We start from the raw sequence: 260,060 nt of genomic DNA, 5'->3' as shown, positions 1-260,060 counted from the left end.
AATTTTTCAACAACTAAATTTTGATAATTTTTTATTTTACTTTTCAAAGTGTTATCTTTTAAGTAATTTTTATTTTTCTATTTTCTTATTTTTTTTTCTATATTTCAACACCACTTAAAAAATAATACTTCAAATAAAAAAATTTGTCAAAAGTTAATTGTCAAAATATCATATTATATATATATATATATATATATATATATATATATATATATATATATTATAAATTTATGTCCATTATTAAAATTCTAAGTAATTATATAACGTTTCGAATAATATTTTATAAATTAAAAATATATTGTAACGTTATAAATAGTTATTTGTAGTAATATGTGTCTATTTGACCATTTAGATCAATACCTGATTACATTTCTTGAATAGAAATTTGGCAGTCAAGGAGCAAGGCATAAATATCTTATTTTCGGGAAGGTTCAGCATTCCCCTAATTAATATTATTAATTGCTCAATTAATTAATTACATAATTTTCTTAACTAATACTTTTGACTATACTTTAAAACATAATTGAGTGAAACTTCTCTCTTTTTTATTTTATTTTTGGCTATATATCTATTATCAACTTAATGATTTAATTGTAAAATAAATTATTAATTAGACAAGTTATATCTGTATTTGTTATCTATACCTAAAATAGACTGGGGTAAAGAAGTTCTACCTTAAATCACCCCTATAGCAAAGTTTTCAATTTTCCAACACAAAGAGATTTATATTTTATATTCACTATTTGAATTTTTTTATTGGTGTACTTAGATTTCATTTATTCTTGAAACGTCATATGTTTATAACTTTGTATTTAAAATAAGTATATGAATACTTTTTATAAGTTCAAATCAATATCTTATAATATTTTACATCTTTTCCAATTTTAAATATACCCATAAAATACTTATTGTTACATGCTATATATTTTATTTAAAAGTTATGAAAGTAAGTTATAAAATGGACAAAAAAAAAAATCAGATTTTATTTGAGAAGCAAAGGAACGCGTCAATATAAAAGAAATAACTACGAAAGTTGTTTCACATATCACCAAATTTTGTTGGAAGCCGATAGAGAAAAATAAAAATACCAAACTTTTAGAAAAAACACTATTAGTAATGTTTTAAGATATTATAAAAATTGGTAATGTTTTAAAATATTATAAAATTAATTTAAATATATAAAGTAAATAGGGTAGATTGAAATTAACAAAACAATTAAGAGATCAAATAAATAGACGAAGATAAAGAATAAAATAGTAGGAAAATATGATCAATTAACTGTTTTTATAAGTTTCATGATTGGGTTATGAAATTACAAGAGATAATGGAGATAATATTAAGGGTTTTTATCGGTTTGGTTTAATGAAAAATCAAACCGACCTTTTGAACTTAGTCGAATAGAATTAAACCAAACAAGTCAAATTGAATAGTGATGGATTTAAATGTTATATTTATTAATAACAAAAAAATGTTATATTTATTGATACCTAGATTTTGTTAACTAGAAATAATATATATTTTTTCTTTTAATTATTATTTGATATAATTATAATACTTTCATAATAATAATAATAATAATTATTATTATTTAAGTTATATAAATGAGTTACTGTTTATCTATTTTAATAGCATAACTATGTGTGAATTTTTTTGATATCTTACACATTTTTTCTTTTATCACAACAAAATTTAGTGTACTTACGTATAATCAAATAAATCTTAAAAGAAACTACGAATTCTTCAATTTAAAAAAAACATTTTAGTTTTTTAATATTAAATAGTAATACAAAATTATAATTACATAAATATTAAATATAACAAATAAATAAATTTAAAATATTTATAGAAAAGAATAAAAATAATTAAATATGTAATTTAAAAAAATAATTTAAAATAGAAAGAATATGAAGATGGAGACAAATATTATGATGAATTTGGGTATGAGAAGAAAGCGAAGATGTTATATTGTACCTAATTTAAAAATTTAAATATTATACACGTATTATACATAATCATATAAATGTTTTCGTTAAAATCAAAAGTAGACAATATTAAAAGAAAAACAAATTCACTTATCATTCTATGCACAATATAAAAAAAATTAATGATGAGTTTAAAAATATGGACCACTACAAAGTATATTATATTAGTTCGGGATTGTGATATTTTAAAAAACTTTTTTTTTATTATAAAATTTGATTTTCTATTATACATCAAACATTTTTATTCTTTTCTTAAATCATATCAAATTTTTCTTTTATTTATTGAGGTGTCACGTATACATGATCAAAAATTTGTTAGTAAAATTTTGTTAAGAAATATTTTTTCATTCGTTTGACTTCATAATAACTAAAGAAATTGCCGGTAACCATGGGTTACACAGTAAAATGTTCTTAAATTATATTTTCTAGGCAATAAATTTTTGTGTGGATATTACATTCTTTTAGAGTCGTGAAATTCAAAATAAAATAAGATAAGAAAAATATTAAAGAGACAAGGGAATCTTGGCTGCATATATATTACTTTTTCACTTAAACTAATTAACTTATCCGTACGAATGAGTTTTTTTTTTTTTTATTGTGAAAATGACTTATAATATGTTTATAAAATGTTTTAGTTTATTTTAATAGGATTTTGCGATTAGCTATATGAAAATAAGTTAACATTATTTTCTTTCTAACGGTGAATATTTAATCATTTTTTTGTAAAAAAAGAAAAATGCAGCTGTATTGTGTTCACAAGCTCCAAAAAGTAATTGACCACAAATATAGAAGAAATTTTAACTTTTAACACAACGAGAAACACATAGGAAAGAAGAACTTTAGCAATTTATTTTTTGAACAAAGTCATGAGCTGTGTCTTTACATAGTCAAACATTGAATCTGTGTCTTTACAGGTTTGTGATGGGTTCAATTCTAACAACATGGTTCCTACATTATTTGCAAATCATTAAACCTAATTGTTTTACAAAATTATTTATACACTGATATTTCTTTGTTTTTATTATACTTTTCCAATGGAAAATGTTGAGTGAAGAATTTAAACCATTATAACAAAATCATGTAAATATGATGTGAAAGGAGCGTGTGATAATGGAAAAAAGTTGGACGGTTGGATTTTACCAATACTTCAAAACCAACTTTCGTAGATGCTATTAAGACTTTATGTGCATAGCAAAGTTCACGAGTTATGTATAATGAACAAGTTAAATATTATAATAAATACGTAATAATTAAATAATTATATCATGAATATTAATTTTATGGATTTTTATATGGTTAGCCTAAATCATATAGACAGTTTCTTAGATTAGAGTTATTGAAATTATTTAAAACTTATGAGTTAATTTAACCTATCACAAATTTTGATGGATTAAACTAAAATGATTACAATTTTCAATAATGAATCTGATTTATTAAAAATTTGCTGACTCAAATTAAATCTACGATGAACTGGGTTGACTCATCAACCCAACCTAAATAAAAAAAAAATCATTAATCAATTTTTTTTATATACTTACCTACTTTTTTTCACTTTTTGCACCTTACTTCTAAAACACCATAAATTTTTAAAACACCTAATATATCTTTTAGAATATAATGATGGAATAGTCCTTTAAATTTTTTAGAAATATAGAAAACCTAATTTTTGGTATTGATATGTTACATCCAAAATCTATAGTAATTTTGGTATGCGATTATAGTAAAATATTTTCAAAATTTAATGTAGGAGAGAGTTTAATAGCCCTTAAAATGATTACATATTATTAGAATTTTGTACAAAATGAAAAAATAAGGAAAAAAAAGAAAAAGATAATAATATTGGCTACAGGAGAAAGAGAACGTGAGAAATGTGTTGAAATAACTAAATCCACAGTTTTGCTGCAACACCTATCAAAAGAAGATGATGAAAAAATTCCTACAAGAAATAAAACTGAAATATTTTGACCTGAGATTCCCGTGGTCTGATTTCCCAATCAGAGTCCGTGGTATGTGCGCAAGAAGTTTCAGCCTTTGATTTGATCGGAAGAAGAAAAACCTCTTTGGATCAAACCAAGAATTTATGTACGGTCCACACGTAGTATACAGGGAATCTTTTCTCCCTCGGTTCCCACTTTCTGACCAAATTCTACCATACTTACTAATTAATTTCTCACGTCTCAATTATTCATATTCTCAAATTAATATTTTATTTTTATAAAACTGTTTCTCTAGTAACTATTAACTAAGCATTACTTACTCATTTATTTCTTTAAATAGTATATTTTCAATTTGTAATATTAAAATGAGAAAAGCATACAATTCGCATTATGGGTACTGAGAGGCAAAGGCTTAATGCACGTGTGCTGAAATTGACCATATGTCTGCGCACTAGTGACGAATTTCGAGTCACTGCACCTTTTTTCATTTTAAATTAATTGTTAATTATTTAATATCTTCTTATAATATTTATAACTAAGTATGAATAAACATATTATTATTTGTTTAAGATGAGTGATTTCTCGCTAATTATGGTGCTGATGTGCAATGATTCAAGGCAACGAAGATACTAATAAAACAGTTTATTAAAGCTAAGTATATTATTCTTTAATCAATTTTACTATTAAAATTAACGAATTTGTGATTAATCACCAGTTATATTTGAGAAAAAAAAAATTGTTACAAATGATATAAACTAATAAAAAATATATTAAGTATCAGTATATATTTACTCAATTGCAAAATTAAGTTAAATCTTCATCTAAATATTATAATGATTTTTTATTTATAGTATGTGTGGCACTGTAAAATTAAAATAAATAACTCATTAAAGCCACATAAATTCTAATGCTCTAATGAGTTGAAAAGGTGAACTAATTTAATCCTGTGAGAAGTCTCTATCTTTATATGTATTAGTCCTTTTAGTTTATTTTGGAATATAATATTAGATTGATTAGGAATATGGTATAATAACAATGAATAATTTTATATAAATATTTTTCGTGATTATTTTCAACCGTTATTTTAAAGTTGGTATTCCTTTATAATACCGACATTAGTTTAAGAGTATAAAAATAATGACCTCTCTTGAGATAATACTCTCAAAGTCAATATTACTTTATTATAATAACATTGGTTCAAGCATATAATAGTATATTATCTCTTTTGAAAACATAATTTATTTAAATTATGAACCCAATAATTTTCAACTACCTTAAAAGGTATTTTGTAAAATTTAAACATACAGACATAATTAATTGTTTTATTAATTCATTATATTAGTATATGTTTAAATATACAATTAGATATTAAACTAAGTGTTTATGTCACACCAACAAAATCATTAATTAATTTAGAGATAAAGAAAAAAAAAACTATTTGTATAAATTAAGATCTAATCTATAATAGAGACTAATAATGATACATAATTAAATATTTGATACATAATGTTAGAATTAATTTAACTCTAATTCAGAAATTCATTATAAATTTTATTAATAATAGTAATTCTTTTAGACACTAATTATTTTTAATCTTTAAATTAATTATTCTTTAATGATTTTCTTCAAATCTAATATTCTTCAAATCCAATATCATTGTTTTTACATTTTATTATTATGAAAGTATATAAATATTCATTAAGATTCTTTATCAAGTTGATAAAGTTGAAAAATGTAAAGTATATAATTAAGAATCTATAGTGACAAATTACATTCCATGTAATACAAAATTAGAGATGGTTGGAAAGAGGGTTTGTACTTCATTAATAGATTCACACCTAAGTGTATAATAAATTTTGGAGTATACATTTTATAAAACATATATAACAAAAACATGGAGAAGGACCGAAATGAAACTATTTAACTCTTGAAATGTGTACCATTAAATTTGTATAAAAATTGTAACTCCATTTTTCTCTACAATTTTGTTCCTCTCTATAACAAAATATTGACATTCTGAGACCTACCCTACATTAATTAAACTGTTTAAAACCCTAAAGAATCATCCAAAACCATATCTTTTTTTCCTTGTTCTGAAGACACCCTTATTCTTTTAACCAATATATCTAATGCCTCCTTCATCCACCAATGCTGACAAACTTCTCTTGCTTCACCAACAGTCATCTACAAAAAATAACCACAAAAAAAATTAGAAAAATGTGCAAAATATGTATATAATTAAAAAAAAATTAATTAGCATGTGCAACGTAAATATACAGCATAAACATACCCAAATTCTTCTCCGTAAATTTTTCTCTGGCCACGTGTCAAGCTGTTCCTTGACAAACATGGGGAACATGTGCCCTTCATAATATATGCCATGTCTTTTGCTGATGAAATACCACTGCCCCAATTCATGCTGCACGTCAAAATACCAAAATTATATTAATTAATTAAAGTTTCAATAATAACAAAAAATAAAATAAAATTTAAAATAACATTAATTTTATACAATAATACTACATACCTCAATAATTCCCAATACTCCTGCTTCTTCAAGAGATTCCCTACAAGCTGCTTCTTCCACAGATTCATCAAGTTCCCATCCTCCCTGTGATTATAAGATAAACACGATGTTAATAGATGAATGTTAAGAAAAACTATACTATAATTTCTTTTGACTTTCATTTTTTATTATTGACGTAATTTAATTTAGATCATTAATTTTTTTTAAAAATGATAACCTATATTAAATCACGTCAGAGAGAAAAAATGAGAGTTGAATTATCAAATAGAATACCCAATTGAAGATGTACCTTAGGGAACATCAATCCTTGGCCTTTCTGAGAACTAACGACAAGTACTTCCAATTCGTCACTGATGTTACCATCTACGTCTTGTTTATATCTGTAAGGTATGCACCTGCACATTATAAAAACCTAGTCAAGCACCGAAACAAAGAGTGATGAATGAATCAAGTTGGATCTATTCCGAGCCTTTTCAATGCGAAAACAAAAATGGGAAGATCCAAAAACAAAGTGCGCCACCAGGGACCTACCATACCAATCCAATCCAGCAACTTTTATAGAAAACGAATTAACCCACGTGAACAATAAAATCAAACATTTTTGGCAGACACGACAAGACACAGTACTAGAAACAAACTTACCCAACAACTTGGCGGCCACCCATGTTGTTGTACCTCTGCAATTCCCTTCCCGAGCGAGATACCAAGCACGCCATGTTCGAAATCGTGGATTTGAAGAGTAAATTTTGAGTGAAAGAAAGAAGAAAGAAGAGTGGGATGAAAATAATGAAGTAGTTGTGATCGATGTGTATGATTTTGGTTGGAAGATGTAAGAGAAAAAAAGGTGGAGATGAAGAGTGGGAAGAAGAAGAAGAAGGTATATATAGAATGATTGGTGTTTAATTTTAAGCAATCACATGAAACGCGTAATTGTCTCCTTCCTCGACCCTCATCTATATGCTATCTTCAACCAAACGGAATATATTATTATAATATAAGAATAATAATAATAGAATAATGTGGAAAAGTTGTTAATGGACCAAATACGTACTCTTGTGTGGAATAATAAAGAAAAATGAAAAGAGGGTTTTTAACCAACGATTTATTTACATTTGGAAATGAAGTCAACATTAATAACTTTGTGCTGCTATGCTATATCTATATGATTAGATAGCAAAAAAGAATATTACTACTTATGAAGTTTCTTTAATTGTTTTTTTTATAGTAAACACAGTCTTCACATTAGAGTCGACACGGAGATTGGTGATTCTGAAGTTGACTTTAGAAAACACGTTTCTGCTGCATCTATGGCTTCTCACTCTGCTATAATAATTGCACACCACTTGGATAATGATAGTGGAGCATTTCACTCTTTCTATTTTTTTTTTCGTGTTTTGTAAACAGGAACATATATCTAAATGGATTTTAAAGAAACAAATAAATAAATATTTTAAAAATTCCACATTGACTAGATATAAAGTCAATTCAAATATATAAATGAGGTGCAAACCTTACCTTACAAGCTGATTTTGTAGGGTTGAATTAGACTTAAAACTCACTTCTAACATGATATCAGACTCAAGTTTGAGCCATCTCCTATATCGAGATATCGAATGTAAATTAATAGTTTTATTATAATAAGTATAAAGGAACTACAAATGAAAATAAATTCTACAAGAAAAACATTCAATGGTAACACGTGTTGATAATTTAGTTTAAAAGAAAAATTGAGAAAAGAAATAGAGAGAAATTGACAAAAAAAAACTTGAGAAGTAAAGTGCAATAAATTGAAATAGACAGTAAATAAATGTGCCCAGGTTTTTCGTTTTTTTTTTTCTATTTTATTTTTTAAATAAAATTTTCGTATGATCACAATGTGTCTTATTTTGAAAAAAAAAGGTAAATACATATATTAAAAGATTATAATTTAAATAATAAAATGAGAAATTAAAAGTAAATTTCGGTAATTTTTGTTTTGTAAGAGATGTAATGAAAAAACAACGAGAAAATGCAAATACTATTATATATTTTTAATACACTTGACTTATTGAAATGGTAGTTATTAGTATATTAATTAGGTGTGAAAAGCTGTCACATGACGTTAAATGTCTTAACAACCAAAAACTAAAATATAAGACTTTTATAAATGATTGTGAAAATAGACAAACACGTGTAAACAGCCTTATGAAACGTTGAACTCTATATATTAAAGGTAGTTGTTAATAACTTTCTCTAGATTTTTAAGTATGTGATAATTTGATAAGTAAAAGTAGTTATTAAAAATATTTAAATATACATATTTTTCGTATTATTTGTGCTTATCTAATTATTTCTCCTAGGTCGTCTTTTTCATGCAAATAAAATATATATACATTAACGAGGTAAATGATTTTATAGTGCAACGATAAAACAAATTATTATTGTTGTAAAATTATCATAAATAATTTCTTATAGTTGACCATGTAATTTTTTTTTTCTGTTTTCTGATGTAAATTTGTACACGAAAGCTAAAGAAAAAAAATAACTAAAATATATAAAAATGGTTTGATTGAAATGAAGTGCAATATAAACTTTTTTTATTACAAACTAAGCTTGACTTAAATTCTGGTACAGATAATTATCAAAATCGATTCAATTCAAACTCAGATTGCAATTTTTTTCCTTCTAAATTTAAAAAACGACACCTTCATATATACAACTAGGCACATACTTATTCACACATATATTTTAAATAAAAAATTTCAACACTTTAAAAATAACAAATATTGTAACATGATGCATGCATGATTTTTCTATATGATCTATAATTTTCATTGTTGTCCTAGACTAAACCATTGTCTATTGTTATTGTTGTTTTACTCATATAGTATTTAAAGTAGGAAGAAACTTGCATTAAACAATATCAAGGTATCGAGGATAGTGTCTAAATGGGTCAGAGTATAATTTAGTTATTATAGAAATGAAAAAATATTATATATATATATATATATATATATATATATATATATATATATATATATATATATATATCATACTTATGTTATATAATGATATGATTAAATAAACGTGAGAAAATGTTTAATATAACTTAGTTCTTATTTTTAGATAATTGATTCAACATTTTTCGTATTTGTTTTTTATTTAATTGTAAAAATGTCACGTATCGAAATTAAATCATCTTCTATCTTGAAATATTTTTTATGTTAACACATGACATGTTTAAGTAAAATATGACTCAGATTTTCATATATGAAAAATTTATAATTTACCACCGTGTACTTGATGTCAATTTAACTACAGAGTTACAATAAGTTTTTTTCTAAAATCCCCAAAATCAATTAAGCATATTATTTTAAAATATATTCTCAATTGAATAAATAATATATAGAAACCAAAACGAATAAAAAATAAAAAATAAAAAAATAAATTACTAATTTTTTTAACTAACCAAATTGTTTTAAATTATTAATTTGTAGTTTTTAAAATATTGTGTCTACCTAGTCAACGTAGAAATTTTCATTAAAATCACAACAAATTTAAACCACACTTATGAAGAAAAAGCATCCCTAGTCAATGTTATTTAGATAACATAACTATAATTATAATTTCGTCTGTATTTTAAATATATAATTCCTATTACATCACTCACCATAATTCATATCGAATGATGTTAATTTTTCAAATTAAATGTTTCTTAATACAAGTGGTCTCGAAATACATGGCACAAAAAAAATATCAATATTTGCTTTATTTTAAAAGTTTTAGTTTGCATATTCGTTTCGTTTCTATGTTCATTCTTATATTTATATCTATTATTTGTTTTAAATTATTAAAATACAATTACTCTATGAGTTTTACATTAATTTTTTTCAAGTTTCGTAATTAAAGTGACTTGAGTGCTATTTTGTTAAAAATATAAAGATTTGAAAGTCTTTTTAAAACTAAAAACATAAATGTAATTTATTTGAGCATGAAACAAAAGGAAATGTAATTTCTCTTAAAAACAAATATAGGAGTTTGTCCTAAAAAAAAATAAAATCTAAAAATCATTTTCTTTAACCTCCATCGTCCTCATAAACTGGAACCGTGCTAATTTTATCTACAAAGGAAATGATGTTTCTTCCTGCACTCCGTTTTTTCCTCCTGCACCTCCATAAAATTTTAAATTTACTCCTTACTAAATACTATTTTTTAATTTTTTTTATTGAATAGTATTTTCAATTTCGAAAATATTTTTCAAAATATCAAATACGAAATATATTTTGTACATATGTTATATTAGTGTTCCAAAAAATATATTCATATCTTAAAATATCTTCCTGATTACTCGATTTAAAAAATATTTTTTAATTAAATATTTTCAAAAACTTTACGATTCAAAAATATCTTTCGATCACTCATTCTTAAATGTGTAAAATAATATTTTCCGAAATAAGTGTGTCGCAAAATATCATCAATTTCAAAAATATTTTCCGAAAGACTCGTTTTGAAATATAAAATTATTTTTTAGGTTAATTTTTTCGAATCAAGATCTAAAAATATATTTTTAAATGTCTAATTTAAAAATACGAATTAAGAAAAAAAAAACTCCAAATATAGGGAGTCTGGATACCATGTCTCATGATTTTTCATTATTACCTCATTGTTGATATATTCATTGTAAAAATTTACTTTAAATACGAAAATAAGATAATCAAGTTGTCATCCTAATATTGACATTGACTTTCTTTGTTCATATTTTTATTAAATATCACTCACCTTTTTATTTTAAGTGACAAATTATTCTCTTATTTTATTAACAAAAATATGTTCTATTATTATTATTTTTTCAATAAAAATGTCTTATTTTTTATATTTTGAAACTTTAGTTTTTTTTACATTTTTATTAAATGTTAGTGGATATAATTTTTAAAAATAAAATAAGATAAATAAGTAGTATTTTATTAAAAATATAATGGAAGTGATTCTCATTTATAAAAACAAATAAAGAATGTGAATATATGTTTAAAAATTGAAGTGACTTGAATGCTAATTTGTTGAAAATATAAAGAGTTGAATGTCTTTTTCAAACATGAAACAGAAGGAAATGCAAGTTCTCTTAAAAACAAATATAGGAGTTTGTCCTAAAAAAATAAAATATAAAATTCATCCATGGTCCGCATAAATGGGATCAGATTAAAAAATTACGTATAAATGTTTTCCACACAAAAGAAAAATTAATTTAAGGATATCAGCCCGGCCCATCTAAAATAAATTAGGCCCAAAAACCGGTCCATAACTAAACCAACAATGTGTATTGAACAAACTTAACATTTAGGGTCTTTCTTCCTACACCTCCAAGCATTTCTTCTGCACCTACAAAATTTTTTTAAATTCTCAAAATACCCTTTGACTATTTAAGGAAATTCACGGACATTACACCCCAAAAATACTTTCGAAAGTCGACTTCCGGAAGTCAAAATATATGACTTCCGGAAGTCAAAATATATCATCGAAAGTCGACTTCCGGAAGTCAAAAATCATTACCGGAAGTCGACTTCCGAAAAACAAAAAACATTACCGGAAATCGAATTCCATAGATAAAAAAATTAAATGATTTTAAATATTTTTAATTCTTTCTCAAATATATATTTTCTAACTTATTTTATTTTTTAAAACACATATTAAAAATTATACAACATATAAATTTTAAAAATTATTACTTTAAAAATTAAAAAAAAATAAGTAATAAAAATATTAAATAAAAAAATTATAAAAAAATTAAAATACAATAATAAAACTTTAAATTTAAAAAAAATGAAAAAAAATATATATACATAGGAACCGGAAGTCGGACTTTTATATATATATATATATATATCGGAAGTCAACTTCCGTGTATATATATTTATATATATATATTTATATATTTCTATATTTTTTATTTTTTTAATTTAAAGTTTTATTATTTTAAAATAAATTTAAATATTAAATAAAATAAAATGAAGGAGAATAGATAATAAAAATAATAAATAAAAAGTTGAATATATATATATATATATATATTTTAAGTTAATGTTATTATTTGAATTTAAAATATTTTTCAATTTTATTTTTATTTTTTATTTATTTTATTGATATTATTATAATTTTTGTTATTTTTAATTTCTGTTATTTGAATTTTTTAATTTTGTTTAAAATTTAAATATTTTATTTTAATCAAATTTTTAAAATCATTTCAATTATATATCTTTTTATATTTTTAAATTTAAATTTATTTTTATATAATTTATTAAAAATTTAATAAAAATATAAAAATAAAAAAATCATATTTAAAATAGCATATATAAATAATTAAATTTAAAATTTTTTAAAAATGAATATATATATATATATATATATATATATATATATATATTGATATATATATATATATATATATATATATATATATATTTGTATATATATATATATATATATTTTTTTTTATTTTTTTTAATTTAAAGTTTTATTATTTTAAAATGAATTTAAATATTAAATAAAATTAAATGAAGCAGAATAAATTTATTATTTATTATTTTTTTTATTTAAAGTTTAATATTATTTTATTTTTACTTATTTTTATTTTTATATTTCTTTTTTAGTATATTAAATAAAAATAAAATTATATATATAGATATTAATATTTAAAAAAAGTATATATTAAGAAATTTGAAAAAATAAAAAAATAAAAAAAATAATAAACTAAAAAAATCATTAAAAATTAAAAAATATAAGTTTTAAAAAGAATTAAAAATATTTAAAATAAAATTTGATTTTTTACTTACGGAAGTCAACTTCCGTAAAAATTTTTTTGACTTCCGGAAATCGACTTCCGGGAATATTTTTGACTTCCGGAAGTCGACTTCTGGTGATGATTTTTGATTTCCGGAAGTCGACTTCCGGTGATTTATTTTGACTTCCAGAAGTCGACTTTCGGTGATATATTTTGACTTCTGGAAGTCGACTTCCGGTGATATATTTTGACTTATGAAAGTCGACTTTCGATGATATATTTTGACTTTCGAAAGTCATATATTTTGACTTCTAGAAGTCAACATAATTTTGAAGGTGTGGTGTCTGCGGGTCAAAGAGTTGTTTAGAAATTTAAAGAAAGTTTGAAGGTGTAGAATAAATTTTGGAGGTGCAGGAAGAAAGACCCTAACATTTAAAATGTCTACGAGGGATCTTATTCAGAGACTCATTTCTACTGATATAAATTATATTCGTATTTTTTCCTGTCGTATATATTACAACTTAATTATCTCAGTATATTTAAAACAAGTTTTTAGAGTATATCTCAACAAATGCATAACATAAATTGTACTTTTCTATGTATCCATATAAATAACTTAAAATGTATCGTCCGAAAAAATAATACTATAATTTTTTTTAAGACTAAAAAAAAAAATAAAAAAAACCCTCACCTACAATTTTTTTTTCTTTGCTTCCTAATTACTTCTTTAAAATTCAGGAATGATGTTGTTGGGTTGACCGACTTATAGTATGGGAAAGTGATGCAAGTTTGACACAGAGGGAGGACGTTTTTACGCCGTTGGATCTTTTAACCTTTTAATTTACGGTTTTGATATGCATTTTTTTAATTTTTCTAGCGTATTTTGAGATGCGTAATTTCTAGTTTTCTATATTTTGTATACTTTAAATATTCTATTACATTTCTAAAATAAGGTAAGTTTTGTTTCATTGTTTTATTATTGTTTCTATATTACCTTATTACCTTATTAATAATAATGAACTTATTCATTCCATATTATACACACATGCGCTTCACTAATTTATAGTAATGATATTATTCATTCCGTATTATACTTTAAAATGTTATAATCATAGATCTATTTTATTTGTTTCTGATAATTTTTTAATAGTGTTTTGTTTAAACAATTAGTTTAACTAGTACACAAAAATAATAAATCTTCTGAGAGATACATCAATTTTATTTAATTTTAATCTTTATAAATTCTTTAGGAAATAAATGATATAGGATTGGTAGTAAAATATATTGCATAAAAATTATTACAATTGAAGCTAAAAGTTGTAATTAAAATAATTTATCTATAAATGAAATATTTCTAAACATAAAAAGTAGTTATAAGAAAAAAATTATAAACATCTCAGAGTTTTTTTTTTTTTACCAAAATTTGTGTAAAAAAATCACATGTACAAACATATTTATCATTTGACAATTTCAGTTACTTTAATAGTTGATTTGATTTGACCAAGTATTTTATATTTGTTACCTTTTAGATATTAAAAAATCAAACTCCACTAATGAGGCTATTTACCAAAGCACTTAAATTTTGTCAAAGTTCAGTGGCTAGTGCAGGTGATTAATTAGATTATGCAGGTCAACTGCTTTTATATCTAACCCTTTTGTTTTCTTTTTCAAAGTTCATTCAGTTGACCAGTCTTCAAAATGAACCATTTACACGTTTATGAATCGTTGACCACAATTCTATGAATGCGTTCACAAATCACAAAGAAAAACTTCAGATTCACACGACACTACTAATTTTTCATACCAAGTTAAGTTTTTCACGTAAATTGAAACAAACAAAAAAATCTTTAAACCAAGCTATCTTCAGTTTTAAATATTTATTGATTATTTTTAATAAAAAAATTTATAAAATAGGAGGAGGTGTTTGAAGATGGAGGCAAAGAGGGATGTGGAAAACAGTTACAAGTGGCAAATGGGGACAAAAGCAGAAAACATAAGAAGCAAAGTGGGTGTGAATAGACATAAACCGAAATTGATTGAATTGAGGTGGTGAGTTTCTATTGGTTGGGGTGGCTTCCCAAGTTGTCGTTTCAGGTTATGTTGGGCAGCGATGGAGGGTGGTAGAACTTTGATTTTGGAGCATTTTTCATGTCGTGGAAACCATTTCTCTCTGCAAATACCAAACACTTCTCAACTTTGACGACTTTTCCTTGTCACATAAATATTATATGGATCCATGCCTATCATTGCTCTTCCCACACACCACCACTTTCCTCCACGTGTTTCATCTATTTCCAATCTCACTCTTCAATCATTCATATTACTATCTTTATATGCATCTTATTTAATTTTTTATTAAAAATAGGATTTCTCAAGAAAATATTTCTATTGAACAAATGGCGTTAATTCAGTTTATCACACGGTTGTCTGTTTATTCAGTTTTTTTTTTGTTCTAAATAGAAAAGAAAGCAACAAATCAAATGAGTCAGATTTGTAATTAAAATATGGTGGGTGGAAATAATAAATATATAATGATAATAATAATAATAATAATAATAATAATAATAATAGTAATAGAGTACTTAGAAATTAAGAATATATTTTAGGGGCGTGGGTTCAAAATGTCTGCTCCAAATGCATCCAAATGGAGAAGGTGGAGTGGAGCCCTAATAAAACTTCCTTTTTTTATAATAAATAAAATAAAAAAAAAGGAAAGATTTTTTCCCTTTCTCTAAAAATCTGATTTTTCATTCCTTATTGCGGGTATATATATAGGGATATACCCTTGAATTTGTTTCCTAAACGCCATAATCACATTTCAAACATATTTGTTTCCTAAAGGGTTCTGTTTGGGATTCTGCAGAAGAAGAAGAGGAAGAAGATGGAGAGCACCGCCACCGCCGCCTGCACCTCCGCCACCTTCTTCAACGAGAAACGAGAAGGTTACATGGGCTATGCAGTTCATAGCCAAGTCATCAAAATCAAGCAAGAAATTGAGAAGACGAAGCACCCTTCTCTGCAGCTACACATCAGGCGTGCCCTTCTCAGAGATGTCAACCGTCTTCGCTCTCGCTCGCCGCTGGGATTGGCGGAGAGTGCTATCCTTGGATGTTAGAACACCGCGAAATCATGCAGATCATACAGTTACAGACACACATGTACATAAAATGTTCTATGCTTAGAGAGACAAATTTCCCTTCTTGGAAGTTTGAACTTTATTATAAACCCCTTTTTTCTTCCTTTTTAGCCTGTTTATTTTTTGTGTTTTTCCGTTTTTTTTTCTAGCTTTTATGTTCTTGTGACTTTTTTCTACGTCTTTTTGGTGGTAAATATTGGGACATGCTTTCTCTAAAGTTTCTTCCTTTCTTTTTAACTCATAATTCTTCCATGTGCTTGTGCTTTTGCAAACACTATTGTTGAGATTTTCTTTTCTTTTTTCTTATTTGTTGTACGTGACGAGGTCGATTCAGTTGTCGTGAAAAATTGAACAGGGCTTCACATGGATTCTTTCCAAACGTAAACGCTCTCTAATTTCAAAGATTAAATCTAACACGGAACGGCACAGTATAACTAGCCGTTCTTGTGCCACGTCAAAGAAAATAGAATGAAAATTTGTAGTTCCACAACATATTCTAATTCTTTGTCTGCTATTATTCATGCGAGACTGTGAAAGAGAGAGCGATGGCCTGTGTGGTGCAGATTTTCTGTTTGTTTCTGACTTTCTGTCCTCTTAAGTCTACATAATAAGATAATCAGAACCACGGAATATTCCATTTTTTGTGTGAAAAAGAAAATTAGAGAACGAAGAAACTATAAAAATAATCACTAAGAATAAGTTATTTAGGTCGAATCAATAGCTACTAATAAAATATTCGGTGATTGAATTAGATTTTTCCAGTGTTGTCAAATCATAGAGCTTCTACCGTATTGGTTTCATATTTGAAGAAAGACCAAGTGTTGTTAAATTGGGTGCAGTGCAAAGAAACATTAACACATAATGACCAATCAAATAAAACAAAATTAGCACTGCTTATATTTCAGCAGAAAATTGTCAAACGGCTTAAGTAACTAGGTCAATCAAAATTACACTCTCCAGTAACATAGCAAACAAATCAAAAAGAGAATGAAAGGAAAAAGGGATATTCATAACAGCAAGCAAATAACAAATCGTTCACAATCATAGAATGAGCGGCACGTTCAACTTAATCACCCAACGTGTGTTTGAATAAGCGCCGCATTCAGCTGAAAGTGGATTCATTGTGAGCGTAGCATTCACTTTAGAGCACGTTACACTCAGCCTTCAGCGGTAGCTGTTTCCTTTGATGATAGAAGCTTTACCCTCCTTGAGAGATTTTTCATTACGTCAATAATCACGCATTTCTTTTGGATTCTGTACTGAATGGCTAACTCGGTTGAACCTGAAGCACCCTGCTTTAACAGAGATTCATCATCCATTATTTTGGTCGGAAAGTGTTCCAGTGCAATGACGCACAAAGCAATTAGGGTGCGAAATACAGCTATGTCATGTGCAACACCGAGAGGAGCCTCAACATCCAAAGACTTGAGGGTACTGAGATCATACTTCTGCACAGTTTCCACATTACTCGAAAGGACTACTCGCAATGCAGCCACCAAGCGGCCATCTACTGTTTCTTCACCACCTAAGCTCACCTGTCACAATAAAACAAATAAAATGAACTTGTGCCATGGGTGGAATATGTAATACCACAAGGTTCTTCAGTTTTTGGGTTTAGATCATTCAGCTATCTTGCAATTGTTACTTATTCCGGGTGATCCTATGTTTTGGCCAGTTTTATCACTCACTTACCAACTGTGGGGAAAGCTTCAGTCAAAATATGGATGTGATGTTGATACATCAACAGCAATATACATTAAGTTTCTACAAGATAGAAGACGGGAACTAATGTAACATGTAATAGCAGTTTAACCTTGAGATTTGGAGTTTCTCCAGATAGATTCAACTGAGATAAAATCAGTTCCTGCCACGGAGCAGGTGCTGAGAAATTTGGTGAAGAAACTCCAGCCGCAGTGCTTGCAGCATCCAAAAGAGCACCATCATATTTGAGCTCAATACAATCAAAAGGGTTTGAGTGAATCACAAATCCATAATCAAGAAGGAAAAAATCATTGTTTAAACTGCCATAAGAAAGTAACAGAGGGTCATCTTCTTTGATTGCTGTCTCAGCCACAACCTGAGCCCAAGAAAAAATACCAACAGGAAAGATGATTCAGATTTAACTTGTTACTTAAAAGACGAAAAAGAATAACTTGGCGGGGGTTGGAGCAATATATATATGAAAAATGAGAAAGCATGCCTTCACTTGCATCTTCATGGTATCGGTATCTTCTTCCTGAACAATTCTAGCATTTGGATTGAAACTATGATTGCACATATCAATCAGAGGGAGCATCATGGGTATGTGAATTCGGTCCCCATTCTGATCCTTTTCACCATACAACCTGAATGCTCTAGATGAGACTGCTGACATTGCCCATCCAAGAGAAGATGCATCTACTTCTTGACCACCAAAAGGATGGCTATCTGGCTTAACACTTGCTAAGGCACGCTTCACTTCTTGCTCAAAATCAAGAAGAAACCGGCATCTTTTGTTTACCTGTCTCAAGAAATTGACTTAACTGCCATAATACAGAACTGCGAGAGACACACAATATATTCTATAAACAACGACACAGACGATTTCAGCTTCTGGAATTGGTTACAACGACACCGAAATGAAAACGCATATTTCTCATGATCCCAAAATAGAAATGAAAGTGGACACAGAAGTAAAACATATTGGATAGGTGCATCAAATGACTTTTATATATATATATATATATATATATATATATATATATATATATATATATATATATATATATATATATATATATATATATCACAAAACTAGAAAACTCGAAACATAAGAGACGCAGAAATACATTTCAATAGGCTAGATTAGATTCACTTCTCCTGTCGAAATCAATTCTTGACTAGTTGTGTAGTACAAATTACGATCCTGCTTGGATCATAAGAACCCATATGAGAAAAAAAAAATTGGGCTTTATGAAGAAGCTTATGAACTAAATTTTTCTAAAAGTTCCTTTCTTTTTTAATTTCTCAAAAATTTGAATTAAGTTTGACAACATAGCTCAAATAGAAACGCAATGCAATTTGCCTTTGTATTTTGTTGAAGAAATACCTGATGAAGAAGTGGAGCATAGTGCAAGTTCTTTATGTCCTCCCCAGGGAAGAAAATAGGCACGGTGAATGTTTCAGGGAGATTACTAATGTACGGCCACCAGAAGGACCCAACTTTTGCCCTCTCTTGCAGAAGCTTCAAACCCAGTTTCATTGCCCATAGTTCCTCTGTCAAATGCTACCACAGTGTCCAATTCATTTACATCAAAAACTCGGTAGAAAAAAAAAACATGGATCACTCACTACCCTAGACTCAGTAGAAAGAGAATGAATACCAGGGATTTGGCGCGCCAAGTGATGCAGCAGAGGGTCGTGTTCAAGAGTGGTAAAGCGCAGGGGAAGGTGGTGCGGAAGGACAATTAGGTCACTGCCACGTGGAATCGGGTCCTTGGCCACTAGACCCAGTCCGTTGGATGAACCGAGTTGTGCTATATCCAGCGCGCGGTGGACGAACCCGCCCTCTCTGGTTACCCACTTTAGGAGGTCGGGTGGGTAGGGAACTATTCGTGACGCCGATGCAGATGCGGCGCATGTTAGCGGGCGCAAGTGGGTCAGCGAACACATCACCGTCTTCGAAGTGCCCATAACCCAATCCTCTAAGGGTTCCCTGCGACAACGCCACCACCACCGGAAGCTTAAACTCTCAACTATAAAAATTCAAACCCAATTTAACGCAAATTTCTAATATTATGTATTAACAAATGTATGATAAAAAAAATAAAAAAAATTGTTTGACACCACTTGCATTAGTTGATAACACATCTTTAGAGATATTTTAATTATTAAAAAAAGGTTATTTTTGTATTTTAGAAAAAAATACTGAAGGGGTAAAAGAGTTAAGGTGGAGTGTGTGTAAAAATTTGTTGAGTATCAAATAATATTATCATACAAAAGTAGGTTAAATAGTGTTTTTTTTTATATTCTTTTTTTAATCTAGTGTCATAGTTTTGAAAGTTCCTAATCTACTTTTTGTTTAATTGTATTTTAAATTATTGATAAATTAAATCTTTAATAAAATTTTATAATTTATTGAGTATTTGATAAATTTAATTTTTTTAATTGAATTTATATATTTTTACTATTTTATTATTTTAAAATTTTATGATTTATGATTTTATAATTTTAAAACAATAACACGATATAATGATAACACAATATAATGATAACATGATATAACGATGTGATAATATGACAATATAAAAAATTAATAAAAATATATAATAATATAATAATATAATAATATAACAATATTATATTATTACGAACGTATAACAATGGTTAGTAGTAATTTACCTAAACCATGTGAATATTCTAAGTTAAAACTAATATAATTAATCAAGGTACAAGTCAGGTCGGTAAATTTCTAAGATTGTTTATAAAAGATATCGGTAAATTCCTAAGATTGTTTATAAAAGATATGATAATGATATTTCAACAAAAGTATTTGACAAGTTTTTGACAAAGGTGACGTGACAGCGGTTTTTTTAAATTTTTATTACGAAAATGTTAGTTAACACATGCCACGGAAAGAGAAAGGAAATTGAAATTAAATGTAAGTTAGAGAGAGAAAGTGAAGAAGAGAGAAAGGGGGAAAGTGAGGTCAGGGGGTTGCGAAGTGAGAAATCGAGAGAGAGGGAGGAAGTAAGGTCGTCGGAGTTTCTGGTTCAGTGAAAGCGAGATTCCGGCAAATATTTCGCCGTCGTTAGTGGAGGATAGTTATCAGTGAAAGCGAAGACTCTCCCTATCATCCAGAAGATGAAGCTTTTGGAGTTGGTAGTGTTTTGCGAACTCTGCGTCCACCTTCCTTGGTCGGCGACAACCATTTGGTGGTCGTGTCCGTTGCATTATAAGTTTCTTTTGGTCCCATTTGACATTTGCGTACTGTGTTGGTTGATGATGAAGTTAATCTCGTTTTCGTCAAGTTTTGACTTATTTTGCAAACAAGTTGGTTTTGTACATGTTTGTTTTTTATGGAGTTGGGGAAAAGTTATTTGGTGGTGTTATCGTTAATGTTTACTGAATTTTTGAAAACCCATTTTTCTCGTTCGGTGTTGTGTGTTATAGAGGTGTGGGTACTTGAAAATTTTGAAGAAACCCCATGTTTTCTAAGTCCATATCTGTGTCCTCGTATGTTGTTGTCTGTATTGTAAAATTGTTGGCAGTTACTTCATTTGTATTTGATTTCTAGGGTTTCGGTACTGGCAGGTTTTGAATGTGAGGTTGTTCAATGATGTCATGTATTCCGTGTTGTGTAAGAAATATATTTTGCTTTGTGCCTACATCCCCATAATGTTCATTTGGTGACTTTAGACCTCTCATTTGTGCGCCTGTGTGATTATACTCATAATAGTTTTTCATTAAATAACCATAATTGTTGGTCATTGTGAAAAAAGAAGAGAAAAATATTATGTGTAACCTTTGATATCTACAGGCAAGAAGTCCTCCAATACTACAACACGCTTTTATAAAAGATAGCTGTTTGTGGAGTTCTAAGGTCGTTCATCAATGTAATTCCAAGAACAATATTGTGGATTAAAAAGGAATGGGTGGTATAAAATTACTATGACCTTTTTTTGGTAGCCCATTCAGTTGTTGTACATATTTACTTGAAAACTTATTGACAACAGATTCCTAGTTTGTTGATTTATATTTGTACAGTTTTTTTTAAACATTCAGGTCTAGTGTAGAGACTGTGTGTCACTGAATGAATATTCTGTAGTTGAATGTATAGTGTAAGTGACTATTTACATTTAGTAATATGTAGTTTATACTGTGGGATGACCACAACCACCCTCGTGAGTCCATTTATATGGTTCAGCTTCCAATAATTGTAGATTGTGGAATGTGTGAATGACAATTCTATGTCAGTTTAAAACAACAGGTTCAAATGTTTTGAAGTTATTGAAGTGCAAATACGAAAACCCACCACTGGTGCCCACATATTAGTGGTTTAGTCCCAGTTAATGTATGTTTACATTTATTTAGAAGTGGACAATGAACAAACCAAGCAGTTAAATGAATGCAGGTTTGATGAGGGAAATGCCTATGTCACTTATTGAATGAATGATCATTGATCGTAAAAGGATGATCATTGTCAAATGAATGATCATTTGACAATCCATATGCAGTAATCATAATCATGAACTCTACTCCCCACATAATTTGTCCTAACTCCCCGCTTTGGTTTGAGGTTTTTATTTTGGTTCTTCTTTGGCTACAGTACCGACAGATTTAATTGGGTTGGAATTGGATAATTGTAAGGAATATATGTCTGACTGAATCGAATATTAATGATGTATTTACTAAATTTAAAATCATTGTATTGGGTTTTTTTTCCAGCTTTCTTAGAAAAGTTTGCCCAAACTCCCCATATATATATATATATATATATATATATATATATATATATATATATATATATATATATATGCATAAGTCCCCACATCTGCGTGACATGTTTTACACATTATTGCGGAGTTGAAAAAGCACAAAATTCAGTGAATGCAGTGTTAATTGGCGGTGTGGACTTCGTCAATAATTTGCATAATTGTTTATGCTCCAATAAGGAGATTTAAATAAAGTTGTATAGAATATGCAAGCAGTACTGATTAAGTTGAACTCCACTCCCCACGTAGGTGCACTTAACTCCCCACTTACCATTAGAGGTTTGAATTTTGGCTTTAGTAAGTCTACACTCCCACCAAATTACTTGAATTGGGATTGGATAATGGAAAGGAATATTTTTGGGCTAAATCAAAGATGAATGATCTGTTTACACATTATATTAATTGTGTTTGCTTTTTCTGCAGCTTTGTTAAAAAAGTTTCACTTTACTCCCCACATATGTATGCGTAAGTCCCCATATCTGTGTCAAATGTTTTTTACTGGTTTGTGTAGTTGAAAAAGCACAAAATTTAGTGAATGCAATATTAATTGGTGCACTGGACTTCGTGATTGACTTCGTCATTGAGTTACATCATGGTGAATGCTTGAATAAGGCGATTTAACAAGAGTTTTTATTCAATGTGGAAGCAATATTGAAAAAGTTGGAGTGTACTCCCCACATAAGGGCGACTAACTCTCCGCTTTTGTAACAGGTTTTTACTTGGGGTCCTGTGAGGCTACACTCCCACTTAATTAATTGAATTGGAATTGGGTTATGCAAACGAATATTTTCTTAAGGAATGAAATACGAATAACTTATTTACCACATTTTAATTAAGTTAATTGGTTTGTCCTGCAACTTTGTTCAAAACAATTTGGTTCAACTCCCCACATACAGAGTCCTTACTCCCCAGATCGGCGTGAGCTGTTTATACAATTGTGTGTACATATAAAAACCACATAATTCCTTTCATTCAATTTTAATTGGTCAACTGCACTTCGTGATTGAGTTACATGATGGTCAATGCTCGATAAAGGCAACCTAAGAATAGTTTTTATTCAATGTGGAAGTAGTATTGCAAAAGTTCAAGTGTACTCCCCATATAGTTGCGACTTACTCCTCGCTTTTGTAACAGGTTGTTACTTGGTGTCCTGTGAGGCTACACTCCCACTAAATTAATTGAATTGGAATTGGCTTATGCAAAGGAATATTTTTGTTAAGGAATGAAATTGGAATAATGTTTTTACCACATTTAAATTAAGTTGTTTGGCTTGTCCTGCAGCTTTGTTCACAAAACTTTGGTTCAACTCCCCACATACATCGTCCTTACTCCCCACATCGGAGTCAGCTGTTTATACAGTTCAGTGCACATATAAAATCCACATACTTTAGTTAATTCAATTTTAATTGGTCCATTGGACTTCGTCATTGAGTTACATGATGGTCAATGCTCCAAACACGAGAGTTAAACAAAGTTTTATACAATGTGGCAAATGTGTTGGAAAAGTTCAAGTGTACTCCCCACATAGTTGCGACTTACTCCCCGCTTTTGTAACAGGTTGTTACTTGGGGTCCTGTGAGGCTACACTCCCACTAAATTAATTGAATTGGAATTGGATCACGCTTGGGTCATGCAAAGTAATTTTTTTATTAAATGGGTTAAATAAATTAAATGGGCTCTGACAAAGGTTCGATTGTAAGCTCGGGAAGACGAATTCCTCGTCGTCGACGACTTCTTCTACGACCTGTCTCCGGTAACCCACCTAAACGGCGGCAATGACTGCAATTATCCACCACTAATTTGCAATGCTTAACTCCTCTCACTTTCTCATTCTCGCTTTATCCCTCTTTCTCTCTATCTTTCTCGTTTTCACTGATAACTATCCTCCATTAACGACGGCGAAATGCTTGCCGGAATCTCGCTTTCACTGAACCAGAAACTCCAGCGACCTTACTTCCTTCCTCTCTCTCTATCGATTTCTCACTTCGCAACCCCCCGGCCTCACTTTCCCCCTTTCTCTCTTCTTCACTTTCTCTCTCTAACTTACATTTAATTTCAGTTTCCTTTCTCTTTCCGCCGCACGTGTGAACTAACCTTTTCGTAATAAAAACTTAAAAAAATCGCTGCCACGTTACATTTGTCAAAAACTTGTCGAATACTTTTGTTGAAATATCATTATCCTAAAAGATATTAACCATTTAGGTAAAGATTCATGATGGTACCATAAATATTGTTCGAGAGGTAATTTTTACATATTCGACACACCCCACGTTTACTTGGGTTTAGGCCACTGGAACAATATGATAACTATAAATTTAAAATGAGTGATATTTCTTTAATGTTATAGAAAAAAATATTAACAAAGATTGAGTTAAAAACATTCATTTTATTTATCGTAGTAATGATCTAGAATAAGTATTTGTATACCTAGAGACAATTAGTATAAACAGATAATCAGTTTTGTCAATTAAGATAAAACAAAAGATATTCTTTTTATTTTAAATTGGTGTTATACCCATAGGATCCCGCTATTATCATGGATACATTAAGATCTGAATCCAAAATTTAGAAATGACTGATCAGGATATAATCTAATCTTTTATACTTGACCTATGATATTTACTTGGGTTTACAAATGACTCATGTCTTTGTGACTTCAAAATTTCACCATGTCAAGTAGTCCCAGGATATATCTAATCTTTTATACTTGACCTATGATCAATACCAACACAAATATAAATTGCATTTATTTTCATTTCTATGTATGTAGAAAATAGGATGAGATATATGATAAATAAAAAAGTAGTAATATGAAATGAATGATAACAAAATTGGCTAAATGATAATTTTCTTATATTTATTCTCGTTTTCTATACAGTGAAACCGTTTTTAAAGCTATTAATTTGGTTTCAATTTTATTTTAGAGTCTTTCTTGTTAAATTAAAAAAACATTTCAATTAAATGTATTTTAATTCCGCAATAAAAATGGAATAAATTGGTCATGCATGATAAATGATAAAAGTAAAAAAGAACGAAGAAAGGAAGAACTAATCTGCTGAGAAATTGGATGAAGAAGGTAAAAATCTGAATTGAAACAGACTTAGAGATACATGTGTTTGAATTGAAGGAATTTACATACAACATATTTACTTGATAGGTTTTTGTACAGGGAGAGAGGAGAGGGATAGGAAGAGGTTAATACGTTTCTGGAAGTGGTTTAACTCTATCGGTGGTGTCATGGCGGGACCCCATCATCATCATCACCTTGAACTCCTCGAAGTCGATGGTGCCGTCGCCGTCTCTGTCCACGCCACCGATCATCCTCCGGCACTCCGCCAGGGAGCACTCCTCCCCCAGGCTCTGCATCACCGAGTTCAGCTCCTCCGCTGTGATAAACCCGTTCCCGTCCATGTCGAACACGGAGAACGCGTCCTTCAAGTTCTCCATCACCTCCTCGGAGTCCACGCCCTTGGTGTTCAGCTCGATGAACTCCTGCAGGCTGATGCATCCGTCACCGTCACCGTCCACCTCCCGGATCATGTTGTTCACCTCCTGCTCCGTCGCTGCCTGCCCCAGGCTCCTCATCATCGTCCCCAGCTCCGACGCCGATATCTTCCCGTCCCCGTTCACGTCGAACTTCTTGAACACCTGCTCCAGCTCCCCCGCCATCCGCCCGCGCGACCGCATCGACAGTGATATCGATCGCGACGCTCCGCCGGAGGATATTGCGTCGCTTTCCCGGTTGAACAGAGATTTCAAACCCATGCTTGATCAACGGAAATGGAATGTGAAGAAAATTTTCTTTGTTTCTTCTAATTGGTTTTTGGTAAGCTGCAGAAAAATGGATATGAATTCGAGGTTAGGGTGAGTTTGGCCAATGTGTTAAGTTTGCTGTTTTTGGAGGCCTTATTAGGCAAAGTTAGCTACTCCCACCGTCGGGTTCGGGAAGTTAAATTTAAAGATATTTATTTGAATCATTTATAAAATTTATATGGTATATTAAGTAATCATAAATTTAATTATTTTTTAAACTTGATGTTTTTAATTTTCTCTATTAACTTAGATTGTGTTTGTTGTTAGCAGTGGATTTTGAGGAATTAGATTTGACAGAGAAAGAGATGAAATTTAAATTATTTGGATTAAGAAAAAATATAGTGACATTTGAAGAAAAATGAGAGCAAAGTTGGTAAAGATTAATAAAAGGTGTGTGGTAGAATAAAAAATAATAATTTTAATGGATAAAAAAACAAGATTATTATCTTATTTTTATATATAAAAGTAATGTAAGTTGAATTGTAAATAGTATAAATCATATTATAATAAAATGAGAGTGATTATTTAAATTAAAAAAAATTAATATTGATAAAAATATATCAAGTTAAAATGTATTTTTTAAGATTAAGATAAAACAAAATTTTGGGAATTAATTTAAATAAAATTAAGTAAATATTTGACATTATGACTTTATTTTAAATTAAGATGTGATATTTTTATTAAAAAGTGTTTAATTCTATTCATTAGTATAAATTATTCGTATGCAATAAAAAATTTAACCTAAATAAGATATTAATTAATTTAATCTAAACATAAATATAATTTTTAACTCAATAAAACTGACTAGTCTACAATTCAAAGTAAAGCCTAACTAATAACTATTTAAATAACTAATTTTTTTATGATAAATATCATTTTTCGTGTAATGGTGTAAAAAAAATTAAAATTATAACCTAATTAATTACAACTTTTTATAATAAATATTATTTAAGTTAATGGCATAACAAAATATAAAATTTTTCCTATAATACAATAACAAAACTGACTTAAAAAAATTAAATTTTTTCCTATAATTATGTAACAAATTTAAAAAATATTATTTTACCACAAAAAAACATATTTGTAATTCTTTTACCATAAAAAAATACATGGCAATATATAATGGAAAAAAAAAGTAAAAAATTAATAACTACACTCAAGAAATGAATGAGCGAAAAACTGAAAAAATATAAAAACAATGTGTCTTTCCACTCACATATCCTCGTCCGCGAATATCACTATTACTCTCTCTTAATCCTTCAAATTTGTCATTGCAATCACATGCAAAATCTCATCATATGTTAATTTGGATAGATAAATAAGGATGTAATAAAAAACATCTTAACGATCCGGTTACTAAGTAACCGATGCAATTATTATTCTTTTAGTATCATTTTAGTTAGTTGTATAATTTTATTATTTTTAAATTTTATAAACTATAATTTTATAATTTTAAGTTTTTATTTTATAGGAAATCGAGAGCCTTAATTGGGCCGAATTGAGGCCCAGTCCAAATATTTGGCGTGTGCGTTACGTACTGTAGCCATAACCCATTCGGTTGGATTACCATTTCCCCTTGTACAATCTATTCTATATCACCTGCTACCTACTGCACCAGTCCCAACTCTATCAAAATAGTTTATATTCCATTTGCCTACCTTGGTCTTTCTCTGTTCTCTCTCTTCAGATCAAAAGGTTTCTCTCTTCAGATCAAGGTTTCTTTCTTAGCTTTCGTTTCCTTCTCCCTTCTAAGCAATAATTGTTCAATTATTGATGCTGGCAAATCTTTCTTCTGCGTTTACTTGTATTAGAATTCGATTCAAATGCATGATTCAATATTTTTTAACATCGGAGGATGGAGGATTGCATAATTGTTACGGACTTAGGGTTTTTTAACTGTGTGTACTTTTCCTGTAAGCTTGATTCGGTGATTGAGTTTTACGAGTATTGGGATAATGCTGGTTCAGTTTAAATGTTGGTTATTCGGTTTTAATTGAATAATTGTTTCGTATTATATATAATAATTCTCGCTGTGTAAAAATTACCTATGTATGAACATCATTATAATTGATTTTGTCTGCATTTCGAAATTTATACACTGGCTCTGGCTATTCGATCACCATTTTTTATGGTCGGCTGCTCACCTCTTGTTAATATAAGGCCGTGGTTGTTTATTCTTACAGGGAGCTTTGAGAGGAGATTTTAGAGTTGATTCTTGGTGTAGCTGCAATCAGCGGAATAGAAGATGGTTTGCTTCTGAAAATGTCTTTTTTTTTTCTCTGTTGCTTGATGTTGGTCTAATAGTTGCCTTTTCAAACCTTTTGAAAACATGTTGCAATGTGTAAACAAGATAATGTTTAAACAATTTATTCCTATCCCTGTGCCAACCTTCACATCATGTACCTAAAACAAGTGTAAAATGGAGGGATGACACCTAAAAACATTAAGAAGATGCTCGTATGCATAGGGACTGAAATGCATAGTATTACTGTATAAGGACTAAAACGAAAAGCTGGGGCGGACACCGGACTGAAAGGATTAATTAAAGTTTCCCTTTTATCATTACAAAACATTTCCATAAGTCAATTATCCCGTATTCTCTTGTTGTTTCGATTTCAATTATTAATATATGTCGGCTCTTCCTTTGTCTTTCGTAGAATTATGTTTTTCATCATCTCTATTAATTATACTTTACCTCTTTATAACATTTTAATCAATTAATGTGTAATATTGTCACAGTTTTTTGACGGATATGGATATCACGGGACATCATTTGAGCAGATATATCGATGCTACCCAGCTTCTTTTATCGAAAAGGTTCATTTACTTATACTTTCCATTTTGAACTTATAATCCACACTTAAATTATATTGCTTTCAGCTAACTAAAATTAGCCATGACTTATATAGTTTTCTTATTATTATGTTTTTTTGCATATTGTTTCTAGTATTTGACCATACATCCGTATATGTGCTATTTATGGTATTTCATGTTAGGCTCCTCATCCAATTATTCAGTCGTTTATCATAAACAAAATAATATTGTTCCTTTGGGTGACTGCAATCAATTAAGTTGTGGGATACATTGACGTGAACGGGTTTTATGTCTCCCAAATCTACTATGCACTTCATCCCTTTCCATTATGTTATCCTTTCTCTCTCCTTTGAAAAGCATACTTTAAGCCTCCTTCCTTTTGGATAAAAAAAGGGTCTATATCTGGAAAATCAATATATATCTGATAAATCTAAATGTTTTGTCACAATTGAGATTTTATGTAGGATTTAGAGGGGTGATGAGATGAAAGATTAAATGGTAGTACATGGATTGGAAATTCTTAAGTTACACTTAAACATTTAAAAGTTCATAGAAAATAGCATCAATAATAATTAAAATAACCTCTAAATCACACTATTAGACTAGATTTACACCGAAACTTCGGAAGAACAACATCCAGCGTAAGTCACAGTCACATGCATTTTTTGTTACATGACCAAAAATCAAAGGAAGTCTGACGTGAGAGTTTCCTATGCCGGAGCTTCACTGTGCATGGTTGTTTATAATGGCGGGGAACAAACTCAACGGTAGTGTGACGAGGTTCTCTTATCTTATTAGTGTTTGTATGGGAACAAAAGAGGCTTGAGAGAGAAGGAACCGATGAACAGATGAAAATTATGGTGGGTTTTGACTTGTTGAGCGAAGTAAGTTTACGTAAAATGTAGAAAATTGAAATTCTGATTAGACTGTCAAGTTTGTTAATGTAGATTGAAACCCATATTGCTTTATAGTTCAAAATTATTATATCTCCGTTATATTACCTTGAACATAAGAAGATATAGCAGAATACAAATATTTGGATGCTGGTTGGAAATATAGAATATGGAAGCATGAACTGTCAAACCTAGAGAAAGAAATTTAAGATATTCAGTTAAGGTGACCTTAATCTATAGTGTTTACTGGTTGACAGTTATGGCATTCTTAAATTGAAACATATATTTTCGTAAATTTAAATTATCTAACTTTTTGTCTTTTTATTTTTTCCCTCATAATACCGCAGCCCCAAATTGAAAGTGGTGACAAAAGTAAGTTTCCATGTCCGTACTAGTTCTTTTTGTTTTTTTAAAATATCCTTTCCACATCTATCTGATGGAAAAACTAAATTCGTGTCATGCTTCAGTTATAATGCCTCCATCAGCCCTTGACCGTCTCGGTTAGTTGTGTTACTGTTGAACTGTTTTTATTTTTCTTACTTCTATTCAAGATGAATATATATATATATACCTAAGAGTCAAATTCTAATGCCAAGTTGTATCTGCAGCATCTCTGCATATTGATTATCCAATGTTGTTTGAACTGCGTAATGATGCTGCTGAGCGGGTTTCTCATTGTGGTGTTCTTGAGTTCATTGCAGAGGAAGGCATGATATACATGCCATACTGGGTAGGCATTCCAAAGTAATTGTTTGTGAATATTGTTGTAAGGTTGGTTCACCAAATATGGTTCTGCTTTGAGTTTTTAGTTTTTTAATTGATCCGGTTACATACACAGATGATGGAGAACATGCTTTTACAAGAGGGGGACATTGTTAAAGTGAAAAATGTGACACTTCCAAAAGGGACATATGTTAAGTTACAGCCCCACACAAAGGACTTCTTGGATATTTCCAATCCGAAAGCTATGTGAGTTGATGTTTATTAAGTTTAGATAGTAAAGCTATGCTATTTCCCTGGTGATGAATTTTTCTTTTGAAAATGCAATAAACTGATATATGTATCCTCTCATACCATCTTTCCATTATATTCTCACTGCTTGATCTAATGTCAATGGTTTATGGAATTTGATGCAGTCTGGTTTATGGGATTTTTTGTATTTGGCATCTGTGTTCTTTGATGTGGTAATGTGGTCTCAATCTTAGAAGTGGGTCAAGTAATTATTCCACATGACTATATCGAATATGGTTTAGATGTGAATTCAGCATGTGAATTCCTTGTCCACGTGCGATTTGGGATGTGGAGTTTTGTTGTTGTTGCCTAATGGTTTTTCTTGTTTTAACTCTATTTTCTAGTCCTCTGTTAATTTAGTTCTTTATTTACTTTTTTGAAGTGACTTGAGGTAGATCTTGATTGATATATTGTACTTTTTATGCAGCCTAGAAACGACACTGAGGAATTTTTCCTGCTTGACTACTGGAGATAGCATTATGGTGGCTTACAACAACAAAAAATATTACATAGATATTATAGAAACTAAGCCTGACAATGCCATAAGCATAATTGAGACTGACTGCGAGGTGGACTTTGCTCCTCCCTTGGATTACAAGGAACCTGAAAAGCCCGTTGCACCGCATCCTACTGGAAAGGCACCAGTGGCTGGTATGCACTTGAGTGACTCATGTTTGTCGTATTGTCTCTTTGGATTTATAATCGGAACTGTGTTTGTCGGAAAAAATGCATCATCAATGAATGTCTTTATGATTATGATTATATTAGTGTTCTTTTTTGTTATAAAGACTGACACATTCCTCCTTGCAGCTGAGGATACCCCTGCCGAAACCGAGCCCAAGTTCAACCCATTTTCTGGAACTGGGAGACGGTTGGATGGAAAACCTTTGAAGTATGAGCCTGATGTTCCAGTTTCTTCTTCCTCAGGGTCAAAGGACAAGAAACCTGATGTTCCAAATGTCAATTCGCAGTCTTCTACGACTTCTAGCTCACAAAGTAATGCTCGTCAATCTCAGGGCAAGCTTGTGTTTGGGTCAAATGCAAACCGTTCTAAAGAGACCGGAAAGGTAATTTGCTTTTTGGCAACTTTTTGGTAATATTTCAAATCATTTCCGGATTCTACGTTTGTGCTCCTAGAATAATGGTAGTTGAGGGACTGTTAAATTTTACATCTTCCGTCTGTGCAGGCGAAAGAGCCAAAACCAGAGCCACCTAAAGAGAAGGAAGAGTCGAAATTTCAAGCTTTTACAGGGAAGAAGTATTCTTTACGGGGTTAATTTTATATCAGTCAATTAAATGTCCTTTTTCTTACGTTCTGCATGGATTCATGTCTATTGCAAAAACTTGTATTTTTTTTTGTATTATAAGCAGTAGATAGACCAGTAGCCCCCAATGAAAATACTTAGATTACCTTGATTACTTGTGAATGAAGTTATTGCCATCTCTAGGGAGATTTTGTTCATGATTTGGTAATATAGTTCTGGTCTGTTCGTATTAGATGGAATTTTTCATTAAGTGACTACGAACTTATTTGTTTTTCAGTTAGAACAGTCCAAACTTTAGTTGGATTTAATAACCTTTTGCTTTCTGTTGGGTTTTGGGTTGTCCGAACTCAAACTGTCACAGTTTAAAGTTTCTAATTCTTAAGAGAGGTAAGTAAGGGAACCTTAAGATTGGTAAAGAGACGAGGTTTGCAATTGTGTATGGAAGGGTAACATTTACTCGGATACTTAGGGTGTATAAATTGGGTTCTTAATTTTTAAATTTTTAGAAACAGTTATATAGAATAGAAGTGTTTTTAAAAAAAATGAGATGGTGAAATGATATATTAGATAAAGCAAGGAAAAACCATAGTTATTAGAAGTCCGATTGGACTGCCAATTCAATTGGCACGATCTTGAAAGATTTCAATAATAACTTTATCTAAGACCTATGGTTTTTCTTTGAATATATATATTAGTAAGGAAGAAACACACTAATATAGGTGCACAAATATATTAGCGTTTTTCTTTGAATTTGAAATCTAAAGCTATCCCAAGTTTCTTTCTTATAGTCTAAAATAGAATAATTAATTTACTATTTGGCGAAAGCAACTTTGGTTAATTATCTAATAAGAACAATTTTGAAGTTCTCTAGCATTTGAATATAATCGTCTCCAGTTGAATGTTTGTGTGGGCCTTTATCATAAATTAACTCGAATAAATAAACGATATGGATAGTTGGAATCCAATACTTAAAACGTATAATTTTAGATATAAAATATATATTTTATTTGTAAATTTATTCATTTTTATATTTGTAGTTATGTGCTTTGTCGCTTTTGTGTTTCTTTCCACACTAATTATTGTCTTATCGGACTGCTCTTACAAATAACTGTTTAAATTTCTTTCCAAATTATAGTCAAGTAGTTACATATGTTTTTTTAATATATTGATTGACGGGAAAGGGTCATAATATATTCAATAAATGTTATGTGACTTTCTAATAAAGGAACTTTCTAATAAATGAGATTAGTTATCAATAAAGAAACTTTCTAATGTGAAAAAATGTTACTTTAACTTCTCGTACGTTTAATTATATCGGTTAACTTTTCATTTATTTGCTTCAAACTTTCTTGTAATCTTTTAATTAGCATACCCATCAATTAGCACATCCATCTTTTAAAGTCTCAATATGCCACTATTTTTATATTAAAGATCATAATCCCTATTCGGTGCCCACGGATTACTCCCTTCTTGGATCAAATTTTTTCACCACTCGTTCTTTAAATATTCATTTGGTTAAAAACGATATTTTACTTTGTTTTATAATATTAAGGGTGTTTCGATATCTTTCTGGCCAGCAGTTAAAACAAGTGTGTAAAATTATCTTTGAATAATAATTGATAAAATGCATTTAATTTGTTATTTGTATCCCTGATATAATGAATGGACTAAGAAAAAACGACACAAAAAACTGATTTAGATTTTTATCACTGTGAGTTTGGTTTTTGAAAATTTAACTTACTCGCGTAACACTAATGTTATGTTATATTCAAAGTCTCTAGAGTAAAACAAACATCTAAAGTGGCACTTAAAAATCTATTATGTACTTGTTGATGGAGATACTACAAGATACTATTAGAGAATATTAACTTGTTTAATAAAAAAGTAGTTTTAATGAACTTTATATGTAGTACTCTAGTCTACATCTTCACAACTTAATTATATGATTTACATAGTACTGATAACTTATAAAAATTTTAAAGTATATAAAAAGGTAAGCACAAGCATCCAGTTACATGTTTTACATGCATACATCAGATGATTACTTTAACATAATTAATCATCTCAAATTTTGTGTGATTTGGTTAAATATTAAAAGGAATAACTTTACTGTTCTTAATAATTCCACTTCATCTAAACAACATTGTTTTAAGACAAAAGTAAATATTTTAGTTCATTATCGTTTCAATTTAATTCTCGATCATTTTAAAAGTTTGATTAAATATTTTATATTTTAAATCAAGTCATTTACTAGTTTTATTTACAACTAAAAAATATACAAAATGCATATTTTCTTAAATATTTTCACCGCATAACAACAACTTTTAATAGTTCAACGCAAAAAATTATATAATGTCGATGACGTTAATCAGCTTTTAATCTTTAACTTACCACTCCGAGCCTAAATAAGTTCAACGCCATCAACATAATATAATCTTTAGTTGTTTTAATATTTTAATTATAACAGTGATTAAAAATATCTACTTAAATTATAGACAAAGTTAATTCTGATAAAAAGACTATTTTAGCTCATCTTAAAAATATAAGGCTAAATTAATGAAAAAAAGAAGAAGACCACATCAAATTTAGCTCAAAGTTAAAATAAGAAAATAATAATAACACGTTAAATCTAACTCAAAGATAAAGGAAGAAAATAATAATTTAGTGTACTATTGTGTGAATGGTAAACGAGTTATTGAAAATAAAATAAAATAAAAAGCACTGCTTGAGATTAACACGCATAAAATGATATGAAACTGTGTTTGTGACATCAACACGCAGTTTGAAGGACACACATTACAGTGGTCGAGTCTTGTGGTGTTGTCGCATTGTGAAAGTCAATGGCATCACCCACTTGGATTTTCTGTGCAAATGCAAAGATTTCCCTTTCTATCTTCTCAACTCAACATCACTCGTTTATCACTAATTAATTAAAGATAAACACAAGCCAATAAATAAATAAATAAATTCACTCCAAAACAAATAATTGAGTGCAAGCAACACAGAATCGCATTCACAATCACCCTTTCTCTTTGTGCGCACCATCCATTCATTCATCCATCCATATCCCTCCCACTACCTTCTCTCTCCCCATCTCTATCTCCATCAGAGAAATAGACATTAAAGTTTTGTAATTTCAGCTTTTCTGCAACTGGGTTTCGTACATGGAAGGTAGCTGAAACACTGAAATAACAACGGCCCTGTTTTTGTTTTTTTGTTTGTTGAATTGAAACGAGAGAGAGAGGGAGAGAGTGAGTGAGAGAAAGTGCATGATGGAGTCAAAGGGTGTGCGGTTCTTAGCGTACCAATCAATATTTTCGAGTGTTGGATCTGGGGACTTTGATGGGGTGAAGAAACTGGTGGAGAAGGTGAAGAACGAAGAAGGGTCATCGCTATCTGATGTGATGTCTCTTCAGAACGATGCTGGAGAGAGTGCACTTTACATCGCTGCAGAGAATAATCTGCAAGAGATTTTCAGCTACTTGCTCAACTTGTGTGACTTTGAAGCCGTCAAGATTCGCTCCAAGTCTGATATGAACGCCTTTCATGTTGCTGCAAAACGTGGTCATCTAGGTTGGTATTTTTATTTTATTTTATTTGTTTTCATTTGGATTGAATCCTTTCTTGTTAGGAAGAGCTGGATATTGCTGTTAATTCAGTTAATTCACAAACTTTTTTAATGGTAGTTTTTGATGATTCTCTTTTTTTATGATGAATTTCTGACACCGCATGTTCTCACTGCCCTATGACGAGTTTCATCTCCTTATGATAGTATCTGTATCCATTACTACAAATTCTAAATGTTTCTACCAGAATCAGATAGCCATTATCTCTTATGATGCAATCTTGGTGTTGGAATTCAAGCATATGTGCTTATACCCCAACGTTTAACTTGGTGGGGAAGACCTTCCCATACCCATTCTACGTATAATATCTCAGAAAAATTGGTAAAAAATGTTGCCAAATAACGTCTGCCATGTATCTAGTTGTTGCTTCTTTCTTTGTATGAGGAGCTGTCAAATACAAATGCACCAAAATCATGAATTACTATAGATGTGTCCTCAGTGTTGATTTTTTCTTTCTGATTTGCATTCTGAGTTCTGAAGTCTGCTTTGATTGCCTGCTGAGTAACAAGTTATTATCTATGGTAGTCTTGGATGCAATTTTTATTATCATGTTTCAATTATGACATAGTTATGATTGGCAATCTATTTTCAGATATTGTGAGGGAGCTTCTGAGTACTTGGCCTGAGGTGTGCAAGTTATGCGACTCCTCAAACACCAGTCCTCTATATTCTGCTGCAGTTCAAGACCATTTGGATGTGGTGAATGCCATCTTGGATGTTGATGTGAGTTCAATGTTTATTGTTAGGAAAAATGGAAAAACTTCATTGCACAATGCTGCCCGGTATGGTGTGGTTCGTATTGTAAAAGCACTTATTGCTCGGGATCCTGGAATTGTATGCATAAAAGATAAAAAGGGTCAAACTGCACTTCATATGGCTGTCAAAGGACAGTGTACTTCAGTGGTGGAGGAGATATTACTAGCTGATCCTTCTATATTGAATGAGCGAGATAAAAAGGGTAATACAGCTCTTCACATGGCTACAAGGAAAGCCCGTTCACAGGTTAGAATTTCACATTTCTTTTTGTTATCATACTTGCTTTGCTTTCATTATACTTGTCTATAAGATATTAGTTTTCTGGAACGTAAATAAGTTGCCAGTTTGGAAAATGGGAAAATCCAAGATTGGCATGGGATGATTTTAAGACTATGCCATTGAAAGTTCTACATCGAGATAATGGAATTTCATAATATATAATTGGATGTAAACCTCACTCATCTTATAAATTGATTTTGTGAGGTTGAGTTAGACTTAAAATTTACTTCTTAACAAATACAAGAACATGTGAAACTCGACATTTGTTGATCAATTATGTGAATGAATTTGTTTCCTGGCTATACTGACACTTAGTTTTTTTTTTTCTTTTTCAGATAGTGATTCTTTTGCTAAGCTATTCTGCCATGGATGTTAATGCCATCAACAAGCAGCAGGAAACAGCGTTGGATTTGGCAGATAAACTGGCATATGGAGATTCAGCTTTGGAAATCCAAGAAGCCCTTGCAGAATACGGAGCGAAGCATGCAAGACATGTTGGGAAAGTAGACGAAGCAATGGAACTTAAGAGAACCGTGAGTGACATAAAACACGAGGTGCAGTCGCAACTTATACAAAACGAAACGACTCGTCGAAGGGTTTCTGGAATTGCGAAGGAACTGAAGAAACTTCACAGAGAGGCAGTTCAAAACACCATTAATTCTGTCACGGTGGTTGCTGTTCTTTTTGCCTCAATAGCCTTCTTGGCCATCTTCAATTTGCCGGGTCAATATCAAGTGAAACCCGGAGAAGAAATCGGAAAAGCTAACATAGCAGATCACCTTAGTTTCCAAGTTTTCTGCTTTCTGAATTCCACATCCCTATTCATTTCTCTTGCAGTTGTGGTAGTTCAAATAACTTTGGTGGCTTGGGACACAAGAGCTCAAAAGCAGATTGTGTCAGTGGTTAACAAGTTGATGTGGGCTGCATGTGCTTGCACTTGTGGTGCTTTTCTAGCCATAGCTTTTGAGGTTGTTGGAGGGAAAACATGGATGGCGGTTACCATAACCATTTTGGGAGTACCTATTCTTGTAGGGACTCTGTTAAGCATGTGCTACTTTGTTTTTCGACAACATTTCGGTATTTTCCGCAGTGATTCCCAGAGACGGATCAAGAGAGCAAGTGGAAGCAAATCTTTTTCATGGTCTTACTCTGCAAATATATCAGACTTGGATGAGTACGATTCTGACATTGAGAAGATCTATGCCCTGTGAAACCGAGGATTATAGTTACCACACAACATACCAGCATGTTTCAACCTTTTAACTGAAACTGACATCCCCTCCTAAGTGTGAACATGGGATTTCATCATTCTTCTTGAGTTTGCAGTTTTTCGTTTCAGGCTGTACTGCTAGGCATATCGGTTGGGTTTGCATTTGCTAGTATGTTATCATAATCAATAATCAACACTTGTAGATTTATGTATATGTAATAAAAAAAATCCAGAAAGAATAGTCTTATACGGTGTAAATTTTCACTTGCATTACATTGCACCTTGTGACTGGATCTTCTATGGCCATGAGTCTATTTCAATCCATAGTTAGAATTACAGTTAGTGATTACTTGAGCTTTTATTACAGAAGCTAAAGAAAACTAAAGCGTATGAAGTTAGACTTGTTGAAAAGAAAAAGGTGAAACCCTTGTTCAATTTACCTAAGCTTAAAAAAATAAATTTAGAGAGAAAAGTTCAACCCTTGTTTGAAACAGGCAATAATATTGTCGTTACAGAATGAAATCAAACCAAATAGAAGAACAACTAAGCAGCTAATTCTTTGTTATATTATTATATATATGGCAGCACATGACACGATAAACAAAAAGCAATTTTTCTAAATAAAATATCCCCTCTAGCCCACATGGTTTTCAACAAAAACAACAGAACCACGTGGGTATACACTTCGATTACAAGGTCAAAAGAATAGCCCAGAAAAGCCCAAGCTTTATATTCATGATGATTCCAAAAACCCATCCCCTTCACCACCCCAACCTTCTATGATAAGTACAATGAAAGGAGCTATTATGATTTACAATTTTACAAATCAATCCCGATCCCATTCAAAGTTCACATACACTGGGATCAGTGCACAATAAGATTGACTCAATATGGGCAATGAGTAATGTTCTAGCTACCCTGGGCTCTTTTAGATGATCTTGAAGGAGCAACAGCATTAACCTCACTCAACTGAGGTTGCTTCGGTTCTTCGTGTCTCTGTGCCTCCTGCATTTTAAAACAAAGAAAACGCAACTCTGGAGTGAGAAAATACAGAAACAGTAATTGTATGAGATAAACTTTTCCATAAACAGAACTTCAATGAAGTGAAAATAATTGAACTCCTCTCATAGAAAATATGTGTTAGCTTCTAAATAACAGTCTCTAAAAGTAGTAACATGCACAATGAACAAGGTAGCCACCTTTGAAGAGGAGGAGGAAGTTTTGGGCGTCTGTGTTTTGAAATGCACACGATGCTGGTGTTGCATTTGCTGAAACTGTTGTAACCTTGCAGCAAAATTTATCCCATTAAGTGAGTTCCCACGATCCAAAGCTACTTCACCATCCTCATTGATTTGAGATCCACCAGACATGTTTTGGAGAAAATTATAGGGATTCCCCGAGGATGTTTTTTTCAATTGCTCACCATTGAAGGAGTATGATGGCACGGCTTTTAAGCGAGTTTTGAGAATCTTGAAGGCAGCACTTTGCTGCATAATATCAAACCCATTTGTATAAGCAAAATTTAAAGAGAGTTTACACATTCAAAAAATTAGACAAATTGATTTACACTAGGATACAGTCCACCCATTCTTTGAACGTCAGGGTAAGCAACTCAACATTAATGCAAAAATATGTGCAGGTGAAGAAAGTGGATGGACAATTTTAATAATATTATTGACTACCTATGAATGCATATCCTGTCTCTTCATACAATAGGAAATATAGGTAGATTAAGTGGACAGATATATGAATTATAAATAAAATGTAATGATGTACACCCGTCCTTAAACATGGTGTTATGAAACAAAATGTCAATCATAGATGCTTACAAAAAAGGTAAAGATTAACAATGCTAGAAGTCTAGGAATTGCATGCATTAAATAAAAAGAGAAAAAAGTTGTTGAAGTTACACAAAGACCTGAGGAAGCAACATCAGAAGACCATACAATGCTTTAAACAGCCATGGATATCTTCCGGGTTCTAGAAGCTGTAAAATGAAATTATAATTCAGGTACATGAGAGAAATGATTAAAAATGTAATATCCATTACAATGTTGATACAAAAGGGATTTATCTCATACAACAAAAGAAGGATAAAATCTGTTATGAGGATCGACCATATTCTTGGTAGGAAGTGAGGCTTGGTTGGAAACAACATTATATGACTTCATCGTGAAAGAAATTGAGAGCCACCAAAAATAATAGCAACCAGCTATCTGGATTGTAACATAATCATACATTTCTCCATATTCGTTTTCCCTTTCAATGAAAAAGAAACACCAGCCAAAGGATATTACTCTCAATTTACTTTACAAGAAGTCCTCTCCCAGGTTACCCAAATGAACTCTAAGATGCAAAATGAATAACACAAAATAAGTTTTAGGGAGGGGGTGAATAAATGACTGCATCTGAAATATGGGTTAAATCCAAACAGGAAGCGTTAATTTTGGTACGGGGCAAGAGAAATGAAAGTTGTAACAGGACATACAAATTAAAATACCATTTTAGCGAAGAAAAAGAAACAAAAGATAAGATTGTCAACCGTCAGCCTTCATCAGAAACATAAAACAAACACCACCATGTTGATCATATTTTATCACACTAAATGCAAAATAGATGTTCTACAAGAACGTAGGTATGCGTAAAGGATTCAATTAAGTACCTGCAATCTTAGATAAGCAAATATTGGAGTTTCCAGCAAGCGAATCAATTTATCAAGCTGGACTAAGAATTTGACATTAATATCCTCTTCAACCAGAGACTGGATCACAGCACTCGCATGTTGGTAAGTCTGTTGAGGAAGACAATTCATATATCAAAAAAAGGGGGCACATGATCCAAATAAAAGCTAAGCTACCTTTCATCCACAAATGGCGTTGTTTAAAAATGTCAATGTTTCTGAATGCAAAAATGTGAGTTAAAAGATAAATAATACATACATACATATATACGTATGTGTGTGTGCATTTACCTGAGCTAATAAGCAGAGACTTATAATTGCCATTGGAGAATGACACCACGAGGCATACAAAGAAACATATAAATCCTTCCCAGCAGGATCAACCAGTGATTGCTTCAAAAGATATCGAATCTCGGACAGTTCGGATGATGTGAGTAATATCAAATTTAGAGCCTGTAAATTTGAAAGGGGTAGGTCAAGCACATGAAAATAAGTTAAGGACATGAGTCAAAATAAAGATTATAGTTAGCATTGTGAAGGACTCTAAAAATCATAAGTATGTCATATATATATACCCATGGAAATAACATAAGTGAATAAAAATCAGTTACACTGTAAAAATAATTAATCAAACATATGTTCATCATAACCCATAAGATGTCAATGTCTCGAGGACTTGAGGGAAAATAATCAACAAAAAAAGGGGAACTGTTTGGTGCAAGCATAAGTCGTTTAAGTACACGAAGTTCACAAAATATGACTTTTCGTTATTTATTTTAGTTTCTTTTTTAACCATTGGGCAACGGTTTTAAACCAAAACCCTTTCTAATATGGACAAATACAAAACCGTTTCCAAGCTCACTTCACCATTTTTGCAATCTAGCAGGTAGATCTCTGATTTTTCTGTCACAATTACACGTGATCTCGCAATTCTACAAGTAATCTACTGATTTTGACTACATTGGTCATGATCATGAAAAGGAAAAAAAAAATGCATAAAATGAAGCATAAATTGAGTAAGAACTATTGATCCCGACATCAATTATGAAGTATAGATTATCACATTTCATGAGACTTTGAGTACAATATTAAATAACAAAATGGATGTTGAAGTCAAGTATACATCCAAAAGCAAGATTTTATAAGATTACCCAAAAGTTCATAACCCACCTGGACCATAATTGAAGCAAAATCCAGGTCAGACTCCCCTTCGAGTATAGTGGAAAGTTCACGGTAGACTCTCTCAGCATTCAAAAGCACGCAAAGCCGGCGAATTATCAAAGCACCACGTCTAGAATGTCGCAAGTTAAAATTAATAAAAAAAACATACTTCAAAAAGAATATATAACATAAGAATATATTGGATGGAGGAAAACAGATGCTTACTTCTCCAAAAGGGAATTGTCTACCCGGAAATTGTGCATCAGGAAAACAACAAGTTGCCGAAAATGCTGAGGATCTTTTGCTATGCATGCATGAACGTCAAGAACAAGAAGAACAACCTATTCAATAAAAAACATAAACAAATCACTGACAGTTCAAGTGAGTTTTGATGTTCAGAGTGAAGAACACTACAATTAAGGATAGGATAAACTTCCAAAATAAAAACATTGTTTTTATTTGCAGTCAAGAATCAGGAGCCAAAAAGGTACATATGACAAGTCCACCCACAACAAACACCCAATTCTTTTCCCGAGAAATAAAAAACCATTACACTAACAAATGAAAACGAGGTACATATGAGGAAGAAGAATAGGAAATCATTCTATACAGGAAAATTAAATATAAAAACATCAAGCAAGAATGGCACAAAAATTTCGACTCTTTTTGCGTAGCATCTGATTACAAGATATGGTCAAGTTTTGATCTGTAAATTTACTCAAACTTCAAGCTTTACCCACCCAGTACCAACAATTCTAAAGGATGGTACAACCTACAAAAACATGAGTTAATGAGACTTGATTCAGAGGCCTGGGGTAACTCAAGAGCCTCGCCAATCACTTATTTATAAAAGCAATTTTATTACATCTCGAAAAATGGGCGGAGGAAGCAGGGAATGAATGCCAGAGCACTTCACGAAAAAAATGATGAAGACAGCAACTCATCCATATGGTTTTATCAAATAATAGTATAGCTTATCCATAAGACAAGTGCGTGAATAAAACACATTTCAAAAAATATTTTTGATAAATGAGTTAATTGATGAAAGAGATAAAAAATTATATTTGGACAACAACAATACCTGATCCGATGGATCTGAAAGTGCTTTGAGCAGGGTGTCAAATATGTCATTCAGATATTGCAAAACCTGTTTCAGACCCAAAGGAGATCACACAAAAAGCCACTACAGAGCATTTCACATGAACAAAAATGGCAATCAAGTCACCTCGTTACGATATTTTTTTAAAAGGGTTAATATCCAGTGCAAAGCTTCGATTCGAGTACCCTCCCATTCACTAGATAATTGCCTGATCAGTCAAAAATCATCCCAAAAATCAGATTACAGCATAATCAGTGCAAAATAGAGTAGTTGGCTAAATAGAAAGGACCCTCATAATCATTTCTCAGTAGGATCAACATTGGCCAAACCACCCAGGTAAGAAAACTACACCTCCTGGCAATCGAGAGGATTGCTCCTACATCAAACGCTTCAGCTGGGTCCGCTTTGAGGGCACGTAGCTCTTCATTGGTTTCACGAGCAACCTTAAACACAAGGCATAGACAATTTCAAAATTACTATTTTTAAATAGAAGGAAACAATTTCATTAAGAAAATGGAAAACAGAAGCAAAACAGCAGATAAGGAAAGAAAAAAAGCTCAAAAACCTACAACTCTGATTTTCTCTTCTTTATCTGATATACAAGGTAAAATGGCTCCAAGAATATCAGCATAGTATGGAACAAGCTGATCTCCACCAAGCTTCACAAACTCATTTATCTGTTAAAATGAGATACATATTTTATTTAAATTTTTTAATTTAATAAATACAAACAAACACAAGTAACTAACAATGTTTCTTTTGAAATAAAAGAATTATTAGTCGAGATGTGAACCCCATGCACAAAGTATTATTATACGAGCAAATAATTTACTCTCAAGCCAAAGAATAGCAATACCACTTACCCATGTGATAGCTGTTAGCCTAGTAAATTCATCAGGAGAACCAGCCCTTTGTACCAGGATTTCTGCCATGCGACCATAATCTACAGACTTCAAGAGTAGCACTGCTCGAGTCAGAAAATGACAAATGAACAAAAAACTTTGCATTTTGTGTCAAAGTAGTAGATGATAATGAGGCACAGCTCAACTAATCAACGCAACTGCTAGCTAATAGGTATATCAATTCTAAAAGACGGATTAGAGGAACGATATAAAAGTGGATAATAGATGCAATAAATTTTACTCGTGCAGATAAAAGTGATAAAAGCATTACAACTCAAGCAAAAGAGGAAAAATACATAAACAGGAGCCTTACTGGGGAGTTTTTAATCTCTTGAAGAAACTCCGAAAGAGCTGAATCAGCTTGTTGACGTATTTCATGACTTGAATCACTCAACATATTAAACAAGCCTGAGATGTTTATAGATGATTAGGTGGTAGACTTTAATTTTGTACAGAACGTTGCGAAAGAAAATGACCATTCTTCAAATAATTCACATACCATCAAGAAAATCCGGAAGAAACCCCAGCATGTCAATATCTGGGACACTATCCAATACAGTAATCCATCCTACCAAAAACTGGCGGACATAAGGATTCAAAACATTCATGCGCTCCCTCAACAGTGGTATAAATTCTTCAATACTAAAGATCAAAAAACAAGAAGGAAGGGAACGAGGCAGTGTAAGTTCAAGTGAGATGGAATAGATTGACTTTCAATATTTCATTTTGGTTACAAAAAGTGAAAGTTGCTTAAGTTAATACGAGATTGTTTCACACCTTTTGGTGTTTACAATTCTCGCCTAACGAAGCTCTGTTCAAAAAATTACATTCAGAGGTTTGTTTGCCTACCAACTCTTTCAAAAATTTAAAACACCAGATACAGAGAAACATATAATAAATAGACTTGAGAGAATGATGCACCTGAACTGATCACTTTCAGTCACAATATCCTGTTCCAATAAAGCAATATTTAGATTAGTTAAATCATCAGTTCACCTAAAGGAAACAGCTATCAAATCACAGTCAGATCAACCCTATTCAGCATATGTTAGTCGTTGCACATAAACAAAGGAATACAAACACTTTATTGGACTTCAAGAGAAAAAAATACCTTCACAAGCCTATCTAAGAGGTGAGCAGCACTTTGTACATTGGCATCTGAGTCTGCTGAAAGCTTGCATAACGCATCAAAGATCTGATTGAAGAAAATAATAAAATCCCCTCTCACAACCTGACATAAAATTAAAAAGACGCACATTAGAGTATAGTATATGATCAGGTTGAATTGTAGATATGTCAGCACAATCAAATTCTCACCTTGGCAATGTTATAAAGTGCTTCGCAAGCATAATAACGAACTCTGCTATCTTGGTCAGAGAAAGAATTTAACACAGGGGGCACAATTTGCTGTCAGGTACAATAATTACATGTGAATAGTCCTGTTAAAATAAGCTCAACAACAAAGTAAAGGATAATGACCTGGTTTATTTGTGCTTATTTTTTTTTTTTAAATAGGTGTTCATTTAATAAAAATAAACAGTTTTCTGCTTATTTCGACAAGTACATCCTATCTGATTCTTAAATAAGTGATTTTTTTAAAAAGTTCTTATTTCATAAACACTTAATACAAGTTTAAATTGGCCCAACATTAATATATTTTCAAATAAATTCATTCCAAAAGAATACATCTCCATTAACTGTGTGTTTTGTTTCACGTTTGTTAGATCGCCAATCACATTAAAATACCCCGTGATTTTCGATTAATTTCAAATGTTTGGTTCCAGATTGAGGATACTATCATGGTCCAGAATTGAGTTTAACTTGAAACAATTTTAGGTAGATTTTAGATTGATAAAAAAATTACACTAGAAGTTTTACTATTAACTAGAATTTATAATAAAAAAAGCCCAAAATGTAAAACACATTACTTCAAAATAAATTTTAACCAAAACCAATTTTGTTCAGAATAAATTTTGCAACGCTCATCTGAATATAACTTTTAACAGTTTTACAGTTTTCATTCGGAGTTAGAGCTATTACAAATCCATTTGCAACAAGCATGCATTATGAATTTAGCATGACTGCCCGGAAAGAAAGAATTGAACGTGTAAACCAAGATAGACAGACAAACCAGATTAATAAAACAAAAATTCAAAAAATTGGTACCTCAAGATGCTGAGCGGCTTCAGAAGTCAACCCAACAGTTGCAGCTGCTAATCCTATCAATCCTCCCTTCATTCATTTTTTTTTAGAAAAAATAAATCAACCAGCACACAATATGACCAATGTATTGAAGTCAAATTAAACAAAATCAATAAAATTTCCCATAAACAAAAAATACCTTCCGGTGATTGGCTTGTGGTGAATAAGTAAATTCCGTAGTCAACAAATTGATAACAGCTGTTATTTTATCATGATCCCCAGCGGTAGCTAGCTGCTTCACTATCCCCTCAATCTACACAACCACACATCTACTATCAACATCCAAAACCCTAAAACCCCAAATTGTGCAAATTGCAAAAATAAAATAAGAACAGCGAAAAAGGCACAGAGGACAAACATCAAGAGCTGCATTTTTACGCTTCTCGTAGAGCTTGTCAGCAAGGTTGCGAAGCACGGCTGCCGGAATCAACGAGAGAGCGTCGGCCATGACAACACCCACCAAGCTGAAAACTCTTAGATTATCGAAAAGAAAACAACTTTATAATCAAACTCGTTTTCGGATCTTCTCCTGCTCAAAGCGAAACATGTTGCTGTTTTCTCTCTTCTTGTAGATTTCCCTTTCTTTCTTTTTGGGATCACAAACCAAATCGAAAATTCAAGTTTCTTTTTTTCGGGATAACGGGATAACGAGTGACGTGGAAAGCGACTTCAATTGGAAAATTGGAATTCGGATGAATCAGATCTGATAAAATTCGTGAATTGAAACGAGAAGAAATTGAAAACGGGACCTAAATTTTTTCCCAAATTTAAATGGTTGAAAGTTTTGTCGACTCTTTTAAGATCCTTTTCATATTAATAATAATATACTATTATAACATAATAACTATAATTCCAATATTTTCACATATATATATATATATATATTATTTATTTTACTCTTTCTTAAATATTAATATTAAACAACTTATTTTTCAATGAAAACTATTCAATTCACAAGTCACAAAAGTGTCTGGAATATAATATTCTCTTTTATCATATTATTTAGTATTGTTGTTCACATTTTTAACTAACTTTAACTAATTTTTTTTTTATTTTCGTAAAACATTTGCTCGCATAAAATCATAACTGCATCTTTTAGGTTAAAATAATACGAAATCATTTTGAAAAAAAAAATTCACACTTTTATACTTTAATATTATTTTTCATTCTTATATTAAAAAAAAGACATGTCAAATAAATATAGGTGTCAACCTACCACCAGTGTCCAGACCTTTTTCAGATTTTTTTATTATTATTTTTCCTATTTTACAAAATTAAAAACATTATACAAATAATAGTAATAATTAAACGCATTTTTTTAAGAGGGGAACTTTATTTTATAATTTTTTTATTTGTTATTTACCTGTAGCACCTGAAGCTGAAAGTTGGAAGAAAAAGAGGAAGTTACATAAAAGTCCTCAATTGGTGGCCAATCATGTTTATTACGTGTCATGATCAAAGGTATTTCTGAAAATCAACAATATAAATTCGACTTTTGAAATTAATATTTTTTTATTTCTGTTAGAAAGTTTTGTCTCTATTCATTTTTAGTACCTTCTCTTTCTTGTATATACTAAAAAGAGGCTATATTATCATTTGCAACAGAAGCATGACAAATAGTTATTTATTAAAAATAATATTATACAAATCAAATAAATTTAACCCTCAAATTCATGTCATAACTTAAATTATTAATTAAACTAGAATAATGTTATATCATCCAAATAGTATTGGATAATATATAAGATGTTACTAACTTTGTTGATTTTGACTTAAACACAAAAATACAAGTTCAATTGAATATGATACCATATATGTCCTCATGTCATCTTACACAAAACAATTATATATATATATATATATATATATATATATATATATATATATATATATATATATTATTCTCCATTTTCTTTGAAGCATGTTCTTCACGTCTACCCATCCATGTTTTCCGACGGTTTGTTTCTGTTATTTCTGTCTTCATATCAATTAACTTTATTTGTAAATAAAGAGCAAATTATTAAGTTTTTTATATTTTAAGATTTAAAGATTTTTCCAAAATAAAATAGAATAATTTGTAGTATTTGATTTTACGTAAAAAAATCCTTCATTTTATTTTATTTGTACAGTGTTTTAGTTTAGAAATAATTAGTCACGTTTAGTAAAAGAAACAAATTTCATACGCGAAATCATAATTGAAAAAGACTACTTTTTTTTGTTGGTGAAAAGTATTTTCATGAATATTTATCCAAAAAAAAAATAATCTTATTAAATACTTTAACAAAAGTAATCGTTGAATATAAATACTTTTGTGATAACTTGTATTAAATATAAATTGATTTAAATAAAGATAAGAAAGATATACACCAAAACTCATACTTTTTAGTAAATTTTTATTTGCAAAAATTAATTTTTGTCGCCAATGGAAAAATACTTTTGTGATAACTTGATTAAAAGTAATTTTTAAGAAATCTCGAATGCAAATTTTCTACTAAAATTTTCAGTATTATCTGTGATAAATATTAAAAATACATTTATATATTAAAACATTAATATATTTTAAAAGTTGAAAAAAAAAGAATTTGAATGAGTTTTAAAAACGATTGATATATAACCGTGTTCTATGTTCAAGCTTTGAAATGACATACCACAACGCTTACTATTGTATAACTAGAATTAAACAGCTAAAATTACGACAAAATTCATGTTGAAACTTTCTCAAGAAAGAGAAAAGTTATCACAACTTAAAAAAAAAACTTAAAGTCTCGACCTACAAAATTAATGATTCAACTGGACCAAATCATAAACTTTATAGGCAAAAAGCCTTTTCTTCTCCAGTTAAATCGTATTGATATAAAAATAGCACTTACAACAACAATAACAATACAATATTCAAAAGTAAAATTTAGTAAATGTTAAAATAAAATTAAGATTCAATTTGAACTCAAAAACAATAACGTTCTCGTAATAAATAATATAGTAAACTTTTAATTCAAAATAACAATAGTTATAGTTTAAGATATATAGCATTTAACTTAAATTTAAAGTTTAAGAAAATAATGTTATCAAAACAGCACAATTTAAGAAAAACTTAAAACATAATCTTATCCAATTAAATAGTGTGAAATGATCGAGTAAGGAAAGTAAGGAAATCGAAAACCTATTCATGAAAGTAAAAATCTCACTTTCGAGAATGAATATTGAATTTATAACTTTAGGTAGCACGTTCTGGTTTAAATGAACGTACTTGACGACGATTATGATCGCTTCATACCCACTTGTTAGAATTATGACAATACCAACCTCTGTGAACATGAAGCGTTTAAAGATTAAATGCAACCCATGTTACGCTCTAATTGATACACGAGGTTGCATTAAAAAGAATCACATAATCACATCCAATATGAAAAATCGAAATCTTCTTATTTGAAAATAATTATATGACAAGAACAATGATACAACACTATATATTGCAACAAACATCAAAATCGATCAAATGAATGTTGGCTTATAAACGATTCTTCAAGTTCTCTGAAACCTCGGTAGACGTGTTCTGTTTGGTTCTGTGGAAGGGCTAACCTCCGCACTTCAGTCATATACCTGTATCATGTGGAAAAGTCAATAAGATAACAACTTCAATTGGCCATAAACAATGCAACTATACAATGAACATTTGAGAAATGTAATAACAAAAAAAGCTATTGTTGAAAACCATGCCCAGAAAAAGACTAGACCTATAATATGAATGGATGAAAGTGTAAAGTGAACCTGTTTGCGGCACTGGTGATCTTGTCCCGAATTCCTTGGCTAGCGATGGCACGTTCCGATGAGAATCCTCCACCTAGTATTAGGGAGGAATGCCCAACAGCACTGCTACCGATCCTTTGTGAATATGCAGACATTGCCCACTCTCGAAGTACCACTAGAACCGATCTCAACATACGTAATCTAACACTAGGGGATGGCAAAATTGCCCCATTTGACAACAATTGGTCATATGCGTTCAATACAGGTTCGGCTGCACCCTTACAAGCAGCAACAAGGGCTCTTGCGACATCTTCCTCTCCAACGGCTTCGACCCCTGAATTTAACCTCTCCTACAGGAACACATGAATTCGCGTTTAAGATAAAAGACTGATAGTTCAACCAAATCCTGCCTCACAGAACTGATAGTTCATGGGAGAATACAGGGGGAAAATATAATACTCAAGTAGCATTTACAGTAAAAATCAATTAGTAAATAGGAAGATGTACCAGTCCAGCCTTCTCTAGGTGAAGACAAATAATGTCAAGTGGTAAAACAGCTCCATCACCAGGATAAAGGCGGGGCCCAACCCTCTTTAGTACCGAGCAAGCTTCAGCAATGCCCCCTCTTGATATAGCTTGATCAATAAGTCTAGACCACGTCTCTCTGACAATGCTGCTGTCAGTATCACCAGAATAATTGGCAAAGTACAGCATCTCCAGGCATGTCTAAAGGAAAAGCAGGAAATGAAGAACTGTTAACAGGTGCTTTGATAAAGAAATTTCACATTCTTACCACAATCTTTTCAACAAAAATACTATAAAACAGCACCGACTAAATCGCCCAGCAGTACAGTAGCAGATACAACAAAATCTTCTCATAAAAAAACAGATACAACAAAACCAGTAATGCCCTATTGGTTTAAAAATAGAGAAAGGATATGCAAGAGAAAAGAAAAAAAATGTCAGAACTTTCCTGCTTATAATTCTGTATCATTGGAAAGAAAAGAAATCATAAGTATATTTTCACAGTTTGGTTATGAATAAAGTTACTAGTTCCCGTAACATCATTGTTTATAGAAACATAAATGAAGCAGGTGGTACTGAAACTTAAAAATTTAAATTTAATGAGAACCTCAAATCCTTTATTTTTCTTTCTTCAAAAATAACACGTCATTCTCTCCTCTACTTCAACAAATGGACCCTTATAAACAACTTGATCAGAATAATTGATAGAACAGCACCAATTAACAGATTGATGAATAGTATTATTAAATCACACAAAATACAGATAATACAGTGGTAGATGTTGTCCCAGAGTCATACTCCTATAAGGAGAAGAGTTTTTTGTCCAAGCTACAAGGAATCTCGACAAACATATCACTACTCCACTACTCCATACTACACATATATGAAATACTAACATAAATAACTGATCCTAACTTCAAGAACATCCAGCACAAAACAATGCATAACTTCTACCATAAAGAGTCAACATAACAGGTCTTATATTATAGCACATGCCCTCTGCTGGAATACACTTCAAAAGATAGGCTGTTTCTTCCTTGGGCAAGGATCTAACAATGAATCCTTTCCTAAACCACTGGAATCTCGGTTGCCATCAATATCTAGATACTAAAGCTCAAAAGACTTGTAATTATACCTAGTAGTTTTCATATCAAGCTCTTAAAGACATTGATCTAGTTCAAAACTAAAAATAATGAGAACAACAAAAAGAGAAAAAATTTAAGTTGCAACAATCTAAAGAAAAATAAAATAAAAACAAATCAATAAATATCCAAAAAGAGAATGGAAGTACCTCCCAGAGCCCAAAGGGAACGGCATATTCATTATACAACTGGGTAATACTCTTCACGTCTGAAGCCAACTCTTCTGCCTTCTCTCTTGTTGCATTTACAAAATTGGCATCAGCAGTAGAACTACCCTCAGGGATTACACCATTTTCGGTAGAATCTGATGTGCTAGGTAAAACATCAGACCTAGAAGCTATAGACTCCAGTTCTTCTTTAATTTTTATCTGGAACCGGAGAACTGCAAGCTTCCCTTCAAGCAAATCTAGAAACCCACTGTCAATGGAACTTCGACCAGAACCTAGTAACCCATCACTACTAGTTGCATTTTTTGCCTGTAGAACTGCATTACTTAGGTATTGACACCTGAATTATACAAATTAAAACTATAAGATATTAGTGCAAGCATATAAAAACTAAGTTAGTAATCCTAGTATATTCTAGACAAGGATTTAGAGGTCTTAAGTGGAAAAGGATATCAATTTGACACAAGTAAAGTGCTTGCTTAGTCTTGCTAGTACCGTAATAGACATGTTTGTGAATTTGAGTCATCAAAGGCACATAAGAAAAAAGAGTCACTTGAGAACAAATGGTGAATCAGGAATCAATTTCTATGTTCTATATACAAAGGTTAGATCAAGTGTGTCAGCTTTAGCTTTCACTAACGCTATTAATGCAAGTGGAGAAAAATAAATCCACCTAGGATATAAGTGGCTACAAAATTTCAGTGACTATTCACATGTCACAATATGAGATCAACAACGCTGTAAGGGTTCACTCTAAGTACGGTTGTCTATTTCAACCAGGATTGCAGCAATAAAGTGCAAAACTACTCAGAAGTTTCAAAGGAAATGATAGAAAAGATAATAATGACAAGGAAAGAAAGAACTCTATTAACCTCTGTTCAAGAGTAGGAACCCCGTCAACAGAACGCCTTTCAGCTAGTCTAAGCAGTGCATGAGCAGCAAGCATATGTTGGCGTTTCAAGACATAATATCGTGCCAAAAGTTCATAGTACTTGACTTGATTAGTTGACATTGGTGCTCCTGATTGCCCCATTGGAGAAGTTGTTGCGGTGACAGCACGAACCTAGCAGATCCAGAAAAACAAAAGACTAAATTTTCAAAGAAATCATGTGAAGAGTATTGCGAGGGTGTAGCTTCTGCAGGTAAAACATATACCGCCAAGATTCTAATACATGATATTCGAACATTGTGACCAAATAAACAGCAATTAGTTATTGGGGAGAAAGAGCTAATAGACAACCTCGTGTATAGGTTTACGACCAGCACTTTGCAAAAATGGCAACAGGTCAGGACCCCCATACTCTAGCAATTCATTTTCAAGACCTAGATCAATCATAGCCTGGTAAAGATACTCATGGAAAATTCTGTCTGGAGATTGGACACCCAGCTGAACAATTTGACATATATATTTCTTCCTTGAGGATGGATCAAGAGCAGATTGTGAAATCGTTGATTTAATGGGAGAGCCAAATTCCTTCTGCAAGGTGTCACCTTTCAGAGATCGCAAAGCACTGATAATTATCTCGTAACACTGCTCACGGTGAGCAAGTGCTTGTTCTCTGACAGTTGCATCAATTTCATCATTATAAGCATCACCTGCAGGGTCAAGAGCCTGTGCCTTTTGAAGAGGTAAGCGCACTACAGCTTCATAAAATCTGCAGCAGGCAAGAAAATCTGACTGTCAGATTAAAGGCTTAAAAAATCATAGGCCATGAAAATGGAGAGCACAGGAAAAAAGGATCTACCTTAGATCCTCAAAACGCTTGCAAACAGTTCGTAGGTCAACAGATTCTGGAACTTTACTCAAGGAATTAAATGCTTCCCTCGCAAGATTCTCCTTGTCTTCGGCATCTATAGTTGTAGCAGCTCTCTCCAGTGCTTCCACAGCTAAGAAGAATTTGTAATCAGACTCCTTATAGTAACTTGGACAGCCATCTCGCAACCTCCTACTAATGTCATCTACAGTCCCCCTGCCATCAGGACCAGTATAATACTGGAGTAGATTATGTTATTTAGGAAACAAATTATTATAGAAGATACAAAACTTTATTTAAGGAAAAGAATGAAAAATCCATTAATGAGTAAACTTCTTGTAGATGAAATTTCTTTCATGGCTTCCAAATCAGGGTTTTACCTCCATAAGAGCAGATATAAGTCTAGTAGCAAGATGGTCACCCTCCTCAGAACAAACTAGTTGATGAAATGTCAACTGAACTAATGTTTGTTGAAGGCTAGAGTCAAATCCCTGAATTAATCGAGTCACATGATGCTGTGAAAGAAGTTGAAGCAAAAATAGGGCCTCGCCAGACCTAAGGAGCAACTGCCTAATGCACTCCATTGCTCTCACCTGTAGTTGGATAACAAACCCAAGTGAGAAGAAACTAAACTAACTTATAAAACATACCACATGGAAAGATTTTAAAAAGTAAGCCCACCTCCATGGCAGCTAATTCAGCAGGACTATAAGGCAACCTTTGCCTTTTATTATTTGTTCTGCTACCATTGGACTCCATATTTCTGGAATACGCACCGAATAAATTTCTGACCATATTGCGATCACCAGCACCCAATGTCGAACCATTACCATACAGAATGGAACCACTCAGATCTCCCAATCCTGCTACACAGCCATAAAGTCCCCTCCTCTGGTTCCTTCTTGATCTTAAGAATTTCTCCAAAGAACGGAGTTTCTGTTCAAGGACTTGCATAGCCCCAACAGAGAGTCTGCACACAACTATGCCATTTTCAGATAGGGCGCCTGAAGGACCTAAATTGCCTTTTACAACCATTACAGGAAGCTCCCATAGGGGGAAAAGTAATCTAGATGAACACAAACAGAGCCCCTCATGTGCAGCTGAAAAAACAGGCTCAGCTTCCTGAACAACCTGGCCCATGCTAAATCCACCAGCAGCACTTCTTGTGTTTGAAAATGCATTACTACCTTCAAGTTGTGGCATGCCAACAACTCTTGGATCCTCAAAAGCTTCAGCTGCCTTCTCAGCAATAACATTGCTGATAAGGTTTTCAGAATGCACTACTCTTGCAGCAAGCATTAAACACATTGCAGCAGCCTCACCTGCACCAAATCGATTGAAGAAATCTTCTAAAACTGACCTTGGAGTGCTGGATTCCAATAGCCGCCTTAGAATGTCCAGTGGCCTGTTAAAAACAATTTCCATCATGCCCATGGTGCTGAAGACAATAATCCTTCTTCTTGGCAGTATGTGTTGGGTTGAGAGATCTCCCCTAGCCCAGAGCTTGCCAGACAACTTTTCACATGATTCCATAGAGCTCTCATAACCACCAAACTCAATTTCTGAATATAGAGACTGCACAGTAGCTGCATTATCCGGTGAAGGTAAAACATCTGCCACTGAAAGCATTCGTCCTTCAACTGGTAAGGAAGATACAGACTCCCGTAATGCTCGGGAACTCCTGGTAGTTGTTCCTAAATTACTTGACGGCAATGACTGTGTGCTTGAATCCCTGCTCAAAACAAGAAGTGATGGCATGGTTGAAGATGACGCATCAGAGAGGATAAGAGTTCCAGCAGAATAATAAGTTGCCTCGATTTTTAGGGAGAGATCCTCATTCTGGGGTCTACCAGCAAGAGCCATTGCCCCAAAGGTTAAACCTCCACTAACACCCCAAGGAGGAGCAGGCCTTGTCGTGACAACCTTTAAACAGCTAGGCTTGAGATGATTGGTGTTAAATCCAGTCAAGCTTCCACTAGAAGGAGATGTAGATAGGTACATCCTTCTACCATCTGATAAAACAGCAACAAGATGCAGCCACTTTGACTCAAGAGTAGATAAAGGTGAGATGCAAACAATAGAAGCCTTTGGAGATCGACTTGAGACTCTTGATCCGGTTGATTGTCTAGCTCCATAATGTGCATCCCTCTGATTGACAAGATTCTTTTCTTCAGCTACTTTTTTTAACGGCCCATCACCATTTGGTCCTATAACATAAACTTGAATCTTCATCTCTTCAGTCCGTGCGTATAATATTTGTCTCTCATTGTCAAAAACCATTTCAACAATGGCATCAACAGCTCCAAAATTGAATACATTTGGTATAACCCATCTGCAAATAACAGGTAATATTAAATTACTAAGGAATTAACAAGAAATGATTAGCTATAAAAGAATCAGGTAACTTTATATACCACTTAGAAAATGGCACATACAATTCTATGATCGTAAAAACCATTTTGCAATCAAGTATCACAGTTAATTACTTGTAGATAAAAAAATTACTAAAAAAGTACCTTGAAATTACACTTCCAAAACCAGCAGTCACGCAGATTTTTCGGCAGCGTTTTTGCCATCCAGAGCCAGTTGAATAAAGAACCTCATATATGTGGCCATCCCGACCAGCAAGAAAAATACGACCTTTGTCAGTACATGCAACACAAGTCATTGTAACCCCATCAGATGATATTGTATGCTCTGGCAAAGGTTGCAATGTAACTTCTGCAAACGGATCTGAACCATCTGCTCCTCCAGAGCAACAAACTCCAACTAAAATTAACTAATAAAAAGAGTGGGGTAAGAAACGATACTTCTCTCACAAGGAGTTCTGGAAAGAAAAACTGCAAATCATTCATAGGGAACTTATCATACAAAACCCTGTTGTTGAATAATCTTATAGCAGGTCCCAGAAAACTGACACGGTATTCAAAAACTCAGCACCAAAAATTGAACATCTAACTAGCAACCACCGCATAGATTTATACGGACATCTTCCAAAATGAAATGTCATAAAACGGAAAAAAAAAAAAAACACATAATGACAAGACTGCATTTGACTTATTTTTTTCATGATTTGTTCCAGTCACATTGTGATAGTAACAGAGGATTCCAGGATACATACCCACTCTTTGAGAAATAACGATAGATAGTAAATTAACAACTTTATCATGCACATTGTAAAGCAACAAGCACACAATGCAAGTTTCAACTTATTAAATGACCACTTTTGCTTTTGACAAACTGGACCAGAGGCAAGATTCTCATGACACTCAAACCGAAGAACTTTATAACCAAAATTTCCTAAAGTTCAGGGTTTAGGATTTAGGAAGTTACATTTATGCTCAAACTAAGGCACATGATAAAGGCTACATCAAAATTCTATTGAGCAAACAAGAAGAAGGAAAGCACTTGATTACCAAACAACTTCAACATGAATAACAGAATAATACAAAAAGACCCTATTGACTGAGCCATACAAATTCTCCAACTGCTTAGCAACAAGGACTGGAATATAAAAGAAGAGGTAAATATTTGAGAAGGCTAACCAAACTACATACGGTCTTCATGAATGCTACTGGAAAAGTTTAAGGAACGGTATTTGGTCAGAAAAAACAACACAGTGGACATCGTTTAGGCAAAAAAGCAATTTAGAGAAAAAACATAAAGAACTGGTTCTTGAGTATAATATTTGAGTACACACGTCCTGGGAAAATCAATAAAATATAAAATGGTTATACTACCTCAACAGGTGTTGCCAAAACTAAAAGATATTGGATAGCTTCAACAAAAACACCAGGCCTTGATTTTGCAAGACCAACTGCACAAATGGCTTGCTCCTCCCCACTAAATTCAGGACATTGGCCATCCCTATGAAAGTAACAATGTTATGTTAGAAGTACTGCACCACATGTAAATGACTTCCAGTAAATAGCTCTAAATATTTTTTGGGGAATACAGTAACAACTCCACAAACATTTAGTGCCCCTGAGATCATCGCTTACCATTTTTTTGTACATTAACAAATTGGCAATCAAAATAACTATAGAACAGTTGTTGTACTTCAAAAAACAAGCATGAAGAGAAACTTCAAGAAAATAAACACATAGAAAGTTTATCTTTAAACATTTAGAACCCTCAAATCATTTCAAACAGCTTTGTCAATGTTGTCCCAGCAGCATTTCTACTAGCACTCCATGCAATAGCGTGTGAGGGCTCATGCCATACATGTAAAGCATTGAAAAGGTGAAATAAATAAAAAGGGAAAATAATATACTTTTTGAATATGGTTAGAGGGAATAGATCACTAATAAATATGAATTCCTTCCATTGCTTCAATGTCTGCCAAATAAAAAAGGTAGGAGGCAACTCCATACCAAGAAAATCTGAAAAGACAGCTTTCATTCCAAAATGAGTTAAGGAAATGTCCAATCTTGTATTTCAACTATAATTTTCTTACTTGTGGTCATGGAACTTACCACTTGTCAAAACGCCAAAGAAACAATGAATTGTCCACAGATGCCCACGCCCTCTTTATTTCTGGAAATATTCCACAAAAAGCAGTTCCTTCCCCACCAGCTGCGTTGTATCTTTCGATGAGCACAGGGGGCAACTCCCAGGTATTCACTACCTCAACGGAAGGGGGCCACTGAAATGACATTAGATAATGCAATTAGATGGAAATACTAAATGAACCACCAGCTCATTAAATATGCTAACAAACATACACAGAATCTTAAAAACAGTCCATGACCATGATTTTGACCACAACATCATGGTTTTTAAGCGTCACCTACAACGAAACTACAGTTATGGCAGCATCAGCCGCATATGTCTTCAGCAATATCAAGAAACGCAACAAACCCACAATCACAACTAATACTCCAAATTTAAAACCGTGAGGACACCCAGATCCATATTGTCATTTTAATAATCCTCTCCTCTATAATACCTCCAAATATCAAATAGCCATGCCATTTTAAAATCAATTATCCATTTATTTAATTTTCAGAAAATTACACTAATTCTCCCAAAGGTTTCGTGAGGCTACACACGATTCCACTACTTTTTTAACATTTACTACAAAGCCACTTACAAGGGTACACGGTTTGCTGTTTTTCAACAGGGAAGATTGGTAGTGTATCAAAGGTATTAATGTAATGTTTTTCAAACAACTATAGGTGTTAATACAGGGTGTAAAGAAAAGGAGGGGTATGAATATAAAGTTAACGAACCCTTAGAGGAAGCTAGTGCAACTTGCCTTTCTTCTTTTTTCCAATTCATCGGTGTTTTTACTAGGAGGCATTGGGCACTGAATAATGTAAGTGTAACTCTCTCATGTTTAACCACAAATGTACATGACTTTTCACGTGCAGCGAAAATAAAACAGTTCAAAACGAAGTGAAGCTATGCTTTACAAGTCTACATTAGTAAATGTTGAATTTAGCTCTCTTCCTCCCGTACATTCATTCGGGACTAGGGATCGCTAAGGCGAATAGCTTAATTTTAGCGCGAAAAATACAGAGAGTGCACATAGTTAAACACAACAACGAGAAGAACAATTACGAGCCCTAAAATTTGGAGAAGATACCTCTCGGGGGTGAGTGGAATAAGGGTGGCTGGTGTATCTGGAAGCTTCTAGAGCTTCTTCGAGGTCGAGCTGAGAAGAAACTTCGCGACCAATGCGATCGCTGACAACAAGCCCCGCATTCGTGACATCGCGCATCACAATCTCGTCTTCCCACGACATCATAGGGATAGAAGCTGAGCCTGAACTCAGGAATGAAATTGAAACCCTCTTTTCTCTGTGGCTTTCCCCAGCAACAAATGGAAAATGCAAATTGAAATTTGGCGGAAAAGAAAAGGGAGAGAAAAAGTTTACGGAGTGGAGTGAAGAGGAGGGAGGACTGAGAACAAATGACGATGTAGGGTTTTGGGGAGGCTTTCGTAAATTGAGAGTGGCGGGCAAAAACACTTTCGTTTCCCGACCAATGCAAAATCGAAAAATAAATAAATAATTATAGGGTTGATTGATTAATTAACTATTCATATATTTTTCTTGATTTAAATTTTGAATTTTAGGTTAAAATTATGTAATCGGGGGAATTTTCCCAATACTACACTCATTCGTTCTCCACTTAATAAAAAAGCAAATTGTTGCTAAAAGAACACGAGGTTGAGTATATTTTATATAACTAGTGCAGTAGCATGAGTTCTATATTATTGTAATTTAAATTTTTTTATGATATTGTAACATTTTTTTGTCTATAGTAATATTTTTATGTTAATTTTGAATTTATATGTTGTTGTAACATTTTCAGTGAATTTTGAAAACTAAAAATATTTTTTTAATATCTTCACATTTGTATTGACACGACACGCGTGGGACCAGATTAGTATTACGTTTCTTAATTTTACTTTCTAAAGTATTTAAATTTCAGTTCATACTTTTCTATAGACCATTATTAACATCCATTAGACAACCTATCTTAAATCACGAATTATTTGAAACAATCTAATATGAGTTAATTCATAAGTTCAAAGTTGTTATGTACCGATAATCATTAAACCAAGTTGTGCATCAAAAAGGTTTTTGATGATAATGTGTTCGGAATCATGATATGAAATATTAAGAAAGGAAAATTAAGATAAAAAAAGTAATATATTTTTTTATTCAACTCAATTAGTCATTTTTTTTAAAGTTGTCTCATAACAAATTACATATATGTATAGAGAGAGAGTTTAACAATGACAAGTTAATATCAAAACCTATGATATATACAATACTTGTGATTGAATTAAACTAAGTAAAATTAAATAATTTAAAAAATAACAAGAAAAAATGTGAAAAAAAAATATATATTTGTGATGTTTCTTATTAATTACAAAATAACAACAATACTAAAAAACTATATTTGTGATCTTCATAGGTATATAAATTTCATACGTGAACTTTTTCTTTAGCTGATGAATCTTGCAATCGAAAAAACTATTTTTTAAACGCTACATAATTATAGACAACTTACAAACTCTATTTGCTAAACTCGCATATTTTAGAGGCATAACCCACAGATTAACGACTTTAAACTCCAACATTACAAGTAAATAAGGTACACAAGTAATTAATCACAAAAACAAGTTTCATTTAAATTGGTAGCTCGTATGGTGATAAATTTTAGTTTAGTATATACTTAAGTTTAACAGATATTTTCTACAGATAAAAATATATATAAAAGTTAATTACTTCTTAAATTTTGGATTATCATTTGGGTCTACGACATATCTGTTTCTTAGAAAGCTTTTCATGATTAGATACAATTTTTATTTTATTTTTATTTGGTGAGTTAAATTTATTTGACCCATTTAGTTGTGTTTTTTTAGTAAATTTAAAGAATTGGATCTGAGAGAATTTAAATGAACATAGATGTGAAAGTTTTATTATTTAAATCAAGAGAAATATACTAAGATTCGAAGAAAAAACTAGGAATGTTTATGAAAACTAGGGAATGATAAATGAATGTGGTAGATTAAAAAAGTAATTTAATTGATAAAAATTTAAAATTATCATTTTATCTTTATATATAAGAGCAATTTAATTCCAAATGTTAATACTGTAAATTATATCACAGTGAGATGTAATTGGTTATTTAAATTGGAAAAAAATATTGATAAAATTATATTACAAATTTTACTTTTAAATTTTTTATTTTTACCTTTATTTGTGCTTCACAAAGGTTGACGATGTTTAACAATTATAAGGTAATACCAGCGCCTATAATATATTATATACAATAATTATGATTGGATTAAATTAAGTGAAATTAAGTAATTTAAAAAATATCCGTAAAAATTTGTAAAAATATTTTAAAAGTAATTATATTTTAAAGAATAAAATTAAAATTTTGAAATATAAATATAGAAAAGAGAATTAAAATAACGATTAATTTTTAAAAATTTAATAAATAATAATATTTTAATAAATAAAATTAAAATTTTGAAACGTGAAAAAAAAATCTTTTATATATTGTTATCCATTTTATTCTTCAAATTCAACATAAGGAGAAACAATTTCCTTCCGACACCACAAATCACCCGCCTCGACGACCAATGCAAAACTTCCAACGAACCATCGAACAGCACCATTGCAACCCAAAAACATTAAATACCTTTATCGTCCAAAAATAAAAAGATAATTTTTTTATCCATTTTTAATTTATTATTTTAATCATCATTTAATTATGTATATTAAAATTTTTAGTAATGTAATATAATAATTCAATGGTGATTAAACTTATACGTTAAAATTGAATAAAAAAAAAGTTAAAATATGATTGTGTAAATAAAAGTTTTAAAACGTGTTTGAAGTAAAAGTTTTTTCCGCAACCTCTACTCCAGTCAAAAAATAAAGGAGGTAAAATAAAATAAAATATGTTGCTGTTAACTACCAAATAACAACAGTTGTTAAATGTCACAACTTTTGTATAAATTAAAATTTTTTTGAAGCATACACGTAATACATAATTACTATATTCATAAAATAATTCATTGAAACATAAATTTATAATATATATATATATATATATATATATATGCTTATTTTGGTAGATTAAAATTGAAAGTGTTTTTAATAAAACAATTTTCAAGCTAACTTTGTGTGTATAAAATTAGTTTGTAAACAATATTAATTTTAGGTACAGTAAAATACTTGTTTTTAAAATTTAAACCTAATGAAAGCAGGAAGAAGATAGAAGACGCATCCAAAGCCAAGAATATTATTGGCACTGTGTTCTGAACTGTTCCCCTCATCTCATCTTCTTCCTGGCACCTAAACATTACAATTTTGGCCAATTTTCTTAATTCAACGACCAAAACCATAATCATTCAAAATTCAACGCAACTAATATACTTGAACAACAAGAACAAGAAACAAGAAAATCAAGAAACGTTTCCCTCTGTATTACCCGTTTTTTCTTCTGCGTTTCAACTTTCAGTTATGTTTTTCTCTCTCTAGCCATCAATCATCATGTCATCGCCAAACTCAGCCCCTCAGCCCCACGCGCCGCTGCTTATCCCGCGTCCCGATGCCGCCACGGGCCGTCTCCCCATCCTCGCACTCCTTCTCGGACGCCGCGGCCATTCCGCTGTCGTCCGGGAGACCGCCGCCCGTGAGCTCGACGAGCGCCGCGCCGACTGGACGTACTCGAAGCCGGTGGTGGCGCTCGACATGACGTGGAACATGGCCTTCGTGGTGGTCTCGGCGGTGATGCTCGCCTGCACCGTCAAGGAGAACCCCAACACGCCGATCCGGTTGTGGATCTGCGGCTACGCCCTGCAGTGCCTCCTCCACGTGGCGCTCGTGTGGGTCGAGTACCGGAGGAGGAGCGACGCGCCCAGGGACGAGGAGTCTAGCGGCCACCTCGAATACGATGACGTCAACGACAGCGACGAGGAGGATGCTGGAACCTCGGGGAGTTCCTCTTCCACTGGGTGCGTTCAATTTTCATTTCAATTCAACTGCTGAATTTCAATTATAAACACGCCAATTTGTTAGTTTTCAGTTTTCACGGGGTTCAATTAATATAGTTTTGTGTATATTAGCATAGATTTTCTTCATGTTAGGTTTTGTGTAATTATGAATAGTTTTGCCGTATTTCAATTAACAGTTCTATCTGTACGTATACCCAATTATGCCTAGGAAGGTTGGTCCAATTGGTTAGAATAGAACTCATATCCTATTAGAGATCGAGTTTGAATGTTGCTGCCGAGGACAATGACGGTGAATATCTATCTTTGTCAATGTGAGGTTTGTCTTGACCTTGGTGAGTTCTTTTAACACAACATACCTAAACTTGCTAAAAAACTAATGTATCACCCTGGTGCGAGAGGCTTCTTGCGTAGCGAACATACGAGGGAGGGTAATTGTAAGTAGTCTTCTTCTTGCATATCAAAGAGGCTGTCAAGATTGGAGTCCACGACCAACCGGTTATTAGGACGTAACTTTACCTTTGCATTATAGCCCGTCTTCTACCTTAAAGAAAATCATTTACTCGTGGCTATTAGTTTCTGCATCTTACAATCTTACATGTACTTCAACAAGGAATCTAGAATTTTGTTAGTGTGTAACCGTCTTGGTACCTTTCCCTTGTACAGTGAAACCTTTAGTATGTTCCTTTTGTTGTATAGGGACATTTTCCTTGTATTGTAAAATCCTTGTATGGGGACAGTTTGCATGTGCTAATTCTTTTATTGAAACTGTAAATATCTATGCGTTAATCATGGTTAAAACTTCAATTGTATGAGTCTTGGGGTTTTATTTGGATAGCAGTACTAATGAGGAATACTGAGACATGTTGCTAATTTGAATACCTAATGAAGCCCTCTATTTTTCTATCGCGGTATGTGAACCAAGTTCTTGCTGGATTTAGTTGCTTCAAAAGTTAAGGTGACTTAGGTGATACTGGAATATTGTAGTTATAGATAATGTGTTGGTGAAAGCATTATGATATTTTTAGGGATTATGGTTTGTGTATATGATTAGTGAAAGGATTCCAAGTGTCATTAAGATTTAGTCATTGGAACCCTTCTACTGATATTATGGTATAGATACTGTGCTTCAATTTATGTAATGCGAGGACTAACTGTCGGATTATATCCTTTCACTGTGGGTAAAGAAAGTTAATCTTTTACTGTGTTGGGGGGCCGTGCTGCTCTATTGATTTTAATCTGCTATGGAGTTGCATGCTGTTTGGTTTATTATGATATGCATTTTTATATTGTGTTTGACTTGGTATACTGATTTTGATTACCTAAAACCCAGATTCACAAAACGATGTGCATCATTGAATACCATGGTTTCGTTACTTTGGTGGATGGTGGGCTTTTACTGGGTTGTCTCTGGTGGTGATATTCTTCTGCAAGATGCTCCACGTTTGTACTGGTAAGTTTGGCTTTATTTAAACTGACTTTCAAGAATAATGCTTGTATTTTAACTTTTAAGTTTGGCACGGAGGTGCATAAAAACAATATGCGCTCTTGCATTAATAATGTACATACATGTATAACAATATTTTTCCTGCAAAATTAATAATGTACATACATGTATAAGAATATTTTTCCTGCAAAAAGAGGTATGTTTACAAAAGTTTACTGAAGATTCTCCTATTTATTTATTTTTTTCAAAGAATGATATGTTTATTTTAAATTTACTTATGAAAACTAGTAATATCCATGCTTATACTAGTAATGCATAAAGTTGTGGCCTTTTTCCGATCCAATGACTTAATCTATCCTAATATATGAGAAATGAATTGAATAACTCTTTTTTTTTTGTGTGTGGAAAATAGTCCACAATGTTTAAAACGCGAAATATAGACCAAAGCAAATGCCAAATAATCTTTCTTAAAAAAAAATCATTACAAAAGAGTTTTTTTGATTAATTTTGTTTGTTATATTGCTTTTATTTTACTGACAAAAATTGATGGATTACATGATGAATTAGGTGTAATAACGTTGATATTAATTTTCTTTTTCTTTGGATTTGTATGTACAGGTTGGCTGTTGTCTTTCTTGCATTTGATGTCTTTTTTGCCATCTTTTGTGTTGTGTTGGCATGCTTGATTGGAATTGCCCTCTGTTGTTGTTTACCCTGTATTATTGCTATTCTCTATGCTGTTGCAGGACAGGTACGTGTTTCTTTCTTTTTAATCATAAATATTGACATTCGAGTATTTGTTGGCTTCCAATCTCATTGCCTCCTTTCATGAGACTATAGGAAGGTGCATCAGAATCGGATCTCAGTGTACTTCCGAGATACAAATATCAAATGTTATGCAATGAGGAAACACCTAGTAAGGGAGGTGGATCAATGATTCCTGTGGAGACCATCGGTGGCTACTCCGCGAATGAACGAATACTTTCACCTGATGATGCAGTACGTTTTACTGGACTGAATTAATTTTTCAGCCTTAAGTAGTTTATCACTTCTGCAAGATGGCTATTTGATTTTCTATATTGATCACTGCATATAAAGATTCATGCTGTAGTTTCATAAGTTCTCTGTGTCAACTTATGGTTGTTCGAAAAAGGAAAAAGCTCTAATTTGTGCAGTGTGATAATAACATAACATTCAAAAGATTTGTGAAAGTAATAAATCTTTTTTTTTTTCTTTTCAGGAATGCTGTATATGCATCTCTTCTTATGAGGATGGAGCAGAACTTCATGTTCTTCCGTGTAACCATCATTTCCATTCTACATGCATAGTGAAATGGCTAAAGATGAATGCAACTTGTCCTCTTTGCAAGTTCAATATTCTGAAGGGAAATGAACAGGTGTGACAGAATACTAAAGACGATCAAAAATATGATTTTAAGCAGAGGTTAACTATAAAATAGATCATGGTTTTCTACTGCTGATGTGTATATGTAGATAATATCAAGACATCAAAGAATGTAACTTCTTCCAATTTGCACGTTTTATTTGTCATTGTTTTGCTTAATTGCTTGTGTAGAGAACATATAGGTAAGAAGGAAAGCTGCTTAGAGAGATCAAGTAACTGTATTGAATAAGTTTAAATATTTCATTTTACCCTAATTTGTCCTTTATTAGTCATTTGAAAATTTAACAATGGAAAGTGTGTCAGTCTAACTTCCAACTTATTTCATGAGCTTATTTATGAATTTTTCTGTGTTTTTTGGTTTAAGGAAGATGATTGATTTATTTTAACTAGGACCTTCATGTGTTGATAATTCACTTTCTTTTTTACACGTACTTAACAACCTTTAATATTATTATTTCACTAATTTTTTGACATCATTTAATTACAAATTTACTTTTTATTACATCTAATTTTTTTAAACAAATCCCAGGTTTGTCAACATATCTCTTTTAATAATTTGTTCGAGCTACACTAAATGTCGCAAACCAAACCTTGATATTTGAAAAATTTTCGTGTTCAGTGTGTGCCATGACTAAGGGCGGTGAGTGAACAATATCTCTCACAACTTACGTACAAATGTTTTTTGTTCATTGGAAATACAGCTGAGATGTATTTAAATCAGATACAGCCATATTTTTTTTATAAAATTAATTACAAATTTCACTGTTGGGCTTTACTAAATAATTGGGTAAACGTAATTTATTTTTAAGGATTATGCTTCTATGTTTCTCTTATTTAAAATTAATCGAGTTTTAAAGGAGTTTAGTTCATTAGATTTAATAGATTGTGTCATAAAATTTTATGACTGTCTATCGTGTATTGATAGTTATAAAGAAAAGCTAATTTGCATAAGAATAATATTATTGGATTCAATGCTTCTACGAAATGAAATGCTTATAAGTGAACATGTTAGTGTACTAAACTTGTTAATGTGTTTTTTTTTAACCAAACCTTAGTTGTGTGTGCCTATAAGTAGTATTCTTCAATTGTTTTGTCAAATAATAAGCCCTTAAATAGTTGGGCCAGCCCATTACCCAAACCCTACACGGGTTTCACCAAACCCGGAGACCACAGCAAGCAAAACGAAAACCCTACTCTGACCCTTTCATTACATACTTAGATATATAGAACAACAACACTCGAACCAGAAACCCTACTGAGACACCCTTCTCCCATTTATCAAAAGCGCAGTTACACCCTCACTCCTTCCCCTTCCCTCTCTCATACGCAACAAACAACATGGCCGAACGTGGAGGCGGAGACCGTGGTGGATTCGGTCGTGGCTTCGGCGGCCGCGGCCGCGGAGATAGGGGCCGCGGCGGACGCCGCAGGGCCTCGGGGCGCCGCGACGAGGAGGAAAAATGGGTCCCTGTAACGAAACTTGGACGCCTCGTAAAGGATGGTAAAATCCGAAGCCTGGAACAGATCTACCTGCACTCACTCCCAATTAAGGAGCACCAAATAATTGACACCCTCGTTGGTCCTACTCTCAAAGACGAGGTCATGAAGATCATGCCTGTCCAGAAACAGACTCGCGCCGGTCAGCGTACGCGCTTCAAGGCCTTCGTCGTCGTTGGAGACGGTAATGGCCACGTCGGTCTCGGTGTCAAGTGCAGTAAGGAAGTTGCCACCGCCATTCGTGGCGCCATTATCTTGGCTAAGCTCTCTGTTATTCCCGTCAGGAGAGGGTATTGGGGAAACAAGATTGGAAAGCCCCACACCGTTCCATGCAAGGTCACCGGAAAGTGTGGTTCCGTCACAGTCCGCATGGTCCCTGCCCCTCGTGGGTCCGGTATCGTCGCTGCCAGGGTCCCCAAAAAGGTATTGCAGTTCGCCGGAATCGATGATGTTTTCACCTCCTCCAGAGGTTCAACCAAAACCCTCGGAAACTTCGTCAAGGTTAACCCTTACCCGTGTAATATTTATTTTATTGTCTATTGATTGTTTCGTTTATTGGATAATGCTTGATAACGATTATTTACAATGGTTTTTAACGAGTTCTCTCAAGTTTTATTCATTTTGTTTTTGTTTTGATTAATTTTGTTGTTTTAGCCTTATTAATGATTTTGAGTTTGTTCGTTCGGTTGATGCTGTTTAAATTTTACGAGCAATTTATGTCATGCTCCTTTTAGAAACATTTGCCATGTTCATTGCATTTGTAGGGTTTTAGTATTTCAACTATATGTCCATATTTTTCTGTAACTTGATGATGCCATCGTTAATGCTTAATTATTGTATTGGTTGTTATTGTGTTTTGCTTATCGGATCAACTCTTATAATTGTTTATAATCTTACATACCTTGGTTGCATGGACATACTATATAATTTAGTTTTATTCTATTACGCGCTAGGTTGCCTTATGATTAATTCTGGTTGTCTAATTTAGTACTATAAATTGCTTTAGAAGAAATGAGTTCAGTGTAAAATTTAGTCAGTCTTTTTGATGAACTCAATGAGTACTTTTACGTATAGGAAATAATAGGAGAAAACTTAAGTGAATTATTTTATATTTTATGTTTAGTTTATGAGTAAGCTAATATGTAAAATCTCTTCAGTAAGCTTTTTTGTAGATTGAACTAAGTAGAGAACTATAATTAATTTTACCTTTCCCATTGTTTTCCCTGAATGGGTTATTATAAGTTTTTTGAAGTGGGGTAGTATTTTGTTTTTATTGTATCTATCCCCATCCAATTTAGTAACACCATTTTCAGTTTTTTAAATCATTTGTATGAATTTTGAAATATTGAATAACCAATAAGTAAATATGGATGATATCTGAGTCTTAGTTATTTATTTTTAATCAGTTTTTCTAATGCCTCTTATCTTTTTACAGGCCACTTTTGATTGTCTGCTTAAAACCTACGGTTTTCTAACACCCGAATTCTGGAAGGAGACTCGCTTCTCTAAATCACCATTCCAAGAATACACAGATCTATTGGCAAAGCCAACAGGAAAGGCCCTCATCCTGGAAGAGGAAAGAGTCGAGGCTTGATGCTTGAGCTAGCAATTTTGAAGTTATCTGTTGATGAGTGTTCTAAGTATTGCTAGGACCCAGTAGTTATATGTTTTGCAGAGTTTTTGTTATTTCCTTTATTATTGAGTTTAATGGTTTTGACCTTTTTTCAAATGCCGAAATCTTATGGATCTATTAATTTTTCACACTGTCGTAACTTAATGACAGATTATAATTGAAAGAAAAGAAAGTGTGTTCTGGGTTTAAGTTCCCATGAGATTGGTTAAACGTATCTTTGAAATTAATACGATTTATTAGTTGTATTTGGTTGTCATTTTTTATCGCTAAGCGTAGCCATATGAACATGTTTGCCTACGCCCATGTGAGAAGGTTCTATTGTTAATTTGGAGGAAATTATTGATGTATTTTAATTCAATACTCAGTGACCTACACTACCAATCAAATGTTTACACGCTGATGTGATTTTGTTAGCTGTCTGGTTATTGAAGTTGATTGAAGTCTAGTGACCCTAGTTAAGAATTAAACCGGTTGCATAGTTGTGTTTTGTGAGGTAAGTTGTCACATTACGGGCATGAATATTGGAAAGAAACTTGCTTAGACCCCACAATCGATTATGACCTTTCTTCAGTGAAATTAGCGAATTGATAACGGTGCGAGTCACTCTGCTTTGTGTTGTTGTTCAAGCGAAACTACTATGCTCTCATTCCCCCTCAAGTTGTGGCCCTGGTCCCATTATATTTGAGGTGCCACTGTCAAACATGGTGGGAAGGACCCTCCATGTGAACAAGTCTGGGAGCAGACACACACCTTATGAATCAAAAGTGCTTTAAGACACACCCTCAACAACACACTCACTTCTATCGCTAATACAATTTTAAAGATTTTGGAGGGCGAGCATATTCTCCTGCAGAAAGATCAACTTCACACGCTGTTGCTGCACGCCACAGTGTAGTGTGGACCAATTTTCTAAACCACAGGTTTTCCGATAGAATCTCAAGTTTACCACCTACAGTGTCACGAGCAAGTTAAACTACACAATGTGGAGAAAACTTGGCTACTTGAAAAATATCAAAAGCTTTTTGATTTTTCATTTACGGAAGGAATGAATGTGCAGAAGACATTTGAAATTGAAATCCATCCACAATGCGCATACCAACACCGCCAGAAAATTTTAAGATCAAAACATTTTTATTTCACTGTAAAGACAGACATAATTTACAAATCAACGGATTCTATGATCAACGAATTATATTACTGATTATTAAAAGATTAGGAACCATATTAAATTATCTCATAACTATTAATAGTTTAATTTAGTTCTCGGATGTTGGTAAAAATATGATGTTTGAATGATTTGTAGATAGATATTCAAAACATATATATGCTAACGTTATCGTTGTTGTGAATGCTAACTTATTTTCATGTGTTTTATTTATGGTTATGAATCCAATAAGTTGATACATCTCTTCAAAACTTAAAACGTCATAATATATGTGTTAGTTAATGTTAATGGCAGTCACTTGTGAGTTTGTTTGTCCAAACACAACACGTTTACCAGCTAAGCTGGTTCTGGGTCCCACCGGCTATCGTACGCATATCCAATCCAAGATGGTTTTAACTTGCAATTGCAATGCATGGAGTGCGCATTACGCTACCATGGCTTGGGCTTTACTAGAGCGATTAACATAAGATGATGAGAAAGGGTTTACTGTGTTTCCCTGTCACTCACTCAGTATTGGTCTGCTTAACCATAACAGCCAGCTATACACTCACTGATTACTCAGATTTATTTAATCTCACTATCACTCTCACTGCAACACACACACAGAACAACAATTAAAAAAAAGCAAAAAAGAAAAAAAGGGGAAAACAAAGCCCAGATTTAAAATCACAATCTAGAGAGAGAAACAAGCACAGACTATGAAACCATCTATCTCAGCAACTCTCTCTCTAAAATCACCGTCTCCTTCTCAGACCTGCATTTTCTCTGCGACTCTTGCTGTTTCTCGCACTGCGCGCCTAGGGATCCACGGAGCTACGAACAAGTGGATGTGACTGCTTACGGCATCGCTTAGATCGGCCATGGCGGAGGTTTCCGGGGAGGTTGGAACGGAGGCGACTGTGGCCACGCCGGTTGCGCCGTTGGCGGTGTCCGGATCGTTCAAGGAGGGGAAAGGCTCGTCGCGGAGGCGCGCGCCTTCGATGAGGCAGAGCCTCGACGCGGACGAGTTCATGAACCTGTTGCACGGTTCGGATCCGGTCAAGGTGGAGCTCAATCGGTTGGAGAATGAAGTTAGAGGTGCGAAAATGCGACTCGATCTGGCGAGTTTTTGGCCTGATTTTGCTTCGCCTTGTTGACTAATGGTGACTCGCTTGTGTTGCGTCGTGTTTGCAGATAAGGACAGGGAATTGTCGGAAGCGCAAGCGGAGATCAAAGCCTTGAGGTTCTCCGAACGGCTCAGAGAAAAAGCCGTTGAAGAGGTCACCTTCTAATTTTTGCTTCGTTGTATTATTGAAGTTAAATTGAATCAATTACAAGTTTCTGATATGATCATTGCTGTTACTGTTATAATTAGGACTTAAGAATATGGAAACTTCATTACTAATTTCTTTATTTATTTATTTTTTATTTTTCAACTTTTGCACTGGACAATGTTTCTTTGCTCACTGATTTTATTACTTAGCAAAAAAAAAAAAAAAATTATACAAAGTACTCTGTATGTTCCCGTTTTTGTTTCTTGGTGAATGGTGTATTGATTCGAGTTTGCTTTTGGTGTTTACTGTGCGTATATTTATTGTTCAATAGTCATTCTTCCAGTTTTTCTGTTTCATGTGTTTGTGCAAGTAATTATGCTTTGGCTGATTTAGTGAGTGGGGCTACTTCGCCCGTGTTGTATTTTAACGTGGTTTTGTAATTACTTCAACTATTTTTAGTGCATGGTCACATGAGAACTTGTTAATGTGCCATGCTTTCATTTATTCGTGTTGCTGCTGTTTCTTAATGTATAGAGTCATCACTTAACGTCAACTTGAAATATAACTTTATTTTCTGTATTTTTTTTCGTTGTTCTGTAGCTTACTGAAGAGTTGTCAAAGGTTGAAGGGAAGCTGAAGTTAACAGAGTCTCTTCTAGAAAGCAAAGTATTACTTGAACACTCTATCAACCTTAGTGAGGACTAAATTTTTTAGGTTACATGATGTGTTTACTAAACTGGATATTTCTTGCAGAATCTTGAAATAAAGAAAATCAATGATGACAAGAAAGCATCGATGGCAGCTCAGTTTGCTGCTGAAGCCACTCTTCGAAGGGTCCATGCTGCTCAGAAGGATGATGACATGCCTCCTATAGAGGCCATTCTTGCTCCTCTAGAAGCTGAACTTAAGCTTGCCCGGCAAGAGGTACTGTTATTTTGTTCTTCTACTTTGAATGCGATTCCCATGAGAAGAAACTGATGAAGGCAACTGAAGCTGGCCTGTCATGGGTGATTTATGTCATTGCTTTCTTGAACTTGTTCCTTGCAGATTGCTAAACTTCAAGATGATAACAAAGCTTTAGATCGTCTTACCAAATCTAAAGAAGCAGCACTTCTTGAAGCTGAGAAGACTGTTCAGATTGCCTTGGCTAAGGCCTCCATGGTGGATGATCTCCAAAATAAAAATCAAGAGCTAATTAAACAGATTGAGATTTGCCAGGTATTTGCAATTTTGTACTATGTTTCTTCTCCAATTATGCCAGCGGTAATAATTTAATTTCTTACATTTGGTGTCATCATATCCTCTTCCAGGAAGAAAATAAAATTTTGGACAAAATGCATAGACTGAAGGTGGCAGAGGTTGAAAAGCTTACCCAAACCGTGAGGGAACTAGAAGAGGCTGTACTTGCGGGTGGTGCGGCTGCCAATGCTGTGAGAGATTATCAGCGGAAAGTTCAAGAAATGAATGTAATGAGTTAACTATATTAACTATACTCTTCTTCTTTGTTTACTCAATCATAACTTAAAGCATGCTAATTGCTGCATTTGCCTATTTTGACACTACATAGGAAGAAAGAAAAACACTTGACCGGGAGTTAGCTCGTGCCAAGGTAACAGCAAACAGAGTAGCTGTAGTGGTTGCTAATGAATGGAAGGATGCTAATGACAAAGTGATGCCTGTAAAACAATGGCTTGAAGAACGACGATTCTTGCAGGTGAATATTATTTATGATTCCTTTTGATTTAAGCTTTTTTCTTTAAATAATAGATACCTAAAATCTTCCTCAATTTTGTTTCCCTTCAATGCGGTTTCAATTTATTTTTACCAAACTACATTCTTGTAGGGAGAGATGCAGCAACTTCGAGACAAGCTTGCTATAACTGAGCGCACTGCAAAGTCTGAAGCACAGTTAAAAGTAATAATCTGGTTTTACAGCCCCCATGTATTAGCTTAGGAGATTACTTCTGCCGTTACTCAAGGTAAACCTTTTACAATTTTCAGGAAAAATATCAATTAAGGCTTAAAGTGCTACAGGAGAGTTTGAGAGAAACTTCTAACAGTATTAATCGCGGCACCTCAGAGGGAAGATGTATTAGCAATGGGCCTTCTCGACGACAATCCCTTGGTGGGGCTGATAACATCTCTAAACTAACATCTAATGGGTTTCTGAAAAGATCACCATCCATTCAACTTAGGTCTTCTGTATCTTCAAGCACAGTTTTGAAGCATGCTAAAGGCACATCTAAATCATTTGATGGCGGCACAAGGTCATTAGAAAGGAGTAAAATTCTTCTAAATGGAAAACCTCCAAGTTATTCATTCAATCAGTCTTCTGAAGGAACCAAACACCGGGAAGAAAATGATAATTGGAAAGGAAATTCAGATGATAAGCCAAATGACTTCCCAACAGTCGATACGGAGGATAGTGTTTCTGGGGTTTTGTATGATTTGCTGCAGAAAGAGGTCTTAGCCTTGAGGAAAGCTGGTCATGAGAAAGATCAAAGCCTAAAAGATAAAGATGATGCCATTGAAGTTAGTATTTATTTGATTTGGGATTAATATTAGATTAGTAGTTGATATTATAATCTTAGCTAATTTGCAATGGTATTATTTGTCAGATGCTAGCAAAGAAAGTAGATACACTGACCAAAGCCATGGAAGTTGAGGCTAAGAAGATGAGAAGAGAAGTAGCGGTCATGGAGAAGGAGGTAGCTGCAATGCGTGTGGAGAAAGAACAAGAGAGCAGAGCAAAGCGTTTCAGTAATGTAAAGGGTCCTGTGAACAGTGCTCAGCATCAGCTTGTTTCTGGAAGGTACCTTTTTTTTTCCCCTTCTATTTATTGATTTGCCAGATTTTAGGTTTACATCATGTACCATTTTTACGGTTAACCTAATGGATAATTTTGTTTTCACCCTGTTATGGTAACTGAACAATATCTAGGCATTTTGACACATGCAACCCTAGTGATTTGTGTTGAAAAATTTTACATCAATTTTCTGGAAAAGGAAGATCATTGCTATTGATCATAACTTGTATTTTGTATCTCGTTGCATATGTGATACATATTTTACATTGCCATGGCATTATTTACTTAAATGATCTATCCGATTTTGTTTCGGATCTTCAGTGAATACACGTGATTTTTAGAATATTTATCGATATTATCCTCTAATATGTGAGAGAATATTTTCTCTAAAATTACATTATTCGTTTGCCCTGTTTTCGTTTCTTAAACTACGTTTGTATGTAATTGTTAAAATCCCCGTCGGTATAGGATTTATTTTGTTGATTTTTTGTCAACAATTCTTGAACTTGCAGAAATTCCTGAATTTGGTGATTGAATTTTCAAATTGTATATGCTTGACTTAATGATTTCCCCGTTAACTTGGGTGACATGTTACATTTGCTCAGAAATGTGGCACGGGGAGGATTAACACGCAGCACCCAATGACAATGTCTCCCGAAGAGGCACTAAGGATTGAACTTTCATAGCATCGTTCCTCTACCCTTCTTTGTTTATTTTTACTTTTATCTTTTCCCCCCAATTGATTATAAGATTGTAACGCATTCCGACGACCATTGTTTATGTTATTGGCCATGGATTGATGGTGAGAAGAGAGTTTGAGAATCGGTATGCGTCTGACATAGAGTCGTGTATTTCCTGCTTAGAGAGAGATCGGCTAAGAAGCCAGGCAAAGGAAGAAAATTAACTTGGAGCTAACCTTCAGCTTTTCTTTGGGTGGCTGTGTGGTTGTATAGGTAGCTTTATATCCCCCCTTTCTCCTTTTTGCAGTTGATATTTGTAATACGCAGATAGTGTGATTGTGCCCTCTCATCTCAGGTTTGTTAATATCTTTGTAATCAGATCAAGATCTAAGCTTATTTGGTTGTGAAATACATTAATAGTTTCAAGTTGATTATAAGTTCGTGTTTGTGTGAAGCACGAAGTGCTGCCTTTCATTTCTCTGTTGTTAAATTTTGGTAACCCATAGCGCTTGCACTTATGATCCCCCTCTTATCACTAAGAAGGATGAAGTACGACATTCTGTCTTTATAACTAGATTATCTATATGAAGATTCTTCTCCTCTTGAGATCATAATGTTATATTTTAGCTTCATGATAGTACTTGGATAGTCTTGCCAACAACTTTTAGGTTAGGTAATTGAAATTATATATTGAATACTTCTATTATTGACTGATATTTTATTTTAAATTTTGGAGTTGTGAATTTTATTACGTGGATTTTAAACTAGTGAAAATTATTAAAAGTCATAAAAGAAACCAATTTTAAGAGATCCCTTTTGCATTAGAAGGGATTAAATTATTATTGTTATTAGTAGTAGTATTTTTTTTATTATTATTATTATATATACATTTCTTAGGATAATATACTTTATGTAACTTGAAGAGTGTAATTTTGTCGACAGAGAAATTCTACACCACTGAGTAAAAGTTCAAGGGAGGCATAGCTCATACGGCAAGTATCGTTTGAAAAGAAAACAATTATCATTGATGTCAATTTTTTTATTGGATGAGAGCGTGTCGTCTATGTGCCCGTAGTTTATTCAGTTTCCTTTATTAAAATTTATTTACATTTCAACGGTAAAAGGCACTGGTACAAAAAATGGTGACATCCATGACATTTAAATTTTCATTTAAAGATGGAAAAACATAAAATTAAAAGAATTAAAATATATAATCAATTGGCTAAATTGCTTCGTATGTAAGGTATTGCTAGTTCACGCTTGCGAAGATTAAGTGTGGATTGTTAGTCCGGGTGTTATTGGATTAACAAAACCAATTAATTTGAATTGATTATATTATTATTTCCACTTTAAATTGGTCAAGCTTTCAAATTTATTTATCTTCAATTCGAATCAATCCCGTAAATCAATCGACTATTTTTGCAAATGAGCAACATTTGACATAAATGACGAAGTAATATTTTGTCCTCTTCAAGCCACTATTGCATAGTTTGAATGTTATGTTTTCTATATGACCTATTTAGCGTGTTTGAAATTTGGAAGATATTTATGATTAATTTCATAACAATGTAATGTCAGGGAAAAGATAAAATGACTAAAAAATGAACAAATAAATGAGCTGAAATGTAAAAAATCACATGATTAAAATTCCATCCGATAAAATTATTCAACCACACAATTTAGTAGTGGTTTCTTTTGTGCCTAGAGCCCACCCTAACATCGAAAGGTTGCCACCTCTGAGCTCGAAGATCTAAGAACCGACTGAAGTGAAAGCAATTCAAATGCAATTATTGACACTTCGTTTCTTAAAAAGACCTCGATCAGTAATATATAAAAGAAATCAATCACTGGTTATTAGGGGAAGTAGTAAAGAATTGGAATAAGGATTTACAAGAAAACAAAGATAAATCCCTATCGCTTTTATATGATCCACCGTGTTTCCACAAATATCAATAACAGATAAAGTAGTGTTCAAAATTCTGCCTTAATGGCACTATTAGTTTATCACTAGATCACGAAGGAAACAAACAACATAATTTACATGGATATTCAGGGCGAAATATCAGGGTTTCAGACTTCACTATTGCCTCCAAAGATATTACAGCAAACGAATGAATAGAGAAAGTGATATGTCATCTATTGGCAATACAAATGGGGACAAAACAGATTAAACTAGTCCTCTAATTGATAACAATTATACTTTGGAATGGTTTCACCAACCCCAGAAAAATAAAAAAATAGTGGAGCTATAGAGAAACAGTTCTTCTGTATAGTATTTCATCATCAATCTCAGCTTCGTCATCTGACATTATGTCATTCCCCGGTAGCTCCAATTTCCCTCCCATACAGAATCCGGGACCTACACTTTCAGTTTCAATGTAATGACCCTGCAACCTCTCTTCAAACCTCTGGTCACTACAATTCAGCATCCAATTCAACGAACACCTTATCCCCTTACTCTTGAGCCTCTGGTATCTGGGTTTGATTCTAGACTCCAAACTGTAAGTAAAGTACTCCGGGAATTCCACAAGCTCTTTCAAGGGTCTCCCCATCTCACTCTTAAAGAAGTAATAGCTGTTTTTCATCAGCTCAACTCTCAATGCCACCAACTGAGGACACTTGATCACCATTCTAGCCACATCCTCCTCTGTTACAGTCCTTCCAAGGAGGAACTCAAGGGGCTTCATAATCACGTGCTGGTTCAGGCTCACTACCTGAGGCATGTTCTCCACCACCCGTGCAAACCCTTCAGGATCAACCTTAAGCTTCAAACTGAAAAAGTACTGCTGAGTGGACAACTTAGCCTTCAGAGGCAGCCCAAGAATCTGCGGATATTGAGCAATAACCGAAGCCAAACACTCCCTTCTAACACCAAAACTAATCAAACATTCCACATTGGGTTTCACAGTTTCCTCAAGATCATAGCCAAGAATGTAAGCTCTCTTCTCCAACATCCTAGCCAAAACCTTCTTCGGCAACCCTAAATCGACCAAGTAATCAATCATGGGCTTGATCACAGTCCCAACTCTCATCCCTAACAAATAAGGATACTGAGTAACCATTGGACCAATATCTCTAGGGTTCACTCCAATACTAACAAGATAAGCCACCGAAGTGCTCATAGTACCCTCAAGCTTGAACCCAAGAAGTTCAGGGTACTTCTGCAACACATACCCAATATCATCTTTCTCCACATCAAGGCCCCTGAGGAACTTAACAACAGGAGCAAGCTCAACGATGACACTAGCATGCAACACCTGCGGGTAATTCTTAACGAACTCCCCAAGCTTGGGCCTTGCAATCCCAATTTTCTCTAAGTACCCCAACACGGGAATCATGTTTTTTCTGACACTGCAACCTAAGATCAAAGGGTAATTGTTGATATCGTCGACTGTTAGACCTAATTTTTGGAGAAACTCGACACGCTCGCGCATGACGTCGACGGTGGAGGGAAGTTCGAGGTCGTGCAACTCGTCCGGGATGATTCCCAAACCCTTGAGGTAGTCGAAGATGATTACTCGCGAAACGAGCTTCTCCTTGCGACCTTGGATCACGCCCCATGTCACCGATGGCATCTCGTATTCGGGGAGTTTGGATGATTGGGTTCCGTAATAAACCCTAAGGGTTTTGGGGGGTTTGGAAAAACGGATAATTGCATTGGCGTGATGAGGAAGTAGGTCAGAAACGTTTAGGGCTGATAACAAATTCAGGAGCTTTCTTCTTGTCACCATTGATTGAGGTCCCAGGCTGTGGAAAGGAAATGAAGCTCAAACGAACTCTACTATGGTGGTTTCGTTGCGTTGCATTGCGTTTCAAGAGACACGCACGTAGAAAATGGGCTTGGAGACCCGTTCTCTTGGGCCTTTTTTGGTTTTTTTATTTTTTTTAGACTATTGCTTTCTGCACCAAATAGTTACTAACTGTACACTCATAATACTAGCACAAGACTTAAATATTCTTCCTCATAGTATCACACCACATTTCACCGCACCGTCACCTTAAAGGTAAAAATAAAAAGACAAAAAAAAAACTACAGAAAAAGAAAGAAAAAACGAAAAGAAAATGCAAAAAAAAAAAACTAGTTTTGAATTTTTTTTTCCAGAACATATTTCATTTATTTCAACAAACTTATTTCGGAAAACATTTAAGAATTTCAGAAAGATTTTCTTTTTCTTGAAAATCTGATTTAAAAAATTTTATTCCGAAACATTTTTTATACGTTTTAAAATTTTTATTCTGAAAATCGCCTTCGAAAAATTGTGTTCGAAAATTTTATTTTGAAAATCTCAAAAAGAAAAAATGTTCTGTAAAACTTTCGAAATATATAATCTCACCACCCTTCCTAACAATAAAATGGTCAATTCAAAATTTGAGGGATGGACAAAGAAATTGTGAAGATACAGTAACTAAAAGCCTTCAACTTACCCTTTCCATAAAAATATTTCTACGAGGGGTAGGATAAGATTTATACAGGGTATAAATAGTAATCATTGATATTTGAATGTGATTTTCAACCTATATCAACTTGTTGTATTAGCTGGACTGGAATAAGTATATTAAGTTTTTTTTTTAATAGATGCATTTGATATAACATACTAACATGTCCAACTAAGAAAAACATATATATATATATATATATATTGTAAGCAAATAGAATATAGAATATATTGGTGCAGGAACTCGATGCCCATTTTATTAAACTCAGGCTATTATATAGCCAAAAACAAAAACAAATAATGCATAATAGACTGCACACGTTGTGCCTACAAAATAGGAAATATCCCTACAGACCAGGGAATTATTAAACTGATATAACAAATAATAAAAAACCGTTTCATTCCCTCCCTTAAACTGACTGCAATATGCAGTTAGTTTATTTCAGCAAGATCAATCATTCCCATTTTCTTCCTATGCTTCTCAAAAGCTTCAAATTTCAAGGCTTTAGTCATTAGGTCTGCAACTTGTTCCTGACTTTCACAGTACAACATCTCAACTTCTTTGTCTTTCACAAGATCCCGCAAGAAATGGAACCGCACTCTAATATGCTTGCTTCTTCCATGCATAACAGGATTTTTTGAAAGTTTAATGGTTGAACTATTATCACACATAATTCTGGTGCTGTTTTGAGAATTAGTTAAAAATCTCAATACCCTTTTCATCCATATAGCTTGGCAGGCACAACCTGCAGCAGCCACAAATTCTGCCTCTGTGCTTGAAAGAGTAACAATTGGTTGCTTCTTTGACATCCATGATACAGCTCCTGAACTAAATAAGAATACATATCCAGATGTACTTTTTGAATCATCCTCATCACCTGCATAATCAGAATCTGTGAAAGCGAGTAGATTTGCCTCCTCTCCTTTCTTGTAGAATATTCCATAGCTGGTAGTCCCTTTTAGGTAGCGCAGAATTCTTTTTGCTGCTTGCAGATGTAATTCAGTTGGTCTGGACAGGTACCTACTAATTAAGCTTACACTGAACATAATATCTGGTCTTGTAGCCGTTAGGTACATTAAGCTACCCACAATTTGTTTAAAGTTGATATCATCCACAAGCATACCGTTAACATCTTTGTTAACCTTGCTGCCTGAGACAATTGGACTCTTCACAGGTTTGCTTTCAAACATTGCAAACCTTTTCAGGACGTCATTGGCATATTTTTGCTGACACAAAAAGATTCCTTCTGGTTTTTGTAAGACTTCAATTCCAAGGAAAAACCTCATCTTTCCTAAATCTGTCATATCAAAAGCATGTGACATACACTTCTTAAAATTAGTCATCATACTCACATCATTACCGGTATAAATCAAGTCATCAACGTAGATGCTGACAATTAAAAAATTCTTCTCAACGCCCTTTTTGATAAATAAGGTTTGCTCACTTGGGCATTTTTGAAATCCATTCTGCAAGAAGTGTGCTTCTATACGGCTAAACCAAGCTCTTGGTGCTTGTTTTAGACCGTACAAAGCTTTGTGTAGTTTGTAAACCATGTGCTCCCTTCCCCTTTTCACATATCCCTTTGGTTGATCTACATAAACCTCTTCATTCAACTCTCCATACAGGAAGGCAGATTTAACATCTAGTTGAAAGATGTCCCACCCTTTGCATGCAGCAAGAGCCACAATCAATCTTACCGTGTCCATCCGTGCAACCGGTGCAAATACTTCAGAGAAATCAATTCCATGTTGTTGTGAATAGCCTTTGACTACTAACCTTGCTTTGTATTTATCAACTTCACCCATTTCATTTAGCTTTGTTTTGTAAATCCACTTCACTCCAATTGTTCTTGCTCCAACCGGTAGATCCGTTAGCTCCCAAGTGTGATTCTTTTCAATTGATTGCATTTCACTGTCCATGGCTTTCCTCCATTTTTCATGTTTGATTGCTTCTTCAAACTGAACCGGATCATCATTGATGACATTTTGGACCATGTAGGCAGTTGCCTCTTCTCCTTCTTCTTCTTCACTTAAACCTGCGCCACTGACATAATCTTGCATCCAAGTTGGTTGTAGTCGCTCTCTTCTTGGAACTGCACTGGTTTCACCAACTTCTTCAAGTTCTGTGTTGTCTTCAAGTGTATTGTCTTCAAGTTGAATTCCATCATTGTGTTGTTGTTGTTCACCGTCGTCACTATGGAGTTCATCATCACTCCACACCAATTCAGTTTCAAGTTGCTCTTTATAATTTGTACCCCAATCCCATCCTTTTTCTTCTTCAAATAGGACATCTTTGCTAACTACAATTCTTTTGACTTTGGGATCAAATAAGCGGTAACCTTTGGATTCATCACTAACACCTAGCATGATACAAGGGAAACTTTTATCATCAAGTTTACCTCGTTTTGCATCTGGTATGTGAACGTGAGCTAGGCATCCCCAAATCCGAAGGTGTTTGATAGAAGGTTTGATCCCACTCCAAGCTTCTTGTGGTGTGACATATTTTACTGCATGTGTGGGACAACGATTCAGCAAATAGAATGCCCAATTAACTGCTTCAGGCCAAAAGGTTTTAGGAACCCTCCTTGCGGACAACATACATCGTACCATATTCATAACGGTTCTATTTTTGCGTTCCGCTACTCCGTTTTGTTGTGGCGTGTACGCTGTGGTAAGCTGCCGTTTGATACCATTTTCATCACAAAATGATCTGAAAGCAAGAGAATTAAACTCCCCCCCTCGATCTGTTCGGAGACACTTGATGAGCGCCCCGGTCTCCTTTTCAACCATGTTTTTATATAACTTGAAATAGTCCAAAGCTTCAGATTTCTCAGACAGTAAATACACCCAACCCTTACTACTATAGTCATCAATAAGGCTGAAGAAATACCTCTTTCCACTGTTAGAGATGGGTTCTATGGGTCCACAGATGTCTGCATGTATGAGCTCTAAGATGGTGCTGGCATGCCATTTGCTTGTTTTAGGAATCGAAGTGCGATGTTGTTTGCCAGTGAAACAATCAGAACATACAATACCCGTGGAGTCAAGTGTGGGTAGACCAAGCACCATATTATGTGTTTGTAGGGTCTTCAAGCCTTTGTAGTGTAGATGTCCAAACCTTTGATGCCAGAGGTTAGTGGTATCAGCAGTAGTATGCAGGCAATCATCAATGGGAGATGGTGTGGTGCAACCTTCATCAAATAGAATGAACATGCGATTTGAGGTCATGGTTGTTTGAACAATCAGACCTTTGGATTGGTGATAAATACTACATTTTCCATTTTTTATGAGAATGGAAAGTCCTCGTTCCTGCAGCTGCCCAATACTTAACAAATTTTTGTGAAGTTCAGGGACATAGTAGACATTTCGTATCAGAAAAGCAGTACCATTAAAAGTTAATCTGACACTTCCTGTGCCAACAACTGTCATTCGAGAGTTATTGCCACATTTGATAAAATGCTTGGCTTCATTAACCAATTCCATGAAAGCATTCTTATCACCACACATGTGATTCGAACACCCGGAATCCAAGAACCATGCAACCTCCTTGTTGATTTGCTCATCAATGGTGGCCATCAGGACCAACTCTTCAGTGTCACCTAGTTCGGCATAATTTGCTTCCTTGTTCCATTGGGGGCATTCATATTGGAAATGACCCAATTTGTGGCACTTGAAACACTCCACGGTGGCCTTAGAGAAAGCTTGTCTTCCTCTACCACATCCACGACCTCGGTTGGGCACTCTCCCTCTGCCTCGTCCTCCATTGCGACTGTTTTCTGATGTTAGTACCTGCTCGTCATATCGGTTAATTCTTCTGAATTTTTGCTCATGAACCACCAAAGTGCTTTGTAGTTCATCAACAGACATGGTCTCTGTGTCGTGTGATTCTTCAATAGAAACCACTACATAAGTGAAACGATCTGTCAAAGTGCGGAGTATTTTTCAACCACCTTGGAGTCAGGCATAGTTTCACCGTTGCTGCGCATCTTATTTGCCACTGTCATTACCCGAGCAAAGTATTCTGTGATGGTTTCGGTGTCAATCATTTCAAGCACCTCAAACTCCCGTCTTAATGCGTTAAGCAAGGATTTCTTAACTCGTGCATTACCTCCAAACTTGCGCTTTAAAGAATCCCACACAATCTTTGACGTGCTTCTGTCTAAAATTTGCTCAAAGACAGTCCGGTCAATAGCTCGGAAAAGGTAATGCTTTACCTTATGATCATCGAGCCTAGCGTTCTCCAATTGTTCCAACTGTTCGTCAGTTAGATCAGCACTCTCATCTGGTTTTTCAACACCAAATTTGACAATATCCCAAAGCCCCTTGGCACGTAGGAGATTCTCCATTAATTCACTCTAATGGTCATAGTGCTGAACATCAAAGTGGGGAATTTTGGTGGAGAATTTTTCACTTTGCATGGTTAGATCTTATCGTTCTCACACGTCTCACAAAAGCTGCAGCTTGTGTATCAGGCCCCGTAGAGCTCTGATACCAGTTTGTAAGCAAATAGAATATAGAATATATTGGTGCAGGAACTCGATGCCCATTTCATTAAACTCAGGCTATTATATAGCCAAAAACAAAAACAAATAATGCATAATAGACTGCACACGTTGTGCCTACAAAATAGAAAATATCCCTACAGACCAGGAAATTATTAAACTGATATAACAAATAATAAAAAACCGTTTCATATATATATATATATATATATATATAAGTTTGCAAATCTTAAAAATATTTGTTAACTTCCACTATCGTAGATTTTTTTAAGTTGAAGTACATTTTTAGGTGTATTTTAATATAATATATTTAACTGTAATTTATTATTATACTCTGAATTAAAAAAGTAAGTGAACGTTCATTTACAAATTCTAAAGATATTCAAATATAACATGACTAGAATATTATTAGTTATTTCTTAAATGACCTAGCATCATAAATATACCTTTAAACAATAAAACTGATGTGAAGTAAATATTTTAGGTAATTTAGTTATTTAAGAAAAGGCGGTTCCTTCTAAAAAAAACAAGAAAACGCTGTTTCTTTTAAAATTTCTTTTGGCAAGAAAACACAGTTAGAATTTTGATATAAATTATTTATTATTCGGAGGGCGTGAATGTCATGTCACGATAACATTCAAAAAATGACTTTAGAACGAACTTCCTCTCCTTTACTTAACCCACATTGGAACGTGTAAAGTGACCATTTGCCCCATCATAGCGCATGAAATAAAGAACCGTTTGGTTGGTGCCCATTCTTTTTTTCTGTATATGTTGGTTTCCCCGTTCGAATTTCCCGTCTCTTCGGATGCACATTCTGCATCCACAGAAGCGCGTTTCGTCGATCTAAAACCATAAACCCCTCTCTCGTTAGATCTCCTTCCGTTCGTTTCTTCTATCTCTCTTCCGATCCGATCCGATCTATTTTCCGATTTCAAAATGGCGACGATGACGAGCTTGATCGGTCTCATCAATAAGATCCAACGAGCCTGCACCGTGTTAGGCGATTACGGCGGCGAGGGTTTATCGCTTTGGGAAGCTCTTCCATCCGTCGCCGTCGTCGGTGGCCAGGTACTGAACACTTTCTCCGTTCAAACTACAATGCTTTCTAACTCTTTATTTCTTTTTGTTTTTCAAATTTCTTTTGTGGAATATCAGAGTTCAGGAAAATCGTCGGTGCTTGAAAGCGTGGTCGGAAGAGATTTTCTGCCTCGTGGATCTGGTGATTCTTACTCTCTTTCTTACCATCTTCTGCTCTGGTTCGCTAGTTTACGAGATCTCTCTAGCAATGTTGTTCATAAAGCAGTATTGCTAATATATATTTATATATATTACAAGAAATGATGCTTGCAGAGTACTGGTTACTAAACTAACTGTGAAATCAAAAACTATTATGCAAAGGTGGTCACTGTTTTTTGGTAAGAAAATATGAAGATTTTTTTTGAGATGTTGGTTTACTGAAAATAGCTTCTCCCAGTGGTCTTTTTATTTATTTATTTATTATCTATTATTAATAGCAGTAGTAGTGAAAACACACTAAAAGATAGTTACTAAAATAGAAATAACAATCATCAGAACAGTTTTCACAAAAAATGTTATTGTCAAAATGGTGCGAGAATAAGGGTAAAATAATATAAAAAGTGTGCACACCAAAGCCAGTAACGAAAATCTCGGTATCCTTTATGTATTAGTATATATGATTATTTATTATTTTTGTTGTTGTTACTATTTTCTATTTTTACTACAAGATGTCGCGTATTACTCTGTTGATGGCCGTGGAGGACGCTTATAACTTATTTTCTTGCCTCTGAATGGTTTTTTGACATTTTTTGTTGTTTTCTTTAAGGTATTGTTACACGGAGACCGTTAGTGCTGCAACTTCACAAGACAGACAATGGGACGCAGGAGTATGCGGAGTTTCTTCACTTACCGAGAAAGAGATTCACTGACTTTGGTAAATGAAGTTTCTATCTAAATTTCCTTTTTTTCAGTTTTTTTTTTTTTGTTTTTGTTAATAAAATAATTTCGATGGTAGTATAGCTTTGAAATAAACATAGAGGCTGTGAGCTTGTGGGTGATATGTGGTATGTGTACGTAGCCTGTTTCAGCTTGGGGATTTTATTATGTTTGTCTATGTGTCCGATGTTCAGTGTGTGGATTACAAATAAATAACAGCTGCAGTTAGAGTTTGTACTATCACAATGTCTCCGTTAGTTGGTTCTACAATGATCCTTTACTTCCCATGCAGCTGCTGTGAGGAAGGAAATAGCAGATGAAACAGATCGTATAACTGGGAAGACAAAGCAAATTTCTAACATTCCAATTCAACTCAGCATTTATTCTCCAAATGGTTTGTACCTCTATTTTCCATTGATAGCATGACATGACATGGCTCTTGAAAGCAGTTGATTGAAAACTTATAATGTTGTGCTGTATCTCTTTATTACCATTTCCATCTTATTTCTTATTTCATTGTTGTGACTATTTATGGCTTATGATTTAAAGAATGGCTACATTTTTTGACATCTTTGAATGAATCTTCTCTTCCAAAACTAGGAGAATTTAGTCTTCTGCTTTATTTAAAAGTGAATTTTACGTTTGTATTGATTGAATTCTGAACTTTAATAGTCTTGTCCTGTGCTGGTGATTCTACAAATTAATTATCCAGCGCGTAATTTTCATGATTGTTTTATAGCCAGAGTATTTTTTAACCATGCACTCCGGCTTTAATTGAAGCTTTACCTATGCTTAGGTTGTCAATCTGAATTTTCAAATTCAGCATTAGGTTTGGTGCAAAAGTTTTTATTTCTTGAAATCATCATAATATTAATCTCACGGAATATTTACATCTACTATAGGAAGTTTGAGAATCATTGTTAATGGAAATAGCTTCAAAGTGAATATTCCTTCATATTTCATTTTTCTACGAATATAATTTTGGAAATCATATTTATTTATTTATTTGTTTGATTGAAGATCACTTGGCTTTCTCATTTAGTACTTACCATCCTTGTTGAACAACATGAATATAAAAGACATAGTTAATGCCCTCTTTCTGTTTGACATAGTTATGTGGCTTTTTTGCAGTCGTAAACTTGACCCTCATAGATCTTCCTGGGCTGACAAAGGTTGCAGTAGGTAAACCTCAATATATTTCTCAGTATATATATGCAATTTGAGTTGTATTCTGAGAGGACTCATTAGAACCTTAAACGTATAACCAAGTTTTTCCTTCTTTTTTGCAGAGGGACAGCAGGAGAGTATTGTTCAAGATATCGAAAACATGGTCCGCTCTTATGTTGAAAAGGTAAATTATACTATATGAAGAGAAAAATGAATTAGTGCGATATGATTTTAATTTTTGTTAGACAAGCTTGATATGAAAAACTTATCTGAATCACCCTTATTTAAAGAAGAAATATGATTCATCACACTTGGAACCCCTTCAAATAACACTACATTCTGGTAATCAATAAATTTATCTGGGTAGTCTTTTGCTAGAAACTTGTGGTTTTTTTCCTTCTTGCATCTTGTGTTTTTGGTTAATGTAGGATTCACTCACAATAATGTTTTCCTTCCAGTAATTTTTTTGATCTGTTGTTGCAAGAATATTCTTCTGATTGGCTTCATTGGCATCACCTGTAATCAGTCTAAGTTCACTTTGAATTCTGTAATTTATGTTCCATTTTAAAGGAAATTGAACTGCCTTTGGTGTGTACTTCTGTCAAATTCATTGTCTACTCTTGCTCTTATAAATTATCTTCGATGTTTCATGTAAACAATCTAATTGAACTCTTCAACTGTGAAGCCAAATTGCATTATCTTAGCTATCTCTCCTGCAAACCAAGATATTGCCACATCAGATGCCATAAAAATCGCACGAGAAGTTGACCCTTCAGGTATGGCTGTTTATATTGGAAGCAATTCCAAGGGTAGATTTGGATTCATTCATTTTTGTTTTTTCTCATTCTTTCTTGGGCAGCATGCATTTACGAAAAAAAAAAATTCTTCCTTGTACTTTTTCAGGTGAAAGAACGTTTGGTGTTGTTACCAAACTTGATCTTATGGATAAAGGAACTAATGCAGTTGATGTATGATTTCTTAACCACTGCAACTATCTTCTGTTTTGTTCTTCAGTAACTTAAATTGATTTCCTTGCATTTAACTGAGATTAGAGTTTCTGTGTTAGCTTGTTAGTTGCAAAATGACAGAAGATTTTAAATGTAAAACGTGAAGGTACTCGAGGGAAGGCAATACAGGCTGCAGCATCCATGGGTTGGAATTGTGAACCGTTCACAAGCTGATATTAATCGGAATGTTGACATGATTGCTGCTCGTAGGAAGGAGCGTGAATATTTTGAGACAAGTCCTGAATATGGACATTTGGCACATAAAATGGGATCAGAATATCTTGCTAAGCTTTTATCTCAGGTTTTATATTCTACATATTTTCAGTAACATTTTGATAATTTACTGAACTTACTTTTATTCAATTAATTTCTGATTATTCCAATGGTGAGTGATCGTTTTCTTTCACTGCTTTTTGTGATTGCAGCATTTGGAGCAAGTTATCAGACAGAAAATACCAAGTATCATTGCCTTAATAAATAAGACTATTGACGAGCTAAATGCCGAGTTGGACCGTATAGGCAGACCAATTGCTGTGGATTCAGGGGTCAGAACTGAGACCTATGCTGAATAATTTAATTTGAAAATGGTTTATTTCTGAGTGTTTTAAGTTGTGTTACTTGTTTGCGTAGGCCCAACTATACACTATTTTAGAGATGTGTCGTGCATTTGACAAAGTATTTAAAGAGCACCTGGAAGGAGGGTAACTACTCCTATTCAGCTTTAGAATTAGCTCCTTGTTTACTTTTGTTTCTTTCTATAACAAATGAATTTTAGTAGTCTCTTTTTCGTTTTTTGCCTTGTCAACTATTTGATTAGCCCACTAACTTTTTTTTCAGCCGTCCTGGAGGGGACCGGATATACGGAGTTTTTGATCACCAATTACCAGCTGCTTTAAAAAAGCTTCCTTTTGATCGCCATCTTTCCCTGAAAAATGTCCAGAGGGTTGTCACTGAAGCTGATGGGTATCAACCCCATCTAATTGCTCCAGAGCAGGGTTACAGAAGACTCATTGAAGGATCTATAGGCTATTTCAAAGGCCCAGCTGAAGCCTCCGTGGATGCTGTAAACTTTTTTACTTTATTATATCTTGTTTTAGTTTGTCATCCGTTCCATGGTATGATGAAATTACCAGATATAACATGAAATACTTCATTGTTTAGACATTAGGTCTCCTCCTCAACTACTATATTGCTTTCTATCGTGTTTTCTTTTTTTTCAAAACCACCTCTGAAGGGATTCATCTCCGTGTTGATCACAGCAGGAGGTAATTGTGAAGACAAAATCAAATAAATGAAAATCCTGAGATCACGTGAAAATATATATATATATATATATATATATATATATATATATATACAAGCATGCGATTCTGAACGTCTTAGTTTTCCTCTTTTCTTCCACGTCAACACAAACCTGGAATGTTGTTAAACTTAAATTTCATGACGATTGATTCTGTTTTGATTTCTGAATCCCTTTCTCAATAAATAATTTCCCATGATGAAATTCTGACGTATTTATACCAGAAGTCACATTTATAATTGTGTTTCTTATATTATTGTTATATACTGTATGAGGGTTGTTTAACACGTGTTTTTCCTTTAATTTTTGTAACTGAAATGAGATAAAAATGGTTACTCCACAAGAGGAGCTGTTTTACTCATTTACATTTTTTTATATTAAATTGCTCTGTGTGATTTTGTTCTTTCCATTTCTGAACAGCATGCTTTCTTCTATTATGCAGGTTCACTTTGTTTTAAAGGAACTTGTACGGAAATCAATTGCAGAAACTGAGGTAAAGCAGTGCACAAGTTGATGAAACTCTTTTTAGACATGTCATTATTTTAAAATTTTAAAATCAACAAAATGCAAGTTGAATGCGCTTGTTCTTCGTTCACACCTATTTCATGTGTCTGAGTTGGTTATTAGGATTCCTTCTTGAATTAATGAATCTTTGAAGGCTAATAATGAAGGGTATGAGTCATTGCTAAAAAACTGATGTAAGGTGCCGTTCCAGGACCTGTGAATAGTTTTTCTATCATTAACTTTGGTATCTGAAGGGGTGAATTGGTATGGGGAAGATATAATCAAATTAAATTTTACAGTTGGTGTATTTATGACATGTAGGAACTAAAAAGATTTCCAACACTTTCAAATGATATAGCAACTGCTGCAAATGAAGCTCTGGAAAAATTCCGAGAAGAAAGCAGGAAGACAGTTACACGGTTGGTTGATATGGAGTCTAGCTATCTAACAGTGGAGTTTTTCAGGAAGATTCATTTTGAACCAGAAAAGAATCCAAATGGACCACCAAATCCAAACCGGAATGGTCCCCCAAATATGGACAGTTATACTGACAATCACCTTCGCAAAATTGGTAACATATTCCTCAAGCCTTTTTAGTAACATTTAAGAATAATATTGTAATTCTTAGTATATTATTATTCTAGGACTACAATACTGGTTAGATGGATAAGCTTATATAAACCATATCTTTTTACTGAAGTGTTTAAGACTCATCTTTCATCAAAAGTAAAAGTTATGTAATGTTGGTAAGCAATGTGGGAACTTCTTTTTCTAATATGTGGTCAGCATGTGTCGTTTTCAATTAAAAAATCCTTTTTTTTTCTAAAATAAAGATTATTTTTTTCAAAACTGCATTCACTCTAAAATATTAAAAATTGTGTCCGAGAAAGTTAGGATTTTGGGGAAGATGTGTAACCCTTTTCTCTCATATCTTGTGTGAGTTTTTTGTTCCAATAAAGTAAAGAGCGAGATGCTTTGAAATTCACTCAAATCTTTGAAAGGAGGGTTTAAATTTAAATGGCATGATTCCACGTAATTTGGATTTTGATTCGAGATTGCTTTTACATATCTAATGGTTTATACAGTCATTATTCTGTGTATTATATATATTTTGCTGCCTGATACAGGAACAAACGTAAGTTCCTATATTAATATGGTTTGCGATACACTTAAGAATACCATACCCAAGGCTGTGGTTCATTGTCAAGTTAGAGAGGCTAAGCGATCTTTGTTGAACTACTTTTACGTTCAAGTTGGGAAGAAGGAGGTACGATTTTTTATCTTCGGGTTAAATTTTTCCCATCTTAGATACAATTTTCTCTCGTTCCTTAACTATGTTATAATTACGTATGGTTTACTTGAATTTACTTATATAATTACAATGCCATGCCGCTTTTTTCCCATTGATAACTTAGTGAACCTGGTTCAAGTATAAGCTTACGAAATGATTTTTTTTTGTCAATATCATGAAGTACATGTAACCAAAGCTGTGTACGATGAATCTAAATATACTGTTGGATTAAGTTTTTTTGAAATTATAAAAGTATGACGTGAGAAGATATTTGCTTTGAATTTGGGGATGATCAAGATTGGACAGTGTGTTAGTTAGGCTCTATGTGTGGCTTTGTATTTTAATTAGGTTAAATTATAATGTTGGTCTTTTTAAAAAAAATTATCTAAAATTCTTGGCTTCAGAGTTTAGAAAATCAGAAATTTAGGTCCAATCTTCAATTTTGTATGGTTTATTTTATATTTTATTTTCATGTTTTAATTAACTAAATTATACTTGAGGTTTGTTAAATGAAGGTTATGTTTATAGTTCAACTAAACGTACATAAATACATTGAAGGTATGCAAATTTAGAATTAGTCAAAGTTGAAGGAATAAAATAGTGGAAATAATGGATCAAAGTAGATCAAGAATGAAAATGATTCAAATTGCAATTTAGGTATCATTAAATCATGTACTACGGCTATATGCAAGTGTTGTAGAGGATGTCAATTGTTGCATATACTAGCTTATAGAACAAGTTAGCAAAGGTTTAGGAAAAAGGGGTAATAGAATACTTCCCTTGTGATTTGTCAAAAGGATTGTTTAAGCGAGATAGGCACAATACTTTGTTGCAACATGTATATAAATTTGATGAAAGCAACATGTATATTTCAATATGACGAAAGCAACATTATAACTGATTACTGGAGCTGTTATGCAGAAGGAAAAATTAGGTGCGATGTTGGATGAAGATCCAGCCCTTATGGAAAGGAGAAATCAAATAGCCAAAAGGCTTGAATTATACAAGCAAGCTAGGGATGACATTGACTCGGTGGCTTGGAAATAATGAGATCCCAGAGTTTGCAACAGATGTGAGATTTGTTATAGATTTTGTAGCTTTTTTACTATTTTTTTAATCAAGCACGAACAGAAAAAAGTCCACGGTCATGACAAGAAGTGAAATTCGTACTTGCGTATAATTCTTTTGACCCACATACCACAGTGTAAAAAGCATCCGATCCGAGTTCTATGTTGTGATTTTATGTAACTTACCAGTTCTTAAGATGTTTGATTTTTATGTTCGAAGGACGACTTCTCCATTTTATTAGTCTCTTAATTTTCATTCTTTGTTATATATATGCCGATGATTACTTTAGAGGCGTCAAAGATTAGTAAACTCTCAACTAAAACCGAGGTGACCATTTGCATAACATAGCAATAATCCATATGAAAAATGTTTTTAACAAATTCTTCTATTAACCATCAAATTGGTTTAAAATAGAGAACATAGCATTAGAAAATTTAAATTTCATCCCTCTTAGTTATGATCATATGTAAATTGTATTACCTAATATTTACAATAATCTGTTCATGAGTTTTCGTCCCATAGAAAAAAGAGGAGATTTTAAAAATTGTCGGAGAAAGTTATTAAAAGAGATCTTATTTGAAGATACTTCTGATAAAATTTCTATTTACAGCTGTGTAACGTTCATATCTTCATTGGTGCTGTTAAATGATTTATTTCCGACTTGATTATAAACCTCGTGTTCAATTATAGTTTAACTGAAAAACTTGTGTAAATTTTAGAAAAAATTCCAATGACGTGTAAAAGATATTGGTACGAGTCGGGTTCTCTCCATTTGAAAATTTGACTCCGTCTATCTCATTCCTTAGCATTGTGTTTGGGTCGGGTTGAATAATTTGTGTGTGTGAAGAAATGGATGCAATGCCTTTGGATTACTGGATTTTTGAGGAAGTAAAAAAAGAGAGTAAAAAAAGTGAAATTATATATTTTGAGTGAAGTTATTTGAATTAAAGCGAAGAAAGTGAAAATTGAGTAGAAAGTTGTTACAAGATATGATTATATAGTAAAATAATTTTTGTATATATTTAAGAAGTAATTTATTTCAATAATGATTTTTAAATTATAAATCAAAATGAAAATAAATTTTAAATTAAAAAATATTTCCAAATTTTTTTAAAAAAAAGTATATATATATTAAAGTAAATTAATTTATAAAATATATTTTTTAAATCATTTTATTAATTACTTAATATATTATAATAGAAACACATGTTATATATGATTTTTTTTATATTATATATGTAAATATAAATAAAATATTTATACGGTAATTTTTTTTCACATATTTAAGGAGAGAAAGTCTAATATAAAGTCTTGTATCATTTTCTGCATTTTTATAATTTTGTTTTTCCAACTTTCTTTACCTATGATGCAAATATGTGTGTCGAATATAACACGACTATGATATGTTGATAAATTTACTTTTAAAATATTATGATATAATGTGATAAATAATCATTTTAAAACATAATAAATATATAATTATTAATATATGAATATAAACTAAAATCATATACATTAAATCTTATTAACATAAAAAATATAAATTATTTTTATCATTAAAGTATTACAATTTTTATAGAATAGATATTTTAATGATAAATATTAATAACATATTCTAAATTATTCAACACAAATACATAATTTAAATTAAAATATCGATTCATCATTAATCTTTTAACTTTAGCGACTCCATCGACAAACAAACACAAAGGTATATTACACTCTAAACTCTAAAATCATAATTTGAAAATTTATACACTTGTATTTGAAACTGCACGTTGGCCAGGCAGTTTTGCTTCTTCTTTTTTTAAGTGCAAGTAATCCTAAACACATGAAAAAAGTAATTTAATTTCCTAAAATTAGATAGCAAATGAAACCAATTATATCATTGGTCTACTTCTGTATATAACGGCCTACATTAACAAATGGATTAATCGCAGTTATAATTTAGTAAAATGGTTAAATTTCAAGACTTTACAACTTTCTACTGCATGAAATCTAAGCATTTATTCACCCTTTTTATCCGTAAAATGATCTAAGAAGGCTCATAATAACTAGTACCACCCAACTAAACCTCCTTTAATAATTGAGGATTTATTAACGTTCAATCCTCATACTCATATTTCCTTCAATTTCTTTTTTGATATCTACCCACGGTTTCTCTCTTTTTTTTCTCCTTCTTATCTTTATTATACATTGGTTGTACCAAAGTTGATGATAATAAGAAATAATAATAAAAGAATTAATTATTAACAAAAGTAACTGTAAAAGAAAAAGGAGGGATGATACAAGAGGCAAGAAGTGTATGATGTACAGAAGTTTGTGTCCTAGTGTGATAGTCATACATCATACATCATTCAAAAAACAGTGGTAGTAAGTAATACACACGTCATGTCATACAACAATCATATGATATATATAGTTTTTCATATACAAAACCAAACTACTAAACAAAACCCACCCAAAACAAAACCTATTTTGCAACAAAAATCTTGTTCTGAGAGAAAGAGGGTCTGGTTTTACACCCTTCACAGGTCAGAATCCTGACGACTAGCCAGGCACAACTCATGCAACTCATTGAGTATCCACTCCTCCCCAGTGTGTCCACCCAACACCAGCACCCTTGTCCCTCCCACCACACATGTGCTATGACCCCAAGCAAATTTCGGTGGTTGCCCTGGAACATTCAGGATCCTCCATGATGGTTTCTCTTCAGAAGGGTCCAAGAGAAATAGCTGAGATGGTGAGTGAAGCCCCGCAATGGAACCTCCAAATATAATGATCCTCCCACAAGGCATGCTCACAGCAACATGATCCAATCTCGGAGGAGGAACAACACCACTTTGACTTGCCAATCCCGTGAATGCACTATACTCTAGCTGCCTCCACTGTGGCTGTTCATCTTCCAAGTCAATCGTATAAGCCTCACCTGATCGCAGCCGCAAGTGTCCACTCTTCGCAAGTCCACCAAACATCAGAAGCTTTGTCCTTCCGTACACCGACAGTGAGTGCCCCAACCGTGATGGAGGCGCCCATGATGTTGGAATCTCTCTCCATGTCGGATTCTCTGTTGTCAGATCGAGTAAATACGTGTCACTGAGAAGTACTCCGGCGTCCGTGCACCCGCCGGAGACCACCAGTTTCGACCCTTCAATCGTGCAAGAGCTATGCCATGATCTCGGAAGAGGTGGCGTTCCACCGCATACTTCCCTCCATGTTGGCTGCTGAGCATCCAAATCAAGCACGAACACATCATTGAGCAGTCCTTGCCTTCCGCAGCCGCCAAAAACCACCAACCAAGAACCGTTTAAACATGAAAGCGTGTGGCCCCATCTTCCTGGTGGGGATGATTTCACACTCACCCTGCGCCATTCTGGATTTTTAGCGTCGAGATTTAGAACAAAAGTGTCATCCATCGGTTGCATGTCCACCCCTTCGCCTCCGAACAACACTAGTCGGTTTCCCGCAGCACAAGCACTGAAATTGCAGCGTGAAGGCTCCACTGCTCCTCCCACTGTGAGTTTTCTCCAACAAACAGCTTCGAGGGTGGTGAGTTCCCGAGTCAGACGACCCCATCCTAACTTCTTGGTCATCAGTTCCAATGTTCCTGTCACTTCTTTGCCCCACGCATTCTGACATACCATCTTCCTCACATGCTCATTCTTTGTTAATTGGCGTATTCTTCTGCATACAGACCCGATGGATGCAACATCCCTTGGTGTCAATCGTGACAAAATGTTGTGAGCCAATACTTCGTCAGAAAGCTGAAGAATGCCGCACATCTCTTGCTGCTGGCTGTACAAGCATTGTCCACTCTTTGGAGAATATTTACCATTCTTGTCAAATTCCTGATTGCAAGTCTCTTTGAATACTGGATATGAGACTCGGTTCAGATCTATATTTGCCTCAGAAAATAGTTGGATACCTATTACGTGTGTCACAGTCCCGTCATCGTCGTGGATTGGTGCAAGTCTTAGTCTGTTCACCAACGGCGTGCCGTCCTTTCTGAAATTCAAAAGTTCACCTTGGAACTCAACACCTTCCTCGAGACATCTTCTGATCTCGGACACAACAACAGGATCCACCAATGGGTGTCTCCTCTGAGCTCGAGGATCTCTGTACTGTAAGAACCGACTGAAACAAGAGAAATTTCAAAGCAATTATTGGACATTTTTTTAAAATAACCCTGATCGGTATATAACAAGTCTTATCCCATTATGGATCGCAGGATTCCATTTTGTACACTTAAAACCAAAGTTTCAAACAAATTGTTTCTGATTAGGGGATTGAGTAAGGAACTGCAAGAAGGATTTACAAGAAAGCAAACTCTTCAGCTTAACCGGCTACCTTCCCTACTGTTGGCAACATGAAAGTCACATTTTTAATCAATATCCTCCATCAAAATTTTTCTCAGAGTTAGTTGAAGCAAAGGCTCAAACAGTTTACAAACCTTATATCTTACTATTCTAAGTATCCATTTTCTTGAGACTTAAATATTTTCAGGTCCCTAAACTTGATTTAAGTTTGTTTTTGGTCATCTAAAATAAAAGGGTATTTCTTTAGATGATCACAGAAGATAAATCTTAAGGACTAAATGTGGACGTTCTTGAAATTAGGGAGCCTGAAATAATAATCACTTTTAATCTGGGAACCAAAACTAAACCAAACTCAAACTATAGACACCAAAAACTCTTAAAACCAAAGCAGAGAGTTATCCCTCACTAACCGTTGATAATACACATTCCACCAAATTTGATAGAAAATTGCTATCTTCAATGGACAAAACATGACATTTTTAAATTATTTTAACCACACATGTATTTTAACTACACATTTGAACATTAATAAGAATTGTGGATACTTAATAAAATCCGCTGAAAATTCATACCAGCAATAATATTATGACACTAACGAGGAAAATAGAAATATCGGCCGATCGCAACTTTCACAAATCACATTGTAACTAGGTAAAAACAAGGGTTCCAAAAGGATGGACGGAAAAAAAAAAAACACTCCAGCTTGGGAGATGATAAAAAAGGAGAGAAAAGAAGTTCAATAGAAGAGCTAACAATAGCAAATAAAAAATTGCCGAAAAATGCACAGCAGAGGATAAAACACTGCCAATCAGAATTCACAGTTCAGTGGAATGTAGTTCGCAAAAAGCCACCAGATGTTTCTGAATTATGAATTTTGACACAGTAGAATCACATCTCTTAACTAGATGACACAATGGAACACATAAAAAAATCTCAGCTTAAACATAGATCTGAAGGAACAGAACAATCTGACAGACACATAAAGGGGGTTCTAGTTTGAGGAAGTTGAATTCAAGCCAAGCAAGAAAATTTCAGAGTCAAATGCAGAAAAGAGAAAAAACCCAGATGTTAAGGGGTCGGGAATTGCACAAAAAAGAGGGAGAAATGGAAGAAAATTCTAACCAGTTGCGACCGAGGGCCTCGTCAGCACGATATCCGGTGGAGATTTCAAAGACCTTGTTGACATATATGACCGGAAAATCAGGTTCAAGAGCATCAGAGACGACAAAGGAAGTTGGGGTTGTCGGGTAGAAGAAAATCCCTGGTTTCAGAGGAAGCTCACTCTCTTCTTCCTCAACAGCTTCAACACCATCATCATCTTCTTCATCATTCCTCGTGCATTTCAACCTCTTCCCACAGGTCTGAACCTCCCCTTCGTCTTCCTCTTTCTCTTTTGCCATAGCCATTTTTTTTTCTTCTTCTTCTTCTGCAACTGCAACAATGAAAATTAACACCGAACTCTCTTTCTTTTCTCTCTCTCGCTCTTCTCTGACAACGTTAAAGTTGGTGAAATAATGTGACGGAAATGCCCCGAAGAGAGGGGGGAATTACGAGTGGGGTATTGGGGAGATGAGAGGAGTGGCAGATTTGTGATTTAAGGAAGAAAAGAAGGGTGAAAGGGAAGGTGAATGGAGTCAACGTGGGGAACACTAAGGTGAGATGATATTTTGATAGAAAATATCTGGAAGTGAATTCCGACCACGTCATAGGAATGGAAGGAAGAAGATATTTATTTGTGTGACTTGGTTTTGGTTTGGCGGGTAAGAGAATGCATATCTATCTCAATGTCAAATCATCTCTCCTTTCTCCCTTTCCACAAAAATTTCATACCACTTTTTTTTTTCATTTTACTTTTTAATTCTGAAAAATTGTTCTTATACATTTTTTATACGGTTGATTTTATCATTAAATCTATCACGTTTTTCTTTGTGCTGTTGTCTTTTTCTTATTTATAATATACTTGTATTAATTTTCATGTAACTTTAAGATAAAGAAAGTCATTTCTTTTCTTAATTATGTTCTTTTTTTAAAATATGATATGAATTTGTTTTAGATTCACAATTTGAATGCGATAAATAGGCCATTTGAATTAACAAAACTATGGTGCAGGTAATATTTTATAATTTTTAAATAGTGTGATATAAATGCTACGTGATTTCTATATGACTAGGATAAAAATAAGGAGACCGTGATAAATAAACTTTGATGTGTATTTGAATTGTTAAGTGACATTTGTGGTATGTTGAATTTTATGGTATGTTGAATTTTATTTTTCAATTTTTAACATGAACCTAATATAAACTAACATAAATTGTTCTTAATTGTTGTGATTTTAATTTATATAATTATAAGATAGATGAAAGTGTAATTATTTTTACCAACTTAAATACACATTTAAAATATGTTTATAAGTAAGACTTATTCGTTGTGATTTTTTTCTTTTCAATTCGAGTTGTATTAGGTTTTCTTATTTTAGGGAACGAGATATTTTTTCTTATATCCAAATATTTTGAAGTCCAATATATCAGAGTGTTGTAAAAAAAAAATAGATGCGATATTGAATGCGTAATGTTTATTTTGTAAACAATGTTATTTATAGTATTTTTGTCCACTTTTATTTATTTAGATTAGTTGGTTGGGACCCTCTTAGATGATTTAGAATTTTGCTAATATGGACTGTTAATTTAATCCTTGATTAATTATATTAATTTATTAATTTTGTTTTGAGAAACTTATACGATCTTTGTGTACGCTATTACCATGAGTGATATGTGTGCAAACGTATGATGTAGTCTTGAGTTGACGACATCGTATCAATCTCATAGTAGAGTAATATATGTAGTTTTTGAGACAAATGTTTATTTAGACCAATTTGTGAGTCTTATGTATATCGTAGTTTAAACTTTAATACTTTTTTGCATAAATGAGATAGTATAACTTAACTTAGTAGAGGAATTTTTCACTTATTATCAAAAGAAATATTGAAAATCAAGGGAATTAGGTTCAAATATTTTAAAAATCTTAATAAATCTGTACATTAGTTTTAAGAATTGGTGATTTATACTCAATTTGAATTTTTAATAAAAATAAATAATAAAATTAAAATATCTTATGGTCATATTAGTAATTCCATTACATTCTCATATTTTATTTCCATAATTGTTAACAATAATTTTTTTATTAAGCATTTTAAATAAATATTTATTAAAGAAAGTGTAGAAACGATTAACATCATTAATTATTAATAACTATTGTATAATAACAATCTCTTGAATAAAATAATGATATATTCTACTAATCAATATAAGCAATTGTAAATTTTGTATATATATCAATAAAAGTATTAAAGTAGTTAGTTGACTAATTTATTTTCTTAATATTTAATGTGATTAGTGTAGTCTAAATGATATAAGTAGATTAAATTGTAAAAACACTTTATACACAGGTGTTAAAATGGTTAGGTTGGTATTTTTAACCTATCAACTCTTATTTTGTGAAATTGACTCACTAATATTTTTTAAAAATTAAAAATTAACATAATTTAAAATATTATTTTTTAACAATAAATTACTAAAATATGTAAATATATAATTATAACTTAAATCATTAATATTTAGAAATTAAATTTTAATTATTAATCTTAACAAAATAATTTAAAGGTAATAGTTAAAATTATTCAATTAAAAAGGTTATTTAAGAAATAAAAAACTTATAAAATATTTACATAATTAAATATGTTATATATATATATAATCAAATTAAAAAAAAACTATTCTTCCTTAGTCTTACCATACTGTTTTTGATGGAAGAATATAAAAAAAATTTAACCACTTTACTATAACTCTTTGGTCCTTTTAGCATCTGTATTAAAACCATTGTGAATAAATATGAATGTTTTAATGTTTAATTATTGACTAGTGCCGTTCATACAATTAAATTCAAGATAAGATTTTGGTTAATGTTATTAATCATAAAGCTCTACAATTTAAAAAATATGCGAGTTAAGTTTTAATAAAAAAAAAATATATAGTTTTTCACACCTAAAAAAGAACTATAAAACACGTACACTCAAAGTTGTTAATAAGAATAAAGGAAAAAAAAAAGTTAAATATCAAAGCCTATCAACAATTTCTAAACCGTGACTCTATAGTAAGAAGAGAAAAAAAAAATATTAAAATTTAATTATTTTATGTTATAAGAACAACAATGATATATTTTATATTTTTCTAAAAAAAATTAGTAAAATATAAAATTATAAATTATTCCACGATGAATTTAAACAATGAATTTAAAAATTATATATTACTTAATGATAAGTGCCACATTAAAGATTAAAAGTCACGAATGTCCTGAATTCCTTCTATCAGCAATATATATAAATTATTTAATTTTTATTGATATAATTTGTAAAGAATTATATTTATACTTTCAAATTGTATCATTTTAATAAAATAAAAATATGGTTTTGGATAGTAATTTTAATTAGGTTGTGTGAGTTTATTAATTTAAAATAGAGTTTTCGAATGGAGTGATACTGATTGGGCTCTTAATGGGGTTGGGCCGACCCAACAACAAGAAGAACAAAAGCCGTAGTCATTGGTGTTTTACAACTGCAATTGTAGGAAGAAGGTCGGAAACACGATGAGTTCGTCCAACCTCAGAGATCTTCAACGTGAATTGGAGAACAAAGCCAATGATCTCAGCAAGCTCCAGAAGGGCACGCTCACTATTCCCCTTATCTATTATTGTTCTATTTGGTTTCACTCTTCTAATTCGTGCAATGAATTTCCCATTTTTTTTTTTGCAGAAATTGCGAAGAATCACCAAATGAGAAAGAAGTACACGATTCAGCTTGGCGAGAACGAGCTCGTCCTCAAGGTACCATAATCATATATTTTTATTTGTTCTCTGGTTCTTCCTGCTACGATGTCAACTGATTATGTGTGTTCCTTTTAATAAGGAACTTGATTTGTTGAAAGAAGACGCAAATGTTTACAAGTTGATTGGACCCGTACTTGTTAAACAAGATTTGGCTGAGGCCAATGCAAATGTCCGCAAGAGAATCGAATACATTTCTGCTGAATTGTAAGTTTGTGTTTTCCCCTTTTATTGTCATGATGGGTATTGGGGTTTATTACTTGTGGGTCATATGATTAGCTTATCATGGTTGTGTTTTATTATTTAGTTAAAATACGTTTTATCGTATGCCCTTATTGTGAGGTGAAACACATAACCTAGTTATTCCTGAGGATACTAGTTAACACATTTGCTCTCACTTGGAAACTATGCGTGTGACCAATCTTGATCAATCTTGGGTCTTCCAAAGAGCTTCTGACCACTTCTTCCATTTCTTCCTATAGAAAATGGAATGGTTTTCGTTTTCTATTTATACTTTTCAATTGATATGATTATCATATGTGGTTGTAGATCTTAATAGGAAATCAAGGAACTATTAGGTGTCCGGTCCCATAGGATTGATTTTTGTTAGTTTGCAACAAAAGAGTAAATAAGTAAGCTTGAAGTATCTGCTATTTATATGAAGCTATTAACAAGGATGGGTGAACCGACTCAAAACAGCAAATAGTTCAAATATGACTAAAAACACAGCAATCAAGGGTATAAAATAGCAAAAAGAAGTTTAAAGCATATAGGTAGCAATCAGCGAGCGTAGGAAACTAAGCAAAAATGCAAAAATGAAACCACTCCCCCACACTTGACACATTGTCCGCAAGGAAAACAATTTGGAAACAGCAAAGCAAGTACAGAATTAAGCATAAAATGCAGAAAGAAAATTGTTCCGAGGTAATGAAGAGGAAAATGAAAAAACTGGAACGAAAACTGAAGCTGAATTTCACTATTCTTCCATCACTGGTTCTCTTGTATGGATCCTCTCCCGCCATTCCATGGAACTTTTTGGCTTCAATTCAAATTTGGCAGCTCATTCGGCATGTGGAGTCTGGATATACAGATGCTGGTAGCCTGCCTCCACGTTTGCCAACTCCTTCCAGGTTCTCTCTCACATTGCAGGTCTATGTCTCTTAGATTAACTGGTTCTGGTTCAACAGGCTTGACAGTTTGGTCTAGAGGTCCTGACTCAAATTGGTTTTGAATTTTCTCCTTTATCTCCCTTCAAGTTGTCTCAAGCTCAAAGTGAAATCTGTGTATTGAACCCGGTCTGGACTTGGTCACACACTTACAGTAAACACAGTGACCGAAATAGAACAGTGATCATAGCAAAAACAGTGTATAACAGTGGCAGAAAAATATAGATTACTCCTATCTAAAATGCTCAAACTGGAAAAACAGATGGTAACTAAATACAAATGGCTGCTAAGTCTTTCTTTCCTCGGCAACAATGCCAATTTGTTGAATCCCCATTCGCATAGAGATTTACAAAATCGTAAACTCCCCTCTTATGTAGTAGAGTGGCAACCAATGTGTCAACATAAGGAAACTCCAACTCTAATAGCTAATTTGTGTTATGTTATCCATGAAAACTAATGTAGACTATGGGGGAAAATGTAAAAGACAATATCTACTCTAACACAGTGCAAGAAACTCAAGAAAAGAAACTAAACAAAAGATATATACAAACATGGAAACAAAAAATATATACAAACATTGAGCCTATTTTGTTTTATTACAACTCCGTGTGTAGCTGGTTCCAAGCCCAAACAAAAGATTAGGCTTGTATTTGTATTAGGCAGGCAACAAACATGCACAAATAAATTACAAAATATTTTATGACATGGATAGATAGATGGATTACCTTGTACTAAATTTATTCTCTATGTCCTATCTTTCCCTCATTTCTAATACTGTTAACCATTGCTGGCTTCTTTATGTTTTTTAGCCATCCTTTTCATTTTATGTCTGGGCTGGTTTTAGTATCTTATGTTTTATAATTTTTATTTTTGTTATCACGAATGTAATTGTTCTATGTGTGACAGGAAGCGGCTTGATGCCACAGTTCAAGATTTGGAAGAGAAGCAAAATAGCAAGAAAGATACGGTTTGTAACTTTTGCTTCCTTTCCTTTTTATCTTTGGTCTCTGCTTATACATGTTTTTGGTCATTCCATCTGATATTTGATGCCGGTAAGTTGAATGCCATTTCAATTTGAATGGATATATGTGTTATGGTCTACTTATTATGTAGTGATCCAGTTTCATGCATTTGTAAAAGATTCTTTTAACCAGATGGATCCTATAAATGACTGATATCCAGTTTCTTTTGTCACTGTTGCAGATACTGAAATTGCAACAAAGGATTCAATCTCTTCAGTCTGGGAAAGCAAAGGCGTAGTTTCCCCTCACATATTGTTCCAGCATTGTAATTTAACTGTGCTAAAGTTGGATGTGCATTTGTATTTTGCGCCTTTGTTTTAGACTGAAAGTTAAGTCTTAGGAATGAAAAGAAACCGTTCGGAGATCTGAGTGGATATTGTAGTTGGTATCTGTTAATTTTCTTTCAAGTGTGTTCTATTAGAAGGAAATGAAAGAGGTCCTTAAGGAGATTTGGCGGGGAGGGGAATTAATTTATAATTTTTGAATTATGGTAACTCCATAAAATGAAATTTTCACTCAGCATCTTCTTTCAACAAGATTCTATTCTCATTTGTTAATGTGTAATTAGTTCAAAACAGCATATTGTCTTGCAAACCAAACAATCTATCTCTTTTGTTTTTTATCAAGTATCATTCTTCATAAAAATAACAACAAAAAGTCGTCATAAGGTAACAGAAATTCTGTTTTTTTTAGTAACTCCCAAATTTTCTTTCTTCACTTTTTAATAATTTCAGTTTCCTTTTTCTTTATATTCTTAATAATTGTCTAATTACTCAACAACAAAATATTATGATAAGAAGTTAAGAGAAACTATGTTATCTTTTATCCTTTTCAATTTATATTATTATTTTTTCCAATTATTCCAACGAAATTGTATTTTACGATATGTATATATATCCAAATATAAAACTGATATTTTATTTACAGTAAACACTCCAAACCATATCTATTAATCTGTCAATGCAAACTTCTCGCATATTCATAAAGCAAGTTATTATTCAAGTAATCCAATTTTAACTACGCAAATCCTAAATATTCTTCGTGCAGACAACTGTCAACAGTAAAACCCCCCCAAAACTATCTATTAATATGTCAATGCAAACTATTGATAAAGCAAAATATATTGTTGTAAGCAGTTACAATTTACAAACTTGTCTAATACTCAATTAAGTAAAAAAAAAAAAAAACTGTGATAAGAATACGGAAATGTCTATCAGGGATTGTGATGACCATTGTTCATAGAATTTAACTCCTTCTTGATTGTTTGATCATTAATATCTGTAGAGGCAGCAAAATATCTCACAACACCATTTGGGAAACCTGCGTTTTGAGGAAGCTGTGGTGGGTAATGCATAGAAGCTCCATTGTTGTACTCATACCGAGCCACTTGACCTATGTTGTTTTCACCTGGTACTACTGGTTGAGGTGGCATGTTCATGCAAAAGTTGTAATTCTGAGGACAAGAAGCTGAATTTTCAGAAATAGTTATGAAGGATGACGGCAAGTCGATTCGATGAATTTGAGGATGCTGCATATTATTCATCTGAATCGTAGCCGCATCAGGTACGGAACATAATTCATATCTAGAAGACTCAGGAAAATTGTTAGTAATGGAAATATTAGGAAACGCTGGCAAAGGATAAGGAGAATCATGTGCCAAAGTTTGTTGTTCTGCATGATAATGTTCAGCAACTTGTACATTTGGATCACATAATTTCTCTCTTGGTGGTTCCATGATGTTACATGTGAGACCAGGATGTGTCGGTTGCAAGTTGTTTTCCCCAGATGCATACAACCTTGGTTTTTTATTACCTGAAACCAAATACATCTCATTCTCTTCATGAAGTTTTCGTTGCTGTTCCTGTTTCAAAAATTTTCTGTATTTCTGTCAATCAAAATTTAAGTTCCCGTTAACATAAGATTTTCTGTATCTTTACACAAAAACACACTAAACAATAATGAAATCTATATAGAGAATAAAATGTACTAACCTGTAGATGACTAGCAACATGTCCTCTTGTCAAATCAGGCATGTTCATAGCTTCGAGAATCTTCTTTGGCACGGCATCTAAAACAAAATAATTAAGAAAACTAAATCGGTCAATTTGAACACAAGAACAGATACTGATGAATAGAGAAAAATAAAACAATTGCCCAGGAATCATACTTTCGAGTCCAATTCTTCTAATAGCATCGAGAAATATAGTATGCAGTTCTTGTGACCATACTACGCGATTCACAGAATTTTTTGATTCATCAACATCATCACTTTCTCTGAAAGTACTATTTCTCCTACCAACAATGGATGAATCAAATTCAGATTTAACACTTGTCCCTTCTGTTTTATTATCATCACCCAAGCTCTCAATATTGTTCTGGGTCCTATGTTCCCTCAGGAACTGGATAAAAACACGTATCCACATATTCTTTAACATGTCCTCACACAAGGGTTTATTCCGATAATCGCAAGCTCCAAGTTCAATAGCCTTCATTGCGGAAGCTTTACTATCATCTTCAGACATCACTGCACACATTGTAGAACAACTTCAAGTTATTCTTTATTATAGTCAAAATCGAAAATCGAAAACTTTGAATAATGTAAAGTAAACTAGTAGTAGTCATACTGATGACAGGAACATTAATTCTTTCTTTCTTGACGAATTGCAGGAATTCATAGCCATCCATAATTGGCATGTGGACTTCAATGAGTATCAAATGAATATGCGTTTTTCTTTCCCGCAAAAGATTGACAGCACTTAGAGATTCAGAAAATGTCATAACTGCACACAACTCAAAACAAGCATCAAGATAACTAAAGAATCTTTCTCTTAACAAATGATTATGAATAGAATATTGTATATCTGACCTTTATAAGAATACTGGTTGCATGTTTTCTTGATGAATTCAAGAAGTTTGAGATCACTGTCAATGACAAGAACATTAAGAATTGATGGGAATTCAGAGAAGTGAAGAGAAGAAATTTGGGCCATCACTTCACACTGTTGGGTAAGTTTGGGTAAGCAATTGAAAGAAAGAAATATATAAGGTATGTTTTGTTAACAATTGGTGGGTAATTTATAATTCAAATCCAAATCCCTTCTAAATTGATAAAGATTTTTCGGAAATAACCGAAGTCAACTATAAGATAAATAAGAAGATAATATGCTTTACAATTAAAAATATTTCACACAACCCATTCAGTAAATATGAAGAACATTTATGCTTTTAAAATTCCTTTTTATATATATGATCAATTGAAAAAAAAATTATAATAATTTTATTATGTGGGCGAGTCAGTAATATTTTAATAAATAATAAAGTAAATAGTCATTAAATTAAATTAACTAAATAAATTACTTATTGTTATTGTATTAAATCACGTTGTACATCAAATATAACCAATTATTTCTTTTATTTGACATGGAAATAACATAAATCAATTATTTCTTTTATTTTACATGGAAATAACATAAATGATAGGCCGTTACTATATTTTAATATACATGAAATCTCTCTTCTCTTGGGTTTTTTTTTTCTGTTTTTTTCGTACATACTTATTTTTAAAATATATTTAGGATTTATATATATATATATATATATATATATATATATATATATATATATATATATATATATATATATATATATATATATTAAAACAAGTTTTAGTTGACATTAATTGAAAAACTGTCATCTCAACAATATTTCTATTTTTCTTATGTTGACAACTATTTAAGTAAAGTCAAATTAAAAAGAATAGGTAAAATTTATCTGAAAATTTTCAACTTTTTACTTTTTAGGTGAAATTTAAAATTATCTATTTTTAAGTAATCTAATTATTTTCGTGAACTTTTTGAATTTTAGTTTGTCTTAAAATTCTTTATCTAAATAACATAATTTATTGTAAAACAATTGTATTACTCTCTTAAATATAAATTCGAAAAGAAAAATGATATTTTAATCCACTTTTTTTGACTCACTTTTAATCCATCACTCTTAGATTATTTATTTTAATTTTTTTGTAATGATGTGATGTGATGATCTAAAAATGATAAGAATGGTGAGTTAAAAGTGGATAAAAAAATAGGTTAAAGTATCATTGTCCATTCAAAAAATATTATTCTAAAAAATTTGAGTAATCCAAAGAAATACGTGAAGTCCAGGATGAAACTCCCACGTATCACGTGAGCCTGGAAGGCCCAATAGCTTGCGTGTTTTTCTTCCCCAAATTCCCCTTTCATGTAAAACCTACCACAATTTTCGCCATCGCGGATTGGAGCTTGAGCGGTTGTGCCAACTCTAGAGAAGAATATAATTGAGGTAGCGAAGTTCGTGTGATGATACCAAGCTTTTGCATCCTTTATTTCGTTCTTTTCGCTTAAGATTGCATCGTTTCATTCCTAATGTTAAGTTACTCAGTTCAATTCATATAATTCTTTTGATTTCATCTTAAACGAAAGATTAGATTAATTTATGATCATAGTTCATTGGACTTGCGATGTATGGAGGAAAGAATAATTAATGTCCTGATTTGATAACCATGAATTTTGTTGTAAGAAAATCACTAGGGGCAGATTATGGCTTGTTTGGATAAGTATGTTTTAAGAGAAGCTTTGTAAAGCACTTTTAGCTCTGTATCAAATAAGCCAGTTATTGATTACTATCTACAATGATGACGAATGTTATGGTATCTGTTGTAACTTGTCTTAGTTTTCTCTCCAGGAAGGTTATACACCATGGTCAATGCCACCAAAGGAGTCTTCATTTCCTGGTATCACCTCTTGGAAAGTTGTATAATTATGACTGTTGTAAGCCAAATATTCTAATGGTTATTTTTACAACTAGCTATTGTTGGAACCTCTACATACTATAACCTCTTGCCGGAAGTTTTGGTTTATTAACATACAAACAACCAGTCACTAATGGGGTATCAAATTACCATAGTTGGAGTGAACATGGTTTACTTTTAATTAATTTTTCCTTTCATTTATGTAATCTGCATCAATGATTGGCTAAATTGTCTTATGCAGTGACATTCCCATGGCACAATATATCATCAATATGAATGCTTCATTTCCTGCAGCTGATAAGTTCATTATACATGTCTTGGATAGCACCCACATGTTTGTCCAACCTCATATGGAGGGAATGATAAGGAGTCAAATCGCCAAGTTTAGAGAGGACAACACATATGTCAAACCTACTTGACTCCGCATAGCTTTTCTGGCCTTCTCAATTTCTATCTCCCAGCAACTGTTGCAGTGCTTATGTAAGAGCATTTAATGTTCTTTATAGTTTTCATAGTGCGCAGGGAAAAATGATATGTAATAAGTATAATTTTCCCTTTCTAAAAGAAATTATCTGTTGTTCCCTCTCCCACAACTCCACTTTCCAAACTAGATTAGATTTACCAGTTTTATATGACGTTTGTTCTTACAAATAATAACTCCTTTCACTTTCTGAGAATTGCCATCTTTTGGTGGCTTGTTTACAGAAATAGGGATTTTACTTAACACATTTTCACGAATGCTAAACAGGAAGACATTATTCTGAGGACTAAATTCGAACTGTTGCATATTAGCATGATGTAAAACCATCTATTTCTTCTTTAAATTGATATTTACATATATGTTTAAGAGAAAATAGATAGGAAATACTATAACATGCATTCATTTTTTGACTTATTTACCTTTTTACTTTCTTCTCCTATTAGTGTTTAAAGTGAATCATTTCGATAAAAACAGACAAATCAGTTTTGTTTATTCAAATTAGTTATGTGGAAGTAAATACAAATGGCTAAAGAAGCTGGTTAGTGGATATATCATGGTATGTTTAAAAAATGTCACAGATTTTAACTTGTTCTTAAAAGTAACCATTAATTGAAAAATATGTTTTCATAAATATAAATTATAAAAGTAAATATTCAATTAAGCAATACATAGACTAAAATATCAGTTAAATAAAAGTTTAGTGCGTGTATTGCTAAGAAATAAAATAGTATTTGCTTTCAGTTGTTCACCTTATGGAGAATTTTACTCCATATAGTGAGTGTGCTGTTTAGCTGTTACTTTCTAGTAGATTTTCAGTTTTTAAAATTATGTGGAGTCGCTTGGGGCTGTTATGAAGTGTGGTCAGTAATTTAGTGACCTGTTTTTGGGGTACAATTAATTCTTTTTAAATGATTAAAGGAACACATTTTGCTCTACAACGTTGTATCGCCCCTTTGACATTTATCTGTGGTATCAGAAGTTATAAACCAGTGAAACGTGTGACTCAAACACAAGAACTACTGAGACCTCGTTGCAACTGTTGGATTATGCTTATGGAGAATTTCTTGTGATATAGTCGCATAGAAGTTTAGTTCCTTAAAGTTGGATTCGGAAAATGTCTATTTGAGCACACTTTTTGTTAAAGACTGGAGATAGTGGTAAACTGCTTATTGTTTACTTGTACTTGAATTATCTTATATTTACTTGAAGTTGGTGGCATCTTTGAGAACTTTTAAGAAATATTCAATGAATGAATTTGAGAACTTGGTGCATTACTTTCTAATATAATAATTATTGTTTTCATTATGTCTCTTTTACTTAGATTTTACAAAATGTGATAATTTTAAATTTTTCTCCTAACCTTTTCTAACATGCAATTTTATATCTTAGACTTAAGTTTAAAAGAAAAAAAATTATAAATTCTAATTATTATTATCAGTTTAATTTTTTTATACAATTTCATTTAGCTGATGTGCTATAATATTTATTACTATAAAAAAATAATGAAAATAATTTAAGCACAACTATAGGTATACTCATTCTCCAACAATAATAATACAGAAATTTCATTAGGATTAAGATCTTTATTTCAAGAAAAATGATAAATATAGTCAAACCTTCCATCCATCTGTTACAATCCCTAATTACATAGTAAGAAGAAAACAAAAAAAAAAATGAAAAAATGTAGAACGATAGATACGACAAGATGCAGCTTTAACGTTAACATGGACATTTACACGAGTTTTCTTTCTTCATCACACTATCTAACCAAACACACGAACTTGTTTTGCCTTGGGACACACATCCATGAAACGAAATACACTTATGCTCTTGATATTGTTTTGACAAGAGAATAATACCAAAATATTCTCGTTACAAACAAATACATGAGATATGCAAAGAAACTTTTTCTAAGTCATAAATTTATTGGAGATGTAAATATAAATCAACATGCTTTTGGAAAACTTGTACTAATAAAGCACACCATATAATGCTTGTGTTCCCTGCCGAAGAAAATAGATAGGATGGAGCACTTCTATCTCAATTGTTGAAGCTGAAATCTTATACCACTTTTAGAACTCAAAATATACACTGTTTATTTCAAAAATCAGCTAAAATATGTATCCAATAGAACCAATTAGTTTGGCAAGAAATGAGCAACACAAGAACTTTTCACCATCACTTGGCATTCCCAATTTGTCTATTGGCTGCATAACAGTTTTATCAAGGATCACCACTTAACAGAGTAATGAGTGTAGATATAACAATCTATTATTATCAGCTCTTAGAATTCAATTTCTCCAGGAGGATTCTGTTTAGGAGACCTGGATTTGCCTTGCCTTTAGATAATTTCATTACCTGCATTTGGACAAGAAAAAGTTACTGAGATATGAAAAGAAAAAAAAAACATGAAATTTGTTTTCACTCCTACATGTTTCATACCTGGCCGGCAAAAAAACCTTGTAGTTTAGTTTTGCCTCCTCGATATTGCTCCACTTGTTTTGGATTCTCAGCAATCACTTTCTCCACCATTTTTTCAATTTCAACAGGATCTACTATCTGTCATTTCCAAAGGCAAAAGCCGGTTACAACATTTTCATTCTTTCTCAGTGCAACAACCAATGCCAAAGATGCAGCCTCAGAGCAGAGGTTTCACATTGCATGTTCAGACAAATTCAAGTTTTTCTTTTGAAAAAAAGAATTAAAACTCAATAACATCTCAAACGCCACAAAATCTAAATAATCCAGTATAGTTGCTAAATTTGTATTTGAACTCCTAAGCTAGCAACTTTGTGCTTCAGTATCAAAGCATTTATGTTGACTCTTGTTGAATTCTGTCAAAAACACAAGACACAGTAAGAACTACAGTAATGGTTAATTTTACAACTTACCTGAACCAAGTCCTTTTTTCTATGAGGCCCTTAACAGTTCCACCTTTAGCCAATAGCTCAAATAATACCTGCAAACAAATGAACACAATGAAAAAATACAGAATGCTTAAGCCCAAATTTAGATAATTCAGCCACAACTGCTCAATTGTCTTTTCTTGTTTTCCAATTCATTGAGACAGTCTTATTCAAAGTCAAACCAGAAATGCAGAAAGAAGTAGAAAAGGAAGGAACTGCAGAGAGAACAAAGAGAAGCATATACTGAAAACTGTATCATAACTATATTTCAAACTTGATGGTAACAAAATGAGTGTGATAAATCAAAGATCCAAGTTTCCTAATTACCATATTTACATGGCACAATATACATAGGCATAATAATAGAACATGTTTTAAACAGGAACAAAATATTAAAGTTCAGTGATGATTAAGGCTCTAATGATTAAACCCGGATTCAGAGATCAACATTTTTATAAACAAATCCCCACACTTGGCTTGGTCCATAGTCAGAATACACTAAAACAACCGACTTCCCACCGTAGTAAAGCATATGAACAAATCATTGTGAAAACTTGAAGGTAGAGCAACTTAATGTTTCAAAATTCTGTGAGAATCAGGGAAGCTTAGAGTACTGCACCATCATTCGTGCCAAATCAAACATACCTCCTTCCCAATCTTGCCACTAATGGTTCCACCTTTGATGGAAGCTATCAACTCAGATAACTCTTCAGGTGTAAGCTTTATTTCATTTATTGTCAACTTTTCATTTTTCATGAAAGCAGCAATATCACTCATTATCCAGTTGGCGACTAGCTTTGGATCAGCACCTTTTGCAAGAGTTGCATCAAAAAATTCTGCAATCTAATACATCAATTCAGAAGAAAAAGAAAATCACGTTAAACCATTTGTGGTAATACACTTCATTGTAATCTACTATTTCGCTTCTAACGTGTAATGTACTTGATTGGGGGGGATTTAAAGAGAATCAATGGAGCCTACTTGGACTTACGAAAATCGTTTCACTTTGATAAGCTATTTTAAGTTTATTTGAATAAATTTCACAGTCACACTTATGATATAAGTTCTTGCATCGTAAGAGTTTATTGAGTAAGTTGTTTACTTATATTTCTTTCAAATATTTATACCTAAATCTTTAGTACATTGTTTTATTAAGTTCACCTATTTTCAGTCCACAGAAAACTCACATTTTTATCATTAGCCAGGAAAAGAACATCTTGCATGCTTAAGCCCATCTGCTCATATCTTCTCCGCTTAATTTCTGGAAGCTCTGGTAAAGATTTGATTATATCATCAACATATTCCTGAGAAAGAATTACTGCTGGAAGGTCTGGTTCTGGAAAATATCGATAATCGGCAAGCCCTTCCTTTTTCCTCATCGTAATTGTTCTCTAAACAGAAAAACAAGTTATTTATGAATACTGGTCTGAAGAGAGAAAAATGAAAACATAATCTTGCACTTGCTACACTACACTATAAACAAAAAATATAGCACTAGCCTGAGAGCCTTCTTCCCATAACCGAGTTTCTTGTACTATCTGATCTTCCTGGCCTTGACTATGGAGTTGCACCTGCCTTGAAATTTCATAATCAATTGCTCTGGTCACTGAAGAAAATGAGTTCAAATTCTTTATTTCAACCTGCCAGTAAGTCACAATTGACCATATTAGCTACTAAGTCTGTAATATATTGTGTGCTCATAGAATTTTGCAATAATATGACAATACTCAATTTTCTCATCGACAAGAGAACTGCTGCTAGCAATTATTCTTTATTTCATTCTTTGGGGTAAATTTATAGAAACTCAAATTCTGTGCAAGTAATTGTTTTCATAGAGAACAGAAAACCACGTTGATAATTTCGGACTATAATCTACTAGCCAAGAAGTAAAGTAATTGCATACATTTATTGAGAACATGTCATGCTATCAAGGTAAGTAACACCAAAAATTTTACATTTTTGTTCTATTGCTTTCAAAAAATCTATTTCACAAGACATTAAACACAAAATTATTATGGCAAATGGCTTTTAAAAATGTAAGGCTAAATTACACTCATCTCCATGACTAAATATACCCATGGAAAGCTTGTTAAGAGTCGCTAGCCAAGTTCATTTACATTAAAATGGAGTTTAGTGTTGCACATTCCATATCTAGTATATTTAAAAGAAGAGGAGAGGGTAGTACAATTTAATTTACCCAAAAAATATTATCATGCTCGTCTAAGCTACGCTTTGGTGCAAACAGAACTGGTCAAGAATTGACACCCAAAAACTCATTCTGAGTTTGTTTTGTTGAAAAGAATATTTTCTCTGTCTAATAGTACAAGATTAACTGTAAACTATATTCTTAATATCTTCCATCCTTATGATTGCAGGGAGAAAACTCAACTTGAACCAACAATGACTAATTAGAGTAGGGATGACACTGACGACTATAAACAAACTCCATTCGATTTTAACAAGCTTCCTAACAATTTAACAAGGTGCCAATTCTAGAAGTCCAATAATTGGTGTGTAAAAAACCTTTAATTATTTATATCGAAGAAATAGCTAGATACCTTAGTCCCAAACTTTGATTGCCCAATAGGTCGTATTGATACATTTACATCACAACGAAGAGAACCTTCTTGCATATTGCCATTGCTCACTCCCAAATACCTCACCAACCTCTGTAGTTCTGCAGCATATTCCGCTGCTTCAATACCATTTCTCATATCAGGCTCAGAAACTATCTCAAGCAAAGGTACCCCTGCCCTATTAAGATCAACCTGTCATGAAACACCACTAACTTTAACATGCTTGTATCATAGATAAAACTTGTTGGGTTTTTGGTATTCATGTTAATGAATGGAACTGACCAATAAATGTGTTCCAAAATAAGAATTATTCATCAAAGAACTTATTTAACTTATAAAATAAGTTAAAAATTCATTTTATCTTATTTACCCCCTCTTATAAGTACTTATAAAGAATATCTATCCAAACAGAAGCTAAATAAGATTGCAACTTGCAAACTGAAGTAATGGTGAAGAAACAAAACCTGTGAGTAATTTCCATTCTCTGCGTGTAGGAGCTTTCCTGCATCTTCTTCCATGTGAACCCTTGTAATGCCAAACCTCTTGTGGCCCCCGCCAAACTCAACTGGAATATCCACATCAAGAAAACCAGCTGAAGCAATTGGCACATCAAACTGAGAAATCTGGTACCCCTTTGGAAGGTCAGGGTAGAAATACTGCTTCCTATCAAACTTGGAGTTGAAAGCCAAGTTGCAGTTAAGAGCAAGGCCCAATTTGACAGCAAACTCAATGACCTTGGAATTCAAAACAGGTAAAGCACCCGGCAAGCCCATGCAAATGGGGCAAATGCTGCTGTTGGGTGGAGAACCATAATGGTAAGGGCAGCCACAAAAGGCTTTGGTCAGAGTGGAGAGCTGAACATGTGTTTCAATGCCAATGATGGCTTCATAGTTTTTTGGGATTTTGTCAAGCTTTTTGGACTGGGTGCTGCTTGTTGAAACCTTGGTTTGAGGTTGCCGCTGTTGGGTGTCTGTTTGGGATTGTGTGGCTTTCGTCGTCAAATGATAAACCCCATTTCTTTGTCTGAGTAACGTTGATGGATAAAGCAGAAAAGGGTGAACTTGAAAGCTTCTGAATATTGCAGAAGCCATTTTGGGAGTTATTAGAAAAGACGAAGTAACAAAATAACCTTAGAAATCAAAATTCGCAGATACAGTTGTTGTCCTGTTCTCAACGACGAAGAAATTTTGTGCCCAAAATTTTCATTTTCTTTTTTCCAAAGGGTGGTTACTCTAAGTGATGGCTGATCTGCGTTCTTGGCCAACGATGACCGAGGAAGACAACAATGGTGATAACCCACTGACAGCCTTAAACCCTTAAACGCATCGTTTAGAATTAAAAAGTTGTTGTAAAAGAAAAATAAAATTTAAAAAATGTACTATATTTTTATATTAAAGTTTAGGATTTAAGGCTTGCATAAATTTTGCCTCTCTTAATATATAGACTAGATAAGTTTTACGTTTTTAACTAAATATGAGTTTTTTTTTTAATTTGAAAATCAAATTCACTAATATGAAAAATATAGACTTTAATCACGTTTAGTTTAGAATATATTTGTACTAAACAAAATGAATTGTGCATATAGAATTGGAGAGTTGTTTAAGATAATAGAGATAGAATTCATTAGTTATTATTTGTAGGGCTAATATATAAAATTTGTAAATTATATAATGAAAGAACTATAATATTGCAAATGTTATTAATACTACAATTATTACTATAGGTTAACATACCATTTTCATAATTAAGTCATTTTATCGTGTAAAATTCTCAAAATTTCATCTTTTTTTCTAAAAAATTCTTTAAATTAACCTACCAAACCGTCTTGAATACCATTTCACTCAAAAATTATCAATCAAAATAATATATCTGACCTAAAATTGAAAAATATCAAATTTGTCATATTCGAAAGCTTAACTTCACTCATTACAATTTTAAAAATTGTTTTAAAGAAGAATAACAATAACTTTTGTCACGAACTTGGAACTTTTGTCATGAAATATTTAAAAGTATTCATAACTTGCCCGAGACATTGCTTAAAAATTATTGAATAGTTGTGAGTCTCAGTCATAATAACAAGAAACATAACACATGAATATGAAGAACTTCTTACGCCATCAGAAAAAGTTATTAAATAACTGCTGTGTTAGATGTTATAAACTTAATATAAAAGGGAAACAAATTTAAATTGAACTCCTCTTACGTATTTGATTTTTTTACAGAAGTTTTAGTCATTTAACTTCTCCAAAATCCAAGGTATATATATATATATATATATATATATATATATATATATATATATATATATATATGTTTGTATTGATTCATGAGAAAAGCACAATATATTTTATCTTTTATTTCCTTCTATAAATATATGGAGACTAAACAAAGTCCAAAACTAAGAAGATCATTGCATAATCTGAAGCTATATATTATATAATCAATGGAATATGGATCATGCAGAATAATAACGTAAATATGCATCCAATATCTAATGGTTTTGACAACAGACTGATAACTCCAATTCATGCTTATTGAACAATCCAAATACACAAGTAGATATATTGAAACTTTTCCAGGATACATATTCATTGATGATATACATATATAGTTGCATAGTTGCTACTTGTCCTTCGAAAGCACTGGACAAATTACCTATTTCCTGCACAAAAAGAACAAAGGGCAAACTTGAAGCTAATGTAGTTTTCTTAACACTAGCTAGCAATCTGAAATATATATGATCATTTCAATCATATAAGAGGGCAAAAGTTCGAAATACAAAAACAATCAAATAATTTGGAGGTAGACTAACTAGGTGAGTAAGCAAATTTTCTACACTAAACCCAATTAGGGAATCCACTTTGAGCTGAACAACTGTACAGGTTAAGCTACCACAACAGAATACTCATCAAGAAGAAAGGTAGTGTTGAAAAGTAAATGATAGCAAAACTGACCTGTGCAACATTATATGTTCTATATAATCAAATCTTTAGCACTCAAGACTGCAAGAGCTTCTCAATGTCTTTCTGCAAGAGGAAAAATATAACTTAATTGACGCACGATCTTGATCTTAATCTTATTATATGACACTGGACAAATTTGGTTGTAGTTAAATGTTGGGTTTCAGTTTACACTATTTAAGAGGATAGGTAGCATCTATGCCAGCAATCCAAATATCAATCCAACATTTACTGAAGTTAAAATTGACCCCTTTTGTTTGCATCATTATTATACATAGAAATCAAACTTAATATATATATATATATATATATATATATATATATATATATATATATATATATATATATATATATATATATATAAAAGCACTCATAACATGTCTAACCTCGATTTTCAAAGGTGAGGTGGTAGGTGCATATCTCTCCACAACCTTCCCTTCTTTGTTTACTAAGAACTTTGTGAAGTTCCACTTGATACCATCTCCAAATATTCCTCCTTTCTGCTCTTTCAAAAACTTGTAAAGGGGAGCTGCATTCTTGCCATTGACTTCAACCTGCAATGAACTATATTAGGATGATTTTCATGTAAAATGGCACATGGAGCAGTATTCAAGCAAATATTCCACATGCATAAACAGTGTTAATGCAGGAAAATATACGTCATGTCAGGCCAAGATAGAATAGTACACATAAAAAGGAAAAAAATAGAGCAAATAAAATATGGGGTGATTGTCATTTATCAGAAATCACCTTATCAAAGATAGGAAATTCAGCTTTGAACCTAGTGCAAACAACTTCCTGAATTTCTTCATTGTTTCCTGGCTCCTGTCCAGCAAACTGGTTGCACGGAAATGCCAAGATTTCAAATCCTGGAGAGGGAAACCACTCGGAAGTCTCAGTTTTACAAATTCACATCATGATGAATATAGTTGACAAATTTCTTTCTTTTCCTTTTTGTTCAAGTGTTTACCTTGATTCTTGTACTTGTCGTACAATACATTCAATTCTTTGTAGTTTGTCTGTGTCAAACCACTGCACCAGTGAATTAAATGTTATTAGTTACAGACTAATAAAATTGGGGCGAAGAATAGTGTCCAGTAATTAGCTATACAAACAATAAAACCAAGTCTTATCTCACTAGGTGGTGTTAGATAAATGGATCTAACAATGGCGGCGAACTCTGTCAGAAACCAAAATTTCATGAAATTCATTTATACCAAGATTTCTTTAAACAGGTTTCTCAATGTTCTGTTTGCTCATCCTCTACCTATTTTAATTGGACAATTTTCTATCATCTTTTCTATGTGGATCCTTGGTCTTAAAAACCTGAATGAAATAACCCACCCTGAGTAAGTTTGTTCCATTTTCAGGCCTGTCGATCCTACTCCAACTTTCTCTAGAACTGGATACAACTGTTACTGACAATTGAGCTTATATTTTCTAATTTAATAACATTAAAAAATATCATAGCAGATATCATACATGAAACACATAATACATATCTTGATAATATCAATGCCATATATTGTATCTTCTTAAGCACAACTGTTAATAAGAAACAGAATGTTGTGTAGCATCATCCAACCTAGAAACCTATGTTTTAGCCCAAAAATCTATGGCTTTTCAATATCTGTATACCCTATAAGGATTATTTCACATTAAATTCACCAGCAAAGGCTCTAATCTGTCTCTTTCTCTCTCACACACACACATAACAACCATACAACATTTTCCTACAGTCCATATAACACATGTGAATTTTTAAAGCTTCAATAAAGTTGCTAGCTGAAAGTGAATTTGTCGACAGTGAATGAAGAAAGCAGAGCAATATAAAGAACGTGGATTAACAGTAACAGATAAATAAGGTCAAACTGAGATGCATAAAGAAATACATCGGTAAAATTAGTATTTGGGTAAAAGAAATGTGACCCAAAATAAATTTATCAGCGTGAATCAATCAAATTTTGTTACCATTGTGAGGCAACATTCACAATCAGTATAACCTTCCCACTGTAATCATTCAGACTCACATCATTTCCACGGATGTCCTGTAAATATAGTTCACACCAGAAACAAAAATAAATAATCAAAAATAAAAAGACTTCATCCAAGCAGTTAAGTACTAACCACAGATCAGCAATAAATATAAATCAGCACATCAAAATCAACCAGGCTTGTCCTAAAAATTTTGGTAGGACAAAACAAACACGTTATACAGAATCGGACATAATACACAAATCAATAATCAGCGAAAACAACCTGAACTCAAACTCAAATCATTTTCAGTTAATATTATAAACAACATTAAGAAAAACAAATCTAAATTTTACAGTCTTGATGAAGCAGATATGCAGCAAGGTCATGAATTGAAAAGAAAATTTGATCAGCAAGCTCCTTTATCATTGAAATACAACAATATATAATCAGAAGCTACAAAAACATAATTAAATCGTCTTAGTGTGCACTTTTGTTAATCTATTCCATATTAGTGTGCACTTTTGTTAATCTATTCCATCTTTCACAGGGTATCTTCACCCACCCACCAAGCAACTAGAGTGCGAAAGCAATTGGGCAGGAGCAAGACTCAAGCTTTAAAGTAATCAAACAAGTGGGTATGAGCAGACAACAATTTCTAAGCAGATGCAGTGAAAAGAACGAACCTTGACAGTGAAGTCGTAAATGGATTTGGAAGATTGTTCAGCCATGAAAGAAGGAGTTGATGAATAAGTGCGAGAATAGAAGAAGAAAGCAAAAACCAAAAAGAGGAGAGAAATGCAGTTCCAGAAAGTCAACAAATTCATGCCAACTAATCAATGCAATGTTCTCAACCGATTTTATACCCTAAATGGTTAACGTGGCTCTGTTGCTATCTAGGAAAATGCACGTCACGATGTGAACATGTGAACACAAATTAAATAATCCGAATCAGAATCACGCTGTCATACAGCGGGGATTGAACAGAATAAAACCTAAAACCCTGCTTTTCCCTTCAAGAAAATTTGCAAGATTGTTTTTGTTAAAATAATCAATCACTACTCTATTTATTATGAATTTAATTTCCATACACAAACTTTTATGTTATTAATTCTAATATTAAAATAATTATTATAAAAATTATAAACTTTTCATATAGGATATCATGTGTTTAAATGACAATTAAAAATTAAATTATTAATAGGTTTTTATAAATATAAAAAATTAAAAAATAATGTTTTAAAAAATTATCATAATTTTTAAAATCATGAAAAAAAGTTTATATATATATATATATATATATATATATATATATTAGTCCTTGGAAATCTCAGACGAATTAGCCATCTCTAGCACAACACGACAAAATTTAAGCTGATGTTGATTTTGTTAAGACAACTAATACGAAAGAGCTACAATAATTTCAATCTTGTAAGGCGGCAAAAGTTTGAAATACATAAACAAAAAGGTAGATAAAAATAATAATCTCCTTTATTAATGTTATACATACAAATGAGTAGATAAGAAAATAAGTAAAGTTTTTAAAAAATAATAATGGTTATATTAAACTAGAATGTTAAAAATTAATATTTAAAAGTTTAAAAACTATAAAAAATTAGAGAGTAGAAAATTAATGTTTCAAAAATATTGCAAAGTTCAACAAATGTTGAAAACTAGAAAAAATAAAACCTGTTGTATTTACTTTTAGTCTATTACAAATCAATTTTATGATTCTGAGATTTGAATCTTAAATTACATCATTTGGTACCTTAACTTCTTTCATTTATAATCAGATTTATCATGTCTGATTTCATCAAATATTTAAGCTTTACATCCTGAAAGTGAGTAAACACAATGTAACAACTAAAAAACACAAAATATTTGAACACTTGGCTTTTCCTGTTAAAGTCATGATATTATTTTTATGGTAACAAGAAATAACAAAAAGTTACTTTTAAATTCTAAACAAATTACTGATTAAAAATGTTGGATTAAATTAGCTGAGAAAGTGTGATAGTGAATAAGAAAAAATAGGGAGATTTCATTTACCTAATTAGAGTTTAGAAGAACAAAACTGAACTCTCATTCCTTTATTTTGTTAGAAGCTACTTACAATACAAATGAAAGAAATCATTGTTCCTATATCTACCTCAGCTAAAAGTATTGACCAAACAAGGACACATCCATACTTGGGATATATCATATATGTATATATATGCAGGTCATCATTTACAGAGAAATATATAACTTTTAGAAAAAATTTCCTTGCTTTTTCCATTTTTCACTGTCATGAACCAGTATTTAACAAAGAGAACTTAGCCCATAAGCATATCTTACCCTTGTCCAAGACCAACCTTGCCCCAGTGACCAACCAATGGCCAGGACTATCTTGTGGACCTTTACACAACTGTGACGCGTCTACAAATTTCAACAGCTTTTGCGTTTGCACAGGCACCGGGGGTCCTGTTGGAAACACACTTGAGTCCAAAACCACAACTGGTTTTTTCTCTTCTTTACCCGAAATTGAAGTGCTTATTAATGAGAAAATGCCAGACCTCTGTGATAACCCAGAGGAACCCTGTGTCCAATTTGATTTTACAACCACACAATTAGACACCTGGGAGAACAACAACCTCAGATGAAGGACACTCCTTGATTCATGTTTCTTCACATGAAGTTGTGCACCTGTTACTATAAAGGCCACATCTTTATCAGAGCTCCATCTAGGATCGTACTTTACTGGAGCTGTACATACATGGGAAAATTTCTTCCCATTAATTGCTTCAAAGAAACGCTCGTCACTGATTTCTTCTGACCATATTGAGGATTCCTGTATTTTGTCCTTAAGCATTATTGGAGTGTTCAATAGATGTTGCACGTGTATGGCTAATCTGTGTCACCAAACATCCTAGTGAGCACCACTCATTGACCAAACCAAATATTCTTAGCTAGGAATGATGGTTAGACAGAATTATGATTTGATTGTACTTTTAGTCTATCATGCATCAATTTTATGACTTTTACCACCTTAATTTCATCAATTTGTCCTTTATATTGAATTAGAAGACAAACTATATTAAGAAATGAATTTAAACCTAATTCTGTCTCATAAAATCAATTTGTAAAATTAGATTTGTATCTATTTATATACTGTGAATTAGTCTTATTTCTAGTTAATATGGGATCTCTATCAAATTGTGATAGATAAAATGCAAGCAAGCCAAAGAATAAACAGTAATAGTGTGAAAGCAACCTGTTGCATTTCATTCCCTCAAGAAACAAGCGCATCCCTGTGATTGGCCTCTTACCAACTGTTACCTGTTATGATTAAGATAGATACTTAAGCAGAAGTGGACAAGAAAGTGTAATTTTTGATAGGGAATCATTTGAATGTACCTTTGAGGTGTTTACATAAAGCTTGGGACCTATCAAGTTGAAACTGAGAGAAGGTGAAGAGGTGGTTCTGTTGGTGGCTGGACATAGTGGAAGATCATTGTGAACGGGTGCCCAAAGCTTGTGTGCTTGATAGTCAAGAAAGTAGGGTAAATCTGACATCGGAGGCTTATCTGCATTTCATATGAATTTAATTTCATTTTATTAGTTCAACAACCAAAAATTGACACCCATGTGAGGAGTGAATGGCCAAACATTTTCAAAGGGACCTCAAATCTTGTGCCTTTGGAACAAGTCAAGAAAATATGGCAAATCTGACACTGTAGGCTTATCTGCATTTTGTATGAACTTATTTCGTTCTCATTTGCCTAAAATTGTTAAAATCAAAAACTTCTGTTCCAATTTTGAAGTCAAATAAGCTTTCTCTAAGATTATATATTAATTTATTGTATCTGGTTGAATTGATTGAGTTATATTCTATGAGCGTTGAGTTGAGATATCTTATCGACATGATACATCCTGTACCAAATCTGGTCAATCCGAAGAAAAGATCACTTTAATTTATCCACAACTTTTTCTACGCGTTGCGAATTACATGTGGTATGACGGCATTTTGAGAAACAAAAGATAAGAAAACTAGTATATCTTACCAATCACATTTCATAAATACTTTCATCATTACGTCTCATTCTTTATTCAATTCATCAACCAGAAGTAAAGTATCTTAATACAAAAATATTAATTAACTGTTAATGATATTGACTTTTGGGATCAACCATTTAGGGAATTGCTATTCCGAGACATGATTTCAAATGGTCACAGATGGAGTTTTCAACCCCCAGACAATTGTTTGGTTAAAAGATAAAATCATGTCATTAATACAGAATTGCCAAAAGGAAATCTCCTTATAATTTAGCATTTATGTTGGTTTGTTGTGTGTGCGTGATGGGGTTTGATGTTAAATCGTGGTGAACATATTCAAAGTCAAAATATTTACAGAAATAGTTTACATTTATGTATATTACCATGCTCTTTTATAAAAATATAAATAAATCTTAAATTTTCAGAGGAGGAAAAAATAAAAGAAAACTTACATCGAAGATAGAGGTTGATGGCATGAGATAGAAAGCCTTTGCCTGGAAGACCTTTAAGAAGAGAAGTGATGGGAATGAAGCTAAAATCAACAGCATCTGGTTTCTTTGGAACTGTGTGAAGCCATTCACTATGGTCCCTCACTTGGGTGTCCCCTCCCCTCTTTGCACATATCACACTAATTCCCTACATGTTCCATTATTTATCTACAATATTATTTCTGAATAAGAAACATTTTTTCAGGGTCCTTCATTTCACAAAATTTTCAATCTTAAAAAATTCTCAGACATTAAATTATTCCTGAAGAATGGGGTAAGTGGAACCTACATCTTTTGCACAAACTGATGTAGAGCTGTTGAAGGCAACAATTTGTGGACCAAAGACATCAAAAGCCTGTGGGACCTGTATGTTCAGCATAATACATTGTCATCAAATTATGGTTGCTTGTGTTCATGGGATATTGCTTGAAGAACATGTTGATTAATAATTATATACACGAAGGAAAACCTTGTATTTTTGGTCTTTAGACCTTGGAAGGAAACTGCATGTCCCAGTGAATAATTGATTTCCAAGCTCATCCAAGTGCCTCTTCAGCTCTGATGCCTCCAAGCTGGAAGACACGTCTTGCTTCACCAACACTAAATCTTTGCCACCAATGCTTAGCCCCACAAGGATGTGTGTCCCGAACTTCTCGATGAATCTGATCAAATTTTCGCATTAATTAACGTCAATCAAGGAACTGCATAACTTGTTTAGTATCTATAATTTCAATCCTTTTTTTTTCAAATACAATATAGAAAAGGCTAAGTGCTATATCGAGCTTTTTGTGAAACATTCGATGTGAATTCATTAATTTTATTCGGCAACGCGTAATTTCCCCGGTGGGAAATGGAAGGTGTAACAGCTAAACAAAAAGACTCCAGAATTTTCAATTTGAGAAGAGTTAATTGAATTGGGAGCCAACTTTTCATAGAAAAAATTTTAGTCAAAACAGTTTGGTTATTAGCGTTTTCAATTTAAACCCTTGTGCATAGTCAACGGCCAACTCAAAACATTTGAAACTTCAATTAATTTTTTGAGCCTGCAAGTTTGCTAGAATATTCTGGGCAACGGCCGAATTTTTTGGCAAATAAAAATAAAACCCAACATTTTTTTTTTCTAAAAGGAAATAGAATAGAAATCTTTTAAATTCTGACTGTTAATGAGTGCTGTCATAAAACTTTGAGGAAATAGTAAGATAAATGAAAATAATAATAAAAAAAGAAGTGGATGATAATTATGAAGCATCCGTGATGATTTATCGTTAGCCTCGATCCTACGTTTTCCATTAGAAAATGTCCAAAGCCATTGCTATGTCGTTATCATAATCATTTTTTAAATATATGGGTAAACGATTGACTTGTACTGAATACTGATCCACTGATATGAAAAGGAAATAACAATACGTGATTAGGCTTTGTTAATAATGGAAGAGATAGTGATGAGAATAAAAATAATAATTAAGATTGTCCAGTTGGCCACCTAGCAGCCTCCAAATATCAGTTAATAATAATATATATTCTAATTTAGTCAATTCTTAAAATTGTGATTGCTTCTAATTTTTATATATATATAAGAGAAAAAAAAAATAATTTTAATCATCCGAAAAAGGATGAGCATTATAAGTTTGATCCAGTAATTTTATGATGCATAATTTTGAAATGTTCATGGAAGCAAGATTGAGACTTGAGCAACAAAAGTGGAAAAGGAAATTCAGAGACAACGTTTTGTAATTTTCCTTTTACTTTCCAGCAAGCAGCCAATAAATTCAATTCAATTTTGACTATATATAAATTATTAGTACACTAATCGTTAATGAAATTTCTAACTTGGTCCCCATAAGAAAAAAAAAATCCAATTTAGTGAAGACTTTAGATTATTTTTCTCTACACGCTCTTGATGAGTATCACTGACTTGGGGTATATGTAACTATTTACATTAAATTTTCAGTGTTCTGTAGTTAAAAAATTCTCAAGTTTCGATCATTGGAAAAAAATAATGAGCATTAGTGATAACTGCGAAGTTTAATAAAATAATGACACATTCTTTTACATAGTTGAAATCACAAACCACTTTTGAAAGATGCTGATGCAAAAATGCATAAAGTCTTCATACATACATATATATATATACATACATATATATATATATATATATATATATATATATATATAATAAAATTATCAAAGGCTCAAAGGTAATGATGACGGAGTTGACTATAAGATTTAAGCAATGAAAAATAGAGCAGGGACCATTTCAACTTAGCTAACTTACAGGTCCAGCAAGATAAGCAAATGTGTGCCATGGAAGTGTAGAATTACAGTAATAAATTAGTGGTGTTGTTTTTCCTGATAAAAAATCCAACACAAGCCTCAGAGTGATTAAAGTACGTGGGTTGGAAAAGATAATCTAAACTATGGCTTTTGTGCCTGATTTTCTATTTCTCGTGAAAACTGTATTTGAGGAATGTAAAACTGTAAAACTCGACTGAAGACTAACTTCTGTAATACTGTATTTGACTGGTCTTGTAGATTTTTTAAACTGTCATCTGACTATAAACTAATGTATATCATAAATTTGAGTTACGTACATTGAATTCTGTTTATTTGTTTATCATACTTTCGAAATCTCAGTGATAATTTTTAACTTTTTTTGATGATTTTTACAGCGATATAATATGTAAAAGTGAAGTACATGAATTGCCTAATCCACTAGAGGGTGGTAAAAGCAGGTTTACACAAAGTGGTCAACCACTACATGAAAGGAAGTAATGGAGGTGTGATGAACGCATAAACCAGAGGCCAGTTCAGAGTGGGGCAGATTATAATAACATTGCTTTTTGATTTTGGTGGATAATTTATTTGCATTAATATGTAAAATAGAAATGATTTTTTCAGAAGAAGATGAACAGGTAGAAGAAATTATTATTACCTTGCAAGTGCAGGGGGATCCCAGGAAGAAGGAACAGCTTCAAGGACTTGATGAGACAGAAGAAGAGGGTACCGATCAATATGAACACTGAAGAGTTTGATAAAATAACCATCAATACCCAAACACTTGGTGTTAGCAGCATCGGTGGCCCACGAACTTTCATCAAACCCAAACACGGTGTTGAAGTACCCAGATGGGATTCTCCCAGGGATCGAACTCTTCTGGTTGAAGAGCTCTGACATCTACAAACCCAGAACCCAAATTTCGACATTTTCATTTTCAATTTCGTTTTTCACCGAATGACCACAAAGTGTTTGATGAAATGAATGTCTTACTTGATTGAAGGTGAGGATGTCGGATTGGTAGCGGGTGCAATCGCCCTTGTCGCATTTGATGTCACCGGAGACATCTCTGATGGGTCCGAAACCCGGCACCGTGAGCACTCGTTTCTCTGTTTCGTTGAGAAGAACCAAACGTTCTTCGCCTTTGCAGAACTTGAGCCTGAAATCTGAGGTCAAGTCGAAGCCTTTTCCTAAACAGTTCAACGCCCTCTCAGCTATGCCTTCGCCCATCTTTTCTGTTGTTTTACCCAATCAATCAAAGTTTCGCTCGTAATATATATATACATACCAAGTTTTCTCCACCAAGGGGTAAAATGGAAATAGGAAAAAGGTTAATTTAGGAACATAATTGATTAATCAATTACTTGTTTTTTATATAAACACTATACTATACAGTGAGAAATAAATAATAAAAAAAATTGAAAGACCGTTTAAGAAATGGTTAGTTCTCTCGTGTTCATATCATTGAAGTCATAATTTATTCCAAGTTTTAGGTTTGACTAACATTACTTCAGCCTCTGATTCACGACACGGTCTTGGCTCTGCTGTTTTAACTGTTTTTGTGAGGTTGGATCCTAAACATGGAACAGATCGAATACCATTCACACAACAAGAGCATGTTTTAGAATTCGGTTTCGGATTTTGTCTGACAGCTTCAGTTTTTTTGTCTTGTTCGCTTGTAACCAGCCAAAACAAACAACCTATTATTAAATCCTTATAATTATGTCACCTTTACCTCAGCTGCTATATTCAATTATTATTTGGTAAAGAAAGAAATAAATAGTCTCATGAAATTACTGAATCGAACTTTTTTGTTTTTTTTTTCAGTTACATAACTGGTGATGGATCTATTAATTATTAAATTGTTAATGAAAGTTTGGTAATCGACGTAGTGACGTGGATGGTTAAATTTCGTTGTCGTTGGAAACGGAATTTGTCAAGTTGATAGCCAAATCCGTGACTTTAAGATTGTGGTATTCTGTTCTGTGTGTGGTTTGCAGCATCGTAAGCCATTTATTATGGCTACCTGATTTCTCAGGCAACTTTTCATCGTCACAAACCATGTGTGTGTACACGAGTGTCTCTTAAGGTCAAAATTCTGTATTCAATTTTAGTTTTTATGATACATTCTAGATTATGTTATGTTTGATTTTTGTTAGAAGTAAAAGTTGAAACATATAATGTGGAATTTATGTATGTTAATGAATGTTAATGACAAACATGTTACCCTATTAAACTCACCATTGACTAATTTTGCAAGGTTTGCTAAGGTTCTGAGATTCAAATCGGTTAAAATTAATTATTTACGAAAAAAAGGTTAAATATGTTTGTGGTCTCTTAATTTTTCATAAATTTTGAAATAAGTTCATTTCGAAACTTTAGACCAATTTAGTCCTTCATCTTTCGAAATAAGTGAATTTAGTCATTTTTAATCAAATTTTGTTAGATTTATTTGATGTTTTGTACACATTTCAAGATTGTAATTGAGTTTTTATATTGTTTGACGCATTTTTACTTTAATGTTAAGTTAAATACTATTATAAAACGCATTTGAAATGTCAAATAAACTTAACAAAATTTTATTAAAAAGACTAAATTAAGGTATTTCGATATTTTGAAAGATGAAAGACTAAATTGGTCTAAAATTTTGAAATAAACTAATTCCAAAATTCAATTAAAGTTAAGGGATGAAAAACATATTTAACCAAAAAAAAAAAACAATATATCACTTATTGCATAATCCATACGTTACATTACATATCAATCCAGGTCTTTCGTTAATAATTGATATCTATTTGGTTGTAAGAGAATTAAAAGCTCATACCAAACTAATTCTTTGATTATCTATTAACTCACAAAAAATCTGTCATTACTAACTCTGAGAAAATTGCTAATAAGTAGTATCGTGATCGTATATTAATTAAGTACATGTTTTTGTTTGCATATAATCTTGTGAAGACGCAAGTAAATTTTGTTTAAGGGTTTAATTTTGATTTATTAATAGTTGTAAACTTATCAGAAATTATATTAAAATTTATCTTTAAAGTTAAACATATATAATAATTATGTTTGATTGGTGAATTCTTCACATCATTTGGTATGTACTATTTATTTAATTTATCAAATTATTCAGATTTTTTAAAATTGTCATTGAGTTAACCTTTAAAATAAATTAATATTTATTGAGAATTTTATTAAAACTAATTCATTTGAGGAATTACTTACATAAACGCTATTTTCTATTTTCATATTGATAATTTTAACATACATCTTTTATGCAGTATAAGCTTATAATATAGAGAAAGTAGAAATACAAAGAAAAAAAATTGCGAGAACCATAATTGAATGTATTATTTTAAAAAAGAGAGGATAATCAAGTTTTATTAGGTATGAATTGTACGTCTAACAGTTATAGATGATTTAATATTATTAAAAGACATTAAATGTTAATAACCAATAATTAAATATTCATAACTTCTTTCACCTTCCATTATTTATAGAACATGTGTCCTAAATATTTGGCGAGACAGAAACGCAGAGAAATAAAAATAAGAAAAATATTAGCAACTGATAAATAAAATTTAAATTAAACAACAACGGATATCCAAACTTTCTAAAAGTATTTTTCTACATTAAATAAAGAATGACTGAAAAAACAGTATTTAAGAATATAAAAAATTAAAACAATTATAAGAGAAATAAAAATTAATAATTGGAACAAATTATAACTAGAGATAAGCAAAATAAACAGCAAGACAAATATCTATGAAAAAATAGATAAAAATAAATAAACAGTAAAAAAGTATGAATTGGGCTGCATATGAAGTTTGAGGTGACAAATTCACTAGAAGAGAATGAAGAAAAGAAAAAGCAGAGTAACAGTAAAAAAAGTCATGAAATGTATACATGGAGTGTATGTGAACTGAGAAAAAAACGTTCGTATGTTTCATACTGAATATGTGCCGGTTCATCCTTAGACTAAAGTTTATTCATAGTGAGAAAATCAGTACTCGTGTTTAGTTAAAATTCCTCTTATATTTTTAATTCTTACATATAGAAAAAACTGAAAGATAATAAATAAGTATATTAATTGTAGAAAAAGCCCTCGTAGCAAAAACATTCCGAGGATAAAAAATTATATATATATATATATATATATATATATATATAATACTTTTTTCTTTTCACTTCTACATTTTCCCAATTCAAGGGAGGAGAATACATTTTACGTCTTTTTTTTTTATTTCTGGAAAAGTCATACTTTTATTCTACTTTTGATTTTTATCTTTTTTTTTTGTTATTTGTGATGGGAAAAAATCTCTCATTTTTCATCCGAAAAAGTTAATTTTTATTTTTTTTCATTACTATATTTTATTAAACTTTATTTATCTGTCCTATTCCGATAGAGATAGTTTAAGACATTGTTTAGTACACTAAAAAAATCAAAGGTTAATAAATTTATTTGACAGTGTTTTAACCCTCTTTACATCTAAGTAAATTTCATTTAACTTTTTTATCAAAAACAATTTTACAACTACATGCTATGATTAATAATACGATTAGAGATAATAATAATAAACTAACACAATAAATAACTTTATTTGCGAACACTAAATTAACTTATTTATGTTCTAAAGATATGGAGTTAAATATGTGTTTGGTTCTTTAACTTTTAGTGAATTTTGGAATTAGTTCATTTTGAAATTTTTGACTAATTTAGTTGTTTTAATCAAATTTTGTTAGATTTATTTGATACTTCGTATGCATTTCAAAATTGTATTTGAATTGTTTATACTATTTCAGACATTTTGTTTTAATATTAAGTCAAATACTATTATGAAACGCGCTTGAAATATCAAATAAATTTAATAAAATTTGATTAAAATAAATAAATTCACGTATCTCGAAATATGAAAAACTAGATTGGTTCAAAATTTTAAAATGAACTAATTTCAAACTTCACTTAAAATTAAAATTAATGGACCAAACACATATTTAAATATTTAACCCAAAGATATATATAATAAAGTTTTTCTTCAACTTTTGATTTTGAGACATGTCTCTTACGTTTATGAAGCTTCGGAAATCAAAAACATCAATTAGTGGTGTTCGAACATTTGAAAAGAAAATAGGACCAGCAAGTACGTTGTGTTTTTTCTTTTTTTTTTTCATAATAGTACAAGAAACCAGCGTAGAGACCACCTTGCATGACTTGAGGTTGACCTATTACAGCGTCCCAGAAAGTTGGACTCCGTAAACTACTAATGTGAATCACAGAAAATTGTAACACATTCTTTTACCGTTGAAATTCTTCCTTCTTTTTTTCATGATTCTTTCTCTTCATTATTATCTTTTCTTTCACACCTCTTGTCCTTTTAAGAAACTGAAGTTATTTTGGTGTGCATGCTTTAGGGGTTTAATGACACCATTATTACGTGTTCATACATCAAATATGTAAAATCACATTATGTCTTCTTATTAATTTTATAGCACGTTTGTAGAAGAGTCCACTCTTAAGTCAATATTCAAGATCAGAGTTAATAGTAAGTCAGTAATAATGCCAACCTTGGACGAATAATTATTTATTTATATAAATTTAATGAAGTCATTCTTAATATTAATTTTGTTATTGTTTTGGGGTTGTGATTAATTTAAATGTTTATAATATCTTTTACTATATAAGCATGCTTATTTGTATTATATACGTTTGTACTGATCTTGATATTTTTCCTACTCTTCTACTTCATCTGTGGTATCGTAGTTGGAGTTTATCGAATGTGTTAACCCAAATTGTCTCGTCTTACGAGGTTTTGCTATGCTGTCTAATTTTTCTCGACTTATACATAACATATATATATATATATATATATATATATATATATATATATATATATATATATATATATATATAAATAAATAAATAAAAGGATTCCTCTTTTTGTGTTCACATTTCAAAATATCCATTTTATCTTTTAATATAATAATTTATTAAATTTTTAAAAATTGACCGTTACTTTTACAAGATTTTTATAAAATCGGGTGTCTCTGCTTCTTCTCTTCGTCTTTATTTATTAATGGTTATTATTTCATATGTTATCATATATTTCACTTCATTTTTAATAAATATAATTTTAATTTATATATTAACTTAATAACATTACAATATTATCACTTACTAATATAATAATATACATATTTAAAAATGCATACACACAGCCTGTGTTTATTATCTAAGCGATACATGAATTTTGTGTATCTTTCATCTTTCTGTTTTTTTAATTTTGAAATACCATCATAAGTAGTTGCATGTGTAATCAAAACCTCGAAAAAATAGGTAAATATACTTTTAATTCCTAATATTGTAATGCAAAATTGATAATCGTTGAGATTATTGTTATATTTTGATTCCAAAGTTTATATATATATATATATATATATATATATATATATTCTAAGTTAATTATATTAAACTAGCATAAATACAGGCGCGATAACGTATGTGTGTATGCATTTTTTAAATATATGTGATATTATATTAGTACATGATATTGTAATGTTATTAAGTTAGTATAAAAAATAAAATTTTATTTATTAAAAATAAAGTGAAATATATAAGAAAAGATAAGAGAATAACGGTTAATAAATAGAAAAAAAAGTTGAGATAGACGATTTTATAAAAAACTTGTAAAAATAATGGTTAATTTTTAAAAATTTAATAAATAATTATATTTTAAAGGATAAAATTGGAATTTTGAAATGTGGACACAAAGGAGGGAATTCTCTTATTATAAATGATTTTCAAAAGACTATTTTTGAGACATTTAAATTATTTAATATGTTCTAATTCAAATATGATCTAAAATACTAATTAATACGTAATTTTCTTTTTATAATAATATTATGTTAGAATATATATATATATATATATATATATATATATATATTTATTTAGGTTTAAACATCAAAATATATTAAAATTTTAAATAAAAATAAATTTTAATTTTGCATTCAAATTGAGATAATACAAAATTATATTCTTTAGAAAAAAAGTGCACCTAATGAGTGAGTTAATTGAATAACTTATACTAAAGACGAACTTTTCCCCTTTGTAATTGAAAATGTTTTTTTTCTTTTTTTGGAAAGATATAAAAAGGTTTAGACTTAGTCGTGTTTATTATGATAATTCTTTCACCTATATAAATTGCGCATTTTTCTCTTCATTATTTTTCTTTTGTCATTTATCTTCTTTACTTCCTTTATATAATATTTGAGTTCTTAAGTGAGAAATGTGTGAGAATTTATCTTTTATGATGCAAAATAAAATTTTTCTTTCATTCATAACATGAATAACAGTTTTGATGGAACTATTTTTTGTTTATACGAATATCATAGTAATTCATTTTATATTTATTGAATGATAGGATATTTAGTTTTGATGGAAAATAACTATTATTTGTTAAGTGTGAGTGAGTAATAACTATTATCTGTTGAGTCTGAGTAATACGACTCATAATTACTTTAAAGAATATATTAAAGTGTGATAAGATAAGGTCTTTTCTCCTACTGAATGATATCGTCTCTAAAGTGCGAAAGTCTATGAACTATTTAGAAAGATTTGAAATTAAGCAATTATGATATATGTCTCAACCATAGAGTGAAGAATATAAAAAAAATAAATAAAAAGAAAATCAAATGTATAAGTGAAAAGGACAAAAGAATATGTCAAAGGATAAAATAGATCTAATTCCTTAAGCGAGAGAGTTCAACATAACATAATATTTTGTTGAACTTAGTACATGGAGAAATTAGACAACTACACTTATTCCTTAATGAACATGTATTCAAGGTTATATAGGATTAAGGATTTATAATTTTTCTTTTAACATGATTTAGTGAACAATTTGATCACCAAACAAAATTGTTTAATGACTTATTTTATTTTACAATTTATCTATCTCAAAAGTGATCAAGAGTATACACAAGTGATTAAGAATAACATGAAAGTATTAAAATGTGTAATGATGATTATTTTGTTCTTTCAAGTAATTATTAGAATCGTAGTAGACCATATAAATAGGTTCAGACGTTGAGGAAATTCCCCGGCAAAACCCAACCCTTCAATGAGTTCCACCCAAAGTGCGACGAGAAGAATCCTCCACAACCCGAACACGGTGGTTTCCGCCTGCCACGCGAAACAGCTCCACGCGCAAATCGTGAAAGCCAGAGCAACACCGCACTCTCACTCCCTCGCGTGGGTCTGCATTATCAAATGCTACACCGCGTACGGCCTCCTCCGCCACTCCCTCGCCACCTTCAACCTCATGCGCGCTTCCGGCGTCTCCCCCGACCGCCACGTGTTTCCTTCCCTCCTCAAAGCGTCCACGCTTCTCAAACACTTTCCTCTAGCTCAGTCGCTCCACGCCTCCGCCATTCGCCTCGGCTTCCACTTCGATTTGTACACCGCCAACGCGTTGATGAATGTCTACTCCAAATTCCACCCCCACCTTTCCGCCAACCACGTGCTCGACCAATTTCCCCAAACGCAACACTACCATAATAATTATAATAATAGAAACAATGTTAATAATAATTTTACTGTGAAAATAGACTCTGTTAGGAAGGTGTTTGACAGAATGCCTGTTAGGGATGTTGTTTCGTGGAACACTGTTATTGCCGGGAATGCGCAGAATGGTATGTATGAAGAGGCGTTGGACTTGGTTAGGGAAATGGGTAGGCAAAACTTGAGGCCTGATTCCTTTACTTTGTCTAGCGTTCTTCCTATTTTTGCGGAGCATGTTGATGTTATCAAAGGAAAGGAAATTCATGGCTATGCCGTTAGACACGGGTTTGACAAGGATGTTTTCATTGGAAGTAGTTTGATTGATATGTATGCGAAGTGTACTCATGTGGAGCTCTCCGTTCGTGCCTTTTACCTCTTGTCTAATCGAGACGCCATTTCGTGGAACTCCATCATTGCTGGCTGCGTGCAGAATGGGAGATTTGATGAGGGGCTCGGGTTCTTTCGTCTAATGTTGAAGAAGAAGGTAAAGCCAATGCAGGTTTCATTCTCGAGTGTTGTACCGGCCTGTGCTCACTTGACAGCCTTGAACTTGGGGAAGCAACTTCATGGATATATAATTAGACTTGGGTTTGATGGTAACAAGTTTATAGCTAGCTCTTTGGTGGACATGTATGCCAAATGTGGTAATATTAAGATGGCTAGGTATATTTTTGACAGAATAGAGATGCGTGAGCGTGACATGGTTTCTTGGACTGCCATCATTATGGGATGTGCGATGCACGGGCATGCCCTTGATGCAGTTTCCTTGTTTGAGATGATGTTACTTGATGGAGTGAAGCCATGTTATGTGTCATTTATTGGTGTTTTAACTGCCTGTAACCATTCTGGGTTGGTGGATGAAGGATGGAGGTATTTTAACAGTATGCAATCGGATTTTGGTATTGCTCCTGGCCTGGAGCACTATGCTGCTGTTGCGGACCTTCTTGGTAGAGCTGGAAGATTGGAGGAAGCCTATGACTTTATTTCTAACATGGCAGTGGAACCAACAGGAAGTGTGTGGTCAGCATTGTTAGCTGCTTGCAGGGCTCATAAGAATATTGAATTGGCTGAAAAGGTTGTTGACAAAATACTTTTGGTTGACCCTGAGAACATGGGGGCGTATGTTATGATGTCCAACATCTATTCAGCCGCCCAAAGATGGAGAGATGCTGCGAAATTGAGAGTCCACGTGAGGAAAAAGGGCTTGAAGAAGACTCCAGGATGCAGCTGGATTGAGGTTGGGAACAAAGTACACACTTTTCTGGCTGGAGACGAATCACATCCATATTATGACAAAATAAATGAGGCGTTGAAGATTTTGTTGGAACAGATGGAGAAAGAAGGTTACGTCCTTGACACAAAGGAGGTGCTACATGATGTTGATGAGGAGCATAAACGCGACCTGTTGCGCACCCACAGTGAGAGACTTGCCATAGCATTTGGCATCATTAGCACTACTGCTGGTACAACCATCCGTGTAATAAAGAACATCCGGGTGTGCGTGGATTGCCACACTGCAATTAAATTTATGGCAAAGATTGTTGGCAGGGAAATCATTGTAAGGGATAATAGCCGATTTCACCATTTTAGAAATGGATCTTGTTCATGTGGAGACTACTGGTGAAATAGCAACTATGACTAGAAAGGGGAAACCAAGCATGTCGACATTATAACTGCATAAGCAGTACTAAACTGAGAGGTTGAGTAAAAATGCTACGAAATCAGTGTAAAAAAGACAGACTATAATCAAGGCAAAAAATTGGTTAAGAAGTTGGTTGCCATGCCATAGGAAAGCCATGCCATCAAAATTGTATTTGAGATAAGGCCTGTGTGCTCTCAGCTTTTTGAAGAGATAGCTTCAGAGTGGGGATTGGGATTACACATTGTCAAATTTCTTGGAAGCGTTTTGAATTGAGTGAGTACTGATTGCCTACCTTTAGCAGCATTGTGAGTGTTCAATTACTTCTACAAATTTCTGTTGGGTGCAGAAGGTCCTGTTTTGATGTATTTCATTGCCTATTTGACTTCCTACACAATCAATTCAACCAAAAATGTTAATAAACAGATATAAAAGACACGCATTTGAGTTGTGAACGTCATTGATGAGTCTTTACAGCGCCAATTGTCTTTCTCTGTGGTCTTATACTGCCATTAGAGGGAAAGTACTAGGATTCAAGAACATGAATTTTTTAAGCTAGGGCTTTTTTGAGTTACAATTTAGTAAGGAGTTCTTCGAGATTATGTCTTCTGTTTCTCCTCCATATTTTTCTTCAAATTTAACCTCTTTTGTATCTCATATGGAAGTACATGGGTAGTCTTTGAGTTTCTGATTTTTATTGACTTCTTAATTATCCTGTCTTGGTGTCTATGAACGTGATAAAGAATTTTCTGGTTTTTCCATTTTTGTTTCCAGACGCAGATTGCTGAACGACACCAATATTTTCTGCCTGACACAAGATAAACATTCTTCAAATATCCTTTTGTATACATTTTACAATTATTTTTTTTATGAATTATTTGTGCTTTTCCTTTATTAGTTTATGTTACATGAATATCAAATATTCCATGTATATAATATGAAAATTAACGAAAAACAGAATATTTAGATTATGCAATTGCTTGCTAGTTCTTCTGAATTAATTGGCAAAATAAGAATAATGAATTTTCTCCGTGGAAATCCACAAGAGATAGAAGGATTTTTGCCGAAGGAAATTAGCATTCTACCGATTTGCTAGCTTATGGATTTGGGTTTTTCCAGCTTGAGTTGAGATTGACAAAATTTGAGCCTTCACCGGGCTTCCTATTTGTTTATTTATACCTTTTCCAGACAGCTGCTTTAGATTGTTCTGTATTGTCAAAAAAAAAAAGAAAAAAGAAAAATGAAGGGATTTTAATTCTTTCATCATGTTCTGCAGTTCTTGAGTGCAAAATTTAAACAGTATTTCATTCTTTTTTGATTCCAGAGCATTTCCCCTAATCTTTAGTCCTTAACATTAAACCAGATCAGATATCATTGGTAGACAAGAACCCCTCAAGTCTCTGGTGAACTTGGACCTTGCAGATTTAAGGGTCAGCGACTCTGAAGGTAAATCTTGGTGTTTAGATTCCATGAATAGCTTCTTACTCATAGTTCTTGGGTCAATAATCTTATGAAAGAAATTTCCTCGCCATTTCTAAGAATAAATGGGTTACTCTAATAATGCACAAGGTTACACCATTTGATGCCCCATGGAAGGTCAAATATTTCACTTTATTTGCTAACAAGACTTGAAAAGAAAACATCAGAGCCACTGGTGTAAATTCTGACAAAACTACTACAACTTTAACAACTCTTATGATCTTACATATACAATGATACATAACTCTCTAACAGCAACAGTGTTAAAGTTATGAAGTTTTACAATTGTTAGTAGTCAAACCCAACTCATCACACAGTAAAACATGTCTACGTTACCTATTTTTCCTTAACTTTTTCCTGGTCTCAGTAGAGGTAAAAACAAGCATAACTACAAACTGAATAATGTGTCTGTCAGAAAAATAAATAAGAAGCCTAAATAATGATGACTTGACTTGTCTGTTGACCTGAATACTTCACAATTTGCCTGATCAATAAAATATTTTTGGCACATTCCTTTTAAAATACTTTTTATCAATAAATTGTGTGTGTTTTATTAAAATAGCGGAAGCTCAAGATTTTCAAAATTATCAGCATATGGAAATTAACTTATCTAATATTATAGATGTTAAGATTGCTGTGTGAAATAGTAAGTTGTAAACATTTTTATTTACAAATTAGTACAATTAATTATTTAAAGATTCAATCCTTCTCAAAAATGAAAATAATTATGCCTTTGATTATTTCAATTGATTAAACAAATGGTAAGGTGTACAAAAATAAATCGTTAAAGTAAACAAAAAGAAAATAGAAAATAACAATTTCATGATTTATATGGTTGAACTTTTTATAATGAATTAAATTATTGAATTAAACAGTTCAAGGGTCATCAATGAATTCAACAACAAATGCCATATTTGTATGACCTAAAATTAAATTTGATGTTTGGGTGAACAAATTTATTATAGCATTAAGTTGCTCTTGCTCCCACGTCTTTGTTTTAATGAATTTTTTCTCCAATATTAAATAACTGGCCAACTTTTTCTTAAGAAGCAAAGAAAATAAATTTATTATTCAGCTAAATCATAATTCATTCACAAAATAATTAGATTTTTTTCCACGAAATTTACATGCTTCAGTATAGTTTAACCAAAAATATAAGTAGAAATCAAAATTGTTGAAATGATAGCTTGTAGATCCATACTGTAGGACTAATTAAATTTAACTTATCGCACATCTAGTATTAAATAATTTTGAAGCTAAACATATTAGTAAAATCTTCATTTGTCAGTCATAAAAACAAATGAAATCCTGCTTGAAAAAAAGTCTTGACCTAACAAACCCTATTGAAAAATAACTTTATTTTGAAATAACAATACTTACATAGTATTATAAGTAGGCTTTTGGTTCAAAATTTCACGCTGGAAGCATGTAGAGTATTTAATTAAATGTAAATTTCAAAAATAAAACTTCAACTAACTATATCTGTAATACCATTATACAATATGTAAATTTTTTTAGCACGGTTAGTCTGTAATGCATTTCCAAATTCATTGTTCAGAATTTCAGTGACTGACACATTAAAATACTTTTATATATTTTAAAAAAATTTAAACTTATATAATTGGACCGTTTCAGTTGGAACGAACGAGAAGGATAACTCCTCGTGCAAGTAATACAGAAACGACATACTTGCATTTCGAGTAGGGAGAGTTGAACCGAAACCAAATTAAAATATTCGAATAGTAAATTAAACTATAATAAAAAAAGACCAAACATAGTGAAAAAGATATACCAATTTAATTTTTAATTTATATCTTAAATAAAATATCTGAGGTGTGGGTCTGATTCGAAAACCCCAAAAAAAGAAAAAGGTTGGAAAGTGCTGTGACGGTACATAAGGAGCCGCATGGAAATTTCATTTCATTTTGTTTGGAGTTTACAACTTTGAACTCATCTCTTCAGTTCCCTTTTCTCGCTCTTCTCTTCTCTTGTTTGTTGTATGCGCGATGGTGAAATCGAACGAAAATGGTTCTGGTTCAGGTGCGGTGCCTCCGTTCTTGAAGAAGTGTTACGATATGGTGGAAGACCGGAACACGGACTCCGTTATCCGTTGGAGCGATGGCGGCGACAGTTTCGTCATATCTGACACCACGCAATTCTCCGTCACGCTACTTCCCACCTATTTCAAACACAACAATTTCTCCAGTTTTATTAGACAACTCAATATTTATGTTCGTCTCTTTCACTCTTTTCTTCAGCTCAATTCTGTTTCAGTCGTTTGTTTCTCTTAGTTATCTTGAAGATGAATAAATAAATAAATATTATTTGGTATGTTTATAATTCGTCTTCATCTGATTTTGTGATTCATAAATTGGCTGCAATTTCAATGTTCTTACAGAGTGCCTGAAATTGTTGGTGGTGTTAAAAAAATTAGGTTATGGTTGCGATGCAGAAACTCGCTGTTCGATGTATATAACTCTTGCATGCACTTGAAAACCCTTTCTGTTGAGTGAGCCTTTGAAATTGTGTCGGCAACTAGATGCAAAATAAATTGGTGTTTGTTCGCATGAGTTTTACCCGCTCCATAAATTGTTCTGTGCTCTTAAGATATTATTTTAGAGTACTGTTCGTTTATTTGTTTATTCATTCTTTTTGACCTTACATCCTAGAATAGTGTTCATATTTCTTATACAAGTTACTTTTGTCCAGTAAACTCAATTTGGATATGGTTGCCTATGCACACTTCATTTTAACTTGAACCAATGTTTTTGAAAGCGCTATCAAGGATGCTTATGCGAACTCAAAAGCATGTTTGGGTATCTATTAGTGAAGAAGAGAAACATAAATTTCTGTCTTGCAGGTCGAATGTAGATTTAGGTCATTGCAATTGATAGCCAAACACACTATCAATTTGGAGAATTAGATTGCTTCAAACTTAAGTTTACAAACTTTAATTCAATGCACAGTCTTGGAAGAAATGTTCTGTTCCATTCCCTTAATACTGACTTTATACCTACTTAGTTGTTAATTTCTGAATTGGCCTCGTTATTCCATGACAACCTAGTCATTGGGGTGGGGGGATCCTTGTTGACTGACAAATAAAAAGCATTTTAAATAACACCCGACTTTGTGAGAAGCTACAACATGTAAGGAGTATCCGCTTGTTTATATTGGTGTGCGTGTTTGTTGCCTCTATCTGTTTGTTCCTTTATATCTGTGTCATTTGTTATGGTTGAGGGGACAGTCTTTTACTGTGACTAATTGGGAACTGAAATATCTAACAGGGTTTCAGGAAAATTGATACGGATTGCTGGGAATTTGCCAATGAAAATTTTGTTAGGGGTCAAAAGCAATTGTTGAAAAATATACGCAGAAGAAAACATCCACACGTTGCAGACCAACAAAAAGCATTGCCTGAGAATGACAACAGTGATGAACCATCCCAAGAGGTACCCCATCATGGCCTTTGGAAAGAAGTTGAGAATCTCAAATCTGATAAGAATTCGCTGACCCAGGAGTTGGTCAAACTCAGGCAACACCAGGAATCTGCTGAGAACAAGTTGCTGCTCCTGAGTGATCGCCTTCAAGGAATGGAAAAGCATCAGCAACAGATGCTATCATTCTTAGTCATGGTCGTGCAAAGCCCTGGGTTCCTGGTTCAATTGCTTCATCCAAAGGAAAATAATTGGCGTTTGTCTGAATCATGGAATATATTAGATCAAGATAAACAAGATGACAAGCCAATTGCTTCTGATGGGATGATAATAAAGTATAAGCCACCAGTAGGTGAAAAACTCAAGCCTGTAGTTCCCCTATCTCCAGCTTTTGAAAAACAAACAGAACCTGAGCTCTCTGCAGATGGGCTCAAAGACTTGTGCATTAGTTCTGAGTTCATGAAAGTGCTTCTGGATGAAAAATTTAGTCCATTAGAAAACCATTCTCCATTTCTCCTACCAGATTTACCTGATGACGGTTCATGGGAACAGCTTTTTCTAGGCAGTCCTTTTTCGGGAAACATTGAAGATTCTAATAAAGAAAGTGAGGAGCGCACGGATAATGGAATGGAAATAGAACCGACAATATCTGAGACCCCAAATGAAAATTTTCGAACTTTTGAATCGATGATTGTTGAGATGGAGAAAAATCGAGAATGAGTTGGAATTTGGAGGGGCCAGAGTTTGGAATCTCATACTGAGCTAATGGAGCTTTTGTTTCTGAAACTAACAATATATAGGGAAGGAAGTATTAATGTCCATCAGATATTTTTCAGCTGGGCTGTCTTAACAAATTGCTCGGTTGGCGCTATAATTATATTATAGTATTAAGTCGCAATTATTTTCTCTCCTATCTTTCATGCTAGAGATCCTCATCTAGAATCCGTGTAAGCCTGCTCTCATTTATCTGTTGAGATGCTAAATATACATGTTTTTTTTTGTGTGTGTGTGTGTTCTTTGATAGAATGCTTAAACATACTTTAAGAGTTTGAAGGTTCTGTTGATATTTTTGCTGTCAGTAAGGTTCAGTTTGTATCTGAAAACTAATCCTGATTTTCCTGGTGCACAGGTTTTAGCATCCTGACAGATGTGAGAATGGGAGATGTCTGGTAGTGCGGCTACCTATTTATGATGGATCAAATATTTCTACTTGGAGAATTATAAGGGAGAACGGCACCTTTATTTTTTGCATGTTTTTGGACATGCCTTCATATATAAAATTTCATATGATGCATGCATACTACTTTTGCATATTATTGCAGAAGCCAGTGCTTCTGACGTGCTGTTTGTCTTCTTTCTCTTACTACCTACCTGTATAGTTCTCATGCCTCTGAACTCATGTTTGTGTTTGATATGGCGGCCAAGAGATTTTGTTGCCCCCACAAAAAGGGACATCATAGTATGACATCATTTTTTTTTTCCTTCCTAAATTAAGGATCAGGGCTAACTTCAAAACATTTTGGGCTGTTTAACGGGTACATGTAAATTTATTAGGAGTCTGGGAACACAGATTAGTCACATGAGAAATTCTCGAGAAGATCATTACTCTATAAGCTATTACCTCTTATCCATAATCATTGCTAGATTAAAATAATAAATAGATTATTTCTTAAAACAATTTTACTCTATAAATATATTATTTTTATAAGTTTCAATTTTTTTAAATATTAAAACTGTAGTTATTTTTGGACAAGGCGAATAAATAAAAAGTTGTATATCTTTATTTTTGCATAAACTACTGTTTAACACGTTAATTTACATAAATAATTAATAATGAAAGCAATAATATTTCAAATATTTAATAGTTGGTGACGTAACGCGCATCCATGTTAGGAAAACAAACAAGTGGATATCTATTTTACAATATTATGATTTCCTTGGTATTCTTTTTCTTCTTACAATATTACGTAACTCGTGCTTTCTGTCTTCTTCTTTTTTTTTTTTTTTCCTTTTTTGCGTTTGGTATTCTTTTCCTAACTCTATTCTCTTGTTTTTCTTATACCGTTTTCCACGTTTATCAGAAACAAATCCTAATATTACAACATGTAAGACGTTTCAACTTAGAATTACATTACTCATAAGTTAGATATTGATTATGATAACTGTTTAGAGTGAGCATTAATAATAACACTTTCATCCAAGATGTAGATGTAGTGTGATATAGTAAGGTAAATATTAATACGAATGGGAGTGAATATATCATAAGTTGTGTCTAAATGATTAGTAATAGGAAGTTAGAAATAAAAATTTTATTTAAATTATATGCTATAAGTTTATTTAAGGTACATTTTAAATGAATAAAGGTTTTAAAGATTATAACTAAAAGTTAGATATTTTTATTTTTATTCTATTTAATATATCTCTTTCTGAACTCTCTCTTTTTTTTAACTTAAGCTAAAAAACATTATAAATCGTGTTACTTGTACTTAAGGAGACAAAAAACATAAGATTTTCAATAAATGGATTGAATCTGAATCTTGATAAGTAAAATATTTTTCATTAAGATTTTATTATTTTTTTTATTCTTTATGAATGATTTGTTAAGAGAAAATGTTGTTATTGTAAGGTTTGATTTTTAGAAAATATCTATATTAATTTTGGGATTTCTAAAAGTGTTAGAGTAAAGTTTTATTTATAGACAGGTTTCAATTTAGGTAAGGGGAGTTACGACGAGACAATTACTTTCTGCAACCCATTAATTTGTTGTCCCACTCTATAGAAATCTTATGAAAAATGTTTTACGTAACACGGAAGGGCATTTGTTTTTCGAAAACAAAAAAATTGGATTTTTTTTTTTGTTTCGGAAAATAAATTCTGGAATTGATGGGGTGCAGGAAGAAAATGTCTAAGACTTATGTTCATGTAATGACTTTTGTTGTTAGATGTTAAAGTAAATGACATATATAAAGAGGTGAAAATATACATATTCATGTTTATGATATTGAAAGAATTGGTTAGTATTATTGAGTTAGTGTTGTATTTTTGAAGCATAAAATAATAATATATTTGATGTATTGCGATTAGTTTTTAGAAGTTTAAAACATTGTTTGGTTCTTTGTTGTTCTGTTTTGGGTACTCTTAGATTGAGTATCATTCAAACAACACATCTCACCACTTATGTGATGTGCAATATTACTTATCATCTGACGCTATAAATGTTGAAGCAATGACACACGTTTAGATTAAGGAAGAGGTCAATACAACTCACTATCTTAGATGCATATTACACTATTGTTATAATGGACACTCAACTGGTATGTTAAACCCTCAAGCATTTTGTTTAATGCTCAAGTAAGAGTTGTGACAGTGCGCATGAATTCAATAAACTAATATATTCATACACATATGCCATGTTCAAGTTTTGAGTGTAATGGTGGTTAATGCTTTGGAACTTGTTGAGAAACTTCCAACATATGTGTATCTCTCAAGCATTAACCAGACACTCGAATGATAAGCACTTAAGCAACACATTGAGCATTGAAGTGAGGAGAGTACACAATTAATGTCACTCTTTGAATAAATCTTGCTTAAGCAACGAGTGACTCCTAAAGTGAAGAAAGTTTGATCCTAATTATGGGTTAGCAAGATGATTTTGCTCGAGCGATGAATTATTGTGAAAATGTACATATTTTAGTTATTATGTATGTGTTGCAATGAGAATGGTTGTTGTACACACACTCATACTAATTATAAATGAGATGTTTTATTAATGTATGATATATATGTTGATATGCATATGATGATAATGATATGGTGAGATCATTAGGAGGTATGTATATATGAGATGAAATACATATACATATGATGATGTCTTTATGATACGTTGTGGATATCTCATATAGTATCGATCCTTGTCGCATAGCGTTGAACATGTAAATTCATTAAGTATATGACTTCAAAATGATCTAATTACATAATTAAGACATTAAAGAGTAGAAGACTAAACAAATAAGTAGGTATATGACTTCCTTAACTTGGGGTAAGTAATAGTCTTTTGTATGATATACTTAATATTGATTTGTTTTCTAAAAGATGTACTTCATACATTAGATATATGATACAACAATATTCATTTGAATATATTCATGTCATTCAAGGACACTTTTGTATTTCAATGGTGTAATGTATGAGATATTTAAATTAGTGATCTTATTATATATAATTATTATAAGATAAATAGCCTTATAAAATTAGAGTAAACATTAATAATAACAATTTTATTCGTATTACATGGTATAGTGATAATAATACAAATATAACACAACACAAAAAAGTGTTTCTCATCATTAATATGTTTGTTAGTGGTAATTGTTTTTCGAGAAAATTGATGAGTGCATCAAAGATGCACTTGCTATTGCTAGTACTGGTATATCTAAGAATTTTTAATTGGTTGGTTTAAATAGTCTCGGATTGTCGAACAAATGAATATCCCGATATTGACTTTGACGACAATTCTCAGATATCGCAAAACATAATGGGATACGATGAGATAGAATACAAGATAAACAAGTTATCTACTCTTCTTAACAATCAAAGTAAACCATTTCATTCCGAATTACAGAATTTGGAATCAATTCAATCTCTCCAAGTAGGATTCGATCAAACATTATAAATATTTATTAATCCAAATTAAACTATCCACATGTATAAGAAAATAAGAAAATAATAAAAAATGTAAGTAAAATATACATATATAAAATAATGATAAATATTAAAAATAAAAAAATTAGAATAAATATTAAAAATAACAATTTTATCTAAATTATATGGACAGCTAGATAGTCAAAAAGAATGATGAAAAAAAATAAAATATATCTTAAAAATAATAATTTTGTCTTAATTGTATAAATATACATATAAAAATGTTATAATAAAAAAATTATGAATACAAAATTAGAATAAACACTATAAAAAACAATTTTATCTAAATTATAAAGAGACGTGAAAAAATATATTTAACCATGATGAGGTAAAAGTTGTCACATTGAAATGAATACCGTACTATTATATCCATTGCCATTCCTATGGAGCACATACCCACCAAGTCAATTTTTAGCTCAACCAACATTAAAACGACATGTGTCTTAAAAATCCCAACAAATACCACTTACTCTTAACATTGCATTTACTCTCTTCTGTTGGATGCATTCCTGGATCAGTATCCATATTCAGTAATAAATGTCGTGTGCTATATTTTTTTTTTTCTAAAAAAATATTGGTTTAATTTATTAATCATGCAAAATCTATTTTTAGGTGAAGATTTTTTGTCATTTACATATTTTTATATAAACAGTTGAGATCTAAAACAATAAATAGAATACTGCTTGAAAAGGCCAAGAAGTTATACTTAAAAATTATCTTTTAAATAAGGTTTAATTAGTCAGATAATATCCACTTTTATTATCAGTTTGGTATTTACGGTTAAAAAAGATATGTCAATTGAGTCTCAACTTTTACAAAAGTATCTCAATTAGATCTCTTCAATGCAAAAATATTAACGTAGTTAATTTTATTCATGATTTTTACCACTAAATTTTAATATAAATATTAATACTCAATGTTGTAAGTCAAAACATCAGTACCGATAATTTTGTTCTGAAAAAAACATAATTGAGACATATTTTCAAAAGTTGGGACTAATTGACACCCTCTAAAAACGAGTATTAAATACAAATCCAAACAAAAGTGAGTATTATTCGACTAATTAAACCTTTAAATAAAAATCAAAAGTGATGTGAAATTTGCTTTTTTATCATATACTTGTAAATTGGATGTTATCGTATAAATGGTAAGGAAAATATAAAATAAAGCAAGTGGAAAAGAATATCAGTAACTAATAATGCACCGATTACTTGTTAAGATATTTCTAATGCAGTTGTTCGAGAAGATTTTTTTTTTTTTAAATTAAACAATGCTGCTTAGTAAAATGTACTATTGGAACATATTGCATAAAATAGTTTATATACATAATACATACAATTATTGCTTTAGCTTTTTTGCAGCGGAAAGGAAAAATTAATGAAAATGATATTTTAGTATTAATATTTAAGATAATTGTTGAATTCATAAAACTAAATTAAGTGTCAAATTAACAACAGTCTTATTAATAAAGTGTTTTTTTTTATATAAAATACTTAAATGTTTATCACATTATAAGATTTACAAAGGCAAGATAATATTGTGATACTAATCGGGATTCTTTGAAACGTGATACGAATAACAATTTAATATTATTGTCAGTTTAAAGGTTTAAACATGTTAGTAATATATCTTTAGTTTCTTCTATACGCGTAATTTATAGAAATTTAAAGTAATTTAAACCATTAATGACGTTATAAGCGTTATTTAAAGCAACTATTATAAAAATTGACAAACTTATTATACCTAATAATTTATTATCGGATAATAGTGGAACATTTTTTTTAAATGTAATTACTATCAACATTACCATTCATAAGTATTTGTATCGAAAGTCAGAACAGTACATATATTACTTATTTTAGGTTAAATTATCATTTTAACTTTTTCTTATCATTTCATTAGTTAAAGTTTATTATTTTTACTTATCCATAAAGAGTTTGATCGATTTGATGTCTTAAAATTTTAAAATCAAGTCAATCTTGTCATTTTCATCTAAAAATATGTTAAAGTTAAATCACAGCAGTTAAACATTTAAAACATTTACTACTTCATATTTCACAGCAGTTGATAAACAATGTAAAATATGTTAAGTAACCTATATAAAAGTTCATTGTTATTATTAACCGTAAATAATGTTTATATTTCTCTTATATATTTTTTATGTAAACCTTAATAGGGATAAAATTTAGTTAAATCATGATACAATAAAAATAGATGAGATTATTAGAAATAATTAAAATTATGGAACATTTAACTTTTACAATGTAAAAAGTACGTTATAAAATTTTGTACGAGAGAAAAAATAAAAGAAAATCAAATTGAACTAAAATTATGTTTTTATTCTTATTTACTTTAGCTGATTCTCTAAATAAATAAAAAAAATAGTCTGACCGAATATCAATCCTTACATTAATAATATTGTTTTTAAGAAACATCAATATTTGATATGACATTTAATCTGACAAATTCAGATTATGACAGTAAAAGTGTCCAAAAACAGCATGCAAAAATGAAAAAGAAAAAAAAAATACTTACCACATTTAAAAATATTCGACTAAAAAAGGATTGGAGGCTATATTTATGAACTTCAATTGCATTTCAGACTCGCACCAATGGCTGTTACCTTGGAAGATGAGAAAGAGGGCCTTCTCAATGTCCACACTGAGAAGCACTTCACCGCCGGCAAAGTCGTCCGCGACATCATCATTGGCGTTTCCGACGGCCTCACAGTTCCTTTCGCTCTCGCCGCCGGTCTCTCCGGCACCGATGCCACCTCCGCCATCGTTCTCACTGCCGGCATAGCTGAAGTCGTCGCCGGCGCCATCTCGATGGGTCTCGGAGGGTACGTTTCACGAAACAACTCTTTGCACTCACAATTCTCTAGTATCGTTTGAGATTCCTAAAATTTTGTTTGTTGCATTGTGCAGTTATTTGGCAGCTAAGAGTGAAGCCGATCATTATGACAGAGAATTGAAAAGGGAGCAAGAAGAAATAATCGCAGTGCCAGAAACTGGTTTCTTCTGTTTTTTCTTTTAATTATATATATAATATTAATTCATCTTACGGTTAAATTTTATATTCGAAATTTCATAAAATTTGAAAAGTATTTTAACATGTACTATTTAAATACTTTTATTTATATCATAAATAAATATTTTAGTATACATATAATCATTTAAATAATATCATTCAATTTAACAATTTAATTAATTAATTTTTTACAATATATAAAACGTTATTAGAAAAATAAGTTGACTCATTTATACACAAGATAAAAGTATTCCTCTTTCTATAGACGTACTCAACATTATTATTTTCTTTTTACTTTCCCTTATTTAGAAGAATGAAATATTTTTTTTTGAATATGATCAATTTTTAACTAATTTAACGTTATTTAATTATACTTATCAAAATATTTTAATTTTATTAATGCTTGATATATTTAACTATGCGATTAATATATATAATTTTTGTTTTGTGATATAAATAATTATTATTATTATAATTTTAAAAAATATTAAGAAATTTATAAAATTTAATGTGGCTAGTTGATCTATTTTGTGTGAATTATATATATTTTTTCTTCTAAACAAGAACACAAAAGTATACTTCAACATGATTTTTTGTTTGCTGAATTGAATTGAGTATATTATGGGATTTATGATGGATAGGCTGTGATATTGTGAATCTTGTAAGAGGAGAAATTGAATTGTGGTGGTTATGATGGGACTTAATTAACTAAAAAATATTATACACTCACTTAATTACATTTATAAAAAAAAAATTGATGAGTTCCTGTTTGACAAAGCACTGGTTTTTTTTTTTTTAATTAATCACAAAATCTGTCTCTATCAAAATAATATATTTATTTAAAAATAAATTATTTTACTAAAATTGTTTTTGAAAGGTCCATATTTATTGTTGTCCTTACCTTAAACTACATTCTGTGAGGTAAAAGAAATTGTCAATTTTGTTGATCAACTTATGCATATATTTGCGGATTGCATTGCGACTGCTAGATGAATAATGTTTTGTCTTTTATACCCAAAAAAGTATTAGTCTTTGTACATACCATCTTAATCTAATATGTATTATTTTTAATTTTTAGCGTGTAAATTTATAATAAGACTAAAAATTACCAAACTAGCATATAAGATTAAAACATTAGAAGGTATAATTTGTTTAGTTATAATTTGTGAATTTGAGGATTGGAACACAGAATTAGGGATTTGTGAATGTAGTAATTGTTAGGAATCCAAGTGTGAGTCTAAGTCCCACATTGACCAGAATTGAGAAAATAGAGCACTATATAAGTATAAAGACCCATAAACCCATTGCCTTAAGGTTTTGGGTTGAGAGTGGTGTCAATGTCTTATGTGGTTGGGCTCAGGTCTCATTGGTGTTGTTCTCCCCGGTGAAACCCCCTCTGTAAAACTTGACAAGTGGTATCAGAGCCGATGGTTAATACCGGCTCAGACGAGTGCAGTATGGTCCTAGTATCGAAAGTCTTCCTGACAGTGTGGGTCAGGTAAAGCGTGTCCCGTTAAGAAAGAACGGCGGTACAGAAAAGGACAGAAAAGGAGTACTCGTGGTTGGGAATGCTTCCGCTGGAGGGGGAGTGTACCAATGTGGTTGAAGGGACTCACCCTTGAGGGGGGAGATTGTTAGGAATCCAAGTGTGAGTCTAAGTCCCACATTGACCAGAATTGAGAAAATAGAGCACTATATAAGTATAAAGACCCATAAACCCATTGCCTTAAGGTTTTGGGTTGAGAGTGGTGTCAATGTCTTATGTGGTTGGGCTCAGGTCTCATTGGTGTTGTTCTCCCCGGTGAAACCCCCTCTGTAAAACCTAACAGTAATGCAGATGGTGATAAATATGAGGGTTTTGTGAAAAAACAGAAGCAGCAGAGGTAGGAGAAATACTAGCTGAGTATGGGATAGAAGCACACGAATACGCACCTGTGGTGAATGCTCTGAGTAAAAACCCTCAGGCATGGCTTGATTTCATGATGAAGTAAGTTCTTACGTTCAACTTCATCACCTACTTTAACATCTTTTTTATTTTTGTCTCTTTTGAGTCTTCCAAATACAAAATGTGCAAATGTGGTATGACTTGATTATTGATTAGTCTCCTTCTCACGGGTTCGTACCAACCTACGTGGCTTAGAGAATAAGAAAAAAACGTACAGATAAACAAAGTTCACATGATCAATGTAACAAAAAGTGTTATGGTTCATTCAAGGTAAACCCATGTCATTTTTTAAGTAAAAAATTTATTTAAAAATTAAAACAACAAATACTTACCAAACTATCCTTACTCGTAAAATATTATTACTCAACTCATTGTAAGTAGAGTTTTTTTTTTTTAATTTAAAAAAAAATAAAAATAAAATTGAAATTTCCACACAATAATATATAATATATACAGATAGTGTTAATGTCATGTAAAGACCAAATTAATTTTTTTTAAAATTAAAGACCAAATTAAATAAAAATAATAATAAGATCAAAATGAACTAAATTAACTAATTATGAATCAAAATAGTAATTAAGTCTTATAAAAATTATCTAATTGTACCGTTATAAGTGATATTGAAAATGAGATCTATCAAGCTGGTTACGTTACAAAACCCCATTGATCAATTGAATGTTGTCTAATTTAAATAATCCATAAAGCTAAATTGAAAAAGTGATGAAAAAATACGAAAGACCAACAAAAATGGAAGAGTTGTCGCAAAAATGATTTAATACAATGTTTTTCATTTTTTCTTAAAAAACTAACCTAAAGTATTTGTCCATTTTATTTGTATTTTAAAAAAATAAAAAATTTTACAAAATAACAGATGACATGTACGAACACTATGTTAACGTCAATTTAATTGTAAAAATTAAATTGAACCTTTTTTAAACTATTAAAGGATCAAATTAAACCAAAAAATAAGAAAGAAAATAAAATGAACCAAATCAACCAATAAGAAATAAAACAATAATTAAGTCTTTGTATAATGTTAGCCAAGATCATGCTAAAATCATTTCTTGGCAAAAATGTTAAAGTATATTCTTCCAAAACAAGTTGTAGTTATTATAGACAAAGACAATATGGCACAATCATCCTTTAAAATCATTAAAGATAAACTAATTTATCACGATTTTGAAGTCAAAAGTTTTAGATATCTACATACAAAAGTAAAAAAACTTGACTCCACATATAAAATTATTCTTTCATGCTTAGTGGACAAAATAGTAAAACAACAAATCTCTTAAACATGTATTAAGTTCATATAGTTCATATGCATAACTTTTTATTGTTTTTAAATGTATCATTGGTGAAGCATGGCTTTAGAAATCTTAGTGTTAAACAATTTAACTACAGGTTTGAGCTGGGATTAGAGAAGCCAGACCCAAGGAGAGCATTGCACAGTGCAATGACAATTGCAGTTGCTTACATAGTTGGTGGTCTTGTTCCTCTTGTTCCTTACATGTTCATTCGAAGGGCTTCAGAGGCTGTTTTGTTCTCAGTTATGGTTACATTGGTTGCATTGCTGGTTTTTGGTTATGCCAAGGGCCACTTCACTGGCAATAAACCATTTAGAAGTGCTTTTGAAACAGCTCTAATTGGTGCTATCGCCTCTGCAGCTGCTTTTGGTATGGCAAAAGCTTTCAATCCATAGATCTCCAATGATCTTTTTCTTTTTCATACTTTGCTATGGTTTTTTACTTTCCCTTCCATGCAATCTTTTATTATGTTTTGGTGTGAAGATATCATCTTGCTTCTAAATTTTCTCTCTTGGGTCTATAATTGAACATGGCTTCGGTGTTTGTAATGGTTGATCAATCATATTGAGTTTTAAGACTAAATATAATATCTTTTGCAATCAAACTTTTCAGATTTTTTGCATTTTATCAATTTCTTAAACAAAATGACGGTGGCATATAATAAAAATAAATTAAAACAACATTTTATTATCAACATTTGAAAAACAATGTAATTTTAACTTTGTTGTGTGTTTTCTTACAATTTTATAACATACCACTTTTCTTTCAGAAAACTTTAATGGAGTGATAAAATATATAAAATGCTGAAAAGTTTGATGGTAGAATGTAAACAAAAAAAATGGGGCATAAAATTTACAAAATGATAGTAGATAAGTAATAAAATATGTAATTAGTTTAAGTTTAGACAACTTCCAAAACAAACTTTCGAATTTTAAACCATCACCAAATATTTATCAAGTGAAAAACCTATTTGTCGCGAGTATGGTGTTTCAAAACATAGAATATTAACTGATTCAATAAAACACATAAAGCAAGAGTGAATTATAAGGGTGACAATGAAGACCATAATACTGAATAAAAGGGGTTGTGCTGGCATGTAATCTTACCGAACAAAAAATGAAAATAAGTAATAAGTAACAAACGCAAAAAAGTTAACAAAGTTCCTATAAGAAGCTTAGTTATATGAAGTACAAGACATGGAAAATCTACGGATTGAAAGCCTTTGCCATACCAAAAGCAGCTGCAGAGGCAATGGCACCAATGAAAGCTGTTTCCAAAGCGCTCCTGAATGGTTTATTGCCAGTGAAGTGACCCTTGGCATAACCAAAAATGAGCAATGCAACCAAGGTAACCACAACTGAGAACACAACAGCCTCTGATGCCTTTGAAATGAACATGTAAGGAAGTAGAGGGACAACCCCTCCCAATATGTAAGCTATGGCAATTGTCATTGCACTGTACAATGCTCTCTTTGGATCTGGCTTCTCTAGTCCCAGTTCAAATCTGTCATACCAAACTTATACCCAGTTAATTCTTTTTTTAAATCATAACAAATTATAACACAATGATCATACCATAATATTTTGTCTACAAAAAAATGATAACCAGACACTCAACAGTGAGTGTATCATCACTACATTTTGCTCTCTACAGGAATATCTTCTAACAAGTATGAAGAAATAAAAACAATCTCATAATAAACATTAATTGTAATAGAAACAAAACCAGTAAAAGATGCCCATGTTGCAGTCAGTGGCGTCCCTACAGGGCCATCCCCTTTCCTAGTTTCCACATGCCAACTAAATGGAAGTGGGAACCCTTAATATGTCCAAAACTGGATGGCGCGTGCTAAAAAATTGGACCCCATAACCATACCCACCTTCAAAAAGTGAAAGGTTACTTGGCTTTATATTCCTTTGGGTGGTGCTACTTTTCAACTTGTCCACAAATTCCCCATTTTGTGTGGTCATCAATTACCATTTAGTTTGTCCTCATACCACATTTGATATATAATAGACCATCATAAACCCCAAAATTTATGCACCTTGTATGAGGAAAACTTTCAACAAATAAAAACATGTTAAACTATGTGATGAAGTGTGAGAACGTAAGAACTTACTTCATCATGAAATCAAGCCATGCCTGAGGGTTTTTTCTGAGAGCATTCACCACAGGTGCATATTCGTGTGCCTCAATCCCATACTCAGCTAGTATTTCTGCTACCTCTGCCGCTTCTGTTTTAGTTTGTTACAGAACACATATTTATTAATAAAGTGCAATAAAATGTGAGAAAAGTGGTTGTTGATTCTGAGTATCGATGGAAGTGAACTATATTCAGGGATAATTTTTAAAACTCATCACAGAGAAATTTACATCAGGTTATCAAAGTCTTACGGAATGAATTTTTAATTCCTGAGAACACGTATAGTCAAAATTAATAAAAATAATTTAGAAAAAAAGTCATGAAATGATTCTGTAAAATAATTAACCTATTATAAAAATAAAGGAATGTTACAAGAACATAAAAATAATATAAAAAGCATAATAAAATAACAGTGGAAACCAGTTTCCGGCATCGTGACGATTTCTTCTTGCTCTCTTTTCAATTCCCTCGCGTAATTATCGCTTTCACTCTTTGCTGCCAAATAACTGCACAACGAAACATTAGCCTGTTTTGTTTCTATGAGAGAAAAATTTCTGATCAAACGGAATCTAAATTAAGTTTTGTGAGTGTGAAGTGTTTGGTGATTGAACGTACCCGCCGAGCCCCATGGAAATAGCGCCGGCGGCGACTTCGGCTATGCCAGCGGTGAGAACGATGGAGGAGGTGGCATTGGCGCCGGAGAGGCCGGCGGCGAGAGCGAAGGGAACGGTGAGGCCGTCGGAAACGCCGATGATGATATCGCGGACTATTTCGCCGGCGGTGAAGTGCTTCTCGGTGTGGTGGTTGAGAAGGTTCTTTGTCTCAGGTTCGAGGCTTATTCCGTGTTCGGCGGCGGCCATTGGTGCAACGTTGTGAATGTGTTTGAGGTGGTCAATGTGCTATTGGAACCCAAACAAAGCCTTGCTGCTTTGCACAAAGATTGAGCTTCTTGTCTGCTCTACTTGCTTGAAATAGGACAGCAAAAGATTCAATACGTGGATGATATCCACGTGTAAAATGATCAATGGATATCGAATGCCAACTTGTAATTTACACTACCAATATCACATTATTTTTATATAATATTATAATTTTTTAGTTAAATATATTTTTATTTTTTTTCTCAGTGAATATCGAAATTAATCAATTTCATAACTTCAAATCAATTTAGTCATTTATTTTTCGAAATTTGTGAATTTAGTACTTTTAATTAAATTTTTTTAAGTTTATTTGACATTTTAAGTACGTTTCATCATAGTATCTGACTTAATATTAAAGTAAAAATGTGTCAAAGAGGATAAACAACTCAAATACAATCTTGAAATACATACGAAATATTAAATAAACCTAATAAAAATTTAGATTAAAATGACTAATCTACGTATTTCGAAAGATAAATGACTAAATTGATGTTTTAAATTGGACTAATTCCAAAATTCACTGAAAGTTAAGGGACAAAAAAACATATTTAACCCTTTAAAATATTATGAGCCAATTAATCTATATATAATATCAAACCTTCTATCTATGTCTATGTATTTATACTTATATATAAAATAAAATACATTGTTTTGGTGTTTATATTGTCTTTCTAATTTTATCGTTTAAATAACTCTTTTAAATTAAAACTATTATTTTACTAAATTTACCTTTTAAATAACCGTTATCTTTTTACTTTAATGTTTGATCACTTTTTTAAACTTAATAATTTTTTAATTAAAAATTTACCAATAACAGTAATAATAATAATAATTATTAATTTTAGGGTTAAATATGTTTTTGGTCCCTCAAGTTTGAGTGAATTTTGGAATTAGTCCCTCATCAAAACTTTATACCAATTTCGTCCTTCATCTTTCAAAATGCGTGAATTTAGTCCTTTTAACCAAATTTTGTTAAGTTTATTTGACGTTTCAAGCGCATTTCATGATAGTATTTAAGTTAACATTGAAACAAAAATGTGTCAAATAGTGTAAATAATTTAAATATTATCATGAAATGCGCTTGAAACGTCAAAAAAACTTAACAAAATTTGGTTAAAAGGACTAAATTCACACATTTTGAAAGATAAAGGACTAAATTGGTCAAAAGTTTTGATGAGGGACTAATTCCAATTTTCGCTGAAACTTGAGGGACCAAAAACATATTTAACCCTTAATTTTATAATTATAATAATAAAATATTATTATTTATCTTATTATTTTTATTATTATAAAAAAAGTTTGTAGTAGATGTGTTTTCAGTTATCTTTTTAATTTAATGTTTGACCACTGTTTTAAACTCAATAATTTTTTAATTAAAAATTTACCTATAACAGTAATTATAATAATAATTATTAATTTTATAATTATAATAATAAAATATTATTATTTATCTTGTTATTTTTATTATTATAAAAAAAATGTTTGTAGTGGATGTGTTTTCAGTTATCTTTTTAATTTAATGTTTGACCACTGTTTTAAACTTAATAATTTTTTAATTAAAAATTTACCAATAACAGTAATTATAATAATAATTATTAATTTTATAATTATAATAATAAAATATTATTATTTATCTTGTTATTTTTATTATTATAAAAAAAATGTTTGTAGTGGATGTGTTTTCAGTTATCTTTTTAATTTAATGTTTGACCACTGTTTTAAACTTAATAATTTTTTAATTAAAAATTTACCAATAACAGTAATTATAATAATAATTATTAATTTTATAATTACAATAAAATATTATTGTTTATCTTATTATTTTTATTATTATAAAAAAATGTTTGTAGTGGATATTTTTTCAGTAGTTAATAATAATTAGGGTTTCGGTAGTTACAATAGCCAAGGATAATATTAGTTTAGTCTTGTAAAAAAAAATTCACAGCAAAAAACTTAAAAGAAAAAATGTGGTAGAATGTATACTATTCTACCAAATTTTAGAAGTGGTTAATATCCTGACTCCATGATACTATGTAAATAATGTAAATAATGTTTAAGTATTTGAAATCGCAATATTTAGTTTTTAACTTTTCATATGCATAAATTTCAATAACTTTTTATCAATATTTCTACTAGAATAGCTTTATATCTTCTTCCTCGTTATTTCATCCATCTTCAGTTAACAGATTGAAACCAAAAACTTTAAGAATTCGGAGTTTGATTCCATTAAATCAATCACTTGTTGGTAAATAATGGAAGAATGTGTAGAAAGATATAAAATTATTGTTTTAAGAGAAATGTTAACAACTTTTATAACATATTCTAGATTATTATTTGAATTTATGGAAATTAAAAAGAAATTGTAGGTCACCACGCTTCAACTTTTTGTTTTTTGTTTAGTGATATCAACTTATAACTTTACAATTTTCACTCATTTTCAAGCAATAACAGAAAATATGTTACAAGAAGTGTGATTAAAATTTTGATGCTAATGCTAACTATCACTATATTTTAAACTTAATCTAGTTTCAAGACTGTGCAACATTGCCTCCGCTGCCATAAAGAGGGCATATTCCGCATTCTTTTATTGTCACAACTGATTTGAACTCTCCCACAACTGACTCGTAATTTGGCCACCGAAAGTCAAAGTCGTACGGACTCATCTCAAAACTCAAGCTGCGAGCACGATTGAGCCTAAGGCTCATGCCGCTCCTCCTTAGGGACTCCAACGTAAATTTCCACACCAATGTGTGATCTTCATCAACAGGTCTCTCTTCACCATTCCATTCGAAAAAGCTTTTTAACACATCATTATTTGGAATATTCTGTGTTCCATCATCGTCAGATTCAAATTTTAGGCTGTAACTAAAATAACCACGTCTAGCTTCAACATCATTCGTATCCAACAGTCCAAAAACGACACACAAAGCGAAACCAATGAGCCTATCATCGCTGCAGAAGCTTAAATCTTCATTTATGGTCACTGAACGTCCCTTCCCACGAAAACGGAACCATTCAGGAACTGCATTCCCTGGAAAACAGAACAACACAGACGTATATGCATCGTCGCTCATCCTAAGCCTTGCATCCTCCTCAATGTTAGCACGAGCACCTGAATCCAGTTGTTGAGCGTTGGTCAAATGAAATTTGAAGACACTCTCTTTGGAGTTTGAGAGGTTTTGAACAAGAGAATTTGACATCACTGTTCTAATGGATGGGCAATCCAATGCCACCAGTTGTTTCAGAAATGGTGGAATCTGTGGGATGCATTCTAGCTTTTTGCAGTCACTTAAATCAAGTGATTTCAAGCTTGAAAGATGGGCAATGCTCTCAGGAAGGTTCACGATTCTTGTATCACTCAGTGACAGTTCCGTTAATGACGACAAACGACCGATGTATGTTGGGATTTCTGTTAATTTGACACACCCCGAACAATCAAGTTTACAGAGACTCTTCAGATTAACAATGGAGTTTGGGAGTGATTCGAGATTGGTGCATTTGTTGAGCTGCAGGGATCGAAGATTAACCAAATTGTCAAACGAGGAAGGCAGTTCTTTGATAGCCGTTTGTTTTAGGTTAATGTGAGCAAAAGTTTGTGCCTGTTCCGTGATCTCTGGGAAGGTCCTCAACCTTAAGCAACCACACAAATCAAGTTTCTTCAACTTCAATTTGAAAATGGTGCTTGGAAAAGTTTGAAGTGATTCACAGTAGCGAAGGTCTAACTTGCACAGTCTGGTGAGGCTTCCAATGGAAGATGGAATAATCTCAAGATACCGGCACATGCTCAAACTCAGTTCTTGAAGCCCTACCAAACGCCACAAGGATGAAGGTAGTGTCTGAATGGCTGTGTCAACTAAAACGAGCACCGCTAGATCTTCCATCGTGTCCTCAATCTCAGGGAAAGTTTCCAATTTTGAGCAGCCACGGAGACAAAGTTGCTTTAGGAATTTCATCTCAGAAAGGTTAAATGGAAATATTGCAAGGGAAGAACAGTTTAAGAGATCTATGAAACAGAGCTTCTTGAGACTTCGAAAGTTTAAGGGCACACCTTCTATGAGTTTTCTGGACACTTCATTACTCTGTGAGTATACATTATTATTATCAGTCACTTCGTTTTCTTCCTCCTCATATCTGTCAAAAGTAATTGAGAAAACTTCACTGGAAGTTGAGAAATAATCTTGTACCGCCCTCTCCTGATTCGTATAAGCCCTCTCCATCGTATAAGAGGGTCTTAAGAAAGTTCTACGTTGATGCTCCGGTTCATCGCGAGGGAATATTGAGAAAGTTTCACGTTGACGCCCCAGTTTCACTTGAGGGAATCTGGATTGACTGGTTGAAAACATTTCAAGCTCGCAACACCAGGAAAGAAGAATCAATCCTGGTGATCTGGATAGAATATTGCTGGGAACAGTTACACACTTCAGATCATAACAGTTATCTAAACATAAACAAGTGAGTTTGCTGAGTAATTTGGAAGAGTGAACATTAGTCAACTTCTCACAGCTACTGAGAATTATTTCTTCAATATTTGGTGACAGAGAAAGGTCTGGTATTCTAGTGAGTTTCATAGAACCACTCAGGTTGAGCCTTTTCAACTTCGGTAAATACTGCCACAAAAGGTAAATACTGCCTTTATTGTGGTGTGAGAATATAATTTGAGTGATATATGTAGCATATGGTGTGAGAATATAATTTGACTAATATATGTAGATGTATAGTACAGAAAAATACTTGTAAGTCTAGAACATAAAGGAACATAGATAACTTGAAAAACCTGATCTCCTTCCCAAAGTTGTTCAAGATGGCAGTGCGGCATTTCGAGTCTCACTAGATTTTGTGGGCAAAATTTTGGTGGCAAAGATTTTTGATAGAAGCCGGTCCAATAAAGAATCCTTAAAGTGTCTGGTAGACTTACCAGAGATGATTCAAGAAACACATTTGATTCCTCGAGATCATCACAATAAGAATAGAGCATAAGCATCCTAAGATTGTTCATCATTTCGAAAGTTTGTACATGTACTTCAACTTCTTTCATTTTGCTCATATTTGCTAATATACATTGTATTGCATCTGACCCCTAAAAGTAAATCAATGTAATTAGAAAAAAAAATATGAAATGTTGCATTGCAGGATGTTTAATAACAACTCAATGGCTTGCATTTATCACAAAGTAAATCCATGTGACTCTTTTAATTGAGTAACGATAGAATATACCTTGTTATTTCTGAAAACCTCATAAATTTCCTCAGCCTTCAACAATCGGCTGCGTTTTCCAGGATGTTGAGGGCACTCTTTACGAACAATTTCTTGACCCATTTCTTGTATTAGATCGTGCATCACAATTCTACCATCCAAAACAGATATTAGGCACTTATCTTTGAGAACATCCATTTCAATCTTAGAAGAGAAACCACAATCATCTAGTCTTTCTGCCACTACAGTCTCTTCATGTCCTCTATAAAAGCAAGCTATGTCAAGAAATATATTTTTCTGCTCCTCATCAAGCTCATCATAACTTAATTTTAATACATCGAAAATTTTAAGATCTTGGCACTTTTCCAACTTTTGCAAGTGACTCTCCCATGCTTCTCTTTCTCTGCCATAAAGCAATGATCCCAAAATCTGGAGAGCTAATGGAATCCCTTTTGCATATATCAACACCTTTACTGACAAGTCCATGTAAGTAATTTCTTGTGAATTATTTTGCTTAAAAGCATGTAAACTAAAAAGTTTTAGAGAATCATGAAAATTCAGCTCCTTAAGTTCATAGATATCATCAGCTCCAGCATTTTTAAGCACTTGTCTATCTCTACTGGTCATAATGATTCTACTTCCCTGCCCAAAACTATCAAGCCCTTCCATTAATCTTATAACTTGAGCTGAATCGGTAATATCATCAAGAATGAGGAAAACCTTTGTCCGTTTGAGCCTTTCATTGTAGTATGACAAACGAGGGGATGGTGTTTCATTTAGAAGCTCAGACATATATTTTATTCTGATATTGTCTATTCCATCTCTTTGTAGTTTTTCTTGAACGTCTAAAACAAGGCTAGTGGAATCAAACTGCAATGCCAATGTGTGATATATTTGCTTAGAAATTGTAGTTTTACCTATTCCTCCCATGCCACAAATTCCTATGATTCGAACATCTGATGACTCAAGATGCAACAAGGACTTAATTTCACTAATATGTTTTTCGGTGCCGACGATTCGTTGATCATTAATAATGGAATAACGATTCAGTTTTCTCAAAATATCTTCTACAATTTGTTCAACAAGTTTGTATTCTGGCCTGACATGATTTAGAAAATAAAATATTAGTATTCAAGCACAAGAACCAAACTAAAGTAAAGAAAAATTCAGAATGAAGAAGAGTGAACATCACTTCTAAGTACAAAACTTAAACTATTAGAAGTGATATGGTCAAATCCATGGCTAACTAAGAGAAATGAAAAATAAAAATAAGAAACAGTTGATCTATGGTGAGATCAACACAATTTAGTAAATGAAAAGAGATTTTGATTATCTGAAAAAGTGCATGTAAGAAATATAATGACCTGGTGACTTTTGAATCCCAACCGGAGAGTTCAGCAGCTTGGGTTAGAGCGTTCTTCCATCTCAGCACTTTGTCCATGTCGTCCTTAAACAGCTGTTCATGCACTTCGAATGCTTCTTTGTATCTCTCTTCCTGCTTCCTCACAGTTGATGGATCCACCTTGTAGAAAACGGGTATCACATATCTTCCATATCTCTTCTTGCAATCCAGTATCTTAGTGAGCTCATTCAAACACCAAGTGGAAGATGCATAGTTTTCAGAGAAAATAATGACATAAATCTTTGATTCTTCTATGGCAGTTTCCAGTGCAGGTGAAATTTCTTCACCCCTTTGTAGTCTGTCATCAATATATGCTTCAATGTTCTTCCTCTGCAGCGCTGCAAAAAGGTGACTGATGAAGTTGTCACGCGTGTCTTCCCCTCTGAAGCTCAGAAACACATCATGCCTAGTGTGAGAAGTGGACACAACGAATGATGAAGAACTCTCTGCCATTGGAATCAATTTTCTCTCCTTTCTCTTACTGCAGCGGAAGAAGAGTGAATTTATGAACAGAAAAATTGACTAGCTGTTAATGTTTGGAAAGGTTGAACGCTACAAGACGAAATTGGCACAGGAATTTCCTCGGGTAAATTCATAAGATAAGAACAAGAATAATGGTTTTATGAGAATCATTATCTTAACTCGAGGAGCAAAGATTCTATTTCCACACTTTTTATTTACAACAAGTCTACTTTGGAAAAACGATTCGATTCGATGTTCTCAAAACATCTTTCTTCTGGTCCAACACGTTGTCAAAAGAAAATAAAGCATGAGTCATCCACTACAGCAACTAGGCAAAAGAAAAATATTCGGTCAATTGAAGACTCAACAACTTACACAATAATTAAGGAATCTAAATTTATATCATTATACCTAGGGATGGCAACGGGCGGGGCGGGTACGGGTATCATGATCCCATCCCCATCCCCATAATAAAAATTCATCCCTATCCCCATCCCCAAACCCAACGGGTATACAACTTTTGACTCATCCCCATCCCCACCGGGTAACGGGTATTTTCTTATACCCATACCCATTTTTTTATTGTTCCATATATCAATTAAATATTTTTTATAAAAAAAATTTAAAAATCACACCAACGGAATCATGATACTATCAAAATATTCAATATTAAAATAACATACTCTTTTTGATTTTCATGATGTCAAATATTAAGAAAAATATTATAATAGTATAAATCTCAAATTAAAGTATCAAATAACAACTAAATAAAATTCAAATAATTATATAAAAGCTAAAAAATTACACATTACTAAAATTTTATAATAACCAAAATATTTATTAATTTTACAAATGATCAGTGGTTTCATTTGCATTCGATCCACCTACACATAGAAAAAAAATGAAAAATTAGATATGATATAATAATTGAAATTGAAAATTTTAATTACTAGAATATAATGTACCTTCTTCATCAGATTCATTATCATAAAGGAGTAAAGATAATTAAATGTGTGACCCAAATTTGAGAATATCCATTTAAACATAACATAACGGAAAAAAAAATGTATAATTAAGATTATGATAAAAGGAAAAGTACCTTGAAGATCTGCTTAAACCTTAAAGAACAAGCCAAACAATTAAAAGAGAGTAAAAAAGTGTATAACCAAAGTAACAAAAAGAAGAGCTACAAAATAAGAGTCAAACATTTTCATGAAAATAAATAAATAAATAAAGATAATCAAATGTGTAACCTAAAAATTATTTCATAGAATGAAATTGAGGAACACCTATTTGAACATAACCATGTACAGAGAGTAAAAATTATGTAATAAGAAGAAGAAAAATTACCTTCAAAATTAAATCTTGAAAAACAAACCAGACAATTGAGAGAGTAAACAAAGTGTATAACAAAAAACAAAGAGAATGAGAAATATGTTACATATATATATATATATATATATATATATATATTATATTATATTATATATTATATTACTATGTATATATATATTATATGTGTGGATATCTTATGCTTATATATATATATATATATATATATATAATTATTTATATATATTATATTATGTTATATATTATATTATTATTACTATGTATATATATTATATGTGGATATCTTATGTTTATATATATATATATATATATATATATATATATATAAAAGTATATTTTATTTATATGTATATATACTATATTATATTATATTATATTATATTTTATGTGTAAATATATTATTTATTTATATATATTTTTTAGATTATTTAATAAATTATAAATAGTTTAGTAATTTAAGCGGGGACGGATATTTGGACGGGTATATATATATCACCATCCCCATCCCCATCCCCAGTTGAAAATTTCGGGTATTACCCATACCCATACCCATACCCAGTCAAAGCGGGGATTCCCGTCAAAACGGGGACGGGTTCGGGTGATACCCACGGGCACGGGTTTATTTGCCATCTCTAATTATACCCATGAAGCTTAGGGGTATGTTAGGTATCTACTTTTTTTATTATGATAATTAAAAATTATATATTATAATCATTTTTAAAATTTAAAAGTATTAATAAAAAATATATATAAGTTGCGGAAAAATTAATATAAAGAACATTCATAAAAGTAAATATTTTTATTAAATATTTTTATTAAATTATATACGATTAAATCTACGTATCTTTAAAATTAAGATACTAAATTGAACCAAATTTTTTTTAAAAAAATTAATTTTTGATACAAATTAAATACCAAAAATATATTTAATCTTTAAATTTTTTATTATTTATATCTTTGTTGATTTAACAAAGAATTCACCATCTGTCTGCAACATAATTGGTCTAAAGTTTATAAAGGGAAAAAAATATTGAACGCAATCATCCATATGTCCAAAAGTCTCTAAGATTACTTTTTTTAAAGGGAGAAGATTGATAACTTCGATCTACTTTACTTGAGAGCTCTTATTCTTCTAAACCTCTAAATATTTTGCTTATCATCCTTTAAATTTTTTGCACCATTTATTCTCTTTAAGAGCTTTTGTATTTTGGTTAAAAGTTTCTTTATTCTCTAAAATAATGTTTAAGTGATTTAAATAAACTAAATTGAAGATTTAACAGACTAAAATGTTCTCGCTTGCAAACTTAATTTGTTAAAGAATATTCTTGTCGACAATTTTTTGTAATCAACTAAAATGATTTAATATTTGAAGAGAAAAACAGATAGAAAACTAGCTAGAAGACAATAAAAAAGGATTATGATACATTGAAAGCAGAGAACGAGAACAAAAAATCCAAAACAGAGAAAAAAAATAGTTTAAGCAAAAAAAAAAAAAAGAGAATGCTTAGCGAGTTAACAATAACAACCAAACGCTTGAGCGAAAACACGGATGGCTCAGCGCATTGTATCAGAACAAACAGAAAACTGATAGTTTTGTCGTCACCATGCACAAACCTAATACAATGAAATAAGTATACGGGGCTCAATAGGATGGAGAAAAGTATCAAAAGGATTTACCAATTGCCCTTTCAAATACAGCTTCTCAAGATTTGTTAATGCCTTCACTGCAAATGCAAGCAAAATATGCCAAAGAAGTTAATCAAACAGATATATGAGAGTTTCAAGAAAATGCAACTCTGGGACAACAGAGCAATATAACTTGTGTAGACACATAAACATCAACCTATATATCCAACAATAACTTAGCAATCTTGTTAAATGAACCCACCCGTAAAACGATATTGAAAATTTAAATAAAACAAAACAAATTAAAAATTAGAAATTCATAATAAAAGTTTAACGTTTTGAAACTTGTAATTAAGAAGCATTGGTGATAAACCAGTTTAGACACTCACCAAAAGACTAATTACCAGAAGAGCAAGAGACTAGCTCACAAGGTAGCTTTCGGCGTTCCTCTTCCTATCTTCCTTTGTTTCCCTCGAAGACTGTGCAACATTGCTTCCACATCCACTGCTATAAAGAGGGCACATGCCGCATTCTTTTATTGTGACAACTGATCTGAACTCGTATACAAATGAGTCGTAATTTGGCCATTGAAAGTCATAATCATTCCGACTGATCTCAAAAGTGAAGCTACGAGCATCACAGAGCCTAATGCTCATGCCGCTCCTTCTTAGGGACTCCAAGTTAAATTTCCACACGAATGTGTGATTTTGATCAAGAAGTCTGTCTTTATGAATCCATTCGAAATAGTTGTTTAACAAATCATTATTTGGAATAATCTGTGTGCCATCGTCATCGGATTCAAATTTTAGACTGTAACGAAAAGAACCACGTCTACCTCCAATATCATTTGTATCTAACATTCCAAAAACCACACACAGAGCGAAACCAATGAGCCTATCATCGCTGCAAAATCTTAAATCATCATTTATAGTCACTGAAGCTCCCTCGTTGCGAAAAGGGAACCAATTAGGAACTTCAGTCCCTGGAAAACAGAAGCACGCAGACGTACATGCATCGTCTGTCATCCTAAGCCTTGCATCCTCCTCAATGTTCTCACGAGCACCGGAATCCAGTTGTTGAGCATTGGTGAAATGAAATTGGAAGACACCCTCTTTGGAATCTGAGAGGTTTCGAACAAGAGAATTTGACATCACTCTTCTAATGGATGTGCAATCCAATGCCACCAGTTGGTTTAGACACGGTGGAATCTGAGGGATGCATTCAAGCTTTTTGCAATCGCTCAAATCAAACGATTTTAAGCTCGAAAGATGAGCAATGCTCTCAGGAAGGTTCACGATTCCGGTCTCACTCAGTGACAGTTCCATTAATGACGTCAATCGACCTATGTGTGTTGGGATTTCTGTTAATTTGACACACCCCGAACAGTCAAGTTTACGGAGATCTAAGAGATTAACAATGGAGTTTGGAAGTGACTCGAGATCGGTGCATTTGTTGAGCTGCAGGGATCGAAGCTTCACCAAATTGCCAAATGAGGAAGGCAGTTCTTTGATAAGCGTTTCAGATAAGTTAATGTGAGCAAAAGTTTGTGTTGGCTCTGTGATCTCTGGGAAGGTCGTCAGCCTTAAGCAGCCACACAAATCAAGTTTCTTCAACTTCAATCTGAAAATGGTGCTTGGAAAAGTTTGAAGTGATTCACAGTAGGCAAGGTCTAACTTGCATAGTCTGGTGAGGCTTCCAATGGAAGATGGAATGATCTCAAGATTCCTGCAGCTTCGCAAACTCAGTTCTTGAAGCCCTACCAAACGCCACAAGGATGAAGGTAGTGCCTGTATGGCTGTGTTGTCTAAGACGAGAACAGCTAAATCTTCCATCGTGTCCTCAATCTCAGGGAAAGTTTCCAATTTTGAGCAGCCACGGAGACAAAGTTGCTTTAGGAATTTCATCTCAGAAAGGTCAAATGGAAATATTGTAAGGGAAGAACAGTTTGAGAGATCTATGAAACAAAGCTTCTTGAGACTTCGATAGTTTAAGGGCACACCTCCGGTGAGTTGTATCGGCCTTTCGTCATATACGTAGATATTATTATTAGTCACTTCTTTTTCTTCTTCCTCATATCTCATGAAAATAATTGAGAAAATTGGTATGGAAAGGGATATTGTTGAGTAAGACTCCAAAGTAGATTCAGCAAGACCATCACTAACAAAGGATTTTCGGAAAAATCGAAACTGTTTTTTCAAACGGGGGAAACTTGAGAAAGTTCCAGGTTGATACTCCAGTTTCTTACGATGGGATCTTGAGAAAGTTCCACGTTGACGCTTCAATTTCAAATGTGATTTAGGTTGACTGGTTGAAAACATTTCAAGCTTGTCACACGAGGAAAGAAGAATCAATCCTGGTGAGCTAGATAGAATATTGCTGGGAATAGTTACACTCTTCAGATCATAACAATTATCTAAACATAAACAAGTGAGCTTGCTGAGTAATTTGGAAGAGTGAACATTAATCAACTTCTGACAGCTACTGAGAATTATTTCTTCAATATTTGGTGACAGAGAAAGGTCTGGTATTCTAGTTAGTTTTCGAGAATAACTCAGGTTGAGCCTTTTCAACTTCGGTAAACTCTGCCACAAAAAGATCACACTGTGAACTCACCAAATTATGGTGGCTATAAATTTTATAGTTATTATAAAAATTCACAAAACTTAATAGATTTTGTTCCTTACCTAAATTTACATCCTAATAATAGATGACAATGTGGAAATACTGTATATTATGCATGTCGGACAATATGAGGAGATATCTATCATTAATAATATGGGTAATACAATCATGGGACATTGGACTATATGCACCAAACATATACAAACTCTTTGATTTATAATTATGTTTAGAAGCATGCTAAATATGATTCTAATGATATATGTATAATTGTGTGGTTCTAATAAAAACAATATCAAAATGAATAATGTGAAGAAGACACAAAGGAATTGTGAAAACTTGTAGGTGTACAATGTAGAAAACATGCTTGTAGATTTTATTTTTATCTTGAAAAGTCTAAAACACAAAGGAACATAAATAACATGAAAAACCTGATCTCCTTCCCAAAGTTGTTCAAGATGGCAGCGTGGCATTTCGAGTCTCACTAAATTTTGTGGGCAAAATTTCGGTGGCAAAGATTTTTGTCGGAAACCAATCCAATAAAGAATCTTTAAAGTGTCGGGCAGACTTACTAGAGATGATTCAAGAAACACATTTGAATGCGAAAACCGAGAATAAGAATAAAGCACAAGCATCCTAAGATTGTTCATCATTTTGAAAGCTTTTGCATGTACTTTAACTTTTTTCATTTTGTCTACATCTTGTAATATACATTGTATTGCATCTGACCCCTGAAAGTATCAATGCAATTAGAAAAAAAAAACGAAACATAAATGTTGTTATCAATTTATCATAACAATAAATCCATGTGCCTCTTTCAATTGAGTAACAATAGAACATACCTTGTTATTTCTTAAAATCTCATGAATTTCGTCAGCCTTGAACAATCGGCTGTGTTTTGCAGGATGCTGAGGACACTCTTTACGAACAATCTCTTGACCCATTTCTTGTATTAGATCGTGCATCACAATTCTACCATCCAAGATAGATATTAGGCACCTATCTTTGAGAATATTCATTCCAATCAAAGAAGAGAAACCACAATCATCTAGTATTTTTACTACCATACTCTCGTTGTGTCCTCTGTAAAAGCAAGCTATGTCAAGAAATATATTCTTCTGCTCCTCGTCAAGCCCATCATAACTTAATTTTAGTACATTAAAAATTTTAAGATCTTGGCACTTTTTCAACTTTTGCAATTGACTTTCCCATGCTTCTCTTTTTCTGCCATAAAGCAATGAGCCCAAAAGTCGGAGAACTAACGGAATTCCTTTTGCATATCTCAACACCTTTATTGATAGGTCCATGTAAGTACTTTCGTCTGAAGAATTTTGTTTAAAAGCATGTAAATTAAAAAGTTTTAGAGAATCATAAAAATTCAACCCCTTAAGTTCGTAGATATCATCAGCTCCAGCATTCTTAAGCACTTGTCTGTCTCTACTGGTCATAATGATTCTACTTCCCTGCCCAAAACTATCAAGCCCTTCCATTAGTCTTCTAACTTGAGCTGAATCGGTAATATCATCAAGAATGAGGAAAACCTTTGTCCGTTTGAGCCTTTCATTGTAGTATAACAAACGAGGGGATGGTGTTTCATTTAGAAGCTCAAACATATATTTTATTCTGATATTGTCTATTCCATCTCTTTGTAGTTTTTCTTGAACGTCTAAAACAAGGCTGCTGGAATCAAACTGCAATGCCAATGCGTGATATATTTGCTTAGAAATTGTAGTTTTACCTATTCCTCCCATGCCACAGATTCCAATGATTCGAACATCTGATGACTCAAGATGCAACAAGGACTTAATTTCACTAATATGTTTTTCGGTGCCGACGATTCGTTGATCATTAATAATGGAATAACGATTCAGTTTTCTCAAAATATCTTCTACAATTTGTTCAACAAGTTTGTATTCTGGCCTGACATGATTTAGAAAATAAAATATTGTTATTCAAGCACAAAAACCAAACTAAAGTAAAGAAAAATTCAGAATGAAGAAGAGTGAACATCACTTGTAAGTACAAAACTTAAACTATTGGAAGTGATATGGTCAAATCCATGGCCGACTAAGAGAAATGAAAAATAAAAAATAAGAAACAGTTGATCTATGGTGAGATCGACACAATTTAGTAAATGAAAAGAGATTTTTGATTATCTGAAAAAGTGCATGTAAGAAATATAATGACCTGGTGACTTTTGAATCCCAACCGGAGAGTTCAGCAGCTTCGGTTAGAGCGTTCTTCCATCTCTGCACTCTGTCCATGTCGTCCTTAAACCGCTGTTCATGCTCTTCGAATGCTTCTTTGTATCTCTCTTCCTGCTTCCTCACAGTTGATGGATCCACCTTGTAGAAAACTGGTATCACATCCCTTTCATATCTCTTTTTGCAATCCAGTATCTTAGTGAGTTCATTCAAACACCACGTCGAAGATGCATAGTTTTCGGAGAAAACGAGGACATAGATCTTTGATTCTTCTATTGCAGTTTCCAGTGCAGGCGAAATTTCTTCGCCCCTTTGTAGTCTGTAATCAATATATGCTTCAATGTTCTTCCTCTGCAGCGCTGCATAAAGGTGACTAATGAAGTTGTCACGCGTGTCTTCCCCTCTGAAGCTCAGAAACACATCATGCCTAGTGGGAGAAGTGGACACAACGAATGATGAAGAACTCTCTGCCATTGGAATCAATTTTCTCTCCTTTCTCTTACTGCAGCGGAAGAAGAGTGAATTTATGAACAGAAAAATTGACTAGCTGTTAATGTTTGGAAATGTTGAACGCTTCTGCAAGACGAAATTGGCGCAGGAATTTCTTCGGCTAAATTCATAACATAAGAACAAGAATAATGGTTTTATGAGAATCATTTATCTTAACTCGAGGAGCAAAGATTCTATTTCCACACTTTTTATTTACAACAAGTCTACTTTGGAAAAACGATTCGATTCGATGTTCTCAAAACATCGTTCTTCTGGTCCAACACGTTGTCAAAAGAAAATAAAGCATGAGTCATCCACTACAGCAACTTGGAAAAAGAGAAATATTCAGTCAACGGAAGACTCAACAATGTACACAATAATTATGGAATTTATATTTATATCATTAATACGCGTGAAGCTTAGGGGAATATGTTAGGTATGTATTTTTTTTATTATGATAATTAAAAATTATATATTATAATCACTATTAAAATAAAAAGTATTATTAAAAAATATATACAAGTTGTGGAAAAATTAATATAAAAACCATTTATAAAAGTAAATATTTTTATTAAATTATATACGATTATAATAATAATAAAACATTTAAATATATTTACTACTTATTGTGAATAGTATTTTCATTAATCACCAGACAAATTCTTGGATCTCATAAATTTTGTTTTATATAATATTGATTGATGATTGATAATGTTGTATTTATATTCTCATATTTATATTATTATAAAATTTTATATTTTTACACAAAGTTATACAAAGTTATAATATTATATTAAATTAAATATTTTACAAAAAAATATTTAATATATAAATTATATAGAATTATTATAGATGATATAAAATCATGGTATATAAATATAAAAGAGTTGAATATGTTTTTGTCCTTAAGTTTCAGTAAAAATTGAAATTAGTTTTAAATTTTAGTCAAATTTAGTTCATCAACTTTAGGAATGTGTGAATTTAATCATTATAACTAATTTTTATTAAGGTTATTTGACATTTCAAATGTGTTTCATAATAGCATTTGAGTTGTTTACAGCGTTTGATACATTTTCATTTCAATGTTAGCTAAGAGACTATCATAAACCCATTTGAAATGTCAAATAAAATTAACAAAATTTGGTAAAAAAAAAACTAAATCCACGTATCTTTGAAGTTAAGGAATTAAATTGGGTTAAAAGTTTCGAAGGTAGACTAATTCCAATTTTCACTGATGATTAAAAGACCAAAAATATATTTAACCCAATATAAAATTATATATGTTATAAAATTGTATGAAATTTTAAATTTTTATAACTTAAACAATTTGTATGCGATCACTTTTGGAAGGTTATGTTGTGATGAATATTAGATTGTTAATGTTTTTTTAAGAGTTGTAAAACAAACAAAGTATCTTATGTTTGATTGTAAACAACATAATTTGTACAATTTCAAATAATTAAATTTGAAGGCAATATTTTAAATTAAATTTTGGGTTAAATATTTTTGTGACCCCTTATTTTTTAATGAAAATTAAAATTAATCTATTTTTAAAATTGTAGACTAATTTAGTTCTCATCTTTATAAACGTGTAAATTTAGTCATTTTAATCTTATTTTATTAAATTTATTTGACGTTTTAAATATATTTTTAAGTTAATATTGAAGCAAAAATGGGTCAAATGATATAGACAACTCAATTACTACCATGCATGTGAACATCTAATAAACTTAACAAAATTTTATTAAAAAAGATTAAATCTATATATTTTTAAAGTCAGATAACTAAATTGAATTAAATTTTGAAAGACGACTGATTATAATTTTTATTAAGCAAATAAAGTCATATTTAACCCTTAAATTTTTAAATATTTATATCTTTCTTTTAAATTTTTAAATATTTATATCTTTCTTGATTTACCGAAGAATTCACCATCCTGTTTGGACCAACATAATTGGTCTAAAGTTTATAAAGGAAAAAAATATTGAACGCAATCATGCTGTCCAAAAGACTCGAGATTACTTTTTTAGAGTGAGAAGATTAATAACTTGAGAGCTCTTATTCTTCTAAACCTCTAAATATTTTGCTTATCATCCTGTGAATTTTTTGCACCATTTATTCTCTCTCTTTAAGAGCTTTTGTATTTTGGTTAAAAGTTTGCTTTATTCTCTAAAATAATGTTTAAGTGATTTCAATAAACTAAATTGAAGATTTAACAGACTAAAATGTTCTCGCTTGCAAACTTAATTTGTTAAAGAATATTCTTGTGGACAATTTTTTGTAATCAACTAAAATGATTTAATATTTGAAGAGAAAAACATATAGAAAACTATCTAGAAGACAATAAAAAAGGATTATGATACATTGAAAGCAGAGAACGAGAACAAAAAATCCAAAACAAAAAAAAAATAGTTTACATAAAAAAAAGAATGCTTAGCGAGTTAACAATAACAACCAAACGCTTTTATAAGTCACCACTCAAATGAAACAAGTGCCTCATAGTGAACAAACCAAGACCAACAAGTATTTTCTGGTTTTACATCTCCATCCTAATACAATGATATGATTTGATATGATAGTGAATTAGCAATGACATAAGCTGGGAATACAAGGCTCCTATTGTTGGGAATAGTCCAAGTGTGAGTCAAAAAGTCCCACATTGGATAGAAAAGACAAAGTTAAACACTATATAAGAATAAAGACCCATAACAACATTGTCTTAAGGTTTTGGTGTAAAAGTGGTGTCTAAGATCTTATATGTGTAAGACTAATGTCATATAACCATATGGAACCACAATCTCTCAATGACCATGTCATAACCATGCCCATATCTATAATCATAACCATATATGAAAAAATATAACCTATCACCTATTACCCTTTCAAATGCAGTAGCTCCTCGGGATTTCATATGGCCTTCTGTGCAAATGCAAGCCAAATATGCTAAACAAGTTAATGAAATCGATATATGAAGAGTTTCAGAGGACAACAGAGCAACGAAACTTGTGTCGAAACAGAAACATCAAACTATATCCAACAACAACTAAAACATCATGTTGAATGAACCCACCCGTAAAACGCCATTGAAATGAGAAATTCATAATAAAATTTTAACGTTTTGAAACCTGAAATTAAGAAGTATTGGTGATAAACAAGACACTCAATTGCGGAAGACCAATTACCAGAATAACAAGAAACTAGCGGGCCTCCTCCTTCCTATCTTCTCTTGAAGACTGTGCAACATTGCTTCCGCCGCTATAAAGAGGGCATAGGCCGCATTCTTTTATTGTAACGAACTGATTTTAACACTCTCAGTTGAATGAACCCAATTTATGTCGATATAGAAACATCAAACAATATACACCAATAACTTAGAAATCTTGTTGAATGAACCCACCCCTAAAATCCATTGAAAATTTAAATAAAACAAAAAGAAAGGTTAAAAATGAAAAATTCATAATAAAATTTCAACGTTTTGAAACTCGTAATTTAGAAGTATTGGTGATAAGCCAATTCAGACAATCACCAAGGAAAGACCAATTACCAGAAGAACAAGAAACTAGCCGATTAGGTAGCTTTCGGACTTCCTCTTCCTATCTTCCTTTTTTTCCCTGGAAGACTGCAACATTGCTTCCGCTTCTATAAAGAGGGCATATTCCGCATTCTTTTATTGTCACAACTGATTTGAACTCTCCCACAACTGACTTGTAATTTGGCCACCGAAAGTCAAACTCGTACGGACTGATCTCAAAACTCAAGCTGCGAGCACGATGGAGCCAAAGATGTGCCCATAGGGAATTCAAGTTAAATTTCCACATGAATGTGTGATCTTGATCAAGGAGTCTGTCTCTATAATTCCATTCGAAATAGTTGTGTAACACATCATTATTTGGAATTACCCGTGTGACATCATCATCAGATCTAAATTTTAGGTTGTAACCAAAAGAACCGCGTCTACCTTCAATGTCATTGGTATTTAACACTCCAAAAACCACACACAAAGCAAAACCAATGAGCTTACCATCGCTGCAGAAACTTAAATCTTCATTTATAGTCACTGAACGTCCCTCGCTGCGAAAAGGGAACCAATGAGGAACTGCACTCCCTGGAAAACAGAAGCACACAGACATACATGCCTCGTCGGTCATCCTAAGCCTTGCATCCTCTTCAATGTTAGCACGAGCACCTGAATGCAGTTGTTGAGCATTGGTGAAATGAAATCCGAAGAAACCCTCTTTGGAGTTTGAGAGGTTTCGAACAAGAGAATTTGACATCACTCTTCTAATGGATGGGCAATCTAATGCCACGAGTTGTTTTAGAAACGGTGGAATGTGTTAGATGCATTCAAGCTTTTTGCAATCGCTTAAATCAAGCGATTCCAAGCTTGAAAGATGAGCCATGCTCTCAGGAAGATTCACGATTTCGGTCTCACTCAGTGACAGTTCCATTAATGAAGTCAACCGACCTATGTGAGTTGGGAGTTCTGTTAATTAGGCACACCCCGAACAATCAAGTTTACGGAGATCGAAGAGATTAACAATGGAGTCTGGAAGTGACTCGAGATCGGTGCATTTGTTGAGCTGCAGGGATCGAAGCTTCACCAAATTGCCAAATGAAGAAGGCAGTTCTTTGATAAGCGTTTCAGATAAGTTAATGTGAGCAAAAGTTTGTGTTGGCTCTGTGATCTCTGGGAAGGTCGTCAGCCTTAAGCAGCCACACAAATCAAGTTTCTTCAACTTCAATTTAAAAATACTGCTTGGAAAAGTTTGCAGTGATTCACAGTAGGCAAGGTCTAACTTGCATAGTCTGGTGAGGCTTCCAATGAAAGATGGAATAATCTCAAGATTCGAGCAACTTCGCAAACTCAGTTCTTGAAGCCCTACCAAACGCCATAAGGATGAAGGTAGTGCCTGTATGGCTGTGTTGTCTAAGACGAGAACAGCTAAATCTTCCATCGTTTCCTCAATCTCGGGGAAAGTTTCCAATTTTGAGCAACCACCTAGATAAAGATGCTTTAGGAATTTCATCTCAGAAAGGTCAAATGGAAGTATTGTAAGGGAAGAACAGTTTGAGAGATCTATTAAACAGAGATTCTTGAGACTTCGAAAGTTTAAGGGCACACCTCCTGTGAGTTGTATCGGCCTTTCGTCATATACGTAGATATTATCATTAGTCACTTCTTCTTCCTGATATCTTACAAAAATAATTGAGAAAATTTCACTGGGAGGGGATTTTCTTGTGGAAGAGTCATCACATAGATAAGACACATTCGATTGTAAGTCTGTATCAAATTCAGGCAGAGCATCCCTAATAGAGGATCTTGGGAAAGGTCCAAGTTGATACTTAGGTTTCTGAGGAGGGGATATTGGGAAAACTCCACGAGCGAAACTTGAGAAAGTTCCAAGTTGGTACTCCGGTCTCTTGGGATGGGATATTGGGAAATCTCTAGGTTTGCGTAACTGTAGTTTCGAAAGAGGGAAACTTGAGGAATTTCCACGTTGAGGGAATCCGTGTTGACTGCTTGAAAACATTTCAAGCTTGCCACACTCGGGAAGAAGAATCAGTCCTGGTGATCTCGATAGAATGTTGTTGGGAACAGTTACACTCTTCAGATCATTACATCTATCTAAACGTAAACAACTGAGCTTGCTCAGTAATATCGAAGAGTGAACTTCAATCAACTTTGGACAATAACTGAGAATTATTTCTTCAATATTTGGTGAGAGAGAAAGGTCTGGTATTCTGGTCAGGTTGAGAGAACAACTCAGGTTGAGCCTTCTCAAGTTTGGTAAATTCTGCCACAAAAAGCAAATGAATCGGTTAACAAAGAGAAGTTAAAATAAAGTTTTCAGCCAATTTTAGCTATTTTTCTTCGATAAACTTAGTTAAATTATCTATTGAGTTTTTATTTTACATAAATACCAATTTTAAAGAAAATTACGGTGGCTATAAATTGGATAGTTATTATAAAAATTCACAAAATTTAACATATTTTTTGTTCCCTACCTAAAATGACATCATAATAATTTGAACTTAAACTTAAAATGATATTAATTTATAATAGATGACAATGAAGAAATACTTTATATTATGCATGTATCAACTATTTATCTTTATTTATCTTCTCACATCTCTCTCCTTCTTTCTCATAAAAATATACTGTAAAAGTCTAAATGAGAATGACATGTTACTAACATTGTTTACATACAATATATATTACGTATTCTAAGATGGTATCATAGAATAAATTGAAGTATTAAATATAGTACTCATTACGAAAGAAAAGATATTCTACGCATCAAATGATATGATCACAACAATTAAAGAATGGAGTAGTGAGAAGTTGAAAAACCTGATCTCCTTCCCAAAGTTGTTCAAGATGGCAGCATGGCATTTCGAGTCTCACTAAATTTTGTGGGCAAAATTTCGGTGGCAAAGATTTTTGTTGGAAACCAACCCAATAAAGAATCTTTAAAGTGTCTGGCAGACTTCCTAGAGATGATTCAAGAAACACATTTGAATGCGAAGACCAAGAATAAGAATAAAGCATAAGCATCCTAAGATTGTTCATCATTTTGAAAGCTTTTGCATGTACTTTAACTTCTTTCATTTCGTCTACATCTTGTAATATACATTGTATTGCATCTGACCCCTGAAAGTATCAATGCAATTAGAAAAAAAAAAAACGAAACATAAATGTTGTTATCAATTTATCATAACAATAAATCCATGTGACTCTTTCAATTGAGTAACAATAGAACATACCTTGTTATTTCTTAAAATCTCATGAATTTCGTCAGCCTTGAACAATCGGCTGTGTTTTGCAGGATGCTGAGGACACTCTTTACGAACAATCTCTTGACCCATTTCTTGTATTAGATTGTGCATCACAATTCTACCATCCAAGATAGATATTAGGCACCTATCTTTGAGAATATTCATTCCAATCAAAGAAGAGAAACCACAATCATCTAGTATTTCTACTACCATACTCTCGTTGTGTCCTCTGTAGAAGCAAGCTATGTCAAGAAATATATTCTTCTGCTCCTCGTCAAGCCCATCATAACTTAATTTTAGTACATTAAAAATTTTAAGATCTTGGCACTTTTTCAACTTTTGCAATTGACTTTCCCATGCTTCTCTTTTTCTGCCATAAAGCAATGAGCCCAAAAGTCGGAGAACTAACGGAATTCCTTTTGCATATCTCAACACCTTTATTGATAGGTCCATGTAAGTACTTTCGTCTGAAGAATTTTGTTTAAAAGCATGTAAATTAAAAAGTTTTAGAGAATCATAAAAATTCAACTTCTTAAGTTCGTAGATATCATCAGCTCCAGCATTCTTAAGCACTTGTCTGTCTCTACTTGTCATAATGATTCTACTACCCTGCCCAAAGCTATCACGTACTCTCATTACTGCGTTAAGTACACCACAATCGATCATATCATCAAGAATGAGAAGGACCTTTGTCCGTTTGAGCCTTTTATTCAAAAATGATAAATGAGGGGATGGTGTTTCCTTTAGAAGCTCAGACTGATATTTTGTTATGATACTACTTGTTCCATCTCTTTCTATTTTTTCTTGAACGTCTAAAACAAGGCTGCGGGAATCAAAGTGCACTGCCAATGTGTGATATAATTGCTCAGAAATTGTACTTTTTCCTATTCCTCCCATGCCACAAATTCCTATGACCCGAATATCCGGTGACTTAAGATGCAACAAGGACCGAATTCCTTCAATATGTTTTTCAATGCCGATAATTCCTTGATCGTAACGGATGTCATAACGATTCAATTTTCTCAAAATATCTTCCACAATCCCTTCAACAAGTGTTTTTTCTAGCCTGGGGAGATGATATAGACAAGTATTCAATCACAAAAACTAAACTAAACTAAAAGAAAGTTCAGAGTCAAGAAGAGTGAACATCATTGAATAAATTCATCTATGGATTCAAGTTTTAAGTTCTAGATAAAAATAAATAAATTAAAAAGTCCAACGTAATTGTACGCGTTTTCTTCTCATGTTAGTTTGGTTGGTTTATATATTGCAAATCAAGGTCACAATAAATTCTACACTAACTATTAGTGACTTTTTATACTATCTCGTTTGTCTAATCCAATCTAGTTTTGATCTGAACTAATCCACTAAAAAACTATTTTCTAAAATCTAGATTTGAGTTTGGACTCATATTTCTTAATCTTTCAAAGCAGATTTTCTGTTTTACTTTTATGGATTTTAAACTTTGGATAGTCTAAACTTATTATTTGGATCAGACTAGAATCCACTCAAATCTGAACCACATCATTTAACAACCAAATTGTTGCAGTTGTGTTGATTTTTTCATGAATTATGCCTATGTAAACTCCTGAAATTATGTTCAAGAAAAAACATCTACGTGTCTGTTCCAGGGATATGCCATGGATTTTGCTGTGTTAATTTAAGTTCACTTTTTTCATATACCAATTATTAAAAATTAGGACTTAATAGGCATGCATTGTCAATGTAAAAATTTACACTGTCAACTAATAAAAAAATCATGTTTTGTATTATTTTTAAAGTAGTTATTCTAGAAGTGTAAAAATCTTTCACTATTAGAGCATATACTTTTTATTTTTAATTTTGTTGGTATAATATTCATAGTTGGAATTGATTTTTGAGATTCTTTATTTAGGTATAATCTTTGCATCTTTTACTTTACTTGAATTAAGTGACTCTAAAAATAACAATTTGCTTCAGTTGAAATTTAAGTAATGGTATGACATGAGAATTTTCAGTAAAAATATGGTTTTAGAAACGGATTTGGATTTAAAACTCTATCCAAATATTTGAATCTAGATTTAGAATTTAATCTAAATATGTGGATTTGGATTTTAGGAAAATTCAAACTGGTTTTACAACCAAAGTAGATCTATATCTAAAATCTGATCCAATTTTCTGGATTTGAATTAAATTTAGATTGGATTTTCAAAAATCTGATCCATAATCACCCTTAGAGAGCATATCCATGAACGACTACGGGAAATGGAAAAAAAAAAAAAAAGACTTAGATCTATGGTTAGATCAACACAACTTTAGTAAATGAAAAGAGATCCTGCATAAGTGCTTGTAACAAAATATAATGACCTGATAACGTTTGAATCCCAGCCGGAGAGTCCAGCAGCTTCTGTTAGAGCATCCTTCCATCCTTGCACTTTCTCCATCTCCTCCTTAAACTGCACTTCATGCTCTTCGAATGCTTCTTTGTATCTCTCTTCCTGCTTCCTCACAGTTGATGGATCCACCTTGTAGAAAACTGGTATCACATCCCTTCCGTATCTCTTCTTGCAATCCAATATCTTAGTGAGTTCATTCAAGCACCACGTCGAAGATGCATAGTTTTGGGAGAAAACCAGGACATAGATCTTTGATTCTTCTATTGCAGTTTCCAGTGCAGGCGAAATTTCTTCGCCCCTGAGCAGTCTGTAATCAATGTATGCTTCAACGTGCTTCCTCTCCAGCTCTCCATTAAGGTGACTAATGAAGTTGTCACGCGTGTCTTCTCCTCTGAAGTTGAGAAACACATCGTACCTGGTTAGAGAAGTAGACACGGCGAATGATGAAGAACTTCCTGACATTGGAATCAATTTTCTCTCCTTTCTCTGCAACTCTCAAGCTCTTGGATTCTAAGAATTTGTATACAATCAATTAGAAACGAAAATACATATTTGTACCATTGTTGCTCTGACACATAATAAAAAGCACACCAACTTTTGGAGAAGCTATTCAATTTCCTCAAAATATCTGTGGGAGCTGCTTGTTCTGGTCAGCCACCTAGTCAACATAAAATTAAGCATTAACTAAGATATTGAGTCAATTAAGGCTCAACAATTTACAGAATTATTATGGACTCTAAATTTATATCATTTAATACCCGTGGAATCTTAGGGACATATGTCCCAATGTTACAGTATCGGGTTTTGTTCTTTTTTTTTTAAAATTTACATATTATAGTAATCATTAAAAAAAAGTGTAATTAAAAATTACGTTTTTAATAAAAATTACTATTAAAAATTACAGAATATAATAATTATTAAATAAAATACTATTAAAAACTACATATTATAATCATTATTAAAATAAAAAATATTATTAGAAATTATATAAAAGTTGTAGAGAAGATTAATATAAAAAATAGTTATAAGACTAAATATTTTTATTAAATTTTATACTATTATACATCATCATTACAATAACAATAATGATAATTATTATTATTCACTTTCACAAATATTCAAACTATGTCATCTTTTTCAAATTAGCATCTTTAAGTGGTTATTAACCACTACACTAACTTAACTAAATTCATACTAAATTTTATCATATTGGTACGGTGTAAGATAAAATAAGACTCTTTATAAATTGGTAATTTTTTAAAATTATTAAGTAAATTAAACTTTCTCCTTGTAAAACATAAGTAAAATTAAAAAAAAAAAATCTCCAGCAGACAAGGGTATTTATTTACCACTTTTATATGATTTATTTTCTCACAAAGAAATTTAATTGAGATTCTATTTTTAAATCACAGTTTCTTAAAAGAATAATACATTTCAATAGCTTTATTATTAAATATTTTGTAGCGTGCCAAAAAGATCTTTTATATATATATAAAATATGCGAGAATGGTTTTATGCTTTCAGGAATCAGAAAATTACAAAGCCTCTTCAAGACTAATGAAATTCCACGAATAAGGAAAGAGATAATTTAACTTTGAAATCAATAAGATACTTATAAGTTCAAGTAAACTGTCTTCGACTTTACTGTCAAAGTACAAATATAAAGAATTAACCATGCCTGCAGCTTTTATAAGTCACCACTCAAATGAAATAAGGTGCCTCAAAGCGAATAAAAGATCAACAACAAATAACTTCTCATCGTCACTCTTCCACGTTAGCCAAGTAAAAAAAAATGATTTTACAGCTCCATGTAACAACAACATGGTATATGAAAAGGTTAGAAAAAGTTTTTTCAATGTTTACATTCTCCATTGAGGAGCTGCAAAAGTGCAGAAAAAATAAGGAGAGAGAAAACTGGCTGGAAGGCAATAAAGAAAGGATTCTGATAAATTGAATTTGAAAGTAGAGAAATGAGAACAAAAAGATCCAAAACTGAAAAGTAAAAATCGTTTAAGAAAAAAAATTATTAGCGAGCTAACAATAACAACCAAACGCTTGAGCGAAAACACAGATGGCTCAGCGCTATGTATCAGAAAAAACAGAAAACTGAGGTTTGTCACCATGCACAAACCTAATTCAATGATATGATATTCAATTAGTATTATTAATTGGGATAAACAGGTACCATGTCGTAAAACTGAGAATACGAGTCTCCGTAATGGAGAAAAGTATCAAAAGGATTTACCATTTACCTTTTCAAAATGCAGTAGCTCCTCAGGATTTCATAATGCCTTCACTGCAAATGCAAGCCAAATATATGCTAAAGAAGTTAAACAAACAGATATACGAAGAGTTTCAAGATAATGCAACTATGGGACAATAAAGAATCAAACTTGTGTGGACACAGAAACATCAACCTATATATCCAACAATAATTTAGCAATCTTGTTGAATGTCCCACCCGTAAAACGCCAATGAAAATTTAAATAAAACAAAACAAATTAAAAATGAGAAATTATAATAAAATTTTAACGTTTTGAAACATGTAATTAAGGTGATAAACCAGTTTAGACACTCACCAAGGAAAGACTAATTAGCAGAAGAGCAAGAGACTAGCTGACTAGGTAGCTTTCGGCCTTCTGCCTCTTCCTATATGTCCTTGAAGACTGTGAAACATTACTTCCGTTGCTATAAAGAGGACAAATGCCGCATTCTTTTATCGTGAGAACTGATTTGAACTCTCCCACAACTGATTCGTAATCTGGTTGCTCAAAGTCATAATCATTCCGACTGATCTCAAAAGTGAAGCTGCGAGCATCACAGAGCCTAAGCCTCATGCCACTCCTCCTTAGGGACTCCAACTTAAATTTCCACATGAATGTGCGATCTTTATCAACGACTTTGTCTTCATAATTCCATTCGAAATAGTTCTTTAACACATCGTTATTTGGAATAATCTGCGTGCCATCATCATCAGATTCAAATTTTAGGTTGTAACCAAAAGAACCACGTCTACCTTCAATATCATTGGTATCTAACACTCCAAAAACCACACACAAAGCGAAACCAATGAGCCTGTCATCGCTGCAGAAACTTAAATCCTCATTTATAGTCACTGAAGCTCCCTCGCTGCGAAAAGGGAACCAATTAGGAACTTCACTCCCTGGAAAACAGAAGCACGCAGACTTATAGGCATCGTCTGTCATCATAAGCCTTGCATCCTCCTCAATGTTAGCACGAGCACCTGAATCCAGTTGTTGAGCATTGGTCAAGTAAAATTTGAAGACACTCTCTTTGGAATTTGAGATGTTTCGAGCAAGAGAATTTGACATCACTTGTCTAATGGATGGGCAATCCAATGCCACCAGTTGTTTTAGAAATGGTGGAATCTGTGGGATGCATTCAAGATTTTTGCAGCCAGTTAAATCAAGTGATTTCAAGCTCGAAAGATGAACAATGCTCTTGGGAAGGTTCACGATTCCGGTCACACTCAGTGACAGTTCCATTAATGACGACAGAAGACCAATGTGTGTTGGGATTTCTGTTAATTTGGCACACCCCGAACAATCAAGTTTACAGAGATGTTTTAGATTAACAATGGAGTTTGGAAGTGACTCGAGATTAGTGCACCGGTTGAGTTGCAGGGATCGAAGATTAGCCAAATTGCCAAATGAGGAAGGGAGTTCTTTAACAGCCGTATTTGTTAAGTTAATGTGAGCAAAAGTTTGTGCCGACTCCGTGATCTCTGGGAAGGTCCTGAACTTAAAGCAACAACACAAATCAAGTTTCCTCAACTTCAATTTGAAAATGGTGCTTGGAAAAGTTTGAAGTGAATCACAGTAGGAAAGGTCTAACTTGCATAGTCTGGTGAGGCTTCCAATGGAAGATGGAATAATCTCAAGATTCCTGCACGTGCACAAACTCAGTTCTTGAAGCCCTACCAAACGCCACAAGGACGAAGGTAGTGCCTGTATGGCTGTTCTGTCTAAGATGAGCACCGTTAGATCTTCCATCGTGTCCTGAATCTCGGGGAAATTTTCCAATTTTGAGCAACGACGGAGACAAAGTTGCCTTAGAAATTTCATCTCAGAAAGGTTAAATGGAAAGATTTTAAGGGAAGAACAGCCTGAGAGATCTAAGCAACAGAGCTTCTTGAGACTTTGAAAGTCTAAGGGCACACCTTCTGTGAGTTTCCTCGACACTCCATCGCATTGTAAGCATATGTCATTATTAGCCACTTCTTCTTCCTTATATCTGTCAAAAGTAATTGAGAAAATTTCACTGTGATGGAGTCTTGAGCGAAGTGCCTTACCATACAAAGCACAATTGCATCTTAGACGGCTTGATGATAATGACGGTAAATCGCATAATTGAGTTTCAACTGTTTTAAAAATTTCAAGCTCGTGACAATGGGAAAGAAGAATCAATCCTGGTGATGTGGATAGAATATTGCTGGGAACAGTTACACACTTCAGATCATAACAATTATCTAAACATAAACAAGTGAGCCTGCTGAGTAATTTGGAAGAATGAACATTAATCAACTTCTCACAGCTACTGAGAATTATTTCTTCAATATTTGGTGACAGAGAAAGGTCTGGTATTCTAGTGAGTTTCAGAGAACCACTCAGGTTGAGCCTTTTCAACTTCGGTAAATACTGGCACAAAAGGTAAATGAATCAGGTAACAAAGAAAAACTAAAATAAAGTATTAAGCCAATTTTATATATGATTTTACAAGATTTTAAAATTATAATTAACATCTTACTTTTCTTGGTGAAATATTGATTATGGGATGATGTCACTTAAGCATCAAAAATACTTTAGACTATATTTATACATAAATAATTTTGAGAACTTAGAGTATCGATATGTTATATTATGTATATGTTTTTAGTAATGTATGGATTTATAATTATCTTTAGAAACATGCTAAGTATGATTCTTACGACATATGAATAAAGAAATATCAAAATGAATAATGGAGAAGGCATCAAGGAATTGCCAATGAAAACATGTTTAAAAGTGTAAAACACAAAGAACATAGATAACTTGAAAAACCTGATCTCCTTCCCATAGTTGTTCCAGATGGCTGCCTATCATTTCGAGTCTCACTAGATTTTGGGGACAAAAGTTCGGTGGCAAAGATCTTTGAGGGAAACCGGTCCAATAAAGAATCTTTAAAGTCTCTGGCAGAATTATGAGAGATGATTCACGAAACACATTTGATTCATTTCTAAACCTAGAATAATAGAGCATAAGCATCCTAAGATTCTTAATCATTTCGAAACATTGTGCATGTACTTCAACTTCTTCCATTTTTCTCATATCTGCTACTATACTCTGTAGTGCTTCGGACCCCTGAAAGTAAATCAATGTAATTAGAAAAAGAAAAAACAAAACTGAATATGAAATGTTGCATTGCAAGATGTTTAATAACAACTCATCAATTTATCGTAAAGAAATACCTTGTTATTTCTTAAAACCTCACTAATCTCCTCAACCTTCAACAATCGACTACGTTTACCAGGATGCTGAGGACACTCTTTGCGAACAATCTCTTGACCCATTTCTTGTATTAGATCATGCATCACAATTCTACCATCCAAGACAGATATTAGGCACCTATCTTTGAGAACATCCATTTCAATCTTAGAAGAGAAACCACAGTCATCTAGTGTTTCTGCTACCACAGTCTCCTCATGTCCTCTATAAAAGCAAGCTATGTCAAGAAATATATTCTTCTGCTCCTCATCAAGCTCATCATAACTCAATTTTAATACATTGAAAATTTTAAGATCCTGACACCTTTCCAACTTTTGCAACTGACTTTCCCATGCTTCTCTTGGTTTGTCATAAAGCAATGAGCCCAAAATCTGAAGAGCTAACGGAATCCCTTTTGCATATCTCAACACCTTTACTGACAAGTCCATGTAAGTGATTTCTCGTAAAGAATTTTGTTTAAAAGCATGTAAACTAAAAAGTTTTAGAGAATCATGAAAATTCAACCCCTTAAGTTCGTAGACATCATCAGCTCCAACATTTTTAAGCACTTGTTTGTTTCTACCGGTCATAATGATTCTACTGCCCTGCCCAAAACTATCACACCCTCGTAGTAATTTTTCAAGTTGAGCTGAATCAGTAACATCATCAAGAATGAGGAGAACCCTTGTCCGTTTAAGCCTTTCCTTGTAGTATAATAAAAGAGGGGATGGTGCTTCATTTAGAAGCTCAGACATATATTTTATTCTGATACTGTCTATTCCATCTCTTTGTAGTTTTTCTTGAACGTCTAAAACAAGGCTTCTGGAATCAAAGTGCACCGCCAATGTGTGATATATTTGCTCAGAGATTGTAGTTTTTCCTATTCCTCCCATGCCACAAATTCCTATAATCCGAAGATACGGTGACTCAAGATGCAACAAACACCGAATTGCTTCAATATGTTTTTCAATGCCGATGATTCCTTGATCATAACTAATGGAACAACGATTGATCAGTTTTCTCAAAATATCTTTCACAATTTCTTCAACAAGTGTATATTCTGGCCTGGAAATGATTTAGAAAATAAAGTATTGGTTTCATGCAAAAACTAAAGTAAAGAAAAATTCAGGGTCAATGATTATCTGAGAAGTGGTTGTAAGAAATATAATGACCTGGTGACTTTTGAATCCCAGCCTGAGAGTCCAGCAGCTTCGGTTAGAGCATCCTTCCATCCTTGCACTTTCTCCATGTCCTCCTTAAACCGATGTTCATGCTCTTCGAATGCTTCTTTGTATCTCTCTTTCTGCTTCCTAATAGTTGATGGATCCACCTTGTAGAAAACGGGTATCACATATCTTCCATATCTCTTCTTGCAGTCCAGTATCTTAGTGAGCTCATTCAAACACCAAGTGGAAGATGCATAGTTTTCAGAGAAAATAATGACATAAATCTTTGATTCTTCTATGGCAGTTTCCAGTGCAGGTGAAATTTCTTCGCCCCTCTGTAGTCTGTAATCAATGTATGTTTCAATGTTCTTCCTCTTCAGCGCTGCATAAAGGTGACTAATGAAGTTGTCACGCGTGTCTTCCCCTCTGAAGCTCAGAAACACATCATGCCTAGTGGGAGAGGTGGACACAGCGAATGATGAAGAACTCTCTGCCATTGGAATCAACTTTTTCTCCTTCTCTGCAACTCTTAGGCCCTCTTTGTATATAATGAATGTGAAACGAAAATATATATTCTACCATTTCTACCACATAATGAAAAGCAACTCAACTTTTGGAAAAGCCATTCAGTTTTCTCAAAATATCTGTTGGAGTTGTGTTCTGGCCAGACACCAGTCAATCGAATATAAATAAAGCATGAGTCTTCCACTACAACAACTAGGCAAAAGAAAAACATTGATATAAGTATTATTAAATTTTATATTCTTATAAGTATAAAAAGATTTAAGAATAGTTATTATTTATTTTAAATAGTTTTTCATTAAAAATAAAATTAATAAAATAGATTGTAGTAAAATCAGTTAAGTCACCACTCAAATGAAACAAGTGCCTCAAAGTGAACAAACCAAGATCAATAACAAGCAGTGGCATAAAATGGAAATACGAGGCTCCTATTACCCTTTGGAATGCAAGAAGAAGTTAATGAAACCGATGTATGAAGAGTTTCAAGAATATGTAACTGTGCAACAGAGCAACCCAACTTATGTCGATACAGAAACATCAAACAATATACAACAATAACTTAGAATGACTTGACAGAAATAGTTCTCTAACACATCATTATTTGGAATTATCTGTGTGTCATCATTATCAGATTTCAAATCTTAGGTTGTAACTAAAAGAACCATATCTGCCTTCAATATCATTAGTAGTGTCTGTATGGCTGTGTGGTCGAAGAACTGAGTTTGCTGAATAATCTCGAAGAGTGAACTTCAATCAACTTTGGACAATCACAGAGAAGTATTTCTTCTATATTTGGTGACATAGAAAGGTTATGTATTCCAGTAAATTTTCAAGAACAGCTCAAGTTTAGCCTTTTCGACCTCGGTAAACTGTCACAAAAAGTAAAAGAATCAGATAATAAAGAAAAACTAAACTAAAGTAAGTATTAAGCAATTTTATCTATTTTTCTTGGTAAACTCTTACTTACAGTATTTATTTACTTTATTTTACATAAATACCACTGTTATAAAGATCACACTGTAAACTAACCAAATTATGTTACTACAAAAATTCACAAAATTTAACATATTTTGTTCTCTACCTAAATTTACATCCTAATAATTTCAACCTAAACTTATTATGTAATGATAAAACTTATGATAGTAATTTATAATAGGGTTAAATATGTTTTTATCCTTAACTTACACTAAAAATTAGAATTAGCTCCTCTTCGAATTTTTGATCCAATTTAGTCTTTCAACTTTTAAATACGATGAATTTAGTTTAGTCTTTTTAATCAATCTTTGTTAACTTTATTTGAAGTTTCAAAGTATTTGACTTAATATTGACACGAAAATGTGTAAAACGATGTAAATAAGTCAAATATTATCATTATATGTGTTTGAAACTTCAAACAAAACTTATCGAAATTTGGTTAAGAAAATTAAATCCATACATTTTGCTTATCATTATGTAAATTTTGTGCACCATTTATTCTCTTTTAAGAGCTTTCATATTTTGGTTAAAAATTTGCTCTATTCTCTAAAATAATGTTAAAGTGATTTCAATAAACTAAAATGAAGATTTTACAGACTTGCTTGCAAACTTAATTTGTTCACTCAAATTCTAGTTGACAACTTTTTGTAATCAACTAAAATTATTTAATATTTATAAAAAAATAAGTTCTAATGTACTTCTCAAAGATATTTGAATAAAAAATAATCAAAAAATAATCAGGACCAAATTAACTATAATATTTTGCTTATCATTCTATAAAACTCAATCTAAAAGCTTGAACCACCTTCCATCCTTTGTCAGTAACAATACCTCGGTCTCACTTTGGAAAGATCAAATGCCTCACCATCACTTGCATGGAAGTCTTCTATAGAGGCCATCGGCATCCCTAAATTCTAAAATGCAAAAAGATTAGGAAGAGGAAAAACCCTAAATTCTAAAATCAAGAAAGAAAACATAATGGTGAAGCAGTAAAAGAAACTTGCGAGAGAGGAAAGGAAGAGAGTTAAAACCTTTGAGGATCCCACAAGTTGCCGGGTATTTTTCTTCTCAGTCAGATCGCCACCTGTTACAAAGAATATTTATATAAATAAACAAATATAATATATATATATATATATATTTATTGATTTGAGAATGATTATTTTATAACAAATACGATACTTTTGTTTGTTTTATACGTACGTAAATAATTATTTTAATTAATATATTATTAAATTAAATATTATTAAAATATAAAATATTTAATTATATTATGTTAAAAAGTTTATTTAATTTTAAATAAAAAATAGTGTACGTCTAATGAATTTTAAATTAATAATAATAGTAATTTTTATTATAAAAAATAAATAAAATTATTATTTAAAAAATACATAAAAATCACATAATTTAGTTTTGTCATAAAATATTTTCCATAACGATGTAACTATTTTTAATAAATTAATAATTGACATATATTAATTATGCAAAAATTATAAATTATAATTTATAATTAAAATCATTATAAATTGAGTATTTTAGAAATAAATTAAGAAGCTTTGTATAAAAATAATACTAAACTTAAATTTTGAAGATTACAAATTTTTGTTATTTATAGATATGATCTATTTTCACATACAAAGTTTATCAAAATTTTATAATTTTATGATTAAAATTACAAAGATAAATAAATAAACTTCAAGTATGCATAACGATTGAAATAGTAAATAATAATATGCACATAAATGTGCATAGTGAATAATACTAATATAATTATTACTGATAATTATAATAATAATATGGATATTACTATTCTTATTAATACTAGTATTAATTTAAATAATACTATTATTACTAGTTTTAATATTAATTCAAATAATAATTATAATTACAATACTAATATTTATTATAATATTATTATTAATATAAATAAATCTAATAATATAAATAACAATACTGTTAATAATAATAATAAAAATTAATAGTAATAACGATACCGATGATTTTATTATTATTATTTTTACTAATAATATTAATAACACTAAAAGTAATATATAATAATAATATTATTATTATGCACATAAATGTACATCATAAATAAAAATAAACAAAATTATTATAAGATTATATATTTTTCTTCTTTTTTTTTTCTTTTTTTTTTCTTTACTTTTTTCATTTTTTCTTTCTATGCAAAGTGCCCCCTTTCTTTTCTCTCTTCTGGTTATTTTTCATTTTCCATTGTTTCACATTTTTTTTCCATTCTCATTTCTTTCTTCTCTTTTTAAAAAAAAAAATCGTCAACACCACCCGTGTATAAACATATTTATGAAACTCTAAACCCAAATTTATCATAAAACCTCTTTCAAAAATATTTCAAAGCTCCATTAATCTCTAAGGTTAAGATATATCATGATTTTTTGGTTAAAGGCGTGCAATAAGTTATATAATCAAAGAAAATGGTCAAATAGGCTCAAGTGTAACAAAGGAATAGATTTAGGGTAAGGCAATTTGGCCAGAAACTTATAAAGAAAGAAGACCTGAATCATTTCAATATTGCATGTGACACAAAGTGCATAAAAAAGAGTCAGAACAAAACTTAGAGTAACTAGCATGATGAGTGTAATCACACAAGAAACAAAATGCATGGAGAAAATGGTTCGTCCACAAAACAAGACTCAACTTATAAGTTCAAATATTTCAAAACTTTAATTTTTCACAAATCATTTCACCAAACAAAAAATGCACAAATGAGTCATATAAGTTTATAAAACCAATGCGCCAAAAGTAATTTAACTTTCACCATTCATACACATATATAATCAAAGAAAACAGTGAAAGTTTTCTGTTGAGAATCATTAGGATTCCTAGAAAATGAAAAACAACAAAAGCAAAGAAGAAATAATACAAAATTCAGAAATCTAATTATGTCAAAAATTTCATATCTACCGTGTCAAACTTATCAGACAATCTATTAGTTGGTTATGATATGTATGAAATTTTGGTAGAAAATCTTTACAGTTAAACCTCTTTGTTTCATCTTTGGTTTATGTTTGTACTTAAATTTTTTTGAATAAGTGTATAAATATATTATATAAGTATGTGGATTTATATGTTTATGTTATTAATTATGAACTTTTTATTTAATAGTCACGATGAGACGCGAAAGAAGTTGTTATTTCACATGTTACTTTATTTAAGATTTTTTTTTCATATATAATATTAATTGATTGATAAATATATTAGGATTTTTTTTGTCGGTCCTTAAAACATGTCACTAGGTTCAGTAAGAAAAATGTTATCCAGATGGTGGTTTCTAAAACAAAATACTTTTTTATTTCTTTATTTTATTTTTTAAAGGATGAATGGTCAATATAAATTTAGGTTAATCTAACTAAATCAACAAAGATAGTGTCTCTAATAAGATGTTTGTAAGAATAACAAGAATAACACTACTATTAATACCAATATATTAACATTAATATGTTTCTGACTAATTTTGATTTTCTCTTGTGTATTCATAAATTAATATATTATAATTATCCTCAATGATGTAGTTGTCGACAGGTCATTTCTCTAACATTTAAAATAACTTTTTTAGATTTTATATAAATTACACTTTTCATTTAAATATATATAAAGTGTTTTGATCGACAAATTAAACTTTGCTTCCAAATTAAACAATACTTTTTTTTTATCGACAAATTGAACAGTACTTACTTCAGTGCTTTCTTATTACTCATCCCTCAGCCGTCAAATAACAACATACATCTTCTCACCCTAAAACCTCACCCACACCCACGCAAACTCTGTTATGGCTTCACTCTCCGTTTCGCGCCACAGCCACCTCTTATCGGGCCTCCTTCCGGCCCGGTCCAAGCCCACCTCGGGGCCTACCAGGGTCAGAATGTCCCTCCGCGATGACGGTCCCTCCATCGCCGTCGTCGGCGTTACTGGCGCAGTCGGCCAGGAGTTCCTCTCTGTCCTCTCCGACCGCGACTTCCCCTACCGCTCCATCAAAATGTTGGCATCCCAGCGTTCCGCCGGCCGCTGCATCACCTTTGAGGACAGGGACTACGTCGTGGAGGAGCTCACGGCGGATAGTTTCGACGGCGTCGACATCGCACTGTTCAGCGCTGGTGGGTCCATCAGCAAGAAGTTTGGTCCTGCTGCGGTGGACCGGGGGACAGTGGTTGTGGACAATAGCTCAGCCTTTCGGATGGACGAGAAGGTGCCGCTGGTTATCCCCGAAGTGAACCCCGAAGCGATGCAGCACATCAAAGCTGGAACTGGAAAAGGCGCTCTCATTGCGAACCCTAATTGCTCTACCATTATTTGCTTGATGGCTGCCACGCCTCTTCATCGACGAGCTAAGGTCAAACTTTGCCTTTTCAATCTACTCTTATATTATACATTAGAATATTCTTCAACTTGTTTTATAAATTAGATTACTCTGATGAGCGAGAGTGAGGCACACACCTTGTTTATTAGTTAGAATATTCTTCAATTTCAATAATTTCTTGAAATGATATTGTTGGTTGTTAAAAGTGATCGTTTGATTAAAAATGTTAAATGTTTATTTATTATGATTTTATTTATTATGATTTTTGAACATGTGCTAGAAATTTAGAAAGAATACTAGGTTTATATAAATGCAGATTTATATGTTTTTAGTGATCATGTGCTTTGTCTTGGGATGTTTTTCTGCTTGAATACTACAGGTGTTACGAATGGTTGTCAGTACCTATCAGGCTGCCAGTGGTGCTGGTGCTGCTGCAATGGAAGAGCTCGAGCTGCAAACTCGTGAGGTTTGGATTAAGCTTTGTCTGTATAGTTTGTTACCTTGGTTTGAGCTTTTTCTACCATTGGGATGTGTGAAGAAGAAAGTGGTTTTATTTATATGGTATCTAATCGTGATTTTCTTTTGGCTTTTTTGATTGAAAGGTGTTGGAAGGAAAACCACCCACTTGTAAAATATTTAATCGACAGGTTAGCACAACTCTGATATGCCTTTCTTGTGATTGATGCTTCCGAATTATTTCCTGATGGAGTTGTTGTTTTGCAGTATGCTTTTAACTTATTCTCGCATAATGCATCTGTTCTTTCAAATGGATACAACGAAGAAGAAATGAAAATGGTTAAGGAGACAAGGAAAATCTGGGTAAGCTGAAACTGAATATTTTTTTAAATTGTTTATGAGGATTTTTATTTTTATTTCGCATCATGTAACACTTCCTTGTATTGTTCTTACTCTTTTGCAGAATGACAAGGAAGTTAAAGTAACTGCTACATGCATACGAGTTCCTGTCATGCGTGCTCATGCCGAGAGTGTGAATCTTCAATTTGAAAATCCACTTGATGAGGTACTTCATGCTGTTCTTTGCGAAACTCTTATGACTTGTTTACGAGTATTGTATCCCAGATCCATTAAATGTATTGGAATAAAGCTCCATAATCCCCCTTCCCCCACCCCGCTGCCTAAAAAAATGTATAAAAAATGATTCAGCAGGGCTAAAATGTTATCTTTATTAAATATAGGATTATCATTTATCAATATCACATATGTATAGGATAATATATGCAAAATCAGGATTAAATGGAAGATAGGAAAGCGTATAACCCAACTTCCTATAAAGCTCTCATATTATTTGTTGTCTTGAAGCGTCTAATTTTTGTTTGTCTTTGGGTTTACAATGGATAGATTATTCCATTAGTGACAAACTGCATGTGGGCTTTCTGATGCTGGATAAAGAAAAATATCATGTTAAGCATTATTATGTTCTTACATCACAAAAATCATTTACTAGAGATGATAATCCTTTCTGTAGTCATTAACTTGATTATAATGTGTTGACTTTTGCATTTTGTTATATCTGGAGGATCTTGTTTCTGTTGGGGAAAATTGAAATCCACATTGAATTGAGAGATGAAACTTCTCCAAAAGTCAATCTTTCATGTATGAGTTCATTTGTTTTTTAATTCCTTCAGAACACTGCAAGAGATATTCTGAAGAATGCTCCAGGTGTAGTGGTCATTGATGATCGTGAGTCCAATCATTTTCCCACTCCATTGGAAGTGTCGAATAAGGATGATGTTGCTGTTGGTAGGATTCGCCAGGACCTGTCTCAAGATGGGAATCAAGGGTAAATCTCTTCCATGGCAATTATCAATTTTCAAATGGCACTGTTCTTTCTCACGAGCATTTTACATAAGTGGTGCATATATACACACAGGTTGGACATTTTTGTATGTGGGGATCAAATTCGCAAAGGAGCTGCACTTAACGCGATCCAGATTGCTGAGATGTTGCTTTGAGTTCTACGTCGTCAAGGATGTGGTACTTAAAGATAATGCTTCTTTAGAAACAGTTTTGTATCTGGTAGTTTTATGAGGTTTATTAGTTTCTTTTGAGATTTAACTAGTCCAAGGATATTTTCAACAATGTGGGAGTGGGAGTACTTTAGCTGGAAACAATTTTTCGAAGGTCTTAGCTGGAAACAACCATAGATTATGACAAAGGAGAATCATCTAATGTTTTGATCTTTTGAATAAAGAATTTGATGACCAGTTTTATTTTGTCTTTATTTCTCACTTAGAAAAACACCCACTACCTGCCTCCTAATCAAAATATGCAATTCCAGAACTCTTCTATTTAATTAGCTAAGTTAGGCACCCATTTAAGTAAATCAACTAGAGTTGTTTTGGTGACAACTTCAACATAGATGCAGTAAGTTAAAAAAAGTAAAAATAACAATAATAAAATTATTTTTTCTATAAATTAAACTTATTTGTAAAAGTTAATAAATGTTTGTGATTATGTACAAACTGGTTTTATTATAATTTTCTTAAAAATGTTTGTGATTATGTATCGGTAATGACATAAATGCAAATAAAATGTTAAATTTCATTTGTTATATTATCATGTGAATTCATCCAAAAAGAAAATGCCTACATTGGCTTAATTCGTAATCACTTTGGTGGTAAATTGTCTATGACACTAAATTAGTTTAAAACCACCATATAGAATATAATTTAAAAAATGTTTAAATACAAAACTCCTTTGAATATATTTCTAACTCACTTAACATAAATATAAAATTGAACAGTTTCAGTGGTGAAATAATAAAGAATAATATTAGTTTTGAGATACATAATTATGATAACATAATGGTATTGAAAATAAAACTTTTTATACATTACAGTTTATGAGTGTACGCATAATTTTGAACTAAATTCCTTTTTTAAAATTATTTACTTTACCTACAATAAATTGTTCCCTTGAGAAAAACAAACTGCAATAATCACCGAATAAACTGTTTAGCTATGCAAGTATTATGAGTAATCTTGATAATGAAAATCGTATTAAGTATTTAAAACTTTCTTCAATAATAAATACGAAATATAAAAATACCATTTTTATTGCAAGAACTTCTAAAAGGAAAACATACTGGGAATGACAATATTGATAATATCAGCTATAATCAATAAAATAAAATACAGCATAGTTGCGCATGGTGCATATTAGAAGAAAAGAAGTAACCAAAAAGAACTATACATTTTAAAACTATTCCATACAATGCATTAGATGTACACGTTAATTGGTACATAATAGATCCGGATATTGGTAAAATTGTTCTGGAGCGTCCTCATCAAAATACCAACTACATCCTCCGCCAATGTCTAAACAAATAAACTTTTAAGGCTAGCAGAATGTCTACATATAAGGTTGTCAAGAATTTCAAGAGATAAACAAAAGGCAAATACTACAGAACCATTTCCTTCTACAAGATGATGATTGCCCAATCTCATTTGGGGTTCCTAAGAACAATGATGACTGAATCTCCACGTAGGAACATTTTGCTGATGAATCTATCCTTGTTCACTGGCTGGGCCTTTTTCTTTCCTTTACCAGTCTTGGGCACCTGATTAACCGCACAGATCATTAGATTGTGTAACAAATGCAAGGGAAGTTAATTTAAAAGAAAAACCATACCTCAGTCCACATCTCCCTGACATTTTCAAGAACCATGTTGCAGTGCCTATCAAAAGCTCTAACACGACCCAGAAGTTTTTTGTTGTTCCGACAATTTATCAATACCTTCAGTAAAGTTTAATTAGACACGATATACCTCTACGGCTGCACCAGAAAACAGTATATAATACTTAAAATGAACATATACCTGGGTATTGTTTTTAACACTCATCATCAGTACAGATAGTGGTCCAGTGTTGAACTCCTCTTCCTCATTCTTAGCCGCAGTCTGTAAAAGAAGGTATCTTAGATTGGCAAAGATAGTAACTCATGGATAGTCTAGAGCCCCTAAAAAATATTAACAATAAAGATTACATCATGAAAGCCAATCTCATACAAAAATGAGAAGAACAGGCAATAATATTGGTACAGAAGACATTGTTTGATCCATGTCATCATATGACAACTAATAAAATAGTAAAGAAAGGTGGCTGTTATATTAAAAGCTTCAAAACGTTACACATTAACATTTTACTAGTTGACAGCACAACATCCTACTTATCAAACAAATCTGACACTTTCTCATGACGCAACAGAGATTCAATTTGCATAAACAGATATATATTCAAATAAATACATTCAAAGAAAAACATATAGGGAACAAAAACAACTTTTGAATTCAAGGACCATACAGGCATACAGGCAAACACGCATGAAGGTTAAAAGAACTTACATCTTCCTCCATTGGCCGGCTTGAGAAGATAAAAAACAGAAAGAACACAAATTGTTAGTAATTGATGTAAAAAATGTGAAAAATATAGTAATAATAATGATGTCAATCCACAGTTGAAGAATTAGAGAACCATTACCTCATTTTGGAAGGAATGGAAGTTCAGAAACTCTTCAAATGAAGTCAAAACTGAAATAAGAGAAAAATATATATAAATCAAATGATAAATTAAAATGTGAATAGAATAAAACGGTAACATAAACCTAAAATAAAAGCAGAAAATAAGAAATACTGTAACGGAATAACAATAAAAAAGATTGGCAAGCCTCTTCAGGGTCTCCATTTACATCCCTCACGGACAACTCAGAAAAGTATATTTTTAGGGTTTAGGGTTTTCTGCCGAATTCTTTATGTTGTCCATTTTCTTAGCCTTTAAAATACACTGATTTGATATACTAATTTTTTAATTAATTTTTTAAGATATATTAATTTTTTTTAATATATTGAAATCAGTGAATTTTTAAGCCCTAAATCCTATAAGGGCCAATATGTCAACATCACTGTATTTTGATGGTTCACTAAAGGGACATCACCAAAAACCTAGAAGAGAATCTAGATCCATTTTTTTATCATCCTTATAGACTAGTTTTATTGATTTCAACTATAAAATCAGGAGGGATAGACTTCATCATTACTTGACAAAAAAGGCACAAGCAAAATGTGCAACTATACATGAAGTAATCAAATAAAAACTATTCTCTACAGCATAACTGAAACAAACGAATATTGAGAGCATATATTAGAAAATAAACATTAGAAAGCTCTTCAGTTCGGATATCCATATATTTTCCGCATAAAAAACTGAAGAACGAAAGTAATATTTTTCATCATCCTCAAAGGCTACTTTCACAGTGAGATCAATGAAAAAACCTATACTCTATAACACAATTGAAAAGTATGAATAGTGATAACATATATTAGAAGACAAACATATGAAAGCCTCTTCAGTTCAGGTCTCCATATTCTTCCACATAAAAAATTCAGGAGAACGAAAGTTATATTTTTCATCATCCTCAGAGGCTAATTGATTGTTTTCAAAATATGGAACAAAAGACTCGAAAGTTACAGGACAGGCAATTGGGACATACAACAAAATGGACCGTCCATAAATGAAATTGGGAGAAAATAATGTGCACAATAGACAGTTCACCCTCGACCTGATGGGGAATATTGAAAAAAACTTTAGAAAAGCCTCTTCAGTTCAGGTCTCCATACATTTTCCACATAGAAACATCAGTAGAACGAAAGTTATACTTTTCATCATCCTCAGAGGCGAATTAGGTGATTTCAAAATTCAATGCACACATTAGATTTTTCAAAAATCCCAGAAGCTACGACAGATAAATGTCTCAAAACCCTAAAAATCTCAGGTTCCCGAATTAGAATTTGAATAGTTTTTATTTTGTGTGTGTGAAATTGAATGCAAATGATGAAACACAAACGGTTAGAGAAACGATAATGTTAGCTTAATAAGACCCCCCATCGAAGAAAGAAGCATGTCCAGAATCAATTGCGGAAACATAGAAGAACAAACTTAGACACAGAAGCACATATCTCAAATAAACCACAAAGAGAAGCAAAAACAGCTTACCTTGATTCAAACGACGAAGAAGATCTGAAGTTGCGAAGCAGAGAGTGAAGGTGCAGACTCAGTTAATTTTATACTGAAAACCCTAACTATATTCCCTCGAATTTTATGGTTTCTGGTGAGGCTTTTACTTCCTCCACCCCGACAATTTCTTGACGCACCCCAAATTTTTAAAACGACTATTTTACCTTTCTATAAAAGTAACATGAGAATATATGTTTCCAAAATTTTTTAGAACAAATTTTTCGAAATTTTTGAAATAATATTTTTAGAACAGAATTTCTGGAACAAAATTTTCACGGAACATATCCTAAAACAATCTTGATTTTTGGAATAAAATTTTCGTGATGCATGTAATGTTTTTTTAATAAAGTACTCCACATAAAATTTATTTAGGAAATAACTAGTTTGGAATGTGTTTTTTTTCGTGCGGTGTAATAGTAAAGGATATTTCTATAAAATGAGTGGGGAGGGGGGTGCAGTGCAAAAAACAACAGCCTTAAGTTGAAACCAAACATAATTATATAGGCCCATATTCTTTCAGCCCGGCCCACTCTGGATGTCTTTTTAGGCTGTTACTGATTACACCTTCCTTTTATACTAAAACAAGAACCAAAATGAGTAACAACGCAAGGGAAAAAATGATAAAAAACCGAGGTATGGTGTAATTTACCAGCGCGGAGGTTGTCTATGTGCTTGTTTATGTTTGATAAAATAGACAAATTAGTGTTTTATTTTTTGCATTATTAATTTAATGTTATAATTGTTTACTATTTTAAAATTATTCATTATTTTTTTATTTTAGTGATTTTTTTATTAGACATTATAACTATTTTAAATTGTAATGAAGAATAAGAGTTTTTACACATTTTACTTTTAATTTCTTTAGAATTTATTGGATTACAAAGATTTATAAAAATAAAAAAAATTAAATTTGTAATTAAAAATGTGTAAGTACATAATAGTAATATTAAAATATAATTATTTTTTTCTTTACCATTTCACAACTTTAGCTAGTTTTACAAAATATTATTAATCTAGTTTTTCAGTTTTTAGTTTTCAACTAGTTTTTTTAGTTAATTATTCTAAACATAATGTGATGATAATTTTGCAAGTATAATCTATAGCAGTTAATAAAAACGATTATATGTTTAACTTCTTTTACATACACACTTTTATGATTTTGTTCTTAATGGATTCATAACGATATTTATAATAATTAATAAGGGAATTCAGTTTATAACTATTTTTTATATACACTCTTTTATGAGTTTACTCTGAATATTTTGATACCTATTTCTTATTATAATAACTAAATGCTTTAAGTGTTGTAACTTTCTTATTATCACGGACACATTCTTTCTTTCCTCTTGCAATAACACATATAATAACCAGAGAAAAAAGGGTCAGTAAATCAATGTAACACTCTCAGAACCCACAAAGAAAAAAAGAGAGAAAATAACAGGTACACTTCCCTTCATGCCAAAGAATTGATCTCAAATGCAACTTAGGAAAAAGGAAAAGGGAAACGCGAAGTAGAACCTCTTATAATACTGTGCTAAGCAAAAGAATTACTATTGTTATTATTATTATCAGCACTTATTAGAAAACATGACGTAAAAACAATTTCTCTGAGAACTGACCAAATTTCTTATTATAAAAAAAAAGAGGTATAAACAAATTACACTTGAATATACACAGAGATATACACACAGCAGTATTCTTTCTTACTTTCTCGGATTTAGTGGTGAGAAAATTCAACAGAGGAAAACAAGTTAGAAAATCTAACGTGCTGTTCCCGGGATGCGTATACTCGGTTTTCTTTAGTCCAGTGAAAATGTTCCATCGCAATACCTGTCATGCTCAACGAAGAAAGAACATAACAATTCAGGTTTTCAGCCCGTTTAAAGATGTTAAAACTAAAATACATGCTTCAGATTTAAATTTTGTTTGAAAATAAAATGATTTAAAGCTTAGAAGTTACTTCTATGCTAAAGTTTTTTGGGTAGTGGAATCTTGGGTTGAAATAAAAAAGGAATAGAAGTATAAACCAAAATTTTCTAACTCCTTCATTAAAAAAAAATCATTTAAAGAAAAAAATGTTTTCTCGAGAAGGATAGTAATTTGAGCATGGAAGTACACTATTGAGCAAACTAAAGATGGGAAACCAATAGCATACCTGTCGCTAAACTTCTCAACAGCATCTGAGGCATATAGAAGGGTTTCATTGGCTTTCTCTAGAACCATGTATAGCTCCTTCCCTCTCGTGACTCGAGAAATAACCCATGCATTATTTTTTGCTCTAATGCAAATGTCTAAATCTTTTTCAAAATTACACCTATCCAGTTTCGCTCTACTCTTTTCCAACTCCACCTCTTGCCTAAGCTTATTCATAGCAAGCAAGGATTCCTGCACAAGACATAAATAACGAACCAAGTTTAAAATTTTTGCAAGTCAGTCACAGGCAAATGAGAGCTCTGGTGACATGACTATTATAGTGCCGAACACAAAAAGGTGTCATCAGAAGCATGTTATGTTACAAATATATCTTTCAGTTTATAAAACTAATATCACATCGATTAAAAAACAAATCAGAAAAGGAAATCAGAACACAGTTAGATGCCAACACACACCTTTGTTAAAGTTGTAACTTTTGTTGCAGGAGAAGCCCTGGATACATTTCTATCACCATCTACCAGTAAGTAACGGTACCCACCAACGTGATATGCATTCTCACCGCCCCATCCTTTGGATAGCTTCTCTTCAACTTTCAATATCTTAAGTGATGCCTGATGTATTCAGCCAAAAGGGAAAAAAGATAATGATCAGAGAAACAGATACAGTTGCTAAATGTCCGAGTTCAATTTCATGCGCTTTCCAACTGATGCTGCACAGTGCATTATCAAACAGAGATTATCAGATCATCAAGCAGATCAAAGTAGAATCATGTTCAGTGATGAATATTTAGCAGCAGATAAAAAACTGAGCATTCAAAAATATTAAATATTAATTATTGGTTCAAAATAGTCATATAAGTATTCTGCTTGATGAGCACACGATAATACTTGTCTCAACGTCATATTTGTTGAGTAAAGCACCGGAAACTTTGGAGTTCAATTAATGATTAGTACAAGAAAAACAAGTCATACAATTTCTTTTCAGAAGTAGTATATTACCACCCTTACTCAGTCACCAATATCAACATCCATTTATGTATCTTCCTGTCCCTCATAGCTTTGTCTTGTCACATGAAGCCCTTATAGCAGGGTTTATTAATCCAAAAAAAACACAAAAAGACTATTATTATTCCAAGGATCTATATGTGCATTTATTAACAACTTTCCTCAATTACATGCCTTCATATATAATGTCTGATTTACACGTAAAGCAATAGAAAACTAAAACAGAGAAAACAACAGAATGCAGCTAGAATAAACTAGCAGAATAATCTATGATCCCTCTCTTAATGAAATGTTCTTTCATGTTTGAATCACCGAACACATACACACCTTGTAAGTAAACTAGGAACAGAATTCAATGATCTAGTGACCAAAAAATATCATAGTATTAAAGGCTATGCTTGGACCGAGAGGATCGAGTACAAAGGGAAATCAAAAAGTAACACTTGTCCACTCCTCTATGCTAGGAAATTCTTTTCAGTATAAGCGGAAAAGAATGGAAGTAGTAAACAGTAATTGCATGGGACATGCGTAGGAAAAAAGAGGTGCTGTCAATGAATTTTAACGTGCATGGATTTGAACTTGAACCCTAAATAATATAATAGAAAACACTAGAATGATATGGGTCAGTTCATATTATGTGCAGAAGCAACAGAGTCGTTAGGAAACAAAAAATTAACCGTATAAGAAGACTGACATTTTCAATAATTCTTTGCCTGACTTCTGCAACACCTTGCTCCCCATTAGGTACAGATGATACAGGAATCATAAGCATTAAAGTAAGGCTTCTATGCTGGTAAACACAGAGATACAGTTTCTCTCCTGTCTGTTGAAGCCAAACTGTTGGGGTGGCAAACACCCAAGTACCAACTTCTGCACCCCATAAATCAGTGACAAGATAACCATCTTTTCCTTTAGACCATTTGTCACTCTGTAAGGGCCTCACAACATGATAGTGGCCATCTTCACCAGAGGATATATCAGATGAGCCATAAAAACTTTCAGACATAGAGTTTGGATGGGTCATGTTAGACTCGGGGGCAGCATTGGATACAGTACTTCCTTTCCTTAAGTAGGACCAGGAACTTGATCCAGAAGATAGAGCATGGGGAGTCAACCTTAGCACCGCATATGTGAATAAATTTATGGTGTCATCCTGATAACATGGTCAAGGATGATTAAGTAACTTAATGAATGACCAATCCTTTTGTCCACTCAACTTCAATAAAAAAAATAATTGTAGTAATAAACCATACAGGAGATAGAGTTGTGGACACCAGCAGGTCTTGAAATAAAATCAAGGAGTAACAGAGAGTGTTCCCATCTGAAGATTCAAGCACCCTGACAAGGGACTGCAAAAACAAGAGAGAACAACATCAACATTTCAAACTTCCTTTTTCACAAAAACTTGCTGCAAATAGTCAGTAGAGTGATCACCCGATCCAAATGGTGGATTGAAAACGTACAAAATTCATAACACATGGAAAGTTAAAAACAGTATGGTAACACAAACATATACATCAAATGTAAATATTCAAGCATGTTTCATCTTGATCGACTAATTATTGATGGGTAATTGTTAAACATGAATTAAACCAAGTCTATTTGTTGGATTACATATCTTGACGTTCATGTACATTAAAATTTAGATAAATTTGACATTTATAGGTGTTTAGTATAATATAATAATGAACATTAGCTTACAATTTTTAATAATATATTATAAATTAAAAATAAGTGATGACATAAAGCATCACCTATTTTTCTTCTTGTGTCTAACTTTATAAACTTAATCTACGTTTTATAACATTGTAAATATGCTAAGACTTACAACTGGTGCGATAAAGTAATATATATGAATCACAATTGATAACAGGTGCAATAAAGTACGTAATTTCATCTTTTTCATTTCATATTTATACTTAAAATTGTTACTAATTTTTATCAACAAACACTAGTTAATGATTTCGCAGCGTAATTAGGAAGTTACAAAAAGATAAAAGGGTAAGTGGAATAAAAAGAATTAGACAAGCACAAAACTTCTGCACTAACAATTCTGTTCTTTGTAAAACTCATAATCCTATGCTGTGATCCAGAAACAGCATTGCTAAGTTAAATTAGACAGACAGAGAGACCAACTTAGACTCTCCCATATGTTTCTATGTATTTTAGTATAAAACTAAAACCCCACAATTTTCCCTCTCAAATGAAAATCCAAATTCTGAAGAAGCCTGTCATACTAAACTCAAATGTCCGTATTCCCAAAGAATAACAATAAAAACTAAAAGTATCACAGTATATATACACCCACACACTCACATGCAAACAGACTCTATAAACAACCAGGAAAATAAGATGAAAAAGGGTGAAGCAGAGAGACAGAGAAACAGTGAGGCAAATTGCAATATATGACCCCCAAATCAACTGCACACCCAAGGGCAGGGCAAATAGGAACATGTGAAATAGCTACAAAAAACTTAGAACTTAAAAACTCTAAAGCACTACCGCCCCAGTTTTGGAAAAATTTGGTAGTTTTTCAAACTACAACTTTAAATATATCTAACCTGAACCTCAAGTGCAGCCTCCCGACCAATTGTCAGCATCTGCACAGTTCCACGTTCCTTTAAGCAGTCACGGTAGGATGGTAAAAGAAGCTTTTTCCCCGCCTGAAAATCTGCCTCAAAGAGAAAATTCATAATTAAGGTTTGAGAGACAGCTACTTCAGCATCAGTCAGGTAGCACAGAGCAAAAGGAAACCGTTTGACACAGCAACTTCACCATTACCACAGCAGCAATTACCCGGAGACAGCTTTTTACATGCTGACAATTATGACTTACAATGAAATATTTTGAATCATAACTCTAATGAAAATATATTAATTTATCAATTTCATAGGCATGCAATTGTGTGATGACTTACCCATCAGATAATCCATAATAAAGGAATATAAATGTTGTCTTGTTAGTCCTCCACCAGGTTCCTTCTCCAGCATTTCTCTTATAGATCCATGAAACATTACAAAAAGAGAGTGAATTTCCTTTAGAACTTTTCTTAATGCATCATCTCTCCAGATAGGATCTGAATCATTGCTTTTCTCCACCACCTACAAGGTAACAACATCATATTTCTGCAAATTGTACATAGGTGAAGCAACATTGTGGCAAATGACAACATTTTCCCTTCAATAACACGCTCCTTAAGAAATTTGAATTTCGTCCAGTTAAATATTTAGCCCAGGAAACAAAAATGCAATGAATGAAATAGTCCTAAAAAGTATGAATTTAATTGAAATGTATTGACGGGGAAAAGTGGAAATGTTTTCTATACTTTCATTCAATCACGTATCAACATATATGATAAATTTGGAGAATTTTTATAATAATTACCTTAAAAGTCATTCCAATGGTGAACTACAAATGGTTGACAGTGTAAAAACTTTACATTAATATGTCAGTTAAACTCAAAAGGTACAAGATGAATTACATCTCTGACATTGCAAAATTAGATTGGATAATGAAGGACTCCATCAGATGGGAGCAATATCCCACTATTTGTATTAACAAAAAAGACTAATTTGATTCAATCTGATGAGCTAGCTTCATAAGTGTAGTTTAAGAAGCAATTAGTATTTCGTATGTAGTAATTGATGTAATCACAGAATAAACCTGAAAGTTGTGACCTCAGCATTAACAAACATAGATACCCCACAAAGATTCAAAACTATTATCTCTTGAATATTGTAGAGAAAGTAAAAGAAACCATTTCTTGGCGTGTAAAATTATCAAAAACTAACATACGAAAGAAAAATTGAAAATGAAAAAACGGACCATGACCATCCAGATATCAGGCTCTGCCTCGTGGAAAACATGAGAATGCCGTTCAGCTTCGATGACCTCGCAAGCAGCCTCAGGAGAGAAGATTCTGCGAATTAATTGGGACAAATGAAGGATTCAACGAGTCACGTCACCAATTACTTAATGTGTTAAATAATTTAAAAGCAAATAGACAGAGAGATGGATGATAACCTAACCTTGTGAAGGTGATGAGTCCTTCACTGAGGCCAATGACAGAGAGTTGCTTGGAGAATGGGAAGCCCGCGGGGAAGAAGAAGAGAATCTTATCAAGTTCTTGCCCCTCATTTTGGCCTCTCCTCAGATCAAAAATGCAAAATTGTATCGATTCGTTTGAAGGCACACCCATGGGTAAGTAATCGTAACACAATTCAGTGTCCTCCAAGAACCTTGTTTTCTCTCTCAAATCAACAACTAACAGTCAACTCAACTGAATCAACTGCTACCACTGAGTCTTCAACATGTGTCTCTCTTTGCTATGCAATGTAATCACATAAACAGAAGGTAATGTTTGCATTAATAATAAAAAAAAAAAAAACCAAGTTTACCAATAAAATGCACATACTTTGCAGATTCTATTTATAATTGTGGATATATCTGGAGTCTTGGTCAACAAGAATTACTTCGCAAATTCTTCTTTGGGTTTGTTAACTGATTCAATAAATGCACATAACTTAATGTTAGAGACATTGAGTTTAGTCTGCTAAACAGATTTCATAACTACGTTTTTGTTGTGTGAATTTTTTATGTTATGAAACTTGTTTTATTTATATAATTTAAAAATAAGTAAAATCACGTTATTTTTTAGTTTTATATACTTCATTATAAAAATTTGCACTTATACAAACATTTTGTGGTCTTAATCACCTCGTGCATTATTTTCTCTTTCTCTCTAACACACACATAATAGAAAGGATCTGTTTTTCTTCTTTTAAGAACCCGTGAAAAAAAAAATCTAATAAATATTTCCATCGTGAGTGCAATTTTGTTAATTTAAAGTGTAGAAAATGCACTATTGTTAATTTAAAGTGAAGTTAATTTTCATTTCAAAGAGAAAGTTATTTGCTTATATGACAAGATACTAGTTTCGTATTTTCACTTGTTTCTTATAATTGAAAGAATTCTCATACATTTATCTTTAGACGATCATACAAATATTAAGTGAATTTTTTTTTTTTTTGCATATATATCGATTAATGTTGATTTATTATCAAATTTTGGTTGAAAGACAAAGATTATGTTTATTGTTGACGTAGAATATGAGAAATTGTCTTTATTTTGTTCAACTTGTAAAATGATTAATTATTATCTATCTAAATATAAACGGTTACAACAAGATGTCAAAGATATTTCTAATGAAAAACAAACTAGTTGTATAAAAATATAACAACATTATAGTCGTAAGGTGGTTGGTGTACATGACAAGACTTAAAAGTTCTTTAGCTCAAAGTGTGTAGTCTATGGTGGAACATGTGCATGTGGTACAATCTATTGCTCAATGATAGGGATGGCAATTAGGGCCTGGCCCGCAGGCCCGCAAAAAAAACGCGGGGCGGGCCAGGATATTGAGCCCGCAGGCCCGTGCGGGCTCGGCCCGCATAGGCCCGCGGCCCGCGCGGGCCGGCCCGCAAGCCCGCATACAATTTAAAAAAAAAAAAAAACTTTTACTTGTGTATATTAATTACTTCTTTTATGGACTCTTGCATTAATATTTCAAATTCTTGTATAATTGGAAAAGACAAGTATTATGTAATTTTTAATGTGCTAAAATTTAAAGAATACATTGTGTATGACATAGTATGAATATGATGAAAATGTTGAATTATCAATTTATCATCTAATTCCCCAAAGTCTTTACTTAATTTTGTGAACTTCTTAAAGTTTCCCAATTTTTAAACATTGAAAGTTTTATCATAAAAAAAAAATAAATTAAAAAATTAAAATAAAAAAAAAGCGGGCCGGCCCGCGGGCCCGCGGGCCAACGTGTATGCGGGGCGGGCCAAAGTATGCGGCCCGCATAAAATGTGCGGGGCGGGGCGGGCCGGCCCGCGATATGCGGGCCTTATGCGGGGCGGGCCTAAACGGGGCGGGCCGGCCCGCATTGCCACCCCTACTCAATGACAATCTAAGTCAATGGTGATTAATCATGATAATATTTATGTTGTGAATTGACTTCTTTTGTTAAGAACATTGATGGTAATGTACTAGTGAAATATGATGACTAGTATATCTTGTTTGGAAAATGTTACTCAAGTTGTCAATAATTTGTACGATTTCCAATAATTAGATTCAACTAATAGTAATTCAACGACAATTCCTAATCTTTTAATGTCAAAGGAGACTTTTTGCGAAAAAATTGCAAATAGATTCGGAATGAACTAATATGTTGATGAGATTGAAGAATGTAACACTAAAAAGGATTATGAGTAGGGATGTCAACGGGGCGGGTAGGGTACGGGTAGTAGCTCCCCCGTACCCTACCCGCTGGATAAATATTCACCCCGTACCCGTACTCATATCCGTCGGGTATCTGTTATGCGGGTACCCGTCAATTTTTTTCATATCCGCGGGTATCCACGGGTACCCGCGGGTATTTACAAAATTATTTAAAGAATAAATATTTAATCATAAATTCAAATAAAATAAAATAGAATACATCATTGTCATAAATTTTAAATAAATTTCAAACAAACTCAAGTCCATACAAGTCCAAATAATTATAAAAATAAATATAATTAGTGTTTTGATCAACAAGCTCACTTTCTCCGATTGATCCCTAAAAATAATCAAATAATAAACCCCAACTGCCACGTGTCAACTATTCTTATTTTGATTTCATCATTTAACAACAAACATACTATAAATGTCACTGTTTATCTAGAGTTTGATGTATATATCCAATTTTAAAGAAGGAAAAGAGAAGAATGTCAAGGGGTGTACTTGGGAGAATACAACATACCAATAGTTGAAGCTAGAAGAATTAAGACCGAAGGAGATAAGATGTGCAACTTAGAAAATATTATATCATAATGTTTTCTACTAATATATATATATATATATATATAAGGGTATTTTTGTCAATTAAAGTTTTACGGGTACGGGTATCCACGGGTACAGATACTATGATACCGTACCCGCCCCATTAACATGCGGGTATAAAAATACCCGTACCCATGGGTAGCGGGTATCCATTTTTAATATCCGTTTCCTACCCATTGCGGGTTTTATCCGCGGATACCTGCGGGTACGAATATTTTTGACATCTCTAATTATGAGTCAATTTAAATTACAAGAAAACTTTAAAAGAGTAGACTAAATAAAGTTAATGTTAAATTCTCTAAAGTAAAATTTTCTAAAAATTAAAGGTTTTTATTAGAATATAAAAGAATTTGTCAATGATATTTTTTTTAATACGTTGAGTTTTTTTCCCCTAGTATATAAGACTGATTTTCGTAAAGGAAATCATGGATACATCACTTTATTTGTGTATATGTGTATACGATATAATTTTATCATAAATAAATTTAATGTAATCCCATAGTTTTACATGAATTTATTTGAAAATAACGACAAATAATATAGAATCACTATAGAAAACTAAAATTATTGTTTCAAATATTTCATTTAAATCAGTAACAACTTTTTAATTTAAATCATATTCTTTAATGATTTTAATCTAATTATGCTGATGGAAACTTTTGCTCATCTCGTGATTGAATAAAGTTAACTAAAAATGAAGTTTTCTTCTTATTATTATATGAAAGGAAAATTATTTTTATTATATTTATGAAAACCCTTGTTATTGTTAATTGAGGATTACAAGTTTTCCTTCTTTTTTATGCATCAATTTGCAAATGTTTTGGGTAATTGGCAATAAATAGTCAAGATTTCATATAAAGGATGAAAGCCTACTCAAGAAATAAGAAACATAATAGGAGAATAACAAGGCATTTTTTAGCAACATTCATTTACACGCACTGGGTTTTCAAAAACCCTAGAAACTACAGTACATAAATGTCTCGAAAACCCTAAAAATCTCTAGCTGAGGAGTACCTTTTTTTGTATGTTAAATAGAATGACGAATAGAAATGACGAAAGTCTAAGAAAGAAGCATGTCCAGAATCAATGGCTAAAATACACATAGCAGAATTGATTCAGACACAGTCGAAGAAACCACGAAGAGAAGCAAAAGCTGAATTCCTTTCAGAGGAAGCAGAAGTCCGAATGTTCAAAGTGGAGAGTGAAGGGGTAGAGTCAGTTAATTTTAGTCTGAAAACCCTAATTTTATTCCCTTTTTTGAGGTTTCGGTTCAAAACCGAACATAGTTGGATAGGTCCGTATTCTTTCGGCCCGGCCCGGATAAGAAGCACAAGCAGCATACCTTGATTCACAGGATCAAAAATATCTGAACGTCATCCAACATTGAACTATAAAGAACCATAACGTGCATGTATATTATTTTATCTTTCAAAAATTTAAAATTAACAACTTTATTTCTTATTAATTGCAAATATTTTATTTCAGATAAGGTAAAATATTTGTCATGATTTAAATTTCTTTATTATATAAAACTACAAATTTTGGTTCCTAAAATTCATTTATGGTGAAGAAATAATACTCATTTTTGAAATTTAAAAGTTTTGTGAGAAATCAAATAAACGATCAGACTTTTCACTAATCGCATACAGGATTAATAAGTGCTACTGAGAGTAAAGAGAGATTTTGATGAGCAATGAAGGACAAAAATTTGACCGTTGAAATGATGATTATGTGGAAAGTTTATTTATACTATAAACCACTGTCCCTGACCTAAAGATTAATTTTATAATTTACACATGAAAGACAAAAATAAATAAATAAATTCCAGTTCTTAAAAAACAGTGTTTGTTCACATTCTGACAATTGAATGTCAAAACTCGCTTCCCGTGAAGGCTTTTATCACTTCGAACTACCACTTACGGATAATATCAAGCGAGAAATAATAACTAAAATATCGTATTTACTGGGCCACCACATAATTATATTTCAAGATTTTAAATAAATGATTATGTAAATAAATAAAGAAATTAGGGATTCCGAGAATTTCGGTTAAATTGGCGGGAAATGGGTGGGGGGCAGCTAGCGACTTTTTTGGGGTTTCCACTCTTTTCTACTCGTTGGGTCCCACATCACATTCACTCTGAACAAATTGTGACCGCACGATCACATTCCAATCCAACGGCACCACCGCGCTCACTTCCCGCCGATTGTACGGAAGCACTTCTTTGCAGGAAAAAAGAGGAAAGATAAACCATTTGGTTTAAATTTTCACTATATATTTAATTTAATTATTTTAATTGTATTATCTAACTTTTTAAAATTCTAAAAGCCACAATACCCTTTTTCCTTATTATTTCAATCCCTTCATATTCACATTCACAGTGATAGAAAGAGAGAGAAAGGTCTCTGTTTCTTCACTTGTTCACAAGCCGCAACTGCTACTGTGTAACCAATCTGAAGCCGACGAGATGGTAAGAGTCATGAAATCTATGTTCTTTGGACTCTGATTATTATGGGTTTTCCTAAAGTTTTGATTTTTCTCTTTGATTCCTTGTGATTTGTTTGGAATTAGTCTTGTGATCATTGAAGCCAGTTAAATTTCCTTGCATTTTGGATGAGTGTGATTCTTGCTGATTCCGTTTAGTATAAACTCACTTTGATCATTATCCTAATCTTTGTATCATAAATTTGGAGTAAGTTTGCATCAAATTTGCAAATTTTGTATTTAGATTAGGTTAGTTTGTTACTGCATCTTGAATATTGCCATTTGAGTGCCATTTTACGGTGGTAGGGTTGGATTTCTTGGAGAGAGTAATATGCTGTAAAGTTGTTGAGGAAAGATCACCATTTTGATCCTTGATTGTTGAACTGTGTTTTGCTTTTGAATTGAAGGGTTCTTGAATTCCTTTTGCCATGGATTTTTCAGGGGGGCGAGAATCTTTCACCCAAGGAAAGGAGTAGAGATTGGGTTGGAGTTCTTATGAACAGCACCTTTGGTTATTGTGATTACCACCATGACCTTCGATCTAATGAGAAGAACGTGTTCTGCGTCGACTGTGCACTTAGGATGTGTAGGCACTGTAAGGAAGCTCATTCCCTACATAGAAGGTTTCAGATTTACAAATATTCCTATCAGGATGTCTTCCGCCATGCCGAACTGCAGAAGTATTTTGACTGCTCTAAAATTCAGGTTCTCGATTCTTGATCACAAGATAGTAATGAATTCATTGGGGGTCGATTAAATGATTAATTTTATGCCGACTATGATCAATTCAAATATCTCCATGTCAATTTTGTTCATTTTTCCTATCTTCTGCTTGACTTGTTTGTCTCACATGATCTGATGAAAATTACATGCAGATTTTAAATTTTCAAGTGAATGATGACATGATAAAGCTATTCTTTAGTCCAAGTTAGCATTAATGATGTGATAACTTGTTGGATTTACAATGATCTAGTTCTCCATATGGGTTATTTCAATGAATGAAGTAGTCTAACATTGATTTTTAACCAATGAAGGAAGTATTCTATCATTGATTCCGGTTCCTGAAATCCTCTATCAGCTTTAACCAATTATATAATTGATTTTATAGAAATGTTATCTGCAAGATAAGCTGTTTAGTTTTCCACTGTACTCTACTTTTTTTATTGATCTTCATCGGTTATTTGTATATCTGACTCATTAAATCTGACAATCCTCTTAACAGTGAAGCTCCAAACATAATTTTCTTATCTGAAAACTGATTAATGAATGTAATTTTCTGCTTATAATGGTGTTGTGATTTGACAGACTTATATATCCAATAATGAAAGGATTGTGCACCTCAAACCTCGGCCTTCAATCAACAACAAATCTAAATCTGATCTAAGTCCTGAGTCTAAATCCAAAGAACCAAGCATAAGACCGAAAACTGGAGGCAAGTGTGAAGAATGTGGAAAACACTTGCAAGATGAACGTAACCGTTTCTGCTCCATTACATGCAAGGTAACAACCCTGTTCTGATACAGTGTTAAAATTTTGTTATTTACTCGTATATCATTTGTTGACCCCACAGTTATGTGCAATTTTTTGTTTAGATCGCAGTGCTTCCAGTGGAGACTGAAAACCAAAGTGGTAGAAGCATGCTCACTCCAAAATCTGAAGGCATTGACTTCACAATGAATGATAATCATAATTCAGAACCTGAGTCATCTATCTCTGAAGCTGAGCCATATGGGTGGGTTGAAGTGGTGAATTTCAGAAAGCGTCCAAGGAAAAGTACGCCTCAGAGGCCAGTCTTCGTTTTCACTTCATAGAAGATATCACTACTCTTGTGGTTTTCTTCATTTCTTCTCCTATTTGTTTTTAATTTTCCATTTTTGAAGAATAATATTTCTTGAACATTTGAGGGAAGCTCAACCCCGTTGTGCCCCATATTGGGATTAAAGTATATAACATGGGAGTTTGAGGTTCAGTTGCCATTAGCAAAGTAACTAGCCCAGCTTGTACAGGACAAGGGTAATATTCTACTAACACTCTTCGGAATACTACTACTTTCTGCAGAGTTTTCAGCGTCTTATTCTACTCCCTTACCACTAATGTTTAAGTGTATTGATAGTATAAAAGTTTCTTATGTTATCACTTAATAATGAATTATTATATTATTATATAGATAAAAAAAATACTCTTAAGCACTGTTTCTGTCGTAATGATACATATACATCTTGATTTTGTCTACACTTATTATACATGTTTTTTCTTTTTTCTTATCGCATTATATGATCTATAAATCTATTATTTTTATTCTCTTTTTAGGTTTATATTAAGTGTTGATATTTTTGTTTTTTTGTGTAATGTGTAAGTAAATAATTTTTGAACATGAAATGTTTAATATTGACAACTCATACCAATCAAAATCCTTTGCATTACAGAACAGTAGTCATGTTTCCAACTCCCGTTCTATTATGGGGTTGTGTGCATCATTGGAATTTGACCCCTTTGAATAGTTACTAATATTTCACCAACACTAGTCCTGTAAAAGTTAATGTCATTAATACAACACTAATGCTCTTTATTTATTAAAGGAATAGTTGGCTGGCTGGTCCTATAATAAATGACTCTTTCAACAAATCTCTATTATGATAATTTAAATATTTTTATTGTATATTTTTAATTAGTGTTCTTGAAGTATAACCTGTGTCATTTTCTGGTATTTGTGCTTCTTTTCTACTTGACAAAATAATTCAACAGTGACACTGTTTCCCCCTGCAGTGATAAATCATCCCAGTTTCTGACATACATAATGGAATGTTGTGTTGCGTCTATATAACGTGCTTTTAATGGTTATATTTTAAAATTGTTGCAATTTACTTTCAAAAATAGAATATGGTAAAAAAGAATTATGAGCATGAAAATGTGCTTTAGATCCTTTAAATTTTTTTGTATAATGAGGCATGTCCCCAGAATGGGCAAGCAAAAACTTGTGTTCATATTATTTTCTTTACACTACGGCAGACAAGAAGGTCGTTAAAGAAATAGGGTGGCAAAGATTTGGTGTCCCCACCAAAATAATGAACTGCAAACTCAAATCTTTAAAAATGTGAAATAAAATTCAGCCTATTAAGATTTTAGATTGATCAACTATACAAAACTTACATTATTAACTTAAGGTTAGAAGTGAAAGCATTCTCAGTGCACATTTTGTCACGATTCGAGATATTTTATAAATATTTTATATTTTGTAGTATGAAACTCTTTCTCGATTTTATTTTTAAAAGAAATTTTGGTTATTTTTGACATCAATTTTTAAACTATGTGATGTGAGATTCAAAACATTTTATATGTTGAATTCTGAAATTCTGTCATGATTTTATCTTTAAAAGAAGTTTTGAATATCTTTAACATCAATTTCTAAGCTATATGAGATTATTCAGATCTATCAAATTTTGTAACAATAATTAAGCATGAATTAATCACAGTTTAACCAAGCTGAATGGAATTAGAATTGTGAAATGCTTAGTTTGAAAGGTATCCCTGACTCATCACCTAGATTTGGTAGACAAAGCTGTTGTTTTCACACATTGATTAATTTGAATTTGAATGTAGCTTTAAATTGGGTAGATGGGAAAAGAAGAAATGTTAGATGAGAATGGGGTGTTATCTGAAATACTCAGAAGCAGTGACACATTCATTATGTTTCTGCTTTTGGTTTTGTTAGGTGGGTCTCAGACTTTTTTCTATTTTCAAAATCAACCTTTTATAAGCAAATAGATCTCTGGAGAACTCTCCCAAAAAGGAAAAATCAGCACAAAATTGGGTATTGAGAAAAGTTCAATTAATTGATAGATTGAAGACATGGTCAAAAAACAAGAGAAGAAACAAAAGACATGATTTTTTGTATAAAAATTGAATAAAAATAGTTGGTGTGCAACTTTTTGCACGATGTATGGGTCAAAATGTATGGCTTGTGGATGATGAATTGAAAGCTTTGTCGGAGAATACCATTACCTTCCACGTACCCATGTTTTCGAGACACTTGTTTCTAGTTTATACCTTAAAGTTGATGCATTTCAAACTACTGACATATTCTATAATGTTTTTATTTGTTGGAATACCAATTTATATAAATCTCATTTTTATCTAATGTTTTTATTTACATTTTTTTGAATAATGAAGTAACCTTATATTATAATTGTGCTACATCTATTAGGCTTCAAATATAACCAGAAGAAAAATGGTTTAAAATCAAACTTCGTTTTACCTTTTTTTTTTCTTCTTAATAACACATTATTTTGAATTGAAAATAAAAACGCCAACTGAAAGGCTTACTATATTAAAGTATAATATTATATAATTAGAGTTGATTACTACCTAATAAATAAAAAAGACTATTACAAATGTTAAACATTTGATTATATTATATTTATAATTATGATCATGGAAATAAAAAAAATATTATCAAAATAACAAATTATAAATTGACAATAATTATAAAAAAAATACAGCATATCATTTTATTTAATAATTTTGTAGTTATTTTAAATATTTAACATTTTTATAAAAAAAAATCAAATGTTAATCCAAATCAGATCATAAAACATTTAGTTTGACTTGAATTTTATATTAAATTAAAATTAAACCAAATTAAACTATATTTAAGTTTTATATTGGATTTCAATATTTTTTTAATATATATTAATCTAAATTAAAATGTTAACACCCATTTCATATATTAATAATTTATATTTTTTTAGTTTTCAAAATTATTGACGAATTTACATGTTTCTTCTATAATCTGTTATGATTTTTTAATAAGTGGTTCTTTTAGAGAAGTTGATTTATAAGAAATGTTTGAGTTTATTTTCACAAGATTTTTAGATTTAGCCCAAAAATTATGGTTCAAAACTTCCCAAAATTCTCCTATATTGCCCGTCTTGTAACTTGGCAAATTAGGTTTTCTTGTAACAATTAAATTGTAACGATCAAAGTTAACAAATGGAGATAGGGAAATTAAGGCATTAGTAATATTTTACAAAATTATCCAATAACAACGTATGTTATTTATTATCATCCTTGGATTATAATAATTTATTATTATATTGTTTTAAGAATAGGCGTGTATTACATTATTTTCTTAAAATAGTAGTTTCATTTCTAAACATGCATATCTCTCACAAACAAAGTATAACGTTACCCTAAAAGTAATCATAAATCTCATTTTGCTAAATAAATCCTTCCACAATAATACATTATTATGAATATTAAGAGGATTCCAATCTTCATAAACAAAGTTCATAAATAAAAAACAAAATCAAAACAAAAAAATAATAATAAACTTTTATTATAGCATGATTTTTGGAAGTGAATAAATTGAGAAAATATATTCTTAGTCTGGGTATGGATGAGTATCAAAATAGGTCAGATTCAACAGATTGACCCAATATAAAAAAATGGACCGGATCACGTATTTGAATCTGACTAAGTCTGGTCCGTTGGACTCGTCAGGACACAGGCTAGCCTGCCTGCCTATAATTCGAGTTTACCTTATTTTAATTTTTTAAGTTCGTTTCTTTCCTTTGCACCATTGTTTTAATAGTTCAATAGCTGGTTGTGAGCTTATGATGATTTTGTAAATCGGAATTTGTGGTGATTATTTTGGGAATTGGGTACTTTTTTCTTAATGGGAATTTTTTGTTGTGATGATTTATGGTTAAGATGTTTGCATATTGTGATTGTGCAAGACACTACTATTCTAATCCAGAATCAAACGCTGGAATTGATGATAGTTGAAGGCTTCTAGTTGGAGCTGTTCAGTTTGCTCCCTCACATGAGAGAAATATTGCATGCCAAAGCTAAAATAATTGGCCCATTTTTATTTCACTGTAATACTTTGCATCACGACTTCCCTTTCATTAAAGTTGGCTTTTCTATATATTCCACATTCTACATAAATCAAGTCCCATAAAAAAATTGCAAATTTAACAAAATGTGAAAAAGGCAGGCCAGCCAAGCCGGCCCAGAGCTACTGATCGGCGAGCCGGGCCAGCCTAATTCTGGCAAGCACGGGCAGTGACTAAACGGGCCGAAGCCAAACCGACCGTTTTAACATCTCAAAGTGTGGTAGGCTAACAAATTAAATAAGGCAAATAATAAAAGCTTTATGACACAGGGTAACAGTACTTCATGACATGACTTTACAGACCACTTTTGTCGATCAACCTTGCGTAAAAAAATGGACTGTCGTACAAATAATTTATCTCTATCAATAAGACTAATTTTTGGGAGTAAAAGAGATCTAAATCCTTAATACTCACTTAATTATGCAACGACTTTACCCTGAAAATGGCGCACCAATGCATGGGTCATTAAACATAAGTATACGAAAAGGACAAGAATTTCACAATATTGAAATGGACACGAGCACTAGAATCATTATTGAAATTGAATCTCACAATATGCATTAATCTGATTCACTCTACATCCCCCTCAAGGGAAAACAGGGCAATATTTCCAAATAAATGAAGTTGTTTCAGCCCAAGTTCCAAATAAATTGATCTACTGAAAATTCTGCAGCTACTTGTGGATTGCAAATAGTGTTTCCCGACACAAACCATATTTCCTCTTTTCTTTTTTGGAAAGAAAAATCTCCGCCAAGGAACAAGATGCAAAGAAGCTTGCTAAGCTGGCTAAAGCAATGAAAACACAATTCTAGTCCTGCTTATTTATTCTCCAACGGTCAAACCAAACCCAAATTTGTAGTCTTTTTTCTTGTGGTCAAGCTGAAATGAATGCATATTGAAAACCATGTCAAGACAAAATGCAAAATCTAAAACGAGCAGTTAATAGAACATCCCCACGAAACTAAAATATCATGCATACTACATACATGCCTACGCACAAACATGAGCAAAAGAACAGTGGAAAAAGAGTACAGAAAAAGGCCTAACCTCTGCAGAAAGAATAAAATTCAGACCCATATTTAATCGCTCCTCCAAAAAAGCAGCAACACAGCCATTGGAATCTATCTTTCCCCTAAGACGGCACTACAATAACCAAGGCAAGATGTGCAAAGTATATAAGAATCCTGATTACCTTAAATGTGAACAATATCAATTACCAATGCATCATCCATATCGAAGTTCAAAAGTAGAACATTAGATGGCTTTACAGTCAAGTAATCAACTCACTATAAACCACAAGTAATCCACATGATTTCTTGTAAGAAACATTTTTTTGTCACAAATTTCAATTTCTTTTTCGTTTTCTTCTGATTGAAATTAACCAGTGGTAGGTCACTTTCTTTTTCTGCATATTCTCAAATGCAGCTCAACATTTTTTTTTCTTTTCCTCTTCTTCAAACTTGAAATAGAATAGTAATAAACTCCTATTAAATTTCATAAAATACACAAGCTTTGGGCTCATTAAAATTGGCCAAGAAAAACAAACATGCCGTTCCTTGCTTGTGCCAAAGAAAATGGCGTTTTACATAGTCCAAATATTTGTAGCGACTAAAACATGAAAAAATAGCAATGTTCTTAATACCATAGGTGAACTAATACAAGAGATTAATAATTCAAGACTAGTTATGTCTCAAATTAACAGATACCCAAGTGCGCAGCTCCATCTTGCCTGATAAAAAATCGTGATGTAAAATTGTAGACAAGTACAAACCCAGAAAACAGATTCCCAACACAATATATAGGGAATGATAAAACAATGTTAGGCCTTGACTCTAGTAAATATTTAAAGATGTAAAAAAGAATGGACTACTGATAGAATCAAAAGTAAACTAATAATATGGAAAGTTTCCCATTTAGTGCACTACCTACTGCTACAGGCCACTTGTTCCAGGGAAATTTTGCCTCTTGACAACTGGAGAATGAAGTGAGGCATATATTAAGTTTGCAAGTTTTGATGGTGTTATTATGTCTGAAGTTAAATTGAATTGAACAGCAAGGAAGAGTGAAACTTGAAAAGGTATCTAGATGTGATGTAGGGGTTGGTAAATGTCAATTTTTCCTTCACCCCTTCCATTCCTGCAAGGGTCAATCCCAAATGCACGGATATAGATGCACAAGAAAGCTCTATTACAACTGATATGAAATATTATGTTCACAGGTTAACATAATCACATTCATGCTGTATTACATTCAAATTCCAACCTACGACTGAATTCATGAAAGAGAAAACTACCTGTCTAAGGATGTAGTCATAACCAAAGCTAGCCGTGGCATCTCTTGACAAGTAGTTGCACATAAATTCAGATGCTAGAGAAACCTGAAAGAAACATTTTGTATAAAAAATAAAAATTTGAAATGAAAACAACACAAATCTACAATGTGATTATCAACTCACCTTCTCGGATACCTTCTGAACATAGCTTAGAACAACCATTCCAGTGCTAGCAACTTGCCCTGTAGCAACCTAAATGTAGGTGAGCAAATGAAAGAATTAGTAGTAATCACTAAGGGAAAAGGAATCACTGAAAAATAGAATAAGATACAGTGCAATGAAATATAACCAATGGTTGACACGTAGACAAATAAAAACATAGCATATCTTCTAAATAATTTGTGCAAGTATACAAGGGCTTTTGTCCAGGCAGCTTTTAATAACAAACTATTAAAATTTTCCAATATCAATATAGCAATTTAAGGATCAATAAACAAATATGAAAGAGTTTGAACAGGAAAATGGGCACTCAGCCAATAATGTACACGGGGGCTAAGTCTTGCACAAGCATACCATTTTATCAGTGTTGTAGCGAGCACCATAACCAACACCAGACTTCCTATGCTGACCAGCCCAAAATACCTCCCCACCCAATGATAAGTGCTGTGTCACACTCTGCAAAAAAATGATGTTTTCAGTAATGATTTTAAACGAGTTCACAGACATGCATCAATTGTAGCACTTATAAAATAGAAAGCGATTAAGGAAATTAAAAGAGTAATGCTCAGCAATTTCACACAACAATCGGCTAATTAAGATAAAGAAACAAATAGATGATAGAAGTGCTACAACTGTCAAATATTAAACATCAATCAGTGTTAAATCTGGATGCAGTGCGGAGTGGTCTTTCCAAAAACTTGTTAGCAAGATAATAGTTACTCTGAAATTTTTTACTACTATCGTTATTACTTTACTATCTATGCTTTAAACAAAAAAGAAAAATAGAGAAAGCAAAATTGAGGCAAATAAAATAGCACAGGAGAAGAGGCACGACACTCATGGGAATGGAGCTACCGATCCCCAAACCATCTGCAGAAAGGAACAGCTTCACTACAGTAGCACCAATAGGAGCCACGGATTGCTCCGCTGCTATTGTGGTGCTACTTAAAACCCAGATGATATTAATAGCCAGTTAAATCTAATTAATGTCAATAATCATAAATCATAAATCATCTAGAAAAAAATACTGCAAAAATATATGGAGATTCCATACCTGAATATAATTTGCTCCAAGTAAGGCTCCATTCCCGAGTTGAAACTGGGACCTATAGTCTTTTCCCTGTAAAAATATATTATAATGAAGCTTTAAAACAGGGAAAAGATATACATGGAACATCTATGAGAAACTTGTTCACAATGAATGTCTAACAAATGACAAAATTTAATGAAAAGAACGTGAAAAAAAAAATGACTAGGAGAGTAGGAAGGCATTGAATGACTTAGTCAAGAAATGGTAAGCTAGCTGACCTTGTACTCAAAGTTGAACACTCCATGAGACATATGCGGTTCATTCGTAAGCTGTCCATGCAAACAAGAGTTATTTTATTACAGTGAGAATGGGGAGGAGTAAGGGGTCGGATAAACTAAATACTTCGCAGAAAAATAGAACGAATATTCAACTGAAGTTCTACTTTTCCTGACATATATAAGTTACAGCACAAGTGGCACGGCTCGAAAGTAGAAATCAGAAAATAGTACAAGCTCTTGTTTCCAAAATAGAGTCGAAAAAAATATATGCTAACTAATCAAAGAAGTAGCAAAGCACAAATGACGCGAAAAACAGAAACATTACAGGTAGCATTACTCATACTTGAAACGATCACACGCGTACCTGAGCATTGGCTTTAAAAGTGAGATTTTCAGCCAAATCCCACTTGACTCTAGCATTGAGCCTCCCATCAGTTAAAATCCTCCCCCAGAGCAACAACTGCAGAATACTATCATCAATGAAAAAGCACCAAAAAAAAAAAAAAAAACTGAAAGGCCATTTCAACGAAGCCCAAATTACCCTAGGATGATCAATGAAGGTTGAGCCGAACTCATAGTGAGCAGTTGGAATCTTGATCGTCTCCGTCGACTGAGAGGGAATCTCCGTAGGTCCCATCAACACGCTGATCACCCAACAACAAATAGGCTTTAAAAAACTAAATCTTGTAAAAATAAAAATAGAAAGAAATAAGAGAAAAGTAAAGAAACCTGTGATTGAGAGTGAACTTCTGATTGAGCATCTTTGTGAAATCAAAACGCATGCCCTCAAAAAGATCTGGTTTCAACGACACTATCGGAACAAAGAAATTAAAAGGTTACATACTAGTAAAAATAAAACTGAGATGGAAGATTGAAATGGAGAAAGGAACTTGCTAAAAGCTTCGCGATGGAGCTCCTCGAAGGGAATTGGACATGGAAGATTGAGGTAATCCACAGCGGTGTCGGCGGCGGCAGGAGGAGGAGGAACAGGGATCGCCATTGGAATCACAGAGAGAGAGCAAAAGAGAAGGAACGAACAAATCTGATTCTAAAACCCTCCTCAGTCCTCAACAACCTTCCACCACTGCTAAAACCCTAATTCACTTTACGAGAAAAAAAGAAGCTTATACTCACTACACTACATAGTGTTTCCATCTCAAACTTTAACCCGACCCGACCCTAACTATTCACGGTTTACCCGAATCACTACCCATTTTCAAATTACAAATAACTCCTTTTTTTTTACTTAATTAACCCTTTGGTCCAGTAATATAGGGCCACTTTGAATTTACTATTTGTTATGTTTTTTTATTTTTTCAGTAAGTTTACTCATTCGATTAACTTGGTAGTGTAAAATTATTGATTCAGCGTTATTGATGTAATGGAAATATTATAATAATAATTTAAAATATTGCTACGCTTAAAATGTAAAAATTAATATTTTAAACTATAAAAAATATAACAATCCAAAGAATATATGATTATTTCTTTGTAAAAAGTTGAAAAAATTGGTTTAAAAGTTATAATTTCTTCGTTCATGTATTATTTATTTTTCAACATTACCAATGCATTGATCGGTGTAGCACACAGAATGATTAAAGAGTTAAATAAAAAATAATAACTCCATTTCTTATTCAAAGTCCACGAATTTTCGTATAGTGTTTGTCGTTATATTTTCTTATTACTACCAACGTTTGATATAATTTGTGAGGTTTACTTTTAGGAAAGATTACGAGAAGATTTAATATCAATATGAAAATTTTCATATAAAATATTAGTCACTTTTAATCACCTTACCCGTTTTTATCATGAGATTTCTAACTCACCTTAAATTTCTAACTGACCTTAAATTTCCTTTTTTTTTCTCAATTTTTACCAACCATCTTTGAGTTGAAATACATTATACAAAATCACTGTGAAACTTACATATCGAACTACAATTTTATTCTTTTATATATCATGGGATTTATAACTCGTTTATTTTAGTTCCTTTAAAATTCTCTTGCATATTTCATACTTTAAGTTATGCAACTTAATTTCAAATATCCAGTCTTCCCGGGATAAGTTTTGCAATTACTCAAAACTCGTTTTTTATTATTATTTTTACAAAATGGAGCCATGTTAAAAGTCACACCGTTAGTCATTGTTCTAACAGCAAATACTAAAATTTTATCACTTCTTGAAGCACTGTCACATTGATTACTATTGTAAGACCTAGGGAAGAGAGAAAATTTCGTATGTCCAAAACAAAGATAATCTAATTTAAATGTAATTGAATGGACAATAGATATCTCTTTTGCGATTAAGTCAAGTTTTCATTTGTAATCCTACGAAACCAAAAACAATTTCTATGTACATGTCTCTACGTAGGCATAATTCCACATAACTCTAATTCATATTAAAAACTCTCAAATTATTGTTTATTTTTCAAAGAAGGTATTTCCGTTTAACAGAAATTAGTAATTTATAAAATAAATAAACACTTCTCTAAATCTGGTTCTTGGCTTTTACACAGATATGATTTCAAATCATACATGCTTTAAAACGACTTAATTTTAGTTGAAAAAGAACCAAATACTCAACCAGACCAGTTTTAGTTGGGTTTAAAAAATGTGAACTGTTTTTAAAATGAAAATTTCAAAGATTATAAACCCAGTTCCCTTGATTTAATTAATCATCGGTAATCTACAGTAGCTCAACCATTGGGGAGGAGTTGCAAAACCTAATCAAAATCCCTTTCGAAAATAATGGTTTTTGCACGAAAGCAATATATAATTCAGGTTTGGAATACATTTCGATGTAAAAAAGTTTGAAACTGGATTATAACCCCTAATTAGGATTTTGGATTTATAACAGGTTTGGAATTAGAAAAAAAAAAAACTCGAATTGGAGTTCTTAAAAATATAGACTAGATTTAAATTTAAAGTTGAATTTGAATCGGTATATAAAAATCAGAATGTTTGCAAACTTCGCCAAAACATTATCATCAAAATATGTGAATCCCCAACTGAAATATATAAACCATTCACATAATCTAAATATAAAAATGCAACCTCACTAATATTATACAAAACGAAAAATTTGAAATTACCTTCAATTATATGGTGGCTTGCATACAAATGCATAATATCTCGCTTTAAAAATTCAGAAATGCTTTAATTATTACGATAGCTTTCCGCAGTTTTTTTTTCATCCAAGACAATGTAGAGATTGAAATGAAGCATAAAGATCCAAAAATTTCTTAAGGTAAACAGGAACAAAAACAGCTTTCATATTGCTACTGCAAAACGTGTTCTTCAGAAACTAATGCAGAAAACCACATCTTCCATCCAGGAGTAATCATATTTATAAATCATAATAACGTAACCAAAAAGCAGAAAAACATATGCAGAATCGTTAAAACCAACACACGCCTGATTACATGCCACACGTCAAAAAATCCCCAATCATGGCATTACGTATTCATTCAATTTATATCAAATATTAATCACGGCATTATAATACCTATTCATAAATTACCAATGCATGCAAATCGACCCCAACCCAAAACAATCTAAACATACACCAGAGAAAATCAGAGAAAACCCAAACCATAGCCGGATTCGCAATCCCCGGGAAACGAAATAACCAAAACTAATGTTACAGCGATGTTTTTCACCACGATGAAAGCAGAAATATAAACAAAGAAGCTATTTCCAATCCAAAATAAATAAGATAAAAAAAGAGCATCCAAACAATTATATTTAAATTAACGACAGAACTAAAACTTAACTAAAACATTATATAAGAGTATCCAAAATCCGATTAAAAAACTCAGCAAAACACAAAAGACAGAGAGTACTATCAAGACATTTCGATAACATATAAAGAAAAGGGGAAAGGGATTGAAATCAACGGTAGGATTTCTGGAACCTGGCGCGGGCACCGCGACCACCGAACTTCTTGGGCTCGCAGCGGCGAGGATCGGCAACGAGGAGTGTACGGTCGTACCTGACGAGGATGTCCTTGATCTCCTTCTTGGATTGCTCATCGACGTACTTCTGGTAGTAAGCGACGAGAGCCTTGGCGATGCTCTGACGGATAGCGTAGATCTGGGAGGTATGACCACCGCCCTTGACACGGATGCGCATGTCGACGCCGGCAAAACGGTGGCGGCCAAGGAGAAGGATGGGCTCAAAGGCCTTGAAGCGGAGGATCTCCGGCTCGACGAGCTCAATCGGACATCCGTTGATCTTGATGAGGCCGCGGCCGCGCTTGCAGTAAGTGACTGCCACCGCCGTCTTCTTACGGCCGAAGCACTGGACCTGCTCGAGCGTTGGTGGTGTCTGCGCCATCTTCGAAATTAGGGTTTGGGTTTCTCTCACTGCGCCTCACTCACGAAACCTATCTGCGATTCTCTAATGTTTATGCCTTTATATATTCACCTATCGATTAGGGTTTTTGAGGCTATGTGAAATACCCTCATTGCCCCCGTCCACACCATCTCGTTATAAATGAAATAAAATAAATATATTAATAGATCATATAATGTGTGCTTTAATTATGCAAAAATATTAATATATTCTATATATTGGTTTAACATTACCTTGATAAAAAGAAAAACTAAATTTACAATATATATTTGATAAAAAAAAAGGACTAAGATTTTATAAATTTACAATTAAAGAAACAATTACAAAATTATTTTACAAGTTAAAAAATTGTTATTATTATTATATCGTTGAAATTTTCTCTATAAAACTTGTTATATTTGAACTATACAAGAATTTTACTAACTTGCAAATTAAATTTGATTAACTAGACACCATAGATAGATAATTAGGTATATCTTGTGGAATGAAAGTCAAATTTGTTTATTCTAATTATTCATTAAGAGAATCATTTAAAATATATAAAAGAAAAACACGAAAAGGGAAATTATCAATCTCAAGTGCATGTTAATTTGGAATTATTGCGTTCTCATAATATTACTTTGAATTAACTGCCAAAATTATTAATTTAAAAATATAAAATTAGTTATTACTGAAAATATATGTAATGTTTTCGCTCCTGATATATAATTGAAATTGTGTTAACCACCAAAAATAACCTTAGCAAGATAAATATTGAATCAAAGTATTGAACACTTAAAAATTTCAATTTCTTACACTGATATATACAACAACTAAGTTATTGCTGAATTGGATGGGTTGAAAAAAAAATCGATACAATCACTTTGGTTTTCTTATATCATATCTAAATAATTTGGCCTATATTTAAAATCTTATTTAATCCAAATCAATTGGATATGATAAATTGACAAATTTAGACTTTTTATTTTTATTCTTATATGAAGAATGTGTTACATAATTATAAGATAAATATTAAAATAAATAAAATAAGAATGCAGAGTTTCAAATATCTCACTTGTCAATCATTATATATTTTACATGAAATATATATATATATATATATATATATATATATATATATATATATATTATTAAGTGAAAGGGCTAAATAGAAGAGCAAAGTAAATTGGGTCAGTAAAAAAAAAATCAAATCGCCATAAAATTTTTAAAACCTGTAATAAAAATACTTTAATTGTTCATCGTATAGATATTGATTTGGGAATAAAAAAGCTGTAAATTAATTCTGCTTTGTTTAATTTAAAAGTTTGGTATAAGTAGAAATATTAAAATGGTATCCAATCCGTGAGTCAATCTGATTCATCACGGATTTGATCCAGATTAGATCGAGAAAAAATCAATTTTTAAAAAAATTAGTTTAATTGAACTCGACTCACTTTACCTATCAATATTTTTTGGACAATTTTTTAAAACAGAATTGTTATAATTATTTATTACTTCTACTTATGTATGTTTACAAATGCATATTTTTAAATGATAGAATGTTGTTCAATAATATTTGAATAATTTAAATATTTAATTAATTTGTTTGTTAAATTATATACGTTGTTATTTTAATCTTCATAATAATATTTTTAGAATTAAGTAAACACTTTGATTTCACTATTATAAAAAATAAATTAAGTAAAATCACTCTCATTATAATGTAATAAAATAAATTGCAAAAAAAAAAAAACATGTGTAAGTTAGTTAACTCACAGTTAGATCAGATTATAAAATTTCTATCTCACAAAAAAAGTAAATCAGGTTGAACTGATCATTTGTTAGCTCAATTCGTATTAAATCAACCTATACTTTGAAACCTCTAAACCTAAATAATAATATCCTGAAAGTAAAATTAATGAATTATGATCCTACCACTTAAGTAGCTATATAATGTCCTAATTAGTAAACATTTGATCGTGCATAAGACAAAATTTTGACATTCGTTACCCTTAACGCACTAAAAAAAATATCATCAATATAAATATAATTGCTTAGAATAATACACACACAATTCCAATGAGTTAGAAAATAACAGGTGACAAATTCATAAAATAAATATGTTTTGAGAATATATTGTTGAAATCATATTATTACTTAGACATGATAAAACAAATAAATATAATTTATTATGTAATTCCAAATTTAAATAGTTAATATTGATTGAATTAGGGGGTTCAACTTGACTATTTCACCACAGTTGTTCAGAGTCATGATCTTGATACTTATTCTTTTGAACTTTTATTTTATAATTAAAAAGCATTATATTTTCAACATCTCTACATAAGAGTCGATAATAGTGATATACTAATATCAAATAATGAAAATTTTTCCAGTTCGTGGAAATTTATTTTTCAAATGACTATAACATGCGACTTTTATTTTGTAAATATATTAAAGAGTAAGCCATTTCCGTGAAGCAGACTTCACTTGTATTTCACAAAGTCAACTTTATCTTATAATTGAAAATATACAGAAGTTGTAGCTCGTAACCACGATTTTTCTAATTTTGTTGTTGATCTCATAATTACGTAAAAGTAACACAACTTTGATTAATTTAAATATGAATTAATTCTATGGAAGTCATGCATATGAAGCACAATTTTTTGTTTCTTGTTTTTTTTTTTAATATTTAAATCGATATTGTTTGAAATACAAGTGAATGTGACATGTACTTGATGATCATCTAATACATATCACAATTTAAGAATTGACAATATTCAATGTCTAATTAACAACATCATTAAACTTGTTAAATACACGACCATTAAAAAAATTTAAGATCTAATTAACAACATAATCAAACTTGTGAAATATACCCCCATTAAAATTCCACTATGACAATTTATTCTCTTTTTTGGACTAAACTTATACTATCTTAACTTCAATTAATTCACTAATTTTTATCACTTAACAAGTTTGATATCTTCATTTCCCCCCTCCCCCCTTACACAAAACCATCACTATAATAATTTAATAATTGTAACTTCCATTCAATTTTCTATTCCTCACAACACACAAATTCAAATATCAATAATTCACAAAATTCAAACAATTATTAAAAGAAACTAAATAACAATAAATTAACTAAAGATGACAATGCAGACTAACCATGTAGACCCCGCAAACCTAAAAAAAAAATATAGACTAAGCTAAGTACTTTAGCATGCTAGAGAGATTAGGCTCATCCTCCATAACTCAGTCACTACGGGCCTACGATGGGTTGGTTCACATCTAATTTGCATAATTTGACTTAAATTTAAAATCCAACACTGGTATAACACATCATATGTGTTTCTTGTAAGCAACTTTTTCATTCACGTTTATTCTCCGATTTATCAAAATTAGTTCGTTCATTCATGTTTATTTCCATATTTCAATCTGATTTCAAGTCATTTTTATTTTCAATATACATGTACTTAAAAATTAAAAATTATACAATTATAAATATTACTTATTTTAAGTTATGAGTTTATAAAAAAATATTATTTTTACTATTTTTATTAATTTAATTTAATAAAAGTAAAGTAATTAAAAGTTTGAAGTGAATCGTGAGCTGGTCTGCAAATCCACATACTGCAGACCAAACGCAATAGACCAAAACAAGAGGCATCTCTAAAATTAACAAACAACAACACACGACTACGTTGACTTACCACATCTTTAACTTCTGGCATCATGATAGGATTGTGAAGGATATCCCGATTGGTAGTAAGAGTATCCTTATAACACAACAATGTTCATATTTATAATAAAAATAAAAAATATAATTAGACATTAGTGCATTTAAAACATGATTTCTATTTTTAAAAATTTGTGTAAAACTCGAGTCACACATACATAACACTTTTTTTAAATAAATAACAAATAAAAAATACCCTTTTGAAAAGAAATTTGCACCACTACGATAAATTTTCGAACAGGAATGTATTCCCCCACAGAAGATACCAAACAATATTAGGATTTTATTTCGAGTTTTCTAATCGTTCTCCAATTTGGGCCTCGTCCCATTTCCATAGCATAACTCCTAATGCAAAAGTTTTGCAGGCTTTCTGTCTCTTTCCAGAGGTATTAGTTTACATCTCCATCCGGCATTTGTGAACTGCTACACAACAATTTCCCTCGTAGTTGTAGCCCCGACAGCACCAAAGACCAAACCCCACTCAAAAAAATGTCAATTTAGCACACAGCGACAACAAAACACAATCAACTTGGGACACCATTTTTATGGTTCACCCTTGAAAACAAGTCCCACCAAATCATATTTCACTCTTGTCTTCTCTTCTATTCTCTTCTGCCACCCCCACATCACCGTCTCATCTCATACACGAAAAAAGCATATAAAGAAGAAAAGAAATGCAGAGGCGATTCAGGCAAGTTTGCACTTCTTTAAAAGAACGCAGCTTCATGAGCTATGCAAAGATTGCTGCAGTGAGTGGCTTCTCTGACATGAACATCATCATCATAAAAGCAACAGCCCCAGATGACTTGCCTCTGCATGAAAAGTACATACACCGCCTTTTGAAACTCTTCTCCATTTCGCCAACTACCTGCCACTCCTTCGCAGTCAGCTTCACTCGTCGATTTGGAACCACTCGTAGCTGGCGTGTTGCACTCAAATGTCTCATTCTTCTTCACCGTTTGCTTCGTTCTGTTCCGGGGAAAAGCACCCTCTGGAGTGAACTCTTGTGGACACGTTCCAATGCCTTGATTTCTCTCCACCCTTGCCATTTCAAGGATGAATCTTCCTCTTGTCCGGTTTCCTACACAAACTTTGTCGCATCCTACGCACACCTTCTGGATGAAGCCCTTAACTGTGTTGCTTTGGATGACACCACAATGGAAGGACGGGAAGTAGATGAGAAAGAGGAACCCACTGCTGGAGCTGAAAGTTTTCATGAGAAAATGAAGGGACTGGGGGAAGTGCTTGAAATATTGCCACAACTACAGAGCTTTATGGATAGGGTGATGCAATGTTATCCAGTAGGGGTTGCATCACGAAGTTTAAATGTGCAGTGTGCCATGAAACTCATAATTCGTGACAGCTTCGTTTGTTATACAAAGTTCAGAAGAGAAATAGTTGGGGTTATGGACAATCTTCTTGATATGCCGTATAGAAACTGCATAGCCGCTTTCAATATATACAAGAAAGCTGCAGTTCAAACTAATGAACTTTACGAGTTTTATGAGTGGTGCAAGGTAAAGGGTATGTGTGGACTGCACGAGTATCCCTTGGTGGAGCCAATTCCATACATACAAATCAAGGCTTTGGAAAATTTTCTCAGTGGAATGTGGCAGTTAACGGAGTCTTCGTCCCCAATTACTAGCCCTTCTTCTTCTGCGGAATCTCCTTCGGATTTCACTGAAAGACAAGTAGTGACGAGAAGGGATACTGTTGACATCAAAGGAAAAGTGTTTGAGGCTGAAGAAGAGAAGCCTTTGATTGAACAAGAAAGAGAAGATGACGAGAACCTTAGCTGGGAGACACTTTTGGAATCCTCTGTTAGTTTTAGCCATGCTTATCAGAGGGACCTGTGCAGCTTCTTCTATCAGCTGGGATGGGAAGGTGGATTTGGCATCGAGCAACATGGCTTTAATCCGAAGGAAGAACACAAGCACGAGCATGCAGATGACACAATGAATATCGCAGTTTACAACTCTCCTACAGCTACTCACAACCCATTCTCCGAACCATATTGTTGTTCCCCTCATGTTTAATGAGATATTTTTTAGAGACCATAATGCATTGCATGTCCTGTATTCATTAAAATTAAAATAACAGTTCCATTTTTGGATTTACCTTTCTTTCAGGATTTGCCATGGATTCATTTTAAACAAATCAGCCATTTCCCTATAGTGACTAGGGAAATAAGGATGGTTATACATCATGTTCTTTTGAGCGAAGTTGAGAACCTACTAACAAATGGCAAGCAAACCTACTAAACTCAGTTACTTTCACGAAACAACTCAACTATATCAGTAGTGTTTAATTAAAAAGAGAACAAACTCCATGATATCTATAAATAATCATGTATTTACGTGTACCTTCTAAAAAAATAGGGGGCGTAAAATAAACTTGACAAAGGAAACTATAATTTGAGTAGAGATGTATTCATGAAACTTGCTAACAGAATAATCATGTTGAGAGGCTCAATTTCCGAAGCTTGGTTTTAATAACCAAACAAACATCCAGTATTGGGGTTCAACAATTTAAATGCATGGATATGTAACCACAGGTGCAACGAAACCATCTTCACGAAAGACCACCGAACAATTGCACCAAGTCTACAACATCTATGCTTCCTAGGTTTGTCTATTGATGTAAATGATGGTTTAAAAGAAATAATCACATTTTCAGAAGTACATTTGACCACCGGCTATCCAGAATATACAACACTATATACAAGTCTATAAGAGAATTCATAACACCTTCATGCTCACTTTTGAAAGACTAAACAAATCCAACTCTGCGAAATCTGGCAAAAGTTACCAAAAAAGTGAGAGGGCTGACAGTTAAAAGTGTTGTGAACCCACCACCTCAACTCACGCACAAAGTTAGCATTATAGCACGCGCATGAAATGAAACAACCTTCAAAAAAGTTTAGTTGCGAAGTCGCCCCTTTAGATTTGCTACTTCCGGTGCCTCCGCTTTTGGTCAGCTCTTTGTCTCTTCTCATCATCCCATTCACGATCATACAAGCTAAAACTCAATTAAGGTCACAGCACTGAACATATATAATAATGGAAATACAACATCCAACCAAAACATCTATTTAACTAAAGTAACGCAAAAAGCTCAAGGATTTCAAACTAGCTCTCCTTTTCTATGAAAAAAGTGAATGGACATTAAGCAATTCAAACATGCATAAATGATAAAATAAAATGCATGTTTAGGTAACTCATCAAGCAAGGAGTCCATACCACGATTCCCAAAGTGAAGGATGTAAAACGTAGTGGACATAATACATGCAAATGAAGGAAACATACGTAAACAGTCCAGTGATCAACAGGTGAAGGATACGGGTCTGAATCACGGCGATTCAACTTGCTAGCCACCTCTTTACCGTGAATCCTGATATTTGGTTCATCTATGTAGTTTGGATGCTGGATGACGGGCCCCTTTCTGTCTCCCCTATCCCTTCCATCATACCCCAGTGACATACCAATACCAGGGGGAGGAGGTGGAGGAGCCACAGGTGAGTACTCCCCAGGCTCACCAGTCGCTAGATGCTCCCTCTTAAGTTTTCGTCTCTTGGATGCGGCATTTAAATCCAAGTCTTCCTTTAGAACATTAGCTTTCTCTCTTTCTCTCTCCCTCTCTTCAACCTGCATTAGAGATCAGAAAGACTATTTAACATTTTAAGAACATAGAACGGCTAAGTACCTGTCATTTATCCAGTCTTTCCAAACACCAGAAGAGACTAATGGGTGTTGAAAAGAACAATCTAGTACTAGCTAGTAAAATTTTAAGTCAAATAGAAAAGGGCAAAAACCTGCCATTGCAAGACATTTAATTAGGAAATAATGAAATAGTATAAATTAGAAGGAAAAACAAGCTGGAAGAAATCTGAATATTCTTGCAATATTTAACCCTGCTAAAACTGTAACAATAAAATCATCATAATTTCTTTCAAAATGAGTTATTTTTTCATTTGTATCGCTCACTTTCAGCTTCCAGTGATACTTAATATAATACCCATGAAGACTTCAACAGACAAATCGGTAGTTCTTCATAGAAAACAATCATTGTTAAAAATATAACAGTCAGTTATTTGTTATCGAATTGAGTAAACTATTATAAGGTTCACACTAATTCATAGGGCTACAACATGCATAAGTCACAAAGTCCATATCCTTCTTTAGTATCAGATATTGTACAATGAGAATTGATAACCAATATTTATCCATACCTTAATTTCTTCACGTTTTCGTTCTCGAAAATCATCTTCTTTTCTGCGTTTTGAATCATCCTGAGAAACCACAGTCTCTTCTGATCGTCTCCGTTCCTTTTCTTCATGCCTTGGAGAAAGTCTTTGAGAGTGCCTCGTAGCTCCATACCTCCTATCAGCATCTTCATCACGCCTACCAGCTCCCAAAGATTGAGGAACCATATTAGGAGGTAAAGGGGGTGGTGGAGGCAAGTTTTGACCATGGAAGCGATCATCAGCATGTGATTTTTCTACTGATGCATCACTGTAACGTAACTTATTTCTATCATCCTTGCTTCTTTCATCCTTAGCTTTCTCAGGGAGTCTATTAAAACTCCTCTCACTACCCCTCTCTTGCATTCTCTCAACAGATCGTTCTCTTCCATATCTTTCAATGGACCTATCCCTAGGTTTTTCTGCTACAGAGTCATCACCCCGAGACTTGTCCATACGGTCTAATCTTTCCCTGTGGTCCCTCTCATATCTTTCATTGCCCTTGTCTTTTGGCCGTTCCAGTGACTTATCACCTGCCCTGTACAGACCATGTTCCTCTGGTCCCAATTTGTCATCAGCAAAGCGAGGATCCATCAACTTATCTCTTTCAGAGAATCGAACTTCACTTTCAAAATCTCTTGCCTCAACATCTCCTTTTCGTCGTTTACCTAGTCTGTCCGGTTCTTCAGCAGAACTGGCTCTCTTCTGAACTTTTTCATTTGATTTTGAAGTGACTCCTGTGTTTTCATGCCTGGGGGAATGAACTACGCGAGAAGAGGATCCTCTAGTGAAATCAGTAGTATCGTTTCCTTCGTCCTTTACCACAGATGCTCTAATATCAGAAGACTTAGCAACTCCAATCTCAGCCTTTGATTCATTACCAGGACCATCCAATGAAATTCTTACTGGTGGGTTTGAACCTTTAGTAGAACCTGTAATGGTGTTACCATTGGCACTGACTAAAGAAGTTACATTGGTAGTTCCACTGTGTCTTCCCTCCAATGCATGGGTTTGTAGATCCTTGTCACTGCTCAAGGAACCTGAAGTTCTACCAACAGGTTTTCCAGACCTACTGTCTTCTTTAACAGGGTCTTGTTTTGATGGTTTTGAAAGTGAACCAGTAGGCACCGAACGCTTTCCTGAAGCTCTTGACTGAAAACATAGGAACCAAATTATTCTGGATAAAATATAAAATTGGAAAACTATAATAATATTGAAGATTAGAAGAGAAAAGATACAATGGTATCTTATGTTATCATATAATTTAAGAAACAGATTGTTTTAAAACAATTAGGTTTAGCAAATGATTGATTATTTTATTCAACATTAAACTTCAGTCCTAGATTTCTTATCATGTGATAAAACTTGGGGCTATATTAATCAAGTCTTTATCATTATAGGATTATTATCACCTTCAGGCCCGTTTTTCTTGCAATACAGTATTAAAAGTTCTTGAGCTTAATCATTCTCGTTGACTATTGCACAATTTGGCCTAGAACCAATCAATACTTACATCCAACTTCGGTGCTAAATCTTATTCTTCAAGCCGACGATATTATACATTTAATCTCAAAAACCATGCAAGAAACCTTGCCACTAAACAATTAAAACTGAAATATTAAATGCTACCTCAGCAGTTCTTGTTCCATGTTCATCTGATGGTCTATTTATCGATTCTTCCACTTGCTTTGAGTTTTCCATAGACTTTGACACCCCAGACTGTATAGATAAGGTCGAGGAGGTTTGGGCATCTAATCCATTTATCATTGAACCACTCTTGACTTTTGTATGGCCAGAATCAGATTTTGTCACAGTCATGCTTTCAGTTCTTTCAGACTTGCCATCTGCAGTTTTTGTTCTTATTACCTGATCTTTGGCTGTGTTTCCAGAGTCCACATGTTTTCCACTGGCAGATTCAGTTTGTGAAACATTGAGATTCATCCCACTATGCACAGTTGCTGAATTTCCAGCTGAAGATTTAGTTACAGCTGGTGCAGGTTTCAACTCAAGATAACCCATACCAAATTCTTCATCAGTAACCCAAGAAGGCTGCAAAAGGAGTTAGAATGAGTATGTTGAAACAAAATAAAGGTAAACCTGTGATAAGTGACACACATACCTTCCTAGCAGCCAATGCTGCTGCAACACCAGTTGCCAACACCTTAAGATCCTCTCTTTCATCACTTTTAATCTTAGCTACCTGCATGGAAAATGCAATGACTTAAATGTTTTATAAATTTCTAGTACAAGCAAAGTTTACAATAAGGATATCTTACTCGCTTCTCAAGGTTTATCCCACTCTTCCGGGTAACAGGGAAAACACTAGAAATTTTTGTCAACATTATAAGAGCATTTCTAATTTCCATGTACTCGCTAGATTCCAGACACTGAATTAGTAAACGTGTGATTCTTTGACTCCACTTCCAGTGTACCTATCCGACAAAAAGCAAATACAAAAAATGTATCCTTTAGCATCATTTAAAATTCTGTAGACTAAAAATAGATCACAATTAAATATGTTAGAGCCTTAACAATTAAGAATGGGAATTGGATTTTGTAACTTTTTACGTGCACATATTTTTTTACCTCTTTTACCCCTCATTATCTTCAATGACCCATCTAAAACAAATCACGCATAATTTAATTGTATAATTACATTAATAATTAGTAAAAATTAAAATATCTTATAATTGTTTTTTATACATATCTATTCCAATTTTACTTTTTATTTTTATAGAATTAGAAGATAATAAAAATTAATAACAAATACCTCTTATTTTGATAAAATGAATTGCATAACTAGTGACAAGTATAATATTTGCCTTTTATCTCTTTCATACTTCAACTACATTATTACCTGTCAGATTTATTATTTTTTCCTCCTCTATTTTTTCATTTTACCCAAAATATATTATTACCTTTATTTGTATAAAAAGTGAGAATTCATAACTCATTATTTTATTTCTATAACAAAAAGTTTAAAGACGGTTTAAGAATGTCTCATAAAAATTACTAATACATTTTTCTCTTTCATGAAACATATAAATATAAACTATACGATTTTGTTTTCTCCAGTCATTTTAGCATTGCTTTGAGAAAAAAAAATTAATAATAAAAATATACGCATGAATGATGAAAATATCACGACAAAACAATCTTCAAATGTGAACTAATATGATCTTCTATTATTAGTCTAATTATCTTCATTCATTATTTCAACTTCAAAATGAAAGAATATTTGGATAGTACTTCATCAATATAAAAAAGCTTAATTAATAATACAATTAAGTTTTCTATGTCAAAATTCTTTCATAAAACAAGCAAAATAATAAATTAAATCGAAATATTATATAGCATATCTATGATAAGATCATTTTTAGATTGTAAATAATTAAATGAGGTTGAAATCATTAAAGAATGAAAATTATTTCAATATACAACTAAAAATATCGAAATTTGAATATCTAAAGGAAATTAAGCTATATATTCATATGTAATATTCATTTCAAAGTAATCAATACTTAAAAGTTTTGTTGCCTTAGGTCATAACTCAACTTCACAAGGTGAGGACTGTTCTAGTTTTATAAATAAGCTCTATTTAAGTCATATCTCTAATTGAGGTAGGATTAAATCATTGCCCTTGAGGCTGCAACTAAAACAACCTCCATGGTGGCCACAACTAAAGTGGGTTAAGGGTGTCCACAATTAAAATGACTTTCTAATAATATTTTATATTTGTAATTATTTCTACTGTATAATGCGCAGGTGATATGCAAGTTGAGATAGAGTGGAAAAGCAATTAGATATACTTAAAGGAGGAAAAGAGATTCATCGCAGTTAAAACCGGTACAGAGTAGAACTTACCTTAATGAACTGCCCATATGTAACTCGTTGACTATTTGGATATCTATAGTAAACGGCAAAGCCTGGCATGTTTCCACACTCACGTTCATAAATAGATTCATCACTCTGGAAAAGAAGGAATTGAAAAAATAGCAAACATTAAAAAAATGAACTCCTTAAAACTGTATTACAAAAATAAAACTGTAAAGAAAAACACAAGTACCTTCCAATAGTAAGCGATCTTCAAAGTCTCATACAGAAACCTACCAAGCCTGCCTGCCTCGTATTCAGTGCAGCAGCATATCATAGGTTGTAGGGTCTTACAAATCAAAACATCTATATGATTGACTGTGTTAAAAAAGGGGGTTCCAAGGGAATGAAGTGTGTGGACAAACATAGCACAATAAACAGCATCTGGCATACTGAAAGTACAGCGTGGAAAAATACAGCGCTGAAGAAACTCCATGTTGATCTTCAAGGTGTCAGGACAGGAACTTAACCATCTGTCTTTTTCATGAGAAAGACGTCTATGAACAGATGCAACATTTTCCTCGTGTTTATGCAGTTCACTAATCAGCCGATCAAGAGATTCTTGAATTCTTTCCTTTTCTTTCTTCCTCTTTGTAATTGCTGAGCTCGAATTGTCAGAAAGCTCCTCCAATGATTTAAGATTTGCATGCAGCTTGCCTATTTCTGACTCGTATCGATTTTTTGGGACATACAGATCATATAACGTAAGACCCCAAAATGTTGCATAAAGATCGGGAGATAAGCTATTCCATGCTTTTGGAGGTAACATGGTTTTAACAGTATCAAGAAGATAAGACCAACTGGATACAATAATAAAATAGTAAATAGTAATCCACAACATAGCGGAAATAAACTTTGCACATCTTATTGCATATCAGAAAGAGATAATAATTTACATTTTCAGATTTAACTATTATGGAATCTAAAACATCTTGCAGTGAAAAAGGTTAGGGTTATAACCTTATAGGATTTTGGGCAGAGCCAAGATTTAGAACCATACTGCCGGAATTATCCACAGGATCAGACTCAAAGTTGGAAGATGTATCACTAGCAGCATGTTTATCATCCAACGGCCAGTAAATATCAGGATCTCTCATAGACTTGAAAAGCCTCATTATGGGACGATATATCAAGAAAGCAACCTAGTCCAGGGGTAAAGAATGGCACTAAATACAGATTCAAGTGAAGAATGAGCAATGCAGATAAAGAGAAAACCATGACAGAATACCAGATAAAAAAAAAATGCAGCAACTATCATTAGAACATGTAGGAAGTTCATAATAAAGTAAAGGTACAGGGGAAACAAAACCTCGGGGTCCAGGTGGTAAAGGTGGACCAGGTCATTGAGGGACGGAATAAGAATGCCATAATTTGATGATGGGGTGACTGCACTGCCAAGAAATTCCACATATTGAAGGAGAGTTCCATGACATCTATCAAACTGCTCGCTAACCATCTTAATGTACGGTGCATCTGCATTTACGACAGCTCTGCAAAAACATAAATTTTGAGAAAAGAATCTTGATAGACAATTATAGCATTTTTTAAGTTTACAAGCTTACAGAGATCGATGTTGAGCAAGAAGTAGTAACAGTGGGATTGCCAACTTTGGTTCATCTTTTGGAAGTAATGCGTCTCTAAGTCTGCTAGTTGACTTTATCAATGCCTGCACTTATTAGCGGATAACTCAACTAACTTACCATGCCAACCCCAAGTCAGATGTTGAAACTTATAAATAAGTAGTAACTAAAATTAGTTAACGCTAGAAAATTCATTATTTTGCATTATTTTGCTGTAATGAAAGCAAATGCAACCAAAAAAATATTCAAACAAGAGTGGTTGCACAGTTTTTGCTTTCTTTACACTAAAATAATGTAAAGAGATCATAAGCATACTTCTAAATAAAATAGTTCACTAGTTTGCTTTCTTTAAAGGAAATTAATGAAAAGAGATCATCCAACTAATTAACACTTATCTACTTCAGGAAGTTAAAACTATAAACCTCCAATTATCATGGATAAATCAAATGATTTTCATTCAGTATAGGTGTGACCATTTTCCAAAAACCAAAATATAATCTGATATGTCAATTAACCAGTCTGACGAGTACAAGCAAAAAAACTAGACCAATGCAAATTAACAGAGGGAATTGACATTTGCCACAGCAATGTCATTAATGTCTTGCTTTAGAGAATCTTCTAAGACATAGTTTGTGTACCTTATTATTCCGAGTTACACCAAAAGAAGTTGCTTGATATCTGAGAGTGTCACTCCCTGCCATTGCATCAAGCTGTTCCTCTGTCAAGTTCTCTGTGTACTGGACATTTGCCATTTGTTGAATAAGCTCCTAACAAACCCACAAAAGTATTTGTCAAGAGCAAGCTGTTACGATAGCCTACATTAATTGTAAATTTTTTATTTATTGCGTTTTAATTAGTTGAGATTTTGTTTTAATATTAGGAAGATTGTAATAAGAATAAAATCCCGTAGTTATAGGGATTTATTCTTTCTAAGTATATGGTCTGTTACATATGTATATGTTTAAATAGGTCAATTGACCTAATAATCATCAATAAGGAATAAAGCAATTATTCCCTTCTGTTTTCAAGATGGTATCAGAGCTCCTGATCCTAGGAGTCTCTGACCGTATCCCAAAACAGTGAATCGCAGTTGTCACTGTTGCGCAGTCTTTACCCATTCTGTTTCACCGCTGCCTCTGTTTTTTCTTTTTTTTTCCCACTGCAGCCTTCAACGCTGTTTTTATTTATTACTGCAGCCCATTGCTGCATCTTCAAGCAGTCTTCATCACTCTGCGATTGTCTTCCTGCAGCCTTCATTGCTGCACTTTATTTTTCCCATTCCTTTATTCTTGCTGCTATGGCTGAGGCAGTGAATTCTATCCCTGATTCAGGTGACAAATTCGTCCCTAATAATGGAGAATTGCAGAATATTCACTCTGCATACAGATTCAACGGAAAGAACTATCTTAAGTGGTCCCAACTTACACGAACCATATTAAAAGGCAAAGGCAAGGGCAGTCATCTTACAGAAAATCCTCCTAGTGAAACAGAAACCAGATTCAGATCATGGGAAGAAGAAGATTCAATGATTATGGCATGGCTTTGGAATTCTATGATACCTTAGATTAGTGACACGTGTATGTTTCTAAACTCAGCCAAAGAGATTTGGGAGGCAGTCGAACAAACCTACTCAAAGGCTAAGGATGCTGCCCAAATATATGAAGTGAAGGTAAAAACTGTGGGAGCTAAACAAGGCAATAAATCTGTCACAGAATATGCTAATCAGCTCAAGTCCTTGTGGATGGAATTGGATCATTATCGTGTGATAAAAGCAAAGTGTTCAGAGGATTCAGTTCTACTCAATGAGTATATTGAGCAAGACCGTGTATATGATTTCCTGGTGGGCCTAAATCCTGAATATGATCAGGTTCGGATTCAAATTCTAGGCAAAGAAAGAGTTCCAAGTCTGAATGAAGTCATAGCCATTATCCGAGGTGAGGAAAGTAGAAGAAATCTGATGTTGGAAATTCCTACTGCTGAGAGTACCACAATGAAGGTAGAAGATGGAGCGGCAATGGTGGTTAACCAAAAGAAGAATATTTTTCCAGCAGGGGAAAAGAAACAAGAAGAAGTGTGGTGTTCTTATTGCAAGAAACCACGTCACACAAAGGAGAAGTGTTGGAAACTACATGGGAAACCACCAAACCGAGAATGGGGCAGCCAAAGATTTCATACCCAAAAGAGGGGAGGCCAAGGACAAGTAAATTCTGTAATCGGACAGAATGAAGAGATGGGGCAACTGAATCACGAAGAAATAGAAAGAGTAAGATCCTTTCTAAGTAAGATGGACAAGTCTACAGGTATGTGTACCTTGATACATTCTGGTAAGATTCCATATTCTCTTGGCTTTAATGTTTCAGATACAAACTTTTCACACTCGTGGATATTAGATTCAGGAGCCACAGACCATATGACACCTCTACCTATATATTTTTCCACCTACTCACCCTGTCCTAGCAATAAAAAAATTTCTACAGCTGATGGAACGCTTATAACTGCAGCTGGACAGGGAGAGATCCACATAAACCCATCCCTCACGTTAAAAAATGTCCTTCATGTTCCTAAATTATCCACTAACCTCATTTCTATTCAAAAACTTACAAAGGATCTCTGTTGTACTGCTATATTTGACAGCAATATGTGTATTTTACAGGACAGGAACTCGGGGAGGACGATTGGACGTGCTAAAGAATGGAATGGTCTCTATTACATAGAAAATCCCAATTTGTCTACCAAAAGTCACTCTCTTGTTACAGAATCTGCCATGACCGATAAAGAAAAAATTCATCTTCACCATTGTCGGATGGGGCATCCTTCATTTCAAATTGTAAAAACTATCTTTCCCTCTTTATTTAAAAACATAGATATAGGGAGTATGTGTTGTGAAGTTTGCGAGTTAGCCAAACATAGACGTCTCCCTTTTCCTATTAATAATAAATTGAGTGATCAACCTTTTTCTCTTGTTCATACTGATGTCTGGGGTCCTGCGAATATTCCAACTTTTTCAGGTGCTAAATGGTTTTTAACTTTTATTGATGATTGTACTAGAGTTACTTGGATTTTTTTATTAAAACACAAATCTGAAGTCAGTTCCATGTGTATAAATTTTGTCTCAATGATCAAAACTCAATTTGGTGTCACCATTAAGAAAATCAGATCTGATAACGCCAAGGACTATTTTAACATAACTTTAAATTCTTTTTGTCAAAAAGAAGGTATTATTCATGAGTCTTCGTGCGTTCACACACCTCAACAAAATGGGGTGGCTGAGAGGAAAAATGGGCATCTTCTAAATCATACCAGAGCCCTTCTTTTTCAAAATCATGTCCCGAAAAATTTTTAGGGGGAAGCTATTCTCACTGCCACATACCTAATCAATCGTTTACCCTCAAAACTTCTAAATTTACAAAGTCCTATGCAGGTCCTGTCCTCATTCTATCCCCACATAGAGTCCTCAAACAAACTTCAACCTAGAATATTTGGGTGTATAGCTTTTGTCCATGTTCACAATAATGAAAGGGGAAAACTTGATCCTAGAGCTGTCAAGTGTGTTTTTGTAGGTTACTCAAACACACAAAAGGGTTATAGATGTTACCACCCTATATCTAGAAAATTTTATGTGTCTAGAGATGTTACCTTTCATGAACATAAAAGTTATTTTAAGGAATCTCATCTTCAGGGGGAGAGTATAACAAAGGAAGATGAACCATTAAGGGAAGATGAGCTTCTAATATTCTCAAGACCTGAAATTAATCCTGGTGTGGTGAACATGGACAGACCTGAAAATAGTCCAACTCAACCTGAAATTGAAATACAACCAGAGACCGAAACTACTATCACCAAAACTCAACCTGAGATTGAACCTCAACAAATTGAAAGCCAATCTGAAACTGAGATTACTAATGGTAGAAAAATTGGGAAAAATTTGGTGTATTCAAGGAGAAAAACGAGGTCCATTCCAGCTTCTAGTCATGTTCAAGAATCCAATCCGGTACCACTATATGAGGTAACATCTACTAGTCCTGTAAATTTGTTTAATGAATGTGATGCTGGAATTTTCGAAACCTCAAAAGTACAGCAAGAAAACCTTAGCCTACCCAATGAGCTTGACCTACCTATTGCTCTTAGAAAGGAAACCAGAACATGCACTAAAAAACCTGTTTATCCTTTATCAAATTTTCTATCCTTCACACAGTTCTCTCCTACCCATAAAACTTTCCTTACAAATCTGAATAACATATCCACACCATCTTCTGTATCTGAAGCATTATCTAATAGAAAATGGAAACAAGCCATGGATGTTGAAATGGAAGCGCTGAACAAAAATAAGACCTGGAAGCTTGTTATCTTACCTAGAGGGAAAAAGGCAATAGGGTGCAAATGGGTATTTACTGTGAAGTATAAAGCAGATGGAACAGTTGAACGATACAAGGCGAGGTTAGTGGCTAAAGGATTCACACAGACGTATGGAGTGGATTACTTGGAAACTTTTGCTCCGGTTGCAAAAATGAATACGGTCAGAGTCATATTATCATTAGCAGTGAATAATGGTTGGGACTTACAACAATTTGATGTAAAGAATGCATTCCTACACGGAGATCTTGAAGAGGAAATTTATATGGAGTTACCCCCAGGTTATGATGAAATGGCAGTCTCAGGAACTGTATGCAAGCTAGAAAAGGCCTTATATGGATTAAAGCAATCTCCTAGAGCATGGTTCGGTAGATTTTCTAATGTGATGACAAGTTTGGGTTATAAACAGAGTCAGGGAGACCATACTCTTTTTTTCAAACACTCAGTTTCAGGGGAAGTAACTATCTTGCTGGTTTATGTAGATGATATTATTGTAACCGGAGATGACAAGAGAGAGCAGCAGAAGTTGAGTGAATGTCTTGCAGCAGAATTTGAAATAAAGATACTAGGAAAACTCAAGTATTTTTTGGGAATTGAAGTAGCCTACTCTAAGAAAGGAATCTTCATTTCTCAACAAAAATATGTTACGGATTTGCTTAAGGAAACCGGCAGAACGGCGTGTAAACCAGCAAACACTCCGATCGATCCGAATATGAAATTAGGAAGTATGGAAGAGGATGTGGCTGTGGATAAAGGAATGTATCAAAGACTTGTAGGCAGGCTCATCTACTTATCCCATACCAGGCCAGACATTGCTTTTGCTGTCAGCCTAGTAAGTCAATTTATGCACCAACCAAAAGAGGCACATTTGCATGCTGTATTCAGAATTATTCAGTATCTAAAAGGCACTCCAGGCAGAGGGATTTTGTTCAGAAAAAACCAAAGCCTAAGTATTGAATCATACACTGATGCAGACTATGCTGGGTCAATTGTGGACCGGAGATCAACCACTGGATATTGCACATTTCTTGGTGGAAATTTGGTGACTTGGAGAAGTAAGAAGCAGAATGTCGTGGCAAGATCAAGTGCCGAAGCAGAATTTAGAGCCATGGCTCAAGGAATATGTGAACTTCTATGGCTAAAGATCATCCTAGATGATCTGAAGATAAGATGGGAGAAACCTATGAAATTATACTGTGACAATAAATCTGCGATTAGTATAGCTCATAATCCAGTACAACATGATAGGACTAAACATGTTGAAGTGGATAGGCACTTTATTAAGGAAAAATTGGAAAGTGGGTTGATTTGTACTCCTTTTGTATCTACACAAGATCAACTTGCAGATATCCTTACTAAAGGTCTACACAATATTATGTTTGAAGATATTGTATCCAAGTTGGGAATGGAAAATATTTATTCACCAGCTTGAGGGGGAGTGTCAAGAGCAAGCTGTTACGATAGCCTACATTAATTGTAAATTTTTTATTTATTGCGTTTTAATTAGTTGAGATTTTGTTTTAATATTAGGAAGATTGTAATAAGAATAAAATCCCGTAGTTATAGGGATTTATTCTTTCTAAGTATATGATCTGTTACATATGTATATGTTTAAATAGGTCAATTGACCTAATAATCATCAATAAGGAATAAAGCAATTATTCCCTTTTGTTTTCAAGAGTATTCAATAGCAGCCAGCATTTGATTTTTCGTGCGAGCCATAGCTCAGATTATACATTATGAGAAAAACAGACAAAGAAGAAACACCTGCAGTAGAACAAGCTCAATTCCTTGCCCCTTTTTTAACTGATTCACAAGATACTGGAAGAGGCCCCGTAATTCCATTGATGGGTACTTCTTACACCTATAATGAAAAAATTACTATGAAAACATTCAAAGAAAATTGTTCTTCAAGCAGTAATCACACAAACTCTACTAAATGTAGAACATAAACAGGCAATAATAAAAACGAGCAATCAAAGGCAAACTAACAATTACAAGTTAACACCAACATCAACGGAAAACAATTTAAAGCAAAATGAATGCACAACTTCATATATCTGGCTGTTTAGTGAATACCATCTCAACTTAGTATATATTGATTTCCACACAGGCCAGAAAATTACACCAACATATAGGATAAAATTGCAGAATCACGTGGCAAGGAAAATAAGTTCTCTTAACACCCACAAAAGATGAATAAACTCTGTAACCTATGACATAAGACATTATCCTAATTGGATACTACATTTATTTGCATTATTTAACAGTAACATCAACCAATTAATTTTTTCGTCTTTTCTTGTTTGTACGCTACTTCATTAAATTTATATAATTTGGTTATTATTTTAACTAGAAATAATTGTTGCCTAGTTATTACTTTGATCACTTGCATTTTTTCTGCATTCTCAAAGATTGGAGACATTCCTCCAATTTCCAAGTGTTGTTCACGGTAGGTAACAGCTCCAGCTCTGAGAGGCAAACTAATTATATAATTAAGGCACCTTTTGAAGGAGATGACCATTAAAACCATACTTAAATTAACCAAACAGAAGAACTCAGAAAAGCTAATACACAAGATAACCACACAATTTTTTTGTTATATTATTACACACTCAATATAATATACAACAAAAGGGAACACTGTAGAGAGAGAAAGAGGACAACCAAACCAAACTGCTCCAGGCATTTCAATCCCCCTCCCTCCAAGGCAAAACAAATTCCTAGCAGAATATTGGCACCCAAAGTTGGTCAGGGTTTAACAAGTATGCTCAGCAAAAATAGTGCAGCCACAAGCATATCATTCTTCATTACTGAGGTATATGGCAAAGCAAGACCAGATATTAGAAATGTTATGCTATCCGTTCATCAGAAGATCGGCATCTCAGTGCTATACAGACAACGAGATAATGAAACATCTTGATGCAATGAACTATTGTTGAGCAATCAAGTAAACTACTGGTGATTAGGTCAAATGAAAAGCCGTAATTTCCATCATCATCTTTTTTGAAGAAAGAATACACTATCTATCAATATTAGTCGTCCATTGGGTTCATTTGTAGATATGCAGTGAACAGTTTCCACAAGAGTATATGGTTTCCTTGACATCTTGTCATCACCATTGGCATCACAAGAGGAAAGTAAACTAATGGAGAGGACAACTTAGAAGAATGCTACTACAACCGAAGGCTCATCAGAAGCATCCAAACCTACATGTTATCAGCCCAGCAACAAGGACCAACCATTCGTGTCCAACAGCAGGATTTTAGCAAGAATGACTAGTCGTCATATTGCAACCACCCGGTAAACAGTTTAGGTTTCATACATGGGCAACAACTTATGAATTTGTATCCTTATTACTTTGAAAATCATCATGAACTAGGTGTAGACAAAACGGTAATGTATAGTTACAAGCACCAGCTCCCTTCCTTCACATCATAACGCATAAATGCAACTAAACTGACCATCCCGTAATTAACATTCGAAATGATAAAAAAATCATTGTGCACCACACATATCATGCATACAACACAGGCCATCCTTCACATAATAAAACCTTGAACACTTCCGACAGATGTCATTGCATTTTGTAAGTACCCATTCTTCAATCTCCATCAACTAATTGTACATGGCAACAGTACGGACCATTCCAAGATACGTATGAAAGACCAAGATCCAACTTAATGAACAACTTCATTCAAATGAGATAATTCTCCATCAATCATGGTACAGTGACCACAGCTCACATGTCACTTCTATATCATAAATGACATTTCTTAAACTTCTCAATCTCCTTTACCAAAATATACGTAACAACTGAACCACAACACAGAAGGTACACCCTTTCAACCAATAGATAACCATTCTGAAAAGTCTGTCAGCAGATACCAGAAATTGAACACCATACAGCTGTCTGTGCATGCCCACCAACTACCAAGCCAAATTGTTCGAATTTGATCTGACATTACCACTCAGGGACATAAAAATGCTGCTATGTCCAGTAACCCGGCATCTGCTAAGGTTGATCTGCAACCTGGAATTTGATAGAAGGCATCCCGCATATATCTAAATTCTATAGGAAGACATAAATGTACAAATATGACTAATAAATGTTATTATCAACATTATTACTTAAGCATCATACATAATTCCTATGATATAAGAGTTTGCATAAACTGGAACGGAAAGAAAGACACAATCACCTAACAGATTACAGACAGCCTAAATTCGTTGCAAAGACAACACGTTGCTATTAAATTGATGATTTAATCAGCAGAATAATATGCACAAGCCAACAAGATAGCCAACTCCAGAAGGATCACACGTATTTCCTTTAATTATCCAGATTCACAAGACAAAATGTGGAGAAAAAGAGAAACCAAACCACAAATTTCAATATTCAATAATAAAAGTGCCAAGGAAACAAAAAACTTACAGATGGCCCCAAAATGAGGCTAGAGATTGAAGCCAGTCTGACAAATTAAGGCCATCGTCCTTTAACTTATCACGTCCACCAAGTGCTAAGCGCTCAATCACAACATATTCCAATATATCATACTCAAGCTGTTAAGAAAAAAGTAAATAAGGTTCCAGGTCAAAAACTATCATCCAATGTCAAATCAACTTCAAACGATAGAAAATACAGTGTACATCCAACCAAGTGAAATTAGTTATATGGATCACATGATACTATTTCGTCTGATGTTCAACTAAAAACAAAACCTTTACAAATTTTATTCGAATGTGATCGTTTTTGAGTAATTAGGAAAAAATAACTTCATAAACTTCCTATTCATTTCTCCATATTTTTATTTCCTTACTTTTAATTATTACAAATAGAGATAATGAGTATGTAATTGGTGTGATTGTTATCAATCAAATAATTTTTTATTCCCTCACATAGTTCAAGTTAGTATCACAGCTCCAGATAATGGAGCCATGTTTCTGATGAATTATTAACAGCTGCCAACCAGAGATAGGCTGTCAATGCTGTCAAAAAATTGCATCTAACAATCTATATATTTATTCATTCAGTTAATGGATTTGAAACTGAAAACAGAAACCTCACTCGAATACATAGGCCTTTTGCATGCTGCAGGCTATTCCTTAACCATCAAATGCATTACTGTCCTGTCTTTAAAGCTGACGTGGAAGTGAAATGAGGTCTAATGGAATGTCCAACAAGGATGATGAAGGATCAGCATGAACAAACTTCGATTGATGTTCAAATTGATGATTACAAAAAACAAGATAAATAGTTTGGCTGTCCCTTTTTCAATTAATTTAAAGACTCCAGAAGATTGATAGGAGTCGTATGATGATGAGCATCCAGAACTAATAAAATTTGTCAATCATGTATTGAGCTTGAAATGTATCTATAGATTAAAACTACTAGTCTATTACTTGTTTAGCATCTGTTTAGGACCAAACAAAGGGAAGGAACATGCTTAAACAAGAAAACTGGTTCAAATTAGTCTTGATAGTTATTCATCTGGTGATAAGTGGATAATGGAAGGGGAGCATGCGGAGAAAGAAGGAATAGGTTTGGATGTAGACAACTTGGATTTGGATAAAAAAATGGTTCAAATCCAAGTTGAGGAGGAAACAACTACAACGCGGATAATTTGGACATTATTGATTTGAATGAACGAAAAGGAATTGGAGATGATGGAACTTAAGATTTCATGAGCGATTGTGATTTAAACTTGTAAGATTATTTGCTTTAGATGGCTTCCTATTTTGTAACTAGGATAGAATTCCTATTTGGTTCCTAGGATGGAGCTATTGGCTGACTGTTTCGTAACCCAGGATGGGGTGCTGTGCTTATTATATTGAAGCTCAATTACATGTTTCAAGTAGCATAATCATTTATGTTACTTTAAATGCCCAAATATGATTATGTGTACATGCATATATATGAATTTCATAAATTTTCTAGGATCTTCTGATCCGTGTTATAGTGTTATGGTCTCCCTATTTTCGTTCCACAGATGAGAGATCCCAATTTTAGCTACCACAGATGAGAGACTGCAAGAACTAATTTTTAATTTGTCAAGAAAAGAATACAAGTATAATGCTTAAACTGAGTTAATTTTTTTTTTTAATTTCTATAAAAAGCTTCTTTATTCAATTCATTTATTTCCATTCACTCTTTCACTCATCCAAACAACAAAAAACTTCCCAACCCCGTTCCTTGATATCACTATTCAGCAACTCCGTTCCTTTATACCACTATTCAGCAAACTCCAAACAACACATATTCACTATTCTTTTTCTCTTTTACTTATATTCTTCCTATTTCTCTCCATCTTCCTTCTTTTCTTTCTACTCAAAGACTAGAGGGAGCCTTACAAAAAATTTGGAACTAACAATAGGTGATGGAAGGCAAAAACTATACATTGAGAATATTATGATTTATAAAATGTTAATAAATATGAATAACAATCATTGCAAGTTTGCATGCTAATCGCTCAATTTATTGTTTTAGATTTCAAATTAAGTCTTAAATCTCTCTGGGCAATGTTCTCCTTTCTCTCTAAATTCCTCCATCCCAACACATTAGTAAGATATTGATTCTCTCCAGCAAATTGTCACTAAGAATATAATTTGAACCAAAATGAATATGCCACTTAGTGACCTTTTTCCTTTCACTCTAGTCATTGTGAAATTTTCTCATGAACGTGACAAAAGGATAATAAGTGTCGTTTTTTTTAGCATTTTAGTCACTCACTTCTGTCAGTAAGTTTTTACCACTGATTTGTCTTGTTGTCTATTATTAAAAAATATTTAGAAAAAAGACCACAAAAAAAAAAAAAGCAGAACAGCTAAATTTAAATGATTAAATGAGAAAAGAACATTCTAAAAAGGAGCAAACTACAACTAACCATGCTCCCAAAGAGACCGTCTCATGACCTTAGAAACTCCTAACATGTTAGTATCCACACTTAAAAAGATAGTAAGAAAATTTAAAAAAAAAAAATCTGAATCTACATTGGATGCAATGCAATCAATTGAGTCATAATCAATTTCCAAAGATTTAATTCATCAGTTTAGTGCCATAAAATTCTAAATACTCACTAATGGAACATAGTTACCACAAATAGAATATAGGTTTCATGTCTTACTGCTTATTATGAGGTCACAGATTAAGGCGTCACTAATGGATTCAGCAAACACAAAGGACAGAAAAATGCAAAAACATGTGCACACCTGAGTCAAGTACTTAAAGGCATCCACTACAGGAGTAATCATGTCTCTGTAAGCCTCAATCTGCACATAACATAATTCAAAAAAAATTACAATGATAGAATGGAAATCATTAAAAGCAATCCGGTCTTTAGTATCTCAAAGTATAAACATCCTAATAAATTAGCACCTGATGAACAATGGTTCGGAGGACAGTCATTGGGTTGGCATGAGCTAATTTTGCAACCATCCGACCCAGCTGCTTCAAATTTTCCTTTGCCAGCCTTTTCAAAATACGTCTAGTGTCCAACTGTACAGAAAGAGTAAAGAAAATGAGAATAACAAAGAATCAAGCTTGCAACATTCAGTGCAGATGGTACCAAACATGTATAGATCTGCACACCTTAGCAGTTTGTCTTGCAGCTAAGAGCATAGGAATGCGCTCATCATCTTTTTCCCATTCACCATACAATCGATATCGCACCTAAATACATAACATTCGTCAACTGAGCTTAGCTAACAACAAAACATGTAAAAGGCTAAACATTAATAAAAAGAACCTCGTAAGGAAGAAGACTCATTAGTTCCCATATCTCCTGGCCAACAGCAGGATTGGCAGGAATTAACTGCAAAGAAGGAAGTACACATGCTCCTAAAGCATCCTCCACCCTTAGCCTTGCCTCCTTAAGATGTAAGTTAGGGTTTCCAGGAACATGTAATTGAGGAGTCAAGGCACCATTGCCACGACTTACAAGCTCAAGAGCAGAAAGGTAATAACCTCTCAAGACCCTACAAACCTACTCATATTTTAAGAGAAAATGGAAGAGGAGAAGTCCTATCAGCATTAAAAAAAATACCAAGGACTAACTTAACAAACTAACAGAACTTAACAAACCTTCTGCAACAGTACTGTATCACGGTAGAGATAAGGTCCAGTACAAGAAAGCATCTGAAAAAGTTCCTTAGGAAGATCTATGAAAGAATTGTATCCTGAAGAGTTATCAACATCCATAACATCAGTGCCTCCTGACGATGATCCAGGATTTTGAAGATGTGTCTGACGAACAACATCATATGCTGAACAAATGGACTTCTCAATAAGCCTGAATGAAGATTCCAATATTATATGATCAGAGAAAATACAGGCATTCAGAAAAATTGTTAGCCACAATAAAATTCAAACCTAAGTGGCCTAACAATACAGGGCATTAAATGCATGCACATGCATAAACACCTAGGCCTCCCATGAACATTGGACGTAAATTTGGAATAGGTCATGTGTTTGACACTGGTTTAATGTCCAGTCAGTTTAACATCCAAAACTCACTGACATTGGCTTAAACACAGTTCCAAATATGCTGTCTCAAGGTCCACTTCAGAAAGCTTCGGAAGAAAGTAATGACATTTTTGTTATGTGGCTCTATGGTATAAGTTATCAGTATCCCATTTGGCCTCACAGTGCACGATATTCATAGCAGTTTCAAGTGAGTTTTGCCAAGGTTGTAGATTGAGCATTTACTCATAGGATCATACAAACGTTCCAATAAGTTTAGGAACCGGAGGGTCCTCAAGTCTAAGCAGGATCCAGTGGAAGTAAGACCAGAGTAGGATTATTGATTTCACTAGCTAAAACACAGGATAGCCACTCTCCTCTAACCAGGGTTCATGCTGTTTGGCAGATCAGATCTGGATCGCATGAAAAAAAGTAGAAAAGGTCTCCCCAAAAATTCCTCTTTCACCACTCTCTACACGATTCACATTTTCCCTCACACAACTTATACCAGATTTCTCTCTCTCCTCTCCCAACATTTTTGTGCTTTAGGTTGTTAAATCCCCACTAGGTCATATCTATGTCGTGATTCTTATCCCATGCCAAAGTCTTGTAAATTGTTCCCCTGATCTCTCACTTTCCATTGAAACTTGATTGATTACTGTTCAAAAAATGGAAAGTTGTTTGACACATTTGGTACCCCATTTGCTTGGTGTTTTAATCAATCATTTTTCATGCTTGCACTTGTACTAGACAATCTTATGCACAACCTTAAGTGTTGATTGAGATTTAATGGTTTATTTCTTGTATGTTACTTTATATTCATGTGTGTTTTAAGTATAATTTTGTATTTTAGTATCATTCTACTATCCATGTTATGATCCCATGAATTCTGTTTCTTCTACACCTCTGATCCTTATAGGATTACTATTTTGACAGCATATTTAAAGTTTCTAATATGCAGAGGCATTAGACAGCAAGGGTGGAATTTTGGGATGTGATAGCTTTGGTCTTTCAGACCCTCTGGCTTACTTCTTTTAGAATTCCAGTCCCTGTTAAAAATAACATCTCATCTGGGTTCACATTTTTAAGAAAATGCAATATCACAAAAGAACACTTTATCATCAATATTGTTGGAGGTCTAACATCGATTAGACATAAGACCAAATTATAGCCTATAAGTAGGTACAAACCTCACATAACAAATTGGTTTTAAAGGTTAAATTAGGTTTAAAGTTCATTAATAAGATGGTATCAAAATCTATCCTACTAAGGTTTCAACAATTATCAAACTACCAACAAATATTTAGTTTCACGTCCGAGATGCCCAGTCTTCAACAAGAAGGGTGTCAGTGATCCCACATTAAATAGAGATCAGGCCAAATTATAGTATATAAGAAAGTGCAAGTCTTACCATACACGTTAATTTTATGAGGTTAAGCTAAACCTAAAGTTCACTTTCTAAGAAATACATTCGACAAAATACATTCAATGGAAATTGGAAACACAGATCCAAAAATGTACCCAAATAGAAGCTTTTTAATGTAAAGTGAAAGGGAGAGAGAAATAGTATCCATCAGCTTTACCTGAACAAACTGTCACATATTTGAATATGTTCCACAGCATTGAGTGGTGAAAGGCGGTCAAATAATAGATGTGCATGATACCTAGGGAGAGGAAAAGCAGAAAATTTCAGAAACATATATTTGTTAGAAAGCAATTCTATGAACACATTATAATGTACAGAAACTATTTGAGCCATAAATCAATATTTATGGACTAGAGAAATCAAAACTTCAGCAAAATCCATATAATTTGAGAGCTGCAATATATCTTAATAAGTGTAGCTGATGTTGACGAAGTTACTATGTAAGAAAACATACTGATAAATAGGTGATGTTATAGAAGAATGGTAAATATCTCCACCACACAGCGGAACCAATTTTCATTTTAAGAAATTCCATTATTTTCATTGTCCAAAAAGATTAATATATTTGGTATGCTTTGGCACACCATACAAAGCAGTATGATCATTAATCACTAGGATAGAAGGTGGAAATTTATCCATTGTGAAGACATTAATAAGCAAACCAGGTCAAAAGAGAAAAAAAAACATAGCTAGTGGTAGTAAGAGTCTTTCCCATCACATGCTATAGTAGATGCATAAATCAAGCATACCAGTCATCCACCGAAAGAAAGCCAGTGAGCAAGCCCAAAGTCTGACTGGTTTGAAGCTCAGTTGTCCGCTCTTCAGTTGCTTCTGTTTCAAGGTCTAAGGCAGCAAAGAGATCTATACTGACATCCCCCTGTTTCTCGTCATCCATTAGATCTTTTCCAGTCGCAGCAAGGTTTATTCTTCCAATTTTATTAGCCTGTAGTTAACATTGACAACCTCTTAAAAATGCCGCATGTATTTTGATATTATGCAAGATCAACACCCAACACTAAAACTAACATGTTTCAATTCAAGCAACAAAATTAAAACTAGAGGTTGAAACAAGGTTGCGAAAATAATTTTCTTCACATACCAAAACTCAGTTGATCAAGAACCAGAAGCATATAGTAAAATAGACAGCCTTGTTGAAATCTTGAGACATTTTGGCTCATTTCTTTCCATTTTTCCTTATAGAATAAAGTTCTCATTCTTGAGCCAGATATACTTAACAACAAACATTTTGCATCCCAAAATAATAATAAAATTCAAGTAACAAGTTGACCATGTATTCAATAAAAGCATGAATACCTCATCAAGTCGCTTGGAAGAGAAAGTATTGTAATGCTCAAATGCCTCATCATCTCTGGGAAGTAGATGAGCGTATCTGTGATTAAAATGAAAGTCAGAAAATTTCTCAAATATTACATGATATAGCTCCAGTCCAGATGCCAGTTGCATAATCACAGTAGAATAGAAGTACGTGTGAACAACAAATCATCATGTTCCCTAGTAATTCAAACAAATAAGCTTAATTAAAGCATGACCATTCCTAAATATCCAAATACAAACATCTCCATTTCTAAACAAAAAAGAAATACCAACCCGAAAAATATACCATAAAAGTATGCGTGAACAGAGAAAGTATCAAACAATCGCAAAGCTAGGTAAGCAAATGCATTATTTATTTTTGAGATAGAGAAAATAATCAAAAAAACACAAGAACTTATATGCTTCAAAATATCCCAACCAACCAATATAAGCAGTGGGCGCCTTGAGATCCCAACCAACCAACTACAACTTACCACTTAGACTTTGGCATGATTATATATGGTACATCCATTTTATACATCAACATTTTCCCAGAAAAATGAATAGCACAATACCAATTAAGAAGCGGTAATGATTGTTTATCAATTACAGGATCACAAGAAGGGAAACTACAAATAACCTCAGATGCAGCCACCACCAGTCATGGAGGAAAAATTGATTTAAGTGTTGAATTACTGTAAGTATTAACTTCTATACAAGAATGCTATATGTGATTTTGAAGCGGTGCATTAACAAATCTTACATGCTATCAAGATCAATAAAATCTTGCTTCACCAGCAAGGCTGTGAGTCTATAGAGCCCAAATGGAACAGAATTGCCAACTTCCATGCGTTGATAATATTGAAATTTAAACCCAAGAATCTGTGACGCATGAGACTGCATAGAAGAGAAAAAACATCACACAAAAATTTGTTCCTTAAATTTCACAAACTAAATATAGGAATCTCCTAGGACTTTATATTGTCCACCTTTGGAAATATAGGAATCAACTCTATAAACACATCATCATCAGGCTGCAGTTCAAAACACTCCAAGACCTGAGAAAAATATACATCAGTAGCTAGATAAAACATGAAATGAAACATAGATAGGAATGTGAATTAATAAAAAAAAATCAACTAAAAACATCCAACTTACAATATCAAAAACGCGATTTGGATCCAAATCAAAATGGCCAATTAATGACTGCAGAAGTAACAAATCAGTATCATGATCATCATTATGGAAAAAAAACAATACTGGAGTAGTCATAGTTCTTAAAATCATCAAAACCTTAATAATGCCAATGGTTGCTGCAGATGATTTTTGTGTAGTTGCTTCAGAGTCCCGGCAAAGGAGAGTCACCTACACAATTAACTAAATTCAATAAAAAATACAAAAGCATCTAACTGGATCAATGCAACGTATATAAAATAAATCATGCAACTAAAAAACAATTGTTGAAGATGACATGATCTTCAGTCAAAATCACTATGGCTGTAACAAGTGATCAACAATTCATAGAAAAGATCCTAAATATTCCAGATATTTGTAACTATGACTATACCAGCTTTGCATAGCCCTCGCTCTCTTCTCTGAGAAGGTTGAATTTGGTTTGCTGATAGAGAAGTCGGGTATTAACTCTGACCTGAAATCAACAGCACAAATGAATCAAATGCATATAAGAATTGAATATAAATTCAAGCTGATACATGATTATTGATGTTTGATGCAAGCAACAGTGACTACAAATGTAGCTGTTTTGCCATGCAGAGAGTTAATTCTTTCTTTTTTGCTATCATTATTTTCCTTTGATGTTTTTCAAAGGATGCATCATTAATTATAACATTTTTTTCCATCTAAATATTAGATAACCTCCTCTCCTTTTGTGAAGATTATGAGCTTCCACCTTTTCTCTTGGCCAAATGTATTCCCATCTTTTAAAACTAAATTTGAGTGTCTAAGAATAAAAAGGAAACACAAGAAATTGGAATAATAGAAGGAAAGAGAGAGAACAAAGAGAAGTCCCTGGTATTATAGCAATCATATAAAGAAGTTAATAGCTAACCTCTTTACCCTTCAACTCCTGAGCCTTAATTTTGATCAATTCAGCTTCCCCCAAGAATTCTTCCTACAAATGCACAACATATAAATAATATTTTGCAAATGCAAGAAACTTAAGTTACTAATGCACTAAATATTCTAACTATGCTCAGTTTCTCACAAACTAAACAGAAGCCATAAAATGAAACAGGAAAAACAGAAGTGGAGCCAACCTCACAACGTTCTTGAAGTAGCCTAACTGGAACCATTTCAGATTCCACAAGCCATCTTGCCTGAAAAAATGAAAATTTTAAAATCAATAGTCAACTATAAAGGAAAGAGAGCCATAATGTTTACTCCAAAAAGATGAAGATTTACAAATTAAGGTTTCCATCAAATAAAGTATACAAGATCAAATACTGACCAGCTTGATGAGACGAGAACGGGAATCTCCTGGCATTGTATGCTGCAACCAAGGAGACAGTAGCACATAATTACAATAAGTGGGCTTACTACAAACAATATAGTTATAAATCATTCGTCACTAGAAACTGAAACATTATTCATTGTCTCCCTCTGGTCACAAATGACACACCAATAATACATATAAAGAGCTCATGTATTTGCAAACATTCAAAATCAAAGGCATTAATCAAAACTAAGAAAAGTCATTGTCACAACTAAATGATCAAAATCTCAAATAATACTTAATATATAGTATATCTAAGACATTTGAAAACTGTGATTTCATAACAAGAATTGGTATTTTCAGGGAATTTTTTTTCATTGCAGTTTTGTTACTCTCCTTGATACAGGTGTGAATTAAGGTTTTAACAATGAAAATAAGGCACGGGTAAACATGAAACAACAACAACAACAATAGCCTGAGCCCGTTGAGGGAAATCAGCTCAACGGATTACATTACATCATTGACCTCAGATGAAAACCAGATTCCTACAAATAGTATTCACCATGAGATCTCCTGCTCAATAATTCTACCATTGTTATTCCTAGTCCCCTTCGACACCATTTCAAAATGCCAAAACCAAGCACTCTAAACTCCCAACCAGTGACCTACTCTACATGTGGTCAAACCATCTTAACCAAGTTCCTATCATCTTTAGTCGATACTTGTCATATCAATATCTCTTTGTATAAAGTCATTCAACATCATGTCCTTCTCAAGTGACCCAAAATCCATTCAACATTCTAATTTCTACAACCATCATTTTTCTCAAGTCAATCATTAACTATCACATCTCAATTGATACTGAAAAGAAAAGTGTGTGTGTGAGAGAGACAGAGAGAGAATAAAAGCTATAACACAGAGCTGGAAGGAAAAAAGAAGAAAGATAACAAAATGAAGAAGACTGACAATCAACAATATCATAAGAGCAAAGCAGCAGCATAACTCACATCTTGAGCCATCTGGGTCACTATATCAGCAAAATTCGAAGCTATTTTGTCATTGGAAGCTTGTTCTGAAAATATGACAGAATCCAATGCAACTTTACACTTGGGAAAGGGCAGTTCACCCCTAACCTGACAGAACCCAGAACAATAAATCAGTCCATTATCACAAAATGAAGCAATAGGAGCATTGAAGTTGCCACCCAAATTTCAAAATTACAATTTAAACTCCAAATAAAAGAATAAAGAAACATCGAAAAATCATGATTAATTAGTACCATAGTCCAACAGAGCTCGTAGAGGAAGCGCAGCATGGGAACAGCTTGGGAGACCTTGAGGACAGGGTTGCCACTCCTCCATTCGCGAACACACTCCTCTGTTACGTATACACACTCTATGGGTGGAAGAGACATTTGGACGAAGGTGGAAGCGTGAGATTCAAGGTGCGGGAATGAATCGAGAGGGAGGGTTTAAGAGAGAATCACGCTTCCATGGACCAAATGCAAATTGAGACCATTTTAGGGTTTTCAGAGAAGAGAGAAGAAAGAAGAAAGAAGGGGTTAGCGTTTGGGACAACAATGTGGATTGTGATTGAATTTTTATTTTACTGAAGAAAAAAAAAACTTAACTATGAAGATTTATATCATTTCATTCTGGTTAAACTTTCGCGTTTATTTTTTTTTCAACCGTTATCATTTAAACTAGTTTAGCTAGCAGCGTAAAATATTGTTAAAAACAAGATAAATTAGAATGAATTTATATAAATACATTTTTAACAGTTGTCTATTATAAACTCAGTTGTGTTATTTATTAACATTTATAATTAAGAATAAATATTTAATTAGTTAAACTTAATTTTCTTGTAATTAATTTTTTTAGTTTAAATCAAAAAATAAGAAAATTCTTAGTTTCAGAGTGTCCATGCTCACTCCTCATTATTATGAAGTACACTTCTAAACAGCAAAAACAGTCAATGACAACATGTGAATGCAATAGATAAAAATATTATTTCATTTCCATGCATAAGTATTACCAAAATAGTATATCATTTCCAATGTATATTTCACAATTTATAATTTTATAATTTTTTTTTATTTTATAAATTTATAGTTTTGTAATATTATAATGGTATAATTTTATATTTTTTATAATTTTATATTTTACAATATTTTATAATTTTATAACTTTATAAGATTTTTTTTATTTCATGATTTTATAACTATATATTTTATTATTTTATAGGTTTAATTAATCATAAAGCAATTTTAATTAAATACGACAAAATTCGAAAAAATACCCTTGTCATTATAATTTTTATAATAAAGTATGATGCGACAATATTTAAATAAAATAATTGTTAGGTTATATATGTGAGGAAAATCAAACTATTAAAATTCAATAGAAAAAAATTAAAATTTTGAGGACTAAGTAGCAAATATTTAATAGAAATTCAATTAAAAATTATTAATCTTATCAAAAAATTTAAATTTAATTGAACTTCATTACTAAAACAATAATTTTTATCAAAGATTACTTTTTATATTACCAACTATTCTAGCAATCATTAACGAAAACTTAAGTATTTATGATTGAAAACCTGTTTTCAATGTTTTGTACTCCTGCAATTTATTATTATTATTAATGTTTTAAATTTCCTTAATTTTATTTGTTGAAATTTTGTAATGCATAATTCCTAAAATATGATATAAAAAACAAACATTCTAAAGTTTTAATATTTATAACTAAATATAATATTTCATGCACAAATAATATTGTGTATAAATTCAAAGTAAATAATAAAATTTAAATTTTTAAACTAGTGAAATATTAGCATATTAATTACAATATTTTTTTTAATTATAAAATCAGACGTAATGAAAATCTAGTAACAGTATTCAATCTTGATTTAAATTATTTGTTTATTCTTTGAATACACTTATCTGATTAGATGTCTAACATAATAAAATAGTATGCAAATCAATTTTAACTATATTTAAATTGATGTTGAAAAACTCAATATATATCAACACTTAGTTTTGTAATTACTTATCCAATAAAATGCAATAGACGGATTTCATGGATATCCTTACAAATTAAATTCCGATATATAGTAATAACTTTAAATCAAATATTTAAAATGATCCATTATTACCATATTTTTTTAAATGGTTTACATTATTTCTAATTACCGAGTTTATTTGAAAAGTTGAATTATTTATTATGAAAATATGTTGAAAATAATATATAATTATGTTACCGAAATTATTTATTTTGAAATATAAATACAAGAGAGAATCCTCTTTATATACTATTATTTTATATATTATTATAGATTATATACATTTATATTATTATATAAAGATGATTTATTTTATAATTATACTTTTCAATAATCATTTGTTTAAATTTAAATAATCGTTCATAAGAAAAAAAATAATTTTATCTTTTTACTAATTACTTCTTTTAATTTAAATAATTATTAATATTAACAAATTATTTATATTATAATCAAATTATTTATCTATACAATTTCATAGTATTATACAAAGACTAAGAAAACGTGTGTCCATTTCATTATTTT

The 260,060-nt window shown here is 32.5% G+C and overlaps 33 protein-coding genes, 1 long non-coding RNA gene, 3 other non-coding genes and 1 pseudogene across 41 annotated transcripts; 14 read left to right on the top strand and 24 right to left on the bottom strand.

Moving 5' to 3' along the window:
* Nucleotides 1-5,822: 5,822 nt before the first annotated feature.
* Nucleotides 5,823-7,380, bottom strand: LOC114176960 (nudix hydrolase 17, mitochondrial-like). Its single transcript, XM_028062162.1, has 5 exons — nucleotides 7,089-7,380; nucleotides 6,736-6,841; nucleotides 6,447-6,530; nucleotides 6,210-6,338; nucleotides 5,823-6,103 (listed from the first exon to the last, which is right to left on the bottom strand). The coding sequence occupies exons 1-5, from the start codon at nucleotides 7,160-7,162 to the stop codon at nucleotides 5,966-5,968; spliced, it is 531 nt and encodes a 176-aa protein (XP_027917963.1). The 5' UTR covers nucleotides 7,163-7,380; the 3' UTR covers nucleotides 5,823-5,965.
* A 9,830-nt stretch (nucleotides 7,381-17,210) lies between these two features.
* LOC114174910 (histone-lysine N-methyltransferase setd3) lies at nucleotides 17,211-20,082 on the bottom strand. Its single transcript, XM_028059645.1, has 5 exons — nucleotides 19,699-20,082; nucleotides 19,425-19,591; nucleotides 18,537-18,836; nucleotides 18,150-18,413; nucleotides 17,211-17,871 (listed from the first exon to the last, which is right to left on the bottom strand). The coding sequence occupies exons 1-5, from the start codon at nucleotides 20,006-20,008 to the stop codon at nucleotides 17,494-17,496; spliced, it is 1,419 nt and encodes a 472-aa protein (XP_027915446.1). The 5' UTR covers nucleotides 20,009-20,082; the 3' UTR covers nucleotides 17,211-17,493.
* Nucleotides 20,083-25,880: 5,798 nt separating this feature from the next.
* Nucleotides 25,881-26,729, bottom strand: LOC114179548 (probable calcium-binding protein CML25). The gene has a single exon (XM_028065919.1). The coding sequence runs from the start codon at nucleotides 26,572-26,574 to the stop codon at nucleotides 26,005-26,007; it is 570 nt and encodes a 189-aa protein (XP_027921720.1). The 5' UTR covers nucleotides 26,575-26,729; the 3' UTR covers nucleotides 25,881-26,004.
* Nucleotides 26,730-28,205: 1,476 nt separating this feature from the next.
* LOC114178247 (ubiquitin fusion degradation protein 1 homolog) lies at nucleotides 28,206-32,862 on the top strand. The gene is made up of 10 exons (XM_028064049.1): nucleotides 28,206-28,337; nucleotides 28,806-28,870; nucleotides 29,362-29,439; nucleotides 30,677-30,701; nucleotides 30,797-30,829; nucleotides 30,938-31,059; nucleotides 31,168-31,298; nucleotides 31,768-31,991; nucleotides 32,151-32,407; nucleotides 32,528-32,862. Exons 2-10 carry the CDS (start codon nucleotides 28,868-28,870, stop codon nucleotides 32,615-32,617), a joined length of 963 nt encoding a protein of 320 aa, XP_027919850.1. The 5' UTR covers nucleotides 28,206-28,337; nucleotides 28,806-28,867; the 3' UTR covers nucleotides 32,618-32,862.
* A 2,579-nt stretch (nucleotides 32,863-35,441) lies between these two features.
* Nucleotides 35,442-38,767, top strand: LOC114178319 (ankyrin repeat-containing protein At2g01680-like). The gene is made up of 3 exons (XM_028064151.1): nucleotides 35,442-36,178; nucleotides 36,824-37,233; nucleotides 37,602-38,767. The coding sequence occupies exons 1-3, from the start codon at nucleotides 35,875-35,877 to the stop codon at nucleotides 38,475-38,477; spliced, it is 1,590 nt and encodes a 529-aa protein (XP_027919952.1). The 5' UTR covers nucleotides 35,442-35,874; the 3' UTR covers nucleotides 38,478-38,767.
* A 243-nt stretch (nucleotides 38,768-39,010) lies between these two features.
* LOC114178318 (protein VAC14 homolog) lies at nucleotides 39,011-47,301 on the bottom strand. Its single transcript, XM_028064150.1, has 20 exons — nucleotides 46,879-47,301; nucleotides 46,660-46,773; nucleotides 46,485-46,550; nucleotides 45,636-45,725; nucleotides 45,430-45,549; nucleotides 45,240-45,268; nucleotides 44,818-44,960; nucleotides 44,632-44,726; nucleotides 44,280-44,366; nucleotides 43,986-44,093; nucleotides 43,768-43,859; nucleotides 43,543-43,624; nucleotides 43,399-43,464; nucleotides 42,543-42,658; nucleotides 42,327-42,447; nucleotides 41,448-41,609; nucleotides 41,139-41,267; nucleotides 40,395-40,463; nucleotides 39,676-39,963; nucleotides 39,011-39,481 (listed from the first exon to the last, which is right to left on the bottom strand). The coding sequence occupies exons 1-20, from the start codon at nucleotides 46,966-46,968 to the stop codon at nucleotides 39,386-39,388; spliced, it is 2,163 nt and encodes a 720-aa protein (XP_027919951.1). The 5' UTR covers nucleotides 46,969-47,301; the 3' UTR covers nucleotides 39,011-39,385.
* Nucleotides 47,302-49,841: 2,540 nt separating this feature from the next.
* Nucleotides 49,842-59,832, bottom strand: LOC114177633 (nuclear pore complex protein NUP155). Its single transcript, XM_028063058.1, has 13 exons — nucleotides 59,443-59,832; nucleotides 58,331-58,500; nucleotides 57,596-57,722; nucleotides 56,372-56,634; nucleotides 54,537-56,187; nucleotides 54,236-54,448; nucleotides 53,847-54,094; nucleotides 53,342-53,756; nucleotides 52,974-53,164; nucleotides 52,084-52,441; nucleotides 50,775-50,993; nucleotides 50,289-50,617; nucleotides 49,842-50,120 (listed from the first exon to the last, which is right to left on the bottom strand). Exons 1-13 carry the CDS (start codon nucleotides 59,602-59,604, stop codon nucleotides 50,003-50,005), a joined length of 4,464 nt encoding a protein of 1,487 aa, XP_027918859.1. The 5' UTR covers nucleotides 59,605-59,832; the 3' UTR covers nucleotides 49,842-50,002.
* Nucleotides 59,833-62,587: 2,755 nt separating this feature from the next.
* On the top strand, nucleotides 62,588-66,494 carry LOC114179945 (E3 ubiquitin protein ligase RIE1-like). The gene is made up of 5 exons (XM_028066458.1): nucleotides 62,588-63,338; nucleotides 64,669-64,788; nucleotides 65,401-65,533; nucleotides 65,623-65,781; nucleotides 66,023-66,494. The coding sequence occupies exons 1-5, from the start codon at nucleotides 62,875-62,877 to the stop codon at nucleotides 66,182-66,184; spliced, it is 1,038 nt and encodes a 345-aa protein (XP_027922259.1). The 5' UTR covers nucleotides 62,588-62,874; the 3' UTR covers nucleotides 66,185-66,494.
* A 903-nt stretch (nucleotides 66,495-67,397) lies between these two features.
* Nucleotides 67,398-69,561, top strand: LOC114179856 (40S ribosomal protein S2-4-like). The gene is made up of 2 exons (XM_028066336.1): nucleotides 67,398-68,184; nucleotides 69,119-69,561. The coding sequence occupies exons 1-2, from the start codon at nucleotides 67,525-67,527 to the stop codon at nucleotides 69,275-69,277; spliced, it is 819 nt and encodes a 272-aa protein (XP_027922137.1). The 5' UTR covers nucleotides 67,398-67,524; the 3' UTR covers nucleotides 69,278-69,561.
* A 1,395-nt stretch (nucleotides 69,562-70,956) lies between these two features.
* On the top strand, nucleotides 70,957-75,674 carry LOC114177929 (microtubule-associated protein 70-2-like). Its single transcript, XM_028063535.1, has 11 exons — nucleotides 70,957-71,558; nucleotides 71,655-71,740; nucleotides 72,335-72,400; nucleotides 72,488-72,658; nucleotides 72,782-72,952; nucleotides 73,045-73,200; nucleotides 73,302-73,448; nucleotides 73,578-73,649; nucleotides 73,736-74,266; nucleotides 74,353-74,546; nucleotides 75,146-75,674. The coding sequence occupies exons 1-11, from the start codon at nucleotides 71,342-71,344 to the stop codon at nucleotides 75,183-75,185; spliced, it is 1,851 nt and encodes a 616-aa protein (XP_027919336.1). The 5' UTR covers nucleotides 70,957-71,341; the 3' UTR covers nucleotides 75,186-75,674.
* A 1,530-nt stretch (nucleotides 75,675-77,204) lies between these two features.
* On the bottom strand, nucleotides 77,205-79,011 carry LOC114179300 (transcription termination factor MTERF4, chloroplastic). Its single transcript, XM_028065589.1, has one exon. The coding sequence runs from the start codon at nucleotides 78,949-78,951 to the stop codon at nucleotides 77,467-77,469; it is 1,485 nt and encodes a 494-aa protein (XP_027921390.1). The 5' UTR covers nucleotides 78,952-79,011; the 3' UTR covers nucleotides 77,205-77,466.
* Nucleotides 79,012-84,853: 5,842 nt separating this feature from the next.
* On the top strand, nucleotides 84,854-92,691 carry LOC114178170 (dynamin-related protein 1C). Its single transcript, XM_028063919.1, has 16 exons — nucleotides 84,854-85,229; nucleotides 85,317-85,380; nucleotides 86,005-86,112; nucleotides 86,407-86,508; nucleotides 87,246-87,296; nucleotides 87,404-87,465; nucleotides 87,967-88,057; nucleotides 88,185-88,249; nucleotides 88,395-88,589; nucleotides 88,714-88,833; nucleotides 88,919-88,989; nucleotides 89,126-89,351; nucleotides 90,031-90,081; nucleotides 90,414-90,663; nucleotides 91,220-91,359; nucleotides 92,305-92,691. The coding sequence occupies exons 1-16, from the start codon at nucleotides 85,098-85,100 to the stop codon at nucleotides 92,428-92,430; spliced, it is 1,854 nt and encodes a 617-aa protein (XP_027919720.1). The 5' UTR covers nucleotides 84,854-85,097; the 3' UTR covers nucleotides 92,431-92,691.
* A 2,027-nt stretch (nucleotides 92,692-94,718) lies between these two features.
* On the bottom strand, nucleotides 94,719-98,455 carry LOC114177970 (adagio protein 3). The gene is made up of 2 exons (XM_028063597.1): nucleotides 97,890-98,455; nucleotides 94,719-96,585 (listed from the first exon to the last, which is right to left on the bottom strand). The coding sequence occupies exons 1-2, from the start codon at nucleotides 98,171-98,173 to the stop codon at nucleotides 94,980-94,982; spliced, it is 1,890 nt and encodes a 629-aa protein (XP_027919398.1). The 5' UTR covers nucleotides 98,174-98,455; the 3' UTR covers nucleotides 94,719-94,979.
* Nucleotides 98,456-101,341: 2,886 nt separating this feature from the next.
* Nucleotides 101,342-104,280, top strand: LOC114176540 (prefoldin subunit 6). Its single transcript, XM_028061611.1, has 5 exons — nucleotides 101,342-101,484; nucleotides 101,575-101,645; nucleotides 101,728-101,852; nucleotides 103,718-103,778; nucleotides 104,015-104,280. Exons 1-5 carry the CDS (start codon nucleotides 101,409-101,411, stop codon nucleotides 104,069-104,071), a joined length of 390 nt encoding a protein of 129 aa, XP_027917412.1. The 5' UTR covers nucleotides 101,342-101,408; the 3' UTR covers nucleotides 104,072-104,280.
* A 766-nt stretch (nucleotides 104,281-105,046) lies between these two features.
* On the bottom strand, nucleotides 105,047-106,823 carry LOC114178133 (two-component response regulator ARR14-like). Its single transcript, XM_028063861.1, has 5 exons — nucleotides 106,700-106,823; nucleotides 106,458-106,613; nucleotides 106,001-106,357; nucleotides 105,825-105,901; nucleotides 105,047-105,718 (listed from the first exon to the last, which is right to left on the bottom strand). The coding sequence occupies exons 1-5, from the start codon at nucleotides 106,821-106,823 to the stop codon at nucleotides 105,047-105,049; spliced, it is 1,386 nt and encodes a 461-aa protein (XP_027919662.1).
* Nucleotides 106,824-107,968: 1,145 nt separating this feature from the next.
* LOC114176447 (general transcription and DNA repair factor IIH subunit TFB5) lies at nucleotides 107,969-109,394 on the top strand. Of its 2 annotated transcripts, none has more exons than XM_028061490.1 (3): nucleotides 107,969-108,153; nucleotides 108,556-108,604; nucleotides 108,864-109,394. In XM_028061490.1, the coding sequence occupies exons 2-3, from the start codon at nucleotides 108,570-108,572 to the stop codon at nucleotides 109,039-109,041; spliced, it is 213 nt and encodes a 70-aa protein (XP_027917291.1). In that variant the 5' UTR covers nucleotides 107,969-108,153; nucleotides 108,556-108,569; the 3' UTR covers nucleotides 109,042-109,394. The 2 variants fall into 2 exon arrangements, with proteins under 2 accessions (XP_027917291.1, XP_027917292.1); XM_028061491.1 differs by having other exon boundaries at nucleotides 108,001-108,153; nucleotides 108,544-108,604.
* Nucleotides 109,395-111,143: 1,749 nt separating this feature from the next.
* On the bottom strand, nucleotides 111,144-115,901 carry LOC114179034 (glutamyl-tRNA(Gln) amidotransferase subunit B, chloroplastic/mitochondrial). The gene is given in 9 exon segments (XM_028065226.1): nucleotides 111,144-111,461; nucleotides 111,546-111,662; nucleotides 111,995-112,011; nucleotides 112,014-112,062; nucleotides 112,655-112,852; nucleotides 113,197-113,400; nucleotides 113,509-113,649; nucleotides 114,568-114,777; nucleotides 115,050-115,901. Coding segments are annotated over 9 exon segments (1,644 nt in total). The 5' UTR covers nucleotides 115,677-115,901; the 3' UTR covers nucleotides 111,144-111,380.
* A 1,094-nt stretch (nucleotides 115,902-116,995) lies between these two features.
* LOC114174952 (probable phospholipid hydroperoxide glutathione peroxidase) lies at nucleotides 116,996-120,487 on the bottom strand. The gene is made up of 7 exons (XM_028059687.1): nucleotides 120,206-120,487; nucleotides 119,517-119,593; nucleotides 118,516-118,577; nucleotides 118,296-118,414; nucleotides 117,932-118,099; nucleotides 117,540-117,611; nucleotides 116,996-117,247 (listed from the first exon to the last, which is right to left on the bottom strand). The coding sequence occupies exons 1-6, from the start codon at nucleotides 120,344-120,346 to the stop codon at nucleotides 117,582-117,584; spliced, it is 597 nt and encodes a 198-aa protein (XP_027915488.1). The 5' UTR covers nucleotides 120,347-120,487; the 3' UTR covers nucleotides 116,996-117,247; nucleotides 117,540-117,581.
* A 1,098-nt stretch (nucleotides 120,488-121,585) lies between these two features.
* Nucleotides 121,586-127,584, bottom strand: LOC114175809 (MACPF domain-containing protein At1g14780). Its single transcript, XM_028060616.1, has 8 exons — nucleotides 127,310-127,584; nucleotides 126,975-127,216; nucleotides 124,512-124,704; nucleotides 124,332-124,406; nucleotides 124,007-124,190; nucleotides 122,916-123,085; nucleotides 122,773-122,837; nucleotides 121,586-122,410 (listed from the first exon to the last, which is right to left on the bottom strand). Exons 1-8 carry the CDS (start codon nucleotides 127,544-127,546, stop codon nucleotides 121,807-121,809), a joined length of 1,770 nt encoding a protein of 589 aa, XP_027916417.1. The 5' UTR covers nucleotides 127,547-127,584; the 3' UTR covers nucleotides 121,586-121,806.
* A 6,820-nt stretch (nucleotides 127,585-134,404) lies between these two features.
* LOC114177398 (putative pentatricopeptide repeat-containing protein At3g23330) lies at nucleotides 134,405-137,372 on the top strand. Of its 2 annotated transcripts, none has more exons than XM_028062723.1 (2): nucleotides 134,405-136,823; nucleotides 137,290-137,372. In XM_028062723.1, the coding sequence occupies exon 1, from the start codon at nucleotides 134,437-134,439 to the stop codon at nucleotides 136,498-136,500; it is 2,064 nt and encodes a 687-aa protein (XP_027918524.1). In that variant the 5' UTR covers nucleotides 134,405-134,436; the 3' UTR covers nucleotides 136,501-136,823; nucleotides 137,290-137,372. The 2 variants fall into 2 exon arrangements, with proteins under 2 accessions (XP_027918524.1, XP_027918523.1); XM_028062722.1 differs by having other exon boundaries at nucleotides 134,405-136,791; nucleotides 137,290-137,353.
* Nucleotides 137,373-139,872: 2,500 nt separating this feature from the next.
* On the top strand, nucleotides 139,873-143,025 carry LOC114179319 (heat stress transcription factor A-8). The gene is made up of 3 exons (XM_028065619.1): nucleotides 139,873-140,225; nucleotides 141,279-142,375; nucleotides 142,558-143,025. The coding sequence occupies exons 1-2, from the start codon at nucleotides 140,001-140,003 to the stop codon at nucleotides 142,146-142,148; spliced, it is 1,095 nt and encodes a 364-aa protein (XP_027921420.1). The 5' UTR covers nucleotides 139,873-140,000; the 3' UTR covers nucleotides 142,149-142,375; nucleotides 142,558-143,025.
* A 5,716-nt stretch (nucleotides 143,026-148,741) lies between these two features.
* Nucleotides 148,742-152,803, top strand: LOC114178125 (vacuolar iron transporter 1-like). Its single transcript, XM_028063852.1, has 4 exons — nucleotides 148,742-148,971; nucleotides 149,057-149,142; nucleotides 151,032-151,146; nucleotides 152,506-152,803. The coding sequence occupies exons 1-4, from the start codon at nucleotides 148,742-148,744 to the stop codon at nucleotides 152,801-152,803; spliced, it is 729 nt and encodes a 242-aa protein (XP_027919653.1).
* A 676-nt stretch (nucleotides 152,804-153,479) lies between these two features.
* On the bottom strand, nucleotides 153,480-155,508 carry LOC114177708 (vacuolar iron transporter 1-like). The gene is made up of 4 exons (XM_028063184.1): nucleotides 155,167-155,508; nucleotides 154,972-155,057; nucleotides 154,528-154,642; nucleotides 153,480-153,911 (listed from the first exon to the last, which is right to left on the bottom strand). The coding sequence occupies exons 1-4, from the start codon at nucleotides 155,409-155,411 to the stop codon at nucleotides 153,614-153,616; spliced, it is 744 nt and encodes a 247-aa protein (XP_027918985.1). The 5' UTR covers nucleotides 155,412-155,508; the 3' UTR covers nucleotides 153,480-153,613.
* A 2,376-nt stretch (nucleotides 155,509-157,884) lies between these two features.
* On the bottom strand, nucleotides 157,885-171,093 carry LOC114178119. Its single transcript, XM_028063837.1, has 9 exons — nucleotides 170,314-171,093; nucleotides 168,969-170,046; nucleotides 168,202-168,857; nucleotides 165,932-168,117; nucleotides 165,559-165,605; nucleotides 162,029-162,588; nucleotides 160,686-161,763; nucleotides 160,246-160,548; nucleotides 157,885-160,078 (listed from the first exon to the last, which is right to left on the bottom strand). The coding sequence occupies exons 1-9, from the start codon at nucleotides 170,802-170,804 to the stop codon at nucleotides 158,000-158,002; spliced, it is 8,478 nt and encodes a 2,825-aa protein (XP_027919638.1). The 5' UTR covers nucleotides 170,805-171,093; the 3' UTR covers nucleotides 157,885-157,999.
* Nucleotides 171,094-173,260: 2,167 nt separating this feature from the next.
* Nucleotides 173,261-180,517, bottom strand: LOC114178832 (annotated as a pseudogene).
* On the bottom strand, nucleotides 180,289-187,348 carry LOC114178833 (TMV resistance protein N-like). Of its 2 annotated transcripts, XR_003603389.1 has the most exons (7): nucleotides 186,627-187,348; nucleotides 185,439-186,519; nucleotides 185,032-185,331; nucleotides 182,551-184,629; nucleotides 182,224-182,267; nucleotides 180,530-180,629; nucleotides 180,289-180,386 (listed from the first exon to the last, which is right to left on the bottom strand). XR_003603389.1 is itself a non-coding variant. In XM_028064946.1 (5 exons), the coding sequence occupies exons 1-4, from the start codon at nucleotides 187,115-187,117 to the stop codon at nucleotides 182,584-182,586; spliced, it is 3,918 nt and encodes a 1,305-aa protein (XP_027920747.1). In that variant the 5' UTR covers nucleotides 187,118-187,348; the 3' UTR covers nucleotides 182,149-182,267; nucleotides 182,551-182,583. The 2 variants fall into 2 exon arrangements, 1 of the variants encoding a protein (XP_027920747.1); XM_028064946.1 differs by lacking the exons at nucleotides 180,289-180,386; nucleotides 180,530-180,629 and having other exon boundaries at nucleotides 182,149-182,267.
* A 147-nt stretch (nucleotides 187,349-187,495) lies between these two features.
* On the bottom strand, nucleotides 187,496-189,212 carry LOC114179890. The gene is made up of 3 exons (XR_003603543.1): nucleotides 189,149-189,212; nucleotides 188,949-189,031; nucleotides 187,496-188,011 (listed from the first exon to the last, which is right to left on the bottom strand). It is a non-coding gene; the product is annotated as an uncharacterized LOC114179890 (long non-coding RNA).
* A 2,623-nt stretch (nucleotides 189,213-191,835) lies between these two features.
* LOC114175836 (aspartate-semialdehyde dehydrogenase) lies at nucleotides 191,836-194,684 on the top strand. Its single transcript, XM_028060656.1, has 7 exons — nucleotides 191,836-192,486; nucleotides 192,833-192,919; nucleotides 193,056-193,100; nucleotides 193,177-193,272; nucleotides 193,373-193,474; nucleotides 194,100-194,254; nucleotides 194,345-194,684. Exons 1-7 carry the CDS (start codon nucleotides 191,926-191,928, stop codon nucleotides 194,424-194,426), a joined length of 1,128 nt encoding a protein of 375 aa, XP_027916457.1. The 5' UTR covers nucleotides 191,836-191,925; the 3' UTR covers nucleotides 194,427-194,684.
* A 963-nt stretch (nucleotides 194,685-195,647) lies between these two features.
* Nucleotides 195,648-198,667, bottom strand: LOC114176409 (small nuclear ribonucleoprotein Sm D2-like). The gene is made up of 6 exons (XM_028061449.1): nucleotides 198,465-198,667; nucleotides 196,953-197,002; nucleotides 196,817-196,835; nucleotides 196,292-196,372; nucleotides 196,105-196,209; nucleotides 195,648-196,033 (listed from the first exon to the last, which is right to left on the bottom strand). The coding sequence occupies exons 2-6, from the start codon at nucleotides 196,955-196,957 to the stop codon at nucleotides 195,917-195,919; spliced, it is 327 nt and encodes a 108-aa protein (XP_027917250.1). The 5' UTR covers nucleotides 196,958-197,002; nucleotides 198,465-198,667; the 3' UTR covers nucleotides 195,648-195,916.
* On the bottom strand, nucleotides 197,633-197,714 carry LOC114180057. Its single transcript, XR_003603632.1, has one exon. It is a non-coding gene; the product is annotated as a small nucleolar RNA Z159/U59 (small nucleolar RNA).
* LOC114180055 lies at nucleotides 197,812-197,894 on the bottom strand. Its single transcript, XR_003603630.1, has one exon. It is a non-coding gene; the product is annotated as a small nucleolar RNA Z159/U59 (small nucleolar RNA).
* On the bottom strand, nucleotides 198,064-198,147 carry LOC114180056. The gene has a single exon (XR_003603631.1). It is a non-coding gene; the product is annotated as a small nucleolar RNA Z159/U59 (small nucleolar RNA).
* A 1,426-nt stretch (nucleotides 198,668-200,093) lies between the features above and the next one.
* LOC114176793 (vacuolar fusion protein CCZ1 homolog B-like) lies at nucleotides 200,094-206,122 on the bottom strand. Of its 2 annotated transcripts, XM_028061955.1 has the most exons (10): nucleotides 206,058-206,122; nucleotides 205,672-205,968; nucleotides 205,469-205,562; nucleotides 204,561-204,744; nucleotides 204,205-204,314; nucleotides 202,897-202,992; nucleotides 202,338-202,796; nucleotides 201,095-201,250; nucleotides 200,641-200,870; nucleotides 200,094-200,315 (listed from the first exon to the last, which is right to left on the bottom strand). In XM_028061955.1, exons 2-10 carry the CDS (start codon nucleotides 205,839-205,841, stop codon nucleotides 200,285-200,287), a joined length of 1,530 nt encoding a protein of 509 aa, XP_027917756.1. In that variant the 5' UTR covers nucleotides 205,842-205,968; nucleotides 206,058-206,122; the 3' UTR covers nucleotides 200,094-200,284. The 2 variants fall into 2 exon arrangements, with proteins under 2 accessions (XP_027917756.1, XP_027917755.1); XM_028061954.1 differs by lacking the exon at nucleotides 206,058-206,122 and having other exon boundaries at nucleotides 205,672-206,022.
* A 4,712-nt stretch (nucleotides 206,123-210,834) lies between these two features.
* On the top strand, nucleotides 210,835-213,075 carry LOC114176717. Its single transcript, XM_028061844.1, has 4 exons — nucleotides 210,835-211,002; nucleotides 211,458-211,721; nucleotides 212,322-212,516; nucleotides 212,609-213,075. The coding sequence occupies exons 1-4, from the start codon at nucleotides 211,000-211,002 to the stop codon at nucleotides 212,825-212,827; spliced, it is 681 nt and encodes a 226-aa protein (XP_027917645.1). The 5' UTR covers nucleotides 210,835-210,999; the 3' UTR covers nucleotides 212,828-213,075.
* Nucleotides 213,076-217,405: 4,330 nt separating this feature from the next.
* Nucleotides 217,406-221,838, bottom strand: LOC114179903 (mitochondrial import receptor subunit TOM40-1). Its single transcript, XM_028066399.1, has 11 exons — nucleotides 221,604-221,838; nucleotides 221,439-221,520; nucleotides 221,251-221,353; nucleotides 221,074-221,169; nucleotides 220,710-220,760; nucleotides 220,456-220,521; nucleotides 219,756-219,857; nucleotides 219,366-219,434; nucleotides 219,204-219,287; nucleotides 217,958-218,053; nucleotides 217,406-217,789 (listed from the first exon to the last, which is right to left on the bottom strand). The coding sequence occupies exons 1-11, from the start codon at nucleotides 221,707-221,709 to the stop codon at nucleotides 217,733-217,735; spliced, it is 912 nt and encodes a 303-aa protein (XP_027922200.1). The 5' UTR covers nucleotides 221,710-221,838; the 3' UTR covers nucleotides 217,406-217,732.
* Nucleotides 221,839-224,401: 2,563 nt separating this feature from the next.
* On the bottom strand, nucleotides 224,402-225,108 carry LOC114175904 (40S ribosomal protein S16). The gene has a single exon (XM_028060751.1). It carries the CDS (start codon nucleotides 225,041-225,043, stop codon nucleotides 224,600-224,602), a length of 444 nt encoding a protein of 147 aa, XP_027916552.1. The 5' UTR covers nucleotides 225,044-225,108; the 3' UTR covers nucleotides 224,402-224,599.
* A 3,875-nt stretch (nucleotides 225,109-228,983) lies between these two features.
* On the top strand, nucleotides 228,984-231,115 carry LOC114177082 (putative clathrin assembly protein At4g25940). Its single transcript, XM_028062315.1, has one exon. The coding sequence runs from the start codon at nucleotides 229,457-229,459 to the stop codon at nucleotides 230,816-230,818; it is 1,362 nt and encodes a 453-aa protein (XP_027918116.1). The 5' UTR covers nucleotides 228,984-229,456; the 3' UTR covers nucleotides 230,819-231,115.
* Nucleotides 231,116-231,221: 106 nt separating this feature from the next.
* Nucleotides 231,222-258,074, bottom strand: LOC114177081 (THO complex subunit 2). Its single transcript, XM_028062314.1, has 32 exons — nucleotides 257,758-258,074; nucleotides 257,486-257,611; nucleotides 256,494-256,535; nucleotides 256,303-256,362; nucleotides 256,095-256,157; nucleotides 255,594-255,674; nucleotides 255,320-255,391; nucleotides 255,185-255,232; nucleotides 255,016-255,084; nucleotides 254,790-254,923; nucleotides 254,027-254,102; nucleotides 253,462-253,655; nucleotides 252,870-252,950; nucleotides 250,909-251,116; nucleotides 250,574-250,810; nucleotides 250,417-250,497; nucleotides 250,204-250,323; nucleotides 250,038-250,097; nucleotides 247,264-247,391; nucleotides 244,596-244,692; nucleotides 239,114-239,242; nucleotides 238,458-238,561; nucleotides 238,205-238,385; nucleotides 237,856-238,037; nucleotides 237,089-237,695; nucleotides 236,887-236,991; nucleotides 235,299-235,454; nucleotides 235,142-235,222; nucleotides 234,652-235,071; nucleotides 233,011-234,174; nucleotides 232,122-232,426; nucleotides 231,222-231,800 (listed from the first exon to the last, which is right to left on the bottom strand). The coding sequence occupies exons 1-32, from the start codon at nucleotides 257,890-257,892 to the stop codon at nucleotides 231,731-231,733; spliced, it is 5,616 nt and encodes a 1,871-aa protein (XP_027918115.1). The 5' UTR covers nucleotides 257,893-258,074; the 3' UTR covers nucleotides 231,222-231,730.
* Between the last annotated feature and the right edge of the window lie 1,986 nt (nucleotides 258,075-260,060).

The sequence above is a fragment of the Vigna unguiculata genome, chromosome 3 (assembly GCF_004118075.2).
Source record: "Vigna unguiculata cultivar IT97K-499-35 chromosome 3, ASM411807v1, whole genome shotgun sequence".
NCBI lineage: Eukaryota > Viridiplantae > Streptophyta > Magnoliopsida > Fabales > Fabaceae > Vigna > Vigna unguiculata.
The sequence above is the reverse complement of the archived record's forward strand: the minus strand, read 5'-3'. Positions and strand labels throughout refer to the sequence as shown.

What these genes read in the sequence shown, in the direction of transcription:
- LOC114179548 (XM_028065919.1), bottom strand. Translation starts at nt 26,574, where the DNA reads ATGGGTTTGAAATCTCTGTTCAACCGGGAAAGCGACGCAATATCCTCC.
- LOC114174952 (XM_028059687.1), bottom strand. Translation starts at nt 120,346, where the DNA reads ATGAATTTGTTGACTTTCTGGAACTGCATTTCTCTCCTCTTTTTGGTT. An exon ending in TTTACGACTTCACTGTCAAG is followed by an intron (nt 119,594 to 120,205) that starts GTTCGTTCTTTT and finishes CTATATTTACAG; the next exon opens with GACATCCGTGGAAATGATGT. An exon ending in GTGAATGTTGCCTCACAATG is followed by an intron (nt 118,578 to 119,516) that starts GTAACAAAATTT and finishes TCACTGGTGCAG; the next exon opens with TGGTTTGACACAGACAAACT.
- LOC114179319 (XM_028065619.1), top strand. Translation starts at nt 140,001, where the DNA reads ATGGTGAAATCGAACGAAAATGGTTCTGGTTCAGGTGCGGTGCCTCCG. An exon ending in TTAGACAACTCAATATTTAT is followed by an intron (nt 140,226 to 141,278) that starts GTTCGTCTCTTT and finishes AATATCTAACAG; the next exon opens with GGTTTCAGGAAAATTGATAC.
- LOC114178833 (XM_028064946.1), bottom strand. Translation starts at nt 187,117, where the DNA reads ATGGCAGAGAGTTCTTCATCATTCGCTGTGTCCACCTCTCCCACTAGG. An exon ending in TGGGATTCAAAAGTCACCAG is followed by an intron (nt 186,520 to 186,626) that starts GTCATTATATTT and finishes AATCATTTCCAG; the next exon opens with GCCAGAATATACACTTGTTG. An exon ending in AGGTTTTAAGAAATAACAAG is followed by an intron (nt 185,332 to 185,438) that starts GTATTTCTTTAC and finishes ATTTACTTTCAG; the next exon opens with GGGTCCGAAGCACTACAGAG.
- LOC114178125 (XM_028063852.1), top strand. Translation starts at nt 148,742, where the DNA reads ATGGCTGTTACCTTGGAAGATGAGAAAGAGGGCCTTCTCAATGTCCAC. An exon ending in ATCTCGATGGGTCTCGGAGG is followed by an intron (nt 148,972 to 149,056) that starts GTACGTTTCACG and finishes TGCATTGTGCAG; the next exon opens with TTATTTGGCAGCTAAGAGTG. An exon ending in TGGCTTGATTTCATGATGAA is followed by an intron (nt 151,147 to 152,505) that starts GTAAGTTCTTAC and finishes ATTTAACTACAG; the next exon opens with GTTTGAGCTGGGATTAGAGA.
- LOC114176793 (XM_028061955.1), bottom strand. Translation starts at nt 205,841, where the DNA reads ATGGGTGTGCCTTCAAACGAATCGATACAATTTTGCATTTTTGATCTG. An exon ending in TATTATGGATTATCTGATGG is followed by an intron (nt 204,315 to 204,560) that starts GTAAGTCATCAC and finishes TCTTTGAGGCAG; the next exon opens with ATTTTCAGGCGGGGAAAAAG. An exon ending in GGCAAAGAATTATTGAAAAT is followed by an intron (nt 201,251 to 202,337) that starts GTCAGTCTTCTT and finishes TGAATACATCAG; the next exon opens with GCATCACTTAAGATATTGAA.
- LOC114178170 (XM_028063919.1), top strand. Translation starts at nt 85,098, where the DNA reads ATGGCGACGATGACGAGCTTGATCGGTCTCATCAATAAGATCCAACGA. An exon ending in TTTTCTGCCTCGTGGATCTG is followed by an intron (nt 85,381 to 86,004) that starts GTGATTCTTACT and finishes GTTTTCTTTAAG; the next exon opens with GTATTGTTACACGGAGACCG. An exon ending in TTGCTAAGCTTTTATCTCAG is followed by an intron (nt 88,590 to 88,713) that starts GTTTTATATTCT and finishes TTGTGATTGCAG; the next exon opens with CATTTGGAGCAAGTTATCAG.
- LOC114179903 (XM_028066399.1), bottom strand. Translation starts at nt 221,709, where the DNA reads ATGGCGATCCCTGTTCCTCCTCCTCCTGCCGCCGCCGACACCGCTGTG. An exon ending in TGTTCAACTTTGAGTACAAG is followed by an intron (nt 220,522 to 220,709) that starts GTCAGCTAGCTT and finishes ATATTTTTACAG; the next exon opens with GGAAAAGACTATAGGTCCCA. An exon ending in GCTACAACACTGATAAAATG is followed by an intron (nt 219,435 to 219,755) that starts GTATGCTTGTGC and finishes ACCTACATTTAG; the next exon opens with GTTGCTACAGGGCAAGTTGC.
- LOC114177970 (XM_028063597.1), bottom strand. Translation starts at nt 98,173, where the DNA reads ATGGCTATGGCAAAAGAGAAAGAGGAAGACGAAGGGGAGGTTCAGACC. An exon ending in GAGGCCCTCGGTCGCAACTG is followed by an intron (nt 96,586 to 97,889) that starts GTTAGAATTTTC and finishes CTCTTGTTTCAG; the next exon opens with TCGGTTCTTACAGTACAGAG.
- LOC114176960 (XM_028062162.1), bottom strand. Translation starts at nt 7,162, where the DNA reads ATGGCGTGCTTGGTATCTCGCTCGGGAAGGGAATTGCAGAGGTACAAC. An exon ending in AAGGATTGATGTTCCCTAAG is followed by an intron (nt 6,531 to 6,735) that starts GTACATCTTCAA and finishes TTATAATCACAG; the next exon opens with GGAGGATGGGAACTTGATGA. An exon ending in GAGTATTGGGAATTATTGAG is followed by an intron (nt 6,339 to 6,446) that starts GTATGTAGTATT and finishes TTTGACGTGCAG; the next exon opens with CATGAATTGGGGCAGTGGTA.
- LOC114179300 (XM_028065589.1), bottom strand. Translation starts at nt 78,951, where the DNA reads ATGGTGACAAGAAGAAAGCTCCTGAATTTGTTATCAGCCCTAAACGTT.
- LOC114178133 (XM_028063861.1), bottom strand. Translation starts at nt 106,823, where the DNA reads ATGGCCCAAATTTCTTCTCTTCACTTCTCTGAATTCCCATCAATTCTT. An exon ending in AATTAATGTTCCTGTCATCA is followed by an intron (nt 106,358 to 106,457) that starts GTATGACTACTA and finishes CAATGTGTGCAG; the next exon opens with TGATGTCTGAAGATGATAGT. An exon ending in TAGAAGAATTGGACTCGAAA is followed by an intron (nt 105,902 to 106,000) that starts GTATGATTCCTG and finishes ATTTTGTTTTAG; the next exon opens with ATGCCGTGCCAAAGAAGATT.
- LOC114179945 (XM_028066458.1), top strand. Translation starts at nt 62,875, where the DNA reads ATGTCATCGCCAAACTCAGCCCCTCAGCCCCACGCGCCGCTGCTTATC. An exon ending in GATGCTCCACGTTTGTACTG is followed by an intron (nt 64,789 to 65,400) that starts GTAAGTTTGGCT and finishes TTGTATGTACAG; the next exon opens with GTTGGCTGTTGTCTTTCTTG. An exon ending in TCTATGCTGTTGCAGGACAG is followed by an intron (nt 65,534 to 65,622) that starts GTACGTGTTTCT and finishes ATGAGACTATAG; the next exon opens with GAAGGTGCATCAGAATCGGA.
- LOC114174910 (XM_028059645.1), bottom strand. Translation starts at nt 20,008, where the DNA reads ATGGGCACTTCGAAGACGGTGATGTGTTCGCTGACCCACTTGCGCCCG. An exon ending in ATGCTCCACTTCTTCATCAG is followed by an intron (nt 18,837 to 19,424) that starts GTATTTCTTCAA and finishes TTCTTGAGACAG; the next exon opens with GTAAACAAAAGATGCCGGTT. An exon ending in GAGAAACTCCAAATCTCAAG is followed by an intron (nt 17,872 to 18,149) that starts GTTAAACTGCTA and finishes TTATTGTGACAG; the next exon opens with GTGAGCTTAGGTGGTGAAGA.
- LOC114175836 (XM_028060656.1), top strand. Translation starts at nt 191,926, where the DNA reads ATGGCTTCACTCTCCGTTTCGCGCCACAGCCACCTCTTATCGGGCCTC. An exon ending in CTCTTCATCGACGAGCTAAG is followed by an intron (nt 192,487 to 192,832) that starts GTCAAACTTTGC and finishes TGAATACTACAG; the next exon opens with GTGTTACGAATGGTTGTCAG. An exon ending in TTGAAAATCCACTTGATGAG is followed by an intron (nt 193,475 to 194,099) that starts GTACTTCATGCT and finishes TAATTCCTTCAG; the next exon opens with AACACTGCAAGAGATATTCT.
- LOC114176409 (XM_028061449.1), bottom strand. An exon ending in GTGTTAAAAACAATACCCAG is followed by an intron (nt 196,210 to 196,291) that starts GTATATGTTCAT and finishes ACTTTACTGAAG; the next exon opens with GTATTGATAAATTGTCGGAA. An exon ending in TCAGGGAGATGTGGACTGAG is followed by an intron (nt 196,034 to 196,104) that starts GTATGGTTTTTC and finishes GCGGTTAATCAG; the next exon opens with GTGCCCAAGACTGGTAAAGG.
- LOC114177708 (XM_028063184.1), bottom strand. Translation starts at nt 155,411, where the DNA reads ATGGCCGCCGCCGAACACGGAATAAGCCTCGAACCTGAGACAAAGAAC. An exon ending in ATTTCCATGGGGCTCGGCGG is followed by an intron (nt 155,058 to 155,166) that starts GTACGTTCAATC and finishes TTCGTTGTGCAG; the next exon opens with TTATTTGGCAGCAAAGAGTG. An exon ending in TGGCTTGATTTCATGATGAA is followed by an intron (nt 153,912 to 154,527) that starts GTAAGTTCTTAC and finishes TTGGTATGACAG; the next exon opens with ATTTGAACTGGGACTAGAGA.
- LOC114177633 (XM_028063058.1), bottom strand. Translation starts at nt 59,604, where the DNA reads ATGATGTCGTGGGAAGACGAGATTGTGATGCGCGATGTCACGAATGCG. An exon ending in ATTCCACTCACCCCCGAGAG is followed by an intron (nt 58,501 to 59,442) that starts GTATCTTCTCCA and finishes ATGTCATTTCAG; the next exon opens with TGGCCCCCTTCCGTTGAGGT. An exon ending in TTATATCTGCTCTTATGGAG is followed by an intron (nt 54,095 to 54,235) that starts GTAAAACCCTGA and finishes AATCTACTCCAG; the next exon opens with TATTATACTGGTCCTGATGG.
- LOC114178119 (XM_028063837.1), bottom strand. Translation starts at nt 170,804, where the DNA reads ATGGCAGAGAGTTCTTCATCATTCGTTGTGTCCACTTCTCCCACTAGG. An exon ending in TGGGATTCAAAAGTCACCAG is followed by an intron (nt 170,047 to 170,313) that starts GTCATTATATTT and finishes AAATCATGTCAG; the next exon opens with GCCAGAATACAAACTTGTTG. An exon ending in AGATTTTAAGAAATAACAAG is followed by an intron (nt 168,858 to 168,968) that starts GTATGTTCTATT and finishes TGATACTTTCAG; the next exon opens with GGGTCAGATGCAATACAATG.
- LOC114177081 (XM_028062314.1), bottom strand. Translation starts at nt 257,892, where the DNA reads ATGTCTCTTCCACCCATAGAGTGTGTATACGTAACAGAGGAGTGTGTT. An exon ending in TTTATTGATCTTGATAGCAT is followed by an intron (nt 254,103 to 254,789) that starts GTAAGATTTGTT and finishes TTTTAATCACAG; the next exon opens with ATACGCTCATCTACTTCCCA. An exon ending in ATGGAACAAGAACTGCTGAG is followed by an intron (nt 234,175 to 234,651) that starts GTAGCATTTAAT and finishes CTATGTTTTCAG; the next exon opens with TCAAGAGCTTCAGGAAAGCG.
- LOC114178318 (XM_028064150.1), bottom strand. Translation starts at nt 46,968, where the DNA reads ATGGCCGACGCTCTCTCGTTGATTCCGGCAGCCGTGCTTCGCAACCTT. An exon ending in GTAAAAATGCAGCTCTTGAT is followed by an intron (nt 46,774 to 46,878) that starts GTTTGTCCTCTG and finishes GTGGTTGTGTAG; the next exon opens with ATTGAGGGGATAGTGAAGCA. An exon ending in CACAAGCCAATCACCGGAAG is followed by an intron (nt 46,551 to 46,659) that starts GTATTTTTTGTT and finishes AAATGAATGAAG; the next exon opens with GGAGGATTGATAGGATTAGC.
- LOC114178319 (XM_028064151.1), top strand. Translation starts at nt 35,875, where the DNA reads ATGATGGAGTCAAAGGGTGTGCGGTTCTTAGCGTACCAATCAATATTT. An exon ending in TGCAAAACGTGGTCATCTAG is followed by an intron (nt 36,179 to 36,823) that starts GTTGGTATTTTT and finishes ATCTATTTTCAG; the next exon opens with ATATTGTGAGGGAGCTTCTG. An exon ending in CAAGGAAAGCCCGTTCACAG is followed by an intron (nt 37,234 to 37,601) that starts GTTAGAATTTCA and finishes TTTCTTTTTCAG; the next exon opens with ATAGTGATTCTTTTGCTAAG.
- LOC114175809 (XM_028060616.1), bottom strand. Translation starts at nt 127,546, where the DNA reads ATGGGCGAAGGCATAGCTGAGAGGGCGTTGAACTGTTTAGGAAAAGGC. An exon ending in ACATCCTCACCTTCAATCAA is followed by an intron (nt 127,217 to 127,309) that starts GTAAGACATTCA and finishes CTGGGTTTGTAG; the next exon opens with ATGTCAGAGCTCTTCAACCA. An exon ending in GAGGGAATGAAATGCAACAG is followed by an intron (nt 122,411 to 122,772) that starts GTTGCTTTCACA and finishes TTGGTGACACAG; the next exon opens with ATTAGCCATACACGTGCAAC.
- LOC114178247 (XM_028064049.1), top strand. An exon ending in TGATATACATGCCATACTGG is followed by an intron (nt 31,060 to 31,167) that starts GTAGGCATTCCA and finishes TTACATACACAG; the next exon opens with ATGATGGAGAACATGCTTTT. An exon ending in ATTTCCAATCCGAAAGCTAT is followed by an intron (nt 31,299 to 31,767) that starts GTGAGTTGATGT and finishes CTTTTTATGCAG; the next exon opens with CCTAGAAACGACACTGAGGA.
- LOC114177398 (XM_028062723.1), top strand. Translation starts at nt 134,437, where the DNA reads ATGAGTTCCACCCAAAGTGCGACGAGAAGAATCCTCCACAACCCGAAC.
- LOC114177929 (XM_028063535.1), top strand. Translation starts at nt 71,342, where the DNA reads ATGGCGGAGGTTTCCGGGGAGGTTGGAACGGAGGCGACTGTGGCCACG. An exon ending in AGTCTCTTCTAGAAAGCAAA is followed by an intron (nt 72,401 to 72,487) that starts GTATTACTTGAA and finishes TATTTCTTGCAG; the next exon opens with AATCTTGAAATAAAGAAAAT. An exon ending in GGAAAGTTCAAGAAATGAAT is followed by an intron (nt 73,201 to 73,301) that starts GTAATGAGTTAA and finishes GACACTACATAG; the next exon opens with GAAGAAAGAAAAACACTTGA.
- LOC114176447 (XM_028061490.1), top strand. Translation starts at nt 108,570, where the DNA reads ATGGTCAATGCCACCAAAGGAGTCTTCATTTCCTG. An exon ending in AAAGGAGTCTTCATTTCCTG is followed by an intron (nt 108,605 to 108,863) that starts GTATCACCTCTT and finishes TGTCTTATGCAG; the next exon opens with TGACATTCCCATGGCACAAT.
- LOC114176717 (XM_028061844.1), top strand. An exon ending in TTGACTGCTCTAAAATTCAG is followed by an intron (nt 211,722 to 212,321) that starts GTTCTCGATTCT and finishes GTGATTTGACAG; the next exon opens with ACTTATATATCCAATAATGA. An exon ending in TCTGCTCCATTACATGCAAG is followed by an intron (nt 212,517 to 212,608) that starts GTAACAACCCTG and finishes TTTTTTGTTTAG; the next exon opens with ATCGCAGTGCTTCCAGTGGA.
- LOC114177082 (XM_028062315.1), top strand. Translation starts at nt 229,457, where the DNA reads ATGCAGAGGCGATTCAGGCAAGTTTGCACTTCTTTAAAAGAACGCAGC.
- LOC114175904 (XM_028060751.1), bottom strand. Translation starts at nt 225,043, where the DNA reads ATGGCGCAGACACCACCAACGCTCGAGCAGGTCCAGTGCTTCGGCCGT.
- LOC114179856 (XM_028066336.1), top strand. Translation starts at nt 67,525, where the DNA reads ATGGCCGAACGTGGAGGCGGAGACCGTGGTGGATTCGGTCGTGGCTTC. An exon ending in CCCTCGGAAACTTCGTCAAG is followed by an intron (nt 68,185 to 69,118) that starts GTTAACCCTTAC and finishes ATCTTTTTACAG; the next exon opens with GCCACTTTTGATTGTCTGCT.
- LOC114176540 (XM_028061611.1), top strand. Translation starts at nt 101,409, where the DNA reads ATGAGTTCGTCCAACCTCAGAGATCTTCAACGTGAATTGGAGAACAAA. An exon ending in AGAACGAGCTCGTCCTCAAG is followed by an intron (nt 101,646 to 101,727) that starts GTACCATAATCA and finishes CCTTTTAATAAG; the next exon opens with GAACTTGATTTGTTGAAAGA. An exon ending in GAATACATTTCTGCTGAATT is followed by an intron (nt 101,853 to 103,717) that starts GTAAGTTTGTGT and finishes TATGTGTGACAG; the next exon opens with GAAGCGGCTTGATGCCACAG.